This window comes from Amia ocellicauda, chromosome 7 (assembly GCF_036373705.1).
Source record: "Amia ocellicauda isolate fAmiCal2 chromosome 7, fAmiCal2.hap1, whole genome shotgun sequence".
NCBI classification, from domain to species: domain Eukaryota; kingdom Metazoa; phylum Chordata; class Actinopteri; order Amiiformes; family Amiidae; genus Amia; species Amia ocellicauda.
Window position 1 is genome coordinate 31,596,623 of NC_089856.1, and position 288,358 is coordinate 31,884,980.

Here is a 288,358-nt window from a genome sequence, read left to right on the forward strand (position 1 = left end):
GTCTAATATTTTAGTCACCCCTGGCTTGTAACATTCGTCTCATTGAGATTGTTTTTCTTTCTCTCTGTAATGGCAGATTGAGAGATCCGTCAGCCTGCTTCTCGTGGACAGAGAGCTCATTCCTTACCTCCATGTCTCAGTCCCAGTCATCACAGGCCAGTGACATCTTCAGCCAGGATGTCTTCAACCAGCTCCTGGGAATGCTGGACCAGTGAGTATACTAACAACAGGCCTATTTTGATTTCATTCAGAAATGAGGACATTTATTTAATGAAGAAGCAATGTTTTCATCACAGTATTGTTCCATAGGTACTAAACAACAAACATAAGCAATAAACATATAATCCATATTCACAAATGTATAACCATCAGCATTATGTATTATGATTTAAACAAAGTTTCATTCTGTCATGGTCTTTTTCCAGGTCTGCCTTTCATACAGTTCAGCCAATTGAGCTGAACTTCTCGGAGAGCCCAGTGCACGGTGCTGCAGGCAACACCATCCAGATCAGCATGGACTGCATTACCATGCACGACCGCGACAAGGAGGAACCCTGCGGGGTGAGTATGAATATCGGCACCGCTGAGCCCCTTGAACCCCCGGGCCGGCCTAGAGTTTACACAAATTAAAATCAATAGTTCCTGAGTTCTAAGCCATGAGAATTGCAAATTGTGTCGAATAACTAGAAATAATCTAAAACTTAAAAAAAATAAAAATAAACAAATTAAGTAAATTGCATTTTGCCTTCAGGTTAAAAAGTTTAAGTATAGGTAGTGAAATACGGTACATTTCGATAGTTTTAATAGTTTTATGCTTTATGCTTTTATGTTTTATGCTTAGCTGCTCCATCTACTTTTGTTGTATTTTTTATATTTTTTTCACATTTCTGTAAGTATTTTAAATTAATTAGATGGCTGGATACTGCCCAGTGATATTGAAAAGAACTATCACCAAATAATATTTTGAGAAGTGGGGTAGCTCAGGCGACACGAACCACACATTGCTTTTCATTTGGCCTTATGTGACTTTATTATATCCACTCGCATTTATCTTGAGACCTCAACATTTAAGCTGTTTATATGCTTATATTGTCGATCAATACATTTTCCTGTGAATATAATGCATTTGCATGAGTTGTAATACTGTATGTAACCATTTAATAACATTTTTATATTTTAATAGGAATTATATATGGGAATAATACTGTGAGTGCCCTGAAAGAACCAAAGAGATGTTGTGCAACTTGAATAGAGTTCCTGGTGTTATGTTATAACGTAATGTTTGTTTTGTACAAGCGAATGTGAGAACAGTACATTGCTTAATCTGTGCTTTTCCAGCATTTACCGATAAAGACAAAACTGGTGGTAATATTCCTGAAAGTAATTTACACCTCTGGGGTTTAAATGTTCACCCAAATCAGCATCTGAAGAGTAATTGTTGGTAGTGAAATTGTGCAATCTTATCTTTTGCAGGATATTATATCTACTGTTTATATGAGTACATCATCTTACTTAAAATGTATTTATTATAAAGACTTTCCAGTAGAGCACTGGTAATTGTTCTTCCGGTATCTAGAGCTCTGTTCTTTGCCATGCCCCATTCCACATATGCAGCACCACATATGTGTAAAACACTGAAACATTTCTTGCATCTCATTAGTGCAACGGAAAACATGCCGTTAAAATGTTTGTATTGGTGCTACAAATTTCACCATGGGGGGGTTTTCCTTCTACCGATTAAAAGTAGCCCAACGGTAAGTCCCTGTAGATACGGTGTCAGAGGGAACATCTGGTCATGCTCTGTACCAGTGATGGAGTTTCCCTCGTTTCTGAACTGCGATGGGGAGTCCGGGGTGCAGCTCATGACCACTCGTGCATACTGGCTTTTAAACCAATAGAATCTCAAATGTTCTAACTCAAGCAAAGACATTTTCATAAACGGAAGATACATATGGAGAAGTCTTTGATTCAGATGTGATACAGAAGCATGTTGGCTTTAAAGCATAACTCACTGGCAGACACATTAATGGTCGTGGAAGATAAGTGGCTGATGGTGAAGAGCTGAAACAAGGGTTAACGACGCTGGTGGCTGGTTGAGCTCCGGGGCTGACTGCCCTCAGGATTTCATCCTTCAGAGGAGATTGAGGATCTCTTGTGGGTGAGGCTGCACTCATCCTGTATTTGGTTTGCAGACTGGAAGGCACTACACAATTACATCAAATGAGATGGGATTTTTCAATGTAAGTTTAAATGATTGAAATGAAAATATGACTTATAACTATATCTCTATAACCTTCACGTTGTTGCATGTTTAATAATAATACAAAGTGCCCAAAATGTTATCCAGATCTGTTAATCCATCAAATATTAACTTTTTTTTACATATATGCCTTAGTTCTGAATTGTATGGGAAACATTCATAAAAGATTAACATGAGGCTTTTTTAAATTGCAATTTCATGCCATTTTATTTAGGTTTTTTAAATATAAGCTTATAGGTTTACATGCAAACCAAACCTGCCTGTTGATAGCAAAATCGTTACAGGAAGCTGTCATTTTAAGCCCACAAATGAATGCCCATCAATTGTACATTTTGAAACCTGAATGGGTGTTCCACTTCTTTGACAACGACAAAACCACGCGGATCAACCTTCGGAAACAGCTTTGTGAATTTCCACTTACATATTGGACTTCTCTTAGTTCCACAGATTGTTTGCTGTCCAACATTAAAAGGCAGGCGAAGGGAAGAATCGGTGACGCTGAATAGATTTGCAATGCTCACCCTCGGGGGCCTTCTATCAGTCATTAATCCGCCCACCTCCACCGCCCCCTCCCTCTACAGAATGGGGTGTGCAATGCGGAGCATGCCAGCCATGAGCAGTAAGCACAGAGAGTGTGGGCTGAGTGTTGGCAGTCGGTGTAGCCTGCCTATCACCATGCTGTGATTATAAATTCAAAAGCATCCTTTGAAGAAAGTCTTCAGTGGGCATAGTCTTTTTCTCCTTTTTTTCCCTGTAGGTGTGTCTCTTTTATGGCTCATTAGAATACAGCTTGCAGTTTAGTGCCACAGGGGACATGTTTGTATTGTATAGGGTTTATGTTTAATCTGAAATACCTTTTCTTGTTTTTTATGGCTGCAGGGCAGCAATTTACTGCAGCACCTGCCGCCCTGTTGAGATTTCAGCACTCGTCTGTCAGTAGGTGTCTTCTTGCAAGGGGGCGGAGAGGTGTGCAGGGTAGAATAACATGAAGGAATGTAGCCGAAACAGTGGCAGGAGAAACATAATATCCTCTTGAAACAGCTGATTTTTTAAAAAGATAAAGGGCAGATCAGCTGAGTGTTGGGTTAGTGTTAATTTAGGATTTTAAATGCAACCATTGATAAGACAGCTTTTTTTATTGACAGGCAGTGTGGTGGGTTGAAGCAAGGTTGTTGTGTGTGGGATCTCCCGGCTGTGCACATTCATAGTATTTTTGTAGAGCCTGTACAAGTTTGTTCTGTTACTTATGTATTCAAAATATATTATTCATGAGCTACTAACTTGTAATAGGGAAGTTCATGCACTGTTCTTTGTGCAGTCGGTTAATTACATAATCAGAATCATAATAATCTGTTAGGAATATTCACTGGAGGAAGAGAAAAACATTTTAAACAAATGGTATTGGTCAATTTAATTATGTATAGTTACATACAATATATTTTAACAAAACTACATTGCAAAAAAATGTGGATAGTCTTAGAATGTAATGGCCCAGATCCACCACACTGGTCTGACAAGATTTTGTGCCTCGCGATAGGGAGTTGTCCCTGCAGGATTTTCACTCCTTCTCTCAGGACCATGTCCAGCTGTCTGATGGTTCCAGGAGGGTAATTAATATGGATATATAGAGTGTTGTCTTCACATTATTTGTTTTACCCAGTGGTTGATAGCATGCGTTATTATTGAGTACTAAGGCCTAGACCAAATCAAATCTTTGTTAATGCATCATATGCTTTGCTTTTATCACAGAGTTTTTAAGGTTGTCTTTAGCCAAATGTCCCAGGTTAATATTTTGGTCTGTGTGATTCAGCATTTCAGCATAGGTCCTGAACTAATATGCGCCTTTATAAAATGCACATAATTCGAAGCTAAACTATAATATTATGTTGTCCTCCTGCTTACAAAGAAAGACAATACTTCCTAGAACACTGACATTAGCCTCTCTGTACCACAGTGAGTTGGCAGAAAGTTGTATTAGTTTTTTTTTCTCTTCTTGCACACCTTTGCAAGTTTAGTCAGATGGAAAGAGTGATAACTGTGTCAGGCCAAAAAGTTAGACTTCCATTAAAATGGGTGATGACAACCTGGCAGCAGAAATGTGCTGAGAGTCACACTTTTTATTTGGATGCACTACATTCCTGAACACCGTTTCATTAGAGTTAACCTTTCTTTGTTTAAAACTCAATTGAAGATAAAGTCTCTCCCATTCCCACTCACTGAACTATTCCATTGATATCATTGCTATGGGGTTACTGGTAAATAGCAGTAGTAAACTCCCAAAGATGTCCTGGTTGTTCTATGACTATTACTTCAAGAAACAAATAATGTCCAACAAGCAAACAAGCCTTCTCAGTAATAGATGGATTGGATTTCTGGATGATATTCATAATACAATACTTTCTGCAGCAAAACTGTTGGCATAGTTGTACATGAAGTATATTAAAGGCTTTTATGTAAGTATGCAAGTTGTAGTTACCTTAGTGAATTTAAAATGTAACATTATTTGAGCTACACAGTTTCAGTTTTTATTTGTTTGGCTTTCATTTTTAAAGTGGGACTTACTGTGCCCCCCCCAGTTCACCAGGTCTTTTATTTAGTTTCATTATTATTTTTGCTAAACTTGCCAGTGGGAGTGAACATAAAAATCATACTCTGTAGAGTTCCACACGCTCCACCCAAATGAGTCTTAAGACTTTTTTTTTTTTTTTTTTGGATAAACAATGGGGATTTACTGTTGTGCCCCACCAGTTACCCTCCAGCAAGTTTAATAGCATATCCAAGCTAGGGCACAACAATATAAACCCATTAGAGGAAGAGTTTTATTAAATGTTCTCTCCTGTTCAGACATCAGTCGATCACTAAATGTAGTGACGATGTGAGTAGAACAATTTTAGCAGTTGCTAATACCTTCTGTGTGTGTATATGTGATGTCTAAGACTGCTTTAACTGGAATAAAAGTGGGAGCTGAGCCCCTATGCCCCTATCTCTTATTAACTGGTGTTGCTCAAAGATTTAATGGGTAGAGAACCTGTCTTCTGAAAAATATTTGTTCTGCTTGCATTGATCTCACAATGTGGTTCATTTAAGAAGTCGTCACAGATGTACTTCTCAATAGTAACCAGGGGCCCCATTTTTGTTTTCCCATTATCATGCAATGCCAGTGTTGTGAGAAATGTCACCCTGCGTTGTAAGACAATATCCACCATTGTTTTTACAGTTGAAAACCACATTCACCAGGACCAGGAAAAACCTGAACATTGTGTCAGCTTAAGACCCCCATTTTTTTTATTGAAATTAAAATTTGTGAAAATATAGAATTATTAGTTTTTGGAAACCGCATTACATTAAATCCTCAATTCACCCTGCAACAGAAAATTTCAAGCAATTCCCATATTAATTGGTTTTGGAATTTGTGTTGAGTGGATTTGTTGATATTTTTTGATCTACCTTTAATACCAATTGGAAGAATCTTAAACTGAGGATTACTTTTATTTCAATACACAAGGAAAAATACTCATAAATTACATTCAACAGAAGTAGTTTCTTGAAGAATGGAATTCAAAACAGGATGCAGTGTCAATTATCCAATAAAACAGCTGCTCTATCTTGAGTCTTTTGTAGGGAATGGAATCAACACTCTGAATACAGGTGGTTGCTTTCTTAAATGTATTTATTAGCTCAAGGAACAGCATCACCTTATCTATGTCCAAGTGATACATTTTTAGTGTCCATATCTTCATATTCTAATATAAGTTAAGAAGATGTGTGAAAGTATCTTGTGCAGTTTTGGCAAGAAGTTCTGGATGCACAAACTGCACGAAATACAATGAGAAACCTTTAACACAACCTATTAACTTATAAGGATTACACACACAAATATCTTTACAGTGAAAAAAATATTTACTCAGAATGTAACTATCCACTTTAACTGACCTACATTAGACGAGCAGTGTTGTGTTTTCATGCTCGATAAATGAAACGAAACTATTTATTATAAACAAATGTACATCCTGTTAAACTTGGACCACTGGAATTTAAGTGTCGTGAAATTATGACATTTGAACACAAGATGTAGGATATTTTGGAAATGCTGGTCTGCAATTGGCTGGTTCCTCTTGTGTTATTTGTAACATTAAGTAAGCTTGTGAACAAGAAAATATGAAAATACAGTGCCTCACATCCTGCTGTGTTTTTTCTGTTAATGCACCTTACTCTTTATCAGTTTGACTCTTACTCTGGCATGCATTCTGTGTTCACACAAAAAAACGAAGAAATCACAAACCACCCAACAAAAAACATTATTTCTCCCAATTGTACAGTCCATTGTTTAATTTAATGTAATCTTAAATACTGTTACGGTTTTCAATATTTATTAAATATAGATGTCATTATAAAATTAAACAACTTTGTGTGATTTTCTCATACCCATTAGATGTACACCAAAATACATCAATGAGTGAAAATTACTTAATTTGTTTGTAGTTGTTTACAGTTTTATGATGTGATCAATACTACAAGAATGAGACATACAGAAATAATGATCAGAGGTACTAATCTCACCTGTGGCTTCCTCTTAATCAGGCTAACAAAAATGTGTATTCATTCATTAGATTTTTTGTGAGTGTATTCATTTCATGCTTCGATTGCACCACATCCTGTGTAGAGGCTTTACTAATACTGTATCCATTCATTTTTTTTTTTTTCTAATACAAAATGTTTCTTGCCTAACAAGAAAGGTAAGGTGTTCATCATTGTACTTGAACTTTCTTCCCATACCTCATTTGTTTTCAAAGTCTAAAGTACTAGTCGATATCGTACATCATTACCTTGTTTGACATTATAATTTACAATTGACAATATTAGTAAGCAGAACATCTGAACACAAATGACAATGAGAATATCTTAATAAATCAATTATCATATCTTTTCAAACCTTTTTTCCCCAATTATTGAAACGATGGAAAATCTGCTCTAACACCAAAACTGAATAAATGTTAAACCTGCCAGGGCTCTTTTCCCCATCCTTTGTATTTGTATTTTATTTTTATGTTCCCTGTTTTGTATGAATAATTCAGGTGTCATCTCAGTGCTGCAACCCACACATGAGTAAAGACAGCTAATGACTAATGAGTACACTGCAGTGTTGCCAAACAGTCTGCATGGGGGTGATGTTGCAGAGATACTGGACCCTGAGGTCACAGCCTATCCTCGCTGTCTGCCTACTGAATTGTGTGTGCTTTGTTGTTGTGATACTATCCATACTTCTTACTTTGTAACTCACAGACGTAAGCAAGCAGTTCAGGAAACCTTGTGTATGACCCGTCTGGATTGTAGACTATGGATCACAAAGTAGGAGCAACTACTTGTGTCTTTGTTAAATTTATATAATGTTATTAAACAATCACCATCGTTTTTCCTCAGTAAAGTTTGCAGACAGATAGTTGAGAATTTTCTGTGTATTGGTATTTAGACTGACTTTGAAAAGGAAAATGCATGTCTTAAAAATGAATCAACATTATTATTTATTATTATTATTGTTATTATTATTATTGTTATTTTAATTGAATGACTAATGACTAGAATTAATTGACAATAAGAGCATGACTCTCTCAGCTGCATGAAACATTATTTTAAACATTTATTTGGGTTATTTGCTAAGATTATTATTATTTTTTTTTAACGTATTTTGTTACAGGTACATGATTTAAATATGATGCAGCAAGTTGTTATTATGAAGGGTGTGAGCTGTTAAAGCAAAAAGGATTTTGTATTATATATTTTTTTTTTTATTGTGCAATGGAGGTACTGGCTTTTCTCAGGGACGGCCCTCTTTTGTGTGTGTGTGTGTGTGTTGCTAAACAATCAAAGTGTCCTATGGATTTGTCACCTGTGGCAGTTTGGGCCAGATTTTTCTCACAGTCAACTGCCAGTTGCCTGCAGCAGTGTTTTGATATCATCGCCCAGCTTAAACCTATAGTTTTCACTTAGGAAAATAGTTGACATAAATTAATCATGGCAATTTGTGTTTTTTTTTTCAGAAGCATTGCAAATCATGTGAACTCAACTCTAAGAAGATGCATTTAAATTGTGCCCGAGTCTTTTTTTTAAATACATTTCAGATTATTAAATCAATTAATCACTCGCTTTCTTATTGTTAATATACCCCGTAAACATCTTTTCTCACAAGTCCTTTTAGAGTATTTGGTAGCAGGTGACATAAAAAGGTGGAGGCAGCATCACGTCACACCAAAACAGCCTTCAATAAACAGTTGCTTAAGTCTAAAAAAACATTTCTAGCTCCTTGCTCATGTCTGTCATTACAAATGGAAGCTCTTACAGCGGAGGGCAGGTGGTTCCTAAGCATGAGTGGCTTGATACATGACACCATACTAATCTAGTGTTCTTTATAAAAGGTATTGGTAGCTTGAAGGACAAACAGGCTAGAAATTCTTTGTGTGCAAACTGGATGCAGAGGAGCCTGGGATTAGACCTGCAGACAGGAAGAAAAAAGATTTTGGCCATCAGAACTCTTTGTGCGTCTTCTGAGTAGAGGGGATGCAAAAGCAACTTTTGTTACTCTGAATCTGGGAAAGAGAAGTCTACAGCACTTTGCTTAAAATATATTTTAAAATACCAGTAATATTTGGCAAATGTGATGCCTAACAAATATAACATGGAATTCTTAAAACACTCATATTACTAATTTTAAACTATTATTCATTCATGCAAATACAAATGTACATTCAAAGTGTTTTCTTGCATCACAAAAATATTTGTTTGTGTTCAGCATCATTTGTGGTGTCTTTGAAAATCATTGTGCTACATGTACTGATGGGAGTTAGGGCTGTTTCTATTGCTAGACTCGGGACTTTTCAGATCACCCATTACATACGTGTATTGATAAAATGGCCAGTTGAATATTAAATATTTGGTCTGTGTGTTGAAAGTACATCTGCAGCACATAATGCTTGTTATTTTATGAAAACAAACAAGTGACTGGTTTATCTTGATTAACATGCTCACCTTGAATTGCAAGAAATGCAAAGGCTTGGTATTACTTCAATAAGTTTCTTAATCACCAGAAGTGCACCAGTAGGCAGACTTTTGATGCCCTGAGTCTTGTTGCATTGCTGTTGTGTATGTAGTGTTTGTACTGCCTGCTTTTATATGAGTAGTCCAAAGAGATTCATATTTTTATGGAGGATGTAGTCAACTCATGCTTGCAAAGATGGAAATAATCAGGGTTTCAGAATCATCAGATATGTTGATTGAGGTTGTGTCGGTTCTCTTGGACCGACCCGACTCCCAGATTCTGTTCCAGGAATGGGTTGCATTCCTCCAGACTGGGATTACTGATCTAATTGGAAGGGTGTTGGTGCGTTGCTGCCCTTAAGGCATAGGGTGGCACCTGACCATATTAACCCCTTGGATGTTTTGCCAATGCTTTGGACAGGCAGTAAATAAAACGTTTCATATTTGAATTGGGTTTTGTACAGGTCCTTGACAATTCTAGAAAGCCTTGAATTAGTTTTCATCTTTCACAGGAAAGCCTTTAAAATCCATTTTGCTTTTAGGATTTGCTGTCTCTCCTTCAGATGAGGGAAGCATCCCTGATGCCATCTGACATTGAATATAGATATCAAACTCTGGCATTTATCTTATGAGCAAACGTAGTTTGGCAGTGGCTGATGCATTGTTTGAAAACCTAAATAAGTAGTTTTCAAGTTATGTTCATTAGCAGTGTATGTGAGGCTGTGTTTTTGTGCAAGTGGCATAGCCTGTAGCTCCTGTTTTTTCATAGTTGGCAAGGATGGATCGCAGAGACAATAAAGTAATAAAGATTTTAAGAAACTTGCTTGCATTTACGTAAACCCACTGAGAGTAAGGCTGCTGAGACCTGGGTATATCGCAGTGTGCGCTATTTCAAATAGGGATGCCTTTTTTCCAAAGAAGAAGGTAAAGAACTATCCCCCCCAGGGCTAGGATGGGTGTGGTAGGTGATTGAAGCTTCTGACTCCTGACCTCGGGATATCCAGGCTTAGTGGCAGTTATTTAACTGGTGACGCCCGAGGGCATGATGGATATTTCAGTGAGAGCAGCCTCCACTGAAGCTTGTTTTCTTTATAGTATTATAGAAGCATTTTAGTGCTATATTGTATATTTGTTTAGGTAGCACTCACAAAAAAAATAAGGATCCTCCATCTCTGAAGCAACACATATGCCTTTTAAATAGATTGGTTAATTTAAGAGCATGATTTTTTAAATGGTTATTGGCAGGAAAAGAAAAATAAATTGTCACAAGAACTTTCTCATTAACTGCACATACATATTCACTAAGGATCATTCATTATGGGTTTATTGAATATTTGTATAATAGGTAAGACTGCAAGTAACAGTTAGCAGTGGTCAAGCACACACAACATGATATAAAGTTAATGCAGTCATTGCAATTAGAATGAATGTATCATTTACACATTTTGCAATTCATGTTGTGGAGAGGTCAAAGGTCAGAGTGATGTGTAAATGTTTCCAGCCATGTTTTTCATGACACAGTGCTTGAACAAACATGACAGGGATCCTGTCCTGGTTTGTGTATACCACGTTTTTCTTGATGATGATGTAATTTGAATGTGAATATTTAAATATTTCCTCCAAACCATGTGACCCATGTGATGATTTAAAGAATGGTTGAAATTTGTCATTCAAAGCAACATGGTCACCAAATCATGTGACCAACTCTGAGACATTTCCCATAGGCCTCTTCCATCTTGCAAATGTCATGAGATTTCATCATCAGATAATTAGGATTTTGTAGACATTTGAAGATTTTGACAGAATGAAAAATAATACAGATTGGAAAACAATATCTATAGGTGATCAGAACTTTCAGCTTTTTGTAACCTAATAATAATAGCATTCCAGAATAATGAATTGCAGCATCTTTGGTCAGAAAAATACTATTTTATACTTATATCAGATATGTTCAGTGTTCAAGAGCACTTTTATGTGCCAATCTAATCACACTTACAGATTTTGTGAAATTGCCAAAAAATGAACAGCTGCAATGTATATAGATTAAACATTAACACATGAACACATTTTATCGCAACACATCTATGCTCTCCAGGCTACACAATGTGTATAACCTAGGCTGTGGAACATATCAATATTACATTTCCTTTGATTTGTGCCAAAATACACTTACATAGTTATTTTCTTTGGTCATAAAATGACCTTAGTGCCATTACAGACATAATAAGCAGCAAGACAAATACTCTATTCTGAATTAATATATAATTACAGTGCAGCTCCAAGCCTTTTTCCTTTCTTTTCTTTCTGGTCCTTCAGTGACTAGTCAGTTGCTGGAGTCTATGCGAAGAATTGAGATTTGATAAGAGCAGTGGATTGATTGTTGTTTGCACCGTCTCTCTTTCTTGTTTCGAGCAGCTCTCGTTAGTGTAAGCCCTGAGGCAGGCTGACAGGGAGTGGGACTTTTGCAGCATTAAAGAACCCCTCTGCCTGGGGATCTGGCGTGTGGTCGCATTCTTCATGGGTCATAGGTCAGGTGGGGAGAGAGTGGTTCCCAGTTAAAGACACACTCCTTCGAAGGGTGGGAACAGGTTAGCATCTCAGTGCAATTTTCCGGAGGGCTGGATTCTTGTTTTTTTGGTCTCTAAGACAGCTGGTTATGTTTCGACGGTCAATGCACATACGGCTTTGTGGAATCTTATATTGCTTTTTGTTTAACTGTCTAATCTGTGTAGTTGATTCTCCTATGTCTTAGGTTATAACTGTAACCTATGCATAACTGCATACTTTTACAACTAAATTATCAGTTAACAACTTTGTCCTTTTCCTTGAAACAGTTGTACTAAAGTAATTTATCATTTATTTTTCAAGTCAGTGAGGCTTATAATTTGTCTGTAAGGCATTATTAATATAGGTAATTTTCTTTTGAACTTCTTCTAAAGTCTATTCTTCCAGACCCTGTTACGCAGTGAACTAGTTTTTTAGGATTTTTGTTATGCTTATGCCGAAACTACTTCAAAGTGAATGTTCAAGTGATTAAGCTCTCAATAATTTATTTAAGAATAGTCAAAAGTAGTGTATTTGTGCTGCTTTAGTACTTACTTAAAATTAGTTTGTATTGGTCTGCTATCTAGTTCAGTTTAGACCTGGATCAAGCATGGTTTTAACTATTGTTACAGCACTGCATAACCTGTAGAAACAATGATCTTTAACAGATCTGTCTGAGTTAACAGCATTACTACACTAAATACTGTACTGTAACCAATAACAATTCTGATCTCTGATCTCTGGTGGTGGGTAGATACCTTTGTAGTGTTCAATATTTCCAATATTTAGTTAAAGCCAATCAAGATTAATCTTAAACTCTCAAAAATATGCAGTGATTATTATGAATGCATTTTTAAACTAAGTATAGCCTACATTTTATAGCATTACTTTGGAGTCTCCAGTCCCTGTCCCAGAGAGCTACAGCTGAAGAGTATTTTGTTGAAATCTGAGCTTGCTGTTATTTATTTTAATTATGTATTGCTTTAAGTAATAAAGGCCAAGATGATTTTAGTGATTTATTAAACAACCTAAAAATAAAAAAAACATTTACGGCTATCCAGTAACATGTATTCAGACCATTGCGTTAAAATCTGTCCCAGAATGACACAGTTGTTGCCACAGCTTTCTGAAAGTTCTCTGTGTGTTTAAAGTGCATTAGCGTGAAACATCTTATTCCTGTGGCTATAATGATGCACGACTAATTTGACACAAGTTGTGCGAATAGGTGTTTATGTGCATTTATTTTTGTTTGTTTTCTGTTACCTCTTCTACTGTTGTTGAATACGTATCTGTAGTTTTATTCAAAAGCAGTTTGTTTGGGATTTCATTGTAAGCCCTGTAAAGAGCTTTGTACTTGATGTTGCGCCCTTAGGAAAGTTGTTTAGCTAGGTGCTGTATGCGTGAGAGCTAGAGCTATTCCAGGGCTATCCAAGCTATATCTCTAATTCTGTGCAGCCCCCTTTTTTTTCTTCTTCTTTAAGAGCTGCCTTCATCTTAGTTTTCTAGTTTAAAATGTGTGGTTTTGCACAATTGCAAAGGACAGAATCTGAAGAAGTGGGTAAACAGTCATTTTAACCGATTCAGTTTTCTCAGTTATTCTGAGTCAGACCATAGAAACATTGCTGATTTGTTAACTTTATACATAGCTAAGAGTTGAGAGCCCTAATAAATTTGAAAGCTAAAATCAGTGACCAGGAAAGGGACAATTTAGGTATGACACTTCAAGTTCACAAAGAAGGTGGTTGAAGCCTCAGCTTTAGGCTTCCGTTTTTATTAAAGTAAGAAATTAAAGTTCTGCAAATGACTTGAAAAACAACTTTGTGCTGTTAAATTGAGTAAAAATATTAATATTTAAGAAATGAGGTAATAGCCTGCAAAAACATAAAATTAATATTCTATATTCATTTATTTCACATAAAAAACTGTGTATGACTTTTTTCTATCACACTATGCATTTAAATACTCTCGCTACACTTCAACTTTAATGTGAAAATCAAAACAAGAAAAGAACGACTGAATAATTCCAATCGTAGTTTACAGGAGAAGATGATATATTTAAGGCTTGCATAGCTTTTTACTGAAGGAGCCACTGCTTAATACATATCCATTTGAGAGAAAGAGAGGGGAAAAAGGGCTAAACTGGGGAATTGGGGAAGACATTTCAGGCTTTTTTGAGAAAGGGTGAGGTCAGAGACACTCAGGTAAGGAGATTGGACAGGTAGATGTGAGCTAGACACTCCCACTCCAGTATATATGGCAACCCCCTAGAATTCTATAGAGCCTTTGCTAGTCCCTTTGCACGTCCATAGATTATATAACTAAGAGAAGGGGAAAAGAGGTATAGAATCCTGGAGTCAGAGGAGCAAACGGCAGCTGCACTGCTCAATCTCAGCGCGAACATGTTGTATCTGGAAACCACAGCCCCGGCACAATACAGTGAGGTAAGGGTGCAGGTTTTCCATGGAAGGCACTGTAACATGTTCTGTGGGGATGTCCTGGCCCTAGACATGGATTCTTACCCCCTGCCACAGCTGGAAGAAAATTTGAATTTTAGAGGCCTCACGAGGATGTTAACTGTTGTCAGGTGATCTCTTCAAACCCCAGTTTAGTATATTTGTAATGGCATGGTTTGTTAAACGATAAACTAAATGTATAGATTGTAAACATATCTACAGCCTGTACACATGTGACATCATATTTATAGAATGTTGATGTGAATGTAAATGTATAATAATCAAATTCATTGGGGTTTTCATAGTTTCTTTGAAATCCCGGTTTATCTTGTTTAGCCAATAGGTGACTTTAATATGTAGTTTGTGTTGCATTAAATAGATGCAGCTGGTGAAGCCTATTTGGCAAAGTTTGTTGTTCATTTTTAGGCATATGTTTTTGAGACGATCCCGAAGAACACGAAAATATAAACACCTAGGGTGTCTTGGAAGGGAATTGCTGTTTGTGATACTACAGTCTCCACCGACCTCTGTCATTAGCTCAGGTTAGCTTTGAGACAATCTTGGGATAGAATCACATCTATTGACAACAAACAGCATAGATAAGGCTACTGTGAAACAATCCATCACTTCAGGGCAAATTCATTTGACTTAGATCAATTTAAGTGCTTCACCAGTTTTTCTTTTAGTTTTTTTAAATGATATTTGATATAAATAAGGTGTCAGTGTTTTAAAATGAATTTAGAGATCCTTTTAAATAAGTTTTTAGACCTGTAACATCCTAAAATCATTTTCCAGGTGTGCAAGATTGACAAATTACTATGCTAGACTGTATAGCAAGCTTTGTTAACAACGTATGACATGTATTATTATTCCTTTATCATTGCTTGATGTTTTAGATTGTGGACATAGACAAAAGCTCAATGGGTTTTCTTTCTGATAATCTATTATTAATGCACATAGATGACAATCAAGATAAGCAAATACAGTGACGTAAGCCATGACTAAATAAGTGAAATAGGATAAAAAGGTTCTCTGATCATATTCTTTTGCTTATTCGTTTTTATATATAATTGACTCTTCTGTTAAGAGTCTGTACATTTTTGTAGTTTTTTCTTACTGTCCCTTGTTTGCAGTTCTTACTTCTTTAAAAAGGCAGACACTTCAGCTTTAATTTCTAAAGATATATTTTTCTTTCAAGTTTGAGTAAATCAACGTTTCTGTACAACATTTGTTCTGAATCAGTGTACGCACTATTGCAAGACTGCATTGCAATTGCAAAATCTTCTGCTATGAACCATGACATTGGTGTAATGCTGATTACATACTACATTTAAGAGAACAAAATGTTTTTTTTGTTTTTTTAACAAGGTTAAATACTAAATAATGTTCTAAGAGATGTTAATTTTGTTAATGTGTTCAGTGGTATATGCAATCATGTATCTATTATCCATAATTCACATTGCAGTTTCCTGTATATCTCATGTTTCTGCATAAGTGAAGGGACTAGACTGATATTCGTCAAATAGCTTTTGACATCAACTACAGGCCTGTGCAAATAAAACAGTCCAACAGCCTTTGGAATATGTTATATATGCATTGCATTTGGCTGGATACATACAATGGTTAGCACAGACCAGAAATGCCTTGAGTGGTTAAATTACCAACTTATTTTTCTTTGCTTTGTGTTTTTGCTCTGTATAAAATTAACTTTGATACTATAATAAGCACATGCAAAATTAGTTAAAAATGTGTTATGTATTGTGAGCAGCAGTCACGTAAATAGGGTATGTTCCTGTAATACTGACAGCTTTGACAGCTCCCTTTCTGAGAAGAGGTGGGAAGATCATGAACTGCTGGTTCACCTCCTTTAGTTGACCAGTAGCTCTTTCCCTCAAGGAACAGCCAAATGGCAACTCCAAGTCATTTTATTTAAGATTTTATAATACGAGTGCTGGAACCACATTGCACTCAGTATTCCTCAAATGGTGATTTTTAAAATGGCCAAAATAAGATTGTTGTGTATTTAATTTCCATTAGCTAATTTGATGTACTTGTTACAATCATTCAAACAGTTTATATAATATGTATTTATTCACACTCTGAAACCTTTTAATCTGCTTAGAGAAAGTAATGCTATTATAGTTAAACCCCAATGTTTCAATTTGGAATCAATCATGTTAGATCTTCACCAGGAACTTAGGTGCTGAAATTTACTGGCCCAGTAGTGAAGCTGAGAATACCATACAAAGTCAAACTAGGTACAAACAAATCAAGCTTGATTATTATTTTTCAAATGCTCATATTATGTTTGATTTTATTATTTGGCATGTCTCCAGGTACTATATCTTTATCATGGGAAAATGACATTATTTTTTTAAGTGCCTAATTGCTACCTTGAGTGTATCCTACTACAATAGCAATTGTATTAACACAGGAGAAACTGTGTTGTAATGGCTGGGAAGGGTGTGAATTCTGGAAATATATGTAACATTTTTAAGAGGGATGTGTGAAATTTAAAATTGGGATTAACAAGCATTCATGATGGCTGAATTGTAATATATATATATAGTCAATAATGTATTGACTTGGAACAAAATAATGTATTACAACATTGTTACAGTCTGTGTGTGTGTATATATATATATATATATATATATATATAATGTATGTATGTGTGTATATATATATATATATATATATATATATATATATATATATATGTTAAGGCATATGAATGAATCCAGTGCAACAAAATAAGAGACATATGGTGTCTTAATTTAAATTGGTACTGAAGGTTTTAATTTACTGGTGTACATGAACGGAGTAGAATTACTAATTTGGTCTATGTTCACAGATATAGTAAAAATCACAAACTGTGTGAGTAATCTCCTAAAAGAAATGGCCAACCCAAAGTAATGCAGACACGTACGTAGTGTTGACCCGTTAGTACATTGTCATGTTTACCCTAACACTTGAGACTGTTTTAGCTTTGTAGGATCAAAAAGCTCCTGGTTGTTTGATATTATTCTCCAAACCCATCATTCTTTATTAACAGGTGGCTGTGTTGTCTCCTGAGTTCCAAAACACCTTTAGCTCCCAGCAGCCTGCTGTCAACACACTCGGTCACTAGGGTCGGTCAAGCAGAGGCAAAAATAAACTTTGATTGTGTTGCTTTAGTTTGGCCTAAATGGTTTCTTGATGAATAGCTTTATATATGTTAAACTGAAGTTTCCTCCTGATACTCCTCACAATTATAATCTATGTAATTTAAACTTCAATTTGTAGTTTCCTAATGTTTCTTGTTTTGGTCTTAATTTTATCATTCTTTTCAACCTGTAGTTATGAAGGTAAAATATGTACATGAAAGTGTTGAGATGATTTGGTTCTCTTAAATTGTTGGTTTATTTTCATTTATTCATCTACATTTTGGTTATGTGGTTCCAAAGGTTTATATGCACTTCTGATATACAGACATGGTACTATAGAAGATGCATTTAACTGTTAAAGCAATGAGCTTCATACACTCTTAATAAAAAGTTTACCTTTAAATTCAGCACACTACAAATTATAGTAGTTGTCATATCGTCAGAGCAGATTACCATTTGAATTAGAAGCTTCTGTTTACCTTTGTTACTTTTGGCACCATCACATTTTGCACCCATGGGCCTCATGGGAGATGTTTTGTCCATTAGAATTTAGTCAACTAGGTCATATTTAGTAATTTCCTGAAAGTGTTTTAATAGTATGTTGTTTTAATAGTGTGTTGGTGTTAAAATAAAATGAACTTTCTCATAAGGTATGAAGTGCAGGCCAAGCATCATGTTCTAGTTTATGTTTTCTCATCCTGTTGTCAATCCCCACCACCACACAGAGGCACTTCTTGGTCAATCCAGGTTACACGAGAAAGGTGATAGAAGGCCAAGGAATGACAAGTATTTTTTCCCTGAGGTTCTCATTCACTTCCATTGGCTTCTTTGGGGGAAGCCATATGCTTTAGTATTACTTTGCTATACTTTTATGAAGCACTTCAGTATTGTATTGTATGTGATTTTAGTTTTGATTAAGTAAATCAATAATAATACTGTGCATATGGCCTGACTGAATCAAAATTTGACCCACACCAACAGCAAAGTAGAAACCTGTACTCACTTAAATTTGAAATAATACTAAAGACATCTTGCTTTTTAACTTATTGAAAGGAGATTAATTTGATACTAAGAATGTAATTATTTAGGGAAGTCTATACTTTCGGAGGAGCAGAAGAGAATAATTTATTTTCCCCTCCAGCAGATGCATTCTTTCCCACTTAAGTATTAACAGGGAAAAGTCTGGAATGTTCCAGTAGCTTCTCTTAATAATCTTGAAAAGAAAACCAATAAAAACAGTTCATCCTTCAACAGTAAACTGATGGAATTCGTCAGCTGACTAGCCTATTAAACTAAACAATAATTTGCACATTTCTTATTTTTACTGTAATTATACCCACACAGGCAAGAAAAAACAATTGGTAACATATAGGCAATGCTTTGCAGTTTGGGATTTGGTTTGCTGTGGGTTTATTTTTAAAAGGAATGGTACCCTGGTTCACCACTCTGTCCTTGTCATCCAGCATGGAATAGGTTTTGTAAGTGGTATCGGCACAATCACAAGCTATAGGCCTATATAAAATAGATTTAGATGAACAAAGATCTCTTTGTATGTAATTTGAAAGCTTCAACTACCTGACCGAATCTTCCTTAGACATTGAATTATGTCTAGTATTGTATTGTCTTGAACTAAAACACAAACAAGGACTTTTTGCTATATGATATCTTAGGGTGAAAATATGAATGGTCTGAACCCTTTTGTCTATAGATTAGTTTGTATGCCCTGTGGATAGTTCTGTCATTTTGGAGAATCATAGAGACCTCTAAAGTAACATCTTCTGCGATCATACCTACAGAGCTCAGGGGATTTTATTGTAATCAGTGATATAAATTCATTCCAATGTTGATAAGCTTAATGTTGTCATGCTTTAATGGTAAATTAACTCACATTTCATATGACTGAGTTTCCTTTGAAAAGATCTGCTATGGCTTCTGTATTATTCAAATGAATGTAAGTGCTGAGGTGGAATATCATGCAAAGGCAAAGAACAATCATGCTTCAATTTCAAAACTTTCTGACCAACCTTCATATCCTTTTGTCAGGTTTATTAAAGGATGTGTGGTTTGCTTTGAGCAGTGATTTATAATACTTCTGCTAAGCAGCCTGACAACTATGGGGTCTTTGCTTAAAGGCAGCTATAAACTGCACATATTTTTAAGAGGAGCAGAAGTGGTTATTAAATGGCTGCTGAATTGCAGTGGAATAAGATATGAGTAAAGGGATTAGAAATAAACCTGACATATATAAATAATAAGAAAAAATCTGGTGAATGACATCCAGGTGAAGTGTTCTGCTGTAGTGCTTAACTCTTTATTTCTCACTCTTTTTGTCTTGAAAAAAGTTCCTTCTTGAAGAAACCCTTTTTGTGCCTCACTGAGCTTTGTCATATTGAGAACAGCTTAGAATAAATATTTCTAAGGATGATGGAGTGAAATTAATCTAATGAAAGTTTAATTTTGCAAGAGTTCTTAAAATTAAGATAAGGGTGATACATTTTGCAAATAATCATAGTTATGTCTTTCTACTATGTATTCAAAAAGAGGAACTGATGACTTAATGGAGGAAGCAGTTTTCTCTAGGGCCTGCATTGTTGGACTTGACTTGGGTATAAATGGGTATTCTCTTCATTTGAGCTTTAGATTGGTTTTTTATTAATATTAGTATGATTATTAAAAGGATAATATTTAGATGTGTGTATATATACATTTTAATAAAATTGATTATTAAAGGTATTTTAGATAACAGAGCTACCTGTTTCAGTCACCTCAGTATAAACACGATTATGCAATTGTTTAATTGGGTGAATGTCATCACCACAAATTCATGCCAGTGAAGACAACTTCTTACACCATTACCCACAGCTGGTGATTCCAGTTGCTTCAAGAAATAGATCTTCTTGCACTCAGCCCTTAATTCAGAAAATGAACAAGTAATGAGGAAAAACAACACTTATTTCAATGCAATTAAAAAAACTAAATGACAGAAAACTAAGGATACAATTATCATGATTTAAGCTGAGGTGACTTATCTTGTTTTTGTATTTGATGCAATATATTTTTTGAAGTTGTTTACATTTAATATAATAACTATCCATAAAATGATAAGTCCATCTTTTAAATACACTGATTCAGTTGGTGTAGCCTACAGCAGAATTTTAGGTGGCCTGTATAGGTGAATGGATCCCATTTAAGTCATGTCCTGGGCGATGACAGAATTTACAATGTCTGCAACACATCGGCTTAGTATGCCTCCTCTAAAAGCATTTTACGTTATAAAAAAGCTTGAGTGAATCCCCTCTCATCAAAATAGACCTGTTCTTGCAAGCATAGCTCCAGAAACTGTATAATTTGCATGTGTGACCTCTACTGCCTTACTGTGGGATTTTGTTAACCCTTGCCTCATGAAATAAGATATTGCCGTACCAAATTGTACAGAGACTACTCAGAAGAAAGAGGAATTCTACTGGCGTTCCAGTTTTGAAGTGTACTATTGTCCCCTAATTGCTCCATTGTACAAGAACGCGTGCCCCAGGAAAGCCTTACCTTTCTGTAAGAGCAGACTGGAAGGTTTGGGAATGGAGTTTTTTTTTTTCTTCCCCACAGAGCACACACTACATCCTACACCTGCCTTCCCTTAGTATTGTTCCCAGGCGCTCTTTAAAAGCCCTGGTGTCATTGTTCAGAGGCTGTGCTGGCTCGTGGCTCACACACACAGTGACCCTTATCTGCAAACAACACACAGCCATGCCCCCTGGCTCTGTGGGAGAGGTGCAGTGAGACGGCAGACTGCCCCTCTCAGGTGCATGTTTGTGTGTGTTGATGTCACCTGGCACAGAGAGCACCTGCCGTTGGGTGTGAGCTGGACAGCTGCTGGCTGTCATGCCTGAAATAAAAAGTCTAAAGAGATTAATAGCCGTCTAAAGAGCCACAGAGACATGGCACCTAGTCCTGGAATGCACGGTTATAAATGGAATGGAATGAAATGAATGGCCACCAGAGCAGTCAGGATACTGTTGGCGGACATCCAGGATCTTGTCTTGTTCTCCTCAAGAGGCTGCCATTTTAGTTCACCGCTCCTCTCCTATTGCACGAGACTCACTGAGTGAATTTGGCCGAGATGCAGACTTAAAAGCTTTATATTGTGGTCTCACAACATCATTTTTATCTAAATGGTTTTTTCATCGTCAGTAAATTTGCCATTCTTTGGAAAATGTACAGTTGTTAGGCATTTTTTAAACTTTTACCTGATTTTGGAAAACTCCAGTAAAATGTTGTACAGAAATTGGAATCTCTTGGAAAAGATTTGTGTGAAGGCCACTGCAACACCCATTTCAGTCTCTCAAGGTCTGCTGTGGATATCAGATACACATATTTATTAAATTATTTGATGTTGGTTCCTTGGATTATTTTCTATTGTGGTCTGTTTATGTTGAGGGGATTTAATATTGGCTTTGTGTTGCACACATTTTCTTTGGGAATTTAAATGCATCAAAGAGTAATATTATATTGTTATTAATACTGCAATAAGTAGGCTCATCAGTTTCTCAAAGGTAAAAAAACATGTTATTTGAAACAAACGGGTTTTGCAAGTACAATGAAGATTACTGGTTGTGATTACCTAATAAATCTCTTAAAGCCATTGAAAGCACGTCACCCTATTTGACAAGTTGGTCAACATATTCTTTAACGTTGACCGTTTCGGGTGCCTTCTATTTATTTGTGCAAACAACCTTCTGATCCAGTAGGTGTATGGCTAATTTGAATGAAAGTACTGCACACTGTTGCCAATCTATTTATAAATATTGGTTGTCAATTCTTAAAACCTGAATATTGAAGGAGCATGAAAGTGTTTTTATTATGTAACTTATTTAAAAAAAGGAGCATCAGATGAATTCCCATGTATAATCATTGTAGATGGTAAAAAACTGCCATGGGTTTTCCAAAAGGTAGTCTTTTTCTGCTTGCTGCATATTTGCCGTTTAATACATGGTAACTGTTCACATTATAAAAAAACAAACATAATTGCTCAGATGAATGTGGATCTGTTTGTCACCCTTACACTGTTTTTGATTTCCTTTTCATTTTATTGTGTGACAGATAGTACAACATAAGAATTGTAGGGTATTCAGTTACACTGACTAATCAAGTAGATTAATGTGTTTTATTCTTACGTATGTAATGTATATGATATGAAATGCTTTCCTCATTTGTGATTCTAAAATCATCTTCTCTTCTCTTCTCAGTCACAGTATACCAACCTGGGACTCCTGAACAGCATGGACCAGCAGATGCAGAATGGTGGCTCAACATCCACCAGTCCATACAACAATGAGCACGCCCAGAACAATGTCACCGCACCATCACCCTACGCCCAGCCCAGTTCTACATTCGATGCACTCTCGCCATCCCCTGCTATCCCCTCAAATACAGACTATCCCGGACCCCACACCTTCGATGTGTCCTTTCAGCAGTCCAGTACCGCAAAGTCTGCCACCTGGACAGTAAGTGCTTGAATCAATTTTCATTAATTTCCTTGTTTTGCAAAGAGTAAATCATTGTGTTGGTGTGTTGATTTTCCGTCAGTCGTTCAGATTATTATGTTATCGAGATGCGGAGCACAAGCTGTTCAGTGGTACACATGAATAGTTTATTGCTGTGATCGGTGCTCAGCAACAACTTCCGATGTATCTGGATAGAAGAATATTGTGTTTTGGTGTTTGCATTGACAAAATAGTCAAATAAGATATCTGAACTTGAAGTTGCAGCAAAACTAATTAATGTGGTGAAGGAAAACAGTATGTTTTACAGTTTGTCATATAACCAGTTTTTCTTTTAAATGTCTCTCTCCAAGCACAACCATTGTTTTCTACTCTTCATTGGTGGGAAATTCTCTTGGTCTCACTAAGTGTGCTGTATAAATTTGTGTATATTAATGTCTTTTCTAGACACTCTAAGACCGTTTTCAATTCTGAATTCTGATGGGAAAAGTATATTCATGTTTGAGGAAAGCTTGCACAGTGCTGCAGGTCACAATCCATCAGAACTGGCCTCCCCAGCGCCCCCTGTGCTCTGTTGCTCCTACTCATTGAAGGTGCAATGAGGTAGAAGTTGGGGGGGAGTACTAACTGAATATCTACTTCAAAAGTCATACTCCATAGAAACTTGATAAATATCCATAGCTTGCTTAAAAACAGCAACAATAATGGCACCAACAACAAAAATGGCACATCCAGAGTAGCTTGTGTGCAAAATTATCAGTTTGCAGTTTTTGACAGAGATGTTCAGTTAATTAAAATGTCTCACTTTATAATAAGGTGCTGTAATTACTCAGATTAATATATGAATACCATAGGATTTAAACATCAATACCTCATGAACATCCTCTTGAGTTCTGATGTTGAGCATATGAACCCTAACCCTGTTATACATGTGATTAATTAATTAAGTGCATGACATATTCATGTATTTATCCTGTGGTATTCATATATTAATTCATGAGGAATTATAACACCTTATTAAAAAGTGTTGTGTAAAATATTGATTTTCTTTGGGGTCCTATCTGCCAATAAATGAAATGCTGATATTGTAATTTAATGTAATACTTTTGTTCATTAGCTGCTTAATTACTGTAAACAAATGGTGTTTTGCTGAGCTTTAAAAAAAAAATGCATTCACACCACTAGTACATTTGGCACTGTTATGAAGCTCGAATAAGAAGTTATGCAAATTTCTTAGGGGGAAATTGGCACACTTTTCAATAATATATATTTTGTGTGTGTGTGTGTGTGTGTATATTATGTGTGTTTGTGTCATGGGATATTAGTTTTTAACCATTTAAAAACAACGAGCTATTAGTTTTCTCCAGGCTTGGCAAGAGCTTGTGTCTAGGTTATAGGCTTATTGCACAAATCAAAAGTGTAAAATACTGCACCTTTACGTAAACGGGTAGATTAGAGTAGGTAGAAGGAAGTTTTTGGGCAATATTGCAGTCATTGGTTGTGCCGAGTGTGGGATAGTGACATTTACCCAATTCCCACACTAACTTTCTCATCCTTTCATTTTCACATCCAAAAAACAATGTGTCTGTCAAATGTGCCATTGTTTTCAGAGAGCTGTACTGGGGTGTGAGGACCACACCCAAGTGTTCTCAGAGCTAGGCTGCCCTGTGCTAGGTGCCTACTTAAGACCCTGGCTGTGAAATTTAAGTGTTAATTCTATTATTATGGGATACCCCTATAAATGTTTTTATTTAATTCAATATATGCATCTATGACTTATTTATTTATATATATGTCATCTCTGTGTACGTTTTATACTCTCTCACATACATCTAGAACGATCATTACTGTTTCTATTATATGGTACAAATACATGATTCACAGATTCCACATTTTTAAGTATATGTTTTGTGCTAACAATGGTGTATTTGAAATTTACAGGACTAGCAATGAGCAGTTACCCTGCCCCCTGACTTGGGTTTTTGAGGGGTTTATATTTGAATGACTAAATTAGGTGAGTTAGGTGTAAAACAAATTCTCATGTTAAATACTCTTCATGTCCTGGCTGCCTTGAATATTCAAAACTGGTAACCATTTAATGACCTACATTACATACTAGGATAAATTAATCTGTGAATTAATTAATGAATTACCGTAAATGGCAGAATGACTGCAACTGCAGTGAACTTGCATGATCACATGAGCTCTTCTTGAATTGTGTGGTTTCAGCCCTGAGGGTTTGTTATTTGCTATTATGCATTCGGAGCAACCAAAATGGAGGAGTTATGTTATTATTACACTGTCCAAATCAGTATCTTTCCACTTTTTATTACATGTAGTTCTTGCATTTAAATTTTTCTGACCAGTAGGGAAATCATTCATTAAAACTGAATGTTTTTTTAAAAGACTACAACTTAAGAATTAAACCTAAAGTTTAACAGTCTAAAATAGTTTACTTTATGTTATGAATGTATTGTTTTCTTGGATTTTGTCATCTCCAGTGACAAATGCATATTAAATGCAACAAGTTTTACATAAATGTAAAAACATTTACATGCTAAATATCTTTATTATTATTAAATTAAAATTAACTATTTTAAATTACTAAAAATACATATTTTTGCCTTAGCTCTCCATGCTCTGAATTCAAAGAAGCAGCAAAGTGGTTCCCGTAATCCTTTTAAAATAATGTATCTGCCGTCTGTAGGCTGGCTAGTTGAGGCCCTCTGTGTGATGTCATCACCATGGCTTTGATGATGAAAGAGGGGCAGAGCTTTTAGTGTTTCTCTGAAGGCCCGTGGGATCGGTAGCTGGAATTAGTGTTCTGCCTTTTGTTTTGTTTGATGATTGTTTTCTGGAGTTGAACCTAATCCTATATCCACACCTTAACCTTTTCCAGTCTGAGACTGTGACACATTTTGAGGAAAGACACACCTAAAGTGTCTATTATCACATTTCATATCATTGCTGGTTTGAGTTAGTTAAATACAATGTTATAAATAGATAAATATTGATTTTCTTTTTAAAGAGTGATTAAGCTGGTCCTTGCCTTCTTTCCTCTTTGCTCTGCACATTTCTGTGAAGACCATATAACACACACATCCATTTCCAGTGCACTTTGCAAAACTGTAAACTTCAAATGCTTTAAATGTTTTCATATGTATGAATTTTCATTGAGAAATTCCAGAACAATTTAACTTAAACTCCAGTGCACGCACTTGGTTGCTTATTGCAACAGATTAACTGAAATTAATTCACATCACATTTTTAGAAAGCCATTTGTATTTACAGTAGTAGACATGTGGTGGGAGAGCATTGATGGTTTGAATAAAGAAATCTCAATTTTCTAATTGAAAAAACAAGAACTCCAATGGCTTTGGAGTAATGTAAGGGGGATTATTATAGAAACAAGTTTTAAAGTGGCAGGCTTCTAGAATAGTAAAGGTTGAGGGTCCAAAAATAATACTCCTGTAAATGTCATAATTATTTACCTGAACCTTATGGTTCTTGCTGAACTTCCAGGGTTTTCAATGGGTTAAGCTCAATGAATAAGTCTTAGATTCTGCCGCAGGCAAAGAGGATGGAACGATGTGTTTGGAGATGAGAGTTCTTGTAAAATACAAGATGTAGCTTGCCAGGGAACATCTGCAACCATCCCATTCCGCACGAGATGGGGCCGAGACTTGTTTGTGTCATGCAGCCTGTTCTAACTTGTCTGTCACAGCAGAGGAGTCTTAAATCTACACTGTTGGTGGGGGGAGGAGGTGGAGTTAGATCTGAAGAGATTTACTGATAGGAAAATGTTTTCTGGGTAATGCTTTTGAAAAGCCAGATTTCAAACAGGTTTATTTCGAGGCTGAGATGTTCAAACAATCTAAGATTACTTGTACCATACTGAACTATTGGCAGAGCTTTCAATAGAAAGGAAAGATTTGACTAATTCAAAGGAAGTGATTTGTCTTTTTAAAGAGCTAGTCTGGCATTGCAGATCTTTGTTATTGTTACTAATAAATCAACATTTGTAGGTTTGTTTTACATTTGTCAAATATAGGCTATATTTAAAATATGTACCCTACTACTTAAAAAAACAATGCACACAATAGATTTATACATATATTTTAATGCATTTTGGTTTTTGCATGAGGTCTAAATAATTTTAGGGATTTATAGTATTAAAAAAAACAGATATAACAGCAACTGTGAAACTGACAAACACAAAGATTTGGCTTAGCTTAGACTGAGTAACCCTTCAATGGCTAAGGGGGAAATCCACCATAATTACATAGAAATGTTCCATTTCACAGCGGACTACATGTGTGTACCTTCACCAGATCATCACATTCCTGGTTTTGATATTTTAATGATAGGGTATAAACCAGTTGCTTGGAAAAAAGAAAAGAAAAGAAAAATCCCCCCCACCCCCCCAAATAAAAATTGTTAATGGAAAACTGTTTTAGAATAGTTATTTTTCTTCTGTCCCAGAATGTGTCACTTACATTTTAGCAAGTCCAAACAACATCTTAAGAATGGCATTTCTAAATTAAATGTTTACCAATAGTGCCTAGTTTCATTCATTTTTCACTTTTTGCTTAATTGTATTATTATTATTGTTATTATTTCTTAACACACGCCCTTATTTACAGAGTTAACATCAACTTATCTATTTGCAATTGTATTAGGTACAGATGTCTAGGAAAAGGGAAATATGTGTTTGGCAGGAAGGGAAATGAATGTGGGATGGACCGCCCAGTTCATTTCCACTTTCTGAAGGCTGTTCTTCAAAGCCATGAACATGACTTGGTGTGTTTAGGGCTGTATGGAATTCCTCCAATAGATACATTCTTTAATTGTAAAAGTGGCAAGTGCATGACATTGTGCTGTTGAGCTTATCCCCGATCACTATCTCTTTGAGCAAAGTGTGGAGATTTTGCACAGGTCATATTGTATATGTAAGGTGTAGGAAATGGGAAGCATCCCTTTTTTAAGGGCTGATATCAGGTGCACTGCTGTAAGATGAGAGTTAGGTGGCTTGCAATCATGATAGTCCATTGCCAGAGTCATGCATGCTCCAGTTGTGATAACAATTGACAAGTCATATAGATCACAGTGATGTGTAGGATAATGTTTAATGCAAGTTATTCCTGTGCTGCTTTTTTATGCCCTAGATGCAGTTTCTGTTTCCTTTCTACTCCTTGGTTTTGTTTGGTGGTGTTTATTTCCTCCTTTCGTCGTTGTTGCTTTTTAAGTGTGGGAACTGCTCCTTCTGCAAGAAGTAAACCATCCCAAGAGTTTTTTATGTAGGCTACCTGCCATAGACTCGTAGTTTGTTTTTTTTTTGTTTTTTTTTTCTCTTTGTGAAAACGTATAAACTCATGAAAGGAAGTATTTGATTTTAAAATGCAAAAATCCATGTGAAAAGGCAGGTGTGTTTTCTTACTTGTGGGGGGGGAGGGGTGGGACTTGCATTTTTGTCAGATTAAACAGGTTTGGGAGAAGCTCTAGACATGACACTACTTGCAAGGTATGAACGAGACAAGACCAGAGGCGCCAAATGAGCTTGGTTAAAGCTGCGGCTGTTGTTGGGACTTGCATAGGCCCGGTGCCCGCAGCATTTGTCTGGAAAAAGGGAATATTGTAACTCCTTCCAGAGATCCACAAGAACAGACCTGCTATAGCTTGCGTTATCACTGATGGGGGGGGGTGGGGGGATGGGGGGATTGTATTTGGTGTAAACAGGAAAATTACTCACCTTAATGATGTGTTTTTACTGCCACTGGCTTGGTTTTGTTAATCTGATCAGTAAGAGCATAGCATACTCAAATAGATGATTGCACAGCCCTTCCTGGGAAACACAGAAAGAGAAAGGGAATAGGAGAGTGGACAGTCTGAGTCCTGTATTTTTGTTCGCCAGACAATTCTACACTAGATTCGTGGTTAGCTGAGCTGTTATAATTAACTTACTTTGTCAATATTTTGTGTTTTTCCTTTTCTGATATGTCTGGACCACATTCTAACATAACTTTGAAACAATAGATTTTTGTTTTTGTTTGTTTTTGTTTGGATATTATTTCATTGAAGGCTGTAATTACTTGCATTGTCAAGTCAGGTACAAAATCCCAAGTGATTTCTAGAATATAGTAGGGTGTCAGGTCTGTGCAGACAATAGTGAATAAAGTAATTTTACTTCACAAAACTTTTAGTCAAATATATTGAGAGCAGCCTTTATATTTGAAATGTCATTATGTTTTTCAATAATTAGTATGTGGCTGAACCATTATCAAAATAAATTAAGTGCATATATGGTGCAAAACTATATATATGAAACTATTAAAAAAGCAAAAAAGGGGAACTTCGGCAACCCTGATGGTTAACAGTAGCTATCAATAACTGATTGCTGTGTTTAATATAAAGAAGTAGTTTGTTTTTCATTTCAAGCACCATTAAATTGAAAAGAATTAGATGATGTGCATGCAAATACACATACGAGCCTGACAGTGGCGTTCTATTTTGGTTAATCTTTTACAATAAGAAAATGGAAACTTGAGACTTGACACCAGCACAGCACAGTACAGTTCAGTATCATTTTTGTTTTCCAGCTGCCCTTATTTTTGCGGAGTACACATTAATGATGGTGCATGAGTTTCCACCTTATTTTATGTTATTAAATTGTAAGGTGGTGTCTTCAGACATTTTCCATTTACTGTTTCTCTGAAGGCCTGTGGGATCGCTAGCTGGAATTAGTGTTCTGCCTATTACATTAATGGGAATGTCCATGTTACAATATGATCAGTTCTATGCAGTTGATTTAATGTGAAATAAAGGAAACTTTGTACACGAATAAACTGAATAGTTAAAAAGTCAGCCCAGTCTGTCATGGTCATCACTGAGAGTGAAGTATGCATTATGCCAGATAAGAAGTAAAGGTAATGATATGTTTTAGGCTGCAGGCCCACCCATTGTGGCCACCAAATCCCCACAGTCACACTAACCTCCCATTTCATTTTGCCTTATGACTATTGCCCCTTGACGTTTAGTTCTCCATATCTGTGCTTCTCTTTCAGAGCAAAAGGTGAGGGGGAGTGAATGCATATTTGTGCTTTCAAACTTTATGGCTTGAGGGCTGGGATGCTGTAAGGGCTGAAAACAACTCAGTGCCTGTGTGTGCATTTGGCTTTTTAATTCACTTTATATCTGTGTAAATTAAACTGTTTGACTAGAGGTGAAGGTGGAGGAGGCAATATCAGCATTCTTGATGAGCTCAGACAGCGTGGCTGGAACGTGGCCCGAAACCTCAAGGCGGGACACAAGTCACAGTCACACGATCACCATTAACTCTGTATGGAGCACCTGCAGGGCTGAGCAATGATCCCCAAGGAAATCTATCATCCAGGGATTCGAACAGGAAGATAGAGTGAAAGAGATTGTCCCGTGTCCTTTGATTGCATTCTTTTATATTCAGTTATTATTTTCACTTCCTTTCTTTCTGCTTTATTTCCATTATTTCACTGACTTTGCTGCTTTTTTGTCACAACACAAGAATTATACCAAATCTACCTTGCATGTTATGTTTTGCTTAATTTCCATAAAACTTCAAACTACTGTTTGCTACACTTAAGTTAACATTGAGACAATTACAGTATACCGTATACTTTAATGATTTTGGATGTAGGCTACACAGTTTCTGTAGGTAATGGTGAAAATCATCACATTCCGTTAAAACATCATGCAGAACTAGCTTTAACATTTGCCAGTTGCATAAGATTTATGTTGTTTACTCATTTATAATTTATTTTTAATGCAGCCTCTTGATTAAAGCAGCATTAAACTCAATTGACATTGTGAATAATTAGGTACTATTGATTCTTCATCATTCTTTAAATTTAACTTATCTAGTCAATAAATACTCTCACAGTCCAGTATTCTAGCGTTTCATGATGTTTCAGCCAGGAGGACAGCAAGAATCACTGGGACACGCTCTTTGAGGGGGTTTTCTTTTCCCGTTTTTTTTGTTTGTTTTATATAGTTAGTTCTGCGGTTTAGCTTGTGTAAATGTTCCCCTCCTGTCGCGTGGTGTGTGATAGGCAATACCGAGTCCCTCAGCCCACCTGCTTTGCCTCAGGTCTTGCATTGCTTTGTATTGTATTGGCTTTTTTCTGGGTTTATTTACCTGAATGACAACAAGTTTCAGGGTGAATTTTATTTTCAGATTTTATGGAATATGATCTAGATTTCAGAGTCATTTACAGTACTTTAAATCATGGTCTGCTGAAAGTTGTTGGAGAAAGACTAGTGTTTTAACATTCCTTTATGTTATCAATAAAACCACTTTTTTGAAAGGAAATGCAAATGTGGAGTTGTATTTCCAGAGCAAATTATCAATTTTAATAGGGAAATTAATAAAGTAAATCAGTATATAGCTGCACTATTGTTCTTTTATACCTTGTCAGTATTGTGAAGAAGTGTAAAGAATGAATGTGTTAACTGGGAGAGGCCAGTAGGTGGTGCCTTGTGTTTCTGATCAGACTGATTAGGGCTTATGACTACCCTTTCATCATTGCACCACTGGACTTATTCAGTGGGCTTCCTATTAGTTAACTTGGGAGGATTCAATGAACCAGTAAGATGTTGCAATAGTAAGTTAGGGAGTAGTATTAGACGATCTTAAAAGATAATTCTGAGACATGGTTTTCTTTTCTTTTTTAAGTTAAAAACCAAGAAAAACAATATGCCAATCAGGTCACTGTGCAAAATGGATCTGTATGGAACTCGGCATTCTCTCATTTTACCTTGATGAGTTAGCTAGATTACATAGTTAGCTGTTACTTACAATTCACTTTTACAGTTGTTTTAGTTTGTAATCATTGAAAATACTTTGACAATCCCAAGGGAAAGGGCAGGTGTTCCAGTTTAAGGATTTTGGCACCATTATGTGTTGGTTTTAAGAAGGGAGGGGGGGGTGGCATTGTGGAAATATCATTGCCAAGTTTATGTAACATTATAACTCAACTTAGGCAGGTGGTGGGAAGGGCTCCTTTCATTGGAACGTTTCATAAAAAAAGTTAACAGAAATGGAATTTAATGTACCATTGTTCTAGAGAATAGCCCCTAGCAGTGTTCACAAAATCTTTTTTCCCCAAATGAACCTGAAAGAAAAATGTTCTAGTTTTGTTTTCCCATTTGAAAAGGCTTTATGCAATTCTTAAAGAAATAGTAATGCACATGTACTGAGAAAGTGGTAGAATCCTTCATAAACCTTTCAGAAATAATTTAGCCTAACAGATTAAGACACCTATTCTGTGCTATTAATGATTGTGTATCATTCTCTTGTCACAGTTCTGCCTTTGCACCACCCTTACCTAAGCAGAGCTACGAGTGAATTATAACAATTACATTCATTTGTTTTTGAAGAAATACCTGTATGTTTTAACAGTATTTATTTTCTTGGAATTTGCCAACAGATTACAAACCATTTAGTATGTTAAATTCTACAAATGTGTCCGTGCACTGTTCATATTACTAGTAAGCCTAGCCTACTTATTAGTGGACATGTGTACATCTGTGGATTTGTCAGCTTGCATTAAAGGCTAATGCGTTCCTGTTCACTGACCGTGACATCCTGTATGAATCGGTCATATCCTGTGATGCAAGCAATGTCTCCCGTGGGTGGTGATGCACTTTCAAGAACAGCTTAGTCAATGGAAAAACAATGTCACTTCACATCCCTGGTCTTGTTCGCTTAGGATAAGACGAGTTCAACGTCAATCAGGACCAAATCAAATCTTCTGCTTCCCTCTGAAGTGAACTGAAATATTTTGGTCTGATGTAAATCTAAGCTGATACTGTCAAAAAAACTAAAAACTCCATTTAAATTTGATGGTTGTGTTTTTCACAATCTCCCTAGGTGTTTTTCCATTAGGTTTAATACCACTTAAAAGTTTTTAACAAGCCATGTCCTTCTGATAGACTGCTTAGAGCAAAGGAGGAATTGTACACTGGGAGCTGATTAACCGTGTTCTTTGGAAGTGCCTGAATGATTTTCCTGCAGACATCAGGGTTTCTGGGAGTGTCCTCCTCTCCCTGCCAAACTGTGCTGACTGACATGATGATATGTTCTTGTGGAAACATTAATAACAGGGTAGACAGTAAAGAACCCTGGTAGTTAAAATGGGTTGTATTTAAAATCTGACCATTCCCATAAGATTGTCTTCTTTCATGAAAAAGTGTTCGCTCATTCTGAATCATGAAGTATTTAGGGCTGGGCCTTTCAAGAGCATGACACTACAGTCTAATACACACAGCCTGTATCAAAGGTTTTTTTGTTCGCTTATGTACAATTTGGTTGTTGATGATCTCTTCCCGTTTCTTTACATTAGTACTCCACAGAACTGAAGAAGCTGTATTGTCAGATCGCCAAGACGTGCCCTATTCAGATCAAGGTGATGACGCCCCCTCCCCAAGGCGCTGTGATCCGGGCGATGCCAGTCTACAAGAAGGCCGAGCATGTCACAGAGGTGGTGAAGCGCTGCCCCAACCACGAGCTCAGCCGCGAGTTCAATGACGGTGCGGTTTCTCTCCCTGTCAACCACTGTGACGTTACCTCTCCTTTCTGCAAAGCTGTACCTTTTCTAAATACACAACGATGCTTATGTTTATAATATATATTTTTTCTAGTATTGAGTATTTGTGTATTTTAGGTTAAGTTATTATTTTATAGTTATATTTGTCTTGTGTTGCCGTCAAACAAGATTTTCCATGGTAAATTGAAAGTCTTATGTGACTTGTGTGAAATTGTCATTTAATTAATTTTGCCTTGGTTTTCTTGTGTCTGTAGGTCAAATAGCTCCACCCAGTCACCTTATTCGTGTGGAGGGAAACAGTCATGCCCAGTATGTTGAGGACTCAATGACAGGCCGCCAAAGTGTTTTGGTGCCTTATGAACCGCCTCAGGTATATATCCTGTCTTAGGAGGGCTATTGTCTGTCTTCGATTGCTGTCAGATCTGGGTCATTTTAAGTCTGTATAGCTTCCTGTTTTCTGGGAAACAATGCAGTGTCATGAATAGTGTAACAATGCAGTCCTGGTTAAACCCAATATCTTTATACAGCTTATTACAGCAAGACTTTAGTCAGTCAAAAGGAACAGCTCACTATCTCCTTATAACTTCCTGTTTTGGGTTTTAAATAAATATCCCTTGTTCATTGTGCCTTTTGGCAGTTCCAGAAGGGATTTGTGGTGTACATTTTTGTGTGATCTATTCTGTGAGCATCTGAAACCAATTAAAATACATTTTATTTTTTTATTAAGTAGAACACACACATCATACAGAAAACTGCACAACCCTTATTCTTATACTTGATATAATTTGAGGAACAAGTCTTTCATATCCTGGAGTAAAAATAGGCATATAAACAAATAAACCATTTGCATAAAATTTTGAGTCATCTACGGCATCTATATTTCACACAGTTATTCCTAATACAGATTTCCGTTGTTTTTCCCACACAGGTGGGCACTGAATTCACCACCATCCTTTACAACTTCATGTGCAACAGCAGCTGTGTTGGAGGCATGAACAGGCGCCCCATTCTCATCATTGTCACACTGGAAACTAGAGAGTAAGTAACTCTTCAACAGTACAGTCTTACGGAGTATTTATGTTTTGGCATAAAACGTAATGTTTATTTTGGAATCTCTCACGTCCAAGGTAATAGATACCCCGACAAAAAATAAAAATAAAAGTTTCCAATTGGTGGTAGCTTGTGCTATAATACAAAGCTCTCTAGATAGTGAAATAAAGACGTGCTCTTTGCCAATACTGATCTCCCCAGACTGAGTTCCTTCTCTTCTATTTCTAATCTAGTGGTCAGGTCCTTGGTCGCCGCTGTTTCGAAGCCCGGATCTGCGCTTGTCCCGGGAGAGACCGCAAGGCGGACGAAGACAGCATCCGGAAACAGCAGGTCACGGACGGGACAAAGAGCAGTGATGGTACGAAGCGCCGTAAGTAGCGCTCGGGGCTGGTGCAGGGATGTCTGTGTGGAGGTGTGTGAGGGTTGCATGCTCTTGGCTGTAGTTTTCGGTGCATTTACACTTTTTAAGATATGTGTGCATCAGTTGTTGCTGATCTTAATTATTTTTTCTTTGTGGGTTTGCAGCTTTTCGTCAGGCATCACACGGGATTCAGATGACATCCATCAAGAAGCGAAGATCAACAGACGACGAGTTATTTTGTTTGCCTGTAAGTTTATCATTATCATGTATTTTTGTGGTGAGCATGACTGAGATCCAGCTTTTGCTCTGGATTTTTGCAATTAATTGTCCCAACTGTTTTTATATATGTTTATTTAATCTTTTTTCCCCTTTTTTTAATAGATAAAAGGCCGTGAAATCTATGAGATTTTGTCCAAAATTAAAGAGTCTTTGGAGCTCATGCAGTTTCTGCCACAGCACACAATTGAGTCATACCGACAGCAGCAGCAGAATCTGATCCAGAAACAGTGAGTATCACACAACAGTGACAAAGATGTCTGCTTGTGTAGTTTTTTTTGTGTGTACAAATACACAGCTACTGTGCCTGTAACACACACACACACAGACGCACACGTTTTAGAATTTTGTCCAAATTCTTGGTCCAGCAAAATAAATTGAGCATAAGCACTAGTTAAAGCAGAGATTTCCTCATTAACTGATTATTAACAAAATAATCCTGTGAATGAGCTACACTGATGCTCTGATTCACTCTTACTCCTTCATCTTTGGGCTCTGCCTTGCTTGAGTATCTAAGTGCAGTAGTAGGGACTGCATGTTGTCTGAAATTGGGTAGACTAGAGAGAGCGAGATCACGTGATTGGCATGTTAAAGTGGGAGCACTTTTATAATGTAGTGTGGAAACAACTTTAAAGAGAATGTGGTTTCATATGCAAGTGCATGGGACTTTCTAAAAATAAAGAAAAATAAATTGAACTATTACATTTGCCTGTTGTAGTAGGTTATGATATTAATCAGTATTAATTGATATTAACGCTCAGTTACGCCTTGTTTGTTAATTTTATTGGCACAAAAGATGCATGCATGTTTGTATAGTACTGGTTGATGTTGGAAATAGTCATTCTGCTCTAGCCCAACAATAATGTAGGCCAAGTGCTTTTATCAGAAATGAACAAAGTAAAGTTCAAAGCAGTGTAAAAGAGTTTGTGTTAAAAGCACCTGTGCCCAATTTGTAGGTTTCCCAGAACAGTTTGAGTTACTGTTACTTGAGCCCCAGTATTCCCTTTGCTTAGGTACGAGTTTGTCAAACACCAACCAAGAATAAAAAACTGAAGGTATATGAAAATTATAGCTTTAATTTGCTGGCAGTAACTCCCTAATTATTACTTCTGTTATCGCTTCTAATTAAGAAATCTGACAGCTGCCTGGAAGTGATGTAATATGCTTAGGCAGGCAAGAATTCCCCTTTTATTAAAGTTGTTTTTTCTTCCGAAATCTCTTGCCTATCATACGGACTCTTGCTTTGAAATCAAATGACAGTATCCACCGATACTGCAGGGAAGAATAGTTTGTTGTTCTGGGTGTCTGTCCCCCAAGTTAACGTAAGAGGTTTGATGACCTCACTGTCTAGCCTTGTGCAAATGATTAAGTCAGATGGGCTGGGTAACAGTTAAAACAGTGTCACATTTTTATTTTATTTTTTCATTCATATTCCAGCCACATCCTTTTAAAGGAATTTGCTAATCTATCAAGAATATATATTAGAGTTTACCAGAAAGGGGTGCTCAGCTTTCACAGTGAGTCATCTTATTCCAAGGAAGCAGTCAGATTTCTATTTTGAAGAGATACTGAAAGTTAAAAAAAAAAAAAAAATTAAAATAGATCAAGCACAAATTATTCGAAAGGTCTGTTATTGTTTAGTCAATGTATTTAGTCTAGTTGCTGCTGATTAAATCAAGCATTCTGTGGCACAATCATTCACGAATAGGAAACAGAACCTCACACAGGCTCCTTGGATTGGGTTTCCAAACATCTCTTAATGACCATGCATGCTCTCTCATGTATCTTTGGCTTTCCTTGTTTTCTTGCTGATCTTTTCAAAAGCACATCTTCATGATCAAGGAACCTGTGTATCCTTTAATTCAATAAGGTGTTTCTTACTTTCTGACAAAATAAAAATGTCCTCTATCATTCAAAAAGAAATGAGTTTGTCTTTTTTTTTTTTTTTTTCTCAGCTTAGCTCCTTGGATTTTAAATACAGCTAATTGAAATTTGGGGAAGATTAAATTGAACCAGGTTTTTTTATTTTTTTCTCTCACCACATAAACATGAATAACTGCAGCACTGTTAAGTAGTGACACCTTGTGTGAACAGGTGTAACTGCAGGACTTCTCTCTCATAGGGCCTTCAGAAGCTTACAGAACAGTATTATATATGGATTTTGCTTCAGAATATAGTGCTTTTTATGAAAGAAACTTATTTTAAATTAATTTGTTTTGTATGTATTTTAAACCAAAAAATGTGGATTTATGTCATGTGGTTCTAGGACAGAAAAGGGAAACAATGACTTTCATTAGTGTTGAAAGTGCTAGTCTATGGGAGTGCTGTTGTTAACATTGACAATCATTTCCAAACGTCCTGCAGTGGTCATGAAGATGTCCCTCACAACTTCTTCTGTTTTGCCCTTATTTCCTCTTCTCTTTTCTCTTTGGTTCCTCTCTAGTCTGCTTAAAGCCCGCCTTCGAACTGAGCTTTTGGAGCCAATAAGTGACAAGAAGAAACAATGCAGCACAGACTGAGAACAGCTCAAACATTCCTCACCTAGACAGACCAGACAGGCACACTTAAGAAAGACTTTAACAGCCATAGATAGAAGGTGGTGTGTAAAGAGGCTGAATTGCGTGTTTCCATGGTCACAAAACTGATATTTGGGAGGAGAGACTTTTCTCTCAACAGCTCTTGTATTAGTCATGCCCTTTGTACCTACAGATCTGTTTGAATCCCTTATAGCAACTTTTCTGGAGAATGTTTGGATACATTTATTTTTCAATTTAAATTTAAATGTTCAACACTCAGTCTCCATGATTAGTACAATGCCCACCTCCTGAAAGGATGAAAATCCTAACGTATAATTTAGTAATTGTATGCATGCCTCACATTAAGAAAAGGATAATTTCACATAGATGTGTGTTCAAATTACAGACTGGACTGCAAAAAACAAAAAAAGGCAAATTCCTTTATAGAATGGATTTTTTCTCTCTCTCTCTCTCCTCACAATGTTTGACATATGCTTAGCAAAGTTCCCTTCCCTTCCCACCTGCATGTTTTAGGTTTTGGCATTTATTTTTGCATTTGAAAACAAAACAAAAAAACTTGATGGTTTGATAACACGACCCGCTTGTATTGCACACAACATATTGCACATGTACAGTAGCAGCGTCTAAGACGATTGCTTCTCTTTCCTCATAATATGTGAAGCATTTGTTTCAATAGATTAGCTTAAAGCTGGTCGGGAACCAAGCCTTTAGTATTTTTCTACTGGAAATTTCAGCCATCGTTTACTTGTCCTGTTTTTGACCATCTTTTTCAAATGCTTGCTTTTATTTTTGGTGCTTTCATTTTTATTGTGGTGCTTTTAAGTATTAGAGCTGGACTCGAACAGTCTTGAGTTTTCCCTTGGAGTTAAAAAAGGCTGTTTTATGAAGATAATGATTGATAATGTGGTAATGCTGGTCATGTTATGACTGATAGTTGTATTATAAATGACTGCTGGACAGTTTGGTTTTATTGTGCCTTTTCTTTTCTAAAGAAAAAAACAGTATCTTCAGTTTGTAAGATGACAAAAACTCCAGTAATGTGCAATAATGTACAAAACAAAATATTTTGAGAATTTGCTTTTGTGTGTATTCTGTTTGAAACAGATCACTGTTTCTGGCTCTTCCGCTGTCATTCTTCAATAAATGTTTCCTTTTTCTGCTTTTGACTCCTTCTTTTCTCTTGCTTCTCTCTCTTCTCATTTTCCCTCACTACACTGCCCCTGTCAGGTCATTGTAGAAACTGAATTAAAGCTGAAAGCAGGGAACAAAGTCAATAAAGGTTAAACTTTTAATACACTTCACCAAATGTGAATATTAATTAATCCGCTCACAGAAGCCACCTACCATACATTGTCAGATACACTAGTGCTTTATTTATTAGTGTAACATGTTTAATTAAATACAATGCAGGCTGTGTAGTTTGTTAAGAGTAAAAGCTGAAATAAATGTATATTTTCTCACATTGCCATTGAATGTCATTGAATAAATGTATAAAATAATTACACCAATATAGTCAAGTAAAACAGCACCAACTCACACCAGTAATTTCATAATACGTAAAATACTATATTATTCAATCTTTTAAAATATTTCAATATCCAATTGTATGTAAACATATGGCTTCATAGATTAATTTGAACTAGAATACTCCCACCATATCTGGATTGTAGTGCAGGAGGAGCCTTTTGAAACACTAAGAATATCCTCTGCACAGAAGATGTGATTTGTTGGCACTTTGGGATGTGACTAATGAAAGGGCTTTGTGTTGTTGAAGATTCGGTGTCTTGGACGATGAGAGTAACGGCATGTATCCCTTTCCGTGCCCCAGGGGCTCCATGCAATCACAGCCTTCCTATGGCTCCAGCTCCCCCCCCCTCAGCAAGGGGCCCAGCATGAACAAGCTGCCCTCTGTCAGCCAACTCATCAACCCCCAGCAGCGCAACTCCCTCACGCCATCCAGCATGTCTGGAGGCCTCACTGATAGTAAGTATTACCCTTCTCCTGTGGGCTAGCTCATGTCAGCCTGGGCAGTCGCCTCCCTCCCTGTCCCAGCGCGTGTCAGGGCACGAAGGCATTCGTGAAGACTATGTCCTGTAGCAAGCTGGAAGATTCCACAAATGGATGCCCTTTGAACTCTCAATAGTAGTTGGCAGTAATGCAGGTGGAGTCACTGCAGCAGTAGCTATTTAAGCTACAGGCGGTGCTATAATCTGTCTCATTCACCCAGCTTCAAAGAATTATAGCGCATCCCCCATCCGGTTCAAAATCTTGCTGTTTTTTTGGTCGTGAAAGCGATGGATGCTGACGCAGATGTTTGTCTTTGCAGTGGCACCCATGATGGGCACACACATTCCCATGAGCAGTGACATGAGTACGCTGAGCCCCACCCACGCCCTGCAGCCCCAGCTACCCATGGTACCGTCCTCCCATTGCACACCACCACCCCCCTACCCTACTGACAGCAGCATCTCCAGGTAAACCTCAGACGGGGTTAGGGGGTTTCAGATAGAACACTAATGTGTCCCATTTACAAAAATATAGTCAATCAAATGATCTGATTGTGTAGGCCCTCACTCTTCTATATATAGCCATTGGTGCTGCTGTGTGCTTAGAAATAGAAATCCCCTTAGGAGCTAATCTCCTATTAGAGATCTCATTCTCAATTGGAAGAGTAGTACAATTGCAGAGCTTTTCTTACACATTTATTTGTTATTTTCTAAACACAGCTGGCTATTATGTGGGATAGTGAGTTTCAGAGAATTGTCCTTTACCCTCTGCTGAAATTTAGTAAATTGGCTTTTTCCTTTTTCTTTCTTTCTCCCCCCGCAGCTTCCTTGTGAGGCTTGGCTGCTCCGCTTGTCTGGAGTATTTCACCGCTCAGGGACTGACTAACATCTACCAGATTGAGAACTACAGCATGGAGGTAAGGCCCTAGGAATCGCCACCTTGAAATTCACGTAGGATGTGATGTAATTGTCATTAAGCGGAGCACTAACGGACATCGCCTTGCAGGACCTGTCCCGGCTCAAGATCCCCACAGAGTTCCAGCACATCATCTGGAAGGGGATCCTGGACCACAGGCAGTCCATGGAGTTCTCCCCGCCACCCCACATCCTACGCGCCACCAGCGGGACGTCCACGGTGAGCGTGGGCTCGTCCGAGGCCCGGGGGGAGCGGGTCATCGACGCCGTGCGCTTCACCCTGCGCCAGACCATTTCCTTCCCCCCCCGCGACGACTGGACCGACTTCTCCTTCGACATGGACGCCCGTCGGAACAAACAGCAGCGCATCAAGGAGGAGGGCGAGTAACGTACCCCAGCCCTGCCCCTCTCCCCGCAACTCCAACACAAAAACTGTGACAGGACATTCAACAGCCTAGGATTTTCTTTCAAATTCCTTTTTTATTTTTTATTTTTAGTGGAGAAAAAAAACCTTAAAAAGATGCACTTATTTCTCTTATGTGTATTTTGTAATGGTGTCATAAACTGGCCCTGATTTATTGCAAGCTAGGTGAGTGGTGCATGGTGCTTATAAGTGCGTTTTTTCTTTTATCGCTGTGACAGAGCACTTAGTAATTATGTACATCAGAGAACAATTTTTTTTTTTATTGCTTTGAAACTATCTAGTGTTATTGCTTCCTCAGTTCAAATATTGGAAATTCAACACTTTGAGACATAGCGGAATGTGCTAATTTAGGTTTAAAAATGAGCTGACTGATTTACATAGTGTAATTCTTCAAATCTTTCTGCATATTCATGTATAATATCTCAACTCTGGCATTAGCCAGTTAATGATTGTATTATTTTGAAGTTTTTTTTTGTTTTTCTTTTTCATATTTTTGTTTTACCTGATTACTGCCAAAAGAAAGTGTTATACTATCTTGTCACTTATTTGTATAGATTGTGGTAGATAAGGAGTGTCAATACAGAGAGTATTGCTTAATAACAGCATTGTATTAACTGATTCACCTTCCTGAATCCTGTTTATGACAGCATTTTTGAAGTATTGCATTGTGGCCATTTACTGTATATTGGATCATTCATAATTTACTTTCAGTTCTTCTGTTCTGGTTTTCAAAGTTACGCCATTCAGACTGATACCACCTAAGATAAAGTTGCAGTTTCAGATAGGGCCTTTTTAATTGATCTGTCCGAACTTCATTTTGCTACATTTCACAACGTTTTCTTAGGAACAACTGTAATATTTGAATACTGCAAGTGATAGGCTGGAACGTTTAGTTGCTTTTAGGATGATACTGCCTCTGAACTACAATATGAGACTTTTTTTTTTTTTTTGGTTGGAGCACACAAGGATGGATTTCCAAGGTTTTGGACATTTTTGGGTGCTGAATGTCACCTCTGTGTTGTGGTGTTTGAAGAATTATCTGCTTTCTAAAAGATGCATGTCACGATGTACATAATGGCCAACCACAACCATAGAGGTAATTGTATATACATTTTTTTGTATAAAAAGATATTGTTTAAAGTGGAAAAGGGGTTGTCCCACATACAGTAAGCTTTATTTTGTAACGGGCTATTTACTCTTCTGCTGTATGTTTAGGGACCATTTAAAGCCAAGCAGTGTTCTTTGCAGTCCACGTGGATTCTGTTTTCATTCTATAACGGTTGTACGTCACTCCTGTAACATGGACATCTCACTGCTTTTACTGTGGTTTATCTAATCTTGACACACTATTAGCCGTTCTTCAGCTTTAATTTAAGAAGCAATCCTTATATTTCAAAGTCTATTCCTAATTGTCAAATGCCTAATTCTAATCAACAGGTGAAAACAAAAAGCACTGTGAAAGGATACATTTCAAATCAGATTTATAACCAGTAAGTTAACCACATTTCCTGACCCTATTGCTGTCACAGTATGAAAACAGAACCATTAGGTTACAGTGATGTATAGTTCTTATCGGTCTTTACACTGGGAGAGGCAGAAGCGTATACTCTTCTGTATTGGTGTGTAGAGGCGGTAATGTGTGACACACGTCTGTTACATTGGAAAGGGTACAATGCGTTTTCACTGTTTTGGTCTTGTTTGATGATTTGTCATTTCAATGTATATTTGAGCACAGAGTCCTCAATTTCAATGAAAGGCATCATATACTGCCTAAGATAATTCAACAGGATTGAAATCGATCAGTTTGTATATATGTGTTCACGTATCCAACCAAAAGTTAATGGTAATTTAAGTAGCCTTTTCATGTCACAATTCATTTAAAGAAATATGGAAAATATATCAAAATAAATTTTATATATAGTTTTTTTCAGAACCACAGTGATCATACAAAATAAAAATTCAAAGTACGGTTTAAAAAAGTATTTGCAAATGAAAGAAACAACTTTTCAAGATTTAGTTTTACATTTTTTTTTATTTTATGTACTGGGGAATTTGACTTTTGTAAAATTGTTTGTATATATGTTACAATTTACAGATTTATAAACACATTTTTGTCCTAATTTTGATATAAACAAAAAAATAAATAAAAAAGATTAAACAAATCGTTTGTGGATTGTGTGTGGTCCTGTAGGCCAGTCTTACACTAAAGTCATTACCTGCTTAAGACCTGGGAATAGGGTGCAGTTGATTTGCTCAAATGATTTTGTTCCAGTGGACCTGGTTGAATGTCAGAAAACCATGTCATCTCCCCCATTAACACCAGCCCAGTTCAAAAAGGAAATTAGAAGCAGGAGAAATGCGTGAAAAATATTTATTTGCGGAATCAAACTAGACTAACAATAACTTAATTAAATAATGCATAAGGAAAACCATCACTGAAATGCAACAGAGTTTCAACACATGTACATATGCATTACACAACAAAGTGAAACAAAAACAGGCTACATCATCATTTTCAGTCTGCTACAGATACTCCACCTTACAATAGCAGTAGAGCGGCCTTCCTTTCTACCAAAACTGAAAATTGAACTAAAATTAAAAATGATATAGTGGATGCTCAAACCAGTAAAATAGTACAGTGAGCAAGATAGCACTTCAAAGTGTCCATTGGACAAAAAGTAAAAGGTACCAGTCAACATGGCTTCTTTGAAAGGAAACAATTACCGATTGCCACCTCAAATTTAAAATTCCTTGAAACAGGAATAATACAAGTTTCTTAATAAAATATCTAAAAATATAAAGTTTACAATTACAGTAGCAGCTATCTATTCTTAACACACCCAGGCATTCTGATTTCTTAATGGTATTTCAATTCCACAAACCCACTTTAGGCTGGTTTCACAAACCCATCGAGGTCTGTGGAAGCAGCCATTTCAGCTTAAAGATCTACTCTTAATCACTTGACTTGATCACATTGCCTATGTATCCTTTCTCTGAGGTATTATTTAAATATCGTCTTGCTTAAATATTGTAGTCTGACTGAGTTCAAGTGACAATGCAGTGGGATAATGTGTCCCCAAACCAAACGGAGAAAATGGGGAGTTTGATACAAAATGTAACACTTCACAGCATTTCATAAAACAGGGGCTGCTCTGTGGAGTAGTAGGAACAAGATTGTACAACCAAACTGCACATTAATGAATACATTAGTATAAATTTAAATAGTCAATTTGCATACAACAATGTATTTAAGCATTCCACAACACTATACAAATAAATAATGAGGAAACAAAATAAAACCATTTAATATAGTGACCTTAAGATTAAAAAATTACCCTGGGGATAAAGACAACTTTTGGACCGAGTAATACTGAAAAAACATTGTGTTTCCCAATCAAGAAAAATTCAACAGGATTATAATGCCCCTTTTAAAGCGATTACTTGGATTTGTAATTCTTGGATAAAAGCTGGAACACATTTAAACTGAAAAGATGCTGTAAATTTATTAGCCATTATTAGAACTTCGGTTCAATCCAAGTTAGCAGCTTTAAAATGTCTGTTTCAAGTGAAAACTGAAAAAGCAATAGTTTTCAGTAGGCGATTCAATCAAGTAGTAGTGGCTGACGTTACCTGAAAGCCTACGGTTTGGTTTTGCTTCATCTCACATTTAACTTTTTTGTACCTGCCATTTTTTTTATTTTTTTTTATAAATGGAGACTTAAAAAGGTGTAAATTAATTTTGAATCTTTAACCTAAACTAAAGCCTTTTGGCTTTTAAAGGTAGAAAAACTACATGTACACATTTTGTGTTGGCCAACCAACACTTGTGTAGTTAAGGAAATGTATATTTCTCTCACTCTGATATACTTTCCTTTATGGTTATCTTTTTTGTCTTTTGATTTTCCAATATAGTGGGGAAATTTGCCCTAGTGTATGAAACTAGCAGAGTAATTTTAACCCAACATGAGGAGACATCCCTGAAAGCCAGACACTACGACTCAAGGATATTTTCCGTACAATTTCAACATTTCCCCCAAAACATACTTCTAATTATAATAGCGTTCGATGAAAGGCAACATTAAGTGTTGCACCTGGGTGACTGCAGCGGGCGAGTATGACACGAATGAAAAAAGGAAAACTGAACAAAAGAAGGTGTACTCCAGTACTGCCATGAGGAGCTCACCGATTGTCTCTGGGAATTCACACTGCCTTAAAAAACGTGCACATTAAAACAGTACAAAAATAAAGCATTCTGTTTTGCTGTTTTGGATCAAGGTAATTCAATAAATAGATAATAAAGTTCCTCTCACAGCTCATCCTTGGGGTTTAATATAAGCTCTTGATGGCCGGTCTCTATGGACTGGATCACTTCATCCGCTTGGAGCCTTTCCTGTGAATGAACAAGACACCGTGATTTCACACTCTTCAGCTCCCAGCTCCAAATGAACGCAAATACAGTCAGCAATGGGTCGGGCATAGTGAGAGCATTGTGTCCAATAGCAGTGCGATTTAATGCCACTAGATGGGGAAGCTGCTTCAGTTCAAAGAAGCAGTAGAACACAGTACAGAAGAAGCTGCCTGCATGAGTACATGTTATCTAATGCAAACTAAATATGTAGCATTGTAGTACAGACCTCCAGTCTTTTACCTAGTAAATAATAAAAACAGACTGATGGATAAGCCCTCCAATAATGCTCCAATCACAGCAATGTACAATGAGGTTAAAAAAAAAAAAAAAAAAAGGCATTATGGGAGTTGGCAGCTCACCAGCTCTCTGAAGACAGGGTCCAGGGTAAACCACAGTGCCACGGCACACCTCTGCCCGCTGGTCACCGCCTTCACACCATGGGGGTTCTCTCCTCCTGACGAGAAGCCCACCATTCGGCCACACTTGGGCTTTACGGATGCCTAAATGGGACATTCAAAGATGAAGTGAAATAGATGGACCCAGAGTTCATAAACTAACTGTCAGGAGAAGAACACTCCCACAGATGGCAAACAATGACAACACCATGGGAAGATGCACTTCCATTTGAAGGACTCAATCCACTGCTGGATGAAGGCCTCCCCGAGATGTTTCCACTTGTTTCTGTGCAATTACATCATAAATTCATTCATTTAGACCTAAAACATCCAAAAAGAAAAAGTAATTAACTTACGGTTGTCGTCTTTGCATCCATTTCAGTGAAAATAAACTCCCCTCCATCAAAGTCTCCATTTAGGTATAAAAGTGCACTAAGGGTAAAAACGAGAGACAGACTTGTTTTATGGCGATTGTAAGTAATAATCCTGCAAGAGACAACATAAATGTGCAGAAGAGCAATGTTCTCTTTCTCTGGAAATTTGGCTCAGTGAAGTGCAGTAAAATGTGCACCGGAGCATAACTCCGAAAATAGTGTTTACGAGTTGTGTGGTGCATTGTGGTTATTTCAACAAACATGCTTGATTGTAACTTGCGTAGACAGAACTTCTCATAACAAAGCAATAAACAACTAAACAGCCTTCAGGACTTGCTTAGCTTTATGCCCAGTCTGAGACGCATCCAATATTTCTGTTTGAAATGATTTTGTAATAAAACAGATAGATGTTTACATGCTGGCTTGCTTGCCGAAAGAAAACCAGTCAGAAGTCCTAGCTGTTCTTTCGAGAGACGGTGTCCCACCTGTAATCCCTGTAGGTGTAGGCAGGCGGCTCTTTCCAGCACTCGTGGGCCTCAGGGTCTAAGAGGCAGTTATCTGCGTGGATCGGGTGACTCAGATCGTTGCGGTGGTCTTGCTGGCCTGAAAAGGAATGCAAAACATCATCGTCAAGTCAGCAAACACGGTGACACCGTACATTTGTTGTTGGATGTCTAGAAAGCAGGACAAATGTGAGAATACATTAGCTATTCCCTAAAACAGCCAGGCAATCGCCTCCTTCCTATTTGACTAATTTTGGACTCATCTGAAACAAATCTAAAAGGAGAAACGTCGAGTAGAAATCTGGAGACCTGTCCCTTCCTATCAATATGGCCACTGTCTGATAGTCTTTATACTTTCATGTTTTTTTTGGTTTGTTTTTTTCTTCCCTTGTGCTCGATCTTAAAGGGAATCTTTGGTTTCCAGATGTGCTGCAAGCTTCACCTAACTTGAGAAATGAACCAAGAGATCTGATCTTACCTTGGATAGCAGTCCTGCACACCAGGTGAGTGTATGAAAAGTATAACGTGGAGTTCAGCATGAAGTAAGATTCAACGATTTTCCTGGCCTTCTCGCTGATTTCATAAAACAACTGGGCGCTTTTTAACGGGACGCGTCCCTCGTAGCCATACTGAAAAGACAATGCAGGAATCGGTAAAGACCTCTTAGCCACATTACATCCTTATTATAGATATTTCATTTTTTCAACACACAAAGCAGAATGAATATAGTTTGAAAGATTAAGCATTATTATATCAGTCTGGAATTTGCATACTTTCCTAATTATATCTCTTGCTCGGTTATCTAAGCTATCTAATCTTTTTACCTGCAATGCTTTAAGGACTGTTGCACCTTCAAATTTCTCATTGGGAGTGTGAGGAGACATCTTTCCTCTGTAGCCATCGCCCGCAATCGTGATTGTCTGTGGAGGAAATATCCATAAAGCTGTATAAACCCACCAAGTATACATTTATGAGAGCGACATATTTAGTAGACCTTGAGCAACTTCAACAAAACGTAGAAGAGAAAGTGCAGCTGATAGTTTTACATTTACATTTTAGGATAGATATTTCCACAAAGATCCCAACTCTACAAACACATGTCTACAGATCATGACTGCATCTTAATACTTGGAGTGTTCACTTCAATTGAATTTAAAAGGTATTGGACATATTCCTATCACTGGCACTGCAGATACTCCCATATCACGTACGTTCGCCACACTTTTGAGCTCCACGCACTCCTCCTCAGTGATGATGTTGTCGAACAAGACCCGCTGGCTCCCGTTGAGCGCCGACGAGTTGAGCACCAGCTGTACTTCATCATACAACAGCGGCCCACCTGAAGGCGGGGCAGCGGGGGAGAGAGAGGAGACAGACAAGTTAGTTAGTGTTGTAACAAAATCACTTTCATCAGCCATGATCCTGTCATTTACAGCATCCCGTCTGCATTTCATATTGATTGATGATGTGGAATAAGGCCCAGTCGGAATAAGGAATAAGACGGTAGTACCTTCTTTCAGTTCGCGCTCCTGTTCTAAAGTTAAGTTTCTCCTCTCAGATATCGGGACGTACTCCAGCCACCCATCTGTGCCGGAAGGGACCCTTTTAAGAGAGATCATTCAGGCATAAAAATCAGATTGTCTTTACAGTACAGTAGTATGTCTGACACATCAGGAAGTTCATCTTAGAGAATGAAAATATACGTTTCTTGCCTGTTCACATCCTCTCTTCCGCCGGTGTTGCTCCAGTAATTCTATAAAGGAATGCGATAACAAACCTTAAGGTCAGTGAGCTCCCCAAGGGCCACATCTTTATTTAAATACCTAATTGACTAAATCAATGAATACATAAACATTAGAAGATGTATCAAATGGTTTGGTGGCAATGTTAAGATTAGGATACAATTTTAATGTGACTGTCACATAATAGACTAGCACGAACAAACTAACAGCAAAGTCGAAGTCAATATTTACCATACAGCTAAGCAATTATTTTAGTGTTGTGTGCAAAATGAGCAATAATCAAAACATTTCCATCTATGGCTGAAGTTATATCTGCCCTCCACAAGGTGGTGCTATTTGCCAAGGATTCAATCCTGCCATATACGGACTATGAGATGCAGCCACCTGCTCCATCCACATTGCTCCTCTGTGTTCATTGTGTCCGTCTTATTACAAATGACTCATGTCTGCCTTTCTGCAGACTCAGGCCGCACTGCCACCCGACTGGGGCATATGGAGATGAAGTCACAGAGAAACCTAAAGCCCGGAGAGGCGTTTTCCCCCGAAAAAGTCTTGAAATACTTATTATATTAAGTTTCGGCTCTTATAATTACACATTTGAGATGCGTAAGGCGTTCCTGCTGCTACTCTGGGTCTGGTTTAAGACGTGACAGACGCCATTAAGCGCAGACCTCCGGTGACGGCTCAATGAGCGGATCTTGCTTGTCCTTCAGCTTCACACAATTAGCTTTTATTGAGGTGTAAAGGAGGATGTCTGAGGCTTAAATGGAAAAAGGTGTGCTGTGCATCAGCGGTTACTCACAGGCTCCGTGTAATCGACGCCCAGATTATCCGTCCCGATCAGGAGGACCTCCAGTTCATGCCGGTGACGTCGGATGTACCACTCAGCCTCCTGCAAACACAAACACAGCCCTGTCACCGCAGAGCCTCAGGAAACCAATCAGCTCACTCCACTCTTACTGGCCAGCTTTAAAGTCTGTTCAAGATGGCACAACTTCTCTCAAAGTGGCCATTTTACTGCAGTTATTTTATCTACCGTGCACTACAATTTGATGAGCACCGAGATTCTCTCTTGACATGCTCTTATTTTCCCCATGAACAGAAACAGACTTGGTCCATTTTGTGCCCTCAGACTTGCCTAGCCAATGTAATCAATTACCTTTAGTGGTCGGGAATATTTAAATCAAGTAGAAAAGCTGAAAATGCACTTTGTTGGATGGGTCTGGCATTCATTAACATTTGTAGCAGTAACTTGAGCTACTCAACAGTAATACGTGTGGAAGTGCCTGAATGTTATTGCGCAACTGGAGTAAAGGGGGAAATTATTTCAAATGTTATGAAACTTGAGCATTCGGTAGCATTTTCAACCACATAAATTCTTATCCAATCCATAATGCAAACCACTCCCAAATTGCTTCAGTACGGTCTGCTGTATTTCAATGTTGTTCTTTTTACTGTTTTTTTTGTGTTTTTATGGACTTCAAGCACACATCGCTTTTAAGAGCATTGCACGTCTCCAGAACTAAAATACCCGCGGGGGGAAATTGAAAATGAACAGGTCATGCCTTGGCCCAGGTCACTGGAGGAAAACGTGAGCCAGAGAGAAGCAGCATGACAGAGCATATAATTAAAATATACAAGCCATGAGCTGTATTCCCCAGCCATTTCCAGCGGCTTTAATTATGGACGCCTCACTGCAAATCGGCCCACTCCCTGACAAGAAAACATCATGCGCAGGGCACACACTTACGGTTTTTAAACAGGCCGCTGAAGATGGTCCTTTTTGTTGTACTTTCAGATCAGCGGTTATCCTCCCCCTTTATAACACTTACATTTTTAGTTGTTAAATCAACTCAATTTCTCAAACTAACACACTAGAGACGGCTGCCAGGCCGAGCACAGGACGCACATCCAACACGCTGCGGGGCCACAGACTCTGACACTCAAGACGCATCGCTGTCGTCCAGTAAGGAAAGCCAAGCAAACTCAACCCCGGCAGCTTATTGTGTCACCACTTATTGAAACCTCTCTTAACTATAACTGCTGGTTACAATTCCATTGAAGAAGGCAAAAATGAATGCAACCGTTTGGGTTATGGGAAAAATATGAAAGTCTTATTTTTTGTGTGCTTTAACTGTGTTTCAAGGGCGTCATGAAGTAAACAAAGATATAACATAACTCATTGTATGTTTACACTCAGTGGGGCTAGGTTGTTTAGTCTAGTGTGTCAAGCATTGACTTTCTACACAGTCAGAAATGGATTAGTAGAAGTCATCCGATGTTATACCTGCGAGAATCACACTTGCCAATTCAGCCCCATGCGTAATCTGCTGGTGTGCTGTAAGGTCTATGGTCTTAAAAAGGACTCTGTCTTTCCATACCTGCCGGGGAGCTCCTTCTTGACCCAGAACCTCCTTGTAAAATTCCAAATTGTCGATCATGAACTCCGCTCCCTCGTGAAACAGCAGGTAGGATTTGGCACTTTCCAAAGCTTCTGCAATCTTATTCACTAGGAGGATGGGGGGAAAAACAACAAGAGAAACATCTTGATGAAGTCACCTGCCAAATGCTTTTTGAGAAGCAGAAATCTATGAAGGCGATGCTGTCTACCTCCTTTGTCAAACAGAGCATATTATCCAAGGAACCTTATCCCCACAGTTCCCACATCCCTTGTTCTCCAGACGTCAGGAGTGATCGTATCAGAATAACTCTTCGTATTCTTTATTTTAACCTGCTGCTTGTAACAATTGGGGAAATTAATAACTACTGAATGAGTAAAACCATTCAATTTTCCACTTTGATCCACTAACTTCAAATAAAACACTATGCCGGACATAACCTTATCCAGAATGAAATTCCAGGCTTATGACCAAATATAAAGTGAACAGAGCAAATTCGCTGAGATAGTGGAAATACATATTAATATGAAAAACGTGTTTTTAAAATTTTATCCCAGTTCCAAGTGGCATTCTTTAAGTTATTTTTTTTTATTTTTTGAGCTGGCAGGGCTTTTGAATGGATTTGGTTCGTCCATTGTCCCCGTTCATGAGCACGGTATCGCTACCATCACCACCACCCCCTAGTGCTTAACGGCCTTGTAAAATAACTCAAGTGCTATATTATTTCCTGACTATACTGCTGTGGAAAGACTTATGCAATTCTCTAAATCACAATATTTTCCTAGGTCATAAACAGTGAGAGCTGAGTGCCCATAAAATATGTCATTAATATTTCATTTGAACATTTTTCAGGATTTAGGGTCCTGTAAGACAGAACCAAGCTTGACATCTACCCGGAAACCGTCCTGCCTTCTCTGCACAGAAACCAGAGATAGACTCACAGACATCCGTCACCTCCGTGAAGGAACTTCTTTTCAGATTAAAGTAGCAATTAAGAGTTTACAAATACGGTTGTTTCTTAACTACCCGAGGGACAGCTACATTATCAATAAAACCATCCACACAATTGCTAAAGAAATTAGTCCTCAGTTCGCAAACTAGGGAATTGCGTTTACCTTTGAAATATGCAAACTGGAGATAGTCGTAGTGCAGAGGAAGGTAGTTTTCCATCGGGGAGAGCCGGCCGGGCCGAGTAGCGAGGTCTCTAACACACTCGTGTTCACACGCCAGGATCTGTGTGTAGTGATCTGAAACAAAGAGAGCGCATCAAGCTGAATACAAACAGAGAAACCAATTTTGAGATATGTGTTTGTCCAAAGCATTAATAGACCAGCAGAGATCACTACATCTCTGAAAAACACTTCACTCATTACACACATGGTGAGCAAATTGGATGATTTTGTCTCATCTAAGCGGTTGTGGTAATTTGATCAGATGCGATTTTGTTCTGCTTAAGAGAGCCCAGTGTTAGGTCAACACTGAAGTTCAGCAGGAAGTTAAAGCAAAACATCGAATTACTGCTGACAACACCATCCTATGTCACTGTGGTTTTAGAAAGTTTTATCCTTGAAAATGTCCAAGCTGGGGAAGTGTCAAGAAATAAGTTTGTTGAAATACTCCTTTTAGTATCTTTCACCGACTTACTGTGATTAACAATGCCACCAATAGTGTAAAATACATGTTCATTAATTGTTCCTTGATTTCTAGTTTTTTTTTAATGTTCATTCATCATTTCGTCTGAGGGTTTCAACCCTTCGGTGGCTGGGATTAGAGCCATATTGGGATGTTACGCTTGGTAAGAACAGAGGCGGTGACATAACCAAGCTGTGACGTGTCGGCCACAGAAGGAACTGTGCTTTCTAGGAAAAAATGTGGATAATATATTACTTATGAATATTGTCTTTTTGTATAGAGCTGTAAATCAAGGCTTTCTGACTTTGAAGCCTTAGGTTAACTATGATTGACTTCTTACTTGTAAACATTATAAAAATAAAAAGGAATGAAAAAGTAGAGATTTAATTAAGGGAAGGGAAGCTGAATTATGTCTATATAAAAGCTTCTTGATAAATACAAAGCTTAACACAATACCATTTTCATTTTACAGAGTGTTTGACATGCCTGTGAACAAAAGTTTTGTTAACAAAGCAGTATTTACAGAAGAAATATGTTAAGCTTTACTTGCTATTAACATTCTGTTCAATGACCCAAAAACTGGAGGTCATGCGATTGTGATTATAGAAGAAAAAATAAAAGGTCTCATCATTGCAATCTTCTCCATCTCACAGTAAAGTCGTTCCAAGAATTACACAACACCTGCACTGGACAGATAAAAACAATGCTATCCCATCTTCACATGTTACATGAAAACGATCTGAGGAACACAGCCATGATTGAAGAAGACAGGATTTCAAAACATTTTAAACACTGACAATTTTGTATATGCAGCATTTCAAGATTAATAGAAAACTGATAGTCCAAAGGGATAAACGGGCCAAGCAAAATTACAGTTTGTTAAGCTGATAAGTTAGACGGAGGTTAACACAAGAGCACGACTAGCATTGATGAATGTCGGAACAGTGAAGCATGTGATTCCTGTTAATGCTGGAAACTCGAGGAAAAGGGAAATCAGAAGTTTGGACAACCCCACGAGAGATGTCAATGGTAGGATTTGAACAGAACTGATTTTGGCCTGAATCTACTTGCCAGAGGGAATGAAGGCCTGGCTTTAACTTTTGAAACCCCCTATGTAGGTGGAGTGAGCCAAAGATGTGGTTATTGGGAGGGATGGGTGGGGGGACTTGTGACTGGATACTTACGCTTGGATGAACATGAATTGATAGCGAGATCCGTCTCTCCCCCTACAATTTAATTTTAAAACTAAAAAAGTAAACGACCTAATTTAAAAACAATCAGTCATCTGAAAATGTTGAAATTGTTACTTTAGAAGTGTAGGAATTGTTAGGAATGCCCCAACTATGTACACACACAAATATAAATAGTGTACAGCATAGACAATATTGGTAAAGTATTCTAAGACAGTACAATCCTTCATTGGCAATTATTCAATATTATACCTAAAAAAAAAAACTACAAAAAAACAGCCTATGAACTAGCAATAAATACAAAGATAATATAGTCCATTCCCTAATTCCTGCCTATGGTAAATGATAACTGGACTACACTGAGATACAAGGTTATCTAACCAAAACTTGTGTTCACCCAGGTTTAAATATATGTTCAGAACAGTGTTGGAGTTATTGCTAATCAATGCCACCTAGTGAATCCTACAGATACACAAACACAGAACAGCTGTTTTTGTGTTGTTTTTTTTTGTTTTTAGGAAATATATATTACCACCAAGTTTTTTGGCTGAGAAGCGCTACACTGCAATTTTTATTGGTCACGCCGCTTCAACACTGTCACCCTTACAAATTGTTCCGTGCTGGCACCGGTTCCCAGTGCTGACAAAAGACTCTGGACATTCCCTGAACTCTCAGTAATAGCTGTCTGCAGCCTGCCAAACCCTGACATTGCTTATTGGACTCTTCACAAAGCACCACGCTGTCCATTTATTGCAGGGGGGTCACGTAGACAATAAATCAGATAGCTTATAAAAGTGCTTTACAAGATCTTTGATTTCTGCTCAGGCGAGAAAGCAGAGCACAGTTACTAATTAGGCAGCTGAGAGCCAGGATTGCAGTATTAGAGTTCTTGCATGATTGAGGGAGTGTTTAAGGTAGGAAGCAGAGACCTACAAATGGAAAGTGAATAGTGTTTTGTAATTTGCTGAAGAACCCATTGGAGAGAATGGGTCATTATCATCTTTGCGGTTTCCCTTACGAAGTTTACCTTCACATTGTACATTTCACATTTTACATTTGCACTTTTAATATGGTTTGAATGTGGATTTACCATAGTTGTCCTCTGTTTTCAACATGTCTTCACTGTGCTTTACCACTCAGGACCATAGGAATACCACAATAAATGTTTCTAAGGCATACTGTACACAGGATACTACTACATACTAAGTTATGTAGTAGTATTTACTGTAGTACACAACATAGTAAAGTACAATGAAGGCATGTGGAGCCCATAGGGAAGCACTGTACAACTATGGTAAAACCAGTCAAACTACTGCTTCTGCACTTTCACTCCTAGAACTCAGGAGTGTTTGTCTTTTCTTTCTTATTTTAAGTTATTTGTCATTTTCCACTCTTTGTGCAAGGCTGATATCCTCTATACTTGTCCTGATGAGAAAGAGGGAACATGAACAGAACAACATGAACAACAAATAGGGGATTAAGGTGAGAAATTAAATGAAAGAAAAGTGCATATGCTATATAGTAGTCCTTTAAACTGAGATTGAAATAAAAAAATAAAAAAGAAAAGATCTCTGAATTAAAGTCTCTATTTGGAATTAATTAAAGCACTTGTTGGCCTGCAGACATTTGAAGCTTCCTAAATTGTATAGGAGACTTGTAATCAAGTCTCAGTGAACACTTGTCATGTAAAGATATTTATCAGTCTTCATTTCCTGAATGCAGTGATTTACATTGATTGAGAAACAACTGCTCTGCTTTCATTATGTCACACTAATGTGAATCTTTTCATTATAAGAAATGCAAGGCTGTGTTTTACTGCTTTTAAGGATTCTCCAAGTAAGTTTACATTTTAGGTATAAGAGCTTTAAATGAGATTAACTGCAATATACAATTATTAAACTGTAGACCTGGCGTATTATAAACATTGGTTAATTTTCCTGTAAACGATTTCCAAGTGGAAAATTGTATTTGGTTTATATGGCCTACATATCTTAGATAATTCCAGAACTTCTTCCATCTCTAGTTCAATTGTTTTGCCAAGGTTTTAAGAGGTGGTACAGGATGGATACGCATTTAACTTCTTGAAAAGGATTTTGGTAAGATGAAAACTGGACTGCAGTTCCCGACATCGGTATTTCAGATTTCTTTTGCCAAAATAAGCAGTGTGGCCATTTTTTTCACAGATTAGATTAACAGCAGAACAGCTGTCATAACTTTGATTTACAACGCATTTAGAGCATCTATTCATCCACAGCACAAAAGAGCAACAAACCTTTACCACATCACATCTGCAGGGTTCACAGCAAACCATGCTTACACAACCATTTTGTCTTTTCCTGGCATGCGTCATTGTTGCCACTGCGCTTAATCCCACTCCTCTCCGCTATGCTGCCCTTTACCTCATGGATTTGCGCCAAGTCTTACCATGCGCCAAGTATGACATACAGCTGTTAACTTTATTTAAAAAACAAAACAAAGTAATTGTTCTACTGTGTAAAAAAAAAAATCTGATGCGTCTGATATGACAGGACCAAGGCTAATGCAAGCACTTGAAGCGAGAGTTCATGTTGAAACTGACAGATCTCCTAAAGAAACATTCGTATTAAATGGAGTGGCTCAGACTGGACAGGAAAGAACATTTTTTAAACAGCGGAGGTTGGCTGACAACTCAAGTGGCCTCGCAGTTTGACTCAACAGATCTTTAAATTTTAATTAGTCTGATATGCTCCATATCTGTGAACTGTCCACCTCAAATTTACATTGTCATTGCAATTGAAATCTTAATATCTCATTGTGATTTAAGTTTAACAATAACATATATTACATTTTCATTTTACTTTTTCTTTCAGGTCTTATGAAGTGGTGACATTATCCACAATGCAACACTTGAATGATATAAAAGATATATGTCACAGAGTTTGTTGCGGTGACATGGGATTTTTTTTGTAGCGGGTTTGTCGCTCTGCTTTTCAATTAACTTTAAAAGCCCTATTCAAGGTATTTCACTGGAGCAAAAAGGTGAGTAAATGCAACTTACTGGATTTTTAAAACTGGCTCACAGTCAGAGCTCTAATAGTGCTGCCTCAGCTCTTCAAATGTAAAACCAAGAAGCTCACAGCTCTAACCAAATAAATGGATTAGTCTTTCACTGCCCAAATGCTCCCACTGTAGTGGTTTTCCAGAAGGGAGCATGCTGTATGTTTTTGTTGGGCTGCATTGCATATTAAATCCATATGCTAAACCTTAGTTAACAATAGGATCTCTCAGCTTTAGCCATAATAGGCTTGTTAGGAGGTACCAGTTAAGAGGAACTATGCTATAGTAACCTAAACCCAATTAGGTTATACAGTTACTCTGTGTGGGCAAAGCATTCACAACATCTACTCTATAGGGGGTTGAGCTGTTGAGAAGGGGCCTGAATAATTGCTAAAGTGTGTTAAAGTTTAGTGTTATGGGGCAATGTGGTCCTGGTTTCATTGCTTCAGGAGGATATAAACATGTTGCTCTGCTGGATTTAGTCATGTTAGCATCCTCTCAAAACCAAAAAGAGTTTCACCAGGGGGTCAATTGTTTTCTTATATGTGATTTTAAAGTGAAAGTCAAACTACCACCCCTCCACTGAGGAGTCCAGGACTCAGACCACTACTGTACACTGCTACCCAACCATATGGAACAATAAGGGACCTCTATCTAGACATGAAGTGGGACAGTGAAGAGATACTAACCCGCAATATTTCTATAAAGGCCTGGACGGTACTGCAGATACTCGTGCTCATCGAATTTCTGGGGTCCCTCACACAGCGCCCTGCACTCCACATCCGCCTTGTAGTATTCCACCAGGGCTTCCTCCAGGAACTCAATGGCCTTGTCAAAGTCCCCCTTGTCGTAGTGCTTCACGCCTGTTGTGAAGGCTTGCTGCAATAGCACAGGAAAACAGGATACACACACTTTTGTTGGTTGAATACTTTGTGGGGGGCCAAGCCCCATTGGGTAAACCCCATAAACTAAGGGTTTTAAACTATTCTAAAGAAGGCTGTGATTGAAACTTAAATAAATTGGTAGTTTATAAATTCTGTTTTGGTTGTGTATTGTTTCCAACCCACATGTCTGTGTCTCCAGTTCTGGACTATGCTTGTGAGTCTGTACCTGATGTGGCCTTGCTTCCCTGTCAAAGAAGGAGCTCTCATCAACTCCATCCAGGAGCTTGTAGTGTTCCAGGTTGTGCCACATCTCCACATGCTCTGGATTTGCCTGGAAATAAGTGTGGGCTGCAGCTGCTGCCTTTTCCGCATGGTTCAACTGAGAGACAGAGAGAGAAAGAGAAACACAGATTATTCAATATGGATGTCTTCGTGTATATAATCATATATATATATATATATATATATATATATATATACACAGTGAGGGAAAAAAGTATTTGATCCCCTGCTGATTTTATTCGTTTGCCCACTGACAAAGAAATGATCAGTCTATAATTTTAATGGTAGGTGTATTTTAACAGTGAGAGACAAAATAACAACAAAAAAATCCAGAAAAACGCATTTCAAAAAAGTTATACATTGATTTGCATGTTAATGAGGGAAATAAGTATTTGACCCCTTCGACTTAGTACTTGGTGGCAAAACCCTTGTTGGCAATCACAGAGGTCAGACGTTTCTTGTAGTTGGCCAACAGGTTTGCACACATCTCAGGAGGGATTTTGTCCCACTCCTCTTTGCAGATCCTCTCCAAGTCATTAAGGTTTCGAGGCTGACGTTTGACAACTCGAACCTTCAGCTCCCTCCACAGATTTTCTATGGGATTAAGGTCTGGAGACTGGCTAGGCCACTCCAGGACCTTAATGAGCTTCTGCTTGAGCCTCTCCTTTGTTGCCTTGGCTGTGTGTTTTGGGTCATTGTCATGCTGGAATACCCATCCACGACCCATTTTCAATGCCCTGGCTGAGGGAAGGAGGTTCTCACCCAAGATTTGATGGTACATGGCCCCGTCCATCCTCCCTTTGATGCGGTGCAGTTGTCCTGTCCCCTTAGCAGAAAAACACCCCCAAAGCATAATGTTTCCACCTCCATGTTTGACGGTGGGGATGGTGTTCTTGGGGTCATTCCTCCTCCTCCAAACACGGCGAGTTGAGTTGATGCCAAAGAGCTTGATTTTGGTCTCATCTGACCACAACACTTTCACCCAGTTCTCCTCTGAATCATTCAGATGTTCATTGGCAAACTTCAGACAGGCCTGTACATGTGCTTTCTTGAGCAGGGGGACCTTGCTGGCGCTGCAGGATTTCAGTCCTTCACGGCGTAGTGTGTTACCAATTGTTTTCTTGGTGACTATGGTCCCAGCTGCCTTGAGATCATTAACAAGATCCTCCCGTGTAGTTCTGGGCTGATTCCTCACCGTTCTCATGATCATTGAAACTCCACGAGGTGAGATCTTGCATGGAGCCCCAGACCGAGGGAGACTGATAGTTATTTTGTGTTTCTTCAATTTGCGAATAATCGCACCAACTGTTGTCACCTTCTCACCAAGCTGCTTGGCGATGGTCTTGTAGCCCATTCCAGCCTTGTGTAGGTCTACAATCTTGTCCCTGACATCCTTGGACAGCTCTTTGGTCTTGGCCATGGTGGAGAGTTTGGAATCTGATTGATTGATTGCTTCTGTGGACAGGTGTCTTTTATACAGGTAACGAGCTGAGATTAGGAGCACTCCCTTTAAGAGAGTGCTCCTAATCTCAGCTCGTCACCTGTATAAAAGACACCTGGGAGCCAGAAATCTTGCTGATTGATAGGGGATCAAATACTTATTTCCCTCATTAACATGCAAATCAATGTATAACTTTTTTGAAATGCGTTTTTCTGGATTGTTTTGTTGTTATTCTGTCTCTCACTGTTAAAATACACCTACCATTAAAATTATAGACTGATCATTTCTTTGTCAGTGGGCAAACGTACAAAATCAGCAGGGGATCAAATACTTTTTTCCCCTCACTGTATATATATATATAAAAAATACCGACCTCCACATTCCTTAATAACAGCTGAAGGCACAGCAGATTTTTGTATGAACCTATTGAAATACACAGCTTTTTCAGTTTTGACAACTGCCCTGCGGAATGTGCTATATGTACAAAATAAGGTAATTTTGAGATGACGGAGTGAGAAGGGAAACCAGGCAGAGACATGGATGAGACTAAGCAGGATCTGCTTTTTTAATTGAAGTCAACCTAATGAGAAGAAATGGAGACCAGATCTCTTTTTACCTTTACTTTCAGTGTCAAGGGAAGCACAGTGTGGAAATACAAATACATGCTTCCAAAAAAACATGGATGTGGACCAAGGGAATCTACTGTAGTATCATGACTCTTTCAGATTTGGTTATTTTGTCCTTACCACATGTCAGACCACAAATTACACTTCTTCTGGTACCACTCTGGTGTTTTAACATACTGGTCATCAATGCAAGCAGTTTGACCTTACTAGCTGGGTTTATACTGGACTGTTTATACTGGACGGCTTCAAACTTCAAATGTATTCTGTTCCAGAACTGTTTTTGAGGAACATATCAATTAGAATTATTTCTCCATTAAAATCTTGGATGGCCAATAAAGCCTTTTGTGTAGATAACCATGACTTACTGAACTCAGGTGTACTTAGCAAATGATTGTCAGGTTTGATTAGCTGGTTCACAGACAAGCAAGAATTTTATCGCAAAAGCGTGAAAGCAAAACAGTGCCAAGATGTGATATAGCGCACACACATACACGCACAATCATTTTGCAAGAGTTGAACTGGAACAATCAAACAAAAGGATAATGGTTTCAAAATACCTTAAGCTTTTCTCAGCAAGACCATATTAAATAAAAATAGAGTAATTTCTAAACTTGGCTTCAGTGATTACATTATTAAAACATTTTAAAACTGGAAAAACTAAAATGTATACACATGCACATCTTTCTATCTATATTATACATAGAGAGACAGTTCATTGATTTATTTCAACAGAGTTTTTCTGGTTTAAATCTATACTGGTATGTCATGCAGTGTGTCATAATTTGCAGTTCATATATCCAAGATCAAATGGTAAAACTGTGAACATCTCAGATTGCCTGAACATGCTGTTTTGGCCACAATGTGTGGTTTCTTGATTTGAGTAAACAAAAAATTAACGAAGAAAAGCATACTTGATATGGGGACTGTACAGCATTTTTGAGCATGTGTTTCAATGATCTCATGGTAAACGAAAAGCAAGCAGCTGTTATTTCTTAGTTTTGGCAATGTACACATATGCTCCCTGCTCTATCAATGTGTATTGTTTCAGTCTTCGTAGAATTGGTTGTTATTTGAATAGCCTATATTTTTTATTAAAAGAGGGTTGTGTTTCTAATTAGTAAATTGGGTAACTGAGGTAAACTATGCCCATTATGTCTTTGTATTTCTTTGTTCAAATTGTAAATAAAATACTGCATGGTTTAAATTTGGTTTCCCTACAAATGTTGGTCCATATAAATATTGGTATGCAAGGCTCCAATCAGACTGAAAATGCAGTTAAAGCATACTCTACACTGCATTTTAGAATTACAGCTAAATTGTTCTGTTCACACATTTAATAAACAAATTGTTTCCCAATCTATGAATCACATCAGATGTGTGCATGAAAAGCCACACAATGAATCTCACTATGCAATCAAACACACATATTATTTCTTAGTGAAATGTGTGAACCATTAGAAGGAATGAGGCTGAAAAAAAAGAACAAATGCCAAAACCAACTCAATCTGATAACTGTTTTGGCATATGAAACTGCTATTGAAAGAAAAATGTAGTACTTCATATCACTGCAGATTTCCATTCATAATCCACCAATTACAGTGTGCCACCTATCTCTTTCAACAGATGGCAAGGCATTCAAAAATATTCTTCCAGCCTTGATCTCTCTGGACCGATATGTTGTTGACGTGAATCAGTAAAACTCGCAAGGGTGGCAGAAACTATTTGCTTGTACATTTTAAATCTCAACTGAAATAACGGTCATAGCTACTCAGGTAAAAATTAGATCACCAATAAAATAAGTGTATAATTAATCATGAGGACCTTATTTGACATGGCTCAGACATGTCTGTCCCTACTGAGCATGCTCATTGAGAGAACCAGAACAGGCATTACTGTCCATGGACTGGGTGAGTATTTCATATTGCCTGGGGACATACTTGGTTACCTCTGAACGAAAAAGTACAGGCTGGCGTCAGCTGGATTTCTGCACAGTCCACCTCCCTGGCTCGGGAAGTCCATGCCATGGTGGCAAATTTGCAGACTGTCCGGAGACTGATTACCTCACTTTTAAATAGCAGCACAATTTCCTGTGTCAGACCAAAAGCAGAACATGGCCACTTCACAGCTTCAGAAGCAGAGTAATCTAGAAGACACACCTAGCTAATGGTTTCTCCCCTGCTGTGCACCATCAGCTATCCAGATTGTTCTCCATTTTGAGGTGACAGGCAAGCACAACAGCATTAATTACAACACGCAATCCATACACAGTCAAGGAGCACATTTTCATTAGCAAACCATTTCTTCTTCAAAAAAGTTAGCAAAACACTGAGCTGTCTGAACTGCAGTCCAAAATCTTCCTAATTCAAATATAATTCAGCTGCTACATGCTGAAAACACCACATCTTCTGTGCATCTCTGAGCTTAACCTACACCTTACATTAATTTATGTGCATCAACAGATATCAGAGCTAAGTAAATAACCACCCATGGAAGTATATATTAGCCGCAGGTAACATTTAGGTTTAGTTTCATTTTCTTACAGAGCACTTAAAACCAAACTATAAAATAGTATATAAACTGTCTGACTGTATTCAGAAAGATCATAAGGTTTGTGCCACACACACAGTTTTAGAGGTAGAGTCACAGCCACACCTGGGGGATTTAAACAGAACGCCGTGTAAGTAGTCACGTATGTTCTTTTAGAGCATTGGAAACTTAAAAGCTCTAATCATTGTTTGCCATTGAACATGGTTTGGTGTCATGGTAACGTTAAAAAGCAGATTCTCCCACATCCTAAGAAGCCGTGACTTGATTTACAGCATGCCCTCCAGTCATGTCTTGCTTCACACCACGTTTGACCCAAAATAACAGGATGATTTACCGCTTTCATGCAGAATTTCAGAGAACTGAAAACACCCTTTCAATCTACAGAAGATGGTATCGACACAGGCAGTTCAGTTTTGCATTGCATGGAAAAAAAACAACCATTAAAGCTCAGTAATCATCCTTAGCAATGGCAGCTATTCAAAAGCTCCCTTCACTTTGAAGAGGAATACAACAGCCAGTCAAGAACTCTCAATAACATTCATAGCCTTTTAAAAGATTCTCCTATTTTAACGTCAAGTTCTTAGCAAAACAGAGGGAAAACGACTAAAGTTTCTTCTTTTTCCATGGCGGGTAAGAATAATAATCACAATCATCTTGTAATTAACAGAATTCTGCGAAAGCCTTAATACAAGATGAAGGGAGATGAGCTGTGAGGGATGTCTGGAATTCCTTTCCCTGATTTTACAGCCAGATAAACCCATGAAATTTATGGAAACTCGTGCATTAAAGCCTGATTTTAACTAATTAAATGACTGGCGCCTTTATTCTGTGTTTATAACAGTGGTGCTACAACAGATTTTGTTGTCAATTGAAGCTGCTTAATGATCTACAGATTGTGAAAGGTATGCAAATAGGTGGGTGTGTGTAGTGTGTAAATGTAAAATGTTCAAGATGTAAATGTTAGCTGCTCTACATAAAGAATATAACTAGTATGGATAGGAAGGCAAAGCTATTCTGAAATCTAACACATCTGGATTGCTCTTAGAAAGTGCTTAATATTCAACTTACAGCCAAAGTCTTGTGCCTAATAGTTGTCCATGCCATTTTCTTTGGGAAGATAAACACTATCATAAAGACACACAGGTCCTTCTTTAAGATACTATATTTTTAAAGCTGAAGTTACAATTCCTTCACAGATCATCCATGGTGACCACTGTTCCCAATCTCAGCTCACACTAAGGAGAACATGTCCTCCCACGGTTCGGCCATTCACTGGACAAGAATCACTCCATGCAAGGACTACCCGCTATTACTTATTTAATCAATATAGGTTACATAGAAATTCAAGAAATGCATACATCAAATCAGAGCAGTCTGGGTGAAAACCTACACCATGTCCTAACCTTGTGGGGGTATATGTTGGAAACCAATGACAGAAAGCTGCCTAAGTCAATATCCTGTGTCAGTTGTGACAAAAGAAGGGCTTCTGAAATGTAAGCAAAATCTAGATATCTATAGGTTACATAAACACTCGCCCGAGCTGCTAGGAAGTAAATGTCTTAGCCCTCTCGTACTCTCATTCTTCTAATTAGTAAACAGTCTTCTGGAATTAAACATAATGAATAAATAAATAAATAAATAAATAAATAAATACAAAAACAAACGCAGCTGTTGTGTTCTCACTGCCAAAAGTACAGTACAATTGTCAAAGCCTCAGATAAAATAAAACAAGAACAGACTTGGACGCATCCCATGACTGATGTCAATGAAGTCTTTTAACCTCGATAAAGTATGTCCCATGCAGAAAGCCTCTCGAGACACAGGCCAGTTACTAATGATCGGCTTGCTGTCGACATAGCTGATTTCCCACAGTCTGCAACGGACTGTATCTGGATGTGCCTTTTGGGGAGAGGACAGAAATAATGAATGCATTAAAAAACTGCTGAAAGAATTAACTGAGGAAGTTACTATACAGGAATGTACACGTTAACACATAATTCTTATTATTCCGAATTTAGCCGTGCTGTTAATCCCATCACCCTTGGTCACATCGGGGCTCTCGAGGGCTCGGAGTTTTCCACAGCTGTTTTTGGAAACCATAGCAACGACTGGAGGAAGTTTGACCCAGTGACCCGAATCTTTAGGAAACTTTAAGATGTACCCATATATGGATAAAGGGAAGGCTTTCAATGGCTTTTACATGAACACTAGACACCGGTGCTGACTGAGGAAGAAATTCTAGAGGATTCCTGATTAATGATTGTTTTGGGTTTTGTCCTAGTGTATTATTTCAGTGTAGCTTGATACATTTATACAGTTATATAACTGTGTAGTTAAACAGAATTGTAATTGTGTCGCTTAATACAATTAAATAGTCATTAAAATGTATGGCACATGTCCTTGTTACAAAGAACACTTTTAGGCACCAATCTATCAAAATGAATTCCTCTAATCTGTATGCAGATAAAGTAACATTGTAATAAATATGCAATGCCTCCTTCAGGACAATCAATTGGATTAAAAGTGTACAGCTGATCCCTTAAAACTGAATCATGTATTTAGATATATTACATGTCTTTTCAAACCAGTCCAGAATGAAAAATAGATTTCAAAACTTTTCTTAACTAAATTGATGAAAATCTGTAGAGGTGGCAAAAGACGAGAAATCAACCTCAAGGACAAACTAATACAAAGTAAATATTTCAAAAAACAAAAATCAATTTTTTTGTGGTATAAATCTCAGATTGGCAACAATGAGAGTTTAAGCTTATAAGATACGAGACGTACATGTGAAAGCAAAGTATTTATGGAGAAAGGCTAAGTGCAGGATGCGCAGAATCAATTAAATAATATTACATTAGTAATTTCATCAGCCAGGCCAGTTTTAATTACAACTCATTTCAACACTTACATGCTTACACTATGTCTAGCACAGAGAACATTTTGACATATTCCATCTGTAAAGCATTAAAATATTTCAATGTAATATAAATTTGTGGGACACGTTTTTTTAATGTGACAGACTGAGAATCCCAAGAATCTATAAGAAAACCGCTATGAAAAGTTTTCTCTTTGGGGTTTAAGAGAACAAATAATAATAATATCAAACACAAGATGGAAAGGGAAAAGAACAAAAGAAAAACAATAGTCGGTGCACAATTACATAAAAACAAAAAATACTACCCCAAGCAATAAATTAATCCACTGGTAGTGACTGAAACCTGTCAAATACTGACTTATTGTGAATTTTTCTATTCGTTTTTCTATTCGAGGTCAAGGGAATTTTAGCAAATAAATGTCTGCAATGTGTAAGCAGTTTTTATAATTTTATAGTCATAGATTTAAAAATTCCAGCCACATTAGTTCTCCATTAACATTTTTTTCCATCAGGTCAAAAAACAAAGAGCACAGTATGCAGTATCAGAAACAAATTAACAACTTTGTGCTGCTGCCAAAGACGCCGAGTCCTCTGTAGAGCAGCACACACTGCGCCGAAGCCTGAAGAAAGGACAGATGCCCAGATGTTATATCAACATCATACCTGGCCACTGGGACAGCCTGCTGCCCCTCCTCCTCTGTACACACTGGACACCATTCAAAGCAGTTTAAAAGGCCAAAAGCCCTTAACTACGCTGAAGGGCCCTCAAACCACTAGAGTCAGCCTGGAAATGGCAAACGTTGGAAATTCCTTTCAAATGAAATAATAAGCGTCCAGTTAACCATCAAAGAGAGGAGGTTGGGGTCTCTCCAGAGGCCCACCTGGCAAAGGTCTCAGGCTTGAAGTACAGTGTGAATCTACAACCCTGAGGATGCCGATACTAATGCAGGAGGTGTTGGTACTGAATTGGCCGAATAGCAGCAGGCTTGGAATGTGTGCGAGATAACAGGGTCACCCTTGTGTGGCAGCTCGACAGTGAATGGCTGTACATTGATAAGAACTCCTGCCCTTTCCAGCCACACGGATATCACAATTTGGGATGTCGCCAAGGGTTTCTTTGAAGTATTCCAAAGCACCAGCAGTGCCCTTCATCGACAGAAATGTCCGATTTGTTCCACTGCAAGACCAAAAAAAGTGTTGCATTTGAACACAGGTTTGTCATACCCTCTTAAATTAAATGCACAACCCATTTCTATTGTGAAGGAGTGGCCTTTCAGCAGACTGACCTTAAGGAACGACTCATCTGAGATCACATATAACTGTATATGATTTCATTCTTCATGCTTTAGATTCCTGTATATTGTATGAATGGTCACTAAAAAGAAATGTGACCATTATAAAATGACCATATCCAAAATGAGCTCTGATTCTGGCAAACCTAAACTTCACCAATTCTGCTAACTTCAACAGAGACAGACCTATTTAAAAGAGCAAAAATATTTGTATACGGCAATACTGGACCTTAAATTATATTCTGACTACATAAATACCTTGTAGTGAAATAAAATTAGGATGGACAAACACTAAAAACTAGGCTATATCTTCAGAATTGAGAAGACTGCCAAACAATGGGATGTAAATGTCCATAAACAGTCCGATATAGTTGAGCAGCACTAAAAGATTATTTTCTTTAGATTTTTTTTTAAATAAATCAAAATAAAACCACAGTACTGCTTAAACATTCTGGTATTGTTTTTAGTTGCAATCTTCTCGGTATTAGGAAAACAATCTTATTGCACTGCCTCTCAGTTCTGGATGTTTCTGGAGTGAAAGTTGTGCCCAGTACAGTCTCAGATCAGTCTGTGGCGAGCTGGGCGGACATCCAGGAACGTGACCAGGCTCTCGTAGCATGAGCACTACAATAAAGACTAGAAGGCAAATGCCTACATTCTTTCAACATGTCTCTGTGCGTTAGGTTCACTTTGGCAACTGAGAGATGCGAGAAGGATGGTTTTTCGAGACTTACTACTACAATGGGATTAGATGGTTTTACCATGCCAGCTGATAGTGAGACAGTGGTGAATACAGGGTCAGCTGATGAAGCACTTTTCTCGTGTGACATACACTTATTCTTCTGAATGATATGATGTGGATACATGTTTGGAAACAAGTGACAGATATAAGTAGGTAGAAATAAAAGATAACCATCATAAGGAATAAATACAAAAGTTCAATTGGAGAGGCTAGTTTTACAGGGACAATCTGATCCCTTTACTTTTGGACTAGATAAGCACATGCAAAACTTTGCACTAGTTCGCCACAGAATAATCTTCACAGTCACTTTAATAAGTAGTCAAGGGGAAACCAACACCACGTGCAATTTCTTCTACCTCTTCACATATGGCACTAACACACGAGGATCTGGTAGCACCACACAGTCAAGGCTGAGTCACAGCTCTTGAAGGGAGACCTGGCGTTTTGTGTAGTTTCCCTGAGTGTCGTCATTCGCAATGAAACAGCATCCTCCCACAGCCGACCCCTACTCTGCTGTTGATGGCTCAGCACACTGGGGCCACTATTCTGCGTTTCCTTCGGCACGCTCGATGAAACCACGCATGCTGATTTAATAAGGTAATGTCTGAGGTTTTTCTGAGGGGCCGTACACAGCGCCCTTTATGAAGTCAGCCCACATGAGGTCCGGGTGATGCTGGATGCGGGTCGGAGATCACACGCCCTCTAATCAGACTCAGGAAGCCGTCTGCGATGCAGTGGAATAAAAAAAGCAGCAAAAAGAAAAGTGCCACTGTAAGCTACAGCACGCGTGACTTCCGACAGATACTATACTGTATGTGTGGTCTACTTTTAAATAGGTAGTTATCACTGCCAGTTTCAGTCTTCTGGGTTCTATTACTATGCTATGCAATGAGCCTCCTTTTCCAGTGCTTTTCAAATGGTTTCCTACTACTTTGCCGGCTGGTTGGAGAAGGGAAGAAGAAAAAAAGGAAAGGAAGCACAATTCTATACTTATTCTAGTGCAATGATAGTACAGTGTTGAACTGCCCTTTCTGTCTCATGTTGTAACACGATTTTGACAGTGATTATAGGTATTCATTAATGTTTTTGTAACTGCATGGTTTTCTTAGTGTGAAGTTTTCTTGGGTTTCCATTATGATGTCATTAAAGAAACATTACACAGTGTGCATCTCTATGCTACTGTTCTATTTTCCACAGTTCATAAAGCTTCCATCTGATGTATCAAATACAGTATATAATATAAGTCCAGACATCACATCAACTAAAAAAAATTACTTGTAATGTCTTACTTTTATAGCATCAATGCTTGTTAATAGTGGAACATATTTTTTCCCTCTTCTCCACTGGGTTATTTTTAAATAAGCAGGCCTTCAATCCAAATGTCAGCTACCACTTACATAAAGAATCTTTTGATATGTCACTGAAAAAGCCCAATTAGTTATTCAGTTCATAAAGGTTTCCATGTTTTTCTGCCTGCCTCTTTTACTTGGTATGTTTGTTGGCTGAAAGCATAGAACTATACATAGCTTGGTTCGCGGTCTCATATTCCAATCATTCCACTATAGAGGGCTGGCGCCTTCAGCCAACACTTGTTAATTTAATCCTGAATTTCCCCCTCAACACTGTACACTCCTATACACACGTTCACCAGAGCTACACGAAACTGTAATTGTATAAATCAGAATTGGTTTCCTGGGAGGGATTTAATTGGTGCTGATTGGGGTGATCTTGTGTCTCACAATACAAAAAAACATCTGTGTGATTAAGCATTAATTTGAATAATCAGGGAGAAAATCCTATTAAACTGAAATTGTTTTGCGAGGAGAGGAAATAACTCTTCACATATCCCCAAGTGCTTTTCACTGGCCAAATTCAAAGCAGACCTTTTTCAGCAGAATCAGGTGTTCCTACTTTTTAATTGGCATGATAAACTCTCCCCAACTCTTCTAAACACCACCCAATCTTAAGAACTGAATAATAATGGTATGTTGTTCCAGTTTTCAAGTCTCCTAGCAACAAAAAAACGAATTACTGTAAGTATTGTTTGTTCACAAAGTAGGGCGTTGACTCTACCTGCAGTGGGGACTGTGGTTTCATTAAAATCATAAATGAAGGGCTATTTCTAAGCAACAAATCTCATATTGTGTAAGAGATGTACTGGTCACACCCAAAACACATTCATTTCAAGCAACCTCGAAGTAAAATAACCCCTTTTTGTTGCTCAATTAGCATGGGAGCACCAGGCCACAGTCTAAAATATCGATCGGATAGGTTTACACACATACAGTACAGGCCTTTATGGAATGAGGAGTGTTCTGCCGGGTGTACATAAACACGTGCAGAAATAGTGCAAAATACAAATCATGAAATCACTGGCCACAACTCTCGTGACAATAACATTTTGTTCACGCAGAACAGGTCTTTGAGATTACAAAAGGAGGTAGCTCACTTTCTGTGCACAGTCAATGCCCCCATTCATAAAGCTAACCATGTTCTATCCACACACCGTTCCCTGGAGAAATGTAAAATATGTCTGTTAAATGGAATGCTGAAATCGATCCACTGCCTTTTCTTTAAGGTGTTCTCTGTGGTTTGTTAGAACATATGCACTGCATATCTCCCTCCAATTAGGTTTTCAGTTCAGTTCAGTTTTGTATGTTAATGTATTTGGTGAGATTCAAGTTTAACCCTTCGTGCTGAATAAATATCACCAACAGTATAATTCAGTTTCAATTGTTTCTCATTCTTGAATTCAATATTGTGTCGAATAGTCGGAATAACAACACTGTCAATTCTGAATTATACATTTCTCATGTGGTATGTAAAAGTTGACACAAACATGACCTCAGAAGGCAAAAACATTACAATGTACAATGAAAGTTAGATACAACATAACAATGTGTAACAGTATGGTAGGATTCAAAAATCTATTCATAAAACAAGCTCCCTGAGGAATAAAAATGGAACATTCAAGTATTCAGATGAAAGACAAATCAAGTGATTTTTATCAAGGTTTGAGATTAAAGCAGTTTAGATGCCATTACAAAAATAGTATTTTTCAAGCTGCTATGGTTTGACAGCTGTACTTTTCCACTAAATCTGTTTTCCAACAAAAGAGCAGGCAAGGAAAGAAAAGGAAAACAGTTAACTTATTCCCCTCCTCTACACCACAAGATATGGTCAGGTTAAACAACTGATCTTTTGTAGTTCTTCACAACCACAGGAGAATCTTAAGGTCAGAATTTATTTCAAGTAAGAGCAAAAGATGGGCCTGTGTTTTCCATTTTTTAAGAACGCTTTCACTGGTACAGGGCCTTCAAAAACCAAACAAGGGCACCAGAAAGCTGGATTACACCAGGAAACGTACATTAAATTCCTGTACAGGTCTAGAAGCAACAGGCCTTGACTTAATGAACACGGCCATTTCACTTCAATGTTTTGGTGGCTTTATTAATGTGCACAACTCAGGAGGCTTCTTAAAAGAGTGGGCGTTAGAAAGAAAATTGATGTTATTTTTGGATGAGAAGTGCGCCTGGTTTTGACAGTACTCTGGCAGCCTGACAGTCTCCAGAATTGTATAAAGCTCTTAGAGGAGGCCGCAGTCGGCTTTTAAAATATGAAGAAAGGCTTTCTTGGTGAAAGGTGCCCTAAAGGAAAATGTCCCCCACAAAAAACAAAACCAACACATGAGTGATATAAGATAGAGCAGTATCCCCAATACAATTAGAGGAGATGATAGCTAGGGGACTTCACTATTTTCGTTAGGTGTTTTGTCTTTGAAATAAAGGCACTGGCCTGTTTTTCAGGATCTATTTATTTTTAAACACTCTGTGGGGAAAGGAACATATAGTTCCAAGTTTATTAAAATATGAAAGCTTTTACTAAGAAAGAGTTAACCTGGTTTACCTTGAAGCCGGAAATGTATGAGCAGAACTTAAGAACTCAAGGAAATTGCTTCATTGTATTTTAAAAATAATCCTCATTAGTCCAAGGTACTTCAACGTACTTCATACAAGACAGAGATAACAGGAGCAAGATGATGGCTGTTGGTATTACTTGAAAAAAAAAGTCTGAACCAAAGGTAGCACCAGGTTAATCCATTTAAAATGCTTTTGAAGATCAAAAAGGAAGCAAACACTTATGTACTCCTGCCTCTACCTTCAATCTCACATTATATTAAATATGTGAATATTACAATAAGCATTACGGCTTAAAAGCCTATAAGAAATATGAAAACTGAAAAATACAGACAGCATTGAACAGCAAATGACTGCGAAAGAAAAAACACTTAAGAGTCGTTGATGAACTTTGTATTTCTCCTTCAAGTGTGCCGACACAGTCAGAGAAGTAAACAGGATGTACAGCTTCATAGCCAAGGCAGAGGCAGTTAAGCCTGGAGTCACGGTGGATTGGTCGTTGCTCCATCCACTGCTGGGGATAGAGGAGGATCGAAGGAACCCTCCCCCATAGTAATCTCTCTCACTGACGCCAAAGTCACTCCTGCACCAGGCTGGACTCATGGTCCCACAAGAGCTCTATTTCTGACCATAGGAAACAGCTGTGGGGGATGCCTGTTGGGAGAAACTGTGACTGTTCCTTTTAGTAAGGCCGAGAATTAACGTCATTTGCCAAAATAAAACTATTAAAAAAAAAAAAAAAAATCATACGATTATTTCCATTACCCATCCCTGCTCACTCCCTCTATCATTAAGTTGATGAACAGTGAAAGAGGAGTGTCAGGGGTCACTGTTGCTACATTTCATTTTCCTTTGCCCCTAGGACAAATATTTGATTTACCACTTCATTGCGGATGATTAATAGACTCTTGCTATTGACTGCAGGAGAAACAAAAAAATAGAAAGACATGTAATTAAAAAAATGAAGACATGAAATAGTAATTTGCAAATACACTTACATGTAAACAAGATGTCTAGGGTGTGCAGTTCGCTAAGAGGACCTGGGGGTACCACATTGAATTTAACATGCCAAAGCTTTCAAAATCTAGGAGACTGCGACCAGAGTGTGGTGAGACTAGAAAACACATGGGAAAACCACAAACAGGACTTGAAAGAGTCATGTCTAGTCTGTGGGCAAGAAAAAAAAAAAAACATGTTTTGTAGAGCATGTGAATGCCTCTCTTAAAGGTGCGTCTTCTCTGGAGAAACAAAGAGCATTCAGACTACAGAACAGAAGCTATTCTAAAGCAATAAGTTATTCTGAAGCAAGCTAGCTTAGAATCATAATACACCAATCATAAACAAGTAATTCAATTGATCGGACGTGCGCCTGTGGTGCGCGGTTCAATTCCCAACCCGAACACACACAAAAAAAAGTGAAAAGGGTGAATAAGGCTGATATGAATGCATGCAGACCTTGGAATATTAAAACCATTTGAAAATGGATCGCTGGGGAAAGTATGAATTGCTTAACCCTGTGCACCTCATTGTTTCCGGTGTCAAATTATGCATTCAAAGCTTGCATTCATATGCACAGATTCCTCACTAAATGATTCCACAAGAGACTCCGTATACAATAAACAGTTCACAAATTATCGCCATCAAATCCCAGCACAATCATTCTCCTAAGCCAGCGTAAACAGCGGTCGGAATCCTCCAACAAATTGCAAGAATGCACAGTGGAATTTAATGGGAAAGCATGATGGGATGAAATTATGTATTTTAAATGAGATGACAAAATTACATCAATGAGAAGAAGCAAGCAGATGTAAGAAATTATAAAACCATCTTTCCTAGGACAAAAATTACATTGAAGAGTGCATTTATGGTGCAGAGGTCTGATTTCAAAACCCACATACTAATGGAACAATTAAAATACTTTTTTTAAGATAAAACAAAATGTAATAAAATGGCATTTTGGGGGTCTTGGGCTAAAAATCTACAGTGTATGAAAGGGGCCATGATGTTGGTAAGGGCAGACATGTGCTCTCTCTCATTGCGGTAATTGATGGCAAGCTTTTCGACAGTGGGTGTCACGGACGATGAAGTACTTCACTGACAAATTATCAGCAGGCTGCCCAATACTTTCCTGTGTGTAGTAGCAGGGATTCCTGGGATTCCTGAGCAGTGAAAACAGCAGTGCTGTGATCGAGAGCCCTGCAGGGCTGTGTATTTTCCTTTACGTAACAAAACGAAAGTTGGGGAGTTAGAATGGAGGTTTGAGAAAGTTACGAGTGAATGGAAAGACCACCCATGATGCATTGCGGCCCCAGCTATCAGCTCACAAATCACGAGAGGACACTGGTTTTCATCACTTTAGAAAGAGAATCTCTGTGGCAAGAGTCCCACTTCAGTACAGGATTGTCATTGTCTATCATCGTTTTTTGAAAAACATTTGCTGAACAATGTTTATTCACACGGTAATGTAATGTGATGATGCAGACTGTATACAGGTATTATAATAAGATATCAAAAAATCTAAACAAGTGAAGTTGGAGGTTGAAGGGTAGAATTGTGACATCATAAATAGAAACCCTGACCTTTTGTATTGAGGATAGTGTGTAAGAAACTATTTGAACACTGAACAAACAAGGAAAAGTAATAATCTGGGTTTATTTTTTGTAAACAGAAAAGGCTAACCGTTCTCTTCAGTTTTTTTTACCTATACCTTTGGGTGTGCCTGGCCAAACATACAATCATATCTATTTAGTTACATAGTCCTTTCAAGGTCCGCGATAAACAGCACTTCGAGCTCCACTTTGGAAAGACTGAAAGAGCTGAATCTGAAAACCTCTGTAAGCCCAAGTCCAAACAAATTGCCTAACCTAAAGCACAACTGTGTAGTTGATGGAGCGTGAACACTTGACGTCAGTGAACTAACTACCTCTCTTATTTAGACTTTTGGAGATCTTCACTGTTCCTGCCTCAGGGAACAGGGAACAGTGAGCAATGAACCATAAAGTAATCCTAGACATATTCGCCTCTCCACCTTTGAAGTGAAACACATGTATGACCTTGAAATAAGTGAAGACATTTATCCTTCTGACATCACTCTCTCAGTCTCTGCCCTAAGATCCTGATGAAATATTTGGTGATATGTAATTATGCTTCCACAAAAAAGGCACATCTTGTAGCAACAGCATTACCAGTCAATCTGCTCTTTACTTCAGTCCCACTAAAGTGCATCTAATGGTCCGATATAGAATTTAAAGACACCGCATTACCGTCTCCTGGGTAATTTAGAGGTCTAAAAATGTGATCGCCCAGTTCAGATATAGAAAAGCAGGCATAACGGAAGGATTATTTCTTCTTTTATCTTCAAGGAAAGCACTTAATTGACAGGCCCAAAAACAGCTCTCTGTCTAGATAAAAAAGCAGGGTTGTACAGTGTTTATGGCTCAACAACCTTATAATTTACTTCATCCCATAAAAGACAATCCTTTCTTTACTTTTTTCTCCTCAGATTTAGATGGCACTATTTAACCTCCATTAAAAACCCAACATTATTCTCAGACTTGTTTCACAGAGTCTATTTGCAGGAAAATAGAAATATGGTCTTTTAGAAAAATAATAAAATATTTAGCTTATGCAAAGTCTTCATGTATTTATTTTTTTCGCATAGTGATGTACCAATATACGTATATGAAACGTTTGTTTGATTGTTCATTTAAAGAAAGATAAACAGAAGTCCTCATAAACTTGCATGATCTTGCATGGTCTTCTGTTGTCCAAGGTGCTGAAATGCAAATCCTTAGAAACAGGTTGCACTATTTTTTACCACTTGGGAATTTTTTTTAAATAATATATATATATATTTTGAAATACACCAAGAACTGCATACTGGTGTGTAGACAGGTGCACTTAATAGATAATACTTCTTGCTACTTAAATGATGTTTAAGGACTTTATATTCACAAGAATGATGACTAATAACTTATTTTAATCCGCATCATAAAATGGGTATAATTTACAAATAAAGTTAAACTTTGTAAAATAGCCAAGGAATTTGTCCGGTAGTTTCCAGCTTACAGACTAAGGATTGGAATCCAAACCTCGGTTCATTTTTAATTTTTTTTTAAATGGAAGAATAACAATGAAATCAGATCTTGGCCAACATACAGTAGAAGGAATTCATTTTTAAACATTCTCCATATAATGCACAAAGCAGAAGGATGAGAAAGCTTATGTATGCAGAGGAGTTGCTATCCAATTATTTAATATCTAACACAGGCCTGTTATTTAAAAAGCACTTTCAAAGATTCAAATTCAGTCAACTGGAAGAAAAGTTCTATTGCAATTACTAATATCTGAATATCTCTTAATTAACTTCCTATTACACGTACCCTGTGTCTCTCCAATAAAAACAAATAAAAAAAATACCAACAGTGTCTGAAGAGTTCTATAGACTGATTGGGAAGAAATGTCACAGAGAACAAAGAGTGCATTGGGATTTTCTAATATAAGCGAAATTTGGCTCTAGTGCTGGTTTTCCATTTGGTTTTCATTCTCCACTCAGGAAACACTCTGGATGAAAGCTGCTCTGCTGTGATTAGGGATCTTTGAAAATTAAATTGAGCAGCGAAGTCACCCATGGCCTACAATTCGCCTCAACATCAAGCAGCTTATTCTTGTTTTGAATTTAATTTACCGGCCTCACTGAAAATGAAAATAATATCCTAACAAGTACCAAAGAAGAGGCAACTTCAGAAGATTTTAAGGTTCAGGCCCTCGAAACACAGAGATACAACAGGTTTTCCTCTTTCCCTCATCTCCAGAAAGCAGGCAGACACTAATGTGATTTGCTCTCCACACATTCAGCCCAAAGTAAAAACATGTAAATAATCACTATAATTTGTCAGAAACTAAATACTAAATTAAGTGTACATTGATGCTTCTATGTATTGGCATAGGATTACATATATTTCCAACAGGGAATGTGTAGATCTTGCAGAACTGAAAATATTGACTTCCTTTGGTTTCTGTTTTATGTGCTTTGTTCTCACCTACAAGAACTACTCTCAAGAATCAATTTGTTCTAATATACGGTGTTAGTTTGTCTTTTCTAACTCACTTCGCTCCATCCAGTTTCTATGCAAGACTTTCCCAAATTAACTTTATGCCTCTTAATATCAATTACCAGCAATTATCTTGGCTTTAACCAGAACATACATTTAACAGCAGATAATGATGCTACATCATCATCCGAGCACAAATAACAATGTCATTTTTAAAGCTAAACATTAAAAAGCTGAAAAGAACATACAGTGATGTACCAAGCACTGGTTTATTGAACTTGGATATACAGTATACACTATATACATACATACACACACACACACACACACACACACAGTATATATACACTCACCTAAAGGATTATTAGGAACACCATACTAATACTGTGTTTGACCCCCTTTCACCTTCAGAACTGCCTTAATTCTACGTGGCATTGATTCAACAAGGTGCTGAAAGCATTCTTTAGAAATGTTGGCCCATATTGATAGGATAGCATCTTGCAGTTGATGGAGATTTGTGGGATGCACATCCAGGGCACGAAGCTCCCGTTCCACCACATCCCAAAGATGCTCTATTGGGTTGAGATCTGGTGACTGTGGGGGCCAGTTTAGTACAGTGAACTCATTGTCATCTTCAAGAAACCAATTTGAAATGATTCGACCTTTGTGACATGGTGCATTATCCTGCTGGAAGTAGCCATCAGAGGATGGGTACATGGTGGTCATAAAGGGATGGACATGGTCAGAAACAATGCTCAGGTAGGCCGTGGCATTTAAACGATGCCCAATTGGCACTAAGGGGCCTAAATATGCCAAGAAAACATCCCCCACACCATTACACCACCACCACCAGCCTGCACAGTGGTAACAAGGCATGATGGATCCATGTTCTCATTCTGTTTACGCCAAATTCTGACTCTACCATCTGAATGTCTCAACAGAAATCGAGACTCATCAGACCAGGCAACATTTTTCCAGTCTTCAACTGTCCAATTTTGGTGAGCTTGTGCAAATTGTAGCCTCTTTTTCCTATTTGTAGTGGAGATGAGTGGTACCCGGTGGGGTCTTCTGCTGTTGTAGCCCATAAGCCTCAAGGTTGTATGTGTTGTGGCTTCACAAATGCTTTGCTGCATACCTCGGTTGTAACGAGTGGTTATACACTCACCTAAAGGATTATTAGGAACACCTGTTCAATTTCTCATTAATGTAATTATCTAACCAACCAATCACATGGCAGTTGCTTCAATGCATTTAGGGGTGTGGTCCTGGTCAAGACAATCTCCTGAACTCCAAACTGAATGTCTGAATGGGAAAGAGGTGATTTAAGCAATTTTGAGCGTGGCATGGTTGTTGGTGCCAGACGGGCCGGTCTGAGTATTTCACAATCTGCTCAGTTACTGGGATTTTCACGCACAACCATTTCTAGGGTTTACAAAGAATGGTGTGAAAAGGGAAAAACATCCAGTATGCGGCAGTCCTGTGGGCGAAAATGCCTTGTTGATGCTAGAGGTCAGAGGAGAATGGGCCGACTGATTCAAGCTGATAGAAGAGCAACTTTGACTGAAATAACCACTCGTTACAACCGAGGTATGCAGCAAAGCATTTGTGAAGCCACAACACATACAACCTTGAGGCGGATGGGCTACAACAGCAGAAGACCCCACCGGGTACCACTCATCTCCACTACAAATAGGAAAAAGAGGCTACAATTTGCACAAGCTCACCAAAATTGGACAGTTGAAGACTGGAAAAATGTTGCCTGGTCTGAGTCTCGATTTCTGTTGAGACATTCAGATGGTAGAGTCAGAATTTGACGTAAACAGAATGAGAACATGGATCCATCATGCCTTGTTACCACTGTGCAGGCTGGTGGTGGTGGTGTAATGGTGTGGGGGATGTTTTCTTGGCATATTTAGGCCCCTTAGTGCCAATTGGGCATCGTTTAAATGCCACGGCCTACCTGAGCATTGTTTCTGACCATGTCCATCCCTTTATGACCACCATGTACCCATCCTCTGATGGCTACTTCCAGCAGGATAATGCACCATGTCACAAAGGTGGAATCATTTCAAATTGGTTTCTTGAACATGACAATGAGTTCACTGTACTAAACTGGCCCCCACAGTCACCAGATCTCAACCCAATAGAGCATCTTTGGGATGTGGTGGAACGGGAGCTTCGTGCCCTGGATGTGCATCCCACAAATCTCCATCATCTGCAAGATGCTATCCTATCAATATGGGCCAACATTTCTAAAGAATGCTTTCAGCACCTTGTTGAATCAATGCCACGTAGAATTAAGGCAGTTCTGAAGGCGAAAGGGGGTCAAACACAGTATTAGTATGGTGTTCCTAATAATCCTTTAGGTGAGTGTATATAGCAAAATAAATTAGTAAAGATTATTCGGTTTGCAAACATTCTCCTTAGTAACCCATCTGTGAGCACTTCTCACTCATTCTCACAAGGGATAAGCCTCCTTTTTCTTTCTCTGGCCCCCTACATCAAGAAAGAGATCAGATTGGCATATGTATAAATAGATGTCCAAGATCACTGCCCTGCAGGACATAAGGAATGAGAAATTAATCAGCCCACATAGGTATGTAAAATAACTCCCAATGATCTAGAATGAAGCCAGATCCCAGAAATTGACCTGAATGATTGAATCAGAGGGAAATTGTTTCCATGATTTAAGCTATAAAACCCATCGTTGCGATTGCCACTTTTTTTACTTTTCTTTCTTCATAAGTACATTATGTGGTCATTTTGAGAACCAATTCACTTTCTATTATCTGCCTGTTCTTTTCTATTTTTTGTTAATTCCAGGTGAATTGTGCGAACTTAATACAGTAATATTGGCTTATCCAAAGCTATACAAAAAGAACAATATATTACACAATGTCTTCTGTTACAAAAATACCGTAGAACATTAGTGTCAAATAAATGAAGCTACAAAACTAAGTTTGAATGGTAAACAAATGTAGGCACCTGTAAGGTCTTCAAATGCAATATTTTGGTGAAAGTCTTGGTTAAATGTCTGGTTAAAACTGTTAAAATATAAGGCAGGCAGGTTTAACAGTTTTACAGTTAAACAGATATACATCCAATGTAGCACCACTTGCAGTGCTTATACTCTAGGCTCCCTCAACGTAAAGAATATGCATGAATCAAACAAAAACAGACTGGCTGAAAACCTGCAGCTGTCCCATTAGACATGGGAGTGTAGGAATGCTCATGTCTTTATACACAGCAAACAAATACTTTGTTTAAGTAAGGATATATCCTCAGTAACTCATTGAGCACATAGAATAAATAGCTTGAGCAATGACCCAGGGTAGTGTATAGATGATTTACAAATATTTGAAATAGTCTTTAGAAGGCTGACTTCCGCATCCCTAAGTCTTTTTTCAAAACCTCTCTACTTCTAAAAAACTAAAATCAAAATCCTTCAATTAGGTTTAAAAAAAAATACTTTTCAATGTTGTACACATTATAATGCATAAAAAGTCGATCTTCACTGTATTAACGTATACAAAAATATTATTAAACTAGGCTTCTACAGTATTTTTACAGTATTTCAATTCAGACTTGTATTCATTTATGATACACTGACAGGAAAATGTAATGTCCAATGTGATACATTAGCGCTCTACAGTGATAAACTAAAACTAGTTGTCCTGTGGTATTTTTATTTTTATTTAAAAGATAAAAACACTATGAGTGGAAATTAAAAGTTACAGAACACATTTCTGGACTACTTCAAAGCATTGAATCTTTCCAAAATGTAATATTTTCCACTTCTGAACTATATCAGACCAATTAGCTTATATTTCAAAATTTCAGTAACTCCCTCCAGATTAGTAGTACAATGATCTCTGTTATGTATTTAAGAGTCATATTTATGTGCTCCTATGGCTTTATACTGGGTCCGCTGAGTTCAATTTAGCTTTACTAAGTACCATATCAAAACTTGTTGCTTTGAAGCAGTTTATAGAAAATTAAAATAAGGCTATTTTGTGGCTGAGCAAAAACTGAAGGAACATTTATAATAGTTTATAAAATCTAACATAATGATTCTGCTACAAATATAATATATTACTTTAAAATGATTTGCTACATATTTGGAATCATGCAATTTCTTTATAGAGTGAATACCATTGTGAATGATAAACTATGCTTTCAGAGATAGTTTTTCCACAATGCACCTTTCTTTTAACTTATCCACCCATCACATCTCCAGTGTCCTTGTGTATATTACCCCTTTCCTTTGGAGCTGCTAGTAGCTTCCTTTGTAGAATAATTATCGTTCCATCGCGGTCTTTTAGAAGAGAAAATGGAAAAACACAAAAAAAGTGAACGTGACCCTGCAAAGATGAAATGGTTAGGTTGTCCTAATGAATTACAAAGTATATATTAAATATATATATATCACTTTTCTGTAGGATTAGAACAGATGGATCACCTTTCTTGGTGGAATGTTAAATTCATTTTTTTCCTTTCTTTCTTCAGTGGAAACCTGAATAGATTTCTACCACTGCAATTTAGAGCCCAATGCATGCAGTAATTATTTTTCCTTTTAAACCTAAGCATTGTAATTAGGTAAAGTGAAAAGAGAACTCCTACGGCAAAGGTAATGGGCGGAAATATAAACTATTTCTGATTTACTGTGGTTTGTTCTCCCTGAGGATTGCCTTTAAAGAAGGACATGGAAAAAAGAAAACAAATGCAGAGACGTTTCATGATTATTTCAGCAGCAAATCATCAGCCCTAACCCTGAGGGAGTGGCAGACCGCAGAGATTGATGTACATAACACAGATGCAGAAGACATACACTTAATTGGTAATATATGCAGCAGATGCTGAGAGGAGTGAAATGGCAATGTGAGAAACAGATACACTGGACGCAGGTTGAGCGATGATAATGGATTGCTGTTTATCTTAAATCCAAAGGCTATTGGTGTCTGGCAATTGCTAATCTTGGAGAGGTCTGTGTATCTAATGGCTTCTCAGTCTGCCTCCCACCCTAACTGCTCTGTGCTCGCCAGACAAGCAAAGTTACCCCCCGTGCCGCCTGTCTTCTCCGGGTTGGATAAACATAGAAGTTAAATAGATTTTTCAGATGCTAAACCTGTCAGATCAGCAGTTGGCAAAGGGACTAACCTGGAATTCGTGAATTCACTCATATCCAGATTGGCCTCAGATTCATACTAGAAGCCTCCCATCCAAGGACTAGTGTGATGCAAGTCTTGGAAAAAGCATCTTGAAGTAACCGCAGAGGTAAAGCCTGTGTGAAATTGTATACACATGCTGCCCACGCCAACATATTTGTCAGTGGAGCTAATTCTTGATTTGGGAATTGCAGAAAAAGCATATACAATGGGTCCCCTAAAACTACTTTACAGTGATTTACTGTGAAATGAAAATGTGAATCAGTACAGGTATTTTATGTATGGACCTTAATCTTCTAGATGAAAATTAACCGTACTGATAGGAGGGTGTGAAAAAGAAAAGCATCAAAGAGGACAAACAGACAGTCTGTCAAATGGTGTATCGCTCTTCAAGTGGCTGGAATACTGAGGATTAAGTCATTTTTAGGGAAATCTTACTCAGGGCGAAAACAAACACACATTACAAAATATAGAAAATTGCAAGGGGGACAATTTGGAGTTTTTGTGTGCATCACTAGTTCTGTCACCATCCAAATATACTAATTCCTGTATGTGGGAGAGGTAACACAATGCTGATCTAAGTGACTTTTGATGACAGCTGAAGAGCAATTATGAAACTGACATCGGAAAAGTCTGTGAAGTCCTCAGAAAATGTGACTGATTAAAGTGACACTTCTTTAGCATAAACCCCTTGTACTGGTTCTCTGATGTTAAAGACAAGACCAGGCAGCTATTTTCTGATTCAAATTACAAAATTGTATTAAAATTACTGCAACTCTACATCTTATAACCTCCTCAAGAGGGTTCAATCTAGACCCATTCCTGCATCACTTCCCTCACTGGGTGTTTCCCAGGCTGCTTAGACATAGGCCTCCTTACAGTCAAAGGCAACATTCAGGCAACCGTTTTTTGCAGCTGCTGAAGTTCCATCACATAGGAGATACTTATGGATACTTATGGAGATGCAACATTTTCATATCAAGATTGTATGTAATTAATTGTATGTAAAAAGTAAAAGGAGAACATTGATTTGACAATGTCTCTTATCAGATGGTATTTCAAGATCTGCCAAAAACTGTTGATTTTGAAATATTTTATAGGTGTATGAATCTTTTTTTCAGATGGTGGAACAGTTGGGGGGGAAATGTGACACTGTGAGATAAAGTAACAAACCTGTTTCTCCAGTAATTTTAGAAGTTATTCTATCAATTGTGTTGCCTCTTCATGGAAACAATATGGCCATGCAGTTTCAATAAGAAACGGACCGGGAGGAGGGGGCAAGAATAAGTTAAATGATTCCCACCTTTTTCACATAATACGTGTTACCCAACAGTCAATAAATAGGTGTATTCAAAATCTTTCAAATCTTACAAAAATCCTATATATTATCCATCTTGAATAACTTTTATTTCGGGATAAAAAATATATATATATTCCAGTCAATGCAGGCCTCAATTTCCTCATCAGTCCAGTCACAGAGCTGTACACGGTTCACTTAAGACAGAATATTACAACACTGTTAACATAAATCTACCTTTTAACAAGACTTATTATTGCAAATTGCTCTCTAATTTTCCACTCCTAAATGTTTTCTTTTCTACAAGAAAAAAGGATGGCTCTTGAAAGCATATGGTAGCGTTTGGCAGGAAAGCCAAGCTGAAAACTTTAAATTAGGTTTGATTTATGATTAAAGATGAATATGTGCAGATTTGTTATGCCTTTAATCCAGCAGCTTAATAGCACTTTGTGAATATAGAGCAGGAACACATATCTCCCTCTCTCCCTCCCTCCCTCCCCTCTGCCTTGCTATCACTTCTAGTGGTTAGAAGTTAATATTCTGAAACATTAAGCATACTGTATCCAAACTATGTGTAAAATATATATATTTGTAAATGATCTTTATTTTATAAAAGCAATCCAGTTTTATCCATCTGGTACCATGGCTGGTTTATATTCTCACCATCAATTGACCACACACTCGCTCCTCCAGCAGAAAAAGACAATTAAACCCAAAGAGCTGACTGAAAAACGTCCATTTGCCTGGATGAGCTCCCGTGCTTCCTCATCTGTGGAATTGGCTGAAAACACGTTTTAGAAAATGCTGGAAATGCCATTAGTTTTACAGCTGTGAAATAACATCTCAGCAATGTGCTGATAAAAAATGGGGAAAAACTCTGACAATAAACAGACTAGGAAAAGATAAGAAAAGAGCTGGGTTTCCCAGCAACTCAAGGGGGTGGTGGGGAGAGGTGCAGGGAGAACATAATGAATCTGCTAGGCTCAACTCTTAATTTACACACAAAGAATAGTGTTAAGGCTGACAGACTTATAAACAGTATGTATACAGTTCAACAGGAGGGATTATTCTAAGTATAACTAATTAAAGAGGAGCTGACATGTAACAAAACTGAACCTGTTTGCAGCTTTCACTTACTTTCGCCCAGGGTTTAATGCACTGGCAATAGGCTTGTCAAAGCAAGCTTCAGTTATAACATAATATATGCCTTTCAGTATGTGGCCTTGGGACATGAAAGCATGTTTGTTTTTATGAACTTGTAATTTTCAAGCTAATGCCAGCTGTAAGCGCTTAAGCAAGGACAACGAAAATCAACATTCATAATAATCATAAAGTGTTTAGCAGTCATGTTTTCTTTTTAATTAATTAGGCTAAGGATCAAAACTGCTTCTAACTCCCATAAAATATGCAGAGGTTCTCTTTTTACATTATGTTACAGAATCACTTCAAAAGCACAGAAATCACAGAGTCTGCTCACCAGAATGAGCGGTCTTCCACGTGAAGTGCTTATACTTGGAAAACATTTCTTTCTAGAAGGTTCCTTCAGAAGTCTACACTCCACCATCTCCTCAAAATCCTCTTTTGTGGTTTTGCTCTACAGGCTGTTCATACCAACATCCACACCCCAACCACCACAACATAACAATTTAATGCAAACTATACTATTTTTACATCTGTTTTTAAGGAACAAAGTCATTCTAAAGCAATATCAATATTGAGCCCGTCCCTAAAAGGAAATAAAGGGAGCAAAGTAACACTTACACCTAAAACAGATGACTAAAAGGAAAGATCATGTGCAGTCTCAAAGTGTTTCCCAGGCTGCTTTAGGATTTAAAAAAGGATATGACATGATGGATACAATAATGTCTAGAGAGACACATCTAGGGTGGGTGTGGGGGGAAATATTAAGATATGGAAAATGTGAGAAAGTTAAAATTAATAATGCTAAGTAGATCCCCCACAAAGTCCAGGAGAGAACATCAGGAACAATTCTCATTTTCCCAGCTGCTTACTATAGATATGACAGTATGCTGGCTTTCTTGTCTTTATAGCTGTAACACTCCAGCAGCGCCGTGGTCATTAAAGTTCATGGGCTCCGTTGTGCGGTGACTAAGACTTTCTATTGTGGGTTTACCTAAACCTAGGGGGGCACCCATTCCCCAGATCATATCACTGAAACAGTAGCTTGAACAGAAAACAGAGTGATGTCAACGTCCCTTAACACTGCTTGATGACCGCAGAGTTCTTGTGGAATGGGTCAAAATTGAGTAATTGATGTATGCACTCAAATACAAACAATATGAATTCCCAATCACATCAGTAGTGGGTGAGGCAATTTTTTGGCTGCAATGGCATACAAGCTTCCGGATCAGGCTGCCAAAAACAACTAGCAAAAAAGTAATTTTCTTAGCGCTGACACATACATTTTCTTCCCCCCCCAAACACAAGACTTTAATTTCTGATTCAATAAACTAGAAATGTGAAACAATTAGGCTACCTGAAGCAGTTCAGTAAACATATATACATATATATATATGTTGTCGGATATATAGAAAAACAACCGTCTACAAAATAATGTATGGCCGTATTTAAAATTCATGGATTCTGCAGATGTGGAAACGATGCATAACAGAAATAGAGAGCTGGTGGTGGTGCTCTGAACCTTTAGAGATTGTTTTGATTGAATTGACTGGCTTAGACTGGGGGAGTTATATCCTGAAGGTCTTTGGTTCTGAATGTAGATTTCTCCATTCAGAACCTCTCTGTACATCAAATGTTGGCCGCCTATTCCGAAGCTGCTAAATGTCCCCATCACTGCCTGTTAAAATTCTTTCGCAGTGAAAAGACGGCTGCAGTTGCCACATTTTCACTGGACTTCACCCCAGTCGGCCCACAGCTTCCACCAGTATTTGTTTCTGTTTCTCCTTTGCTCGGCAACCATGATGTCGATAGGTGATGGAAGGGAATGTTCAAATCCAACTATAATTAAGTGGATTCAGCAGGTTCACCAAGTGTTTTCCAGTTGAAAAGCTACAAACACAGTACTGAAGAAAATCCATACCTAAACTACCATGCAGCAGTCATCATGTCAGCATCTGGAATGGTAATTAAACAACACTGACAACTTTCATCAGTTTTTCATGCATGTATGAGAATTTATGGGGCATCTGAATATTTTTGAGTGTGAATGAATAAATAAATAAATAAATAATAAAAATCCTAACAAAAACTAATATGGTTTTTGAGAGTTTTTAGAGGAGCAACCACAAACTCGCTCTAAAACAAAATAGATAAAGTCTAAATCTTGCCTGACTATCTCACCAGAGAAACATTGTGTTAATGTGAGGCAGGGGTTGCCCAGCACAAGGACATGGTCTAACTAAGCGTTAGTCACTTGGGTTATCTGTGTACATTATCCAACTACTGCATAGTACCGCAATCTGAAATGTTACAATCAGCAAAATAACTCTGGCATCAAAATAATAAAAGAAATTCAATGCACTGCCTTCATACAGAAAGCTGCAAAACTGTACATTCTTATTAAGAACGAACATAGGTCAGAGAAATTTGGCCTTGAACAGAGACAGATGTGCAAAAGCTGTTATTTTTCAGATCAAATAACCTTAAATCAAGAATGTTTCAGTCTGCTTTTTGCAGATTAAACAATCCGCATCTGGATGTTTAAATCCCAGCTATATCAAATCATGCATTTAACACCTCTCCAAAAAAGAAATCATAACAGAGATGAACTAGGAGCTTTTCCAACAACAACAAGTATAAAAGCAATGTAGCGAGAACATATTAGTTAGAATAATTCAAATTTAGTAGCTTAAACTCCAGAGCATGTATACACGAATGTGACTGTAAACAAGACCACTTGTTTACCTAATGTGTTGGCTCCCACAGATTCTAGTGTGTATTCACACATGGTGGTGTTTAGCACAGAGGGGTAATTACACAGGGAAGTTACTAGCTACAGTAAACTGAATAGATGTGCAATAATTACAAGCAACCTATAGCCCAAATGCCACAAAAGGTATGTGAAACTTAAAGCCCATTCCACATAAGGGAGATTTCATTGAAGTAGCAGTTGTTTCTAATTCTTTTATTTTTACTAGAGAAACATTTCTTTCTAGCACAGTCAACTTTTATAAATGTGTAGAAGATGGATTACTGAACTTGATGCCTGTGAAATCGACCTGATGTCTGCTTCATGAGTTTATGGCAGTGTTAGCTTGGGCTTTTTTAACATCTGTCAACTGTTTCAATATTAACTTTGACAGAGTACTACTGATGACCCTCTACACATCCCTGCATCTATTCTCTATATATACGACCCGATACATTAACATCTTCTTTCCATAATCTATCTGAGAAACAAAACCCCAGATCTTTTAGCAATGAAACTGCAATGTAGATCTCCTGGGAGTTGTACAACAGTAGACATAGAATCTTAATGAGGCTGGAATATTCACAGCAGAGCAACAGCTCGGAATGACTGTGATTTCATTGTGAACACCTTCAGCTTTGGCAGAAAATATCAAAATTAAGCAAATTGTATTCACCCAAGGAAGAGACCCCATATCACTACTGAATTCCAAAAGGGAAGGAGCGGAAATCATCTTACTGTGTGTTTGTGCACTTCCTGTCACTGCACAAGAGGTGACCGTATTTCTTTGAGGAATTTGTGAAGTTTTAAAGACCCCCTGCTTTATTTAAAATGGAAGTTAATCTTGGCATTACGTCAGAATGAAATCCTGTTTACATAAGGGTCGTAAAACAAATAGATTAAGGGCATCTTAAGAGTTCAGTAAATAAGGCTGATTTAGTACAGGCAGCAGTTGTAAAATGAGCTTTAAAAATATATGTATTAAAGCACATATATATCCTGGAATTAACAGGCATCATCAATCACAAGGTTTTAAGCTCCGCCGTTCGGGTTTCAGGGTCGTGTCTCTGTTTAAATGGAACCTCGAAGTCTCAGGAAAAAAACCTCCTCCCCATGTTTGCTCCCCCCTCCCCCTGCCCTCCAGATTTCCAAACCCAGGATGAAACAAACAGGCAGCTGCACTCGGCAGTAGTAGAAACGGGTCCTCACCACGCAGAAAGGAAACAACCGTCTGCTCAGGAGGTCTGACTTCAAGACACATATTTATTTAACCATGTAACCATACTTTCCAAATACACACATCATCTCCCCATTAAGGGTGCTAAGCAGCTGCAGTGAATTAGAGGCTAAACAGAGATGACACCGCCTGCCTGCAGCTATATCCCCCTAAAATGGGATCTTATCACATATCATAGGGTTTAAAGGAACTGTTGTAGCCTAACACAATAGGGAAATGTCTTTTGTCTGTTACTCCTAGGAGCCGATACTCATTTAAGGGTCAATTATCAGGTTTCTGAAAATTATAGCCTTTTACATCACCAGGTTTTGTTATGAAGGGCACTTATTTTCACAGTACACACCCTGACACATTCTTCGACTTGTATCACTGTCCTCGGTTTCATGTTGTCAGCTTGTATTTGTGCAGGATTCTGTGATAAGGCTACCAACAATTGACATTTCTGCTGCTGCGGTGATGTCTGACAGACAGCAGCTTCATGGACAGACCAATGTCTGAATATAAGCTGCTCCTGAAAGCGACTGTGGTGGATTATTAACTTCAATGACCTTTGACCCATGTAGCAAATGACCCAAAGAGGACAGCATGTGGCCTTACAAGTTAATCGCTATGCCTAACCTGAAGTCTAGATAGAAAACAATCACACATACTGAAATCATTTCTAAATGCGGAAGAGAAGGGCAGAGACATTGTGTTGATTCTGAAGGCTCCGTTTACAACAAGGCACAGATGTGTAACCATGTGGGGATATTGGGGAATGCTCTCACAAGAGGTAGAAAGATGAATGATGTCTCTCAGCAAAAGAACGTTGACTGACAAAGGCATCATCAGCTCACATGCTTGCATCCGTTATTCTTATCATTCCCCAAAAGCCTCTTTGACACAATACAGCTTGCATTAGGCTTTTGTACCTGCAAGCCAAAGACATTTCAGAATAATAGGCTTCTTTATGAACAGTTGACTTGTCCTGGCAATTCAGGGAAACACTTGAGACGTATAGGCGACAGCTGAAAGATCATTTTGAAGATATGGAGACAATGAATTCAACCCGAGTATTGTTCAGTGTCCAAGAGAAAATATGTTTTGTGCAAGTCAGGACTGTGGTGTTAGATTGTGACAACACTACTACAGGACTTAAATCTTAAATAATGCAAAATGTAAACTTGAATAAAATAAAATAATCCACTGATAAAATATTCATTGACTCATTATATGGAGTTATTAAGTTTCAAGACTTAAAATTTAAGCAGCTAGGCTTCACTTATTATTGCCATTAATAATAATTTACAGAAAATGAGTAAAATTTGAAACAGATGTCTAGATAGTGAAAAGTCTTTGTTAGGTTATTCCAAGGTCAGTGGTAAGACTGTCCCCAATCTATGCCTGAAATTAGTACATATTCCAGTGTATTCCATTGAGATGTATTACCTGGCACAAGAGTAGAAGGAAATGTGATAATAAGATTAATCATTTAGATCCTCATATTGCATAAACAAAATATTTAAGGCTATTGGCAAAGAAATCACTGGATTTTTGCACCAATAAATCAGTAGAAAAAGCCCATGTTCAAAGTGTACTTTCATGCCAACCAAAATTCAGATGCTATAAGTCTGGCCTCTGCATCATACAACCAAATTAAAGTGGGCACGATGATGAACTTTCACAGAAAATCACAATAACCTGAATCTGCTTTTACAGAAACAGTGTGCCAATTGTAATGCCCTACTGACTACATTTATGAGATATTGACACAGCCCAAGTTGAGCAACTCACTTTTGCACTCACAGGTTTTGAAAGTCTTGATTGGAGGTCAAAAGAAATAACTGAATACACAGACAATATGAGATTTACCTTCTTTGCAATGTAAGCACTTGTCATTGGTAAAAGGAAAAAAAATAATTGCAGACAAGGCAAGCACTTAAAATTATTACAAAGCAAAATTGGATGTGACCAGTACTGGGTATTGGAATCACACGCCTGAGGTAATTCCCCGTTTGCAAAATCACTGCCAGCCCACTCACTTGGCTGAGGGGAATGACAGCCTGGCATAGGACCCCTGCCCCCCGCCACTGGGGAATGAGTCAAGGAGCTGCTGCAGAGGCGGTGACTGAGGTAGAGATGGGATGCGAAACAACGAATGCTAGGGGTGTGCGTTAGAAAGCAGATATTTATAGCTAAACACTATAAATACATGGAATTGGGGTTGTTCACTGCCAAAATGTCATCATAAAATCCTTTTATTTCCACCAATATACGTGTAGCTCTGTGCATTCATGACATCTTGAATGTAAGTGCACTGAACTTTAATAACATAGCCCTGAAGTAAATAAAGACAGAAAAGAAACCACAAGTATGTTAGTTAGACACCTAAAGCTAAATTATGTGGCGACTGTATTTCCGAGAACCCCAGCACTTGTTCTTTAGGTTACGACCTGTGCACAAACTCTCCCACATTAAAGCAGAAATAAACACACATGGTTTCTAAGCTGGTAGCTTCATGACAGATGAGTGTTATTTCTCAGTGGGCGAACAAGGAGACTCGCTTTCTTTTGAACTAGGGAGATTGGCCAGTGTGGACATGTTCTAAAGGTGTTGCTCCGTAGTCTTGGTTTTGATCTCAGGCTTCTTGCTGTCTTGAATCAGCTCTAGTGATCAGAGCAAAAGTCAACAATGTTTGTCTGCATCAACCTCTGAAATGTGGACTTAACAGGAAAGAGTTAACTTGTTGAATGGGATTTTCTGGTGGTGAGGAAGCATTATCAGCATGCCACAAAACTACAATTTAGTCTGAAATATATGAATGTCCCTGACATAGTTGATTAAATAGGAATTTGATTGTAAGGAATAGATTATAAACGGTACTTGTTGTAGACTACATCTTCGATCCAAGAAAGAAAGTTGAAATAAATGAAATCGTTTTTTTTAATTCTGATGTTTAGGCCTTTTAGATGTTTGTATCAATCCTACTATAGTAGGACAACATGTCACCCTTCATAATAATGAAGTTCAACTGCTATGTAATGCAATATAAAAGTAACCTTCTCTAAAATAGTTTAAAATCATATTATTTTCTCAGAGATTACATTGTAAAAGGGAACTAACTTAGTACAGACTGGTAACAATTCAGCAAGAATGCGATTAAATCAGAAACGGCCCACTGGGACGATGTATGTTTCCAATCAAAAGGGGAGAGACACAGGCGCTGATGGCCCCCCTGTAGCTGTAAATCTACAGATCAAGATTGTGGGCTAGAAAACGTCTTAAAAGTCATTTCTTATATCCAGAGTCAAACTATTCCTCGGCAGAGTGACAATGTGTATGTCTTCTCATTTAAAAAGATGGCCAGGGCTGATGCAAACAAAAACACAACACTTATTTCCCATGCACAGGGACTTAGGCCTACCCAAAGATGAGTTATTCAATTAAACCACAAGAGAGACAGCTGATCGCATATTTTTATGTCCAGGATTTGAAACCGTACACTTCTTCCCGTCTCCCACCAAGAACAATAATATAATATTTCTGGATCGGACTTCCTGTACATACTTCAGCAACACAAACTATGACGCAGATTGGAGCAGACTCGGCGACAAGCAGTGTGTGGAACTGCTGTTATAATTAGAAAACATAACAGGACCAAACAATCCAGATAAGTGAATCGGACTGAATTGCTGAAACCAGTGTGCAAGATATCACGTAATGCATATGGTGGTTCAGCGCACAGCTACACCACAGTGCAGGTGTTGTGCTCCTACAGAAGCATGCCTACTACAGAGAGAATGAATGGGAGCCCAACTCCACACCCCCTGTTCATCCCCCAGGTGTGCTCTTTGTTTGTATTCAAGAACAGGAACCCATTTCAGTCTGGCTCGGTAAAGCACTTGCACAAACGCCAGTCAACAGTTTGTAATGAAGCAGCTGTGAAGGTAATAAACATCCCTGCTGGAACAGACTTCCCCCCCACTTGACTGGACACAATAGTGGAACATTTTTATTTTATTACATATCGTATCTTTTTATCATTTTTTGTATGTACTTTTTTTTTATTATTATTATTATTCAAATTCCATCTAGATTGGAACTGGTTTAATCAAATTGTAACCAGGTGTATAAAGAACACCTTCTTCTACGATCCATGATCACAAATAGAATTTTGCCGATAAATAATGTTGACCAGTGCGGGTATAGCCTGCTCCTTTGGAAATATTCAAAACGGAGCAGTCACAATGTCTCCATCAGTCGACTGCATCTTCAAACAGACTGAGGGTTAACTATTTTGTGTGTAAACGTACTACTATTGAAAATTGAAAAGAAAAAAAGATACAATTAATTCTAAAGAACCACACTCATTACGCAAACTGGGACATCCAAGTGCTGTTCCAACTCTCAGCAGACGGTCGTTTGTCAAAAAATAAAACAGATGCTCACTTGGCAGCTGCCGTTTTTTCCACTAAAACTGTATGCTGCCAAATATACCCAGGAGTCTGTTTCTTTACTAGCTAATACCAGGGCCGACTAAGATTTTGAAAACTGTCTGGAGAAGGAAAATAGCTTACTTGGAACTATTGTTTAGGTGATTTATATAGATGCAATCTCTATATTGTTAAGTTGCAAAGAGGTTGCAAATGTATCTATTTCCAGCAGTTTTTAGGTAAACAGATACGGAAACTTGATAAAGTGACATTTTAAACCTAAGTTTAATTATAAATCTAAAATACTTCCTTGTCCAATATATATTGAAATATCTCTCAATATACAGCCCTGTTATTTGTTTTCAGTTGTGACAAGGGAAAATTACCAAAAACAACATTTTGAGAGCTGAAGCTAGAATGTAGCCATACCATGTTTTTTTGAGTCTGGTTACTTTTCGCTCGCTGTACAGACACTTTATATATTTTTAAATGTCAACAACCAATTCAGATAGAAACACCTTCACATTCCTGCTGTGCTGTTATCCGTTCAAACTCAGTCATGCAGAAATACAGTATAAAGGGACATTACCATATTGTCTGGATGAACTAAAAAAGACATTTACCTTAGCCCAAAGTCAACAAATACAATCTTGAATATCTTTTTAAATTATTCTAGAGGAAAAAAAATACATACACCACTTGAAGGGATTGGATGTGAAGGAGAATTGCAGACATTCATATTGCAAAAGCAAAGAAAAGAAAAAAGAAAATCAGAATAAGTCATTTAAGACATTCTTGTAATCAAAATTGAGCATTACTACCAATGACAAGAACTAACAATTAGTATACAAAATTTAATTTAAAAAAATGTAATAAAAAATATTTTCCAATCTGACCCAGCATTCAACATTCCAGTGAATGACAGAGGAATATAAAAATGGAAACAGACATCTCAGTTGACTGCAGTCCATTAAAGCAGGCTAATTGCATCAGGCCAATAGACAGATGGTGCCATTCTGTCAATTATTACTGGAAACTGCACATCTCAAGAATGTGAATAAAAATCTTCCACTGGAAATTATTTTAAGCTGGCAACTCTGGTCAGCATGAGCTATTTAATGCACGCCTCATCACTAACTTTTGCTAGTCCCAGGGATTGTTTGGTATAAATCCAAATATTATTTGCATAAGAAACTCAGATGGAAAACCTGTTAAACACCAAATTAACAAGCACATCAATAAACAAATAATGAATTAGTGTCATATAAGATAAGAATAATAATGATAAATTGTATTATTATTTATTATTTAAGTTTAAAGCAGAGCATATCTAGCAAATTGTTGTAGATCATAGTAATTATGAAAATAAAACTAAACAAATGATGGATTATGGAATGCAACAGCCTTTCAATGATTTCATAATGTAAACATTTTTTTCTGTCCATTTACTGACATTTATCAAAGGACAAGGATGAGGCATAGTTAAACTTTGAAGTAAATCTACTTGATCATTCAGATCATAAGCATGTTTTTATTTTTGAGGTGGGGGGAGTCCTGTAAATAAAAATGTTTAATTGTACAGGTTCAGACATCATCAACTAGCCTATCACTTCCAGGACCCCGGCACTGTGATCAGCTGATCCTTGCTGATGCTGTTTCTCAGAATGGGCTGATCATTGAGCTGCTTTGATCCTGCTGTGGTTTGGCTGTGGAGCCAGTAAAGGCCATCAGAAAACACAGTAATGTAATGGAGGCTACCTGGGTCCAATCCAATTGCTGCACAATACCAGTCTTTTACATCCACATAAAGTGCTTTTCTAAAGGAGAGCAAACAAGCCACAACAGGAAAGCAAAATATTTACCTAAATAAATGACAGGCAAATTTAGGCTATATGTACCAACTCAGCTCTCAAAACAGTTAGAGCCTGTAGGTTTTGCTACCAAGCCAAAGCTCTGCATTGTGCTCAGGAGGGTGGAAGGCTGGCGTTCAGTGGAATGTTAAATAGTAGAGGAATGTTATTTATTTTTACAAAAAGTACATGCCTGACGGCTGCAATTTATTTTCACATTCTGGACAAGTTTCAGAATACTATTGATTTCACAATTAATAATTATATTTTGATTGGGACCACAACACAGGCAATACCAAATGTTTATGCTTTGATTCCATACACAAATTGCCAAGAAACTGTCAGTAGAGATACTAATGGTTTTAGAAGTACTTCAAAATAGGCAGGTAGACAGTTTTGACACTTCCACGAATTAGGCAATCACCAGCTTGACACCAGCAATACTAGGCCCGTACTGGCAGTCACCATATTTGCATACCCTTTGAGGATATTGATTTATAATGATAATTGTGGGTGAGTAATCTTGGTTTAATTTCACCAACTCTCCTTTTCTCAATGTTTAGGCATGTAAACCTAAATCACTTTCAAAGGCAAACTTAGTAGCAAGGAAATGTCTTAACTGGTTGACTCCAATGGTGCTGTATTAGGAGTGATCTCAGGGCAAAACTACCTTAGCCTACAGGGACTTTTCTTTAATGATACACCTCTGTTGACTTACACAATGAGTCAGAGAAAACTATACAGCTCTAGTTTGTTTCGTCTTGCTGGAAAAATACTAAATGGCCATGCATGAGCATAATGAAAACAAGGCCATAAAGTATTCCCAAGAAAGTCAAGGCAAGTACGCAAGGGAGAAAAATCAAAGAACAACATGAACCAAAACAGTAATGGGAGGTAGAATAGAGTTCTATTGATTTCCAGATGTTCACTTGATGTTCACTCTGCTTTAAGAGCAGAATACACTCTTTTTCTGAGCACACCATGAAAGACAGCACACAACTCCCTCTCTTGGATTTCCCCAAAGTATATTAGATGCTACAGTTATTAGGGTTGACAACCGGCCTGACCCTGTAATTCTGAATCGATTTTAGACAATTCAGGTTTGTTTTGAATATCTTATACCACAAAATCCTTTTATTTTTTTTTATTTTTTTTTTAAACATTTAATAAATTAGAAGTCAGCTTTATGAAATAACTTTGCTTGCTTTGCTCCTTCACTGTCCCTGCTGTCTCAGTTCGACAGAGTTTGGGATGGGTTCACGAAAATGATGACAGTAATGTAAGCAACACTATATTTTAGGCAAGCTTTAATACTCACAGAATGGATTGATGGTTTTCAGTTTAGGGGTGTAGGCGTATATGAATATCTACAACTCAAACTGTGCTTTTATTTTGGCCCTTTGCCAGATAGAGTTTATCGGTGGGGGGAAAACTGCAGGAATTTCCCTAAAAAAACATCTGTTGGACACACTGAATCATAAGTGATTGCTATGATGAAGCAGGGAGGAATGTTGTTCATTCACCCATTCAGTCTTTAGTTTTTCTTTACGTTCCAAAATTTCACCACTAGATCCCCAACATCATCAAGCTCCGATTCATGTAACAAAAAATAAGTCTCTATCCTATTGCCATCACTCTACAGTACAAAATATATAGTGTGGGATATTTAAATGCAGGGAGTCTGTCGGACAATACTCATAGAAAACTTCTCTATTAGGTTGTGCTATGGGGAATTTGCATGCGTCCTACTTGAACAACATTTTTATAGTGGACTGACCACCAAGTTCCAGCATTTTCTACTGATATATATACCTTGTAAAAACTATACTGGTATTCTTGTTTCATGTCATAAACGGTTCGTTAGGTTGAGAGAAGAGAAGAAGAAGAAGGAAAACAAATGTTTTCTGGGATGACCTTTGTGTAAGACATATCAAGGTTTTGTAAATGACACATTGCAGTACCGCAGGCATGCAGAATTCACCTTTTTCTGTGTTTGGCACTCTGTAGCCAGGCACCTTACACAACCAAGAATAGAGGAAAATGTTTCATTGATGAAGAAGCTGGCAGGCAAATCCAAGCCTATTAAGTTATCTGCCAAGGCTTGGCACATTCGAGAGAACCCCTGCCATTACAAGCAAACATCAAATACCTGGCCTTGAACACAAGGAAGGCAACCCTCTAGATGTTGAGCATACGGGATGGTTTATCCCGAGAGTAGTAATTCAGACTGCCAGTAAGGGGATAAAAGGGGGTTGAAAAGTCACATTATATTTGAGACCTTACTACCAGCATTAAGAAGAAATTGTGTTGTTACCTAATGTCAGAAGTGTGGTTAAATCACTTCCTTAATCTATCCTTCACCGAGATCCAGGTGTAGCTCGTGCAAGAACTTGTGAAGTTGTTCAGTGGCAAAAATAGGGATAGTTACTTTTCTGACAGTGACTACTTGATGTCCAAATACTGCAATGACAGTGACACGTCTTCACATCACACAGGTTGCACAGACTGGACCAGGGCCAAGCAACCGACACAGTGGGGGCTGTTTAAATATTAACACGGCTTAGAGACCTCTGAGAACAGGGTCACACACAACAAAGAACTGACACAAGCCCATCTGGCATAAAACGGCTAAAAACACAGACACACTTCCTGTTCAGATCCAAAAATCCATTCTCTCCAAACCACTGGGCAAAATAAAAGCATTTCCAATTTGCTTGAGCAAACACGTGTGCATGTGAAACTAATGAGTGGTGTGTTTGCTATTAACTTCACAGCCTCATATTGGCATCTTACAACACATATAGTAGATGTAAGAAAATACATTTTAAAAAGAACATCAAAGTTAGTAATGATTTAGAAATGATAAACTGAGGTTCAATGGGAGAGGGAGGAAAAAAAAAAAACAATGATGAACACAAAACTTACTTTTTAGAATCAGTGTTGCATATTGTCTTAGCATCTAAAAAAATGTAGTTCAAAGACCTGCTCATTCAAACCGAGAAACTGAAACCCTAAATGTGCTGGATTTTGATCACTCTTGTTTTTGCAAAGGCATGTAGAGTGGCCGGCCAAAACACATGAACTAGAGCAGGTGTGGATGTGGGACACTGAGCAATGCTGCTGCCCTGGTGCACACAGTCGCAGCATCCTTTCATCCTGGATGTCCCCTATACCGAGCTGTGTGCAGCCCCCTTACCTTGTAGTAAGCCAGCTGCAGAAAGTTGTAGGGGATCCTCCGCTGGAAGTCCTGAATGACATCATCGCTGACTCGGTGCATGGACTGCGAGCCCACTTTCTTCTCCATGCACTCATTCAAACAAGAAGCCCTCTTGAGCACGGCCTCGAAGAAGTGCAGGTCCGCCTGGGCTGCATCAAAGGGATGCTGATCCCTGCACTTGAGCCGGCATCGCACTTTGGTCTGGCGGAGCTCAGAGCAGCTGCTGAGCGCTTCCTCCATGTAGTAGACCACACGTTCATAGTCCGTCCTGTAGAAGGCTTCCACCCCGCTCTCATACAGCAGGTCGAAGGGCTCTAGAGAGGCTGTGGCAGAGGTCCACCACAGCAGCACTGCTATCCCTGGGAAAACCGCGTTTAAATCCATCTTGTGTCGCTGTGGCAGCCTTGCAGTTGTGCTCGCAGTCCCTTCCAGCATGAGATCCCTATAAGCCCCGTGTGGTGAAGCACGCCAGGATGATTAGCGGAGTCCAGAGAAGAGGATGGGAGTCAATTGAGGGAAAAAGCGTGAAACTCTAGACGGGAGCGTTCGCTACTGCGGGTTCTTAAAGGGGTAGCCGTGACGATTGAGTGACATTTTGAAGTGGGGGGAAAAAACAACTCTCCTTTAAGCGTGCTCTAGATTACGTATAGGTCATCTAAAGTACGGCACATTTAAGAATAATAACTCTATACTTAGTAATATACTAATAGTGTGCTTTCCTACGCTTTCATTTTCCTAAAGGACATTTATTCCATTTATTTGTAATTAGAATGTGTATAGTTTGGAATTCATTAACATTAACACTGATTTCAAACCATGAAAGGATGTCAGCAAAAGAGTGATACAGATGTGCAATCTGTAACCTAGGGTATTATACATATATTACAAATGTTATATGTATACAACCAACTATATGTGTGGCTGTTTTAACCCAATAGTTGAATTGTAAGTTATTTATGGGAGCAAACCTATTAAAATGAAATTCAAAAATGTATTTGACACATTAAATGTGCAATCAAACAAGGGCATCCCTTCAACTTTCAGAAGCCAAGTTTTTCTCTACTGCCGCTATAGCTTCCAGCAACCTTTACACTGTGCTCAATTGTTTTAAATGGCTGAATGGAAAATTCCTAGGAACAATCACCACCCCCCAGATAGCGCCCCCACCCCCACTTCCTCCCAATTCTTCCCAACCAGCTGACAGCTGAGACTCCAGGTCAAACTGGGAACTGCTGTCTGCTAGCAAGGATTACCAGTCATTGAACTTTTGAGAAATGTGTATCCTTACCAAAAAATAGGAAGAAAATAATTAAATGGGAACCCCTACAGTGTGGGGAATGTGTAATAGATGAAGCTTTGGAACACATGATAATGTGGGCCAATGAGCCCTATTGCACCAGAGACCATGCTACTTTTAACACCCTGGGTAACTGCAAGCTTCGCAAAGTAAGGTTTATAAAATCAATGGATTGAAATTGGTTTTCAAACGTATTTCAATCACTCTGCCTTGTAGAAAAGTTAAAATATAAAATTTAACTTTTATAAACACATATAACTTTATTCAAAGCATGTCAACATGCTGTTAAAAAATATAATAGGTTCATCATTGTTCTCCAACCATTATTACATTTAACTGAGTTACATATATCTTACATTGTGAAACTTTTATTCGTCAGTTTAGACATACTTCATGTATCAAGGTATAAGTACAGTTAGGTCCATACATATTTGGACAGTGACACAATTGTCATCATTTTGGCTCTGTGCGCCACCACAATGGATTTGAAAGGAAACAATCAATATGTGCTTTAAGTGTAGACTTTCATCTTTAATTTGAGGGTAGTTACATCCAATTTGGGTGAATGGTGTAGGAATTGCACCCATTTTTTTTTGTGATACCTCAAATTTTAGGGGCTCAAAAGTGATTGGACAAACTAACATAATCATGAATTAAATTGTGAGTTTCAATACTGGTTGCAAATCCTTTGCAGTCAATGACTGCCTGAAGTCTGGAACCCATAGACGTCACCAGATGCTGGGTTTCTTCCCTGGTGATGCCCTGCCAGGCCTGCACTGCATTTTGCCTTCAGCAAGTTCCACATTCCACTTCTTTGCCTTAAAAATGTCTTGGGTAGCTTTCGCAGTATGCTTCGGGACATTGTCTATACGCCCCAAAAACAAGCAGGAACTAAAGACAGCTGCAGTGCAGGCCTGGCAGAGCATCACCAGGGAAGAAACCCAGCATCTGGTGATGTCTATGGGTTCCAGACTTCAGGCAGTCATTGACTGCAAAGGATTTGCAACCAGTATTGAAACTCACAATTAATTCATGATTATGTTAGTTTGTCCAATCACTTTTGAGCACCTAAAATTGGGGAGACCACATATAAAAATGGGTGTAATTCCTACACTGTTCACCCAATTTGAATGTAACTACCCTCAAATTAAAGATGAAAGTCTACACTTAAAGCAAATCTTGATTGTTTCCTTTCAAATCCATTGTGGTGGCATACAGGGCTAAATGTATGAAAATTGTGTCACTGTCGAAATATTTATGGACCTAACTTTATATCTGTCAGAAATTTTTCTCTTTCTTTACTGTGATTTTTGGAAGGAGGGTTTGGTTACTGGAATGGTTACCTTTACTTTACTGATATGAATATAATGCTTTGTCAGCAGTGCCCTTGCTGATCCTCTCCCCTATGTTCTGATGCTTGGGTTCATTACTGCCATTAAACCAATTTGAAATATTCCTTTTTGACTTGACCTATCTCATATTTGTTATGCCATTTGCAAGGCTTCTACTTGCAAAAAACAAAAGCATTCTACAATTGGCTGTGTTTGATTTCTAATGGGAAAAGTGTATTTCTAATGGAGAGAAAATAGTAATAAACAAAACAAAAATGTTACTATGCTTTTATTAGCTCGCATGTGAAAGACGTAGATGTCCATTGTGTCTGATCCCCTTCAGCAGCAGGTGGAAACAAAGTGTTTGTATAGCTTATCGGGGCGGGCAAGCCTTCAAGTGTATAAAAGTAAAACTGACTGTAATATTTATTGGCAACCAGTCAGAGCAGTAATTTAACACTTAATAACTAGGAACTCATTATGGTTGAGCAAGTAACAAGTCTTCAGACTTTGTGTGTTTTTTCATTACTTTTAACTCAAAAGTAGAGTTTTTAAGGCTAGGCTGCTACAGTTTCCTGCTCATTTTTGCTACACAAAGGACTGAGGAGGTCAAATTGTGAGGGGTTGACTTGCCTTATAGTGTAACAATACTCCCCCCCAATTATGACCCTTCTCACAGCAGGTGTGATCCTCTGGTCATAACTGCTCTTAATGGATTCCCAGGGTAGAAGAGAAACTGGCTAGGAAACAAGAACACTCATCTGGCTCCAGTCTCTGTCTTGGTTTTGTTAGGTATAAAGAAAAAGGTGCTATCAGCGTCAACAATCAACAATTTAAGGTTAACCCTTAAAAAAGTATAAATAGACTTAAATAGACTCAATCTGGACAGACATCAGAAAATAATGGAAAGTAAAAGGTTAATCAGTAAATTCCTCAAAAAGATTTATATGATGGCATGGATTCATTGTGGCATTACACATCAAAAGTGTATATAGCAGTGAATGGTTCTGTGTAGAGAACTCAAAAGGGCAGATGCTTTTTAGATATTTCATCTTGACAATGTAAAAATGAGGTCGATACAGGACAGTGCACAGACAGCACATTAGACAGAATAATGAGAGCGACAGGTGAAACCCGATGGATCAAGTTTTATTGAAGACTGGAAAAAACTAAAGAGTTCCAAGCGGAGGAATAGGGGGGAAAAATTACTTTAAAGGATTTAACTGTACAGGGTCTCTGCAAACTCCTATAAATGCCACATAAAAAAGATATATGCTTTAATTTTTCTTAATACAAATTGTATATTTCCTCTAGCATACACTAGTGCAGTGTTCACTTCTACTTTCTCAGCTTACATACTTTATTTTTCTAACTTCAAGAACTTGTTCTGAACTGTTGAGTGCACTAATAACTGCACTTATGAGGCTTTAATTGGGTGTATCAGTGTTAACTTTTAGCCATATATAGGGAGAGAATGGTATATTACTGTCAGACAGACTGAGTCTCATTTCCTTTCCAGATTTCAAATATTATAAATAATAATGATAATTTTTAAAAAGCATTAATATATACTAACATAACACTTTTATATACCTAGACACACATTGCAAAACACAATTACAAATATCAAATTTAAAGAGGTTTTAAAAAGTTTCTTATTTTATTTTATTTTTTTATGTACAGGATACAATTAAACTACCACATTTTATATATTTGTCATCGCTTTCAGACAGTTACTAGGTTAATCATACAGATTGGAAGGCAACATTTCAAATGGGAAATAATAATGTACATTAGTAATTTAATATATATATATATATATATATATATATATATATATATATATATATATATATATATATATATATATATATATATATATATATACACAAGGTTCCTCAAGAAATGTATTTGGAACTTCTCAAATAAATAAATAAATAAATAAACAAATAAATCCCCATCAAATATAGTTTCTCACTCTTAGGGATAGGCTCCCTCTAGTGTCTGAAAAAATTACTTTGATTCATAAAGTGGAGAAAGAAAACATCACCTTCTCCGGAAATGAATTGTATGTTGTTTTAGAGCAATCTTTTGTCTAATTTAGTTTACAGTTGCAGCAAATGCAGAGTTCAAAAGGGTTACAATTGCTTTTCTACTGAGTTAATCTGGTGGATGTAGTTGCATAATGGGTTTAGCTTCAAACTTTGGTGTTGGCTAGTGCTGTGGTCATGGGTGTTGTTAGGGCTAATAATGGCTTTTATTGGTATTTTATTTGTGTAATACAAAGTTTTGAATATTACTTAGTTGTTACCCTCAGTAATTGCCATCCTTGTTTTAACTGGCAGTATGGATGTTTCAAATAAAAAATGAAATCTATATAATTCATATAATGGATTTCATATGCCCCTATTAAAGATACCTTGGAATGGGTTTACAGACTGCTACAGAATATTCAGATTTTTGTATTTATATTGTGGTCCATATGCAAAACAGGATACACACATTTGATCAGGGAAATTTTGCCATCTAGTTTACATTGTTGTAACACACACACACAGCACTGAACTATTCAGTGTACTTTTTAAGATAATCTAGTATGAAGATGCTTCTCTGTGGATCAATATTTCCTGTACCATTACTTTCCTGAGAGGGCTTCAAATACCTTCAAACACAAGCATGACTTAAGGTCTTGACTTTGCTGTTTATAGTATTTTCTAAAGCTAACTGACAAGACGTTTTGGGCCACTTTGAATCAGAGTAGAGATTCAGCTGATAATATTTGCTATCAAAAAGACCCTTGACCAAACCTACGTGTAATCAAACACTACACAACAAATGCTTCCTAAGTTATCACTGGCAGTTTGTGTAAGTACATTGAAGTTTTGAATATGGTCAAGGTTGGAGAAGCTGGCATGTCTTCTCTAGTTCACCAGCAGAGAGCACTAATGACTAAGAATGTCATTTTTATGGGGCTATACGTGACAGTCCTGTATTTAAGTTTTTTTTCTTCTTTTAAACGTATTGGAGAAACAATCACTTGTGCTACTGAAATGGAATGATTGGAATAGAAGTATGGTAAAATACTGTTTTTACCATGGACTATTACCATGTATAGTATATCCAATATTAATTCTGAAGTCCCCAGAACACTCCACTGAAATTACACATCAACAAGAAATCTGGAGAATTTCTCTGTTTTTAATATTAGGAATTAACCAAAGTCACTTTTTGTATTTATTATGTGTATTATCATGATGTATTTAAACAAAATACAGAAAAAATACTACAGTAATTGATTAGTTTATATGTATTTGTCTTCACCTTATCTTTAACTAAAATGGTTGTATTATCAGCATAGGTGCACAAGGAGATAAGAAAAAAATGATGTGATGAAAAAAGTATTCCACAGCAATGGGTTTCACAGCCTGATTGCAGACAAGATGCATATATAAACCCCTTGCTCAAATCAACAAGAATTAATAGAGATCAAGGATTATCATATCACATGTAAGATTTGCAAACATAAACTTTTACTTAAAGAGCGTATGCCATGCCCTTATAATAATTTGTCACTTGTTTTGTTTCGTATTTTCCAGATTTGAGGAAGCTTTTCCTAGTGAACAGCAGACACATTCAAAGAGACTCCCACCTCAGACATGTAGCCACAGGTCAATAGATATTCTTGGAATCCATTTAATGTCGACCACACCTGCAGTTTTTATGTGCCTCGCAGCCCTGTTAGAACATGTCCTTGAAGCTGCACATTCCCTTTAGTTTGGTACCTACAGAGACCTTAGTATCAGCCTAGCATTATACAATGAATACAGTAAAAACTTTAGCACATAAGACATACCACACTGACAGTCCATTATTAACTTCCTAGAGGGCATTTATTTGTCTGTGTGTGTGTGTGTGTGTGTGTGTGTGTGATGAATATGAAAATAAATATATAGGATTTATCTTCTTTGCCCCGTTATTTAATTTGGTAGAACCATCCATTTGAATACTTGTAGTACAGGCAGTACAGTCAGTGTTGTTTATTATTTTGGAAGTGCAAGTTTTAACTTTAACACTGAGCAAAATAAATATATTAAACACCCCCCAGCATTACACATTGAATTTGTAAGAAAACATTTTAGAAATGAAAACCCATTTGTTCTCACATTACATGCTGTTTGTTGCCTGTAGTAAAATTAACACATGCTCAGCAAGTGTCTTTAATTACACAGGGGCAATCTAGACACGTATGTGCAGGACACACTATGGTGGATATGGATTCTTATTTACATGCCCTTTGGGTACAAACAGATTTAATGGGTGACAGATGACTGTGCGTGGTATTTAATGTGTTTTCTGTTTTCTTTTCGCATGGTTGACCAAGATAAGACAATTAGAGAAAGACCTAAAATGAGTCAATACTCCATCATCAAATATATCAAGTATCATAAAGGACAGTCCCTATCAAACACTCCTTGTTGGTGTGAATATATTGTATTATATCTAGGTTTGATAATTGATAATTGATAATTGATATTTAGGAGCTCAATTTGTACAGAATAAGAAACATAGAGAGCGGACCACACTGGAGAGGGACTGGTAATGAGTTATCTCAATTGCAAAGTTAGGGTGGTCAGTCGTTTCTTCATATAGGCTTTTAAAATCATTCTTATATGCAGAATGCCACACGGCCAGTGTGATATTCACTGTGAAGTTGAATCGGAAAGAAAACTATGGTTCACAGGAGGAAATACAAGTAAGCCATCTGACCATGGTAAAAAAAATAAACAAGAAAGAGGCAGGAAATTGTAAAGGTAAACATCTCCTTTCAGTCACTGATCTGAGATGGAAAAGGAACAGAACTGCACTCATGGGGACAGAGGACAATATTACATTGCACCACATGGGAGTTGGCCAGTTTGTATTTAACTTGTTGAGTGATCCAGGTAGCTAGGGCTGTTTGTTCCCAGAGTTTGTTTGTATAATTGTAACAAAGAGAGTAAGCACAATATTAACTACTTGTAGCATTTTCAATAACAATAGTACATATATAAAAATTGCTCAATTCTTGACTTGCCTAAAAAAAACCTTCTGTTTCTGTTTTCAAACCTCAGTGATTGCACTCTTTTGGCGCTGTTCCCTCAAGTAGCACTGAATGTGTATAAAAGTGTTATTTCCTGTTTAAAATACTTCACTGGGTTAGGAAAACTTTCTAACAAGTGATGGATCATACTTCTAAGTATTTTAGATTATTTCTCTCTGTGTTTCTCTATGTATATCCCAGCTATCACAGAGTTAAGTAAAATACCATTGATTTTCTTTAGCAATTTCTCAACAATTTGAAGACTAACAATTAAGAAAGCACAGGAAGAAGGCCTGGCATTATATGTTCTTGGCAAGGTAGCTTGGCATACAGCAACAAGACACAAATAAAATAATTCTAGATCACTTCATCAATTCCTTTCCAAGGGTTTATATAAAGTGTATCATATAAACATGTACTGCATCTTTAATCATACAAATGTACTGTTTTGGTTAAATCACACTGACAGTCTCTGTGCCTAAGGGTCTCACTGGATCTAATCATTGATTTACTATGTGATGGTTTGAATGTAATGTAAAGTAATACATTTTCAAAAACAGATAAGGGGATACTTAATACCTGACCAATTTTATATTTATTTTAGTTGTAACCCCCCTCCACACACACACACACACACAGTCTTATCAGACTATTGCTGTCTTGTGTCTCATACAAAAAATTACCTCCTTCAGACTTTTCATATGATTTTGTTTGCCAACAGTGTACACAGAAGCTACGCACATAGCTACAGATAAGGTCCCAATTTATATCGTATCCTACTACATCACTGGGTTGATTGCAGAGCTTTCTGTGCTAAATATTTGCAGGTTGTTTTTAAACACACATGTGTCAAAAGTAAACATCCGTGCTTGTGGGACTGTTTTGAGCAATTCCTATGTTTCCTCACATTCAGAGTATCAACAATACATCATTCCCCTCAGAAAGGAATATAGACACACTATTGCAGAAACCACCTTTCCTCAGATTTAACATTTTTTTAAATACTGTGTTATGGTTTTCTTGTATAAAACTATGCAAAATAACACCTGCCATAGGTTTTGTAATGCTAGACTTTTGTGTTTTCCCTCCCCGAATATGAAGAATTACAATTATCTGAAATGATACATTCCGATAAATCATAAAATCAGGTGGCACAGACTGTGGCGAGTAGAATCCAACAACAACTTCTACTAACCATAAAAGTAATTGCTTTCTATATGTTTGTTTTAATTTTAATCAACGGTTAGTCAGTTAAAATGTTACTTAGAAGCATTTGCTGCTTTAACCAAGAACTCTGTCTTTCCATCACTAATGTCAAGTTCTCACCCCCTGCCGTCCAATCAACTGCAATTCTGGAGTTCAGGAATGTCCCAATTGGGAAAAAAAGCATGTTTCTACGTAAACTACCAGAAGCCCCAGTAAACTTGTGGGGACATGTTGCATTTTCCAATCACTGTCAAAGGACGGTACATTTCTTGTCATTTTCACTCGAAAATGGTTTCGAATGCTTATCTCTCCGTTTCCTCACACGATGGAAGGCCTTTGTCTTTAGTAGCCCAGCAGAAAAACAAAGGCGATATTAGAGACCTCACAGTGTTTGAGCTTGGGATTTTTGGGAAGTTGCCACTGCATACCCAATTGAAAAAAAACACAACAGTACAGCACTTACTCACATTGCTTGCAGAGGGAAAATATTTGGAAAAAGGAATCACTATGATTATGAGTGCTATAAGCCCTGTTGAAAATGGGCTTCACATTTCTCTTTCATGTCACTTTAATCCAGGCCACCACTGAGTTCCTGTTTACAAATACCACACCCTGCTTGCGGAACTAACATAACAAGAAGAAATTAAAATATATAATTAGAATTTTATAATCCTTTGTTAATAAAGTGATATAGAAGTAATATATGTATAAACTCTAAAGATATACTCTCCTTTGGGACAGTTAGCAAGGTTTAACACTTAAAAAGAATACTATATTTGTTTGTGGGAGTACATTCATATATATTTTGTATTCAGTTTAATCCAGACACCTATTTATTTGAATATTCTTTCATTAATGGACAGTGCCTTGCGAAAGTATTCACCCCTCTTGGCATTTTTCCTATTTTGTTAACCTGGAATTAAAATTGATTTACACAACATGCCTACCACTTTGAAGATATTTTTTGTGAAAAACAAGAAATAAGACAAAAACAAAAAAAGAAAACTTGAGCGTGCATAACTATTCACCGGGAAGTGAACCTCCGTCCCAGTTTCAAATCTCTGGAAGACTGAAACAGGTTTCCCTCAAGAATTTCCCTGTATATAGCGCCATCCATCATTCCTTCAATTCTGACCAGTTTCCCAGTCCCTGCCAATGAAAAACATCATGATGCTGCCACCACCATGCTTCACTGTGGGGATGGTGTTCTCGGGGTGATGAGAGATGTTATGTTTGTGCCAGATATAGTGTTTTCCTTGATGGCCAATGGTGTTGCAGACTCTGGGGCCACTCAGAACAGGTGTATATATACTGAGATCATGTGACAGATCATGTGAAACTTAGATTGCACACAGGTGGACTTTATTTAACTAATTATGTGACTTCTGAAGGTAATTGGTTGCACCAGATCTAATTTAGGGGCTTCATAGCAAAGGGGGTGAATACATATGCACGCACCACTTTTCCGTTTTTTTTATTTTTTACAATTTTTTAAAACAAGTAATTTTTTTCATTTCACTTCAACAAAATGAATATTGTTTATTATAGAATTTCAAACTTGGAATGTATTCCTGTCTCATAATACATTCTAAGACTGATTTACAGGAACTCCAATATCATTGTGTTCTGTAAAAGCCACCAAAAGTGTTTTAAACGTTACTAATGACATGTTAGGTCTGTGACTCAGAACACAGTTAATACGAACTAAGCTCAATATTGGTCACCAGCTAAATAATAATAATAATACTACAATACTAGAGAACCATACAATTAAATCCTGTAAAAAACAGGGCTCCATATAGCAAAGAGACCTGTGTTTGTTTTTCATTACCTCATTCAAGTTTAGATTAAAATGGCAAAATGTCATCCCTATATAATCCCAAGTAGCAGACGAACCACATTAGGTTTGTTGTTTTTTTCTGATTACATTCAACTATGTTTTTAAAGATAGATGAAAAGAATGGAATGATGCATAATCAATATGCTTTTACACAAATACAAAATCATCCAGTATTTCATATATGTTAAGGACTGCATGAATTCACATTGCTTGAGAACAACATATAGCGTTTATTTCATTGAATTAAAATAAGAATGAAGTGAAATGTAGTGTCATTAAATTAATACTTATATTAATACTAATATGCTACCGCTCCAAGATATGGAAATTCCAATATTTCATATAAAAGTAACTATTTTAGAGAGGTCAGTTCAAACTTATTTTAAAATTACAAACCACATAATTCAGGGTGCTATTACTTATGGGAGCGCATTGTGCATCATTCATTTCTTCATGTCGCCAACATTTGGTATGTTGTATTTTGATAGGAATGACACAAAGGGATCTGTAAAAAGCAAAGTTTTTGTTTGCATTTATTAAAAATCAATCCAAAAATACATACATTTCTCTCATTCAGTTTTCTCAGACAAGACTATTGTGTAAATTTGGTCTTAACACTGTGGCTTAAAATGTGCTTGAGCTTCGCACAGCAAGTCTAAAGTACAAACCATCTATTCCGACCCATGTTGTGATAACCCATTTATTTTCATGCGGTACAGTACTTGCACAACAGTGGCCCGGTTGATCATGTTTGACATTAAGATTTCTAAAACATGTTTTTTCCTTAATAACAGAGGTCGCAGGTTGCTTAATTATAACCTACTGAACTATATATTTATATATATATATACACACACATATTAAATCCAGAGTTGAGACCGACAAAATACAGTTGAGTAGTGACAGAAATTAAATCCAGTCCATCACCTATAATCTGTAACCTTAAAATTATGGTTATGCACTGGCAATGCGTAGGCTGCTAATTTCAGCCCAAGCTTTAGCTTGAAATGATGAACCCATTCAGTCCTATATAACACAAATTGAACTTAGAAAATAAACAAAATGAAAGACGAACCGATAACACAACATGATACAAAACAAATCCAAACTACAAACAATATACAATATTCGATAGCAGGGAGGGTTAACATTTGGAGTACAGCATTGGCTGTTCCTTGTTGTACCTTAAAAAATCACTTTATCCTGTCACACACAATTCACTGTGTGGAAGTCATGTGCCCGGACATCTAATGTCTCCTTTTTTGTACATTCAGCCGGTTATATTTATCTTTGAAATGTACAGGACCCAGGTATAACTGCTGAGGAAAATAAATGCTTGTATGCTTCTTTATCAGTCAGTTATATCATCGTTAATCACAATTTTAATATAAAGTTCGCAGTTTACCTTAAATTATGGGCATATGGGGTAGATCTTTGGGCGGTATGGTGCTTTAGATCCCTCACAATTTAGCAATACAAAATTGAGATAAAAAGCATATCTATACACAATTGTAATAATCTGTCCTGAGTAATAATATCTGCAGACAAGCTTAAATTATATTCTGTTTTGTGTGGAGTCCCATGAAGAGGAACAAAAGAGAAAACATTTAAAAGATGTGTGTGGGGGTTGAGTGATTCTGCTTGGTGCATCCCTAATTCCCAATCATTTGAAAGAGTTGGGGGCTATCCTTCCAGGATAGGCCCATGGTTGTGGTTTTGAAATGGCACTACAAAACACAGAGATGTACTGCTTGTGCATAAAACCTAAATAAAGAAATAATAAATTTTGTAGAAGTGGAACCAGGCTCTCTTTAGAGCCAAACTCCTCAAGCTGCAATGGGACCCCAAGTCTATAAAATCCTGAATCTGTGATGAGGTCTGGGGTATTCTTTAATGAGTCTATGGCTGCAGAGCTCTGCTGGGTTTCTCTGGCCTCTACACATAGTCTCTGCCCCCTGGGGCGCTGGTGCGTGTTTTGGGGTAACTTGAAGGCTGTCCTGAGCCCCTTCCTGAACATGAGCAGCAAAGGAAGGAGCCTCCCAGAATGGACAGTGCTGCGGCACCCCAGCCCACAAACAGAGCCTTGCCAAACTCATACCTGTGAACAGAAGTAATTGAGAGCAGTCTGTAAGAATGGGCTACAACGGCCTCTTTTTCCAACATCCGTCACTAAAATACGTCACATTGCATTGCCTGAGTAGAACTGTGCTCATTGGTTTCATGTTATTGAATTTGAGCATTTTTTCACTAAAACTGAGGCTGTACATATGCACAATGTTAAATAGCTTTCTGATATCAGACCAAATCAGTATTATTTGTTGGCATTTCTCAATTAAAACAATGTCTGCAAAGTGTTAATGTAATGTTGTTTAATGTCTAAAACAAACACATATCAGATTATTATTACATTGTATTATTATTATTTCAGAAATTATTTTAAACTGACTGATTTTAGCTGTCGCATCAATGTTCTCAAAAGTACATTGCGGGACCCTGAGGCTAACACTTTGTTAGTCAAGGAAGAACCGGTTTTTCAATAGGGACAAATTCAATGCCCGAGGTTCAACAAATCAAGAAGAAACTTGCATAAAATAAGCCTAAAAGACTCAGTTCAGCAAAAGCACTACACCATATTAAGCCATTTTTTAAGTATATATATACTATACCTTGCATTGGTAGGTGTAAATGGATTGTAGAAGTCTGCTGCAATTCTATTAGCGTACCAGGATGTTCCTATGAGAGCACAGATACCTGAAAAAAAGATTCATATATTTTAATACTTTTATAGAGAAATGCTTTCTGAAATCCTCTACTGTACTGGTTAATAGGTGTTTGTCTTCTGCACAAATAGCAAAAACACACATTGTAATGTTTTCATACTTGTTGCCACTTGCCTCTGCACTGAAACGAGACACTGTTGTGTAAGTCAGAACACTGTAATTGTAAAATAAGAAAAAATACTGTGAAGTGTGCTGCTTTGATCTGTGCCAATTGCATATACCCCTTCAAAATATATGTACTTCCACAAATCCAGTATAACTGCAATATTATTATTAGAAAAGTCTTAGCTACCACATTTAAAACAAATATTCTGTAGTCTACTATATCAGGTATTCATCTTTTTATTCCTTTCAGTCAGTTACTAACGAGATATGAGCCTCTCAAACAGAATCTCATTTAATTCCTGTTATGACTAGCTGTAATTGTGGCCAATGAGATTGCCAGGTGAAACAGCAATTTTCTGAGGCAAGGCATTTAAAATAATCGCAGTGAAAATGAGGCAAATGAGACCTGTGCATCCAGGTGAATCAGGATAAAACATTTGCTGCTAAGGTGGGCATTATGGATATGTGCAACACTGATGAAAACATCTTTGTCGGAAAACACACACAGTGTCTCATTTCAATTGCTCAGACACGGGAGGACGATGGGACTGTGTGCCACCTCTTACCTGCGACGATGAAGATGGCTCCTCCCACAGTAGCAACTCGGTTTTTCGTCTGCTTGTTGTCCCCAAAGCAAGTTGTGCACTTCATCCCCGTGGCAGCAATTAACGTGGCGACGGCAGAGAGGAGGATGCTTACAATCATCAGGGCTCGTGTTGCCTGAAGGGCGGCTGTGAAAAAGCAACATGAGGAATGAGCACAAGGACAAGACTTCTATTTTTGCCCCCAAAACAAGCACCTCCACAGTTTTTCATATCTAACATTCATCCCTCATCAAAGTCCACCAGGCCCAGTCCATGCTTGACTTGGGAGATATAACATGACACCAAATGTATCAAGCTGCCCACCTCAGGGTAATTTATGTTTTTGTGATGGGGACTAAAACTATAGAATCCTCAATGAGGTGTTCAACACTTTGGACTAGATTCTATGTGTATTATTCTCACTATTCCTATTGTCATCATATCCACAACCCAATGCATTGCTGCCAGGACAGGAGGTGTTTGCGGTGTTATCAAAGCAGTCCAATTATCATTATTGGTTATTTCCATCTACCTGTTCCATTTAATGATTACAGGAGCCATGAATGGAATAAAATTGGAACATTTTCCCGATATGTAAATCATTGTGAGTGTCCTGATTGAGACCTGTGTCAGCAGGGATTACAGGAAGACTGGGGGGGGGGGGAGGTGTGCACTGCCATTGCACACAAATTATTTCAGGCATGCTCCAAACATGTAGATACATGTATTGGGACCAAACCATGCAAATTAAAATACTGGGATTATCTCCTATATCAGATGCTTTGAAGTACCCCCCCCCCCCCCCCCCACACACACACACACACACTACACGAAGATATACAGGGAATCAATAAACCAAGGACCAGGCATGATTTTGATCAAAATTCCATTGCAGAGTGCTCACATCTGGTCAAATTATGTAGCTGTACAACTTTTCAAAAAGTGCATACAAGAACCAACAGGTAGAGTTGATATTTAACAAGCATACCTTTATAATTTTCCATCCCACATCCCATAGTGCTTTACAGATTATACATTACTAGTCTTTGACTCTAATTGAATTATATAGATTAGCAGATATTTAAGAATAGACAGAGAACAATAGAGAAAAGTTTTGAGTGTTACCCATAATATTTAACGGTTTTACCAGTCGAGCACTATTTTATTACATACACTTTTAGGTCGACACAAAAGTGTGGTTCTGAAATGTTGTTTGGTTTAGGGCAGTGTTTCTCATCCCTGGTCCTGGAGTACCACCTACCCTGATGGTTTTGGTTCCAACCGAGCTCTCAATGACTTAATTGAACCCTTCATTGAATTAATTAATTAATGTTCTTGCATTTGACTTGTTCAATTGTGTAACTGATATCAAGTCGCTTCTTTTAACCATCCCTATACAGTTCACTGTAAACCCCTACTGTTTAAAAGAATGCAAATGATTCCATCAAGTAATTGAGAAGCTCAGTTGGAACAAAAACCATCTTAGTAGTCGGTCCTCCAGGACTGAAAAGGGTTGAGCAGCTGTTTCAGGGCTCACAGTACTCACCCGGCAGCTGCAGCAGCGAGTCGTACACTTTGCACTGGACCTGCCCGGTGCTCTGCGACACGCACGACATCCAGAGTCCCTCATAAATGGCCTGCGCGGTGACAATGTTGTCGCCTGAATAGGACGATGCTTTCCACTCGGACATGGCCGTGGAGGCTATGAAACCGATGAAGCCTAGAAATGCCAAGGTAAAACCAAGAAGCTGCATCCCTGCGTTTGCCATGGTGTACCAATAAAATCAAAGCAAACCCAATAAAAAGCAGGCTAACTTGTGCTAATTCAAGTCTCTTCTTCTAGGGTCCAAAAGCAACTCTGGAGTTCGCCCTTGCAGCTGCTCAGCACTGGCACACACCCAGGACTGTCTGAAGCGCGGCGGTCTCTGGGATGCACCTGAATGTGGATGCTCCACCTCGGACCCGCACTTAAACTGGGTCCAGACCGCTCCTGGGCTCCTCCTGGTGGTTTCTATTACAACATAGAAACTTCACCAACAGCCGAGACTGGTTCTCCACAGTGTAGAAACTATATCAACTATATGGACTGCTTTATTTTACAGTTGTCAAAAAAGAACAGGACTGCACTATTTCAACATTGTGCATAGACATCTATTTCAGTTTGATATGTTTTAGTCCTTAACATGTAAGTAAATAACTAAATAAATACATACAATACTTAATGACGTCATTTGTCCTATTTAGAACGAAACTATTCTAAGACCCGTCATGTGTTTTCATGCCTATGCGGTTATCTGTATCATTGCGTGTGGGTAACGGTAATGTCGTAAATATTATCTCCATTGGACACAATGTTTTCTTTTTCTTTCTATTTTTAACCGTCAGAGTTTGTTGGTGAAGCATTAATAATAATAAACTGAGCACACAAACAAACACAAACTCTCACTGTGTTCCTATATCTCTAACATGAAGTCAACAACATAACAATCACATGTATACAACTTTTTGGAATATAAATAATACACTCAAAATTAATGAAAGACGGTGACCAGATAAGATGATTGAACTGAAATTCAGAAATTATGTTTAATACCTTTTCTAATTTCCAATGGGTCATTCACATAGGCTCAGGTAACTGACTGTCAACACACCTGGACAGTTTTGTAACAAAATACAAATACATTAATAAGATACAGATCTTATTTAATTTGTGGTATTTGTTTTAAGTTGAGGTGTCTTAGCTGACCTGTACATAATCATAATTACCTTGTAGAAAAATATAGTTTGAACTTATATAAATATTAAGTTTTCAGAAATAGGTAGTTGACTTACAGAATGTTTTATTGAAGGGTGACAAGAGTTAAAAATGCAGAGGTGTCTTATGAATGGCTTCTGTGGATTTTGACCAGCTAAGAATTGGGCAAAACTGGTATTTACATTTATGATTCAGGCAGAATGTGTTACAAAACTACATCTGATTCCCAAACAAGCATGGGCTGAAACTAGGGTGACATCAGCAATAAAAGTCAAGTTAGGCATTGTTAGCACCACAGTCAATGGCCAAATCACTAAGTTAGAGATTAAAACTGTATTGTGATGTTTTCTGCGGGTAGTCTTACACTGCAATCCTAAGAATGTCTTATTGTGATTGATTTTGGAACAAAAAGATCCACATTTACCTGCAGCAACACTTTTTTTCCATTGTGTGCGTATGTGTGTGTTAATTGTTGTTTAATTAATGCACCAAATGGAAGATAAGGGTTGTGCAGAGTCAGAAAATCATATCATGAATGTGAAGCTAAGAAAGTATTTCAAAATACTCCACTCCATGAAATCAAATTCCACATTTATTTATTTTTTTATCTCATTAGTTCAAGGAACTGTGCCATATTTTATTAATGTCAGAGCAAGCTGCTCCAAGAGGGAAGGTTACTGGCAAGTGCCTCCTGTTACTGTATCATAGATAAGAGAGTGAAGCTACTCAAGGAAGGGGGGTATAACATAATGAATCAAAATATAACATACTGTCTCCTTTTAGTGTTCTACTTCCAAATTGTATTCCTCCATCACCTCCTCCCTTGATTCTCTCTACTGTCTCATGTCTCGTCCTGCCCATCCCTTCACTCTTTAGATTCTCTGCCAATAACCCCCCACAAACTGTCCTTCACCTTCTTCTCCCTCTTTGTGCCACCTTCTTCCTCCTTCTATCTCTGTGGATCATTTTGCCCCCTTCTCCTCTAAGATCTGTGATATCCGTGCATTCTTCAACACCCCCCTTCTCCTCCTAGCTTTCCTAGGTCTCCTAATAACCTACCTTTACTTCTTTCTTTCCTCTTTCTGACTCAAGCTCTCTTATTCTCTACTGCAAGGCCAAAAACCCACCACGTGACATGGCACGGATCTTCTTCCACACAGTAAGCTCTACTAACAGGTGTGCCCCAAGGCTCTGTCCTCGGCCCCCTCCTGTTCTCTCTCTATACTCACTCTTTGGGCCCCCTCACCTACCATTTCTTTGTAGATGCCCAGACCTTCCCAGATCTTCCTGTATTTTCCCTCTTCTGACTCTTCTGACATTGCCTCTCACATCTCTTCCTGTCTGTCTGCTATTTCCTCCTGGACGCACTTGCACCAACTCAAGCTCAACCGTTCTAAATCTGATCGCCTCCTCTTAACTTCATCCTCCTCACCTTCTACTGATCTCACCACTTCAATTCCCTTGGAATCAACCACACTCTCCTCCTCTTCTTCCTCTATGAATCTAGGAGTCACCCTTGATCCTCTCAGCATATCTTCATGCTGACACCCACTTGCTGATTCTTCCTGAGCAAAATACGCTGAATCCACCACTTCCTCACCGACTACTCGACTTATCTATTCGTCCAGACCCTGGTTTTCTTCTGAGCTGAGGGATCAGACTGTTACCTTCAGACCATCATTTCCTTACACTCCCTCCAGACCTCTCTGCCCCCTCTAAAGACTAACATTGCCCCCTCTCCATTCCACTTCATCCAGAGCCTGCTCTTTCTCAACCCTTGACCCTAAGTGGTGGAATGACTTACCCACTGAGGTCAGGAAAGCAGAGTCCCTGACCACCTTCCGGCGATTACTCAAGTGTCTTGAATGTGTCATCTGTTCAGACTGTACTTGTAATACAGCAGCTTATTCTTCTGAGCTGTTCAGCACTCTTGTAATTTTGCACTTTATTATGACTATGCTTCCATATGCTCCTGCTTACTTATACATTGTTAGATCTCCTGTTAATTTATGTAATTACTCCTATGCCCCCCAGTGGTTCTCAGTCCTCGTCCTGGGGACCACATGCCCTACTGGTTTTTGTTCTAGCTGAGCTCTCAATTACTTAACTGAACCAAAATTTAACTGATCATTTGCTAATCTGAGATCTTAAATTATTTTAAACAGTTATAGAGATATTTAAACAATATTCTTGTGTTCCCTTTTCACGAACTTTAAAAAAATCAAAAAACGATCATATACTATTACATATTTTTTTGTTAATTTTTTTCTGGACTGTTTTAACAGGAATCACAATTTATTTAATTTCTGGTTGGCAATTGACTGTTTTTATAACATCCTATAGAGCTGCTGTGAGCTCGGTTGGAACAAATTGAGGATTGAGAAACAGTGCTTGCATCATGTCTGCAGTTGTTATTTCTTTGAACTAGGATGTATATGCTTTGTATTTTATATGGTTTGCACTACTGCACTCTTGTAATGCTAAAATTGTACTTTGTAGTGATTATACTATTACACTTTTGTAATGCTTAAATAAAATGTTGTATTGATTTGTATTATTGCACTTTTGTAATGCTTGTGTAACAGTAAGTCACCCTGGATAAATACATACATAAATAATAGTATGTAAGATTATGTATCCAAAACCTTTAACATATCTTGTAGAAATATATATTGCTACCTTTTGCAATATTGTGTTTGCATAACAGAATAAATCTACTTTGTGCCAAAATCCAGTATTCTTATGAGAATGAAATGGCAAGAACAATGCAGTATTTATACTTCAGAAATGAATTAATGTTTTTTCAGCCGAACGTATTAATCATAAAGTCTATATGGCTCCAGTTCCAGCTGTGTCACAATCTGACTAACCCAATCTGATATTTTTTATGCTGCCACAGTTTAGCATTTAGTTTTATAAGTTCACATTCTGTAATACTGAGGTTTATAAACAGGCTAAATGGTAGCTTACATGCATGACACCTCAGACAGATTTCACGGTATAGTGAATGAGGAGAGGACTGAAAAAATAAGCCAGTCTGATGTGGTTTTTGTTGTGTCGGCAAGAATCTTTTTTTTTTTCTCTTCCCACTGGCAAAAGAAAAGTGCCACTCAAAACATGCACTTTCATTTTAAATTATTGTTTACCCTGAGTGTTTTGTTAATGAGTATGAAAGTCTTGACTCCAGTGCACTATATTATAAATATGTTTATCTTAGACTTAGATGTGAAGTGAAATGATTCAACCTTATATATCTATAGTTTGGTGTCTCCTATAAAATGTTATTGTTTTTTAATATTGCTTTTAATTTCCCATATAAGTCAACGCACAATTCCAGTACATTACAATTCAAAACCATAGACAGTTAGAAAGGCAGGAGATGCAAATAATTTCACTTTAAAGAGCAAGTCCTGTGAAGCAGACTTCCAGAGAAGACTGTACATGACATTACATGACTCATGATCCCATTGCATCATGCACTCCAATTGAGTAAACGTGTTATTTAAATGTAGTTTCTTATTCCTATTTTTACTTTTTATATATAGTTTTTAATAATGTCAGATTTTGTTCAAATATAAACTGTGGTCAAATATAGAAGTCCTTACTTAATAAATATATTAGACTTATTTTTTGTTTCCAGAAATATTATCTTAGAATTGGACAACTTATACAATTGAAAACATGAATAACACAACAGAACACAAAATCTTGATTAGATAAAAGGATAGTCTGAGGTTATAAGAGGAAATATTATCCCAAATGGTTAGTATACATCAAAATGTTCAATATCTTCAATAATTAGAAAAGAAAGACAGAAAATAAAATACGTATATTGTCCTTTTCAGATAAAAACTGAAAAGGAGTAGACACTTTTATTTCTGAATGAAGTCAAATGCTTTCTAAGAACAGATCATTGTCATCTTACAGGTACATATTCAGTATCCTATATGAGCTCTGTCCTTTCCCTCAGAAACCTGTTTTTCCAAGTCATGACCTAACATGTCCAAAAACACCCATTTCAATTCAGGCCTTCTGCCTGGTAAAACGCCTGTCTGGGACTGTTATACTAATGGATAATTTTATGAATTTCTTGAAAAGACATATATTCTGAAAGAGTTCAAAGTTATCTGAAAAACATCTAAAAAATCTAAAAAATGTAAAATGTTAATTTTAATATTCATCAGAGTAAAACAAGGCATTGTGGTGTAAACTGAATACCAATCAAATACTTAATAGCTGGAGGCTCTTAAGAGAGGCCAAATTAGGTATATTTTTTTCATGGCTTTTAAACAAAAATTGTTGGTCTTCTTCTGTTAACTGAATATTGAATATATCTATATTGATAGACCTAATGACTCACATCTATATTTAAGTCTGCATTGTTTATGGATTGGGGTTAGGTTTATGGTTAGTTTGGGGTTTTGGTTTAGGGTTAGTTTTAGTGTTAGTGTTAGCATTACCGTGAGATACCTGGAATACATTTGAAAGTAATCATTACCTCTAATAAAATAAAAATATATGTATTAAGATAGATCATATTTCTGACTCATCTATCCAAAACTCCGACTGGCATATATTGGCTGTATGGCTGAAGCAAGTATTGAATTGGCTTTGGATAACAAAATAATAAAAGTATCTTATTAGTTATGAGGTTGAATCCCTCAGACCTGGTATTTTACAAGGCAGTAATTTATGCTTGGATGATGTAGAAGCACTTCCAAAGATACAAATCCAAAGATAAGTTCCATCATGTAAAAACAGACACTTATTTTTATGAAACATGGCTAATTCAGAGGCCGTGGCACTCACTTCTGGTTAAATTTACTACATATTTTCTCCAAAACAGTGAATCAGTGAGGGGAATTTAGTTTCACTGATAGTTTTTGCTTATCACACATTAAAGTGACTAAAACACAGGCTGTCCATGTACTCCTGGCTGACTAACTCAGAAGGAATGTGAAGATGAGCCGTAAACAACTCTCTGTGCAGCAACAGCAAAACCAGAGGAAATACAGAAAAAGTATGTGTGTCTGTGTGTGGGGGGGTGAAGACATAACAAAACATAGGATATCTTTGAGGAATTCATCTTAAACTACAGTGTAAATCTCCAAATAAATAAAGAATCAAGTAAGATTCAAGGCTTTTTAAACTGGGAAATCTGGTGCAGCGTTGTGGTTGAAGCTGACAATTTGGGAATATTCAAAAATAGACTCGATGTGAATCTCGGATCACTAAGTTATTAATGGACACCAAACAAGCACGATGGGTCGAATGGCCTCCTCTTGTTTGTAAACTTTCTTATGTTTCTTATGTTTCTAAATGTTTTCACACGAAAACGAAATGCTTCTCACACGTTTACAATGTATCATCAAAAGTTTTAAAGTGATTGTTACATTAGCTTAAAGGACATTACTTTTGACCATGTTTAGTTTTCTCTATGTCAAAACCAGTAGAGGGATTAAAACACTGTTTCCAAGAAACAACAGTATAATATATACAAACATCACACCCTGTAACTTGCTCTTTCACCTTCACTTACACGAATTAGCATTCATTAGCATGCAATATTGATGCAGCTCACTAAGCAGCAGCAAGTGTAGGAGAAGAATCTGAAAAGGACTGAGCCCAGGTCACCTTGAGCAGAACCGTGCTCTCAGGTTTAAACAGCGGTAGTGTACCTTCCCTTTACACTAGAGCTCACTAAGGCACCGTGCCTTCATGCACATCTCTTCCAAAAGAGATCTGTGTGAAGTATGAGGTTTCAGTGAGTCGATGGTAGTCCAGCCCAATCCTAAATTGCCAATGAAGATTCCCACTACAGTATGAGGGCCTTTCTGGAACTCCTCGCCTTTTTCCTGGCTTTGGTATCGACTGCCTTTCTCATCGTGGCAACGTGGACAGACTGCTGGATGGTGAATGCAGACCTTTCTGTGGAGGTAGGAACTGCACAGGGGAAGAGAGACAACCAAACTGCTGTTACACTAGTAAAGTACAAAAAGGACAAGTATTATATGTTTAAGGATTATATATATGTATTTATATATACACATACCATATTTAGTTTATAAAACATATCAATGCTTCTATTCCAGACAGGAATTGATAGAACCTTCTCATTGCATATCTTGCTTTGATTGAATTAGGGTTGTTGTTTATTTGTATCATATTCGGATGTATGCAGTTTGTGTTGCATTTCCCTCTATCGTTCAATCATTTCATTAAAAATGTTTCCTTCATGCAGACTGGCTTGTCAGTATACCTTTCACAACTACATCTGGAAAGTCTATTGATGAAAATGCATGTCTTATTATTTTTACAGGGTGGAAGAGATAAGTTAAACAGTGTTTTTATAGTTAACTATATCCATATTAAGAATTTTCAAAATGTAAAGAAATACTGTCCTCTGCCAGATACCAGTGCTACAAAACAATACATTTATTGACTAGACTATTCCCAATCTCTGCCATTACAAGAATGTATGTATGTCTTGTCTTTATTGATAAACTAAATATAGCACTATGAATTAATTTAAACTCGAATGCAATCTGAAAGACTAGACACTGAAATGCACAGACAAAATAACACCTTGTCCAAAGAGGCCATTGATCCTGCCACCTGTTTTAACCACAGGCTGTCACCACAGTGTGACCTTTTACTTTAGCATTTTAACTTTGTTTACTAGACCTGTGACTGTGCTAATGTTAATAAGTATGTTTCCTTAAAATAACTGGTTAACAAATATGCTGCCTGGATTATCAGTAGGAATGATATTCAGTACTTGTCGCTGTTTTTACTTGAAAATGAATAAAACGCAGACACATACATCATTTTGTGAATGCTTTCATGCATTTTTTAAGTTGTTAGGTTAAATATTTGCTATGTGTGCAATTGCTGCTCATTTTGTAGGCTAAAAAATTATTCCAGTAGCCTGTGATCCAATTAAGTTTGATAACTAGTATTTAAAAGGAATATATATATATATATATATATATATATATATATATATATATATATATATAGTTTTAATTCTTAGAAGCCAGTTAACGTTATGCTTTCTTCTTATTTTTTTTTATATTTTATTGTTTTAGTGAATAATCTGTATACAAATGTAACCAGCGTTCCTCTCTAGCACATCAGGAGTGTGAATATTCAACACGAGTCCCTGCTGTGAGCTGGGCTGGCTTTGTATTCATTTTTTGCGTTGTTGTAATACCATAATTTCTTGTTTATTTTCAAACAAATGTTTTAATTTAATTTAATAACACCCAAAACATGTGATTTAGAAAAACTACAATGAGCGTGAATTATTTTATATTTAGACTTGTTTAATTTCCATCAGCTCTGGTATTAATAAATCATTATTATTTCCATTACATCAGAAAGGATTACCTCAGTGTTGCTCTAAGGAGGTTGTATTCCATAAAACTCTGTAGACCAGAAATATACTTTTTAACACCTAGGGCTGCTCCCATGTGTTCAAAAACTAATTTAAAAAAGTTAAATTCCTTCATTTTAAAAAACAACAAATTGTAATTTACTGATATGAATGTCCATTCTGACGCCTTTTTTCCTGTTCAGTTCAGTGAGTCCTGCAGGGGGCTGTGGTGGGAGTGCGTGACTCATGCCTTTGAGGGCGTTACCACCTGTGAAGACTATGACTCTATATTTGCCGAACATTCACGTGAGTACATCTTCATTAATGCAGCCAAACGAACTGCATGAGTACTATGTAATCCCTGATGGGGTTTCTTAGCTATTTGTATTTAAATGAATTGTTTGTACCCAGACTGCTTGTAACATGATCCCCTCGGGGCTTATTGTACAGCAGGGCAGTCTGCGAGTGTTGGACACAGGTGTGAGTTGAGGGGCCAAAGGATTTACAGTGTGTTAGGAGTTTAAAGGAGAAGTTAATAAAGTCTGCCTTGTCCTTCTTGGAAACTCATTTATTGCATATTCTGATTCCGCCCCCTAAACTAATCATTTCTTATAAACCTGTTCCTTAGTCCGCATGCATGCCTATGGACGTCCAGACAACAGTTGAAAGACTCCTGCACATATGCACTTGAATACTGGACAGAAATAAATATTGTTAATAAAAGCTAGGGACAATGGGGGAACATTTCCCTGTAGTCAGTTTTGAGGAGACCCAACAGCTGATATTTTTGCTGACAATATACACCAATCAGCCATAACATTATGACCACTGACAGGTGAAGTGAATAACACTGATAATCTCGTTATCATGGCAACTGTCAGTGGGTGGGATATATTAGGGAGCAAGTGAACATTTTGTACTCAAAGTTGATGTGTTAGAAGCAGGAAAAATGGGCAGCGTAAGGATCTCAGCGACTCTGACAAGGGCCAAATTGTGATGGCTAGACGACTGGGTCAGAGCATCTCCAAAACTGCAGCTCTTGTGGGGTGTTCCCGGTCTGCAGTGGTCAGTACCTATCAAAAGTGGTCCAAGGAAGGAAAGCGGTGAACCGGCAACAGGGTCACGAGCGGCCAAGGCTCATTGATGCACGTGGGGAGCGAAGGCTGGCCTGTGTGGTCCGATCCAACAGACGAGCTACTGTAGCTCAAATTGCTGAAAAAGTGAATGCTGGTTCTGATAGAAAGGTGTCAGAACACACAGTGCATCGCAGTTTGTTGCGTATGGGGCTGCGTAGCTGCAGACCAGTCAGGGTGCCCATGCTGACCCCTGTCCACTGCCGAAAGCGCCTACAATGGGCACGTGAGCATCAGAACTGGACCACGGAGCAATGGAAGAAGGTGGCCTGGTCTGATGAATCACGAGTTCAAGGTGTTGACTTGGCCTCCAAATTCCCCAGATCTCAATCCAATCGAGCATCTGTGGGATGCGCTGGACAAACAAGTCCGATCCATGGAGGCCCAATCCTCACAACTTACAGGACTTAAAGGATCTGCTGCTAACGTCTTGGTGCCAGATACCACAGCACACCTTCAGAGGTCTAGTGGAGTCCATGCCTTGACGGGTCAGGGCTGTTTTGGCGGCAAAAGGGGGACCTACACAATATTAGGCAGGTGGTCATAATGTTATGGCTGATTGGTGTGTGTCTGAATATGGAATAAATGAGTTACTAAGAAGGAAGAAGCTGACTTTATTAACTTTATTAACTATTAACCTGCAACTATTATGTTCTAAACGCAATTCTTCTAGTAAGGCTGGTGGCCACCCGAACCCTGATGATCATCGCTGACATCCTCGCTGTCTTTGGCTTCCTTTTTCTGCTCCTCGGGCTGGACTGCATAAAATTCCTGAAGAATGAAACCAACATCAAGCTGCGCATTTGCTATGTGGCGGGATTCACCTTCCTGCTTGGAGGTACTGTAGAGCCATTATGGACCTCATGTTTCAATACAAAACACACCTGTATACTCAAACACATGTATGGGAAAACTAGAAATATGAAAATGCATCCCCCATTTGTCCTTAGTGACAGTCTTGCCTTTTCGGTGTCCCCAGCTGTGCCCGGGATGACGGCCTCAGTGTGGTACGCTGTCAGTATCTACGTGGAGCGTTCCACCCTGGTCTTGCAGAATCTCTTCTTGGGGGTCCAGTACCAGCTGGGATGGTCATGTTGGCTGGGCATGGCAGGGTCTATGGGCTGTGCTCTCACAGGGACGCTGCTCACCTGCTGCATGTATCTCTTCAAAGGTAACACAGCCAATCAGGAATGGGCAGGTTACTTGGAGTTTTCCATAGATTTCAGCAATCCCAACACCATCGAGACATGTAAAGGTCTGATCAAGAATGAATTATACCATATATCTTATTTGTGTTATAGAAAAATTTATGGAAAAACCTAATCTGTCGGGTTTATATTCAAGGTCATGAATCAATCCACAAATGTATTCTGTTTAATTTCACTTCCAAAAACCCAAATACTTTAAAAATATTGAATGAAAAAAAAATAATCTGTGAACCTCATGGGTTATGCAAGAGTAAAAAGGCGTGTTTCCATTAAACATAAAGTAACATTTTAGCCGATTGTATTTAAATAATGTAATAATATTGGAAAGGAATAAAACAGTGAGAATATTTTGGTTCTAACCCTCCGTAAATAAACTATTTTGTCATGTTTTATTTTTGGACAGATGTGGGGTCTAGGCAAAATCACTACCACCCCTCAAGGACAAAGAACAGAGCGAAAAGCAAATCAAGGAGATCATCTTCCACTATGCACTCCCACGCCAAAACTGAAACAGCCAAGATGTATGCAATTGACACCAGAGTGTAGGAGCCGCACAAGCAAGTCCAGACCAGGGAGACGTGCCGTTATGCAACGCGCTCTAAAACGGTTACACCATCAACACAGCGAAAACGTCCTTCAAGAGACAAGGACTCTGCAACAGCTCCACCTCCTGACATTTTGGAGACATTGTCCTTTGTCACATCATATAACGAAGGAAAAGAGAGTGAGGAGGATTTCAGCTGTTCATTTCACCTTCATTTCAACTGGAAAAGGGTTGCCACTGCTCATGTGTATCTTGGTTGCCTTAACTAACAGTTGTTTACAATTTGCTGATCATGATAAAGAGCAGTGGTGCTGAGATAGGTGTATAGAGGCAACACTGTAGTGGATTAGAGCACATCATAACACTGGAAGAGCAGAATGAGAACAGGAACTTTGAATCTAAGGCCATGACCAAAAACCTTGGAGTTCTGGCCATAAACACAGCATTTAGTTTCTGTGTATTAAACATAAAAGCAGCATGTGGCACATCAGAACCCAGCTTACTAAATCTTACAGACGTATCATTCATTTTGGCAAAGAGGCACATCACTTCCAAACTATATAAAAAGTGTATTTCTCATTCTGCTTTGCCTTCCAATCATATAAATACACACACACGTTTTTGCTAAAAGCACACATTCAGTGCAGACTCACTGGAATCAACAATACTAATTAAAAAGTCTATAAATTACTAGTCTACTGTTTGTTTTCAAAATATTGATTCTGTATTTGGTTCATTCACAGACGTCAACTAGGAGAGGGTTAGGGAAGTGTAAGTTGCCTATTTGTTACTGAAAATATTGTGAATAGAATATTATGAATCAATGTGCCTGATTGTAAAGGTGTATTGCAGGAGAATTACCTATTGCTTTCATATAGAAATCTTTCTGATGATGATTATGGAGGATAGAGTGTATTACTGTATAACACCTAACATGATTGTACTGGGAACACTTTGTAACAATGATTGCACAGATAATCTTAGGTTTTCAACTCCCAATATTATTGTAAAATAAACTTGTTACCATGTTTTAAAGTTTTCTAATATTTTTAATTATTTTTTAATTCATATTTTGTCTGCATATTTCCTGCAAGAAATGTAATACATTGCCATGTTTTTACATAATTCACGATTGTAAGGGCCATACATAAAGTCCTAAAAGTAAAAAGTATTGAAATATATATCATAAAAATCACAATTCACATTAAAATCTTCAGTTGCCTTGAATACCTTCCCAGGACCTTAAATTTGAGCTGTTCATAGTCATACCACATTGGGATATTCATTAAAAGTGTGTAAAGCCATTGATATTTCATTTTGAGGAGCAGCGAAGGAGCATATAATTCAAAAACAAATAGCTATACTTAACCCTATATGCTATATTTTATTAAATTAATTGTGAATACATTCAACAGTGTAAACAGCTATAGCAATTCAACTCTGTTAGCTATTATTATAATTCTAAAGTTTACAGTCAGCTCTGATAGATGTAAAATAATACATTATTGCCATCTAGTGGAAAAAGTATGTAAATACAGCTACACTAAACTAATCTGTATCCTGGAACAACACAACACAGTTTAGTTTCAATAGCAAGAAGGGTCAGACCTACAAACTGATTGGCAAAATGTGTTCAGATCTACATATTCAACAGCTTTACTACTTTTATAATTTAAAATGATGTTCAATACAAAATAAAATAAAAAACAGGGATTATCTGTGTCTTTGTTTGAATCTTTCTTCTGGAAAGTTTCAAAGTGCACACCAGATGGACGACACAAGGCCTGAGAGAGACATTAGACAACATTCAACATTTTCATGGATGAAGACTCCCGAAGAGGTTTCCACTTGCTTCTGTCTACAGCTTCCCTTAACATGTCACACATATCATCCATCTATATATCAGATTATCTATCTAGCGCCTATTGAAAGTCTACATCCCTGAGTTGTATGGGGCACTGACAGTGGGACACACTGCCAAAAGTTCAAGGGGGTGTACTACTACTACAGGCTACTACTATAGCCACTGTATTATTTAAAGTAGCCCATTAGTGAGATCCTTTTGTTCATTGATCCTTGCTCTGTATCACATTCAGTTCATTATTGTGGATTAGGTAGATCATACCAGCTTCTTCCAAAAATGTCTCTTTTGATTGTCTTCCCACTTTGTGTGCCTTTAGACTGGCTTCAAGCAGAGCTGAAACCCGTCCGATATCATTCCAGCATGAAGCAAAGTGCCCCAAGCAAAACTGTCGGTCTATTTTTAAACAATGCAGTGTAGATGTTTCCTTGTTCACCCAGAGAGGAAAACTGGGCTCCAGCCACCTTCTTACCAAAAGTGTAACTGGAAATACATTGATTTTGATTTAACACCACAAAGCTTCGTAAATACAAGATTGTAATCTCTGACACCTGTTAGCACCTCTGGTCGAATCAATAACAAAATACATCAGTTTTTCCTAACAGAGGTAATTGCAAATGCATACCATAATCCTTTTAATACATAAATGCATGGAAATTCAACTCTTTTTCTGCATTGATAACTTTCCAGTTGACTGGGCATTAAGAAATGCATAAATGGAGAAGGGGTGGTGACCAACTGCATTTATTGAAATTGAAATAAGATTAACATGATATTTAGCAGACAGGTAACTTGCACGGTTTCTCAATCAATACCATACAATATGCATTATAACAGAAGGATGACAACATCATTAGAAAAGAATGCCTATAGAATACAAAAGTTAAGATTACAGCTAACAAAATAAACTTAAATCTTCCATTACACTTAAAAATACATTTAAAAAGTATCAGTGCATTTATATATAGGCTTACACTTTGTGTTTGAATATTTTTTTTGCACAAGGAAATCTTTCTTATCACAGCTAAATCAGACAGTTTCTCCTTGAATCAGGACCGACCAGTTTCTGTGTCTGTTTGTGGCCTGAACGCATAGTGAAGCTCAGGGAATGCAGGTTGAGTCACCAACACAACTGGTCGTTTCTGAGCAGTGACTAACTGCCTGTGTGAGGAGCGCTGGGAGCAAACCTCATCATATACAGCTCTGGCAGATTGCAGGTGTGGTCCCGCTGTGAATTCATGTTTGGGGTTAAAACTGGGAGCATTGTCCCCAGTGAATACTAGATTGAGATCTGACATCACTGGGTAATAAGAACTAGACCTCCTAAGGTCAAAACTGGATAGGAATTCAACCAAATCAAAACTTCAGTGCCAGTCACACACAAACAACCTTGTTTGTCATTGTAAATGAGATTAATATATAATCTAACGTCTGTGCCCTTACTGAACACGGGGAATTAGTGCAGTCCCTCAGATGATTGGTTTAGATGTACTCATGTGTTAGTAGGAGTGTATAAGTAAAGGATCTGTGATTTTTCTCTTCCATTCTATCATTTAAGTAACTTTTAAAACTTAAAAGAATAACCTTCATCACCATCATGGCTGCTGTAAATACCTCAAAGAAGAGCTCTGCTGTGATTCAGGATTCAATGCTTTATCAGTTACCAAATGGCAGAAAAGACTACATCTAAAAGAGCATTGGATTTCTCTTCCCCACAGCAGCTGCGGGTAATAATTACTAATAATTAGTGGTAGTGCGACTGTATATCTCCATATTTCCCGGGACACTTTGAGACAGACAGGATTTTAAAGTAGCTTTAAATGGAAAAACACAAACATTTTAAACAGTCATACACTGTTGTTGAATTAAGTCCTATTGCACTGTAAAAAAATATGGAATAAAGGCTCATAACCCATTCAGACTGTCTTCAGTATAATTATTTCAGATCTACCCATTGCATGCATAATACACACAACTCTGCCTGTACTTGTTTTTAGTTTGCATTAACTATACTGCATATTGCTGTACATTGGATTTTGCTTTTACTGTGTTATGTAAATCTGTTGAAAAGTGTATTTTGTGTAGCTGTACGTCACCCTGGGTAAGGGCATCTGTTAAACAGACAAACAAACAAACAATCAATCAAGTAAAGGCAAAGTCTCTCCTGCTCAACTCAGTAGCGCTGCTGAGGCGGTTACTCAGTGTTAACTGTCCACTGAGCTCGGAAATCAAGTAGCAAAACTATTCTCAACGTGAAACGGCTGTAACATAACATCTTACTTTAATAACGATAATTATAATGATAATCATTGGGGAGAAATCTTTTTTTACTCATCACCTGACATCTAAATGCTAAATGCTAGATGCACAATTTACCATGGTCAAACTGAGTGACATTTCTGGATTGCTGCTACCCCGTTGAAACACATGAAACCACAGCAAATACCAAAGTCACTGCCATTCCTCTGTCCTGTTAGTAAAGACAAAAGAAAAGTGTTCAGACCAACTAATTCAAAAGCTTGGTATAGGGCTATTAAAACATAACCCTTTCTTAACGTATTAATATTGGCTGCAAATATCCACTGATACAGCTCTCTGACTTGGCCCTTGAACCCGTGAGGTGAGTACACCTGACTACTGGCCTTCAGACTGGAGCTGCCACTGTCTTCTCCCAGTTTCTGCAATAATAGTAATGGGATGAGAAGGATGCAATTCCATTAAGATGACACATCCATCAATTGGGAAACCTTATATAATGTAACTTAATTAAAGTGGTTTGCACTTAGATCGCATTTTGAGTACTCATTATGTAAAATATATTAATTTTGAACAACAGACTGGGATATTGTTGCATGACCCATGTGTGCACCAAAAAATGAATATTAACATTATTATATAAGGAAAGCTACACTGACAAGTTGCTCTGCGTGTGATTCCTGTAAACCTTTATACCGGTTTTTCCTGAAGATTGGCCTCGGGGTTATCATTTTAGAGAGAGAGAGAGAGAGAGAGAGAGAGAGAGAGAGAGAGAGAGAGAGAGAGAGAGAGAGAGGGAAAAAATAAGAGAAAATTAAATTAATTTAAGCGCAAAGTCAAGCCAAGGCGCATGCAGGATTGAATGCCAGTGTTGCCAGTTCTGTGGATACAGGATTTGAACTCATGGTTTTTACACATTGCACACTTCAATTGCCTCGCAGTGTCAAAGACAGACACAAGCAGCGCAACTTTGGGTGTGTATGTTTTTTTTTTTTTCTTTTCGTTTTTTTTCTCGCCATCTGGTAACATGAAGTGAGTGTGTTAACTAACGTCCATTGTGCGCGCCAGTCTCACAGCCTGCCCGTGTTCAGGTAAGAGTAGGACGGTCTATTGGAAGAATTATTTTCTGGACCTTTTTAATTGCATGTTAGACTTGCCATTTAAAGCTGGGACTGAAAACATGCATGTGTAGTTAATTCATGTGTGCATGAATGGTTAATGCATGAACATCCTGGGCGCATTCATGATTAATTGATGCGTTTATTTATTGTGCGTGTTTGTTTTGGAATATAGTGTAACTTGTAAAGTAGCATTACTATGCAGTTGTGTAGATCGCTTTAAAAACCCATAGAGGGCATGCCGGTTTTCTACCAGCCTGTCTGGGTGCTCAAAGCAGTTTTGTGGCGGGTGCCTTGACAGGTTATTTTTGAAGGTTTATGTTGTAGCTTTCTGGTTAGGTTTGTGATGATGGCGGGAAGGAAGCACCTGGTGATCCCAAGTAGATCATTCCTAGAACACACAATGTAACATGCAGTTTCAGTCGGGAGGTAATGGATAAAATAAACCTTGATTAACTTTTCCAAAGAACAGGTGGGGAGTGTCAAGTATTGCAAGTAGAGGTTTGCAGCCAAGTTAGAGCCAATGCCTTTGGTAGCATGCAGGTCCTAACCTAGCTCCATAGCAGTTATTATCTATGTAAAGAGGAATACTAATGAATGATTAACAATGGATTCATGTGACCACATTATATGTACTTATTCACAAGCTGTATGATAGGAGACAGGAGTGTATATTTTCTCTGGATGCATTTTAGGGAAGTCAAAACTGCTTTACTCTTCTTTATTTAAGTACATTTAAAATGCACTAGATATGTAAAATGTATGCACATTCTTAATTCAGTTCTCATAGGGAATTTATATACACCTTTACGTTTGATAACCAGCCCTGCTATGCTAAATATATTTAATCCAGGGTGAATTGTGCTAGAGCAACAAAGTCTGCACCACAGTCACTTTTGCATAAGAAACAAATGACTGGGTTATAGACTGGTTGGGATTCCGCTCATAACATTTAAAGGTCCATTCAAGAACACAAACCTGGTCAAAAAGCGAACCTTGTCCTTGCCAGTTCAGCAGTTTATATCTGCACATTTCTATTTTCTATTCTATTTTGTCTACTGGTTTTGCTGCTATTGTATCAGTTTCTACAGGCATTTCTCACACTGGAACTATTCCAGCTAAAACAGAACAAAAAAAGAAATAAAACAAATTCTAATCTCACAATCAGGAAGTGTATGGGGGATGCAAATATCATTGCTTCACTCCCCTTTCACGGGAAAGCACTGTGATGATGCAACAATGATGCATATATAGTGTCTACTTTTGGTGGTTGAACACTTTCAATAATCTGACCAGCAACTGTGACAGATCACATTCAGCATGACAAACATGCAATGAAAAAAAAAAAAAGTATTGTTTTCAAACTTTTGCAAGAATATTCCAATCCAAATCTGATGGCACTCAAAAGTTGAAATGATTTCATTTTCAGGAGAGGTGCAGAATACTAAATTAAACATATTAGTAATACTTTCAACCAACACTGGCTAAATCTCAGTGAAAACAGTCTAATGTTCAGATGATTGCATTGCTGATCCAAATTAATTAATTAAAGAAGCTTGGGTTTGTAGCATTAAATATATCCATTGCAATCCAGGATCTGATGGCACCGCCCCACAAATACTCAAGACACCATCATCTCCTTCTTAAGAAAGATTATTCATATGCTTACATGTCTTCTATTGTTCCCAAATGACCTCTAAATTTACCAAAGTACATGCCTGCTTGATCAGGATTAAAAGTTTCCATGTCTTTATAAATTGATGATTTTAAGACGACTTAAATACCTGCTGGATTGGGTGGCTCTCTGGGATCAGGGCTGGAGACCCCTGGTTTACTGTGAGGAAGTAATGAAGAGAGAAGCAAGAGGAAAAAAATAACAAACCCAAGAACATGCAGTTGCCATTCTTTAAATGACATGATACAACCCCCGCAAAAATCACAAACAATTGTACATTTTATATTGCAGTGAAAGCAATGGAAGGAACGCCATCTTTCCTCCCATATACCTGAAGTTGCACGCCCTGCCAGAACCTTTGCCTGAGATGAGAACGAGACAATTTCAGTCATTGTTTCTGGTAGTGTAAGCAGCTGTTTACCACAGTCATCGTCCTTTCTTGCCCGAGGGGTCATCGAGACGACAGATCACATACTCGAATGCCACATATGTCGGCTGGTTTAAACCTGGTGGGCATTAACATCCTATATACTAAGAGAGCTTGAAATCTCAGCTGGAATACCTCTGGAAAGGTTATAACTACACTGTTGTGTGTTGTGTGTTTTTCTCATTCAGAGATTACTTAAATATTTGAGACATGTAGTACAACCAGCTCTTGCCATGCAGGCTTCACTTCCTTCTTTGTACAAAAAGAAAAAGAAAAACAACTTAGAACCATAAAGATCTCTTCTAAGCATGACTTTATTGCTCTAAGCAGCCAATACATTACAATACAGTCTTCTTCAACAAGCACATTCTTTACACTAGTGCAAAAATAATATAAAAATATGAAAGAAAAAACAAAAACCGGTTTATCAAAAATAAAGACAAAATAGCTTCTTGTGAAATGTCGTTCCATGTGTCTTCCAGAAACAACATTTTAATATTAAATCACACCAGCACAGTAAAACAAAATACAAAAATGGCAGATTTAATTGTTATTCACTAGTAGTGGCCAAAAGAAACATCGACAACACAAAATGAAACAATGCATACAGATGCAAATGCAATGTGTACAAGCAACACACAATAAATTGAATGCTGTGCATTTAAAATGAATGCCTATCGGAGGCTAGATTGATAACAAAACACTTAAATTCTCTGTAAAGCTGTGTTTCTGTTTGTTTGTTTTCTACTCCAGGAGATTTAACATCTGTAGGGATTATGAGAAAACAATACTGATAGTGATATGTATGAGTGTTTTTGTGCTTTATAATAAAAAATATTGGTATTGATGGTGTTCACTTTAAAAAGAAATATACTCCAATATAAATTATTACAAACAATAAACGAACCTGCTTTGAACAGGATAGAAAAACGATTGGTGCTATAAGCAAAACCTGTGTGAATATGAACTTTGTAACAGACTAGACTGCTTGTCTGCAGAAACACGGTATAAAACCAGTTTAACCTGAACCTGAGGTTTTGGGGAAGGGCAAGCCATATGATTTTTTTCAAATTTTGTATGATAAATAGTAGATTATTTCAATTTAAAAGGTTTTTCGACATGTAACCTTAAAATAAAAAGTAAATATATTATCAAAAAATACGACGTATTTTAGAATCCAAACCTCTTTTTTTTTTTTTTTTTTATCATTTTATATTACAAATGACTATAAAACTGGAACTCCTGACAGTATGAATTGCATTATGCCAACAAATACTTGACTATAAGCTAATTTAGGTCTTTGGATAAGACCATACAGCTTAATTTAGAGTGACATTTACCAAAGCAGAAAGAAGGCTAACACTGAATTTCATGAATGAATAGATGGTAATACATTATCATTTGTTTTGATGCCGATATCCTTTGAAGAAATGCCGATCTGGCTTGCCCTTTGGTACATATCAACCCGATGGGAGATATGGATTATCAGATAGAGAAATTACACAAAAACATTAAGGACAGAGGTTTCTATAAAAGGATTGTGTGAGGTGACAAACCGAAAAACAAAACAAAAAACAATAGATGCTGTAAGAAAACAAGCCCATCCGCAGTAAATCCAACAGAAGTTTGCATACACTTGTGGTTTAATACTTTTACAGCACAGCCATGCACATCTATGTAAATATGTTCACTGTGACCAGAAGCCAACAGCAGATAACTACAGGCTTTCAAAGCGCACAGACCTAATAAACATGGAGTAACTGCCCGTTTGCAGTTTCTTTTTGGCAGACCTACTTCAGGCTTACCCCCTAACAGTAATAAAGTTGTGCTACTTCTTATACCCATCCTTCCTGAATAGAGCATCTGCTGAACGAATCAAAGTGAAGTTAAAATACCTGGTAGAGGAAGCTATGAAATGGTAACAACACTAATAATAAACCCTCTTCCCTGAAAATAAGAGATTAAAAAAAAAAAAAAAAAAAAATGTGGTAAACTCTACAAGCCTTCCCCTGCCATGTTTGCCCAGCTACATAAAATATACTGAACATATCCAAGATAAAATGGGAGCCATTCAGGTTAAGTATTAAAGATATATGTTTGGAAATTCCTCATAAATCTCGACATTTTCTCTGGGAACCACCGCAAACTGACTATGCAACTGTAGATGTACTGTATGTATAGAGATGTATTGGAATATGACATTAAATGCCATAATATTCACTTCACGTGCAGCAACTACAGAGCATATGTAATTATACTATCTTTCAATGGCATTGTATTGTTCAACATAATAAAATGACTGTTAAATAAGGCTTTGAGTCCATGCTATATCTTGAATCCTACAGTAAGTTCACTACACTGAATATACATCAGAAGTATAACCCCATGCATCCAGAAAATGTAAAGGCTGCAGAACTCTTTCCTGTCTGAAAGGATTAACCAAACAATACAGGTTTTGGGAGTTGCTTTGCCTTGAAATCTTGAAAAGGCAGGTGTTAAATTTATGAACACACTTACACATGATGGTGAATAAGGCCCAGTGAATAAAATCTGATTTTGAAGAGCTTTGTCTCTATTCCCTGTACTGCCATTCAAAGACACAGATATTCTTCCACATGCCTCAATAGAGGGCACTATATACTAGAATACCATCTGTAGGAGCTGCATTGTTGCAATGAAGCAGTTGCTGATAAATATGTTGAATACCAGAACAGTTTAAAACAAGCTTACATTTTTAAATCCTAGAATGATAAAAACCCTGCAAGTTTCATTGGTAGAACAAACACATTTGGCACACAATCCATAGCAGGACCTTTGTTTTTGTTTCTCACCAACTTGACAAACAGCACATATTTTGACAAAACACAGGTATAATAAATAAAAAATATATTTGATGATCACAGAGTAATGCAGGCTCGTAGGCCCCAAAAGAGTTTCCAGAAGTTTTTTTGAAAATATATAATTATTATTTTTGCCTTCACAGACCTATTAACACCGTGTCCCCAACACTTTCAATAACACAAAATCAAATGAATAAAAAATAAACCGAGAATTAAGCTTTTCATTTGAAATTGTGAGAAAAAAAAAAAAAAAAAATCCTGACATTGTTTCTATAATTTAATTTTCTTTTTACATTTGTGCAATACTTGTTAGTAACCTTTATTAAGTCATTAAGGGGATATTTCTCTTCCTTTTTGTTTTATATACACCATTTAATTTTTTTGTTTTTAAAACAAGGAGACTGACCCTGCACTCAGCTAACATCTCTGGAGAATGGCCTCTCAGGATGACAACTATACAAATGCACGTGTCTGGCAGATTGGTGCTTGTGCCAAACCTTGATCTTACTGAAAACACTGGGCTGTGCACGGAGAACTATTAATGTATTAATGTGACATAAACCATTTGTTCTTTATGTATTTCATTATAGGCTTTCTAAGATATAAATACTTAAAATATATTGCATTTTATCCCTGGTCTGCAATGGGGGTAAAGTCATTTGTCCATGGCCTGTCAATGCTGCAACAAGAAAATTGAGGAAAAATGTGACAAATTATCTTAAAAAGTTAAAAAATATATAAAAATAATCAACTGGCATAATTTCTCTACCAGTGACAGATTTTGTCACCAAGACGCACACCATCTCAAGGTCTCAGTTACAGTACCTCGATACCGACCTAAAGAGATACTCGGTCCGTGTGGGCACAGTATGACTCAGTGACCCAGTTCCAGCATGATGACCGAGTATGATCCAGTTCAGACCGGTAACTTGTACTTTACAGAAAGAGATTCATATGGAAATTGAACTATACACAGCTGTGTCCAATATAATTCACATCACAATTTACAGGAATATACAATATGATGCTCACTTACTTATTATGCATACATATCACAGACTGTTGTTACAAACTTGTTCACAAAAGGCACCACAGTTAACCTGGGTTGTCACCTTGCTAAACTTGTTGCTGCTTGCAGGTCCACACAATCTGGCTAATAAGCTACACAACAATTCACAGACCATGATTATGAATGGCATCCAGCTATGAAAATAGTTCCCTTTAAAGGTTACTTTCAATGATATGTTATCAAAACAAAACCTCAGAGTAGGAGGTATTGTTACTATTTTAGTTATTGTGCTTTAGTTTTTCTCATGGAATGGAAATGCATTCAAATGATCTTGGGTAGACATATCGTGCTTTAGTAACATATCACTTAATGGTTAGTGACTTTGTGAAAATGTTCACATTTTCAGCATGTTCATAACCGTCAAGACACCAAAATGTTTTGCATTTACCCATGGTCAACTGAATGTGTCCATCCACCGAAAAACCTACTGGATGAAATTTGTTTTAATTAAATACATCATACGTCCCTCATTAGGAATGTTCCCGTCACAGTTTAAAGGCTATGACACACCAGGCCCAGGTGTCAAAAGCAGGTGTACAGATTGCCTCACCTTTCTCCCCATAAATACAAAATGTTACCATAAAAAAAAAATACTACAGCTTTCTGTAAAATGCAGGTGGGAGAAAAAATCTCTTAAATCTGGGCTGATTAGGTCTTTTGTTTAAGCCTGCCCTTGTGTGCAATTCCAGTCGTTGCCTTTATTAATATTTAAATAGCACAAAGTGTATATAATGTAAGCACCACAAAGAGGTATGATATCAGAGCCACCATCGATATCAATATTGCTTTGGTGAGCGTCCATCTGGAATTATCCAAAGCCCATAAACGAATACACTGTTGATGCGCTGCGATAGATAAGACACAGAAAACTGACCAGTTTAAAAGATGTACGTCTTCATGCAGGCCTGCACAGGATTGCCCTGTTCAAACTGAACAGTTAGAGAGCTTACAGGTGCCCCTCTTCTGCAATGATTTTGGATGATCATTTTTTTCCTTCTAAATGTAAATGTAAGCAATGTAGGAATACATCCTTTTCACATTTTCGATGAATTGCCAATCAGAAAATAAAAATAAAATAAAGTTGTCTGTGCTTGTTCTTGCTGTACATCTCCCGAGATTCTCAGTCTCTCTCTTCAGACAGAAAGCAAACGGGTTTGGGAAAGTCAGTTGCATCTCTGAAAGACTTGTTTTTTGGGGGGAAGCTTCTGGTTCCTTCTTCAACACCATATGATGGAGAAAAAAAAAACAAAGGAAGAATCTCGGCAGGCAGCCTGGGTCACTGCCTATAACCTGCAACAAAAAGGACACTTCTGATGTCAGAAAAAAAGGAGCTTAAGCCATCGTCTTCACTAATTACAAATCAAAACAAAGCTTTTTTAATTTCATAAGCTAAACATTTTCTCATTCTAGAATGCAGAAAAAGGGTACTGTATTTGTGGGGACACTTTGGAAATGAAATTTTGGAGTTGGACAATACCTTCTGCTGATCTCTCCATCTCAATCCCCTTGGAATCTATGACTCTCTCTCCTTCTTCCACTAAGACCCTAGCAGTCACCCTCGATCCTGCGCTCTCCTACACTCAGCACATCACCACGCTGACACGCACCTGCAGATTCTTCCTGAGCAACATATATCAAATCCGACCATTCCTCAACAACTACTCGACTCAACTGCTCCTCCAGTCACTGGTCCTCTCCCACCTGGACTACTGCAACTCCATCCTGGCCGGCCTGCCTGCAGCTACTACCTAACATCGTCTGCACTTATCAGTTTTTACAATCCAGGATGTAAGACCTCATATATTGTATATACACATATATACACTTGTGTAAATTGGAATTTATAACATGTATTATGCTTTGAATTGCACTGTATTATGTCAATTGGAATTTGTAATATGTTTTATGCCTTGAACCGCACTGTATTTTTGCATTTTGTATTATGCTTATATTTTGTAAGTCGCCCTGGATAAGGGTGTCTGCTAAGAAATAAATATTATTATTATTATTAATTTTAATTTTATATCCCCCCATTTTAGAAGAGTCATATTGCATAGCATGCCACATGGGGTCACTGTTGTATGGCAAGCTTCGTCTCCCAGAAAGAGGCAAGATTTGAGGCGTGCATCTGTACTACAAAATGTATAGTTTCTGGTCTATTCTTCCCATAACACTAACATTGGTATACCAATCCTATTAGTCAGTTGTATTGCAAACAGTGTAAAGCTCTGATTAGATCATCAACTGGTGTACACTAAGAACTACACATTGCTTCACTATTACATTTCCAGTGTTGCTACACTGCAAGAATTTCTTGCCTTAGACTCATGCTCCTTGTTTTTTGTATCCATAACCTTCAATTAACTATGCCAATTCAAATTAAGGCCAGGCCAGTAAGACCACAATGCAGTAATTACAATAATTATAACACCCCATTAAAAGATCAATACTCCGACAGGAATTCTCCTGCACATCAGGGATTATAGGATCTATGCAATTCAAAACTATCTGCAATTATGAAGATGGATGACTGGCCAAGACACCATTTTCTGTTGTTACAATTACTGTAATCTTCATCTTTAATTATAATAAATACTATGTACTCAGGTAAAACTCAATTTGCCTGGCCTTTTTATTTATTTATTTAAATTAATATTACATTTAGGTGTTGCTCTTAATCAGATATCTGACCATTCCTTCAGTTAACCAGGTAAATCAGTGCATACGTGGTGCAACACTGAACCTTCCTGAAGCAGAGGAGACACTGCCAAAAGGAAATAGCAAATCTTGCATAATACCTTTGAAATAGTAAAGTGAGAATACAGAGTTGCCTAGGGGTGACCGATGATATGGTTTGGGGGGCTGTAGAATGGTGGGGGAGATCTATTCTCATTCATTTATTGTTCTTCTCACACACCCATCCACATACACACAGACAGACAGGTACTCACCTTTATATGCTGCCTCAGGTCTGGTGGAGGGTCTGGGAGAGCACGGGGAGCCTGGGTATGCATATCTTGAATCCACATTCTCATAGTCATTCATAGGTGGTGGCGGCCTAGGAGATGTTTGAAAAGGCAAATGCGTTAGCAGGCCTGGTTACACTAAATAGAAAAAATATGCATCATTCTAAATCCATCCTACAGTTAGTAAAACAGCCTGAGATTACATTTTCTGAATAGATTAAAAAACAGCCACTTTATTAGGTGAACAAAACGTTTAGCTGGTAACATTTCTACTGAAGAGGACCGTGCCTCTGACAAAATCCTCCAAGCCTACCCCATATGGCTAATCTGTGTATTAAGCACACTGAGCAGACTAAACACACTGGTGGACAGCTTGTCTAGCTTGTGTTAAGGTCTGCTCCATAGTCAGGAGTACGAACACAGGGACAGGGCCTGGATTAGTCATGGTCGCCCGGCCTGGTTTGGACGAGCCAGTGCTTCATGAACTCTTTCAGGCGGGAAACCGCTTTGTTTACCAGCATTCAGCACAATGAACATTCGGTTACCAAAATCAAATCACAATACACATGAAATTATTCATTTTACATTTGTCTGCAGTTATTAACAGTTGCCAATGAAACAGCCCTGTGACAAAGGTTAAAAATACATGTTTTAGGATGTTGAATCTGCTGTGGTCTTTCTTCACTGTCATGTATATTTTCTACCTATGCAACCATTTATTTCATCATGTAGTGCCAACTTGATGACTACGAAGGGTATAAATAATATCCTCTGATGTGACTGCATCAGATTTAATGGTTTAGCAGCAAAGTTGTTTTTTTTTTTCTTGAAGTCTGTGCTGACCGGCTGTCTATCCTGCGGTTTATTCGGCTCAGTGCCTCTTGAGGTCAGTGAGGAGATGACTCTTAATACAAACACGTCTAAGATTAAATCTTCTCTGTGGCTCTGGCAGCTAGAGGGACAGCAGACGGATTACATTCTTTGGTAGTAAAGGCCTAGTAAAAAAGTGGTCTCCTGTGGGTGGTATTTGCCAGCAGCCAAAATGTTCTGTAATTTTTTTGGTTAAAAGTCTCCCTAAAATGTTCTCTGCATTTTTTTGGATAGGGTGATACAGGATTAAGTGAATGTAGTGTAGGAGAACGCTGAAAGGGGGATTTTACGAACGGTGAAGCAAACCTCAACCTCTTTCCTTCACCTCCTCAAAAATAATCTGTTCTGACTACAACTATATCGATCCATCTCTGAGCAGCCTACATTTTATGTTAAACTTGTGAATTTTTGTACCAAATAATAGTTTTAAGATTATAATACAGCAATGCATGACTACTAGGTATTCTAGCAGAAAGACAACAGGGCTGTGGACTCTGGAGTGGAGGGCTGTAGGTTCAATGCCCAGATGGGGGCACTGCCGTTGTACCCTTGAGCAAGGTACTTTACCTAGATTGCTCCAGTAAATGCCCAGCTGTATAAATGGGTACAAATGTAAAAATAATGTGATCTGTTGTAACAATTGTAAGTCACCCTGGATAAAGGTGTCTGGTAATAAATTAAAAATTACTATAAGAAATTACCTTTTTGTGCTCTATATACCCAACCCCCACCCCCCTCAGCTACAGTTGGCTCTCATACCGGGCTGGTTTGTGGTTTCTGGGTTTCTGGTATTCGTACTCTTCCCGAGACCGCGGCCGCACAACTTCCTCCGGCTCCTGCTGGAACATCAACACAGGCACAGTGAGTAGGTCAGCTTGGCACTACCAGTACGACACACACACACTGGGAGCCCGACATCAGTGCGACGTTCAGTGTTGAATCAATAATCTAGATCTAGATAATCATTTTTAATATTAACTTTAATATTATTAACTCACCTTCCACTCCCCCTCCGGTCTTCTCTTGTCCACACAGCCCTTTTCCCTATCTCTTGTTTTCTTGTAAACCTTCTTCTCTTCCTCCATTAGCAACCGGGCAATTTCCTTCAAATCACAAGAAAGAAAATCAAAAACATTCCTAAAAACTCGGACAACCATCAAACTTTCGGTTCTCTTTAGTATCAATTAACCTTATTTACATTTCACCACTTTACTTTTAAGGTATGCCGTTTTATTGACATACTTAATAGCATTGATTTTGGGTGTTTCTACCTGACAAAAACTATGGGATCATGTGGACAGTCATCTGGAAAATGGCTGAGAAAAAGATAAATTAGTGTAAGCTATTAATTAAATTTATTCTTAAGATTGTTAAAAGAAAATAAAAAAAGGTACATTTTGTGGATGTTTTCTTTCTTTTATCAACTTTCTATTAACTTCTATCATCAAAAATAATGCTGGGTGATCTAGATCTAGCTGAAGACGATGGGTGGATTAAACTGATTTAGTGGAATATGAAAGAGTTCAGTGAAGGCAAAAAACAAAAAAAACACCCACGCACCTCATCCTGCGCCACTTGTGCTGCTCTCTTGTCTACGTGGCTTGCCTGAAAAACATTGTCATTAGGATATCCTGTCAGATACACACATACAGTAATATATTAATGCACTATAATACTCAAAGGGGTTTCATCTGCTGTTGGTTTGATGAGCAACAACACTCTTAGCACTCTCACTTTCAGCTCTTCCTCTTGTAGTCTCCTGGCCACTTCAAGGTCCTTGAGCTCCTGCTCTCTGAGGTCCATGCGGGCGATGCCCTGAGTCACGTCTCTCACACCGTACTCCGCTCGCACTCTCCGACCTGTAGGGCAATTAATCAGGTGTAAATACGATCTGCAAAACTAGAAGAAAGCACACTAGAAAGACAAAATGGTGAGGCCTACAGTGAAGGCTTGTCAAAAGAGGATTACAGGGGTCCTGCCTGAATCATTAAGTTCATAAAGATCCCACACTTCAGTCTTTCTGACTGGCAGAGTCTGTTATGATACATCAGATTATATATATATATATATATATATATATATATAAAATCAATAAATATAATCATCTTCATTCAAACATGATACATTTGTAAGAATTATATATTTAGCATGCAAAATCAGATTCTGTACATTTATTTAGAAAGAAAAGGGTTTCTTGGTTTACTCTGCTGGAAAAGCAGGCTCAGTATGAGCATCCTGAAAAAAGAAGGTAAACTTAAGAAGAAGAAGAAGAAAAAAAAAAAAAACACCCACCACCACCACCTGCAACAGGTCACCACTGTCCCCCTACTGTACCTGTGTCTCTGGGGGGGTGGTGGTGGTGGTGGTGGTTGTTGTGGCGGGGGTGTATGTCCTCATTTGAATGTGTGAGTGCTCTGTCTTCAGAACGGCCCTTGTGCTCTCTCCTCTCCTCCCTTTTGTGCCTGTGCTCCTCAAAAACCTCATCATCCAGCCTCTGCCGGTCTCCATAGTCCTCAAAGTCAACATTCTGCTCCACAGATGAGCCTTTGTTAGTGCTAAGAACAACGTCTTCCTGGCTGGCCCTTTTCCTGCGCTCCCTGCTGTGATCTCTGCTGCTTTGTGGCGGGGGGGGCCTCTGTGGCCTCTCTTTCCTGCGCACCACCCTGTCCGAGTCTGTGTGCTCCTGAACCCTGTGCGGCGGAGACCTATGCCCTCGGTCCCTCCTGTGCCTCTCTTCGCTCTCGCTGTGGAAGGTGAGCTGTGAGCTGCGAGACTCCGGCCTGATTTTACGCTCTCTGTCACCACTGTGAGGCCTTCGCCCTCTCCTGTGGTCCAGAGGCTCGTGCTCAGGGTGTCTGACCCGGCCGCGGTCTGAGGTGTGAGGCGGGAGTGGGGGTGAGCGGGGAGTTGGGAATGCACAGCATGGAATGACACAATGGGGAGAAAGGCAGGTGAACAGAGCTGGGTTAGTTAGCTGTGGGTAGACAAGGACTCTGAATGTTGTCTAATGATTACTAAAATGACAGGAACAAAAGTAAGATTGACATTGAAGGACAACATGAAATGGGTAACAAGACCATGGATGCAACTTACATTATACTGGATACCACTAGACCACTTTACAGTTTTGTACCTTATTACAAACTTCATTCTTTATCACAATAACTAATTCTGTGCCACATTAAACGGATACTTCAGTATTTGGGCATTTTAGCCTGACTGCTTACTCACCCAAAATCACACGAATCCATGGAAACCTTTTTAATATTGTGTCCAGTTTGAAGAAATTATAATTTTTCATAGAGCTTATACATTTTAAATCCTTAAAAGCTAGTTGGATAGCACATTTGTACATTAAGTATTCTTTACAAGTCTATCTAAAGTATTTTGATGTTTAAACATATTTGTCTTTTCGAACTATCTCGGCGTACTACGCATTTCATTAACTGTGATGAGGTCGGCGCAAGGATATGTTCACTGTGCGCGAATGAAAACAGAGAGCGCAGGCAGAACTGAAAGTATGTGGAAATTAATTTCTTAAGATTACCAGTCAATTACATTTAATTATTTACTATTTATAGTATTGTAAAACAACAAATGTCAACCCAACTAACACACAATGTTGCCAGAAGGCATTTTTGCGACCTTTAGCTACTAGCAATCGTGCTTAGCTAACGAATCAATAAATTCCAATTTCTTCAAACTGGATGCACAGAATTAAAAAAAAAACTTTCCTTGGATTCATATGAGTCTGGGTGAGTAAGCAATCAAGCTAAAATGCCAAAATACCAAAGTATCCCTTTAATATTATTTATGTGAAAGATAAATCCTGCACCTCATTTTACAATATTATTTTGATTATTTCAAGTATCAGAGATTGTTTTCTTTACCCTAACCAGAACAGGTATATTGAATTTATTTATTGTCATGATGACATTTCTCTGTATAAAAGGTTTGTTCTGAACGGGTATGACACAGAGAGCATCAGCGCGATATCTCCACCCCCTCACGTAGGATAGTAGTCAAACCAAAACACAACATGAAATTTCCTGTTAATCAAAGTTTGTTTGTTTCCCCCCCTTAGGCTTAGAGGGGAGGGGAAAAAAACACATTTGAGATATTTCCCCTTTCAGTTATCTGATCAGCAGAGTTTATATCCATCCTCCAGTCATTTCCTGAGTGACAAAGGTATTTTACAAAAAGAGAGGAAATGGTTCCTACAAGATAAGGTTCACAGACTCAAGGACTGCTTTATAATCTGCATCTCTAACACCATTTTTATGGAAACAAAGGGAGGTTAAGATATTAAGATGTAATGTACATGTGCTGATTGTGGTGTTTAAGCAATCCTATCTTGGATGTTGTGGAAAAAGATCTGCAAAACAGTTGCTTCTCTCAGTTTGAGGCCCAATTTTGTCAAATCTGAATTCTTGCAGTAATAAAGTTACTTCTGTAATAACACAATTGGTGCCTAAGAATTGCAATTGTTTTATCTCCATTTAAGACTGGAAATCTACAATGCACTAAAGAATCAGGGATTCTCCGATTACTCGTCGAAGTATGATGCAATACAATAATAATACTATAATACACACCATCATTACACTTTTTTCTGGTCGTCTTAACAATATGAAGTGGGGGGGCGAAGCAATGTCAGAGAAAGGATTAAAGGAATAAAGAAAGAAAAATCACACAGGAACTGACACATAATGAAGTGAGGAATTGTTTGTTTGTGTCTTGAGGGGGGAGGAGAGAGGGGGTGGGGGGCAATGCAGGAATCAAAGCCAGTTCAGCAGGCGCAGGGGGGGAAGTTATCTTTCTGAGTCACACCAGAAGCTTGAAAATAAAGTTCCTCAGAGCACAAGGCCAGGGAGAAGTATGGAAAGCCAGAAAACAGATCTGTGAAAAGCACTACACACTGCGGCTCTTGCTCCGTGTGTCCATCTGCGTGGGAAATGAACACAAACACCCACCACCGGAGGAGAGACCTTGCCTAGCACCAACACAATCGACTGTTTGTTTCCATGTCTTAGTTACAGACCGACTTCAGCGCAACCAAACTGAACTGAAAACCAACCAAAAAGCCTTTACAACCTATAACTGATTTTGAACCTGTTGCCCTGAACTAAGGTGTCTGCTAAAAAATAAATAATAATAAGGATACAATTTGTTTGTAAAATCAGCTATTTAACTTTTTCTTCCAGAACTGATAACACGCTAGCAGAGATCCATTCAATACCACTGCTTTGGCAGAAAGGGGGTTAACTGTAGTAGCCTTAAACCCACTCCAGACTGAGAACAGATCAGATGGTCCCAGCCCACAGGAGGCTTGTGCCCACGTAGGTTTAAAAAAAAAAAAAAAAAGACCTTGCACTTTCTGCTAGTTTAAGATGGAGAATTTTATGAAGGACTGGGCAGGAAAATGCAGGCAGCCCTGACTGGATCTGGCAACCACTTCCAGCCACCTGCTGAGTTTCTATTTCAAAGCCCAACAGTCTCTTGGCATTACACTGACTCACTATTCTGTGCTGTACCAGAACCTAACCACAAAAAGTATCCCAGAGTTACTGGTGAAACCACCTGTACTTCCTGTTTAATGAATAAGTAGGACATTTGGAAGTTGTGTTCTTACATTAAAGTGACAATTTTGCTACACAGACAGACAGTCAATTTGACATTATTAATATAAAATGCATCCAACACAAATGTAATACTGTAGCCCAAATATTTCACAATATCAGATTCAAATGTCATCTACCTTCACAATGTGGCAACCCAACCATGTTTGCCCTTCTAATGAGGTTTGTTATCTTTAAAAGATTACAAATTGACAAATGGTCTTCAAACAAAATGGCTAAATTCCTCTTGCAGGTTTTCTCCTATGTAATTCAAAATGCCACATGGTTGCAAAGATGATGAAATCTGGAATGCACAGTTCTGTTGAGCAGCTGTGATAAAGGAAATTACTTCTCAGCAAAAACAGGTCAGGACACTCCCACAATGTCATAACTGTGCTTAAATCAGCACGACACGGAGAGCACAGATTCTTAGAATTTCTGCAGAATTCACTGAAATGATTAAAAAAATGAAAGCATTACCATCTGTCACGCAACAACAATAACAAAAGTAATATAATCACAATAAAATGAATCCATAAAACAGTACAAATGTCTTCAGTGTACACTTAATACATCTGGGTCCATAGTGGTTGTTGTTTTGACAGTCGCACTTCGTTGCTATGACAAAAGTCATGATTTGAGGTGCTGCACTCATGCATCTGACAAAATCTCAGTCTGAGGCTTAAGATAAAAGAACCTTGTGACACAAAACAATATCAAATCCATTGGAAGCATATCCAAGCACTTGAACTCAATAATTTCAATGTGATTTCTGTAAAGACGGGGATTACTTTTTTGTACCTTCTGTCAGCGCTCAATGATGAATATTAGAAGCAGACACCATTAGAACACTTTAAATCTGTATTTCTTTATAAAAAGATTTTAAATGGAAAGTCCAGCAGAATTTTGAACCATTTCCCTACTCATAACCCTATATAACATTCAGTACAGGCTCAGACACAATTTATCAGGCCTTTTGAAAACACAAAAGACGATGTCACTATTTTAAAGTTTCCACCAAATCCTGTATTTAGTGAGCCCCAAGAAACATGACAACGTTCTTAAACAAAGGAGACATGCATACCTCCTTTCTCCTCATAGTATTCCTCTTCATAGGGCACTTCCTGAAGCTGTTTCTTCCTCCTCCTCTCTTCCTTCATTTCTTTTTCCTGCATTTTGCGAGCAATAGCCTAGTAGAACAGGGGACACATAACAACATTTAACTGACTAAAATGTACCTCTACAGGGCAACCCTGGGTCCCTGAGGCTGCACTTTAAAGTTGTTTGGTTGACATACTGGACATTCATATTATTGATCTCTTCATCTTAATATATAATGACTAAAAAAGGAATAATAAATAATGTTAATAAAAGTAGATCATCATTTTTATGGATTTGTTAAAGAAAAAAAGAAATCTTCAGCTTTTAAGGACTTTATTTTACTTTAAAAATGCTGACTAAGAGTGAAAAATGTAGACAATGAACCAATGTTAATAATAATATAATGCATTCCCACAGAGAGAATATAGCTAATATGTGGAGGTATGGGTAGATGAAGTCAAAGATCTGCTGTGAAGAGGCTGAGTCTCACCTCATCTTTCTCTTCTTGCTGTCGTTGCTGCTCTGCCTGCTTTACTAGCTGCTCCTGGATTTCTTGTGCAATTTCATTGTCACTCTTCTCTCTAAGAAAGAGACAAAAACACAAAATGAAGATAGCAAAAGAAAAAAAATAGCAGTGGTTTTATTACATAGACGAAATCAAAACTGAAGAGGTTTGACCTTTATAAATATTTTTGGAGTTCCCACAATTCCACTTTCTGTTCGTTAAGAAGAGGTCAAAGTCAGTTATGAGCTGTGGGTTTAGCGCTTGCTTTGACAACCAGTTTGTTCTCTTCATGCAATCTGGTGCTGTTCAGCTGTGATGTTGAATCATATCAGCTGTGAAATCCCATTATTGGGTCAACAGTGATAATGCTGTTACAACAAACACTGTTTCATGCCTTAGCATTAGAAAATCTTATGGAAGGGTGATGTCTCATGAGGTCTTGATAATGGGATCCATTCATTTCTGCAAAATGTCATCATCCTATCTTTTATGTGGTCGTCTTCTAGATATTTTTCATCCCTTGGTATCCTTTCAATAGCTTCCTTTGTCCATCTTTGATCTGTTCTTCTTGCAATGTGTCCGGCACATTGCCATTTGAACATTTTCACTCTTTCAATGATGTTACATTTTCGTTTGTTCTTGAATCCAATCGTTTATTTTTCTATATCTTCCAGTTATTCCAAGCATACATCTTGCCACGTTTCTTCATGTCATCTGCAGTTTCTGTATCAGTTTTGCATTAAGTGACCAGATTATATATAAAAGCACACACTTTATTGAGACCAGATAGTCTGTTCTGTTGCTACTGATTAACTGTGAAGCCCTTCCCTTCCGACAGTCTTGATCTTAGGTACATAGTGTGTAGCGTTCTTAGCGGATTTGCGCCTGGTTGAATAATCAATGAAAACATAATTCAACCAAATGAGAATAATTATTTGTAATTCACAAGTCCCTGGAATGGATGAGGCTGCTTCATTAGAGAGCTGTCTGAATTAAGCTATCGCCGAGCTCTGGTCCCATCCCAGCCACCTTTTCCCTTCCAGTTCACTACATCTGAATGTCCCAGGGGTATAACCATTAAATGAACAGAGTCACATTATTTAGTACATGTGGGAATTGACTTTGGGGGCTTGGATGTCTGTTCATGTTGGAGGCATTCTAACATCTGATTCTGGAGACTCTGGAGAGTTCAATCTATCATTTCCAGCTTCTCTCTGGGGGTAATTTCCCATGTTCTAATAAGCCTCCAGTTCTGAAAACACAGCACAGGAAGATGTAGGCGGTTTGTTTGTTAATGGAGCATTGTGCCGAAAGTGAATCAGAGTCCTCAGCCAGTCCAAATCTGAAAATGTCCCATAATAAAGCAAATCTCACACAGGCCCTTCCGATCCATTGGAGTGCGGGTCATTGCCACAACCAGTAGTTTCGGAAGAACAGATTAAAACTAAATGTGCACATGCTTCTGTGATTTATACCCTATACTTCCACAGTAATTGTCTGTCAACTGGCATTAAATCCAAAAACAAAACCACAACAAAAAATAAAACAACTTTTCAGACAAGAACCTTTCTCTTTCTGTGTCTGGCATTGGGACTGAATGCCTTTGTTTTAGATGGTCTATCCAGGGTTTTCCCTGGGTTTTTGAGAGGCTTAGGTGGTAAACGTCCTGCCCTGTGGGGATTAACTGAATATGAACTTCTATTATTTGTACAACATAATTAATATATTACACAACTTATATATGAGGCTAATGTGTTTTTTTTTTTTTATTTACCCTCATTCATCTCTCACTGGCTTCCATTGGAACACATCTTCTTTTATAACATGTCTTCCTATGGAGAAATGGGTTTAATTTTCCCTGGTTTCAGCCCGCAGGTTTTTTTCAGGAAGGCGTCTACCGTGTTATGTGAGATTTAATAAATAATAATAATGCAAGATAACCAAGTTAGTTTTTAATTTCAGCTCCATATAAATATAAAATCACAGACAATTTTGGTTATTATTTTACTTATTTATTACTAACTTGTTGATTTGGTCACGGGTTTTAGTTGAATTAATCAAATAAAGGGAAAAGCCAAAGAGTTCAGTAAACTAATATGTTTTATTAACCATTCATAACCGTGTGACAGGATGAGGCACGTGCCTGCTAGGGCAAGTACTGTGCTGAAAGTGCTGTATGGTGACATTAGGGAGAGAGCAAGAGGAACAAAATCGCCATCGGAACAGCTTACAGTGCACTTAATCTTTATTTATTTATTTAATTGTGTTTCCATATTGTTTATTTTTATATGCCTATGAAATAATTTGGCATCAAGCCTGAGTGCCCCAGGGACCCAGGGTTTGTGAATTTTATACTCCGAAAACCCTGGCCTGGAATTTTCTCCTGGGTTTAAAAACGCTAGTGAGAAACCCCTTCCCTCCTACACACAGATTAGTCTCAGATTAGTTTGAGCACATGGCTCTAACGGGTCCCTCTGCTCACTCACTGGTCCAGCCAACAGTGTGCTTTTAAAGGACAAATCTAAACATGTTATTTTGGACGCAGGAACATATTTTAAGTGCCCATCTGCCTACTAACATACACATCATGATTAGAAACTGCAGTTAAATGGCTTTTTCTTATGCATATTTTCACAATTTTCATTTAGGTGGGGTACCTCAGAGTTAGAATTGTAGGGAAAACCCTGTATAACAACATTTATAATTTCCGTGCTGTTGTTAGTGGGAGAGCAGCTGTCTGAAGGCTTACATGTCTCTGTGTTGTCTATGGATGCGAGCTTTAGCCCTCAGGTCCTCTTCTTCCTGCAGCCTCTTGGCCACCTGCAGGTCCTGCTGCACTAAACGGCTCTTGTGGACATTGGACGCCAGGTGACTCTCGACTGAAAGACAAACGCACAGAAGAGGGCTTGGCACCACTATACACACGCTTTTTTATATGCTTTAGCTATATCTGATTTTCATTTCAATACAGCTTATATTTGTAGTTCCTGTGAGAAGTGCTGGAGTGTTGCAGGCAGATTTGAAACTTTACATGGGAGATTACTATATAAACTAAAACATAGGAAGCACACACCTATACATTAAACTGGTTATTTTGATGGTAATTATTGCAGTAATGTTTGCAGTAATTATTGACTAATGTACACAATACACTGAATGCCTTTTTTATCTCTTCCTTTATCTATCAGGGGAAAAGCAGCTCACTGTGCAGATAACTCATTTTTGGTATTTGATTCCAAGGCGGTTTTAACCGGATATGTGGCTCCATCTGGAGAACACCTCAATAAAATATAATGCTGGGTTAACAAGATGTACACCCTTGATTATGGACTCTATAGCCTAAAGTCAGGATTAGATTTGAGAGGAGCGATATTCTGAACATCCTGACTGTGGGAAGAGTTAGAAATTGTGGGAATGGAATAATAATATTATTATTAATATTATTATTATTATTATTATTAATAATGGTCCTGAAAGAGAACAGTACTCTGCTTGTTCTCACAACACAACATGGTCACATGAAGGCAACAAATAAACTTTACAGTCTTGTACAGTCTTTAAATAGACAGTTAGGTTGACTAAAATGGCTGCTACTTTGATTACTGATAAACATACACGTACATACATACATACATACATACATACATACATACATACATACATACATACATACATACATACATACATACATACATACATACATACATACATACATACATACACATATATAAATTATGTGCAAAAGTTATAGGCAGGTGTGAAAAAATGCTGTAAAGTAAGAATGCTTAAGTTAATAGATTATACTTATCAATTAACAAAATGCCAAAACAGCATCAATTCTTCTAGGTACACTTGCACACACTTTCTGAAGGAACTCAGCGGGTAGGTTCACCCAAACATCTTGGAGAACTAACCAGCTTCTCTCTCTTCATGTAATCCCAGACAGACTTGATGATGTTGAGATCAGGGCTCTGTGGGAGCCATACCATCACTTCCAGGACTCCTTGTTCTTCTGTACACTGAAGATAGCTCTTAATGACTTTCGCTGTATGTTTGGGGTCGTTGTCATGCTGCAGAATAAATTTGGGGCCAATCAGATGCCTCCCTGATGGTATTGCATGATGGATAAGTATCTGCCTGTACTTCTCAGCATTGAGGAGACCATTCATTCTGACCAAATCCCCAACTCCATTTGCAGAAATGCAGCCCCAAACTTGCAAGGAACCTCCACCATGCTTCACTGTTGCCTGCAGACACTCATTCGTGTACCGCTCTCAAGCCCATCAGTGAACAAACTGCTTCTGCTACAGCCAGATATTTCAAATTTTAACTCATCAGTGCAGATCACCTGCTGCCATTTTTCTGCACCCCAGTTACTGTGTTTGTGCATAGTTGAGTCACTTGGCCTTATTGCCACGTTGGAGGTATGGGTTTTTGGCTGCAAGTTTTCTATAAAGGCCACTTCTGACCAGGGTCCCACTGTTTTCTGCAAATTCTGAGCTGATGGCACTGCTGGACATCTTCAGATTGTGAAGGGAAGTAAGCATGATGCGTCTTTCATCTGCTGCAGTAAGTTTTTCTTACTTTACAGCATTTTTTCCACACCTGCCTAAAACTTTTGCACAGTACTGTATATATATATATATATATATTATACACACACACATATATATACACACATATAACACATACATATACACACACACAAAAACAAACTTTGTTGCGATATGATGCATCTTTTTACAAACTGTTCTTTCAGTGAATGCAAGGCTGAATACAAGGAGATGAGTTGGCAGAGCTGGCTGCAGCAAACAGTCCAATTCTTCACCAACTGGCAAGATAACTGCCTCCTCACACAGAGAAAACCAGACAGCCAACTATAACTTAAAAACTGGGAATATGACAAAAGACAGAAGATAGATACTGCTCATGCAACAAATAGGGCAGTAGCCCCATCAATACATGGAGATTTGTCATTTATTGCACAGCAAATCTTATTAATATAGTACACCATTTCAGAACACTGTGACATGTTTCAGACTGGCATTTCTTTGAAATGTGTTTGAAGTCTGGATTTTAAAACAATATTTATATAAGGAGACATCACAGAAAAACAATCTAAGTCACTAACTGCACACTCTACCAAGTCACGGCGATGTACTGTGTTCTTGAGTGCTTGGATTGCTTCCAGCACTGGGATTTGCCTTTGGTCTCTACAGAGCTGCAGGCAGATTGTTTCAGCAGGGCGGAGATGAGATGAAGGTACAGACTACTCAACTTTAATGTTACAATGGCAAAACTACATATTGTTGGGATGAAGTCACATTGACTCCTGATGCTTCTGTTGAATGCAGATTATAAAATAAACAAAATTTAAAAAATGCATTGGGTGGGGTTTATATTTTTTTCCTGAAAATAACACACAAGGCCAAAACTTATTCAAATAGCAAAAGTCCCATGGCTATAACTTTTACTTAAATAAACAGGATGCCCACAAGGATGAACATTACGTGACTAAGCAAGCAACATTTTCTGATGTCCCCTGCATGATGTGAAAACTGAGGTTATATCAAGTTGTGTATGTATTTCTTCTTTACATTTTTCAGCTCTCTGAACCTCAATTTTAAATCAAAGCATGACAGACAAAGGAGCGTGAAGCAGAGAGTATAAATAGCTGGCCTGGAGTGTTCTGTTAGTCTCGAAAACAATAGGAAGCTCAGCTAGGAAGAGTTCTCTCTTCCCAAAAGATGATCAGACTCATGCAATGGTGCAAGTATACATTTAAGATCGCAATAAAGCACTGCCTCTGGAGAGCTTACACGAAGCAATACCGTAGAGCCTACATTTTTATGAGTCATGTCCTCTCTTGAAAACAACAGGTGAGTAATGTTCAGTGTGTCACACTCCACAAGACCAGCACCAATTGCTATTTTTTCATCAGACAGATACAGATGATCTTCAATACTAAGAGGCATTTTATTTAGGGAACTCAGCTGCAAAGATGCATGATTGAAAGTGGTTCTTCAAGCAGAGATCTTAACATAGTTCAAATAAACAAAAGAGAACAGCTAGTCTTTTGAAAAAGTTCAGCTGCCCTCAAATATCAGTTTCTCCCAAAAGAAACTGTCTTTCCATTTAGTCATGGATAGTGTCTTCAGCCCAGATGCTTTCATAAATGCCATCTGTTAATGTGACAGTGATAAAGTTGCTATGCATGCAAGGGTTACAATGCCTGCACATTTGCTCTGATCTCTGACCTTTTATGAAAAAAGGAACAATGACAAATTTAAACAAAAACTGCGGCACAGAATTGAAGCTGCTTCTTTTGGAGGCGATTTCAGCATCTTAAACAGTGGCTCACCCAAGTGTATACAACACAAGAGCTGTATAAAAATCTCAGTAACTGAACTGCTAGTAAAATGATTCACTAGAGAATAAATGGGTAAATAAGAAAAGGTTAATAAATAAATTCTCAAGTTTTGTAATGAGATTGAGAGACGTTCTAAACCTCTAGGTTTTCTTAGAACTAAATATATTACAATAAATCTATTAAAATTGTTAGACTGTCTAAAAGCTATCCGTGACTCACGCTGTATCATTTGGGAAGAAAGAATTTGGGAATCTACACTGGATGACTTTTCACAAACCATACTTCAATACAAATTAAATACACCACTTTAACAATGTCTATAGGGATGGGAAGAGGGGGAGAGGAAATTGCAGATTCAAAGATGGTGCCAATTATTAGAACTCGCCAGACGAACTGTCGCGGGGACCAATTATCGTTGGGACGAATTGACTACCCTGTGCTACCCTGTATAGCACTATTTTTTCCATGAGAAAAAACTATTTAAAAAATAACTTAAATCAGCTGGAAGCCTTTGCAAATTAGGTGGCACTTCTCCACAGAAGCATAAAGAAAAGTTGGTGTGCTGGTGTAGCTCCTGTATTGCAGAAAGGGCAGTGTAGGCCTTGCAGACACATGCAGACAGGATTAAATGCCAGTTTCCCCAGTAATGGCTTCAGGGTACTGCTGTTATTTTGTGGTCCAAAAGCCTACTAAGCTGATTTCGACCTGCATACCTTCCATCTCATTAAAAAATGCTTACAGAGGCATGAAGGCCCAGCCAAAATGGATCTTTCAGCCAAACATCTGATTCACCCCAGGGTTCTCCACTTTATTGCACCCTTCCAACAGAACAAGTGCTGCTCTCATCTCATTGAGTCTGGCAGGCCAGGCCAAGGCAAAAGTTTGGTCTGGGCAGCACATGCTTAGAACTCCTCCAAAGATCTTCAGCTTGACATCAGCAGAGGAAACACTAACACAGTGTATCTTCCAAAAAACAACCTGACCAACACCCAGGCAATGTGTGAATACAAAAGGAAATGCTACGTTCAACATAAGGTTACGACTAAAAAGTTTAAACAGCTATGCAGACTTACATTGTACTTGTATTTCACAACTAAATTCAATTAATTGTTAAGATTCTATGCATTTTATAATCAATGTGCTCTTACCCAGTCAGCGTTTTACTGAACCTCCCCCCACTAAAACCTGTTATCTCAAAGCAAGAAGGATCAGACAAAGTCTGAAAATCACAAAAACCCCATAGTGCTTTTATCTCTCCACTGTGAGGAAAACTGCTCATCACTTCTAGGTTGTCATTTCCAATAACTAACAGAAAATGTGTTAAAAGTACACGTTTTACTACACAGATTAGATTTGGAGTTGCAGAATTGCTACACCAATGAAAATCAAATGTAAATCCCACAGTATAAAACACAGCAAACGACAGAGAGTGACACATACTTTCCTGTTCCTGAAGGCTGTGCGCCAGCGTATGGTCCTCCAACACTGCGAAGTCTCGGCACACTGCAAACAGAAGATCACAGGGGTCAGCAGGGGTCACGTGCGACACAGACAGCAAACCTCAATGCAAAGATATGCACCTCAAGCATTTACCATGTTATCTGCATCATGATGCCACAGAACAACACAACAAAATTCCATCTGCTGGCCGTCTCCTTGCACACTACTCTTACGCTGTTGAGCTACACACACATTGTACAGCCAAGCAAAGTCTGCACAAAATAATCCCTGCTCTTTTCACTGAAACAAGCACCACAGAGATTTTGGATCGGCTACTGAGAGAAACAGCATTTCAGTCAAGAAAATACTGATCAAGGAAATGCAGGTCTTTTTAGTTTGAACAATATTATTCAATCAAGTCTCCATGTGTTTCCATTTACAACAAAATACTTTTTTTTTTTTTAAACAAATCAGTAAGATTAGGCCAAGATCTTTTAGGAGAACTGTCACAGTAGATATAACAGTATTCATGGCTTTAATTATGAAGAATTGAAATAGTTCCAGTGAAACTACACCTTTCATAACTAGAATAAAAAGGAAGTCCATATATATCCAAGAACATCTAATGTTTCAAATTCAAATGAAGAACTGAAACTGGCAGAGCAGCTGTAATGAGTTTCGGTGTAAGAAGTGGAGTCTTCAAAGTTAACTCTTGTGCAGCAGTACTTGAAGAAAGGGTCTGAACTCTTTTGCTGCTCTATTTAACACTACTGCTCAACATGTGTGTTCAAGCCACGTAGTTCTTGCTTCATCAAACCAGACTTTACTGGGATCAAAGACAAATCAATCCAATAAAATATAAAATAAATTAAATTCATAAGTAGCTTGGTCTAATTTGTAACACGTGACAAAAAAATGCTGATGCTCCTCAAGGCAAGCTCTTTATTGGCTCAATGCAGAAGTGCAGAGGGTCTCCTTTAAGAGGATCCTGCAGGAAACGGGATTAAAACCAGCCAGGACTGTCTGCATTGCCTAGTAAAAGGCACAAGAGCAGAAAGTCTTCTCCAGCTCTCTGGCTGCACAGCTGAACATTGTGTTCTCTTTGTGCCCTCAACCTGAATTGACCCTGAAAAATAGACACACTTACTTTAAACCTAGGTCATTCATTTATAAAACACAGACTTTTCACTGGAAACTCAAGTCATCCTGTCTCTGTGGCTATTTTTAGATCATGCGGCTGTAGTGGAAAATGTTTGGTGAACGTTGAAAGTTGATGGCAAGTTGTTCATTTTCTCTAGTCCCTAGTCCCACTGACATGTCATTTAACTATACTTGTGTGGAATAACAGAATATTTACATACTATAGACCCAGGTCAATAGAAATATCTTTAAATGGTATCTGGGAACTATTTAGAAACATCTGTTCTGCTTCCTATTTTGGAGAGTATTTATCAGTCTGATAACTGTACTGTAATGGGTATTAGGTTATATGGATCATATTTATTTAACAGTTCTGGCAAACCGTTGTATATGCTTAGACTGTACAGAACTGTATTTATTACTCCAGGTAGTGCAATAGCTATGTCACTGCTGAGCAGGCAATGAATTATTGCACTGGTTGGTGACCGATATTACTATTGATATTTTTCTAGCTTTACCATTCCAGTCTGAAGTGAAGCAGAAAAAACAAGTACTTTCAGCTGTCCAACTCCTTCAAAAAAAAGTGAAATGTTTTCAAGGATTGAGGACTCTTCTCACGATCTCCAGAACAGCCTCGTTTAAAAGGAATGTGTGCTTTTGCAGCAGCCAGAGCAGCACGTCTGCAGAAAGGCGCAGGATTACAGAGCAGTTTGCATCCAGGTCAGCTGCAGTACAACACCTGACGCCCTTGGTGCCAGCTCTCTCCCATTCACTACAGGCACAAATATTAAAGCAAACAGATCAACTGCTAATTCCAGCATACCCGCTTTGTGAGTCAACAGCTGGGAGGGGACTCCCTTATGGACACAGCAATGTGTATGTGGGCAGACGACAGATAAGATTTTTAAAAATGAAAAGGAAAAAAATCTTGCATGTAGTAGGTTTGGTTTCATATTCATCCACACTTTATATATGATTTAGCGCTTTATGACATCTTGTTAATTTATTATTTATTGATGGATTCATAAATGCAGCTAATATGTTAAAAGTGTCCTTTGGTGTAACCACAACTTTTTTGAGAATAATGACTTTTGTATTGTAGTTTCCACGACGTACATGATCAGTTTTGTATACTTAATAAGATACAATGAAATGAATTAAAAGTACATAACGTCATCTGCCCATATAGGTCACGATGTTCTTTCTGAACTGTGGGCAAGCGACTCACTGGTCTCTTTTCTCTGTAGATGTGTGTAGGGCTGTGCCAGTAAACCGTACACCACCTCACTTTTTAAAATATATAAATATTGTAGTGATTCTGAAGCCTCACTAAGGGTCTTTTAGTGATATGGTAAGGTTGCTGCACTGTGGCAATCTGTGGGGATAGACAGGGATTTGAATCCTGCTGTGGCTGTTCCATGAGCAAGTGCGTGTGAGAATAAAGTGTCATTCTAAGTTGGATCCCTCAAAGCCTTTTAAGGAGGAAAATACATTTTTTTCCTATTATAGTCATCTTATTTTTAATCATTGTATGCTATTTTTGTTTTGTTATGATAGGAAGTGTGTGTTTACATGGGGTGCGACAAGCAGACTTTAGTCATTCTGCATGGAATGTCTGAGCATTCATTGACTAAATGGTCAAATGACTAAAGTCTGAGAAACGTGAATGAACCATGTAAACACACCGATAGAGTGGTGCATTCTGGGCACGGTAGTTTTCTGTTGAAAGCCTGTTATGTAGACGGGAGTTAACGATAAAAAGGGGTGAGATTTAAAGAGTTGAGAAGAGTACAAATGCCAAATAAGATGGTAATTGACCTGGTTTAATTTATGTAGCTAATGAATTGAATATGTACTGTATCTGTTATTCATGATTTATTAATTGCTATATTGGGGTTTTATTTATGCAATTTGTAAGTGAGTATGTATTGTATGTTATTTATTATAGCACTATTTGTTTTTAGCACAGGTTAAGTAGTGATTTCTAACAGAAAACTTGTCTGCAACTTATTGTTGGTGATTAATTATTGGTGATGAAAAGCATGTGACAAATGTATGGGTACCTTAGGCTCCATTTAAGAATAGTTTTTTAAATGAATAGTGAAACATTGCAACTCAGATGTGATCATTGTTTAAACCAGACAAAGTCAGTATGTTGGTATTTTTGGCACAGAACCTCCACACACAACATAACATATTTGTAACACTTAAAAGCAACAACAACAATACTGAAACTGATTAATTAACATTATTTTCAATATTTATTTGAATCTAAAGAGTATTATTTCCAATGCTCCTTTCAAAGATCAGGATTTTTTATTTATGATGCTTGAAAAATTCATTTGCACATTGTTCTTTTAAATCTTTCTTTTATTCTGTTTGTGTATTTGTATTTGTTAATATTACCAATATTTTGTATCTGTGTAATTCTACAATTTGATTGAACAATATACAGAAGAGTCCTCCAACTGCTTAAGATATACTGCAATGGTAATACCTCAGTATATCGATAATAAATATCTGTCACCAGCACAGCCCTAGATGTATGTCCAGTCACTGCTCCTGAACGGTGAAGACATTCACTAAAACAAGTTCCCGTTTTGATCAATCTCAGGTAATAACCATCTCCTATCTGACTTTCAATTAAGCTGTAGAAGGATAGGGACACACTGCCAGGAAACACACAGTTATATTACACTGATTCTTTGATTTACAGAAGGGTTACATTCCGTAAAATGAAAATTGCGTCAAACTATATTTTTTTGTTTTACAGTGGATATGTTCCCGTTACAAAATCTACACTCAAATATGTAAAACAACACATACTTCTACTATATATGTACTCTTTTACTGTAGTGGATATGTACCAACAGATCAATATCTTAGCCGTATGATGTAACACATACACATAAGTAATGCAGAAAACTTTGTTAAAATACAGCATTATTAAAATGGGGCACAAGTACTAAAGGAAAAAACATGAAATGCAAGAAGGAGACAGACGTGTATCACTGATCCAATCTCACGTCTTGCTATCTGTATAGTACAAAACCAGATTATATGAACATTCCTCCTTTGTTTGTGTATATTTGGGGAATTCCCAAAACATCTTGTCATGTCTTGTATTGCTTTCAGTACACACATATTTAAGCCTGTACAGAGTAAAAGGAGTAAAAGGAGGTTTAAACAAACTCATATGGATCATGCATAACTGTAGACCTCCTGTACTGTCTGTAGACTATTTTCCAATTTCTTCATTTTATTAATATGCAAATTTCCATTCTGATATTTTACTTCCATTTTTCAAACTTTATTCCCATTTCAGTCAGTCACTTCATTGTGAATTTCCATAAATTGGGATTACGTAAATCGATACTTCTATTAAAAAAATAATACTTATGATATTTAGTCTACAATAGAGCTAAGGATTTTCTACTTCAAAACAAGCCTTCGTTTCAATATTTGTAAATACCATTTCAGCAGCAATGTCAATTTTGCTCACCTACTGCTCAATTTGTATTCAAGTGATCACAAAAGAGTTGTTCTGAATTAAGAAATTTTATTTTCATTCATTTAGAATGTAATAAATTGGCACTCCTAAAAACACATCCAACAATGTGCCACAATTAAACGCAAATAAATATATTCACTGTTATTTATATTTTACAAATACAAACCTAAAATAACAAATACAAAATACGAATACTTGTGGGCAAATCAATAAATGTGTCATAAGGATCTGTTTGAATATTAGTTATTAATGCCTATATCTGGCATCTTATAGAATACAAAAATTGCATTAATGAACAGAGCTTAGAAGAAACATTTAAAAAAAGATTAAAAAACAATTTGGCAAAAACAATTATACAAATCTACACTGCATAGTTGTTTTTTGCAATTTCAAAAAAATTGCTTAAGAGGATGTAGGCCATAGTTTATAATAAAACCTTTACTGTAAGTTCTTTGTGAAGTTATTTTGAATAGTTTTAATACTATGCACCTCAATGACTTCATAGTTTACCATTTGTTTCAAGAGTTTATCATTGTCATTTATCAGTACCGAATGCGACATTGAGGAATCAAGTGCTTGCAAGGCCACTGACAATGCCTCAGAGAATACAGCTTTAGCTAAAATCATCAGCTACAGTGATTCAGATAAATGTAATCCTTTATTTCAGGGAAAAAATATTGTATTTGAAGTTCTCCTTCGATGTATCCTGTTCTTTTATGCAATTAAATGTCTAATACATTATGAGCCTAGATCTCGGCGCATCAAATTGGGAAGACTAGGCTCAAAAGGCTCATTGCAACAAGAAATATTGGTTGTAGTCAACAATGCTTTTAAAGTACACCTGGCAAAATGAGTCAACTGCTGGGTGTTGAAAGCTTTTCTTTTTGTTACAATACAGACCTCCAGGAGGCTGGGGAAATATTTGGTTCATTAGTTCAGAGGATATATGTGAAGCAATAATATTTGGTGTGGAAAATCTGCTTTTTCACAATTTGGACATCTCTACGTTTACACATCCCTGACTTCAGAATCATATATATATATATAATGTTTGTCTTTAAACTCCTTGTTTTATCATATATAGGCCTACATTAAACCCACTTAGATAAACAACACCTTGTAACAAGGGATTCTGTGTCCACAGATCACAGTTCCAGATTAGGCTGACGAAACGAGCCAAAAAGACTGCAACTCTTCATAATCTCTAGCTCTGCGCAAACCATGCAAGGCCACTGCATTTGGCATAGCCCAGAGATTAGGAGCTGACAAGAGATAATAAATAACAGTGAGTGAGGGGAATGGCAGAGCTCAATCAAAGGCATGCGCTATTCTGTGTGCTCTACCCCAGCTACACAGCAAACTGCAGTGCAGCAAGTGGAAAACAGCTGGCTACACACTGCGTGGTGGGCCTCACAGCTGGTGATACAGCGGTTTGGGAAACATCAAGCAGCCACTCACCAGCGCCTGTCCTCGCATACCCCTCTTCTGTACAATCACCGTGCACTGATGGGATTATATGATCAGAAAGCCTGCTAGTGCACAGGCTGGAGTCCATTCAAATAATTAGCTGAAATCTGCACATGGTTTAAATACATCCAAGATCCCATAACTGGGTTGCTAATCCAGATTTTATTTATTTTTCTTTTTAACCACATTGCCGTTTCATGATTCAATGAAACCCAATACCTCCAGGGTGGAGAAATAACAACACACTGACACTAATCTGTGGAGCACACTGCCTACTAGTAGTAAGGTTGAAAATTATGTTCCTTCAAAATTACTTAGTTTTGTTTGTTTGTTTTATAGTTCCCTCAGTACTTCTTCAGACACAAAGCTTAATATAATATGCACCAATAACTTCACAGCTCCTTTACTTGCACACCAGACATACCACGAGTATAAATAAACCAGCTAAAACATTAATAATACGTATACAGCAGTGAACTTCCTTCCTTCCACATCTTTGAGGCAAAAAAATAAAATACTGCTCTGCAAACAGGGTATTACATTTTTTAATCAAATATTTTACTGAAGAGGAAACGGACTCTTTATCAAAGCTTTTTCACAAAGGAGCAGAAGTAGCACACACTTGCATGCATTATCGTAACCGGTGCCTGAGGCTTGCACGGCACGACACACTAACACATATTCATTCAATATTATTATAACAGCATATAAATAATTAGCTAGCTAGACAGTAAGACAGACAGTATCCATAATTCAAGCACCGAAAGAGTGTATAACTTTGAATTAATGGTTATCGTAACATATATGTATAATTGAAAACCTATTATAGCCTACTTTAAATCAAACACTTCCTCCAACTTCTTAAACCCGTCAGTTTACAGAATGTATAGCCCATATCAGTCATCTGGTTCCCCGCCTTTGGTGCTGCATAACCTGCCTTTGGAAGCCAAGATATTACCCTGATAGGTTTTTCTTGGACACCTCTCTGGTGATGGCTGAGAGTGACATTTCTCTGGACTGACAATAAATGCGATGCATCTGGCCACACTCGGTATGATTTTCCAGAGATGTAGAATTTGTGACAAGCGGAGCCAAACCTGTGTTAACACGTCTTAAGTAACACCATAAACATTAATCTTGTTTATGCTTCACTTTTATTATTCTAATTCGAATTTTTGGCCTCATTGTACCATCTGTGTAATGAAACTACTCCTCTGCTAGGGCGATTTCCAACTTCACAGCCCTCTGCGAGAAGCGAGTGAGCGAGTGATCGAGTGAGGGACATGGCCTGCTGAAGCAGACTGCAATGTCATATTTTAACTTTTGGCTCCGCACTGGCCTTCTGAAAAGCTGTCGATCACAGCAATGAAGAAAAATGCATCAGGACATCAGAACGTCACACACAAACTTTACTTTGCACAGTGGGTGCTTTACTAGATGAGATAAATAACCTGTAAAACACACTATGGAAATTCCATATTAATCTATGGAAAAACAAAATGTATGACAGGAGGGAGAGAGCAACAAGCCAAAACATATTCTGGGTTTTCTTTCACCCAATGGAATTAGAACAGCTGCTTCAAATTCACATTTAGTAGTCCTTTATCTGGTTGCCAGTATGGAAAGAAACAGTGTGAATGAATTTGCTAACAGACAGTGTAAAAGGATACTTAGCACACTGTTGACCCTCGTAATTGAAACAGTGATAGTTATTTATTCTCACCCTCATTCGTCCAGGCATTGTGTGTTGCACCAGGCGTCACTCATCCTACAATGGGCATGCATGGATAGTCATACTTACATTGAGGACATAAATAGGAAACTACTTCTGAACTGATGAACAAAACTCAGAAATGTGTGAAACAATCAAAAACCACTGTGCTACAGCTGTCCTTCTCTGTTTAAGGAAAAGCATGATGGGACTGGCAAAGCTCCAATTAAACAATCTAAAATGTCCACTGGGCAAGAATCTATAAAATCATCGTTCCTTGAAAAATTACATTCCCCAAAAAGGGAAGTGTGCAAAATATATTTCAGAAAGAAAAACACAACAATACAAAAACTAAGGTAACATGGCAGGACATAAAAAAAATCTTAAAAAACTCTTCAGTTAATCCATCAACTCAGCATCATGGGGAGTGAGGAGGAATCTAGGAATCTGGATTATAGTAATACTGCACAGCAGCTTTTGGCCTATTTAATATAGTCAAGAAAACCTATCAGAGAGCAAAGAGAATGGACAGATTATCAAATCAGTGTAGTAGCAACATGGGATGCTACATAAGATTATGGCAAGAAACCCATGATTACCTCAAACATTTAAACAAAGCGCTAAATGCATTCAAAAATGCAATTAGATGTCAGCAGTCTTAACCTATTTGATTTGTGGTCAGCATATAGCAATGCATAACAATGGCACAGAAGCCATAAATCCTCACGCTGTTTTGACAGCCAGGACACATTGAGATGAGTGATGGGGCATCTGTCCGGAATTGGCTTCAGTATTTCTGCTCGGACTTTCATCTCCATCATGTCAAACACAGACAGACAGAAAAAGTCATGATCACTGTGCCCCACCCTGTACACAAATACACCAACAAAAACAGGAAGGAAGAAAAAGAAAACAAGATGAAGGCTTGAAGGTTTACGGCAGGAGCTAGGTCTTGGTCTAGGTATTAGGAGCTTCCCCTACACAGCATCTACTTCACATGATAAAATTACCACAGAAGTCCATTTTTATTCTTAGAAGTGCCTTTTTTTGTGTGGTGCACCATCTCAAAGTGCTGTATGGATAGGCACTCAGGCATTTAGGCTAAATTGCCACTACCTGCAGATCTCAAACCAATTGCAAAACACGCTCAACTTCAAGCATTTACAGGAAACTGACAAACCTTCTAAGCAAGGCCACAATGACAAAAGCCACAGAATGGCTTTCAAAGTAAAAAAAAAAAAAAAAAATCTAGGGTTGATCAGAGACTGTCAGAATGGTCGCCTTGGAAATTGTCAGTCTGAGAGTATACACCTTGGTCTAAGTTATTCTGTCTGCATCCAAACCTCCCCCCCTACCGTTACAAGATAACCAACTCTGAGGCCACAATGACATCATCTCTCACCCATGTTCAGTAATACTGAAAATGTCTGCGTTAGTCTACAAAAGTCTGTGTATAGAGCTCCTTGACACAATTATACCTTTGGGCGAGATACGGTTTCTATACTTGATAATCTTCCTCAGGCTAGGCAATAGGAATTGTATCAAAACTGGCAATCAAGAGATCCTGGAGCCTCCTAATTAAGTCGAGCCAGAGGAGAGTGAACTAAAATGAACATGTTCATTGCTCTTTGTAGGGCTCATCTGTGAACTTCCCTTTCCACGTTTTGGTTTCAGTACATAATCTGCTATCTGGCTAAAAGTCACAAATAGTATGACAATCTTTGTTTTACATCAGAAGGCATTTAAAAAAGATTTAGGCCTGTGGTCAATTTATTTTTTAGTTGTGAAGGACATTTCGCAAGCGAGAGACAAAAGGAGGAGCAGTTCAGCGCAAAACAGACTAGTTTGGTTATAGATAGGAAAGGAGACATATGAATTGCTGCACTGTTTAGATAATAAACTAAATAAATTATTAACCCCAATCAAATATACTTGTTTTATACCTCATTGTGTCTCAGTGTCTTCATGCACAGGGGTTTGTGATCACACATGTATGCATTTATAAGGCTGGCCATAATTAATGGCATACTCTTTTAGCATATACTGCATATATAAGCCTTGTGGAATGCAGGAACTGTGAAAGAGTACACAATATTACATTTCATTTCATTTTGAGTGTTTTATGTGAGAATGTGTCACAAATAAATGAATACTAATCAAACTTACTGTCCTTAAAATTATATATTTGAATTACAGGTTATATATGAAATTACATGGTGTATTTAGCTTCTGAGCAAAACAGGAGCTAGGCTATATTGGTAGAGAACAAGTAGGCCACCCAAAAATCAATTTTCCTCAGATCTATTTCTAGGTTCCAGTCTCATAGGTCTGCACTACAAACATTTACGAGACATTTGTAGTAAATTAAAATGAAATTATTAAGGGAGGCTTTTATTGTTATGTTTTTCACAGTGAAGATACAGCACAATAATGCTAAATGCACCCTTTACAAAAGGAATAACAAATCCTTTTTAATTATTGCTTAGCTATCGCTCAAGCTAAACCAACTCCACTTAAATGCAAAGCACACAACTCTTCAGTGTTATTTTGATAAAGGAATTAAGTTAGCCTGTTAAGTTTGAAGCTGCCATTATGGTGATAACAGTGTTACATTGCCCACAAAACACCAGTGATGTAAACGCCTTCATTAAGCCTGAGCAACTAACAGGGTACAGCTCAACAAATACAATTCATGTGGGAACGGTCCAAACGTCCCCAAACACACCAGACATCTCTCTGTGCTGGGGTGGCATAAAAAAAAAAAAAAAAAATCAACAAAAAGAATCAGAATATAATGTGTACAACTGTAATAGATATTTAATGCATCCTGCATGATAACAAAAGCTCTACCAAAGACAAAAACTCTAGGGTTTCACTTTTTCTGAGATCCAGTTAAATGAACAGCATGTGTGTCATGTCCAGTGATCCCAAAGGCACAGACCTGGAAAACAAATCTAGCAGCAGCTCAAAGATGACTGCAGCTCCCCCATTCATCTTATGATTATTAACAACAGTAAAGGAATAGTGACACATCCAGACTGTATTGCAAATAGTAGGCACAAACCAAAAACTCAAACCCAATCAACACAGTAAGGTAAAGGAGGATTAAGGGGCTGCAAGCCTGCTGACTCAGTGAATAGAAATGCGGCGTGCTGAGTTGTATTTACAGACTGACCCAGGATCATAAATGCACGACTATACAAATCAATATCAATAAATCATGCACTCTGCACATCTTACCACTACATTTGGAAAAGGGCGCGTTTAAATGCCAGCATAAAGACACAGACATTCATCAGGGAAAACGCACCACTGAAAGATCCGCCACAATCCATTGGGATCTAGGTAACCATACAGCCTATAGACAACCGGCTGCCTGTGCTTTCATGACATGTTTGTATTGCATTGGGTTTTGCTCTTGTAATGAAGGCTAGGCTGTATTAGGAGGGCTATCGAGGACAAGGCACATGAAAGACATGATCCGAGCAGGGACAGACCACGGGGGTCCATTGGTTTCGCACACGGACACATGTGCCGCTTTTTACACACTGACGGGGTAGAGACAACACACTTCTCGAATTAAAACCTAAGGCTGACGTCATTACGCAGCTCCACAGGATTCCTCGCCGAGTGACAATATGGGCAAAATCCAGAAGGACTGTAGTCAGCCTAATCATACGGACACAACAGCATGACAACAACGTAATGCGCTAGCAGACCAGGGGCATTCCCTAAAAAAACACACACACACAAAACGGCGATTACACTACGGCAAATACTGATTTGAAAAGCGACAATAACCCAAGTGGGGAAGAGGGATCAGGCATGATTTGCACGATATATGGTCTTCTTTCGCTCGCGTAGCTTCTTGGACGCAACACCTGTTTTTATCCCTCGCTTTAAACACGACACACGAGTCGTGTCAGACGTGGTAAGACCCTCTAAAGGGAATCAAACCGAGACGCGTAGGAAAATGCAACCCTCTTACCTTCTTTCACTCCAGGTAGTTTATTCTGATCGATACTAGTAAAATCAGCCATGTTGCTGCTGTGTGTACAAGCCGTTTGTCTTGTGTTGTGATATTCGATCCGCAGGACCACGGCAAACTGATTGATAGGTCTCTAGCAGGTGTCCGATTGCGGTTTTCCGCCCAGATGTGCCCTTGATTAGTTTCGGTGTCCAAGTCCCGGGCTGGCAGGCGAATTCCTCTTTCTGTCCGCAGACGTGAATTTGATGCAATGTAACACAATAAGGAAAACGCCGTTGGAGGGTTAGCTACGGAGCGTCGGGCGGGACAGTCGACCGCATGAACGGAGCCTGCTCGTAGCATTGAGGACACACCCCTCTCTCACTTTGCACCGCTAATTAATAGATATTTAATCTAGCACTCCTCCTCCCTGGATTTAGGTATTTATTTGGATAATCATTATGTTGTGTAGGGTGTTATTAAAACGTTTACAACGCAGTTTCGTGTTTATAGTTATTTTATGCTTTGGTTTCTGGGCAAATTAAGCACATGCATGTATGTGTATAATTACAAACATACACACACAAACACCTAAACAGCAGGGTTTGCATTACTAAAACTGCATGCTTACCAATTTAACACACGATATAAATGTTCCCTGTACATTTGCTAGGTATTATGAAAAAAGCATTACAGAATATTGTATTGTCCATTAAGAACATATAGAGTAGCAGTGCTTTATTTAAAAAACACCACTTTCTAGCCTCAGTGAACAGCATCTATTACACACAGTGATATCTTGACTGTGTATACACAACCTCCCATGCACTTTATCTACATTATTTTCACACTTGAAATTGTCCACTTGAAGATAGACAATATTACATATTATGATTCTGTTTTTAAAATCCAATTAAATATAACCAAGAGGCTAAGCACCTCAGTCTCCATGTTTCATTTAAACCTCAAATCAATGTTTTTGTCCCTTTTATTGCCATTGTTCCAACAATGGCAGGGAATCAAAAACCAACCAACATGTTTTTTTTTTTCATGTCATATGGTTGCAATTTCCCTTTCTCATCCAGACTGGTTTACCAAATGTTTGCAGCTACTTACTTGAGGGTTATTACATGAACCACTAGGCAAAAGGCCCAGTGCAGGGTCATGCTCTTTTCAGATGTTAACTGAAACACATACACTCTACTTTGTAATACAGACAAGGCAAAACAGATGACTAAGATCTTCACATTTGTAGTATACCTGTCTCATCAACAGGATCAAATCAAATAGATACATTGCAAGGCTTCTTTTTGTGTGTCATGGTATAGGTAATTTAAAGCAACAAAATGTACAGCATATTAAAGAAAAATCTACAATCAGGACAGGTTAGATGTATTATATACATGGCAGTCAGCTTCTGGATGGCTTTCTGAAGAATATGTATTCAGTACAGTATGAATGTCCAACAGTGTTTTGTGCATTTCTATTTCTTACGAAGTGAACACCATTAATTTGTTTGCAGGTGAAGCCTTCAATTTCTTTCTTGCTTTCTTTATTTATTTATTTGATTGACATGCTATGGTGAAACTGAAATGGCACCTGATCGAATCCCATTACACAAGAAGAGATAGGATGTCTGGGGGCACATATAATCATTTTTTATCAGTTTCTAATGGACAGATTCTTCTGTTCTGACTTGACATTGGATTATAGGATGGTCTGTTAGATACACAATAGATCTTCCAGATAACCATTCATCTCACAATACAATACATGTCACACACCTATCACACCTATACTAATATTGGAGGGGGATTTGGAATGCCAGTGTTGTGAATTATTATTATTATTATTATTATTATTATTATTATTATTATTATTATTATTATTATTATTATTACTGCTGTTGTTGGTGGTGCCCTTTGTGGAATTAAAATGGCCGTTCTATAAATGCAAACCACATACATTAAACTGATTAGATCGCATGCATAACAGTCAGCATTGCCCCCTGGTGCCTGAAATAACAAATAGACAGTTTTATAAACTGTTTTAATTTTCAGTGCTGCTCTACATGCGCTCAAAATAATAAACATTAATTTCATTTAATTAGACAGAACAAAGCCTTACTTCAGGTCAGGTCAATGCATCAAACAGATGGCCTCTCAACCTATTGACCCATTTGGCCAATTTATCTTAAGAGCATTTAATCAGAATAGTGGAACCAAAAAGCGTAAAATAAAACATGATCCAGTAGCTACATACTTATGAAGTTGGGCAGCTGACATTCATCAGCATCAGTGCTTGATATTAAACATCTGTTTCATTGTGTCTGATTAATTACATCATTATCTGGTCAGCTGGATACTTATACTACTCTCAAACTGGTGACTCAGTGCACAGTTGTAAGTGGATGATGTGCTATCTAATATGGAGTGTATTACTGAATGTAACACTACTTAATCATAATAAGAGAACCCCGGGTCTTCCAAAAGCTATACAATCAATAGCTGCTTAGTATATTGATTGGACTAGCCTGAGTGTGATAGTCATCAGCCACTATGGAAGACCCTAGTGCAGGAAATGTGTCAAAACAAGCAGAGAAAAACAAGAGAAGGGAATGTAATAGTTGCATGCTAATAAACCTGAATAAATGAGATCTAGACTGAGAATTGTCCATAGCTTTGACCCATACACCAATTAAAAAAATAAAACATAATTTAAGGAACAAATGTACTCAGAAGCTGACTTTTCAAGTTTGGAAATCTAATTGAAAGTTTATTTTTAAATTATTTTAAAGATTATCTGACATGGGATATCAATGATTTGTTATCTAAGGGGGAAAAAATATTTCAGACTTTTATGACTGGCATTTAAGCAATTGCAAGCTGTCAGGTGTTTATTCATTTCACTAAAACGTAATAAATACTGTGTCCGTCACTCTGACGCAGGGACAAAATACTCTCCCCAAGTGGAGTGACGCACTGAATTGGCTCATGCGACTTGTGATAGATGTTCAATCAATCAAATTCAGGCCAAACTCATATTTTAGCCAAGATTGAAGAGCACATCTCTGGGCTCGCTGCACTTAGGATAAAATCAATGCTCTTCTCCTTCCATCTGGGGTCCTTGATACATTTTTTTCGGGATTTCAAATTAATTAGAAATGAAAAAGAAATAAAGAGGAGAAGATAAATTGCAGGGAAAAACATAAATAATACCCCCCTCCAACATACACATGCACACATAACTATGATTATATTTAGCAGCCTTTAAAAGACACACTGGATCTGTCAGTCAGTGCATGGGCTTTAAGAAGCTGATCGATAAACTAAATCTGCTACATCCAGCTATTGATTTACATTGACAGAACAGTCCCCGCCTCCACCAATCTCCAGATTTAAAAAGGTGTTTGAGGTCCAGCAGTGCAAGTTTAGGGTTTCTGGAGTAGTTCTGTTAGTCAGATCTTCTGTAAGCATGGAAAGCAAACGCTCAGCAAACATTTGCTTTGGACTTATGGCTTTACTGCTGATGAATGAAGTGGAGACAGTGCATGGACGGGCTTTCCTCAATGAAGGTAAGAGTTATGAATAATTGCCTCTCTTACATCATTTAAAAGTGTTGTATTACAATTGTAGTATAATAAGTAAAACATTGCAAATTCTGTTAATACTGCTAAAATCTATATAGCATGAGTTCAAGTGATAATTCAATTATGCTTTCACCTTTCTACTGGTGTGAGCTTGATGACTAAAGGAGACTTAAGCACAGTCTTTGTCTGGGAAAGTCATATCCTGGCAAGGTTTAGAAGTCAATAATTTTGAGTACCTTATAGATGTTTATTATGTTTAAATACAAATTAAATAACTTATTTAAATGTTCTTCACCTCAAGGAAATCTATTTCATACAGTGTAAATTAGGTTACCATAATATAGCAATGCTTTCTCTGCATGAAAATTCAAACTTCTTCACATTGACCTACAGTCCTGCTGACCTGTGTTGTGGTTTCATGCTAGTTTAACATAATTAAACTATGAAAAACAAATGTACATTCTGTAAATATTGCACCACTTAAATTTAAGTGTCCTGAAATGTCGTTGGTAACTGAATAATGTTTATATACCGATAATGTCAGCACAGTGTGACATTTATACACAAGGTAAGAGGTATAGAAAGTTTAGGAAATGCTGCTCTGTGATTGGCTGGATTATTATTATTATTATTATTATTATTATTATTATTATTATTATTATTATATTATTATTTATTGTAGAGAAGACAATGTAGTGAAAGTCGTGTACTATAGTTTGATGGTTCTATACATCTTTAAGAAAAAAAATATCAAGACTTAACAGAAAGCTGCAATATATAAAGTTCATTATTTGTTCATGTCTGCATAGTACTTTTCAGCAGTTGTCCCTGAATTACTTTAGGTTTGGTATCATTAAATTGCATCTCTATTTTTGTATACATTTCTTATGGAAATCTTTTTGATTAAAAGCTTTTACATTAAACATTTTGAGATCAACATATGGATGGATTGCTACACCTTCTTTATTTTGCTATTTCAGTTTAAAAGAATACATTTACCTCTTACACCCTAAGAGAACGGGCTGATACAGGGACTTTAATGTATCACCCCAGTGATTCAGTGTTTGGATAGCTCACCATTGCGTCTCTTCAATCTCTGATTTGATTCTCCTGGACTCATCTCAAAACAGCAAAAGCAAAAACTTGAGAATTAGATTACTGCTTGTCGCAAGTTGTTCTTTATTTTAATTTGCAGGAAATAATCTCTTTCGCGTGAAGGAAGATTCAGATGTCCAGAACAAGATCATTGCCCTATTGTTACAGAAAAGCCTGCTGCCCATTGGAAGAACGGAAACTAATGGTAAGACATTAAATACATATAATACAATCTCAGAAACAAGATATCATTTTTTCTGAGTTTAATGTGTGCGTGGCTTGTTCCGCAATTTGCACGTTAAAATTAAATTGACAACCATTCATGTGGTGTATTAAGCAACCTAAAAAGACAAATTGCCAAGTGGTGAAGGTTGGTGTACTTCAATTGTCACAGTTTCTAGTGCTGCCTGAATGAGAAGAAGACTGATTTGCAAGTGCTGTTGTGTTCATTTTCTTCTTCTATAGATTGTAAATATGTCTAAATTACTTAAATTGTAGAAAGCCACATTTCATCAAACATAACTTACAAGTGCAGCAAGCAACTTTGTCTAGGAGCTGTTCGTAGACTTAGCTAGTTGTTTTTAACTTGATTTCTTAGCACTGATCTTCTTGTGCTTGTTTCTGTAGGAGGCCAACAGATTACCCATAATGCAAAGCTGGAAGAGGTATGTTGTCTTTATTTTGCGTTGTAGCACCCTCCCTTACGCTCTGTGTTGCAAAACTGCCCTACTGAAGAACAACAGAAGTCTGAACTCTACTACTGTGGGAAAATGAATGATTGTGTGTGCAATGCCTTCTTGTAGGAAGGACATTGTCATACCTTGCTTTTCCTGGACCTTATATTAAGTAATCCCTATTTTCTCATGTTTCCTGTTTATGGTTGTCCAACATTTTTAGCATTCACAACCAAAGACATCAGAGGTGGTTTAAGGCTACGGCTCTTTCATTGCACATTAATCAAGGCGTGTCTGGCAGATCTGAATTATTTGAAGACTTTGTAATTAACCTCACCAAATGTGTGGGAAGACATTTTTGCATTCAGCAAGGCTTAAATCACTACAACACACTCCAAAACAATCCTTTTATAGGAGTCTTATAATTGTTTTGGCCTTGTAATACTCTTTAAGTTGACTTATGGGTACACTATCTTGCAGCTGGAAGCTCTAAAAGAAGACCTAGATCTCCAAAAGATGATGGCCTCTAATGTACTAGGAATGGAGTTGTCTTTTCCGAGCAAAAGAGGTGAGTGTAAGTGTAAGACACTAAGACACCCAATCCCATTTTCTTCAGATGAGTGCCTTAAGGAACTGATGCTAAATTTCAACCCCCACTTTAGTGTTGTTTCACCACTGCTCTGGTTGCACACCCTGCTATGTTTACATATCATTTAATATAATTTCATTTCTGTTGCTCTCTCTTTCCACAGCTTGTTTCTGGAAGTACTGTGTGTGACAGGTGATAAGTGTGACCGGCAGAACCAGCTGAGCAACATGCGAGGGCATAATGACTGTACACAACAATAACACGCAGATTAACATGGATTTGCATTGTCATCTTAAAAGTCAGCCTACTGAGCCATGGAAGTCACATAAATGCTTTAAATAAGCCCCGTTTGTCTTCCAGTCCTTTCACCACAATAAGTCTCTCTTTCAAAGTTTTCAGAGGAGGCAAACCAAATCCACAGCCAGTCAAGACCAAAGCATGCTCAGATACAATATAAATTGTAATTGGTTGTAAATCACATGCATAATTCAATATTTCAGTTGTTGAACATTTCATATGATTTTAATGACTACACAGACCTTTTATTATAAATATGTTGTAAATGTAAATATACAATGGATCTGTGTAAAACATGTCAAATGTGTCTTTATCTCTTTAAATGGACATTGCAGTCACAGAGTGTGCACTTGAGTGAGCAAGGGTGTAGGGTGTATGGTGAAGCTAAAAGCGTTCAATGGGACACACTTCAGCATCAGCATTCAGCGCCTTTACCTTTGACAGAGAAAGTACATATGCAATATTTTCTTGTCAGATTGTAGTTTAAAAGAATGGAGACTGCTATAGCATTTGCACTGTTCCTCTTCCAAATAACTGTTTTAAGGATTTCGACAAGTATTATCTGTACAGGATATAATAATCAATAATAATAATGTGGAAATATATTGTTCATTTACATCATCTCATAGTTTTCTCATCTCATACTACTTCAGTTGTTAATTGACAGGTACCGAAAAGTTTTTTGGCTGAACTTTCTAATCATACATTTAAATCATGATTATAGAATAATTTTATATTATCTAAATATGTATTATAATTTAGTTGATACATAATTTAGCAATGTCTACAACTGTCTAGTTAGCATTACATTACATTTATATGCACCCGCCGCTGCCATATTTTCCCAATTAAGAACATAAGAACATAAGAAAGTTTACAAATGAGAGGAGGCCATTTGACCTGTCATGCTTGTTTGGTGTCCATTAATAACTAAGTGATCCAAGGATCCTATCCATTCTATTTTTGAATTTTCTGAAATTGTCGCTTCAACCACATCGCTGGGGAGTTTGTTCCAGATTGTAATAACACTCTGTGTGATGGAAACAAAGTATTTACAAACAAATCTATTAAACTAATCAATTAATTCAGTGGATAATTACAAGCAGCTTCTGGTAACTCAGGAGAAAGGAGGGAAAGAAAAAATATATATAAATATAGGACAATCCACCAATTTTTCACATTGCATCAGCTGAATTGACTCTAGGATCTGTCCTGCTTCTTTTTACTTAAGTTTTGATTTCTCTATATTCTTTCAAGTTTTTAATAATTATCAAGGCTTTTGAGGGGCCCCATGTTCAGTGTAGGAGAAAAAAAAAACAGACAGATAGAGAGAAGGTGGGCAGATTCCAAATCCTGACATAGCACAGCCCTTGTCGCATGAGCATTCCCAAAACTTCTCATACATCCACTTTTGTCTTCTGAAATGTCCCAGCTTTTTTGTTTTTTTTTGCTTTTCTCCTTAATCTAAAACAAATGTGGTCCCCCTAATTTTAGGGGCTCAAAAGTAATTGGACAAACTAACATAATCATTAATTAAATTGTGAGTTTCAATACTTGGTTGCAAATCCTTTACAGTCAAAGACTGCCTGGAGTCTGGAACCCATAGACATCAGCAGATGCTGGGTTTCTTCCCTGGTGATGCTCTGCCAGGCCTGCACTGCAGCTGTCTTTAGTTCCTGCTTGTTCTTGGGTTGTGTTTAAGACTGTTAAGAGCAGTCTTAGTTTGTTTCTGTTTTGGATTTATTACACACCTTGAAGTGTGTAGAGATGCGTTAAAACATAAAAAGATAAAATGATGCACTATAGGAATTTTTTCCATTTTATTTTCATTTTATTTTGTAGGTTACACATTCGCCAGAGAAGAAAATAAATAAATAAATGATCGTATGTTGATCCATTATAACTCTTTAGCTTTCATCTTGCAAGAGAAGGATTGTTGCTTAAATTTCTTTTTTTTTGTACCGTAACCAGTATTTCCACACCCCCACTCCCACTCAGCATTCCCCCCCACTCACCCCCCCTTTTCAATGTCTAATGCCAGCCATGTTTCACAGACATCCTCCGCTCTTTCTTCCTGGCCTGCTCTGCTCTGGCTCTCTGGTGCTTCAGGGGACCCAGAGAGCCTAGGTCTTTACGAAATCACCATTTATAGAAGGCCCTGTCCTTAATCTTGTCTTCATCGTAGAGCGTGTCAAAGGGGGAGGGGAGACAACAAAATTGTTTGCAATTACAGGTTTGGTAAGCTTTCCAATCCATTAGCACTATTATTTTCTTCTATTCTAACTTATATACTGTGACTCCAGTCTACCGGCCAGCACATACCCGTCTTTTTGGTCCTGGCTCTCTCAACCTCAATAAAAATAAACTCACAAATGGAACAAAAGCGGTAAAAGACTGGGGATTGGGAGTCAAAGACTGGGGCTGCACACATGCATACACTGAAACTGTGCTGCTATCCAGCTCCAGCTGGCAGATACTGGCATATTTAAGCACTGTACTAATGCATCAATATGCTATGATTTATAAACACCAAGACCAAACAACCCCTGTTAAAAGAGATGCTGAGCTGTCGAGGGCCATGTATGGGAAATACCTACCCTGTTCAGCGGGCTTGGAGCCAGAGTCGCCGCTGTGGCCCTTGCCCCAGCTTAGCCTGCCCCCGGGGGCCAGACGCTTCTTATTGGAGTCCATCTTTCCGGGCTGCAGGAGAGATAAATAGCAGGCAACAGATCATGCAAATTAATTCTTTCCCCACATACAGAATAGCTTCAGCTCAAAAACTTTGCACTGTATCATGTATTCAGATGTCAAATCAGTTGACGTTTTCAATCAAAAAGACGTTCCTGCTCTACACAAAGATGCACTGGGACAAACCGACACCACAGAGTGTGGGTGAGTGTTGAAGAGAGCACTACTTACCATCTCAGCAAATAAAGCTTCTTGATATGTGGTTCAGGCATCTGCTAGTCAAAACTGAACTCACACTAATTACAATTCCATAGCAAAACAAATCTGATCCATGTAACATCTTTGCAACCCTCTACCATTACCTCCCTCCCCCATTTACTTCACTCTCCTACTGCCACTCCTTCTCTCACGGACCCAAGTTGGGTTCGGAGATGGCCTTCTCGAAGATGAGGTCAATGACACCTTTGAGCTGTTCTTCCATGTCAATGGTCAGCTCGGTCACTTGGCACATCAACTGCTGGGACATCTGTGGGGTCAGCTTGTTCAGGATACTGCGCACCCTGCGGAACAGCTCCTGCTGAAGGGGAAAGGGGATGGAGGGAAGTAAGGATAAAGGGTTAGTTCTGCAAACCTTGGCCAAGTCCATGTTTTTATTTGTTCTGGAGAGGCAGGTGTATGTGACCATATACAGCCCCTCATTTCTGCTTATCCATCATTAGAGGTCAGTGGCCCAGACAAGATTCCATTAAAAAGAGATCACTGGAGCACCAAGTTTACCCACAATCCCCTTAATCCTCCCCCAAACAAAACCGTGCCGTCTGCTCCTACATACCTGTGTCTTCATGGTCTTGGGGTCCTCCTGTGTGGCCTTATTCATACTAGGCTTCCAGACCTTCTCGGCCTTGTTGAGTCACACTTTGTGTGGCTCCTTCCTCTGGCCCTGCTTGGAGTGCCAGGGACCCATTCCTGAGGGCTGGGGGGACAAAGAGTCAGTTGGCTGGTCAGGACAGGGCGGCACATGTCTGCTGCTGCGAGGGCCACAGGGTAAATAGATTCTCATTCCACACAATCTCTGAATTGCCAACTTGAGCTGTATTCAAATGGACACTTTACATTAGCTGTTGGATATTCAAAGTGAAACTTTCAAAGGGAAATCGAGTTTGATGTGCAGCCCTGGATGTGTGGAGCAATGTAAATTCATTACAGAGATACAGCACTACAAAAGTCACACCTACAATTCATTTAGACAGATTTAATGTGTGTACACACACACTGGTCAATAGCCATATGGGTTGAGAATTACAGGAATGCAAGTGAGCTGCAATGACTCAAATGGCCTGACTGCTACCCAGACTTACTAGGCCACGTCCCCCATGGGCTCTCTGCCAAGGTTGGCAAAAGAGGGGGTGTAGTCAGGGCCACAGTTCATTCCTGTCAACCGACTGGGGTTCAGGGGACGCAGAGGGGTCTAACTAGCCTGGAGAGAGGGGAGGTAGGGAGAGCTGCTAATGCTGCTATTCCTTCAAGCCATAAAACAAGCCATAAAACAGTCATCAAGTAACTTGCTTGATGAATAGGAAACACACATACAGCCCAATATCAACATTAAACAGATCCATCAGAACAATTCAGGTAACAAACTCAAACATGAGATTGTATTTATAAAAAAAATAAAATTAAAAAAAAGGTGTTCTAGACAAGCAGGGGGCAGCGTACCGTATTCAGGACCACATCGCTAATGTATGGCTGCCCCTCTGGTTTCTGGTTTCTCCTGGTCATATTTCTTCCTTTCCTCAGTCTCATTGGCTGGGAGGTGCTGGGTCTCCTCGCTTTCAGGAGCGAGGGCAGCAATCTGGGCCTGATCTGGCTCACAGGGTCTCTCCTTCCCCTGCTCCTGAGAGAAAATGCAAGAGCAGGAAATCAACAGATGAACTGTACTCTAGTTTGGTGTCCTTATACAAGTCAACACAGAGAGAGCTTTACATTTGAAGTGTTGTTGGATATTGTTAAGAGTACAATGGGATTAGAAGTATAGCGGTATGGGGTCATGGGGAGAGTGGAGCAAACCAAAGCGCCAAGAGTAGATGAGTGGCAAGCATGTGCCTCTAGTAGACACCAGTCCGTATCCGTCACGTGTAGCCAGTAAGTGATTTTATTTTAGTGATATTGGCAGCCCAGTAATAAAACAGAAAATTAGGGAGAACCAGGCCACCAATTGCTCTTCTGAATAAGCACCCTGAGAGATCCTGGGAGGTTTGTTCCTCCAAATGAAGGATGTAATTCACTGATCAAGCTATTGAAAGAAGGACTTTGTTATAAAAAGAGGGAGACACTGAATCAAGTATAGAAATTGGTTAAATGTTCATTTTAACTGACTGCACTTTACCAGTTAAAAAGAGGTGTAAACTGGTCAAGTTTGATTTGGGTGAGCAAGGGTGTAAAACTTCCCAGATAACTGAAGCCTGATTGTGCTAAATGAAAAGGCTTGAGAGCACTCACTTTTGTTAAAATTAGATTTGTAACCAGAGAATAATCCAAAGTTTTCTAGTAAAGTAGCAACTTTAGGGATATAAATATAAATGTATTAAAAACCCATCAGCATATAAAAAAACATGATGCTCTACCCCCTCACAGCACCCACCCGCCTCAGAGCTGTTGAGTCTTAAGCGCAATAGCAAGAGATTCAAACTCTTAAGCAAACAATAGTGGGGATAAGGGGCAGCCCTGACCAGTACCACGGAATATTGACTATTCTCTCTGTTCTTTGAAGGTATTAACTCATGCAGTGTTTCAAAACAGATTGTACCATGAGGTTGATAGTCTTACATTTTACAGCATTTTGTACAGTTTACTGCTCTGTGCCACATTCTTCCATGCATCATAGAACACAGAGACTCCTGTACCAAACTTGACACCCTGATAGCTAGATTGCATGCTGAAGAAAGTCTGGGAATATACTCCTTACATAATAAAGGGAAGTGACAGTGTCTGATTGCAAGGACATGAAGTTATGTGTAGATCAGTGCATCTGTGTACATGTGGGTATACTCAAAAACTGTCTATGAAGGGTGTAACACAGAGGGAAATAATGTTAAACTGACTTTTAGTCAATCAGGCAAGAAGAGATTCAAACCCTAGCACCAATGTACAGAGTTAAATCCTGAAGCGTTCCTCACCTCATCCAGCATGGAGTCCAGGTCCACCAGTTCTCTTCCTGCCCTGTGGAAATACCAGGAAAAAATGAAGAACAAAAAAGACAGCATTTTTGCTAGTACACAGACATTTGTTTTCTTGAACTCTTTCCTTAAGTGAGTTTCACAGCCATAAGTGAGAAAGATAGTATGTATTGATCAAATACATTTCTCTTCAGGTAAGTTAAAAGAAAAGTATTTGATCAGCGTGCTGTTTCTTCCAAATGCACTCCATCCTATTTCTTCCATAACATTTCCGTCTGCGCTGATTTGTTTTCCAAGGTAGGCATCATTTACTTTATCATATAGTTTAATACAAATATGTAACAAACTGTATATTTTCAGGCTGGGTTCTTTCCTTAATTCAGAACTGCTTTAAATGTCTTGTTTCTTCCTAGTCAATCTACAGAAATGTTCCCCATCTTACTTTAATCATACACTACACCAGCAGCACCGATCAATAACTTTCTGATCTCCTTGCTACTGTAATAACTATGGTGCCTGGAAGGGAGGCAACCATTAGGCCTAGGCCCTAAGCCCTAAGCCGTGGACCCCCAGAGATTCATTTTCTCCGTGCCTAAATGGTTTATTTATTAAAATGTTCACTTCAACATGTAAACTGTTTACAGGTCTATATTTATTTTACTTATTGTATTTATGTATTATTTTATTTTGCTGTACATTTGTTGTATGATTACCAGTCTGTAAAGCGCTCTGTGGCTACCCTGCGAAGGGTGCTATACAAATAAAAATTGATTGGTTGATTGATTGATTGATATTAGATTGTGGTTCTCGCAGTGTATTGCCCTCTCCTGCATCCAGGTCTCACTCACCATGATCTTCCTCACACATTCCTCAGCTGATGCCCCGGTGACACACGCAATTCTGGCATCGCCTGGTGAGCAGTCTAGGGTCATCTAGGGTGATAACACTCCAAGTGTCACACACTCTTTCCTCCGCATGGCCCACAGCACACCATGCCACCTTCTCTAGGGAGCGGCTGGTACTTGCCTCTGAATTGCAATGGAAAAAACAGTATTAAAATATAGGCAGTATTGAATTATAATGCTCCTGAAGAATATTCTTCTAGTTTGTTTCTCATTTCGTAAAGCCACAGCTAATAACACGGCAGTCTCTCCCTCTCCTGGGTTTTCTCCTTGATCTAGTTCAGCTCACTCACTCTTCTGCAGTGATCGCACTATTTTCATGTATTCTGCTATAAGATACAGGAAGGAGTGGGGATCTCAGGAATGCGGATCAGCTTGTTTGTGGAGTCTTTGAACATCAGGTCCAGTCTGCTGAAGTCTGCAAGATTAAAAGTGGAAATGATGAGCTTGGCTAGTCTTGACATCCTGGACATAGAACTTATAGTAATTCCTGGGAATGCTGTCACTTGATAGGAGTCTAATTTCAAAGACAATGCACACATTTATATCAACTGAAAGTGGCCATTTTGTCACAGCTAATCAGAATGACTTGACATCTGGTTTATCCCAAAAGAGAGAAGACTAACAATGTAGTCTGAATAGCATTCATTTTAATTTCTATTCAATTGCCTATCTTGAATTTATTTACACAATTAATACCTCTCTGTGTGCATACTTATAATATACACTAACGCCAACATAAAGTGCTGTCACACAATAAAGGTCTTAAGTGAGGACAGAAACATGCCTCTTAAGCACCTTCAAAGAAATACCACATCTAATTATCAACATTATGTCCACAATGCAATTCGGTTTATGTTAACATCCACCTCTCCAACCACTCCCACTCTGCTGGATTTCTTCCTCTCATCCACTCTTTTAACTTCTCTCTCTCCCTGCCTCCCCCCACTCACAGGGCAGGTCGCCAGCTAGACCTAATCTTCTCTAGAGGCTGATCCCCTTCATCACTCTCCGTGACACCCCTGGACAACTCAGACCACCAATTAATCTCTTTCTTCCTTTCTCTCCCCTCCATCCCCACTCCACCCACTCCCTCTGTCACCTTCCACCTAATCTCTGCTCCGTCTCCCCCTCCACCCTGCCCTCCACTACTCTCACTCTCTTACCTTTCATTGATTGCTTTTCCCATCTGTTTGTCAACTATGCTACTCTACTCCACCTTCTCCTCCCTCTTCGCCCCCCCTCCCCCTCCTCCTCCTTCCTCTCTCTCTGCAGATGATTTTGCCTCCTTTTTCTCCTCCAAGATCACAGACATCCGCAAGGTCTTCAACAGTTCCCCCTCCTCTCCCATCCCGCCGAAGTCTCCCACCGATCAAGCTTCCTTTTCTTCATTCTCACCTCTCTCGGACTCTGAGCTTTCCTCTCTCCTCCTAGGTCACAAACCCACAGCATGTGCCCTGGACCCTCTCCCCACTCGCCTCCTCCAAGCGACTGCCCCAGATCTACTCCCCTTCATCTCCTCCCTCCTCAACTCCTCACTCCTCTCTGGCTGTTTCCCCTCTGCTTTAAAACAAGCTGCTGTCATCCCACTCCTCAGGAAACCAACCCTTGACCCTACCTCTACTAAGAAGTACCGCCCTGTCTCCCAACTCCCCTTCCTTTCAAAGACCCTCAAGCGTGCTGTCCACCACCAGCTCTCTGTATTTCTTTCCCTTCACTGACTTCCTCAGCTGTGCTCGAGCGGCCTCCCTCACCTTCCGCTGACATCTCCATCTCAATCCCCTTGGAATCCACCACACTCTCTCCCTCTTCTTCCATTATAAACCTAGGAGTCACCCTCGATCCTGCGCTCTCCTACACTCAGCACATCACAGCGCTGACACGCACCTGCAGATTTTTCCTGAGCAACATATGCCAAATCCGTCCCTTCCTCACCAACTACTTGACTCAGCTGCTCATCCAGTCCCTGGTCCTCTCCCGCCTGGACTACTGCAACTCCCTCCTGGCCGGCCTGCCTGCAACTACTACCTGCCGCTCCAGCTCATCCAGAACTCTGCGGCTCGTCTGTTCTCTCTGCCACGATTCGCACACGCTACTCCATTGCTCCGCTCCCTCCACTGGCTCCCGAAACCGGCACACATTCAGTTCAAGACACTGACCCTCACCTACCACTGTCTCGACCACACTGCACTGAGTTACCTGCAGACCCTCGTCTCTCCATACATCCCCTCCAGACCACTGCGGTCTTCCAGTGCCAGAAGACTAACTCTACCTCCTCTCCACTCCCCTTCCTCCAGAACGACCTTCCCACTGCAATCAAAACAGCAGAGTCCTTGACCTCCTTCTGGTGCTTACTCAAAACACATATTTTCAGACAGTACTTTCGTCCTTTACTCTCCTGTAGGATAGCACTTTACGTTTTAACATGCTTCTTGCTTTACTTGTTCTTGTATTATTTTGTTTTCCTCTTTGCTCCCTTTCCCATAATCCTTGACTGTGACCATTTATTTTGTTCCCACTTAGCTTTTACTACCCAGGATGTTAGACCTCATTTATTGGATTCACTTGTGTAATGCATTATGCTTTGAATTGCTTTGTATTATGAAAATCTGAATTTGTAATGTTTGATGCCTTGTACTGAACTGTATTTTTGCACTTTGTACTGCACTTATGTTTTGTAAGTCACCCTGGATAAGGGCATCTGCCAATAATAATAATAATAATAATAATAATAATAATAATAATAATAATAATAATAATAATAATAATAATGCAGGGAACAATGAGACAGGGCAGGAGGTAATAGGTGCTGGGTTGTGCTGAGTGAATGGGAGCTGAGGGAGGAGAGAAAGTGCACTGGGGTTTGAGGAATGTGGAATGACATGGTTAGAACTCTGGTGATAATGACTTCTGGTGGCGATTTGGAGAAGTGCGGGGGGAACCGTGACAAGGCATTGAAAATTGACAGGAGCTCTGGCCTCCACATTTATCCTAATATTTCTTCTCAAGGTCAGCTGCCTCTGGACTTCCCCCCTCAAATAGTGACTAATGCCCCCTGCTCAGCCTCAATCACAGCGTGTGCAGCTGGCTGGAAATCCACTACAAGCAGGTACCGCTCTCTCTCTCTGTCCATCAACTTTGCTTTGTAGTCTAGTGCTTTAAACCTAAGGAACAAGAAGTCACAAGTCTGCCCCATCGTTTCTGGCAATGACATTCAGTCATTTTATGTTTTTATATTTTGAAGGATTGGAACATCACTGAACAAATATTCCAGCAAAGGGCAGGTCCGGGTTTTGTCTGTCCAGTTTTGCTCATCTTGACTCAAGACAGCTGGAATGTGTAAGACTGCTCTACATGCTTAAGGCAGATGTGCACAGCAGAGCATGCTGGCCACTCTGGGCCTCTTTACGTCTGTGTGATGTCCTGACTGTCCTGATTCTCTCCTCTTGATCTGCAGGAGCCAGGATCCCTTACTCTGGAGATCCCAGTGGGGGACAAGCAGCTGGCTGTGTCAGTGTGTGCCAGGACTCTGTTAGTGACCTTGCTGTGCTGTGGCCTTATTGCTGGGGCTGTGTGGAAACATGTACCCAGCCAGCCTGAACACCTCCACAGACATGAGTCAGTTCTGTCCTAAAAGTGACACTATTCAAAAACTTCATATGAGTTGAGTGATACCAGGAAGTCCATCCCAGGTGACCATCAAAGTAATTGCTTTTCATATGAGGGAAAACACAAGGTTGTGTCAAGATGAGGAGACAGCTATTGCACAATCTTGGTCCTGGAAAGCTGTCTTTGGTTTTGCAATCTACCTGAAATCTAACTTTCTAATTTGTCTTGAAGGGTTAAGTAGACCAAGTTTTACAACTTAGGGTTATAGTGAAATAGACAGACCCATAATATCTGCATTGTGGCCCCCAGCTATAGTCTTGCACCTTAGGGGACAAACCAACCTAAGATTAATTTTCCAAATGATGGACCGTCCTCTCACACACACCCAGGACAAAACGTCTCCTCAAAATAAAACCCTATTTTCCTTTCTATCAAAAGATGCTGTTCTGGTGTTTTTTCTCCTGGAGTGTCACACTTGTTTCCTCAATATTATGTTAAAACTGAGTCTCTATCTTTTCAGATGTGTCAATGTGGCAATAATGGAGAAAGCAAACAACATCCTGATCCAGCAATAATATGAACATGGAATCTGCAGCTCCATGTTTGCTACACTAGGTGGCAGTGCTCACAGTGTCAAGGCAGGCAGGGATGCTGTGGAGACTGAGAGGGTCCTTCCGGTGTCATAGGGGCTGCTGTCACTGTCCCACCTGCCTATGGGCTCTCTGTACAGACTGGTTCACCTGTGCCGTTAGCGGGTGTAGGAGTATGTGTTGTGTGTGTGTGTGTGTGTGTGTGTGTGTGTGTGTCTTCTTCCTGCAGGGGCTGCAAGCTGTGTGATTTAGACAGTGGTTGGCAGCTCATGCACTCCCTTTCTCCCTGTCTCTGCAATCGCTGTCCTCTTTCCCCTCTCTTTATCTCTTGCTGCTCTTTCTTTCATATATCTTCTGTCCCTTTATCTCTCCCTCCCTCCCATAACATGTTGCCTCCACTAGTAAGGATTAACTACACAACTGAGCACAGTTCATTTCCTTACTAGAAAAGGGCAATAACAAGCAGTGTAAATTATTATAACCCAACACCTTGTAACGTGCATCTAAAGTGAACAATACTAATGGCAAAACTACTATATTTACTAATGAGGAATTTGAGAATAAAATTGATAGAATTTTGTTTCCATTTACACAAGCACACGATATGGAAAATAACTTTTTCAAACACAAGCCCTTTCTTTAAAAAATATTGTGGTACCACCTATTAAGAGCTCCATCTTAATTTGCAAGTGTAGAAGGAACTCACTAGACATGGATCCTCTGAAGGTGTCATCTATGTATGTACTGAATTTCTGGACTATATTTTGAAATGTTACTAAAATAAATGAACAGTGGTTAACTATAGAATATACACATACAACAAAAATCACAGTCACACAAGTTTTTAGTTGGAAAACACTTTATTTCTTGGTTTTGTTGGGAAAGGTTTAAATCAAAAGCCATTGTCCTTCACTAATCTAGTTGGATTGGTAGCGTGGGCCCAGGGTTGCTTATTTGAAAGGGGCTCCTCAGTTCAGGTGGTAATGGATTCAGTCCACTCTATGGCAGGTGTGGAAAGTGCTAGCTTTTGCAAGATCTGGGGGCAAATGGTTTCTGGCAAGTTATTGACAGACTTCGTTACATTGTATCGACTGAATGTGCACCAGAGCTGCAGTCAGGTCAAGACCCTTGTGAGGAGGACAAGCACGCAGATGAGCTTCCCTGAGACGTTTCTGACCGTTTGTGCAGAAATTCTTCAGTTGTGCAAACCCAGAGTTTCATCAGCTGTCCGGGTGGCTGGTCTCAGACAATCCCGCAAGTGAAGAAGCCGGATGTGGAGGTCCTGGGCTGGTGTGGTAACACGTGGTCTGCAGTTGTGAGGCCGGTTGGACACACTGCCAAATTCTCTAAAATGACAGTGGAGGCGGCTTATGGTAGAGAAATGAACATTAAATTCTCTGGTAACAGCTCTGGTGGACATTCCTGCAGTCAGCATGCCAATCGTACACTCCCTCAAAACTTGAGATGTCTGTGGCAAAGTGTTGTGTGACAAAACTGCACATTTTAGAGTGGCCTTTTATTGTCCCCAACACAAGGCGCACCTGTGTAATGATCATGCTTCTTGATACGCCACACCTGTCAGGTGTTTGTATTATCTTGGCAAAGGAGAAATGCTCACTAACAGGGATGTATAGCCTACTCATTTGTCCAAAAGACTGAAGAGAAATAAACGTTTTGTGCATATGGATCATTCCTGGGATCTTTTATATCAGCTCATGAAACATGGGACCAAGATTGTACATGTTGCATTTATATTTTTGTTCAGCATAGATAAATATTTACATATAGGGTTATTCCCCAGTAAACTTACATTTCCATTATTTGTGTCACCTCACTTAACAGAACGGTTGAGTTTAAAACAACACTGCATTAGTACTGTACAACACTACACTAAAGTATCAGTCTAATAATTAGAGTACAGTTGCCCCCATGATAATCATAATTATTTAAATAGTATTAGCGTCCTGAACTGTCAATTAGCGTCCGCTGTAGTTTCTATTCCTTTCCGGTACCTTGTTTCTTTATCCCTGTGCTTCCGTGCGGGACACATTTGCTGGTCGGAACTACTTCCAGGAAGCGATGCTGTCATTTGGTTTCTTGCAGTGTCCTTGTTAATGTGTACCAAAGATACACAAAATGAACTGATATAACTTTACAGCGGAATTATATTATACAATTGGCATTTTTCGAAACAATTAATCGTAAAATGTTACGGGCAGCAAAAGCAGCAGGCTGGTGAGTTAATATTGCTTTAATAATGAATTTGTTATAGATTGAAACGGGGCGTGAGGTACACCTATAACAAATAGATTAATATTTAAATAGCTGAGGAGTTTTCTGAATGTATTACGATTCATATTATCTCTGTGTTTTGTGTGGTAGTTCCCTTACCTTTTTAGGAGATGACAAGTGCAATTGGGATACATTGCATTATGTGGAAAGAAGCTCTGTGATCGCTAAACAGCCTTTAAATGACAAGGCATTGCTATTTTGTATATTCAATTTGATGTCCACATTTTTATATCGCTGAAATGGCTGTTTTTATTTTCTTTGCGCTCTGATGATAAATCAATAACACGTTGAAGCTGAAACCGAAACCCTGGCTGCAGTGCAATGCAGGGAGCGGCCTATGCTCGATGTTTCCTTGAAATGTTTCCGGCACATTCAAAAATGTTCAATTAAGTTACTTGTTGCAATGATTTGAGATGTTGTCAATCCAATGCGTGGGCTTTGCATCTGCAGCATTTTCGGAAGATATGGATAGTGGTTTTTTCTGTACGTGTAGTGTCTGAGAGCAGTTTAAAGTAGAGCAGCTTTCCTCAACCTTTTCAAAGTGCTTCAAATTGTGTTTGTGTGCAGCACACCAACCCCTTGCGACCGCCCACTCCATTATAAACTTAAATATCACAGTTTGGCATAATGAGTCTAAACATTAGATGAGTGGCCAATGACATTGCAATTCTGCATGAAATGAAGATTCCCAAAGTATCTTTAGTGCTATGGATGAAGGGAGGAATGGTTTAATGGTTACATTTAGTGATTAGCTGGATTTTGAGTTTAGGATTAGATGTTATTTTGTATTGTAATCATAGAAAGTACAATGGAACTATGAAATTCAAAGAATCTCTTCTGGAGAAGAAAATGTGTTATATCAGAATCAAATGCATTAAAAAAAAAATCAAGTTACACTATTTTTCTCTTGCTAGTGCCCCTATCACTAAGTATACGAAAACCATGCTGGCTAGCCCAGTTTAGCAAATCAAGCAAAGTGTTTTACTGTTGTTGTCTTAATCAAGATGGTGATGTATTGCTGTATGTTGTGAACACACAACACTCAAAGTGTTTTACACAGTCTGGTGTGCGCAAAAGTTTAACGTTTAGTATTTAGAAGAATTAAACCACAGCTCTTTTCTGCTTCATGTATTCCTCACAAAATAATCCATGCGTCTGTTTTTGTTTGTTTGTATATGTGTGTAGTTTGGCCTGCAGGAACCTGGTTGCCAGTAAATCGGGGCTGAAGGTACGCATCCCCTTGCAGAAGCTGCACCCGCTGTCCCGCTCCATCCACCACAGGAACTCCCAGGGCACCAACTCTCACAGACCTCCCCCATGCTGTGCAGCTCGACACTTCACCTCTCTGTCCCGCCTGCCAGTGCGGCCAGCCCTGCCCCTGCCCGGTGCACATGGCTACCAACCTCACCGCACCTTCTGGGTGGCTAGGCTGGCAACCAGGCTGCTGCGGCTTCGTTATCTTTTGCTGGGGTCGGCGGTGGGGGGAGGCTATACTGCGAAAAAGGTACAGCACTTAAACCAATGTCATTTGAATATGTTCAGACTTTCTTGCTTCAGTTGACTTAATTGAGCTATCCCCCTTGTAAATATTAGGCTATGCAATGGCGCTCCACTGTATTGTTAATCTGTGCTTAATGTTCTACAAGACCAAGATATATCAAAACTTTGATACTTTTACAGGTAGTAATACCTGTTATATCTGAGAAGATTGCACTGTTACTCTTTTGTTCAGTCGGTGTGTGTATATACAGACGGGTGACAAATTAAAGGAAAAACCTGAATAAATGAGTCGAAGAACATAACGAATGCAGATGCCTCCAGAGAGGTGTACTGCGTGATACAATTAAGCAATTAACATCCTATCATGCTCTGTGGCATGTATAAAAATGCTGAGCAGGCCCAGTTGACCTGGATTGTGAATCAAGATGGCAAGAGGAAAGGATGTAAGTGACTTTGAAAGAGGGGTCATTATTGGGACACGAATGGCAGGAGAAGTGGATGAGTGCATGTTTGGCATACACCAAGAAAATGGGACAGGCCTGACTGCTTGATCCCTACAGTGAGGGGGTCCGCAGGCTCTGTTATTCTGTGGGGGACATTTTCCTGGCATGGTTTGGGTCCACTTGTCCCCTTAGAGGGAAGGGTCACTGCAAATCATTACAAAGTTATTCTGAGTGATCACCTTTATCCTATGTTGAAACATTTCTATCCTGATGGGAGTGGCCTCTTCCAGGATGACAATGACCCCCCATCCACAGGGCACGAGGGCGCACTGAATGGTTTGATCAGTATGAAAATTACGTGAATCATATGCTATGGCCTTCGCAGTCACCAGATCTCAACCCAATTGAACACCTATGGGAGATTTTGTACTGACATGTTAGACAGTGCTCTCCACCACCATCATCAAAATCCCAAATGAGGGAATATCTTTTGGAAGAATGGTGTTCATCCCTCCAGTAGAATATATGCCAAGGTGCATTGAAGCTGTTCTGGCGGCTTGTGGTGCCCCAACACCTTACTGAGACACTCTGTGTTGGGTTTCCTGTAATTTGTCAATTTGTAATTTGTATATTATGTGTGTGTGTGTTTGTATATATTTATTATACTAACAAACCTTAATTGTGATACTACTGTAATTCACAAAAATCTTTAAAAAAACAAAAACAAATGCAAAACATCTTACAAGTTGTGAACAGATGCAACTATGCATGCATGACTCACCATCCCAGATAGTTACTTCCAAGTTCCAGCTAATTATCCATTTCATGAAATCGTCTATAGATTTCTCTTAAGGAACTAATAGTGCGCATCTTGCTTTGTGGGATGGTGTTTTAGTCGCAGATGAGATTTTTCATTGCAGAGGAGGTGTCAGAATATGGGAAGAAAACTACTCTGATCAGCTAGTTTTTCACTTTCACTTATCTCATTCTGCACTGCAAACTTGAGAAAATCTGTGGAATGCTAACAGATACTGAGACTGGTATGGAAAAGTTTGGACATCCATATATGAAAATAATGAAGCAGATATTTGTTATAGACTTCGTTTCTAGAATTGATGTATGCTTTTGGATCCCAAATGGACCGTCTCACTCTTTCTGTTTCAGACTTATGATGAATGGAAGGACATGTTGCCAGATCTCAGTGAATATAAGTGGATTGTGCCCGATTTTATCTGGGAGCTTGATGAACATATTGATTTTGGTAGGTGCCTTTTTCCCCCTTCAGTTAAATTAGGAACACAGTCACAGTGCTCCAGAATGGCTAAATTAGTCAGGGATTCCACTTTGAACACAGAGCTTGAGGCCCTGCAGTCCTAAGATTACAGAATCTGTAGATTGTAATCTGCCTGCTGTTTCTGGGATTCCCGAATTAGTGGTGCACAATTAGTGGTCACTGCCGGGGTTAGGTAGGTTCAAAAGCAGTTTAGAAATTGTCTTGCAATGCCGGAATCAATCCTGTGGCTCTACAAGCTTATGGTGTTATCAGAGTGAGTTTGCGTCAGTTCTCCATCTGCTGCCTTGGCTCTTGTATCCAGCGTGAGCTTGCAGTGTGAAAAAAGTGGATGGTCTGACATTGTACAGCCCTCCTGTGCGTACACGTAGGTCATGGAAATGAGCAGAGTTGTATAATAATAGGTGATTACACATTAGGGAGTAGATAAAGAAAACTTATTTAATTGGTAATATCCCAGGTGAAAGGAGATCCACCTTATAGCCTTGCAATGACAATAACTGCAGATAGTAACTACCCTTTTTATAGAAATGATTATTTATTATGAATGAATGTAAAGTCAATCATTTTCCAGGGTTCATGTATGTATTTTGTCCTTCGTGCCTTCTGTATTCACACATGTTTTTAATTCAAGAAAAAATCGCCAATGCCCTTCCTGATGCAGAGTATCTCGCCAAGCTGCTGCCTGACTTTGAGAAGATTGGAGAGAACTTCAGCTTCTTGAAAGGCCTGATTTCAAAAGGTAGGCACCCCCAGATTAAAGTTCCTAGGTTTTGTTCACATGGTTCCACTTGGTGTTTTGCTTTCAATCTTTTAATTATAGACTGGAAGAAGTGCAAGTGTAGTGCTAGAAATAGAACTTGTGGTTTGTTCATTTTAGCCCTTGTGGAAAACAAACATACACAACTGAAGTTTATATATGGAATCTCTTTGTGTGAAAACTGACCAGAGTTTGTAGTTCTGTTGCTAGGGGTAGCATTTAAATAACAATTCTCCTCAGAAATATCTTTACAAGTCTTTTGTTCCCTTTATGGCTGTCACACGATTCATCGAGTAACTGGAGTAATTCCATTACAAAAAATCCTTGATTGCACTCTATTGCCTCGAGGCTTCGCTCTATTAACCCTTAGAGCGCTGAGCTGACAGCGCCGCTCTACACGCCAGCACTACAGCGCTCTCACACACACCACAGCACTTGGTATAGCGCAGCAAATGACTTAACTTCACATACAGAATTATAATGATCATATGAAACTTATATATCACAAGAAACGCAAGATGTATACGTTTTTCATTCTTTCTGTAATTAGTTTATTTTTGGAATGAATACTGAAATGTGCATTAGCTAAGAAACCTGTTATACAGATACCATTTTTATACTCATAACAACATTGTTTTCAAAATGAACCCGGCTTATAAACATAAATATATATATTTTCATCATAGGTTCTTCACTTTGCACCATAGAACCTCCTGCTTGCATCTTTTTCTATATTATTTTCTTATCTTATTACCTTATTTCAACTCTATAATTTGGCTTTTTCAAGGAAGGACAAAGCCTGGGGAATTGTTTATTTTAGTTCATATAGTTCAAGCTACAAGAGTAATAGTTGAGCCATTTTGAAATCCACGGAAGTTGATTTTCTTTAAAATAAAATGCTGAATATTGGCCAGAATAAAGTGTTGCTTAATTTGAAAATTGATGAAGTGTTGAAGTGAAAGTATCACTGTTTTTCTTTGTTTTTGACAATACAACCTGAAAAAAATCTATTGGCAATAGAGTATTGTCACATTCCTTTTCAAAAGTCATAAGCAGGTGGTGTGCTGATTTTGCTTTGGTGGGGGGGGGGGGAAGTAAACAAAACCCAAGACCTTCTTTGTCCTAGACAAATCTGTGTATGTGGAAACTCAAATGCTTGCTCATTGAACACAAAGTGAGTTGGAAACTATGTAAATGGATGTTAGGAGGGAATTGTCCTGAAATGACCCTTCTGAGAGCATCTGGATTACATTCTAATTTTTGTTTCTATCTTTTGATCTCCCCTCCCCCTCCTTTTTGCTAAATTTTCACAGGTGTGAGTGTGGTTAGTGAAGTCACAGGAGCTTCTGGTCTGCATCTGTTGTTAGGTGTGTAACCCCTGCTCCCAGTCCCTGGCTCAGTCCTCAAGGGCAAGTGCAGTCCGATTGAAACATTGCTCGTTCTGGTCCTTTACTAGTATAGACATTCAAGTGCTGTGATTCCTTTACTACACTTGGCTTTAAGTATAGATTATAGTGATATTGTGTGATGTACATGAATTCCAGTGTGACATTTTGTGGTCAGTAGCCTATAGTGGACTGTAGTTGTTAAAATGTGGGCAATAGGTTCTCTTCATAATTTGACTTGTGGCTCAAGGTTCCATTTATGATTAATAGTTTTCTGTTTGTAGTAGACATTTCCAATTTACTACAATGCAAAACCCTTTGTCTATTTGTTGTCTTTTGGAAATGGAAATCTTTCTTGGAGCAAAGTGGGAATACATTCACCATTGTCTGTCTATGCTGGATTTAAGATAATAAAATAATGAGCAATGGGAGCAAAATAAAACTTTGCCAGAAAGTTCCATGAATAATGTTACGTTGGGCATTCTGAAGTTTTTCATTCATATACAATTGTGTAATTTCTCCAGGAGTTAAATAAACTCCTTATTGTAGTAACTTTTTCATGACTGGAAAACACTTTTTCCTGTAAAGTCACATGACTAATGTTTTGAAGACAGTGAATTAGACAATTCGTTTGACAATTTGATCTTGGTCAGATCATCACAATTTCACAATTTGCAATTTGAATCTGAAAAAGTATGATCGGAATAAGGTAGAGAAACTGATCAAAGTTATGTTTTTATCCACTTGCTTTGTAGTGCACTTAACAACAGATACAAATATTTTCCTTTTTGTTTACTGACACTTTCAATTTAATATTTTTATTTTTGTATTTTATTTGTTTTGGTGCTGTGTTGCATTGTGTTACCAAGGTGACTGGTTGCCTTCCTCCTCAGTGTGTATGCCTCCTTTGCCTCTTTACTTCCTCACACTTTTACGCCTTTGCTTCTGCAATCTTTCTTTCTCATTCAAATCCAATGAGGATAGAATACAAGGCTGCTCAGTTCTGCTGTGCTTTGATACTCTACTGCTCAAAAGCTTGTTTTTTTTTTATTTATCGTGATTGGTATTGCTATTGCTTTAATTGGTATTTCAATAAACACCTTATTAGTGAATTCTAAATTAAAACAAATCAAGCCGTATCTTGATAAAATCTACTTTTATTTGGCTTAATTAACCAGAGTGTTAATAAACTATGCCATCTCTGGTGCAGGTCACAATAATAAGATGAGTTCAAAAACATAAAGTAACAGATTGCCTAGATTTTCTTCAGCTGATGTGGTGCCGTCTTGCATTTAAAATAAGGATAGAAATGTCCAGACACCACATCCAGCAAGAGCTTGTGGATGCCAGACATAAACTCAGATATATTATTACTGTGTAACTGACAAATGAACTAGGCAAAAACTAAAAATATTGATGAATTTCCAAGGTGTTGAGTATGACTGGGGTGCATTATAATTAGTTTGTATATTCAATGCAGATTGAGCATGCAAATAATTCAGTGATTTTTAATCTGGTACAAACCAATGGACATAGTTTATTGAAGGCTTTAATATACTGTACAATTTAATTATTGTACAGAATATCAAAATGTATACTAACTGTAAATATAAAAAGCATGTATTAAATACACGATTTAATACTTTGTTTAATATTGTTTGACTTGGGGTTATAGACCAAATCAAAACTTTGACCTATCTGTGAATGGCGAAGTACAAACCTGTATCCCATCATGTTTTAATTTATTGCCAGAAGCAACTTTCTACTACTTATAAATCAAAACACGATCAGGTACAAGTTTGTATTCTATGTTTTGCAGGTAGGTCAGAGTTTTGATTTGCTGGGGTACTTGGTGTTCTAGCTCTATATGGATGTATCTTTTCAATTAAATGCACAGTTGTGCTGATAACTCCATTTATTACATATATGTTTTGTATACACAGAATCAACAGGGGAATCTGCTTTCAAAGCCACAGAAAACCATGGATTTGAAGGCACTGATAAACAGCATAAAAAGGCAAGTTTTTGAAAAATGCACAGTTTATTTGCATAGGAAGGTGGTTGCCTAACCTTTTGCTGTCTCTACCCAAAGTGAACTTTCTGCACATCACTGAGGAATATATGTCTATTGATTTCCTTTGAAATGTCATCTGAGGCAAGCTAAGTGCAAAAAGAAATGCATTTTTCAGAATTAACTAAACCATATTCTTACAATTTCTTCATATTTTTTTCCATAGAGACCTTGCTGTTACCTTTACCTTTCAATTGTGAATATTTTCTGAATAGACCACAGTAGTTTGTCTTCATATTTATGTGTTTCATGTCCATGCATTGCTCTCACCTCCAAGGGCTCTTTGGCTTTTCCTTCCAGTGAAACAACGTAAAAAAAAAAAAAAAAAAAAAAAATATGATATGAGACGTCTAGAATGAAATGTGCCCGATAGCTCATTTCTCTCCTGAGATATTTTCAAAAATCAATCTGTGTATTTAAACCATACTGAAAACCTGCTATTCTAAATATATTTAAATATGAAGGTAGATGATGTATGTTTCCAACAATTGATTACCTTAAAATATATTGTGGGCACTAAATTCTATGCACTATTTTACTGTAGAAAGCTTTGATAACCTGTTTGTCACATCATGTTTTCTTTTAAATGAATGCTGTGCACATGAAAAAATAAACAACTTCACTTTTTTGTTGGGGGGGCATTGATTTGGTGTGTGGGTGCTTTGACCAATTGTAGAACCAACCAAATATATACTGTGTTTTATCATCGTTAATGAGTTATACAATCATTTATCAGACTTATCAGAATCATTTATTTTGGTTAAGTGAGGCTCTACAAACGTGTCCTAATTTATTCCCCTTTTGGTATGTAAATGTTTAATGTTTCCATATGTCTTTAGGTTTTCCAAGGTCAGTGCGAGGTGTCTGTGATAAGCAATAACTGGAATGATAACAATGTAAAACCACAAGGACAAATAGTGTACATTTAAAAGAGCTGCCCTTTCTATGGAACCCACTTTCCCTTCTGTTTCACCGTTTTTTGTTTTGTTCTGGCCTTGTCCTGCTTCCCACTCGTAGTTTTTTTTTTTTAGTTTTGTTTTATTTTACTGTTTTCTTCCTCACCTCCTTCCCTCCCCTCTCTCCTTTGTAACCACACAACAGGGTCTGCTTGGGGAGCTCATTCTCATACAGCAGCAAATCCAGGAGCACGAGGAGGCGGCGCGCAGGGCCACAGGCTATAACGCAAGCTCCTCGCAGCAGAAGCGCAAGGTGAAGGCTTATGAAAGTCCCAAACAAAGAGAAAAAAAAACAGCTCCCAAAACCCACAGCTAAGTTCACACTAACAGAAATTTCGGGGCCATTCGTGGTGCTCTCTGAGATTAAACCACGCAGTTCTTTAGCCCAGGGGAAAAGACTCAGGGCTGTCGATGCCACATAAAAAACACAGCCACGGTTTCCTGCTCATGAATGTGCTCCACTTTCTCACGGTGTGGGACGTCTCCGTGAAGCAGGTGGAGTGCAATGCAGGCACATTTTAAAAGGTGGTCATAGAAATTATAAAGTAGGTCTATAACGTTAAGCTTCACAGGCATGTTGTTGTTTTGCCTTGCGAGTTTAATAATTGTAAGTGCTGCCATAGTCTTTTCAGATTGTCCTTGCTACAATATCTTAATCATGATTGATAACAAAAGTATCATTACAAATGCTTATTGCATGAATTCTGCTCCTGGTCACTGAGCTTCCTACAATAATCTATCTATGATTAATGATCAATTTGTGAGTTATATTTTCCTTAAGTATTGGCTGTGTAATGTAATTACACTGTGTCTTAACTAGTGGCATTGGTAATTTGTCTTTTCTATCAATGGATCTCATGACTCAAATGCTTATTGTTTCCAAATAATAAAATGTTGCTGTATTAATTATGATATTAAAAATATTGTGATTTGGTGTTCTAAAAATATATTTGCGTTATATACATTTTTTAAGTTACATTATAGCCTCACAGATTTTTTAAATTTGTTTGAGTTGAATTCATGAGGTAAAGTGCATTTTAAGAGCATTTTCTTTGTAAAATAACTGATTAAAATGTTCCCTGAAATGATCATGGACAACTGTGACAAACGTTAATCAATAGTAACTTAGTTATTTAAAATATTTTTTAAGCTATAATCACCAGTGCAACATGCTTTACTTTACTTCTTTAAGCTCCCCCTCCCAAAATGCTGTTAGTGTGAATGACCCTTTAGAAGAGACCATAATCTTGGTGATGGTTTGCTTGATTCATACTTCTAAAATTGCAAAGCATGTGGTAGATTTACATGCTTGGAAATCAATTTACATAATTCCTTTAATTTATTTTCTAAATCCAAATGCTTTCATATTAATCTACTGATGTATGGATTTTTTTGTTTGCACCGAGTGGAATTCCTTCTGTCTGCATGCAGTTAAAACATCAGTGGTTTGCTCTGATATGTGAATAATAATAAGTTCAGAACTGTATGACAGAGGATGAATATAAGGAGTATGCCTTATCATACTTATCATGGGGAAAAAAGGACGCATTATTTTAAGTACGGGGAATATAGTAGCATTATATCCTATTCCATGATAAATTTGAAACTGATGAGCTTTCAGCAATTTTGACCAATTTATTTTAAATCCTTCAAATTCAGTTTGTTGCTCACACAAAGGGATTGCATACAAGCACCTGTTTGGGCCTCCATATATTACATTTCCTGCTGCACAATCCTTCTCATTCACATTTCTTTGTTTGTTTCCATTGTTACTCCTCTGCTTCACCAGAGATTGCAATGGAGTGTGTGTGTGAAGTCTCTTTACAACAATGTGGGTGTTCAGTCCAAATAAATAGTTTAGATTTTTGTAACCAGTAATCCCCCTCCTTCTTTCACAGGTTACCTTTGACCAATGCTCAAATGTATCTCTTATGCAAATAGAAGGTATTATAATTACCATGAGCTGCAGTTTTTTTCCTTACTTTTCTTCAGTGGTATTTATGGGGTTAAAATTTGCCTGTTGCATGAAACTAAAATTGGTTTTCCTCTCCTTCCTATGTGTTTCACAGGGTAAGGGGTAAGTACCAGAAAATTGACCACACAGTCAAGGGGGATTTCTTGGAGCCCAGAATTGATCAAAGACCCCTTTGACTTTAATGTTTTTCCCTTTGTGTTTTTGTAGGTATCTGATAAAGAAAAAGCTGAACAACTTCAAGAGGAACTTCTTCGGACTCAGGTATTGGTTAAAAAACAACACATGCATTTAAGCCTTTGGAGCATATGATAGACAGGGAAACAAAAAAAAACGAATCTGCATAAGGGTTGCTGGAGAAGAGCAGATTTTTGTTGGTGACATTTACAAATTTTTAATGTAAATGTAACTTCTCTATTGTAAATGTCATTTTTTGTTTATTTGAACTTATTCTGATCTTTGAAAAAGTCTTATAGTCTCTTCTACTGGGTTCTGAATAAGAACATAGAAAGTATGAGCTTGTGCTAACGTGCTTCGTGTACCTTCTTCGCAATACTCCTGTTGAAACATCCTTCACAATGTGATTTTCAGATGAAGTACCAGAGAATACTTGAGCGCCTTGAGAAGGAGAACAAGGAACTAAGGAAAGTGGTGCTACAGAAAGATGACAAAGGCATCCACCAGAGAAAGGTCAAGGTAAGGGTGTTCAGGAAGAGATTAATATTACCAGTAGTAAGTGTCAGCTTTCCACCATTTAAACACGTTTCTTTCCAGGGGTAAAAATGCTTGTGTATCACTCACAGATTCATGCATTAAGTCAGTCACTTTTTTGCAACAATGGAAAAATACCTTTAACAAAGCAAGACTATTTTAAATAATATCAATCAGTCCAAGACATCTTTCGGTAATACTTCTTAATTGTCTTAATTCAGATGACATTAGCAGACCGTAATACTTCAGTTATCATTGTTAAATCCACACATGTTTTTTTCCCACCTCCATATAGAAGTCCTTAATTGACATGTACTCCGAGGTTTTGGACATCCTGTCGGACTATGATTCCAACTATAACACCCAGGATCACCTGCCAAGGGTAAGTCTTGCCATCGTGACATGAGTGAGCGTGCTTCTTCACAGATCGTGGGGGAGCTGCGAGAACAGTGTTGAAGATCAAGTGACGCAATGTACTTGACTCTGCTGGCTAGGTTTGAAAGATGTAGGCTTTTGGTTTAGCTTCAAGTCTTGCTTCTTAAATTAAAAATAGTAAAATGTAAATGTGGGGTTGGCACTGCCATTGGAGAGTTTTTAAAGTAAAATAAGCAAAATCTCTCTCTCTCTCTCTCTCTATATATATATATATATATATATATATATATATATATATATAAAAAACAAAAAAACAAAACATCTTCATTCTGTATTTTTGCTGTCCACATTGTAGGTTGTGGTGGTTGGAGACCAGAGTGCTGGCAAGACCAGTGTCCTGGAGATGATTGCCCAAGCCAGGATATTCCCCCGGGGGTCTGGGGAAATGATGACTCGAGCACCTGTCAAGGTCAACATGTACCGCTGTTATGTTTTAGTCATGTCTGTTCCAAGGAATTGGAAGGCCACCTTGCTCTGTTATGCTGTTTTTTTTCCTTTGTTTTCTAGAACTGTTTGTTTCTGAAAACATGCAAGGCCAACAAAATACTTATTCCAATACTGAAATATTGTTTATTCTAGGTGACTCTGAGTGAGGGTCCTCACCACGTGGCTATGTTTAAAGACAGCACCCGTGAGTTCGATCTCAGCAAAGAAGAAGATGTAAGTTCATGAATTAATCTGTTTGTGATGAACTAGTTGATCTCACTTTTTCGGATGCAATTTAATGCCAACAAAAGGAGTGCATATTTAAGAGATCTGAGAATTGCTCTGTTAAATCTTGCTTGTGGTTAATGTGAATCCCTGACTCTGAGTAAGTTGCTATAGAAAACCCTAACTCTTTTCAGGCTTTTAATCATTCCCTTCAATTCAAAATGTGAAAAGGCATTTTGCTTTACAATCCACAGCTTGCTGCCTTAAGACATGAAATTGAAATCAGGATGCGGAAGAGTGTCAAGGAAGGACAGACAGTCAGCCCAGAGGTAAGACTGATACTGTCAGCATGGGAATCTGCAGAGGTCTCCACATTTTCTTTCCATGAGCAAATCAATTACTGTGACATCTTGCTTTATGATATGCTGTTATCCTATAGGTACATCAGACATACAAACGAACCCGTGTATTCCATTGAAAGATGCACATGATTATCACAGTATGTCACATTCGGTATATTCAGTCACTCTGGCGTCATATCCCTGGAAACAGGTTGTGGCACCTGATTGTCCTTCCTGTAGTAACACATGAATCTGTGTTGGTGCAGTCATGGGAGATTTTTTATTTTTCATCAGTAGTCCTATCAAATTAACAGGGAAGCTGATTTTTTCTCTTGTGTGTGTTGTAGACCATCTCTCTGAGCGTGAAGGGCCCTGGAATACAAAGAATGGTGCTGGTGGACCTGCCCGGGGTTATCAGTGTAAGTACAGACACACCCACGCACTCGGCCTGGCCACAATCTACCTCATTATTCCCTACCTAAGTCCCTCTTTATTCCTGGTTTGGTTGTGATGGGTTTAAGCGTTAGTTTGAATGAACATGAAAGGACATTATTGGCAGGTATTAAAACACCTGACTTTAGACCTGTGACTAATAAAATGTACTGAAGTGCTGGAAAAAGTAATTGAAAGTAAAAGCGTGATTTTTCTGCATTTTAGACGGTGACCTCTGGTATGGCGGCAGACACTAAAGAGACCATTTTCAGCATAAGCAAGGCCTACATGCAGAACCCCAATGCCATCATTCTCTGCATTCAAGGTAATAAACGGCTTCTTTCAGTTCAATTTGCAGGGCAATGTATAAATAAGAGGATCAGAACCTTCTAGAGAAAAATACATGATGACCTAAGACAGAAGAGATGTTATTTTCCAGGAACGAGGTCTGTTAGGGTATTTATGAGCAGGACAAGGTGGCAGTGATGCTTTAACAGATGGCTTCAGTATAAGAGCTTATTTTTAGTTTAAACTAAATATATGTCATACAATATTAGGTACTTTTTCTTCATGTTCTTGGAGGTATTACAGTTGTTTTGATTATTACCAGATGGCTCTGTGGATGCTGAGCGTAGTATTGTGACTGACCTGGTCAGTCAGATGGACCCCCAGGGCAAAAGGACCATCTTTGTGTTGACCAAAGTGGACCTAGCTGAGAAGAACCTGGCCAGCCCCAGCAGGGTGAGACACTGAGGTTGACTAAGCTTGAGACTGGTGGTTCTTTCTGTGTTTTGATGAAAAAAATGAGATGGTTTCTAACTGTTTGGGAATGGCAGACACTACAGATTGAATTTGGAAGGGTTTCACAGTTTCAAAACTCTCTGCCACCCACAGGGGGAGCTGTTTCATTAGATTTAACTGACTTTCTGCTTCCAGTCACATACAAACTATAAGCATGGTTGGCCACTATTAATCCCAAATCTCATAAACTGTGCCAAGAATACTTATTAAAGCAACCTACGAAAACTTAATGAAATCAATTATAAGTTTAAATTGACTTGATTAAAATATACATTGTAACTCTTTATTTGCAGATTCAACAAATTGTTGAAGGAAGACTATTTCCTATGAAGGCTTTGGGGTATTTTGCTGTTGTAACTGGGAAAGGTAATTTTATAATCTACCCCTTTAACACAATAAATGATCACTAGACCAGTTTATTTCCTCAGTTTTTACCATTCTGGTGTTTTTTCTGACCACTGAAGTGACAGTGTGATGAATTATCTTTTGATCAGGTAGTAGCAGTGAAAGTATTGACTCTATTAAAGACTATGAAGAGGACTTTTTCCAGAATTCCACATTACTGAAGTAGGTTTTCTCTTATTCAAATTATTTTGTATTGAATGCTTTAATGTTACTATGATTTACCAATCTGCTTGCCTATCGACTCTTCAGCCAGATGCTAATTCTCTTCCCTCGTACAGGACTGGGATGCTGAAGGCCCATCAGGTGACGACTAAAAACCTGAGTCTGGCTGTGTCCGACTGTTTCTGGAAGATGGTCCGTGAGTCAGTGGAGCAGCAGGCCGATGCATTTAAAGGTATATGAAAGTGTTTACAAGAGGAAGTAGGTTCACCAGCATAATGGGGGTTTGTGCAGAGTTACGTCTAATCTAATGTGTGGTCATGCCATCATCGCACATAAAGGTTTATAGCATGCATACAGAACACAGCTGTAAACGTGTAATAACTTGTTATACTCTACATTGGCACAAAATGAAATTAGCATTTCCATGTCAGTTTTCTCCTGTCTTTTTCAGCCTGCAGTCTTGATAAGCAGACACTACTAGGTTGATTTTTTTTATATATATGTGCTCAAATTTGTTGGTACCCTTACAGCTCATAGAAATAATGCTTCATTCCTCCTACAAAGTGATGAAATTAAAAGCTATTGCATCATGTATACTTGCATGCCTTTGGTATGTCACAGAATAAAGCAAAGAAGCTATGAAAAGAGATGAATTATTGCTCATTCTACAAATATATTATAAAATGGCCTGGACACATTTGTTGGTACCCCTTAGAAAAGATAATAAATAATTAGATTATAGTGATATTCCAAACTAATTTGTTTTTTTTAATTAGTATGACACGTCTCTTATCTTGTAATCAGTCATTCAGCCTATTTAAATGGAGGAAAGTAGTCACTGTGCCGTTTAGTATCATTGTGTGCACCACACTGAACATGGACCAGAGAAAGCAAAGGAGAGAGTTGACTGAGGAGATCAAAAAGAAAATAATCGACAAGCATGGTAAAGATAAAGACTACAAGACCATCTCCTAGCAGCCTGATGTTCCTGTGACAACAGTTGCAAATATTATTAAGAAGTTCAAAGTCCATGGAACTGTAGCCAACCTCCCTGGGCGGCCGCAAGAGGAAAATCGACCACAGATTGAACAGAAGGATAGTGCGAACGGCAGAGAAAGAACCAAGGATCACTGCCAAAGAGATACAAGCTGAACTCCAAGGTGAAGGTACATCAGTTTCTGATCGCATCATCCATCGCTTTTTGTGCATCGAATCTGTGCAGGGCACAATGAAATCTTGGCACAATGAAATCTCAACACTATCAAGGCATTCTGTAGTGAAATGTACTGCCCAGTGTCAGTCTCAGTCGCAGGTCATGGGTCCTCCAACAGGATAATGACCCAAAACATACAGCTAAAAGCACCCAACAATGGATAATAACAAAACATTGGACTGTTCTAAAGTGGCCTTCTATGAGTCCTGATCTGAATCCTATCGAACATCTATGGAAAGGCACCCATCAAACCTGAGACAGCGGGAGCAGTTTGCTCAGGAAGAGTGGACCAAACTACCTGTTAACAGGTGCACAAGTCTCATTGAGAGCTACAGAAAACATTTGATTGCAGTGATTGCCTCTAAAGGTTGTACAACAAAATATTAGGTTGAGGGTCCCATCATTTTTGTCCATGCCATTTTCATTTGTTTTATTTTTTACAATATTATGCTGAAAAACAAAATCAAAAGCAAAGTCTGATTTCTATTAAATATGGAATAAACAATTGTGGATGCCAATTACCTTTGTCAGTTTCAAGTTATTTCAGAGGACATTGTGCATTCTTTGTTTTTTGTGGAGGGGTACCAACAAATTTGAGCACGTCTGTATATACATATAATGTGTGTGTGTGTATGTATGTGTGTGTATATGTATATATATATATATATATATATATATATATATATATATATATATATATATATATATATATATATATATATATACATATATGAGAGAGAGAGAAAAAGTTGATATAATCAGCTTCCAATTTAAATGAAAAGTGGAGGTTAGACTGCTGCTGTGCTTAGTTCCCTGTTTCTCTTGAGCAATTAAAGAGCCACTAAGCTACCGACAGCAGACGGGAGGTAGATTTATGATTTGTAGCCGCCGTCTCCATTTTCCTTTGTGTCCCTTATTGATTTTTCATACATCAAACGATGAATGCAGACCTGCAGGGGACGTGAATAACGAAGCCATTAATATAATATCCATTGTGGATGAAAAATGAGAGAACAGCAGCGCAAGTTGGGTAATGGATCCCACTGTGTGGAGCCGTGTGGGAGAACTCAACAGTTTATACTTATTAACGGAGTAGAGGGAGAGCACAGTCTGAGGGAGCCATTCACCAAGTATTGATTAAGATCTTGGCTTACTGCCATAGCCCTGTTGTTGTACTGCCCCCCCTGCCCCATTCTGTGGCTTCTCACCTCACTTCCTCCCATATAAAGCTGTTTACAACCTTAGTGCCACAGTAATTCTCTTGAGAATGAGCCCCCAACAGGGACATATCTAAAGTCACAAGATTGGGTCACACTGGCACATCACCGTTGTGCCCCAGACTGTATGAAAAAAAACAAAAGTCACATGTCTTTCACGGGGTTTGGAATTACTCGCCCTAAGTTTAATATTTCCATTAGGAGTGAGGTGGATATTGTTCTGTAATCGGGGAGGTTGATCTGTATGATGTGTGGAATCAGACCAGCAATATTTCTGATGACAAGTGTATATTTTTTTAGTTTTTAGTTTTTTTTGTTTCACCTTTTCTTTGGTTTTCGGACCAGCCCAATCGTGTGAATAGGAAAGATCATCTGTTCTTATCCGTTTTACCATAGGTTTTGGCTGTTGAGAGGTTTTGAATGGAGCAGATCTATATGAAACCAAAGTGCATTGGCTTTGAGATGTTAGATGCCAATTAGTAAGACATGACACACAATAATCTTACAGCTGAAGAAACCAACTTGTTATGCCTTTGTTTTAGAGCACATTGATTCATCTGTGCCTCCACTTCTCCACAGAAAACCATCTGAGGAGTCTGAGCTTTCGCAATCTCACTTGCAGATTAACTTCAAGTCTCCTAATGTGCGAAAATACACTGAACCAAAATAGAAATGCAACATGCAACAATTTCAAAGATTTTACTGCGTTACAGTTCATATCAGGAAATCAATCAATTGTAATAAATTAATTGGGACCTAATCTATGGATTTCACATGACTGGGAATACCAACATGCATCTGTTGGTCACAGATACCTCAATAAAAGGTAGGGGACATGGATCAGTCAGTTCTTCCAGTCAGTATGTGGTGTGACCACCATTTGCTTCATACAGAGCGACACATCTTCGTATAGAGTTGGTCAGGCTGTTGATTGTGGACTATGGACTGTCCCACTACCCTCCAATGGCTGTGCAAAGTTGTACCCGGATATTGGCGGGTACTGGAACACGAGTGTCACAGGTGTGGTTACACATGGTTTGCGGTTATGAGGCTGGTTGGACGTACTGCCAAATTCTCTAAAACGACATTGGAAGCGGCTTATGGTAGAGAAATTAACATTCAATTCTCTGGCAATGGCTCTGGTGGAAATTCCTGCAGTCAGCATGCCAATTGCACACTCCCTCAAAACCTGAGACATCTGTGGCATTTTAGAGTGGCCTTGTATTGTCCCCAGCACAAGGTGCACCTGTGTAATGATCCTGCTGTTTAATCAGCTTCTTGATATGCCACACCTGTCAGGTGGATGGATTATCTTTGCAGAGAAGAAATGCTCAAAAAAAGGGATATAAAGAAATTTGTGCACAACATTTGATAGAAATTAGCTTTTTGTGCGTACATGGAAAATGTATTGGATATTTTATTTCAGTTTATGAAACATGGGACCAGGACATTACATGTTGTGTTTATATTTTTGTATATATTCTCCGAAGTAGTAAGTATTTAAACCATTTAAAAAATGTTTATTGATATGGAAAGTGTTGGGAGTGAATTGTGAATTGCCAACTAGTACAAAGCTTTTGGAGGATTTTTCTTCTTCCCTTTTGGTGTTGAATGAATCAGACACGGAGTCTGCTTGTATTGTCCCAGAGCAACTGATGTCATTGAGCCTTAACTATTTATGATCATGCCAGGAGTCAAAGTATTGATCCATCTGCTCATAATATATATATATATTTATTTGTTCTTTTTAGCATCACGCTTCAACCTGGAGACAGAGTGGAAGAACAATTACCCTCGGCTACGAGAACTTGACAGGGTAAAACCTTTGAATGCATCACAAATTCAATTTTCCCAACTAATAAGAAACAGCGGATTTAAGTATTTGCTGTGAATTGTTATAACTGGTTACACTGAGCGGTGTAAACGTCTGCTTTTCATTTGGCACCACTACTTCGAGGTTTCTGCCCCTGCATGCTGTTTTATACATGCTGGTAGGCACCCCTCCTACCAGCACAACCTGGGTGAAGTGAGGGGATGTGTGCTTTATTTCTGCAGGTCAGTGCAGGAACCTAGCAACCAGGTAGTTTTCCTTACTGCTGTTTCTTCCAAAATTGTTTAAAATTAGAGAAACAAACAGACAAAATATATAGCATTACTTGTAAGACATCTAAAGTTTCCAGAGTCTCGCACCTTTCTTTAACGTTCCACTCAATCATGTGGGAGGTTAATGCCTGACACATTCCTACAGACTACTCTTCTAAAATGCTTTACTTTTTTAATCCTTTATAAAAATATATTATACTTTTAGCAGGTTGAAAAGGTTCCCCCAAGCCCTTAGCTGTGTGAGTCACAAGTTTTAATTGTGAACCTGTTAATGTTGGTCTTTTTTACTTCTTTTTGTGCTAGAATGAACTCTTTGAAAAAGCCAAGAATGAAATCTTGGATGAAGTGATCAGCCTGAGTCAAGTTACACCAAAACATTGGCAAGTGATTTCCTTTTTTAGGAGTGTGTGTAAGATTAAGGTAAAATGTCTGGCATGAATCTTCTTGAAAAGAAAAGACGTAAAACATTTTCACAAACGGATATCTGAAAATTTACCAGGATTGTTAGTTAATCCTACTTGTGTTCATCTGTGTCCTCTCTTGTTACATGTACATTTATTTCTGTTTGCATGTACAAAGTAGACAAGTTACTTCAAATAGCAAGTCCTGGAGAGTATATTAAATATTATGATAACATAATAAATATAACGCATATAACATAATAAAACTTTATTGGACACTATTAATTTAATAATTTCTAATGTCCTTGATCTAATCGAATTGGTCATTCATTACTGCAAACACTAAATGATACAGTCCATCAGATGTGATAGCTACTTCTGAAAATGTGCAGTCAACATCAGCAAAGAATATAAAAACCACACAAACCTTTATCAATACTTGATTTACACTTAGACTATGGGGTAAGCCGTAGTATTAAGAAATCAATTAAAGGTTTATATTTAAAAGTAGCCAATAATTATATGTATATATTAATTAACCAGATAAATAAGCCTTGTGGTTTTGAGTGCCTGAACAAGATTTATCAATGCAGTTGGATCAATGAGATGATGAATTGCTTCTGGTGGGCTATTGTGTGCCATCTGTGAATGCTGTTTTTAGTTGGCTGTATTGGAGTTGTTCATATTGATATGAGGGACCAGAACAAGGCAGTTTGAAATGTTGAAATATGAGCATTAGCCTGTGATAAATGAGTCTCAGTTTCAGAATTCCAAGGAAACATGTTTTTTATTCTGGTCTTTTTGTTTAGTTTCATCTTTCTAGAAGCAACTTTGCTTCGCGTCTTTGTTGTGTAATTTTATGATTTTCTTGGTTGTCCAGGTTGAAAGCTCTAACTGCCATTTTATCATTCTTAATTATAAAAAATAACAATCAAAATTGTATCCGTTAAGAAGGACCAATCTTAAACTCAATGGCGTCTGGTGAAATGAGCTTCTAGTTCTTAAGTAAACCACCCTCTTGCACTTGATTTCCATATTAAACATTTATGTGAGTTATGTTCTATATTTCTAGGGAGGCTATTCTTCAGAAGAAGCTGTGGGAGAGAGTGTCCACTCATGTGATTGAGAACATCTACCTACCTGCTGCCCAGACCATGAACTCTGGAACCTTTAACACCACTGTTGACATCAAACTCAAGCAATGGACAGACAAGCAGCTACCGCATAAGGCACTGGAGGTAAAGCCGCCTAGTGGGGTAGAGAGATCTTACAGAGTTTCTTAAACTGACTGGTGTTGGGTGATATGTCAAGATTATAGGTTCCGATGACTTTGATATTTCATCTGAACATTCAGTCAATGAGCTTTCCTCCTCCAGGTGGCTATTGGCAGCTTAACCTTTGTGGCACTTGTTTCTGTGGCCAAGGGTCGTTCAAGGCTAATTGCTGAAGAAGAACTAAATGTAATACTTCCCTGGTATGTTAATGGTTCTTAGGGGGAAAAGGGCCAATTTAAAATACATGTTTTGGTAAACACTGTGTTTTCCAAAATAGCCCATTGGCTGTCTGACCTCACATTCTTCAGTGCATGGAAGTGATAGCAGTCCTTTAAAAAAAGGAAAATAAAAAATGAATGCTTGTCTTTCTCAATGGTTCAGTTGACACTGCCCCACTGTTTACAGCTTAAAGCAATATGTAAAGCATAGTATTGGAGATGCTGAAGTAACATAATTAATTGAATTGAGTTAAAATGTTGTATTTCTGTGTTACAATGGTTTCCCTCCTGTCCTTTGTAGTTTTTTTGGTAAGTATTTGAGCCCAAACATTCAGAAGAGGCTGAACTCTGAGTGCAAAGATAACCTGCCTCCCGTTGAAGTCATGTAATATCCTGACCTTTCTCCTCTGTCTTTGCAGGTGGCCTGGGAGACTCTTCAGGAAGAGTTTGCCCGTTTCATGTGTGAATATAAAGGCAAAGACCAAGACGACATCTTTGATAAGCTCAAAGAGGCCGTTAAAGATGAGAGCATAAAACGACACAACTGGAATGAACGTGCCGAGGATAGCTTGGTAAAGTGACATACTGTATATGAGATGATTCTGTCACTACAGTGGAACTGACATTAGATCAACTTGAGATATTACCAGACATACTTACTTCGAGTCTGCATTTCATCCAAAGAATAAGGCGTTGCTGTGATGAAACCTTCAGTTCTGTCTTTCTGGTGTTGTCTTACATGTTGAAATGAAAGGTAACTGTATGTGTGTTTTCTTGCAGAGAGTAATCCAACACAACGCTTTAGAGGACCGTTCCATAACGGACAAACCACAGTGGGATGCGGCAATTCAGTTTATGGAGGAGACTCTTCAGACTCGCCTCAACGACAGTGAGTAACAGTAAACTGTCTTCTGTCCATGATTTAGAGGAGTTCTTATCCTGCATTGCATTAGTGAATTCAAATCTTGTTTAACTGCTAGTGGTTCTACAACACATTTATTGGGAGGCCTGTAAACCTCCAATGTGCATTATGGCATATCAAATTTATGTTGAGTGTTTCTTTTTCTAATCCATTTTGTAGCCGAATCTGTCATCTCAGATATGGTGGGGCCTGACTGGAAGCAGAGATGGCTGTACTGGACAAGTCGCACTGCAGACCAAGTCAGTTTTTGTGTGCTAAATTGTTTGGTTGTGTTTGGTTTTGCTGTGTAAATTAATTTAAACCTACAATTTGGGAAATGGGAGCAGATGATGAATATCCAAATGTTAGATTTGTTTCCATACAATACAATCAGTTACAACAGATAGTTTTTTTTTTTTTTAATATATACAGTACTGTGCAAAAGTTTTAGGCAGGTGTGATAAAATGCTGTAAAGAAAGAATGCTTTCAAAAACAGACATGTTAATAGATTATATTTGTCAATTAACTAAATGCAAAGTGAGTGAACAGAAATCCATATTTGGTGTGACTTCAAAACAGTATCAGTCCTTCTAGGTACACTTGCACAAAGTCAAGGATTTTGTAGGCATATAGTCAGGTGTATGATTAAACAATTATACCAGACAGGTGCTAATGATCATCAATTCAATATGTAGGTTGAAACATAATCATTAACTGAAACAGAATCAGCAGGAGGAGTGTAGGAGGAATAAAACTGGGTGAGGAACCGCCAAACTACTTGTGAGGTTGCTGAAGACAGTTTACTGTCAAAAGTCATACACCATGGCAAGACTGAGCACAGCAACAAGACACAAGGTAGTTATACTGCATCAGCAAGGTCTCTCCCAGGCAGAAATTTCAAGGCAGACAGGGGTTTCCAGATGTGCTGTCCAAGCTCTAATGAAGAAGCACAATGAAACGGGCAACGTTGAGGACCGTAGATGAAGTGGTCGGCCTAGGAAACTTACTGTAGCAGATGAAAGACGCATCATGCTTACTTCCCTTCACAATCGGAAAATGTCCAGCAGTGCCATCAGCTCAGAATTGGCAGAGAGCAGTGGGACCCTGGTACACCCATCTATTATATGAATTTGAAATATTTGGCTGTAGCAGAAGCAGTTTGTTTGCTGAAGGGCTTGAGAGTGGTACACTTGAGAGTGTTTGCAGGCAACAGTGAAGCATGATGGAAGTTCCTTACAAGTTTGGGGCTTAATTCCTGCAAATGGAGTTGGGGATTTGGTCAGAATGAATGGTCTCCTCAATGCGGAGAAGTACAGGCAGATACTTATCCATCATGCAGTACCATCAGGGAGGCATCTGATTGGCCCCAAATGTTTTCTGCTGCATGACAACGACCCCAAACATACAGCGGAAGTCATTAAGAACTATCTTGAGTGTAAAGAATAACAAGGAGTCCTGGAAGTGATGGTATGGCCCCCACAGAGCCCTGATCTCAACATCATTGAGTCTGTCTGGGATTACATGAAGAGAGAGAAGCAACTGAGGCTGCCTAAATCCACAGAAGAACTGTGGTTAGTTCTCCAAAATGTTTGGGCCAACCTACCTGCCGAGTTCCTTGAAGAACTGTGTACAAGTGTACCTAGTAGAATTTATGCTGTTTTGAAGGCAAAGGGTGGTCACAGCAAATATGGATTTGATATAGATTTTTCTTCTGTTCACTCACTTTGCATTTAGTAAATTGAGAAATAGAATCTATTAACATGTTTATTTTTGAAAGCATTCTTACTTTACAGCATTTTTTCACACCTAAAACGTTTGCACAGTACTTTATTTGCATGGCTTTTGTATATCATATAATTTAAGCCTTTTTTTTGTAAGTTTGCCTGTTTCGGTTTAACCTGCAGCACATTCATAATGAAACCAAAAATGAACTGGAGAGGCTGCTGAAGCTGAATGAGGACCACACGGCTTATCTTGCCAACGACGAGGTCACAACCGTGAGAAAAAACCTGGAATCCCGGGGTGTGGAGGTGGACCCTGTTTTGGTGAGTCCCCGGCTCCTTCTATACATAGAAAAGTCAAACGAAGGTACCGCCACTAAGATCTGAAACAGACCACTCCAATTAAAATACTATTTCCTATTTGATTAAATAAAGTACTCATTAGCCATGGGTGATACAGGAGAAACACCACTTAATTCATATAATAATTAAAAAGCTAACTGAAAGTCATTATTTTAAATACAGCATGTCTGTGATATACATATGAATGTTTTGTTTTTGGTAATTAATAGGTTCAAGTCTACATACTGTATATCAAATATCTGATCATTTAAACCATGCATTTGCTTTACAGTTTTGGAAGTCTGATCAAATTAATTCATACTGTGCATTGATTTACTCTCAACTGGTAAAAACATGCAACATTTTGTAGCTTTATCTACTTTGAGCACATTCATCATAAGTGCTTTACACTGCGAAGCAAGTCTGCTTTATGAGGAACTCTCAGATAGCTTATCTATAAGAAAATCCATTCATAACCATATGTGCATCAGATGCCTTTTTGCTCCGTGTTTCTTGGTTTCTTATCCCCTCCCTTGATTTCCCCAGATTAAGGACACATGGCATCAAATGTATCGACGCCACTTCCTTCAGAAAGCACTGTCTCACTGCAACCTCTGTCGAAGAGGTTTCTATTACTATCAGCGGCACTTTGAGGACTCGGAGGTTTGGGAGTCAATAATTGATCGTTTTTTTTGTTGTTGTTTTTTTTCTGTTTTATTCATCGAGCCTTTGCTCTGTTCAGTGCTTTAATTGCTACTTTCATGTAAACCTCACGGGCCATGCCCTGGGCAGACTTTCAGATCGATTTGATTAACCCAGATGAAGTGGGTGGCTATTTATAATCTTTGTTTTCTCTTGCATAGTCTCAGCTTATATATCATTTTAACTTATAAGTGTTTGCATTTCATTTTTAATTAAACAGCGTAACGTTAACTTCCTAAAGTTTTAGGCAAGAGCTATTTGAAATAAAGATGTTTGTAGAATTGTTTTTTTTAACCTATATTTTTAACCTATTGCACTATGTTGCCTTGTTTAGCACAGAGAGCTGACTGTCTAATGTAATGCATACATAGCACCAACAAATTAAAAAAATATATATCCACATCCTGAGCTATTCCCAACCGTGTCTCATTGTAAGAACAGAAAATACACTTTTGCCCCAACAAGAAGACAGGAAAAGAAAAAAAAAGGAAACCCTTGCCAACCCAAAACAATAAATCTTTTTCTGTGTTTTTTGCAGCTGGAGTGCAATGATGTGGTCCTGTTCTGGCGGATTCAGAGAATGCTTGGAATTACAGCAAACACCCTCAGACAGCAGCTCACAAACACTGAAGGTAGGGGAAGTAGGCTGCCTCCGTGAATGCTGTCTTAGATGGCGGTAGCACGTCGTTAGACATGCATTGTAATCAGGTTTGCACATGCATAGCCTATGCACACCTTACCTATTTTTTTTGTGTGTTATTGAAAAACACTGGGGGGAAAAGTGCACATCTAACACATTATAGTTGGAATTAAAAAAAAATCAGGTGCCTCTGATCTGCAAAAGAACTTGAACTATCATGCCCATGATAGCTACACCAAATTGTGTGTTTTAGGTGGGCAGCATCACATTAGCCTTAATGTGTCAACAGGCAGGGGAATATAAATTATCTGGAATCTGGATAATAAATTAAAGAGACGTATGTAGTATAAAATACATTTAAATAAAGATTTAGCTAACCTGGGAGATTCATGCTTACTTTACTTCATCTTTTTTTCTTTGGCCCAATGTGGATGTGTTCCCATATCATATTTCCTTCATTCTGTAACATTTTCCTGTACAGTAAACTGTCCCAAAGGTAATTTTTCTCATAAGTTGACAGATTCCGTAATAAAATCTGGCGACAGGACAGGATAACTGATTCATGGATTAAGTAATATATATAATTCATGAGGGAAAAAGGCATCTATCTTTGTTTTTACGAACCGTACAATTTGAAGTTATCCAATGGTTTCACACCACCACTACAGAAAGGGTGACAAGGAATTTGACCCAAACCCTAAATGGACTACCTCTCTTCCGTTGACGGCTCGGAAGACTGGTCTTGTTTTAACTCCTCACTTTCTTGTTCAGTTCGTCGCCTGGAAAAGAACGTGAAGGAGGTGCTGGAGGACTTCGGGGAAGATGTTGAGAAGAAGGTCCACCTGATAACAGGCCGGAGAGTGCAGTTAGCCGAGGACCTCAGTGAGTATAGCCCGCTGAGTTGTTTATTACCAAGTCAGCAGCTGTGTGGGACCTGGCAATGGGCTGCTACGAGAGAGTGCGCCCTGACAAATTAGGTTCTAAGTGTCATTATTAAGCTTGTGGCTTCATGGCACGCTGTCGATTCAGCAGTTAAAACGTGGGATAGAGTAGATGGTATGGTGTGAGGTTCCTGTATGTCAGCCTTTTTGGGTGAACATGCTTAATCCTCTGTACTTGATTTATGTTGAATAATATATGCTCAGTTCAGGAAATTGAACTTTTTCTCCAAATTCAACATAAAGCTGCATTATTTCGGTTTCAAATGTGAGCAGTGCTTGTATTTTGCTTGCTGAAATTAGGTCCATATTGTGTGTTGGCCAGCAGAGAGCAGTGTTGGTCAGTGTGTAATGGACATGTTTGTAGTCATTTTGATCACTCAAATCAGTAGTCTGATATCTGCTGTAATAGATCCTAAAATACACATTCTAGTCCATTCAAGTGGAGATGAAATACCCAGATTCAAATGATCGTTGTATGTTTTTATGTTAAAAATAATGTTAATAATTTTAATGCCTTGATAAAAATAATTTGAAAATCCATTTGCAAGAACATCTTTTATGTAGTTATGTAATGCCAAAAAATGTCTGAGAGTTTAAGGGCCCTGCACATGGTTGTGCGATTTCTTCTAAAAAAACAATCGTGATCAATCCAGAGCATGTTACATTTACCAAGCTTGATATGTAGCTAACAAAATTCTAAAATAAACTGTAAATATTTTCTGTGGACTTCATAACGGTATGCCTTCTATTGAAAAAGAGTAGGAAATAGAGAATGGTACGAAAACATTTGTGTAGTGCTTATTTGGCGATTAAACCACACCAAAGCATATATGCATGGAGAATTTGTTAACATGCATAAATTTGCTTAAGTGCTTTGAGGCAGTGGTATTCTTGCAGTGAAATATTGGTTCTCTTATTGTACTGTGTGTGAATGAGGGGAACAAATTAATTCCCCTTTTTGACAGGTTTACCTCTCCCCTTCCGCTCTCATTTGATTTTTAAATTTCCATTCATGTGGAATGAGAATGGTCGCCTAGAAGGCTACGTGTCACATCTAGATCACTGGATATTGTGCTAAACAGGCCATAAATTAATAAGGCAATCTGTGGGTGCAGTAGACAAGTCTGCACTTGTGTCTCTGTGCTGTCCTTTATGGAACTGATAACAGCAGTTAGCTAAGCACTGCTGCCGTCCAAATTGGAGCGTTAATTCACATGACCAAAGACTCCCTATTGGCTTTTGCATTTCTTTTGTAAGACAGGAAATTGTGTGGACTCTGTGTGTGTCAAAATATTTTTCCTTTGAGAGCTGAGAATTCAGTTTAATTAAGAACCTGCTGGAAGTTTCCACTTAGCCAGACAGGAAGTGAGCTGACAATCTTAACTGGTCTTGTTTTGCAGCAAAATAAACAGTCTGTCTGTTGTGGAGGCATACATTTACAGGACTTTGCACAAGGAATTATTTATGAACAGACTCCAGACCCAATGATTATTATTTGCTGTCCTGTGTTTTCAGAAAGATGGAAAATAAGGCACAAATTATTTTTTTTAATATCTACATTGGATTTTTTAACTTAATATTTATTTGCAGCCAGACCTCTTAAACTGCAGTTTAGTATGCAGAATTCAGATCAGATTAGTTGAGGACTAAAATCTCAATTAAGAAATATGTATGTATTATTTGTCTAAGGGACAGATTTTATTAATGGGTTTATCATTATATCTTAAATGTATTGCTCCATTCACTGGATAAACACATTATCTCTTTAACTCTCTTTAAATGTCTTTAACTCAGAAATAACCAACCTGTTGTGTGTGAGGTGTCGGATGATGCAGGATGTGGTTCTGTTTGAAAACGGAATTTTATTTGATGAAAGAGGAGGACACTTGGCTGACTCACAGATATTAAATCAACTTACTGTTGTATACACATTCTGTTCAGACAGAAGAAATGTTAATGGATAACATAGGGTAGGAATTCCTTTCTTATTCCTGTTTTTTTTTAATGACCTCCAAAGACTCTTGTTTTTTATTTTTATCTTGCTGTTGAATATGATAATAAAGGCATGTCTAGGCAGTGCTGGGGTCTTATTTCAATGCATTGACTGTTGCTACCCCACATAAAAACACACATGCTCAGCAGTTGATAATTGGTATTAGAAAACAAATATATGGCAGGAAACACTTGGCTTCAGGCAACAGATAAAGCCTTTTGAGGGCTGAGAAAATATCTAATCTGAGCTCTGCAAAGTGTCTAACTCTTAATAATAAAATTACTTTAGGGAGGGCTGCTGACTTTGCTGTAAATTTAAGAAAACTCTGTAGCCCAGTGCCTTCCCCTTTCTTCACAATGAGAAACCCTCTCTCCCACAAGTCCTCAGAGGCTGCAGATGCTGTAGAGAATCTTAATCTTAGGTGACCCAGTCACAGGGCTTCACAGACCACAAAAATAATAATTTAATCCATAAGTAAACAAAAGTTGAACATAAATCCCATTAGTATGAATCGTATATTATCGCACTGAAATTCAAGTTGCTTTTTTTCCCCCCCCGTTTATTTTTACAACAAAACAAAGAACAGACTTTACAATAAAAAAGCATGAAAAAAAAAACATAACCTGAATTACAAACAATTGGCTTAGTATTTTCATTCTCGTATATAGAATGCACGCTTTACCTGAATTAGTTCAGCTCTGAAGACACTCGGCATCAGAATCACTTGACTGAATGAATTGATTATATTTTTAAAGTGGAAAAGGGGGAGAAAAATGGCAATTCCAGGATTCTATTGTTAACGCTTGGTCTGTTTCAAAAAGTAGGCCTACTTTTGTTTATAATGCTCCATACATCATAGATCATGCCTTTAATTTGTCAGATTTGGCTATTTAATGTTAAAACAGATACCATGTTTTGTTTGAAGCATTTACCTTTATCAATGGTAGTGTTTATTCTATACTGTCCTTTAAATTGTCTGGGAAGAAACTGTTTTATCTGTTCAAACATTGTGTGCATACAGTGTGTGGTAGTCCACTCTTTTCCTTGGGGAAATACAGCCTGATATAATAGGGGACTGAATGTCCTTCCTCCAATCAAACGGGCTTTTTAGCACCTTAGACGCTGCCAAAGTAAATAAAGGCATATCAACTGTCAACTGATGTTTGAAAAGCTTACTTAACTTCCTCCTTTTTTTTTTCATAATATTACTCTCTCCCCCCAAAAAAAACTAAAAACAAAGCTTAGAAAAAAACCAACAAGCAAAAACATTTCCTCAAGTCTTCTTCAAAGCAGAGGAATTCCTGGGCCTGCCTGGCCTTGCAGCCTTCCTGCACAAGGTGGCAATGTGTTCCCGGCTCACGGGGGCTTTGATGTGGGGATTAGAGAGTGTCTGCAGCAGCACGCCAGCCCTCCTGCATCTGTTTACCGTTTCATTCTGCGTGATGCCGTCACATCACCCAGGCGGCAGGTGGCTGTTTTCTCAGAGGGAGGGCGAGTGAGTTTCCAGGGCTGCCAAACGCATTACTGTGCATGTCTGAGCTTGTTCTCTTCCTCAGTGTACAAGCACATAGATGGGGTGATACTTAAATTGATAGATAAGCAGGAGATGGGTCTAGATGCATTGATTTTTAAAATGTATTTGCACCAAAACCTGTTATGCATTTAATTATGATAACCATCCTAACTGCTAGTCACTATATTTCGCAAAGCTTTTTAACATAATTGATTAATTATTTTCCATTCAGTTAGAACATTTAGCCTAATCATGTAATTTGATGGTGCCTGTGTTTGAAAGGTAGATCTGATTTAGCACTTACAAAATGTTTCTTCCTTCTGTTGTTTTCTTTCTATTTCTAGAGGCTGCTTGAATCCCTCCCTGCCTTTATTTAGTTTTCTTACACTTCAGAACAGATAAATTTCCACGTAAGGTGTCATAAATGGGACACCACCCTATTGTCATGTTTCTTCATAAAGCATGGACCTTGAACCATAGTGGATACATATGATAAAGCAGTCAATTTATTTCCAAAGCTTGCTAATGGCACTTGCATCGTGCATCATCAGAAAGTAGCGACTGCACTGATGAGAGCTGTTGGGAGCTGACACCACCACTGTGCACTCTTTTGCCCACAATGCAAGACCAAACAGGATTCCACTCGTTTGGAGAAAGGGGGGACTTAACTCCATGGCTATTGAAATTTTCTCACAGTATTGCCTTTACATGTTCTGGCTGGGATTTATTGTGTGTATGTGGAGTGAGGAAAGAAAGGCAGAAATAAGAATATAGACCTATAAGCCCAGCGGCACACTGGGGGTAACAGAGAACTGGACAGCAAAGAGTTTTAATGAGTTTGTTGCTTTTTGCCTATAAGGCAGCAGAGGGGTGACCTGAGGTCAGTCTGTGAAGAGCCCAGGCCGAGGGCGTATCCACCTGTGCAGGTGTCAGTAACTGAGTCAGGGCTTAACACTGGATGGCCCACCGAGAGCTGGGAATACCAGGCACTTCACAGGACAAAGACAAAAATTCGCCCCCTCTGGCTACGTGTCTTTTGAAGCTAGAGTATTCCCATCCTTGTAGAAGTGTAGGTTTTGCTTTGCAAGGGTTGGAGATTTAGGACAGTCGTTGTGTCATGTTGTGTGTATGCTCTGTGTTCAGATTCAGCTGGGTATGTACATGGTGAAGTTTTGTGATTTGCTAGAGAATTACTGCACCAGAGACACTGGGGTGGAGGGTGTTTGCAAGGCCCTGATTAAGTGCCCCAGCAACTGTTTGGCAAAGAAAATCCCTCTATAACGTTGCCAGGGTTTTGATAAACAACTACAAGTATATCAGGCGAGCATTTTTTCATTTGGTTAAGAAGCTCAACTGACAGAGGCTAGGTGACACAGCAGGGATTAATGCACTTTTCCTGTTTTCTTCTCTGGGTTGTTGTAAATTGTGCCTTAAAGTTTTCAATCAAACAGCCCTTGTGGTTGGCTGTGTCAGGGCACTTACCCAGCTGAATTGCACACAAGGCAGCTTTATAAATGGAGGTTTGGATACTGAGGTGTGTTCTGCCTTTTTTTATGAGGAATTTTTAATCTTTTCCTTTATTATAAAATCTGTCCTGTAGGAAATAGTATTTTCAGTTTCCCTTAGAGCTCCATTGCATGTACAGTAGTATTTTAATTTGGATAACTGGTCTCCTCACCTTTGACTCAGAGACAATTGCTTGCTAAATAAACAAACTTATTTGATTTTGTATTCCTTGGAAAGCCCACTTTACATTAACATAGTAATTTCCTCTGAATGCAGAGTGAAAAGCAAGTGGTATTTTAAGGAGTGGCTGCTAAACCTGTGCCTGGTTATGGTCAGTTTCAGCCCTCACCTCAATAATTCACAAATAATAGGGAAACAATTTTTTTGGGTTCCTTTGCCTTTTAATGAGTAAACTCATTGTGATAAGTAGTTTTTATGGGACATTTGCTTAGAACAGTTCTTGTTTATGGGGTGTGGAAGTGATAAAAAGAGCACAGTCCAGATTCTTTCTTCCTTCAGCACTGACCATACGAGACAAACTGTAAAAGAAACATGAACCTTGCCATTCCCATGGAAACTTTGTTCTGGAACATGAGTGAAAGTAAAACAAGTTTACGCTGAAGTAAATATCAGTGCCTTGCCTTTTCTTAGTGTCTGAACAGAAAAGGTTCACGAGCTGTGCCTTCCTTAAATTGTGTAAACTGTTTACAAGGAGAGTTTCTTCAGCCTGACGCCTTAACAACCTCTCTCAACAGCCGCACTCTAATAATATAGATATCAGGGGCGGGGAGGTGCTGGTTTCTGTCAAGGTACTCGTAGCTTTTAACGCCCCTCAGTGCTGAAATTCCTCGAGACAGTCAACAGTTTATGTCTGTGCGAAATCCCCACAGAGGGAGGCACGCTTGGAAGCGTGGTTATTGATTATCAGCCGCAAAACACCAGAGACGGTACAAAAATGGATTCCTCAAAGCCTGCCTGCGTCCTCAGAATTCAACTCCGCAGCCTAGTGATAAATCGTTATGAGACTGAAAGCTCTATACTGCCTATTAATCTCTAGGTGGCCTCCTGATTCTGGCAGACTGCTCTTGGAAGTCAGGTTTCCCAGTGTTTTACATGTGGCATTGCAGGAGCCTGGTATATCCCAAACATTTATTTACATATAGGCCTATACATTCATATATGTACATATATTATAGGCAGTTAGGGTACTTCCCTCCTATCTTCTGCCTAGACAGCATGTGTCTATAGGCATGTTTGTCTCTCAGTGCAATTTCTTTCAGCTTTCAAAACTACACTATGCCATCTTTCTTAAGTTTTGTACTAGTCAACACCCATATGTTCTTCTGATTTACAGATTTTTTATTTATGGATCAAATAGTTTCTTGAAAAGCGTCAAGCTACTTTTTGCATACACCTCAACTCACACAATTGCACAATTATATTAGCCAACTTATTAGATCCTACAGCCATTAAACTCATGGTCTGTTTTCCTGCCTGCTGAAGTCCTAAAGATAAACTCATCGTGTTCTCACAGACCTGTGCAGGAGTCCCCTGCTGCTCTGCGCACAGCGATATACATCTGCTCATCCAATGGCCGTGCTCTGAGAGAGACCTAATACTCACACATACTCTACAGTATAGTTTTCACTGAAGGGAGAAATGCATCCCTAGCAGACACAACTTAGCAACTTAGTCCTGCAAGTGGAATTGTAACAGCATTAATAAGGCATTTGTGTCTCCGCAATTTTGTCTGCTTAGAAGGAAAACAAGCATCTCTTTACAACAGGCTTTTATATGGAGATCACTTTGTTCACTCTGACACCCCGTGTCAGCCGTCTCAGTTTGAATACGCGATGTACACAGATTTGATAAAAAGCAGCCTTCTTTCATGGCTTCTCTTTCACAAACACCGTTAAGAGATGAGTGACTTATTACCAGTCTGCGCTATGTGAGGAGGCCTGAAAGGTATATAATAGTGCGCTCATTGTCTGGGCCTGCACTTTGGAATGCTCTCACCTACTGTCTTGTGTCGTCTTTGTCCTTTTATCAGTTTTTAGGGAATGCTCTAAAAAGATTAATCTTAGTTAATGATAAGTGCTACTTTTACAACTCTTTTGAATGTTTTTAATACTGTAAGTCATTGATGGTATCTAGTCATCCCTTGAGAAGCGGTCAGCTCAAGATCTTTCTTGTGAGAAGAGAGCGGGCGGCATAAAATTGCTTAAACTATACATATGATCACATCAGCTTGTGTTGGTCCTTCCTTTACTCTTTCTTCTATTCAGTTTCTGTATGCTCCACAGGTTTTAGGGCATTATGGGTATAATCATGGGAGTCCATCCTCTGTATAAAATATATAGCCTCTGGTCAGTGTTTTTTTTTTTTTTTTTTTTTTTTTTTTTCTGGTTTGTTTGTTTGTTTGTTTTGTGGCCTGTTACAATACAATACTTATAATGGAGCTCTGTTTCTTTAATTTAAATGTGTTGCCAACATCAACACATGAAGCAACATATATCCAAGTATATTTAAAAATAAGGATATGGTTAGTGAAATAAATAAATATGCTTAAATGTATGTATCCATAGTAAAATAATATTTGGAAAATGTTAAGTATATTTCCATTCATAAAAGCTCGTACAATTTCCAGTTGAATTTTATTTCAGTATTGCAGCATTTGTTATAGTGACTGACTGACATTATTTTAAGTGCATCACATGTACACTCTTCCATAGTAAATGAAGACAAAAATGCAGTAAGAATAGAAAATTGCTGTCAAACTCATCATCCAAACATGCCATAGCCAGAACACCAGGGCCATATAATGTGCTCTTCATAAAGTTTTGAAAACCAGCAGGCTTCCTCCAAAGATTAATGAGCTGTAACTCTGCGTTTCGCCTTCAACCAATTAATCATCCTTCTGAACTTCCTGATGCTTCATTGCCTTCTTCTTTTCAAGGTTCCTTCTTATACTTAAAAAATATTGAACTATTGCATATCTGAACATATATTTGCTATGTCTTTGCACTTTCCTTTTGTTTAATTTCACAAAGTAAAATCATTAATTATCCTTTCATCATGTATACGCTGAGTGTACAAAACGTTAGGTACACTCGCTCCTTCCATGAACAGGTGAAAACTTTGATCCCTTATTGACGTAACTTGTTAAATTCACTTAAATCAGTGTAGATGAGGGGGAGGAGACTGGTTAAAGAAGTATTTTAAAGCCTTGGCCACAATTGAGACATGAATTGTGTATGTTTTCCATTCAGATGCTAAATGTTGAAGACAAAAGATTGTGCCTTTGAACTGGGTATGGTAGTAGGTGCCAAGCGCACTGGTTTATGTGTGTCAAGTTTCCCATATGTATCAAGGACAGTCCACCACCCAAAGCACATTGATGTGTCATTGATGAAAGAGGCTGACAAGAATTGTGCAGAGCAACAGACTGGCTATAGTTTGTCAATTAACAGTCCAGTACAACATTGGTGCCGAAAGACCCATAAAAGAATGCACAACTTGTCATACCTTGACACATGGTGTATGGCTGTGGGCTACGGAATGAAAACTGGACACTGGAGGATTGGAAAAACATTGCCTGGTCTGATGAATCCCGGCTCCTGCTATCCATCTGCTAATGGATGTTTTCAGCAGGATAATGCACCATGCCACAAGGCAAGGATTGACCAGAAATGGTTCCACAAACATGACAGTGGCCTGCCCAGTCACTAGATCCTAATCCAATTGAGCATCTATGGGATGAGATGGAACAAGCTGTTCGGAGTAGAGACCACTACCAGCCAACTTGACCCAACTGTGGGAAGCATTGCAGTCAACATGGGCCAGCATCCCTGTGGAACACTTTCAACACCTTGTAGAGTCCCTGACGAATTTAGGCTGTTCTGAGGGTAAAAGGGGGTGCAGCTTAATATCAGGACATTTTTCCTAATGTTTTGTAAACTGTGTATGTATTTGTGCATATTAATTTACTACTCCTTAAATGCTATTCATGAGTATCGTACTTCACTAAACTAAACTCTGTAAGCCACATCTGAGCTCTGTTTTTAATAAACTGGCAAATTATCAGTTTTGAGCATGTGCCCCCTGGATTTGCACATAAACAGTACATGATGTTCTATCAAAACTTACCTTTGGCACGCACATAGTCCCTCTTTTATCTGCGGTTGGCTTCGGCCCTTGCTTTTTTTTTTTTTATATTCCCACCCTCTTACACGCTCCCTCCACACGCACAACCCTAGACATGCGAGTTGACTGTAGCGCTAGAACAGATCTCGGCAGCACGGCTACCTTGATGTTAAAAGCACATTTCAGAGCTGGCTTTTGACAAATAGATGTTTATAGCACTCTGACAGCGGAATAGGAAACGGCTTCCGTCTTTGTAACAGCTGGAAGACAGGCCCTTTCCAGCTCCCAGCCATGCGGTTGACCCCCTTTCACAGGCTGGGAAACACACTGGCAGACTCAAACAGACACATCCCTGGTGTTTTCTTGACCCACCGACTGTCCATTCACTCCCCATCTGTTTCTGGTCCTTAAAGAAACAGGGGGAGGTCCTGCTCATATAAATCTGTCATCGCTGGTCATGAATGATGCACTGCCTCTTGAAGGGGCAGCACATTGGGTGGTTTTCCTTTCTGTTAAAGAAGTAAGAGGGAAAAAAAGAAAAGAGGGGGGAAAAAAAAGCCCAAACTTCTTGTTGTTCCTGTGAGCGGCATACACTGGGAAATAAAGCTTTGTGACTAAGACACAGCTCTGAAGAAACATAGCAGCCACTTCCTTCTGCTGTCTTTTGCGATCTAGACTTGACCCTGCTGTATTGGAGATAGTAAATCTTAAAAAGAAAAAAAAGTGCTGGGGCACAATTTATTTATCATTATTTTCTCATAGGATTCTCTAGATGTCTCCTCTGATTGGGAACAGCATTTATTTTGGTTAAAATACAACGTTAGAAAAATCATACCTCTCCTCAGGGATCAATCTAAAGGTCAGTGGGGAGCATATGGGTTAGATCCAGAGAGCAGTCATGTCCAAATACATTGTAATGTAAAGCTATCAGATCACTGCCTTCCGAGACAGGATATAACCCTGAGTATTGGAAATTCTCGTTTTTTTTATTTTTTATTTTATTATGACAAGCCATAGATCTATATTTTAAGCGTTTTACAAAACCATCCCCCTTAAACCTGACTGTATGAGATGGTGGAAGAAAAGGTGACAATGTTTAAAGGCCTGCAGTTTACTGCCTGTGAAATATGTATCTGCAGGTTTGTTTTTGTCATGTAAATATAGCTAGATAAATCCACAGCATTGACCTATAGAATTTTAAGTCTCAAAACTATTTTTTTATAACATCGAAGAATATTTTTTTTAAAAGATACTAAATCAGTTTTTTTTTTTTTTTTTTTAAAGAGACTGCTGTTTTTTTTTTTTTTTTATTGTGTTTGCTCGTAATAATAATTTAAAAAGGATTTGTTTGTTGAAGCAGACACTGTTAATACCAAAAGTGGGCTTTCTTTAACACTCACTGTCAGTATCTGCTGAGATGGTGCGGGGTCATGACTGGAGGTCTGCAAGAATGTCATCCAGCAATTAGGCTTCATGCCACAGCATGCTAGCCTAAGCGGTGTCAGGGACACACACATCCCTCCATCACCCATGGAAGGCCGGCATTGTCCTCACACTGCACTGTAAACTGAGTAACACTGCCAGGCTGGGACTTGCCCTTATAGAGAGAGATGGAGTCAACCCATCTTTACTCTGTAATTAAATACTTATTGGAAGGAGTTCAGATTTACACAAGACGACTAAACAGAGGGGAATTTAACTGACTGGGCGTCTGTCGGCGGGTGGTCTGCATACACCTGGACCTCTGCACAACACCACAGTGTCTATAGTGTGTGTACAATGCGTGTGCAGGACTGTGGTGTAAGGTATACGCGGGAGGGTTTGCTAAATGTGGTTAATTGTAAGACTGTGTGCTTACCAGGGCACTGCAGTGACCACAGAAGTGAGTTGGAAGTCCCTTTACCTTGCCAGAAAGGTGTGAATAAACAGAAAATATTCCATCTTCCTACCAACAATCTGAAACATTCACCAGAAGATTAGTCAGATGTTTTGTTATATTCCTAGAAAAATACACTCATTTTATTTTCATGCTTACCTTCCTTCCAAAGTCATGCAGTTTAGACGCTGTATAGAGATGCATTTACGTTTTTATTTCATGTTAATACAAGACACTTGAGAATTCAATGACAAGTTTGTCATCACGTGATTTGAAGAAAACACGGTCACTTGAAAGCCGTGTTTCTACCGTGTTTATAATATCTTCAGAAAGTAATGACATGATACTTTTTTATAATTACAGAAAAAGTACTAGCCTATATATTTTGTTAAATTGCTGTATTTTCCAGTTAATTTTGATTACTTGTTCTCTCAAGATACCTAAAATACACATTTGTATACTCAAGTAGTGAAACAAGTGTATATTTTACTATTCTTGAAGACCTTCGCAGGTCTACCTTTAAGACAAACAAACCTCATAGCTGAACTCACACTACTGAAAGCTGTGACAAGCACAGTGGTCAGCAGAAACTCCAAACACAGACACTAATTGATGACTGTGACTTCTTGGTACCCTTTCTCGAGACCTATCAAGACATGCCTCCTTGAAGCATTGTCTTAGACAGCATCTGTTTTAAAGATAAGTCTGCATGGTGATTTGTGGTCTTTTACCGTCCCATTTTACTGTCTGGGTGTTGTTGTTGACATCCTGTTTTATGTTGCACCTTTCCGTTCATCTCTCAGGCCTAGTTTAATGCACAGCACATCAGCGCATTGGTTTCAAACACATTCAGGAGCACCATGGGCATTTCTGCTCATTGGATTAGAACAGCACAAGCATCTACCTTTCCCTCCACAATAAGTCAACAATGAATGCTTTACCTCAAGCTTGCCGGTCACTTACACAAAAACGGCGATTGTCTTGTGAAAGTTCATAAACGTTCTCTTCCCCTACCCCCTCCCAGCTTTTCAGCCTTTTTGAAAAGCTTTCTCAAACTTCATATGAAAAATATGGCCAGTCATTTCCTAAATATGTGCTGTTGAAATCTCATAGGTGAGCTTGTTACCACTTTTTAATATCGCTTTAATTTTAACAGCTGCTTTCTTTTCATAAAATATATTGCAGGCCATTCTGTATTAAATGGATTAAAGTTTTTTTTTTTTTTTTTTTTTTTTTTCCCCCCCTGCGCTCTTTGGTTCACGAGAACACAAGCTCTGAACTTTCCCTTAATGCCACAGCCCACCCTTTTGTCGGCTGGGTGTTCTCTTCAGCCACAGTGTTTCAGACTCTAATTACAGGTCAATTATGGGCTTTACCAGCTTCTGCCGCACTGGGCATATGGGAGCTTAGAGCCCAGAAAGTGGGAGTGAAAGAGATATCATTTCATGTGGAGATCAGGGGAGAGGGACCTGAATGGGGGGGGATTCGGAGGAGGACCCTGAATGGGGGGAAAAAGTCCCGTGCAGTGCCCGTGAAAAGGGCTTCTGGGATAGAGGCCAGGGGATTATGGGAATATTCATGACCAGATAAAGGGGCTCATGAATTGATGCGTCTAGCGGCTCATCTTTTAGGTAAACACGGACTAAATGGAGTTTAGATCCTGCTCTCTGGAGGTATGGGGAAAAGAGATTCTGTGCATTTGAGTAGCATCCCTCCATGCTTATAAAGAAAGGTTTGTTTCACTCTTTTCTTTCCCATTTTCTTGCATTCCTCCCGTACAAAAACAGATGGTAGAGAACAATAATTATCCTTTTTTCACACAGTATCCTTAGATGATTAAAAGCACATGGTAACCTGTTAGCCTTCTATTGCTTTAATGTTAAAACCTTTTTATTGAGGAACTGTCCACATATCCCTCTCGTTTATTAACATAAATGTTTCTTCAAGATAAAATATCTTTGTCAAAAATATATACTGTAATGTCTTGTGGAGATGTTTTGCCTTTTACTCAACAATAACTTTTTCTTTTACCATTATTCATGTCCATTCGCTAAAGGTATTCTCCCATTGCTCACAAACAGTCGGGGATCATTCCTCCTCTGTCAGTAGACCAAAGCTTCAAAACTTCAGATGCATCTTCCTTCCACTCTGATCAATCACAAAACAAAACCTCTTGGTTTCATCACAGTTATCTTTACCACCAATAACAGCATGATAAGATGCAGGGGGAGGTCATAATGTATCTTGAGTATTAGATAAGTCACCAGTGATCTGTTACACTGTTTTTTTTGTTTGTTTTTTTACATTTAAAATTAAACTTTAATACAAACTGACAGTTGCCTTCAGTAAGGAGTATTATTCATTCCTTCTTCACTAAAAAAACAGGTGGTCTATTGATATTGGATTTCAACCTTGTAACACTGTGTTTTTAAACTGCTAACTCAAGGTTTTTACTTCCTAAAGCTGTGTCTGAGTCTGCCTTTCACTTTTAAAATAGAAGATAAACTATTTAATCCTATTGCAGCTGACGTGCTGGGAAGACAACATTTACAGGCAAAGTCCTAATATGACATTATCAACCACCAGGGAAGTCCTTTTCTACAGCACATCAGACTGACCACAGTATTGAATTAGTCACAAGTAGATGTTCAGAAAGTAGACATTTCAGAAAGGGAAGAACAAATCTATGCATTTAACTGTGCTTCTTTACAAACAGACACTTACATTTGTCTAAAAGTGACCAATGAGAGTATCAAATGTTGGACAGTTTCTCTGTAAGGTGATCAGAGGACAGGAGCAGTTGTATGTCATGGCTTTGAAAAGGCGTCTGTGTGCAGATTTATGACTAAACAGGCTTCCATAGGTACTGTCAGCCCGGGAGACCTGTGTGCAGTTTATGGCCAAGGGAGCTGCCCTAGTTAACTCCTTCCTTCTCCGAATCTGTCAAAATATGATTTATGCCCTCCGGTATAAATCACTTTTCCTTAACGGCAGAGAGCACTTGTACCAGACAGTTCAGTTTTCAGTTGAAGCTGTTGTTTCTCAGGCAGTAATGTAAACAAGTTGTTCTGATTGATATTGTACATTACAAGAACGGATATATATATATATATATATATGGTCTGCTGGTAGTGTATGTATTAATACAGTGCCTTGGAATCCAGTCTAAATTGGTATTGAAACGTGACGGAAAATAATGCACATAAAAAGGAATTTGGTGTTCATAAATGCGCACAGCAGTTTAAAGTCCGAGCAAAGACTTGTATGTCCTAAAAAATGTAATTTGGCTTGGAAACCCACTCAAATTTGCAGCATCCTCATATTCCATGACCAGTTGCCCAAGGTTATTTGAGAAGATGAACAATGTGTTTTTTATGTTGTTCTGCATTGCTCAGTAGGTGAGATTATCCTTAGCCAAAAAGATCTACAGTTAATTAAATGTTTACCCCCACCCAGTTTTCAAAGCATCTTTGTGAGTAAGCCTTAATAAGCACTGTTTCAATTCAGTTAATTTATATGGGTAATACTCAGGTGCTCAGGCCTTCCAATACTATTATATTGTATTTCTTTCAACTGGAACGATGGCACAATGCAAAATGTAACATAATGAAAATATCTTACTTGGGATTCTGGAGAGGTATTAATCCTGTGACTTCTACTAGCCCTTTAATAAACCCAACAATACCAACTAAACCCTTTCCCCCATAAGGAATTATCAGGCTTTTTTTTTTTTTAATCCAAACTTCTCTGTGATACCTCTCATTCCACTTTGTTTGCAAGGCTATATTGGGTTTCACCTCTGCACCTGCAATGTCAAAGAGTCGCGTCCCTCGCTAATTCCTTTATTAGGTGCTGTAATCTTTCCCCAGCTCCTTTTGTTTCCTGATATGTTAACAGAGTATCAAAGGAATCAGAAATTCTTTAAGCATCCGCCAAGCGCAGAGAAGGAACATGTTGTCACAGCTCCCCTCTCTTTCCTTCGAGGGATTCTTTTTAACAGCAGAAATGTATTGTTTGTGAACTGTTCATACCGACTTTAGCTGTGTGTTTTGGAATTCCTAACTTAAATTGGGGGACCTTGGATCTTTGCCTGTATTAACATCTGCCTAGCTGTGTATAGCTCAATCGTGCAGTTTGAATAAGTCTGTATGGATTCTTAATGTCTTCATTAGTAATATGCTTTTGTTTTTGCATTCTATCATGTATGTGTTAAAGTATATCACATAATGATCAAAATTAGGTTTTGACAATCTGAAGTCACAAAATCCAGATTTGAAACAAGGGGTTTATTTTGTTATTCTTTAAAATGCCAGCTCAAAGAGTACCACAGAATCGTAGTTCCTAGTCAGAGGAAAAGCTATTGAAGATCTGTGGATCTGCTCTCTTAAAACTGGTTTGCAGTAGTTTATCATGCATGCAATTAGTCAGATAGTTTTACAGTGTTGAGGGGGAGGAAACATACTAGTAATATGGAAGGATTTCTCCACAAAGTCCAAGCAGACGGGGAGCACTGTTCTGAAAAGGACCTCTGAACTGAAGGTGATTTAACCACGTACCAAACGAGGGGTGTCATTTCTAGCTTTTGTCATGGATCTAGTGAAAATGCAACATTCATCATTAAGTGAACCTCGGGTAATTTATCTATTTGCTTCTCATGCAGAATGGACTCCCTCTCTCTCTCGCACATACATTTGATATACATTCAATGACTGCAGTCCAGAATAAAAGCGCTGTCAAGGACGGCCTTTGATGTGGCATTGAGGTTACGTTTTACTGTGCTGTCAGGCTAAGTGGAAATTTACACCATTCATTCATTATTATATCTGCTTACAGCATCAAAGTGCACCTTTATAGTTTTTTAAATTGTCAGGACGAGAGTGCCATCTGCTTCGTGCTGTGTACCTGATTGAAGGTAGAAGAAGGAGATAATAGAAGTAGACAGCATGTCATTTTAGCATGAAAAATTGGTGAGAACTCGATATTTGTTTTCTGCATTGGCTTGAAGAGCTATGTCACGAGAGTTGCATTTAGACGCTGACTATGTTATGGCCAACTATGATGTCATGCCTGGGCATTGGCAGGAGACAGCGATGTCTCTCCTGAAGTGTTTTGGACTAGCGGGCTCCAGATCGCTTCCAAAATCCTTTCATTAAAACCTCCTAACATAAGGTGTTTTCTTTTCCTCATCTGTTTTCCTGTCATTATTTTTAAGGTTTACAGTGTGTCATTGTGGTTATTCTATCTCAGAAAGGGGTTTTACTGCTTAAGTGTCCAAACTAATCCAATGTCCCTTCTCTGTGTTTGTAGAAAAAGTCAGAGAAATCCAGGAAAAACTTGAAGCCTTCATTGAAGCCCTTCACCAGGAGAAGTAGAAGCAGGTACTGTACTTTAATTTACACCTATGGGCCTTGCTGAGATTTAGCATGAAAGATGTGTTTTGAATGTAATTTAATCATTTGAGGAGAACCGTAGCTTACATTTTCTTGTGGTTTAATTGGAAGAGATTCCAAAGTCATTGTATGGAAAATATTGATCAGTAATAAAACCTACACTACTATAGCACTTCAGCAGTTACATACCTAAGTTTTGGAACTGAAAAAATACATTAATAAATACTGATTTGTTCTAACACTGTTTAACACTTAACCAATCTCATGTTATTTTGCGTAAGATCAAGTCTGTGAAATCAATCATTTAATTAGGTATTCACTATTTTTCTACTTTTGGACTGTGATCAATCACTTATTGGAATTATAGTCAAAAAGGAAATGGTAACATAAGTATCTAATGAAATCAATGTATGTTTTATGTACATTTGTAGCTTTGTCTTTAACATAAATTACAGGCATTTTTCTGTGACCATCAAACATCAGCACATTGTTCATTTTTTACTAAGTTTTGCTGCAGAGAAAGTCTGTTGCATGTTTTTCTATAGTACATCTGACCCCTGACTGCTTTGTTATACTTGACTAGGTTTCTATACCTAGTTATTGTATTTGGCCAAGCCTGTTGCCCATACCTTGAAGCTACTGAACACATTATACTGTACCTCCCTACATTTTCCATTCATTTTGGTTCAACATGCTGTCAAAGTTGCTTGAGGTTAAAAATCTGTTTGAAATATAATGTAACATTGATGTCTGTGTGCCTCATAAGTTATGAAATGTTAAAGAAAATAGGGACAGGCTGTTGAAGGTGAACTTGTCAGGCAAAAAAAAAAAAAGTCTTAATTCATATTTTTCTCTCTTTCTTTTACAGAGACCTTGGGTACAGACTGTGGATCACACAGAATATGCACTGATCAAAGAAAACAAACATGTCCTCACCCTGTCTTGTAAATTACTGCCCATCTATTCCTTTTTCTCATAGATTTTAATTTTTATGGCCTAATTAGCTTGGCACAATTTAAGAACAAGCAATTTACCCCATTTTAAAATTCTTGGTAAAATCTAAAGTGAAATGAAGCCTATTGAGCACCCAGAGATGAGTGTAAGGTGCTTCCTTTTATGCTCCAATTTACATTTCCTCTGTAGAAAAGCACAGATCGATACGGCACACCAATTCAGTCCAGATGTCTGATTTTGTCTGGTTTATAAAAAACAGTTAACAACATCCACCAGACAGCAGGCATGTCCTGCATATATAAAAAAGAAGGAAAAAAAAATACTTCCTTGGTTATGGCCAGTTTTCCCCTGTTTCTAATAAATAGGAATTTTGTACGGAGGGAAAAACTTTTTTTCCCTTATGGCAGGCCTGCTATTTATTAAGCCCTTACACCATTCCACATCTGTTGCTGATTCAGCGCACTGGTCATCGAACTAATGCAATGTGGATCTTGGGATGCAGGAAGTGAGTGTTAACAGACAGACGTTCAGATTTATACCACCTTCTGTTTAGTAGTATCCTAGATGTTCAGGAACGATCGACAGAATCATGGCCTGCAGTCAGATGCTGTCAATCTGACTTTATGCTGTGCTCCATCAGATGAAAAGAGGGTGATGGGCTTTACAGAACTGTTTTCTTGTTCGCCTCCAGTTGGAAGGCATTTTACATTTAGGCCACAGAGAAGTGCCCGGCCAGATTTCCCCAATATATAGATGCATGTAAATACCCCTTTTGTTGTGTATTAAAAGAGTTCAGAGACAGTCTCTCGAGACGAATCTTGAATGGCTCGCTGGTTTAAAGCTCACTTCTTCACACAAATGAAAGGGACTGCTTTGTAACAGTCTTTAGAGCACTTATGAGGTATAGTATGTCATTTGAGTCAGCACTGGGTCTTGAAAAGGTGAATAATGAGGAAAAACTAAACAAAAATACACATGATGGAAGGAATACTCTTTGCTCTTTCAGCGGGATTGATGTGCGAGTGCCGGTCTGCGTGTGTAACACCTATGATTTGTCCAGGGGGACTGAATTGCTGTGGACCTCAGACGTCCACACCTTTTGTTTGCTCAGTGAAATGAGTATGGCCGTGATAAGCAGTGGGGTGTTCGGTTTCTCTGTCACGATTGTCGCTTGTGTTTGTTTCCCCCTGACATTCAACCCTACGCATATTAAATACAAAAAAAACAATAATCAGAAAAAAACACTATATCCTTCCTGTCACAGCCAGCTTGGATACAGCTTTGGTTTCCATTCGACGCCTGGTTTTATAGGCCTCTGCACACCGGCAGTCCATAAACACAGGAGGGACAGGAAGCATTTAATTTTTTAGAGTAGGACAACTCTCTCGAGAATGCAGTTTATAAGGTGAACATTTTGGAAGAATGTGAACCATTTGCTTCATGTTCCTGTCTTTGCTTGGCAACGACACTGCTCTCAAGGCATCCCAATGCAAAGAAATACTCGCTTTGCTCACTTTCCACTTCAGGAACTCTGTACTTTTACGACTGCCTGCCCATCACACACTCGGATGCACAATGCACTTCCAAGCTTCTTCTGTGAGAACGTTATAGATTTGTTTATCTGAGGTACTCGAAACTGAGACTAGAGAGTGGGTTTTCTCTGTATCTCATGAGTGCCAGGTTATTTCTTATAGGTCTTTGCTGAAGGTTTTACTCAGTTGGTCCAAAAGGGTAAAACCATGCAGCGGTTGGCATATTCTGAATTTTATCATTGTTGTTCAGCTCAAAGAAAAGTACATATTGTCTGTAATACAAATATACCTTGGTCGTTAATCGTAGAATATGATTCTCCATAAAGTATTCTGAGTGCTTTGTTCAACATAAAAATGTTTTTTTGTTTATTTTGTTTTTTGTTTTCTTGTTGCAGAAAATCCTTTGTTTTATCTGAGTTCAGGCCTTGCATGATGTTTCCCATCAAAGGTGGTGTATTTATTAAATGTGATTGTATTTAAGAAAATCTAAATGCATAGTAATAAAAATGTAATTTCCTTAAAAAAGCGAGGGCGATTGAAATGTAAAGTCCATTTCTTACCATTGCTGTATGCACTGGGCGCTCAGATCTTTCCAGAGCCCCCTGGAGCAGGCCCTGTCAGTCATGTTTTCCTCGAGTGCTCACCTCACTCATTAAAGTGCTATCTGTTTCTACAGACCCTTCTAGTGCTCTGCTTCCATTTGTGCTGGTATTTCCATCAGATTGCTTTCCATATCCTGTAAGCAATGCTGTCAACAGTTTTGTGGACATGTTCCACTGAACCGAACTTGTACGTGTTCTCTCCCTTAAACCCCACAATGCACAGGAGGTATGATGAGAGCTGTGCCCAGGACATTTTGTGCTTAAAAATTCTGTGTGTCGGTATGTCTTTGTTATGGAATCGGGAAGGATACTCGGCTGCAGTTGAAAAGATTAATTCAATGAGCTGCTCGCTTCATTGCTGAGTAGCCTCATCTGCTCTTTGGATGCAGTGCGTTAGGATCCAAGCAGTGCTGGCAGTGATACTGGAGCAGCTCATCGGTTATCAACGTTCCTCACACCCATGTCTGATTGATATGCTTAAGAAACAAAAGCAAAACATTTGAATCATTTATTTAAAGATAAATCTATACATACACAGCATTCAAATAACTGGGGGTTGCTAACAAATTTGGACAATCCGACATCCTACTTCTCTGACTATGAGAAGCATACACTTTAAGTGTTAAGTGAAGAAACAAGTTAAGCATTAAAAATCCCAAACAAAATGTTCATGAAACTCTTATCTCCAGACATTGTGTAAGCGTACAGAAGTCATAAACCCCAGGCATCTTGTCGAAACGGAAGGCAGATAATCTCCTGTGAGCCCGACTCCAAGGCTGTCCTTGGTAAACCACTCCAGGCTGAGGGAAGGTGAACGGCCGCCATTCCTCTCTCTCAGACACAACTATGAGAACAGCTCTGATGGCTGGCTGATTGATAACACTGGGGCTATAGGTCTTGTTTTTTAAATAAAGCCCGAACTTGTGGATTTCTTCTGTTTCACAAGAGTGCAATTGTTGCTGGCATCCAACTCCTGCTGATTCCTGGGTGGGGGGAAAGCACAGCCTGCGAGCTGTCAGGCCTGTGGGGCAAGTACACCCTTGCTAGTTTTGCAGTTTTCCCATTTCAAAGAGTATGATTATATTCCCCTCTTTAAAAAGCCAGAGCTTCAATTTGTGACTTCATTCAGCTTCTTAAAGAAATGAAAAAGTCAACCCCACACCCCCCCCCACAAATCCTTTTGTACTATCAGATAACGATGTTCTCAGACCAGGGAGGACACACTATACCAACCATTAGCATTTCCAAAGGCCTTCACGTTGACTAATAGTCCAGCCACAACGCTGCAGTTGCTCAGTTTGTGTTTTCCCTATTATGTGAGTGACACAAAGAAGCCGAAGACTGGTAAAGGCCTGTCAAATCTTGTAATGTAGCAGACGGGCCCAAAGCTTTATTTCTCCCCTTCCTAAAAGACCCTGTTCTTTGTTTCTTTTTTTCTCTTTTCTTTTTTTTCCAAAACCCAAAAATGGGGTCCTTGAATGGGCTTTGGGGTAGGTAAATAAATTCAGTGATTCAGGGGGTGGACAGTTGTGTTCGTGTTACCATTTGTTTGCAGCCTTGTTGGAGGGATGGGACATCTCTCCCTGCTCTTTGTTCCCTGTGGTTTCTGCACAGGTTAGGAGTTAATGGAGGGCCTTGTGCACAGCCGACAGAGCAGAAATGTGCCAGCCTGCAGGATACAGCACGCCCAGCCACCTCGGGCGGAGGGGGGTAAAGAGGAACGCAGTTTTCTGGCTTCTGCTCATTCAGTATCGAGATTTCATGTCAAATTAGTGGTGGCTTAATGTAAACAGTAAAACATTTTAATACATATGACTGTTACTTCCAGCAAAATTACATGATTGATTTATGAGAATGGGTTACCTTAATTTATAGAGGTCTTCTAATTATATATATTTTTTTACATGCTCATTTGTGCATCCTCTTAATAATCTACAAAGACCTACGTCACTCATGAACCCCCTTAATTCATGCTCAAATATAAGAAATGAAGAAATAAAAATGTATGGAACTGGTACCTGATTTAGGCAGATAAATCCACAAATTAGCATGATAAATGATGTGCTGTCGTTTGTTGTTTTTTGTTTGTTTGTTTTCTTCCATCCCCCCGCCTTCCATCAAACTAAATTGTGGTCCTGTTCATCTTTGGAAATGCTGAAACTAGCAGTGTTGCCTAATTACAGAGCGAGGCTTTTGGAGCAACACTTTTTAGTCTGTACTGTGAGCCAACAAGTAGATTATTTTCCCCGTGGGTCTTATGATTTGGAGTCTGCTGTGTATTTAGTTTATTTTTATTTATGCGGCGTACATCCTCCGGATAGTCTTGTCATTACGTAATGGGGTCTGTGCCAGGGCTGGATTAGAGCAGAGGGATTTCGGCCAGGTCACAGAGGTTAGCATCCCCCAAAGTTGTGTGTGACCGTAAATAATGATAAAGGATTCCCCCACACACACACATCCCTTTACGACTTGATAGTGTTAGTTTTAGTTGCTGAATAATGCATTTGGGACAATTCAATTCAAACTATTTATTTACTCATTTTGTTTGGCAAACAGTAAAACAAGTAATTGTTACTTCAAGTTGCCAAAATAAAACTGCTGTAATTTCTCTCCTAGGAAACTATTTTTTGTTTGTTTTTTTGCATGCGATAAGCAAAACCGTTGGATTAGATTAATTACATAGAAATTCTTGGATGTTAAAACCGTTATATTGCACATATTTTGCAAATGTGAATGACACAGTCAAACCAATGCATTTTTTCCTCTTCTCTCCAGTGTGAAAAAAATATTTAAAAATAAACATAATACCCATAAATAAAACAACAGTGGAGATCATTATAAATGAATTATCCCTTTGTGTAGAAATTGGGGTGCTTAATGAATTTCTAATGCAGAACCTATATTTCTAGCCTAATCTCCTTATTCTAGGAATTCTCAGTAGCTGCTGCATTTCTCACACGCTCAAAACAAGACCTTTTCTCTCTTTCTTTCTTTCACAAGCGAGAATAATACTTACTGTTAGAATACGATTTACTGGACACCAATCATCTAGTCTCGGAGGTAAACATCAATAGATACACCAAAATAAAAGGAAAAGAAGCAGGAGCAGAAAAGGAACCAGCTTGGCTTGTGACAGAGGCCTACTTTCATGTGGAGATGAGTGTTGCCAGGGATAAAAGAGAGCCAAACAACTAAGTGAAAGGGAGGCTCATGGCAATGCCGAGGCTGGTGGGTTGCATGGTCTTAGATGGATTATGTGCATATTCATGACCACTGTGAGGCCAGCAGGTGAGGCCTTGGGCCTAGTAGCTCATCTTTTAGGTAAACAGCTTCATAAAGACCCTTGGTTGCCAGGATGAAAGTGTTACCACAGTGTGGCTGATCTCTCAGAAAAGGGTTCCTGATAGTGCTCCACTTGTCCTGAGATGGAGACACTGAAGGCTTCTTTCATTCCTAAAGTGGCACTGTGTGGCCAAACCAAAAAGGGTCTGGTGACATTACTTGACTGGCAAGAATGGTATCTTAGCAGTCTTAAAACCCTGTGTAAACAAACACAAAGCTATGGCATTTATTCAGAGGCCCCTCACTAGAGAGCCTGTAACTTCGCCCATTTTCTGCTACTTTTATGTGAGCTTGTAAAATAAAACCGTTCCTAAACAGACAGAGATTTGAACACATGTATATACTGTCTGGTACATAGTCGAGACATTTGTAGCTTATTTTGCAAAGCTCTCTTAAGAATGTGGAGCTGATTTAGTTGCTGTAGTTCCTACCATAAAACCAAAAATATAAGCTTATTTTACTGCAAATCCACTAAGACATCCAGGCAACCATGCATAAATTGATAAGGTAACCTTATTAGTACAGATTAGATACTCCTGCAGTCCATACACAACTGCCATGCAAGGCTGTCTCGTTTTTTTTTCTACCCTCTTCAGAAAAGTCAAAATGCATCAATATTAATAAAGTATTTTCTTTTTTTTATTACATTTGTTTATCATTAAGATATCACTGTATAGGAAATGAAAAAATATATTACTCACAAAAATAAGTTTGAAAGATGGGCAATTAGCCAAATGGTTAAAGTGGGTTTTATTTAGCAATTTAGCAAAGACAAACTGTGGACTAAACAATAAAAGTTCTGTAAAAGACACAAAACCCGGAACATAACACACAGACCACCAAAAAAACAAAAAAAACACTTCTTTTATAATAGCTTTTGCATTGGCATAATGATATAAGGTGATATTTTATAAGATATTTTGTTAATTGTGGCTTTTTCACATCTTATTTATTTATAGCTTGTGCAACCATATAACCCGGCATTAAAAAAAAAAAAATCCAGCTCATAAACGCTTGATTGATGTTTATTTAAGCTGTTTCTTCTAAGTAATAAAATGTTCAATTGTCTGTTTATCTCTCAAATGTAAAGTTCAGTCAAATAAGATAAGTGAAGGCTGACTGGTTTCTGTCAGTATCTGGCAATACTTCCCAGCTTTTAAACCCATAAATCTCTTCATCAGTGTCTCACTGTGGTCTTGTGATGAAAATATGATATAAAATCATATTAAGAAGCAGGACTTGTTGGTTGGCTACTGATTCTACTCACAATTAAGGGGTGAGGTGATTTATTTAAAAGAAAAAAGCAGGAAAAAAAGAAAGAAAACCCATATTATCTTTGATAATCCAAAGCATTATCAATACCCAGTGGCCTTACAAACAGTCCAGCCTGTCAACACTAAACTGCAACCCTTGCTGACTTCCCTCCTTTGAGACAGCCTGTTTATTCACCTGCCTGCTGCCCTGATTTCTCAAGGGTTGTACACAGAGACCAGCCTGAAGCTCGCCCTGCCTCCACACGCCAGCACACAGGCCGGGCAGCCCACAGCCGCCACTGAGCACAGTCTCCTCAAATATTGAACTAAAGTCTTGGACGACTGACTGTAACACTCTGAAGGCTGCTGATGGTATTGTCTCCATTGTCCAGCCCGAGTGCAGGCCCTAGCTAGGCCACTGGCTGCTTCCTGAGCACAAAGTGTGCAAGAGGGTGAGTGTGGCAGCTCACACACACAGACACACACAGTTTGTTGTGATCCCTGCTCAGGAATGTTTGCTCTGCCAATACAGAGATCGGCTGCCCCCCCTCCAATCCAAACCAAACAGCACTCGCAGGCAAGAGGTTTCTTTTTCTCTGGAGATATAGCCCTTCTTTAAGAGGGGAAGGTAAATAATGACTGGGCCTTAATAGGTGGATAATGTGGTTACAGGATCCCAAATCTTGTGGTCCAAACAATGCAATCTGCTGTTCTCGTAACCTGCAAAGCACTGGTCCCTGGGCCGTTGGGAGGCAGACATGAGAGGGCGTTTACAACAGTGTTAACCCTTCACCTTGGGAATGGTTCTGATTTGACACCTTTCACAAAGCACAAGTGTATTTCACTTCACTGGTTCACATGGAGTGACGTGTGGCTCGGACCATGTGTGCTTATTAAACGTATTCATGATTGATTCTTATTATATAAAGTATTGAGACTAGGGTGATATATAAAAAAAAAAGCAAAATGTTATCAATCACTGTTTGCAACTGTAGAAGAAATACTTTAAAGGGCAATGTATATACTTTATGCTCTGTTCATTTGAATGAGTGAAAGAGTCTGGTCAAATATGTTCAAAAGGAAAACGAAACACAAAGCCCAAACACATTTACCATAACCATTTAAATAGGGGAAAACGTTTCTATATACAGGCATACTGATGTTAAATGCATCCACTTTAATGTTATAATATCCCCAATATTCCTACCTACACATTCTTGCCTAAGGAGTTACAGTGTACAGCCCTGACACTGCTAAAACAAATAAAAAAGAAACACAAAAGTATGGACCTTTTGCCTGATCATTTCAGCATATGCTCCTTTACTAGAGATGTCTGTCTAAATCACTAGACCAACTGAGAGATTTTTTCTGAAAAGTAAAACCTGCCAAAAAAATGCTACAGCAATGGCCCCCACACCTTGCTGCCAGGCTGATAGATGGAAGTTGTCCATATTACCCCCCAGGCAGAATCTGACCTTCTGACTCAATACCCAGAGCGAGGGGAGGCTGGTAACGACCTATGAGAACACAGCCATAAGCCCTTATCAGAGATTTGCAATAGGTGGAGGGTGTGCTTGTGTGGAGGGCTTCTTTTTCTTTCCTTTCTCACAGTTTTTTTTGTTTTTAATTATTTATTTTTTTGCAATCTGCAGCTGTTACCCTCTCACGTTGATTGAATTAGCCTGACTGCAAACGGCTCTCGTCGCCATTCCTGTGCTTAGGTAATTGGGAAGTTATGCAAACAAATTGGCAGGGATATACATGTCCAATCAATGCTTTAGAAACATAACAAGGGGTTGGAGTTTCTGGAGGTGGGGGAGGTGAGTCTCAGAGGAAGGCAATGGGGTATTAAGAAGTATCTTTTAGATGAAGGCTATTGTTCAGGAGAAACAATGTCACAGTTTACACGTCGCAATTCCCACACTGTCTTTGCTGGGTATTGAGATGAGGAGCCTTTGGTGAATTGATGTAGTTTTGGTATAATGCGAACTGAAGAACTATTGCGTTCATTAAAATAATACATATATTTAGGTAATTATTTTAGGTAAGTAACATTGTAGTACTTTATGTTTTCTACACAACAGTTCACAGTTTTTATTTTCTTGAGCTGTGCGGCAAAACTTTCTGAATAATTTCTACATTATGTTTTATGCCTGTAACAAAAACACAAATTATAGTTTCAGTATCGGGGGTATAGTCTACTGCCTCAGGGAGCTGCTTGGCTGGACTGTGGCCTGTAGGCGATATTCTTCATTGACACGTTGACCCCAGAAGCTGCTTTTCGGCCGGCACACACTTCTAACTGCCTCGCACGTCCTGAAACATGACTGTTTTGTGTCAGTCATGGCGAAATCCTCTGAAATTGTCCTGTGTGCACAGGGGACTAATTAAAAAGTGTCTACCTGCCCCGGGCTGCTCTTTGACCTCTGACCCTGACACAAGGCCCCAGCGCTGACAGATAGCACTCAGGGGCAGCCGAGCGGAGCCACGGCCCCCATCCTCCTGCCTAGGCCTCACAAAGGAAGACTCTCCGTCAACGCCTGAGAGGAAATGACCACACAGAGCCCAGCGCTGACCTGGACAATTGTGTCAGGGGGTGCTAGGAGACTGTGTGTGGACAGGTCAGTACAGGATATATGGGCAAGTCTTCATGGCTATGTATCTGTTGTCAATAATTGTTAGCTATGACCAAATAGCCAAGCCACAATTATAGACCGTAGTGAATCGCAGGGAAACATTTTGGCATTCAACAAGATCTGGATACAAAGACCTAGTGATCTGAGATACAGTGCAGTAGTATCATGGATAGATGGATACTATTATGTGGAAAAGGTGTTTTTTGAAAACTAGAGGTTTGCACTTGAAGAGCTAGCTAGAGCAAGGTTTATGAGGGCAATCACAAGACACACTGAAGTGCAGCTGATAGGTGTCCTTGTCACCCAAATTACTGTTAAATGCTAGATAAATGCTGAGTGCTAGGTATCAATTCTATAATTAAGCCACCATAGAATATCAGTGAATGTCTTGGAACCTGTGTACATGTGTAGTGTGGTATACATCCACCTAAGGGATGTTTCTCTAAGATACCCTGTATTTATACTTTACTGGGTGAGTTGTTTTGGGGTGTTTTTGGGGGTTTGATGTTTCCCCAAACTATTGTATTTGGGTGATAGTTGTATCAAAACCTCTAATCCAGGACCTCCAGCATCTTCACAAAGCTCTGCCTGTGTTGAACACAAAGCTTTTTCGGGTCCCCACCCCTAGGCACTTCTGTTTCTCAGGTTTTGTTGTTGTTGTTACAAAACTGTTAAGTGACATGACCTATAGGAATATCATATGCACTGCCACCATTTTAAAAAGAGCAATGAAAATGTTCATCTTCAAATAGCCCATTCAACACCAGGTGACACTTCCAAAGCAGTCAATGAATTACATAAACAGTATGTGGATATCTTAAATACTGTGTGTGTGTGTGTGTGTATATGTCTCATTGTTTGTAGGAGGTCATAGAGACAAATGATGTTTGGGGTACAGAAATCTGGAAAAAGAAAGAAAGAGACTGGTAAAAAAAAGACCAAACAAAAAAATATATATTGAAAAGAAAGAGAAGAATAGATTCCCTTGTCAGATCAAAAGTCCAAGACAGGATCATCCCTCGTGTAATTCGGAACAATGAGTCCATAAAGGAAAGGAAACAGCAGTATCTTCCATTCTTCTTGTGGATCTCCATGTCAACCTTTCTTCTTGCCATAGTGGTGGGCGAGATGAAGCTGGAGCGCTGGGTTAGCAGAGCAAAGCAGGCTTTCATCTTTCCATATTCTAATCAGGTTGTTTAAAAGCTTTCAGTGTCCAGACTTATCCAAACAAACAACAGTGTTGGGCAGATGAGCCAGGGCTAAGGTCCTGGTGGTCTGTGACCTTGGCTTTATCATTGCGCTGTCGCCATCGCCCTTCAAACCCCTGACACCTTGTCAGCGGCATCTGTGGGGCCCTAATACCCAGCTCACCTAGCAAGGTCAACCCCTCAACACAGAGCACAGCCCGAGCCAGCTTCCAATCACTCCCAACAGCACTTTTGTTAGCACAGCCCTTAAAGACCAAGCAACTCCATCTTTGTTCAGCTGCCTTACAAAGAGAAGTCACTGAATTCAAGACGTCCAGAAATCACAATAACCGCAGCATGCTATATGATTGAGATGCCACTGAGACTACCTCAGCTACTACTGCAGCTGCTCCTATTACTGCTACAACTCAAAAGAAGAAGAATTCAGTTGCAAACATAATATAATGTTCTTTAAAAAGAGAGTGTATTTAACCTCAACTTTACAGCTCAATGTGGACCTCCAGTATCACATCCTCAGGAGGGAACCTCTTCTGTCCTTGAGCAGTCCTACGTTCACGTCATTTGGGAATTACAGTAGAAACCACTTACTTGATTGGAGCAAGTTATGGCGGCTGACTTATGGCTAATGACAGCCATAGTGTCCTTAGCTCAGGTGAAAAAAGCAGTTGAAAAACATTATATGGAGATTCATTGTACTTAAGGAGGCAAACATTATTGAATTAATCAATGATTTGCGTATTATTACACTTTACAATCGAATTGGATGCTATATATCGCATTGTTGGCTTATTTTTACGCATTCGTGACGTCAGAATTCTTGAAGTGGGAGAAATCGGAGTCTGTCTCCAAAGTCCGAGTAGTCACGAGTAGTATTTACGACCTGGAAGCTGACGTGGACGTATTTTTCAAGTCGGGAGCTTGTATATACCATCCTTCCCACATGACATGAAGGCAGGGTTAGACTAATCTCTGTTAAATTACTGCCATGAAATGTCACAGCACAGTAAGCTAGCTATCAGCACTAATGCCATTAGCAGTCTTTTCATGGCAAGATAATCACTAATTCCTGGAGTATTATCTGCTCAGGAACATGTTTAATTGATTTACATGTCCAGCACAAAGTTTCAGCAAGTAATATTTTAAAAATGAATCCATTAAACGGGTTTCTGAAGGAATGGAGCACTATCTAAAGATGTTAGTGAACTGCAACAATGCCTGAAAGCTCTTAGCAATACAGAATATAACTATAGGCAATGAAAAGCCTTTTGGTTTGGCTCGGTATTACTGTGATCTTTTGTGCTGATAGTCAATGCTAAATGGCAATCATCTTTTTACGCTCACAGCTCTATATAGGCATGTGCCAGTGATTAGGAGGCCCAATGCAATTATAGCGTGGCAGAGTGATTTATCTGGATTTCAGGATGGCACCTGTTAAGGAAACCCAGGGGCGGGAAAGAAGAATGCAGGGGAGAGCAGAGGGAGTCGCGTGGCTTGTTCTTTGAAGTGCCATTCCAGTCAACCTCCCTCTGAGAAAGTACAGGTTTGTGGCTGACACAGCGAGTTCAGGCACTCATTTTGTCCCAATTTTCAGCTAATTACACTGAGGCATCCCTGCCTTTGGCTCTTGGGGGTTGAAGTAGGTGGGTGGTGGAGGTGGTTTGTGTGTGTGTGTGTGGGTGGGGAAGGGCTAGGGTGGGGGTTCTTATCATTGTATTCCGCTCTCATTTCCAAGAGTAGTCCATCCATTTACAGCAATCCACTATCCCTTGACAGGCTAGTTATGAGACCAGAGCTCTCACACAGGGATTCATTAGAGCACACTGGCAAAGTTAACGAAGGGCTCCACAACAAATGGAGAGCCGTCAAGTGGATAAACATCAATTTCCTGTCTCAGGTGCCCATAGAAGAAGAAAAAAAAACGTGATGCCTGTTTTCACCCCTTTCTTTACTTTGGGAATGGTGACATGCAATTAGTGGACCAGAATGCAAAATTCCGTCAACAAGGGCAATGAAGGGGGTGGAAATCTTTCAATTCCAGGAGAAATCGTAGCTTAGGTTTTCCCTGCCACAGACTATTCTTTTCTAAAGCTGAGGTAGTTAGAGATTTGTATTTATTCTTTGTACTGTTTGCAACTGCCTGCTCTTCATCACCACACAGACAAGAGGAGGATCGATACAAAGCAGGGGCAGGTTCGTCTCAAAATCCAGGCAGCTCCCTTTGTTTGCCGGTTGCAATTAAAGGACTGTAACCTGAGTTTTTTCTGTTGCACAGCAGGCTCTGCTATCTAGGGGATTCACTTGAAATGGGAGCTGCAGAGCCTGCAGGGGAGTGTGCCAGCTCTCCCCCAGAGACCAGCGACTACAGCTCAGTAGACAGTAGTACTGCAGGGCTCACCTCTGCTCAGGTCATCTCTGGGTCAGAAAGTGAGGAATCCTCCAGAGACATCACCTGCATCAAACTCAGTTGCCTACATGACTGCTCCAGGCATAGAAATCCACTTAAACCCTCAAACATATCCCCAACCCTATCCCTAACAGTACTGGTACTCCAGTTTAAGCCAGTCCCAAATAGGAAATGCAGTAGTTGTGTGCAGACTATATGTATTAGGACAGTCCTTCACCATTTGTACATGTATCTGAAAACTTTGTGGCATAGGGGTACATGGAGTGCTAAGGGTTTGCCAATGCGAATTAACCACAGTAGGTTATAGTCTGATATGGGTCATTTCACACAATGGCTGTCCATATTAAAAATGATCAAATATGCACATTGGATATTATAAACAAATAGTGTAGCTTTGGAGACCCAGCATGAGGCATGAAAGCATTCCTGCAAGTGTTGTTTAAACTTTAACAAAAGGCAGCCCTCCTTCTGCACACAACATGTCTTTGCCACTGCTGTCTAATATATTTTGAGATCAGCCTGTACTATTCCTCAGGCACTACTAGTAATTAACATTGTGTTTGCATGACAAAGCAAAAATGAACACATTTAACTGAACAAGGAGACTAACTTAGATCTGTAGAAAGGTGAGGCAGTAAAACATTTTTTTTTTTAATGAGAGGGAAAAAAATATAGTTTTATCTGAGTGAATGGCTTCCCAGCTATCCTAATCAAACCTTTAGATCAAGTGTTGGTAACAAGGTGACAATGGCAGCCGAGACCTATTGGTGCATTGGGGAGGAAGTATAAAAACAAAACAAAACAAAACAAAGCAAAACCAGGTTTATTAGTTGATGAAGTACTTGACATGTGTGTGTGCCAAAGCAGCACTTGACCTCTATATATCTCCTCTAATGAAGTTAGCAAAGCTGAGCTCCCCTGGCGCACCACAGAGGTGCAAGATGGCTCCAAGCTGGGCCTGCTAATAGGAGCTGCCACTTGGGTTTTCCAGGTCACAAACCAAGAACAGCAATTAAATCAAATTGGAGGCTTCACTGAAGACCAGGCCCCAGAAGGCCCACTGGGCCGCTTAATCATTAAATAACCTACTTTAAGTGATAAATGGTAGGAGAGAGTGAAATATGTTGCTAGTCATTAATCTGGGGCTAATCAGGATGAAAGCAACGTTATTTTATTTGTTAATTAGCTGGTTATTTAAAAAAGAGAGAATGGAGAGGAGAGAAAAAGATGCATGCTCCACTGCTGATCCATAATAGTGTTGCCAAGCAGATAACAACAAAAAGCAGGCAGACCTCCTCCTGGGACTTGATCTCTCTCTCTCTCTCTCTCTCTCTCTCTCTCTCTCTCTCTCTCTCTCTCTCTCTCTCTCTCTCTCCCTTTTTCTTTATTTCACTTAACAGCCTGAGGTGGTTTCTGAAAAATTGCTTCCAGGTTACTGGTGACACTGGGAGTGAAAGGAGAAATAAACATCACCAACTTTCAAAACACAAACACACACATGGCATTGTGTGCTGAAAGCCTTTGGTTGTATTTTGTGGTCTCTGCAGGAGGTCTGTGACAGGGCGGCATGCTGTCATGGAATAAGGTTGGCTTAGTGCTTTATGCTTTGTTTTGGGAGTTGCAGCTATACAGCATCAAAGGTTTTCATATTGGAGCAATAGGATTGTCCTTGACACACATGGGGAACGCATTGGAGTGCAGAAATTTATGATAAAAAATGTATGCTTTCACCAAATACAGAAGCATCACTGAAGTCAGTTTAACATCTGTTGAACTATTACATATGCTTAGTTTGTCAAAACTTACTGAGATTCATTGTAGTAAAAACATTGAGTTGAGAAATTCAAGAGCTGTATAAGAATAAAAGGAACTATTCAGTAATACAAGTTTCAAAATATTGTTCACTAATAGAAAAAATATTAAGCAGAAAATATAAGGGTTTTCTTGTTTGTTTATTAGCTATGGAAAACACATTTTAAGAATGAGTTTTAGTTGCAGGCTTGGCAAACTCTTTCAGAAAAAACTTGAATATTTGAACAGCTTTTATTGTATTTGGCATGCTGTAACTATCAGCTCATGGTCAACGCTTTCTCTGAGTATGAGGTGAGTGATATAAATGCCCATTAGCTAGGCTTTTCGCAAAGCAGCAAGCCTCTCGCTAACACAAACCCGATGAGGTTTTATCTTAGTTAGGTCAATTTAATGAAGTTTAGTAAAAACTGAAGCAGACTGCTCAATCATTTCTGTTCCCATACAATTGTTCACAGTACAAATATGCCTATCCTCATCATCACTGCAAACCTGTGTACAGCAGCCCATTTTCAAACCAGAAGGCTGATCTATTTGTTCCTCCTGCATTGCTGTGGAGAAGGCTGCTCCATCCCAGTAAGCCCAGTGAGATGTCTGACAGTGACAGATGAGAGGTCAGGTGACAGGTAGCCCTTTGCCTAATAACAGTCTTTTGACAACAATTTCCTCAAATGATTAAACCAGTCACACGTTGTGTCAGTGAGGATGGATGGAGCATTTGCAGAGGCTCGGATGGCCGTGAAGGGGTGAGTCTTCTTTACAGAGGCAACATTTGCCAGCACTCGTCAGCCCTTCTCAGACCTGGAGGTCTTCATTACCCCAGGCCAAGAAAGAGATTTGGGTGACAGCTCTTTATTCACACACCTTATCTCTCAAATATTTAGGAGATAAGGGCCTTTCATGTTAAGAGTAGGGCCTTCAATTGATTGCAAACAAAAAGCCAGTAAATAAACCCAGAGCAGTGATTTTCCATCACAGGTTCAGGTTGCTCTGTGGAGAGCTTCTGATTTCTTCTCTCACCTTAACATCTAGTTTTGATGTCCCTCTTCTGTCGAGGGTATCATAGTGAGCAGAGATCATCAGAGATTAACTCTCTCCCTAGTTAAAAAAGAATTTGCTCAACAATCCAAACGTAGAACACTGGCTCATCATTAAGTTTCACATACAAAATGTTGATAAAGATTTCACATTTTTCATGTTTTGTTCACTGATGTCTGAAGTGGTTATCAGCAGCTTTTATTTTTAATGCATTTTGGGTGCTGGTAATTAGTGTGCAGACAAATGAGAGACAAGTTAATAAATTGTTTTATGCAGTCTAACAACAACAACAACAACAAATCGCTAATCTGCAGGTGTGACTAAAAGTTTCTAGTCATGTAAAGGTGTTTTAGATGGATGAGCATTTGAGAAGCAGTATGGGGAAAACACATTAAACTGAAAAGAGAACAGCTTTGCAGGGCTTTTTTTTTTAAAAAAAAAGGTTTACCACTGAAGATGGTTAAAAAGCTCATTTATAAGGCTTTGAGGAACCCCTACATGGAGTCAATCCCAACAGCTTTAGTTCAGCTCATTCAGAAAATCTATCTTCTCTAGGGTGGTAAGCAGTCAGGCACATGGATAGATGCATTATCGCTTAATGCTAGTGGAGAACAGGGTAGAGCAGTCTTCAGGTCTATCTCAGAGCACAGGGTCAGCCTATATGTCAGCTGCCTGAGGAAGTGACTGAATATGTGCAAGATATAAACATCTTCCCACAGCAGCAGGCTGTGTCCTCACCGAGAGTGAGCTTGTGCTCTGGGGTGGATATTGTGAGTGCTCATGATCACTGACAAAGCTTTCCGGAGCCAGTGGTCAAGATGACTGACTAGGAAATGAAAGGTGGAAATCCACACCCTGTTGCTTCGACCTAATTTGTTGGGAAGCTGCCTGCCTATCTTAGTAACCAAACACTACAATAAAATAAAATAAAATTGTGGCATAATAATGCATTCATAAGGTGTTTTTATTCCAATGTATGGAATAAAAATGCCTGCTATGACTTTCAGCCACAAAATCAACTAACATATGTCCAGGAATTGAAGTGTATTTTATTTTTTATTTTTGTGCAAGTAATTTTCACTTCTACAGATTTGATGATGAGAAACCAGAAGCACAGAGTAAGTAACAACTATTTGCTATTCCTTCCACTGCTCTTGTAAACTAAACTGCCACACGCTTAACAGTTGCTCTTCAAATTCAAGTTGCTGCACAATGTAGACTGTGACTCCCGATCTCCAAAGAAGGAGTCATACCTGGCATTCTGTTTCGCTTCCCACGCGCTCCCGATGAGGATCGTCTTGCCTCAGACACATCCCCCCCGGGGTTCAGGTTGCTGACCTGCAGAGGACTGCAAACTAGACAAATGGTACATAATTTCCAATAATTGTTCTTGAATTCCACTGGCGTTGTTTAAACAAAGAGGCAGAAGTGTTTCAGTGGAGAGCAGAAGATGAGCCACAGTCTCAGTGCCTCCTCAGTGACGATCCTTGAAGAGCAGCAGTAAAGATTGTAGATGAAGTCCAAGAGTTTGATGTATCCACTTGTATATAATATTCTAATGTGGACAGCTGGAATACAATTCATGTTCTAGATTACCAGTTGAAACTCAACTGTTTTGGGAGTGTTTAGAAATACATTATGTAAGTTAGGTATTATAGATACCAACTGGCAACATACATGTTAATGCTTTTATGCTCTGTACTCCACAGCCACTATTTGTAAGGAGATGCTTGTTGGCACTGCCTGGCATGCGTGTGTGAGCGTGCGGCGCTCTAGACCAACTGACAGAGTCACTGTTGGGGGACTGCAGCACCAAGATGAAGAGGTCAATTCACTTTCCAGCAGTTACTTTCTTCCCATGTCTCCCCACCGGCTTCTGTTGGAGTTTTGCTTGTTAAGGGCTCTCATTGTTGGCGGGTGTTGTACTGACAAGCTATTGCAGGTTTGGATGACAGGTTGCAGACTAATAAGGGCTAATTCATGGCCCGTCTTTAAGGGCTTACAGGGCAGTGAGCCAGGTTCCCAGGATACCTACAGTCTGATTTAAAAAGGAAAAAAAAGAAAGAAAGAAAGAATGAAAGAAAAACAACCCAAACAAAAAACACTAAAGTCAGCTTCCAGCACATTCAGATCCCACGCAGGTAGCTTTTCAAAGAGGCCTAATTTATTACATGTGACACTGGGGCAATCTGGGGCCCTCTGACAAGGACAAGACGTCTGCTTTTAGAAATCCCATCAGCGGCTTACAAAACATACAGGTTCATTACCAAAGAAGGACCTCCTTTGCGTCGGTAAAGCTTCATCGGTTTCTTTCAAGGGTTAAAGATAATGTCAATTATTTTCTGATTTAAATAAGACAATCTGACTACATTTTGTGAGTTTAATTAAAGATGTATAATTAATTTCCCCCCATTCATGAGAACAGTGCTGTTTGCTAGGTGAAATATGCAATTCCTTACACCTTTACAAACTGTGTAGAAGATTAGTCAAATTATATGACATGCGGCACAAATAAATAGCCAGACCTAATGTATTTTATTATATTGTCATAAAGAACCAATCTTGGTAGTCTAATGTATACATATAAAAATATTAAAAGCCACAAACTGTTGTCATGTAAAAACCTGGAGCTAATCAGTCATTTTATCCAAGTATTTGGATGCAACGTAGAAAGGTAAAGATCATTTACCTGCATTATAAATTAGCAATTATTACGAATATGACAACATGCAAAGTATATATGAATAAGTATAGAAACTGCAATTGGCTGTGCTGAAAAGTCGACCTAAAAAACTATTTATCAACGCTTTTTTCCTCTTCCAAACAAGTTTTGTTTGCCACGTTCGCTTGTTGTATACAGCTTAGGCCTAAACTAGATTTATTCACTAATCATTACGCAGGTCTAATATAACAAAGTGCTTCTGTATATTGATACAAATTCATACAGTTAATGCACAGTGTTTAATATTTTAATGACTACGTGCAGAATCATGGTAGTTTTCAGACAAATAATAACATATAGTTAGAAAAACGCAGTTTGCAGGTTCGTCATTATGGGGTGCCGTTCGGGAAAACAAATATTGGTCTAGAAAAAATATACATTGGCTCACCTATATATCTGGGTAAAATGGATTCCACTTAATATACAGTGCATCCGGAAAGTATTCACAGCGCTTCACTTTTTCCACATTTTATTATGTTACAGCCTTATTCCAAAATGGATTAAATTCATTATTTCCCTAAAAATTCTACAAACAATACCCCATAATGACAAAGTGAAAGAAGTTTGTTTGAAATCTTTGCAAATTTATTAAAAATAAAGACTTTGCCATGACACTCAAAACTGAGCTCAGGTGCATCCTGTTTCCACTGATCATCCTTGAGATGTTTCTACAACTTGATTGGAGTCCACCTGTGGTAAATTCAGTTGATTGGACATGATTTGGAAAGGCACACACCTGTCTATATAAGGTCCCACAGTTAACAGTGCATGTCAGAACACAAACCAAGCCGTGAAGTCCAAGGAATTGTCTGTAGACCTCTAAGACAGGATTGTATCGAGGCACAGATCTGGGGAAGGGTACAGAAAAAATTCAGCAGCATTGAAGGTCCCAATGAGCACAGTGGCCTCCATCATCCGTAAATGGAAGAAGTTTGGAACCTCCAGGACTCTTCCTAGAGCTGGCCGCCCGGCCAAACTGAACGATCGGGGAGAAGGGCCTTAGTCAGGGAGGTGACCAAGAACCTGATGGTCACTCTGACAGAGCTCCAGCATGTCTCTGTGGAGAGAGGAGAATCTTCCAGAAGAACAACCATCTCTTCAGCACTCCACCAATCAGGCCTGTATGGTAGAGTGGCCAGACGGAAGCCACTCCTCAGTAAAAAGCACATGACAGCCCGCCTGCAGTTTGCCAAAAGGCACCTGAAGGACTCTCAGACCATGAGAAACAAAATTCTCTGGTCTGATGAAACAAAGATTGAACTCATGTCTGGAGGAAACCAGGCACCGCTCATCACCTGGCCAATACCATCCATACAGTGAAGCATGGTGGTGGCAGCTTCATGCTGTGGGGATGTTTTTCAGCGGCAGGAACTGGGAGACTAGTCAGGATCGAGGGAAAGATGAATGCAGCAATGTACAGAGACATCCTTGATGAAAACCTGCTCCAGAGTGCTCTGGACCTCAGACTGGGGCGAAGGTTCATCTTCCAACAGGACAACGACCCTAGGCACAAAGCCAAGATAACAAAGGAGTGGCTACAGGACAACTCTGTGAATGTCCTTGAGTGACCCAGCCAGAGCCCAGACTTGAACTCTGGAGAGATCTGAAAATGGCTGTGCACCGACGCTCCCCATCCAACCTGATGGAGCTTGAGAGGTCCTGCAAAGAAGAATGGGAGAAACTGCCCAAAAATAGGTGTGCCAAGCTTGTAGCATCATACTCAAAAAGATTTGAGGCTGTAATTGGTGCCAAAGGTGCTTCAACAAAGTATTGAGCAAAGGCTGTGAATACTTATGTACATGTGCTTTTTTTCTTATTTTTTTTTTTAAATAAATTTGCAAAGATTTCAAACAAACTTCTTTCATGCTGTCATTATGGGGTATTGTTTGTAGAATTTTGAGGAAAATAATGAATTTAATCCATTTTGGACTAAGGCTGTAACAGAACAAAATGTGGAAACAGTGAAGCGCTATGAATACTTTCCGGATGCACTGTATTTATGACCCAAATGTGTACGGGAAATGTGTATTTCCCTCAGATAATCTGTGCATCTCCCGGTTGATGTGGATGTGGAACCAACATATATTTTTTCTGAACATATATATATATATATATATATATATATATATATTTCTGACCCAATGTATATATATGAACCAACATATATTTTTCTATACCAATGTATCTGAACCATTTTACATATTTCTAATCCAATAATATGTTTCTGAAACAATTTGGACACATTTATGCAAACCAATGTATATTAATACAATTATTATTCTTTTTTAATAAAAATATATCGGTTCAGAAATATACACACTGGCCAAAAGTATGTGGACACCTGGACACCTACACATCGAACATCTCATTGCAAAAGCATGAGCATTAATATGGAGTTGGTCCCCCGTTGCTGCTATACCAGCCTACACTCGTCTGGGAAGGCTTTCCACTAGATGTTGGAACATTGTTGAGAGGATTTGCTTCCATTCAGACACAAGAGCATAATTGAGGTCGGACACTGATGTTAGGCGATTGGGCCCGGCTCCCAGTCAGCATTTCAATTCATCCCAAAGGTGTTCGATGGAGTGGATGTCAGGGCTCTGTGCAGGCCAGTCAAGTTCTTCCACACCGATCATGACAGACTGTTTCTGTACGGACCTGGCTTTGTGCACGGGGGCATTGTCATACTGAAACAGGAAAGGGCCATCCCCAAACTGTTGCCACAAAAGTTAGAAGTGCAAAATCGTCTAGAATGTCATTGTATGCTGTAGCATTAAGATTTCCCATGAGTGGAACTAAGGGGCCTAGCCCGACCCATGAAAAACAGCGCCAGACCATTATTCCACCTCCACCAAACTTTACAGTTGGCACTGCATTCGGGCAGGTAGTGTTCTCCTGGTATCCACCAAACCCGAATTCATCTGTCTGACTGCCAGATGGTGAAGCGTGATTCATCACTCCAGAGAACGCATTTCTACTGGTGGCGAGCTTTATAACACTCCAGCCGACACTTGGCATTGCGCATGGTGACCTTAGGCTTGTGTGCAGGTGCTCAGTCATGGAAACCTATTTCATAAAGTTCCCGACAAACAGTTCTTGTGCTGATGCTGCTTCCAGAGGTAGTTTGGAATTTGGTAGTGATTGTTGCAACCGAGGACAGACGATTAGTATGCGCTACGCTCTTCAGCACTCAGAGGTCCCATTCTGTGAGCTTGTGTGGCCTACCACAGCTGTTGTTGCTCCTAGACGTTTCCACTTCACAATAACAGCACTTATAGTTGCCTGGGGCAGCTCTAGCAGGGCAGAAATGTGACAAACTGACTTGTTGGAAAGGTGTCATCCTATGAAGGTGCCACATTGAAAGTCACTGAGCTCTTCAGTACGGCCCATTTTAGTGCCAATGTTTGTCAATGGAGATTGCATGACTGCGTGCTTGATTTTATACACCTGTCAGCAATGGGTGTGGCTGAAATAGCTGAATCCACTAATTAGAAAGGGTGTTCACATACTTTTGGCCATGTAGTTTATATCGGTTCAGATAGATTGGTTTTGATTTTCAGACAGGTACAGCCACCATACTGTGATTTAAATCTTCCCATAGTATTATTATTATATGCCCTTTGAAAACGTACTTTTAAAAATTAATGTTTACTATTTTACCCTTTAAAGTTTCCATTCATGTAGCTAGTCTACTTTCATGTGGGACCCTCACTATTCTCATGTTTGCATTTCATTCAAGAGCCATGATATATGACAATGAACCACATTACAGCCTCATGGTTTGAGTGCTCCGGATCTGTCAGAGGTGTGTGACGTTACACCCTTTTTATATTCATAGTCAGAGATGCTGAAACTTACAGTTATTGCAATATTCTTAGCATCAATTAATCAGATACAATAAATAAATACATAAAGAATATAAATGAATGAGGTTAAATAGATTCCTTGTTGATATAGACATTTCTCTTTACATAAAGACTAAGAGAGAGAGAGAACCTTTTCTATGGTGTAAAGGGTTAATTGATCAATGGGGGAGCATATTACTTAGTTTAATGTATCAAATTATTCACAAATATAATTATTGGTTGTTTGATTTTTTTTATTTATGCATTAATGTGATTATTGGTATTTTAAAAATAACTTTCTGAGATGTTCTATCTTTGTGAAGCGGACCAAAATCTGTGCTATCATTGTGAAACAGATCAGAATCTGGGTTAATATTGTGAAACTACACAGAATTTCGGCCGCTAACTGTATGGCTCTTTGTATATGACATAGCATAGGCTGTGTAAGGTCACAAACACATTCTAAGTAATACAACCTAGAGCAAGTAAACCCATCTTCCCTCACATCAGACTCCCTTCATCCCGAGGGGAGCAAATTATCGTAAAAGCAAGATATGGCTTTACAAGTAGAAAGTACAATGTAACTTGATAAAAGTTTCTGTGTGACAGAAAGTATGTTGTTGCACCAATAATTACAATTAAGTAAGATAATTTGTGTGTGTGATTGTAGTATTTTACTGGTTGTCTTGCTTATTGCACATCAATCAATGTTCAAGTCTGTTCATATATTTATTTATTACGAAGCCATACACAGTGTCGGACTATAAATCATCAAGACTCTGTGTGCGTGTGTGAACGGGTGTAGTGAATATTTGGAAATGGGGAAGACAGTTTCACTATTTTAGCAACTGCCAATATCCAAATTGCTGGTAAACTAATTTTGACCTTTTAGTACTTCTTCTTTTGTTCCTTTGCTCTTTCTGTAAGATTCTACATGGAATCCATTTTACCCATTTATATAACTGAACCAATGTATATTTTTACAAACCAATAAGGTTTTCCTGAACGGCATCCCATATGTCAGTAGTGAAAACATTTGAAATGCACCAAAGAATTTAATTGAATGGACATAGTTAAAAAGTTGAATGTGTTACTTAGCGTGTGTGAAGGTACAGCATATATGTGAATTAAAACTTTGCTAATTGATTTCAAGTACGTAGCATATTACATTTGTTATGTGCCAGTGATGTTTTTATTTTATTTTAAAATACTCTAAAGTGAATTCTGTGTCACCAATAATGAGCATCTGGCCTGGGTTACAAAATGACTGTGCTTTTGTCGGAAATGTTTTTGATGCCATCTAATAAATTGGCACACTGTACTCAGAACCTTTTGTACTTTTATTTCAGACATAGCAGTTTATTTAACATTAAAATTGAAAGGTTTTATTTGATAAATGCAAAAGAGGAGTACAGCGTGAAACAAATCAGGGGAACTGGCACTTAACTTGCGCTTCAACAACTGCTCGTCGGACGCAAGCAAGTGTCATTAACCAACACTTTCTCCTCTTCCCAGACAACGTGTGGGAGGTTTGAATGTCTACTACAATTTGGTTGTGACATCCGTGAGTTTAATGACGTGGCTGACGCTTCAGAAATAGTAACGTGTTTAAAAGAAATCATCGGTTTGGTACGGATACCCCCTGGGCAACTGCTTGGTGATTTTCCACTCCCACGCAGCCCACAGGATTCCTGGCTGCATCATGTCATTCAGAGGCAGCTGCCGTGGTGGACCACAGCACACCCACTCTGCGTCAGGGCCGTGTTACTAAGGCCAGCAAAGGGCAATCCAATGTAGGGAAAGTCTAAATGATTTCAGAAAGCACTGCTCAGTAAGTTCTGAAACTGTGCATCCCAGCAAATCAGTGATTGTGATGTATAAATCATCTATGTAAGACTGGATTTAGAGCCATATGGTACCTGTTGTCAGTTTCAATCAACAATTTCATTAAGTCAATGCCTCATGTTCAATTTAACTAGTTGAATGAAATGGTTTGTGAATAAACATACTGTGAAACCCTCCTCTTGCAAGTCAGATAATATTAGGAAGCACTGTATACTGATCAGTGTTCTTCTGTGTCAGATCTTCCATTTGAACCTCAATAGAAGATTTAGGAGAGCTGCATCTTGAGTGGTCTGATTATATGAGCAGGTCAGTAATATACCACAATTCTTCTTCTATGTGTCTGATTGTCACAGTGTCTCTCAGATGTCAGAGATACTGAAGAAGCCTTTGTAGTGTTTAAAGTGTTGTTATGTCTTTTGTAACTTCGAACCTTCAGTCATGCGAGTGTGTGGCATACTGTAGAACAGAAACAGGTTTTTCAGCGCAGAATGGGTCAGAAAATAAATTCTGAAGGCTAGGTAACACTAGTGACACGCTGAAGAGCTGACAATCTATTTGACCACTGACTATAGAAATGTGCAAAAGCTCCATTTGCAAATTGGAACAAAACAGAGGAAGTGAGAGGAATAGAAAAAAGGTAATGAAAAGTATGATATTATAATGATTGGTTATTTGTTTGTTTGGTTTCCCCTAATTAATAAAGGAAAATAGACAAATGTTTTTTAAAGGCAAGTTCATATATCAAGGAACTTTGGATGTAAACTAATTGTTATAACCACACAATATGACACATTTGACACAAAAGAAACAGTGAATTTAATGTTTGCATAGAAGAAGAAGCATGGAAATATAATCACAGTGACAACACTGAAGAAAGAAAATGCATATCCCTTGAGTAAGAGCAATACATAGGGGAGTATTGAAGTATAACACATTTAACAATACCATTTATGTCAATATTGCAGTTCGCTTTAGACCGTGGACTGTGACTGTGACAGAAAAACACAAAGACAAGATACACTGCAGTATAATTCAATGGATGGCTGAATCAACTCCCCAGATTGGGTGGGAATAATAGGATAAAGAACATAGGATGCACCAAATGAGTATAGGTTAAGTCCAAGTCATTATAAAAGCAACATATTCCTAAATATGAAGCTATAGTTTTATTAAAATGTCTCTAATTGAAAAAGAAGAATTAGATCACTGCTCTAAATATTCATCCACATTTATGGAATCTCTTACTATAATGACTTTTATACCATCCATACCAATTTGTTTTATAACAAATAATTGAATTTAAGATTTTGGTAACCTAACTCGAGTATGCCTGGTTATAATAGACCAAAATCATTCAGTTGACTGAGAAGGCACATTGTTTCTTAACAAAAAATGGTAAACAAAGGCCTAATTATTAATCTTAAAAAAAAAAAATCGAAACATTTAACAACATAAAATTCAAGCTACAATTAGTTTTTCAGAGAAATGTAAATGCTGTATTTGATAGGGATGTTTTAATGACTATACCTTATTTTGTCCTTTCCTCTTTTTCATCTGTGAGGAAGAAATTTGATTGCAAGAGGCCCTTGATGGAAATTTGAGAGAGACTGAGCTACTGAAAAAGAAAGTAAGTTTATATCATTTATTAAAAGGAAAACATCACATTTGACATATATTCCCAGTTTCAGCTTTAAAGTTAATATATTGTAAACTGTAAATTGTTTACTCTGCAACAGTTCATCTTTAGTCTGGCAGTCTGGAGCATCCTGTACATTTCTGGTGTAGACAAACACTTAAAGCATAGCTGGCTAATGCTCTTCAGATGAAGGATCTCAGTTTTTAACAGGAGAATGTTAATTTTGTTGACAAACTTCAACGTAGGCCAACATTTGTACATACACTTCTTAATTCTTTGTACAAACTCTTTAAAACTGAGGTCATCTTCTAGTTTGCACTTGTCTCCAGACCTCTAATTAGTTATAAGTAAAGGACGAAAAAACAAAAACAACAAAAAACAAAACATGGGCTTTGTTTTAAAACCCCCTTATCTCTTAAGAGCAGGCCCTGTGCCCTTACATTTCCCTTCACACTCCCAGCGCAGGCTGCCATATTTTGTGTTGAAACGGTCGCTGTGGAGACCAGTTATTTCCCTTGCCATGTCTCTCCCCATTGATACCTCCCCTTTTCCAACATAAAACAAAAAAAGGTCTGAATGGGCTCTGAGGTAGGTAAATGTATTCAGTGACATCGGCCGGATGATTCTATTCTGGAAAATTCCTGTAACATTTGTTTCCAGGCTTGTCTGAGGGCTGGGACACTGTGTTGGGCCCTTTGTCCCACGTGCTCTCCACACAGGCCCGCAGTTAATGGAGGCCTTGTCTAGGGCCATTGGAGCAGAAATTTTAGCCGTGGGGGACAAAAGGCTGGCAGGCCACCTCAGAGGTTGCTATGGGAAGGCCTTCTCCTAGAGACTCTCAAAGGAAGTGCGGGATAACAAGGGGAGCCATCGCTGAAACATTCAAGTACCCCCACTCTCACACATCTGGCCTATCTGTGGTGGACCCTTCATAATAGGAAAGTGGGGTTTTCTCACTGTCTGTATTAATTCAGATTGCCTTTTTGCTGCCTCTTCGGAGTGATATAATGCATAGAGGACAACTGTGAGCACAATACAGTGTCTTTTGAACGCCTGAGAACCAGATAGTTGTGAAACAGGTGCGTGTTAAGAGGGCGAACGTGAACACGCTCTGCTGTGTGCCTTAGCATGAGCAGCTTCCCCTGTTTAGCCATGGTCAGACAAGCCTGTGTCTCTGCCTTATGGAGGGGTCTTCACTACATCAGTGTCTTTGCACTCAAACTTTGGGAAAACGGTTGACTGTCACTCTATTGATTTCTCAGGCCTGGCAGTCAACAGTTTACTCATCTTTACATTGTCCTTGTAACAATATGAGACACACTAAGACTTAGACAATTTGACTACTGGTAAAGCTTAATACAGAAGATTGAGAATTGTATTTCATTGAATGAAATGTCTCTTTATTTCACCATAGATATTAAATAAGCCTTTGTATATGGTTTTGTTGTTTAAAATCTAAGTCTACTTGTTATTGTTCCTCTTCCATTGCAAGTATGTTAATAATCCCATCTACCTTTCTGAAAAGCATGACGAAGTAACCCGTTTAATTAAATTAATGTTATTTGAAGTGCTTATTTAAGCCTGTATCCTTCAAATTCAATGGTCATATAGAAGAGTTCATTAGCTTCTGATCAGTTTTCTATCAAAATGTACATTATTTTTGTAATGAAACTTCTGAAGACACACCACAAGTTAAGTAAACTCATATCCCTGTTTATGCTCTCCCCGTGCTATTCCTCAAATAAGCCGAAATAGAAATGAAAGTGAATTCTATTTTGAAAAAAGATAAAAAGGTGAAGGATGAAAGGGGTTCTTGCTAGTGAGGGCCAGGAACCTTCCTCTTTAATAGCAGGGAGGCCCAGCTGAATCAAGACACTGATTCCACCTCATTGAAACAGCTTCAGCTATGAGAAGCTTGATGGGATATGAATTAGAGGATTAGGAGTCTTGCTAGTTACCAAAATCGCAGCGGCAACACGCTCAACCCGGATTATGACACTTAGATACTTAACGAATGAGGAGGAAGAGAAAAAGAGAGAGATGCGGGGGGTCCCCGCAAGAATGGACCACACGTGCAAAAAAATAAAGTAATAATTCTGAGAAAAAAAGAGAAATCACAGGACATGGCAAAGCAAGCCTGTGGAGGTAGGCATGTCGTCAGCGATATTTTAGTTGAAACAGCTTGAAGTTAACAATAAAATAGTTATGGGGGAAAGAAGGAATACCCAGTACTGTGAAAAGAGGAATTATAAGAACTAATCTTTTCTGATTTTTGAGAAAAAAAAAAAGGAAAAACTAATTCTAATTCTCTCAATTTTGAAGAAATCATTCTATGAAACGAAGAGTTCATGTAAGATCATACTACAGACACAGAGAACAGTTTTGCTGTGAGCTGACTGCATCAAAGAGGGGAAGTTCCCTGATTTAAACACTGCAGTGTGATATATCCATGTATGACCATAGGATACTGGTACAATTTACAGGCTAACAAATTTCACCGACGGGGAAACATCCTGTTTAAAAAAATTGAAGACTGGTACAGAACAAAATATGTATAAATCACTGGTACAGAAGAAATGATAAATAACTCAATTATTTTGTCTTCGGATGATACCATGAAAAATCAGGAGATGTAGTACTGTTAAAATATCAGAGATCCTTTTGCCTGTGTCTGTTTTTAGTTTACAGGTGTTGGTTTTATATAAGAACTTCAGCCTTTGGAATGTAGTTGTAGTGGATTAGTATTTGATCTTTATAGTAGGCATTTAATTAATGTGTAAGGAAAGTATTGATTGAAAGCACATAGAAAGCAACTAGTAATGTTTGGTGTAGAAGCGGAAAGCAGCTGAAGAGCTCTAAGCTGCATTCCCACCACTGTAGATAAGCATCTAGGCTCACAAAAACAGCACTAAAATTAACAATAAGAGGCCGTGTGTCAGCAAGACTAAAGATAATATATACAACGATGCCAAGTCCTCTATCGCCTACATTAGAGACGTTCTTGGCTACTGTTTCCAAAGCTGTCTTTATAGTCAAGCAGTAAGATGATCAAGCTTTGTTCGTTTGGGATCATGGCTTAAATTCATCATGGGAATTAATGTTTTGTTCCACAGAGCTATACACTACTGTACACCTAACTATCAAATAATTCATTACCTAAGAGTCTAGGGCCTCTTGGGAGAATCAGAGTTCAAAGCAGTGTGCTCATCTCGAATGGCAACACAAAACTATAAATTAAACAGAATATTCTCAGTTACTGCTAAAAATGTTAACCATTTAAGTGCAAATTTCAAGAAATGTAGCACGTCAGTTATCATCTGATACAAATGTGCAAGCATTGATTGGTTGAATTGTTGTTTGTGTGCTTACTGAGCTGAGATTAGATTAACATCTACTTCCAAACCCTCAAGCACATCTGAGACATAAACCTTTAAGTAAAAGCCTTAAATTACTGGAGAAAATAGTTTTGAATGTCTTTCACAAGCAAATGTAAAATAAATGTCCTACTTCTTTTTGTCAGGATGGAATATGCTTCATATGGAAAGGTAGTTTTTATTGGCTAATCCAATGTATATAATGTTTTTGATCATTTGCTTGTGAAGCATGCACCTCTTCTAATAAATGCAGGATTCCAATTTCCGGGATTTATATGCATCTGCGTTCTGACCATTTCTTTGCAGTGAAACTAAAATGTTGAATGCACAATAAGTACAAGTACAAGTAATAACAAGTAATAATACTTCTGCAAAAAATATGTAGATTATTAACCTTTTTTTTTTTCTTTTTTACAAAACTTCCCTACAATATTAGGGATATATATATAGTCTGATACCTCTATGTATTCTGCAACAAATGTCACAGATTTCATTAGTATCTAGCCCATGTAATACATTTCAATTAATCAGTGAGCTTAAGACAATGTGCTTAGAGGAAATTAAGATATTGTATTGAAAAATCCCGCAATTTTAAAGACATTTTGGATTTAAAAAATTTGTTTAACATGTCACCCAGAGGTTTTTCTCTCCCTGGGTTTCGAAGTACGCGTGTTATGATTTAGGCACGCCGTGTTCCCTGATTTTGGTGTCAGCCAAAGTGTGATCCAGAGACTTTGAGGAAAAAATCCAAGAGAATGGAAATGTTCGTAGATGTTGCAGGTCAGGCCAGCGTCAGCAGCAGACAACTGATGTGTTGTTGGTGATACTGACTGTCTGCTGCAGCCACTGGAAGCTCAATGCAAACAATTTAAGCCAGAGGACGGGGTGTTTATGTTGTTATAGCCAGAGTATTTGAAGCCTTGGAGAGAGATCCAGCTCATGATGCAGTGGAGCTGTGCTGTTTCTTGGTTATGAATCAAAGTGCTGCCTGCAAAGTTTTACATATATAGAGGGCCCTAGGTCCCTGGCCTTGACTCAGTTTGGTTTCAGTGCATCAGGGGAAGAGGCTTGAATTATGACTAATATATGGGTATTTCAAACCATAAAGTGGTACCTTCTTTAAAATACACCTCAAACCATTTTATACTCTTACCATTGGTGTGAATGTGGGGGGTGTTTTTTAAGAGTTTGCAAAAATCTTTGTGATTTGGTGAACATATGGAACGGGTGAAGGGAGCTACTTATAACAAAGCACATTCGTCTTGTCGTTTTTTTATAGTCTTAAAGGAAACAAAGCAATATAAAACCACAAGGAGATGAGGAAGATCAAGATCCCGTGTTTCACCTCTGGCTACATTCTTCAGTTCCACTCCAGAATTCTTCCCGTACTCCGTCATGGTAGACATTGTTTGCTTTTGAATAGACATGCCTATAGATTGCTGTGAAAGCCACAGACTCATGCACACCCTTTTACTCTGAGTATTCCAGAGGGATTGCTATCCCCGACTGATATTGAGCAGCTCATCTGAAATCGTACACTTTCTTTTTTTTGTTACAGTTATGTGATGCATGCAGCTATAGTGTTTAATGTGAATATTGTGATCATGTACCTGGCTTAAAGGCATCCATCAAAAAAGCTGCCATGTGAACGCTAACATTGCTGTTGAATGCTCAAAACACAACACTCAAAAAGATTGTCACACACAACAGCTAACAGGTTTAGAAGTAACAGGAATTAAAGTATAATACCTGGGAAAGGATTGCTACCGGTGCTTTACATGCAAGGGCACCACTATGTGTAATTAAAATGTATTCCATGTAATATGTGATTTTAATATTTGTTTTAATATAATTATAGAAAAGGACTTTTAGATCTTGCACATTTGTGGGTGCCTATAAGAGATCTTATTTATTGTATTGCTTTAGCATTTTCATACTTTCAGTAGTTCTTTTTAAGCTGAAACGAGATTTTAAAGGAAAGACATCGATATTTCCAGTTTTGTTCACCACTAACTTCCTTACACACTTCCTGACAGTCAGTTTTGAGACCACTATTTTGGAGTGTAGTTTACTGGAATTGTAAATCTGCATGAAGAAATCGTCTTAACAGAACACACATTTGCAACAGACGAGATCTACAGCATTCATTGAATGAAATGGAAGGGAAGTCTCAGATATACACGGGTCTTTTAACCATATCATATATGGATGTTGCAGTCTGGAAATATATTCTGCATGTGCAAATAGTTTTCTTATGTGTTTACAATACTTTCTAGAGGGCTGTGGTTGTAAATATGGTATAAATTAAAGTGGTTGTAATGAAAGCCACAGGCTGCAAGTTAAAGTCTTTAAGCCACGTTATTTAGATGGGCTTTTGTTTGTTAGTTTCTTATACAGAAGGTATGTCCTAAACATGTCCTATAACTTTACTTATTTTTTTTTGTAAAGTTTTAGTTGTGTTGCACTTGCCTTTAGCAACAGGCTGGCAGGTTATATGGATGTGATTCTTAGTACAGACAGTGTATAAAAGAGTCCCAGGGAAGGCGTTTACTGGGACTTCACACAGACTGAGAATTTGCAGCTCAGGCAATACATGGCGAGTGAGGGTAGGAATGTCCTGTTTGCACGGCTGAGTCCTGTTTTGGCAAAATGTTGACCCACAATTCAGAATTCAGACCAGTGCAAAATTTTGGGTTTAGATTTCTCGTTAAACTTAGATTTTCACTAGAATTATATGAACATGAATTAAATTCTAAAACTAACCCTAACCCTGTGTCTTTCCTTACCCTTAAGGTAAGTAAGTAAGTGAAGTGCTGGGCTCGGTTTAGGTTTTAGGTTTGGACTATATTTAAGGAGGGGCTCAATTTATGGTCAACTTTAATTAGGGCTTGTGATGGTGGGAATGGTGTTATGGTAAAATTTTGGTTGTTTTGTGTAATACTGTGATGAGCTAAGCTCAATATTGAGGTTAGATGTTTGGCTTGAGTTAGGGTTAGCTTACCCAATAAACCAAGTCTTCCATTAGTGTTAAGAAAGCAATTTAACTTGGTTAACTAAGACGTGTTAATTTGCAGACTGGGTGTATCTTTAATTGTTTTGAGCTGGCTAGGGTGGGAGATTTGGCTGTTGCTATGGCTAAGAATAGAGTAGATATGTTGCTGTCTTATTGGTGTAACAATGTGGTGGTGCTGCAGTTTTCCATGAATAAATACAGTAGTCATTTCAGTTATTTAGTGGAGTAGTCAGTTCAGGCTGGGTATCCTTACTGCTGTGCAGTTTTAATGTCAGTTTACATTCAAGTTGTATTTGTAGAGTAAATAATTTTTGGCAGTGTAGTATTACAGTTCAGAATAAAGTTATGTATTTTGGATCTTTTCAAACATGTTTAGATGTATGTGTGTGTGTGTATATATATGTTATACACACACATGTACAGAGATATTTTCACACTGTTGGCAATCCTACTAATTTGCTGGTATTTATGAAAAGCAGATCACTGCAGAGTAGCTGGTTTCTGTTTTGGTCAGTAGGAGATAATAGCATGCATTGTCCACAAGAGGGAGGTATTGGTTCTTGGTAGCCTCTGCATCATGTTTGAAATTCATCTACCTCAGGAGAAAGAGGCTGGTACTAAGTCTCATACACCAACTGACTGTTTGAAAATTGATGGCTGTTTGTATATTTGTGAATGAATCCACCATGCACTTGCCATGATAAACATAATTATATTGGAAATGTTTTTAGTTTTTTTTTACCTGGACCTCTGAGTTTTTAATATTATAATAGCACTGGGCAGTTGTTACTCTGCAATGTATTTTATAGCAGAAAATAAAGAAAAAATACCAAGTTGTCAATTATTTTCTTGACTGCAGAATCATTCAAATTCCTCATGCTAATTAATAAGGAAGACCCTCCCGTGTCCCCTGCAATCTCTTGCATAGTTATTACTGTGTGACTAAAGAAGAATGGTAAACACTTACAGGCTTAGTTCCAATTTGCAAGATTTGAAAACTATGAAAAAGTAATTTAAGTGTGGTGAACACTTTAACCTTTTCAATTAACAAGAACAGTCAGCGTTTAAGTCAGCAGTATGCAATATGCAGAGGAAAGGTTTTTTCTGATCTTCTGTTGTTTCAGTAGAATAGTGGAAAACTGGAAAAAAGGATACACAATGTCTTTGCTTTTACACAAAAAATGGCAAATAAAATATTTTTGATTGTTTTGTTATTTTGAGCCAAATGCTTTTTGGCCATTAAACACTATTCACAGAAAACATACAGGGAAAAAAGGGACACCTGTAAGTGTTGTATACATATCTTGACAAACTTTTGTTAGATCATCTAATAGGGGTGGGTGAAAATACATCATAGAAACGACAATTCGATATTTTTGAAATTATTTTTGTGGTTGCCTGCCTTGATCGTCTGCATCATGGAGTGGCGTCTCTGACTAATCCTAGTGGGCATTTCTCAAAACAGATTGGGTTACAAATCACAAATAGATGAAGTACTGAGAGAAATTAAATGCAGAGGGCTAAGACTGGGACCAGAAGAAGTATTAAATGTTTCTGAGCATTTCAAATGATGTGTTTTAATGGAGTGCACATGTCGGATAACAAGCTGAACTGACACAGTCGCTAATTGTATAATCTCAGTACAGAATTCAAATGTTTGTCACAGTGAATGTATACTCCAATTATCCATTTCACTGTCCATTTTTGACTAGGTTGTGTATTGAATTATCTGTACACTTTAATGTGTTAATGGCATGGCAGAAGGTCAAAATGCAAAAACAAACAGAAAGAAATTCTACACAAAATCTAGTCTTTGAAGGATGTGCAATTCGTACTCACAAAACAATGTTTTTTTAACTGTTAACTGGACTTAACCACAGGTTTTCTATTCATTCCAAAGTTTAGATTTTTGGAATTTGCCTTTTTTGGAAGATTAAAGTGCATCACAAAGATGTTCCCTTCACTCCTAGTGCAGCATTGTCAGAGGTCAGTGTTTGAGGAGGTGCAGAGTAGATGAATTTCATGGATGGGGAAGAACCATAAGCTTGACAGGGGAGGCTGTTTCTCACTGGCAGGGTATGGAAGATACATCATGAGAGTTAGTGTCAACCTGAACTGTGAATCCTTTCTTGCAGGCTTCTGGTTGTCTCAAAGATTTGATCATATCTTTCAGAAAATGAAAGCCACTTTCACTGTTTCAAACCCCCAATATGGATTTAGTCATTTTCAGTTTCTCCATTCCTTGTGAATGCCCTTCCTATCCTGAAAGAGCTCCAATATTTTATGGCTTAATATCCCAGCATTCCCACTGAGATCACAGTATCTATATACAATTATGAACAATTAAATTAACCTTTAGAATGCATACACAAGTCTGACATGACAGCAATTTATTCAAAACAATATTATTGATTTTGTAACTTCCAGGATTTCTTAATTAGTTGTTCTTGTAAAAAAAGGTCAACAAATGACATATATGGACAAGAGCAGCAACTACAGTTCCACAGCAGCTTAACACTGTTAAGACACACTTATGTTTATACATGACACAAAATATATACTATACATACAATTGCATTCCTCTAATTTCTGCCCTATCTATTAAACACGTTACATCTGCAGTGGCATTTGGACCGTGTTTTAGATTGTCCTTTGGAGAAGTCGGGAGCAAAGATCAAAATCAACAAAACAAGGAAATCTTTGCTTTGAGCTGTGCTCGGTAATAAAATACAGAAGGTGATAGTACTCCAGTGCCAATGTCAACATTCAAGACACACTTATTAGCAACTGTGAGGCTATAAAATGTGTGCGGCCGAGCAGGTCTGTATGTCTATCACAGGGATTCTCACCGTTTACTGCCAAAGCGGCCTGCAGTTTGCTGTCAGTTGTGTTAATTGCCTTTCAGGGACTTTTAATTGGTAGCTCTCTTGTGGGGATTTCAGTTGGTATTTAGATACTGTATTGGATACCTAGGACAAATAAATATAGCTCTAAATATATCTGTATTGTTATGTTTCTGTAGGAATGAGAAAGATTTCACTTGCATGTGATGATACTCAATATTTTCTGTGATAATATGCAAACCATATCTACAGTATCTCTGTTCCTGAGGCTTAAATAAGACCAAGCTTGTGTGTGGATATTACTTTGCTTGCTGCAAAACAGGAATTAATATAATGGTAAGTCAACCCTTGTAGTTGTTGAATTATGAGACAGTTAAAATTTCTAATTGTAATTGATTTTCAGAGCAATAGCATGTTTTGTCACTGTCTCTTACGTGAAAGAGGCATGTTGAGACGCCAGTGCTCTGAAGCAGTTATTGCTCTTAAATTGGCTGAGGCCATTATTTTTCTGGTATCCATTGTAGCTTCTGTAGCTTCCCGATTTTGTCAAATACATCTGGGCTTAGTTGAGGTGTTCACAACAGAGTTTGGAATATCTAAAACTGCCCTATAAAGGAAGTGCTGAATTTATCTCTCGGAAGATACTAAAGATACATTTCTCACCTTGTTTCATCAGGGTCTAGGGTGTCATCAAATGGAGGCGATAGAGATCTGTGGTTTTGGAGGAAACCTCAGGTCTTTAAGGACAGAAGAAGGGAGGAGTCTCAGGTCCCCTGGAGTAATGTTTGGTCTTCCATTGCCTTTATTGACTCTGTTGTGGCCTACGCACAGGTTTGGTTGAGGCTCACCATAGGTCTATTCTCATGGAGCTGGATCCAGTGGATTAGGCAAATGCAGGCCTATAAGGGGCGGAGATTAGCATAATGTCTTGACAGGACATGATGGATTAGACCTTTGTGAAGGGATTGTAAATTTGCAGGATCGGAGCTGTGACACTGCGCAGTGCTTCCCAATCCAGGGATCAGCGTCTTGTCGACAGGGGATAATCCTGTTTGTCATGTCTCTCTCAAAATCTAGTGAGCAAAGGGCAATAATCAACTTGATTGTGCCATTTGCTGGTTAAATCACCAGCGTTTGGGTAAATGTAGCACATAGAAGTGAGAAGATACACTCTGAATTGCATTTATAATGAGGGATAGTACAGGTTGAACTACAATAGTATGTGAAGTGTGGCACATCCGTTTGATACTGCATTTGGAATTGATCTGGTACTCCAGCCTTGACATCAAGTGCAGGTTTGAAATGAAAATCGATTCTTATCCATGAGTTTTGTTGAAAAGGCATTTTAAAAGGCAGAAAGACTTTACCAATCACAAGTTGTGTGTTCATTATTTTGAATAATTTCAATTTTACTTATTATTGATGAAGACCCATTTGGGAATAGTTTTTCTTTTAAAAATGCAAATGTCACCTACGTAATACATCTTGCATCAGTGAATACCCAATACGTTTTAGCAATCTTCTGAATTGTAAGTGATTAGCTGTATCTCTATGGACTTGTTCCGTACTTCACAGATCTGTTTTCCTGTGATCCTGATCTCAGCAACACTTCTGTCACCTCACAACCTCAGCCACCTCCTGCTAGTTAGTATAGCTGCACAGTTGGTGTTAAATGTAGGTGTTTTCTTGACACATACCTCTCATATCAAGCAGGCACGCTTTGGCTGCTACCGACTACACTTCACCTCCCATCTTAAACGCCTTCAGAATAACACGCTGGCTGTTACACCATAAGGCCTCCTTGTATGCCAAGAGTGGCTCTGCAATAAAGATAGCTTGGTATTATATGACTGCAGTGCGTTGAAAGACTCAATATCCTGCGCTGGAAATTTGGTTTGATTTAAATTACAGTTGTGATGTTTAATTCAATTACTGAATGGGGTTTGGGAGAGAACCAGTGCTCTGAGGGTGTAAATTACGAAGGGCTCCTTGCGAGACCACAGCTGCCTGTGCCAGTACTCAGGCAGCGTTATATCCCAGTCTCACCCCTGTAATTGCTTTCTGTGGAACTGGTGTATAATTAGACAGAACTGCAAGTGCTTGTTTTTGATGACAAGCTACTTCCTTGACATTTGATTAGGTTCTTCTATGTCAAAATTCCGGTTTTGTGATCTCTCTCCCTCTCCCCCTCCCCCTCTGTCTTACATTACACCACCTGCGGGGCAAGGCTGTAAATTATTTTTTTTACCTCTGATAACCTGAGGTCCTTGTAGCGTAACTGTAACCTTGTCTGAATAAGCTCTGTAATTGTCTATGAATGTCATGATGTGATGTCGTAGTTCCTCCCACGTGCCAAGGAAATTATCTTCACCAGCAATGCACTGCTGAAGTGTGTAACATATCTCTTTATTGGAATTGTGGCTGAACTGTGGTTTAATGTTCAGCCTTTGCAGACACAGGATGTCATGACAGAGCTGAGTTATGTTTATTGCCTTATAGTGTAGTACAGGACTAATTATAAAGCTTGAATTTATACTTATATTCAGTGTTTACCTTTATTCACATGCATCATAATGGTGGGTCAAAAGAGCAATTAATAGATGTTAAGGACTGGTGAAACAATGTTTGAACTTTGTCTAATGGGACTCATTGTGTACATGAACTCATTACGGTGATGCAATGCAGTCGAGTGTGTAAATCTCCCACGTCGAGAAACCGGGTTTGTCGCTCTACTAGGGGTGGATCTGTGTGGTTCAGAGCACTCTGGTGTGCCAGAGATGGCGTCGTGCGGCTCCGACCTGCCCACACTACATTGGTAACGTGACCTGGATCGATGAGTTTGGTGCCGTTTAGTCGCTGGGGTTGTTTTTTTCGGAAAAAGAGAGTGTAACTGGGCTCATTGTGTAAATTAGCTTGTTACAGTGACTCAATCCCTCTGAATTCAGTAGAGTGTATACATTTCCCAGTCCCCTTTTTAATTATTGGGGATAAGCTGAAAAACATAAACTCTATACAGGTTAATACATTTTCCTACGAAATAGCTGTTTACTAGATTTTTGCTTTTATAGTCCATTTACATTAAGATTTTCATCTCATGCATTTTTTTTTCTTTCTGTGGCAGGAGGGGTTTTGATCTCTTCACTGTCAGGGCTGTGTTCTGGCTTCCTGTGTTATTATGCATGCGTATGTGAGTGTAGGCCGAGACAGGCATGACGGGCCTGAAGGGTGATCCCTGGGGGAGAGGAGGGGGCTGTGCACTAACGACATTATCCAGCCTCCTCTCTCCCTGGGTGCTTGTTGAAGCGTCACTCAAGCACCCCATCAGATGCCCATCCCTCAACATTCCTGGGATGGCTACCTGCCCTGGGTCCATGCCTCTGCTATGTGAGGAACCCCATCTGTCCTGCTGAACCTTGCACCCTGCTGCCTTGCATCAGAGAACAGCCAGCTGTGGGCTGGTCTTCAGTCTCACTACCTCACCTCCAACTGCAGTGGACGAAACACAGAGCACACAGTCACACCACCACTCCCTGGTCTCCAACACACATCCAGCCCCCTCCCTGATCAGTATTAATTGCACCAAGTGTGGGTGGAGAGGGTCTTGTGAAAAGAGGGCAGCTCTTAAGCTTGTTTTGGATTGGTTCCAGCCTTTCCCAAGTGTTGGAAAATGCAGTCCAATTCTGAGGGTGGTTGTGGGATTGCCTGGGCTATCAGGAATGTGTGTAATAGCATGTTTTGCTAAAGATGTAGTGTCAACCTTTCCCCTGCTTCAGCACGAAGCCTCATGGTTAATTGTTTCCCCTATCAAAAGCGTTTCTAAGCAAGTGTCCTTCTCGCCAACAGCAGGTCAGTTCAAACTGAGATTCAAACTGAGTTCAAAATAGATTCATTACTACTCTTTTCCTTCTGCCAAAATAATAAGAACTCAATTGGTGTTTTCTAGTCAGTCTAAGCTAAACAAAAACAATTTCCATCAAATTGTGCTATTTTGTCCCCTGAGGTTAACACTTTTTGTAACATTTATTTTAAAATCTTGATGTTTTCCAACTCTTAGAAGGAGTACACAATATCAGAATTTAAAATTCTTCAGCTGTTTATGATTTTGATTTTAAAGCTTGCATGTAAAAAAAAAAAAAGGTGCATGTTTTTGTGGAATATGCAGAAAACTTTGAACCAATAGGACAAATATATTTTAAAGCTATTAATTCCCTTGTGGTCCTCTTTCCTGATCTTGTGACTTATGGGGATCCTACATACAGAATAATTCTGTTTTTGAGCATTTGTGTCTGGGCAAGTGGTGGCCAAAAACAACACAGGTGAGTTGCAGTTCTGCTCTGAACGCTTTGGTTGAAAGACAGCTGTGCTCCCCTAATTTAACACTGGGTATCAATCACTCTGCACCCTGCCAGCTCAATCACAGCTGCTGCTGTTCCCTGGAGTCTAACTCACCTGCCTTGTCCCTAAACCAGACAGATGAAGTTGCCAGCCACTTTTCCTTCCTACTCCTCCCTGCCCTACCCCAGCCACTGTTGTCCTCCTGTCACTCACTCTCATCTGACAGTGGGAGATCAGCTCGTCTTTCTCCTGCACTGACAGGCAGTGGGTGTTTGCGTTTTGCAGTTCAGTACATGAAATAGGGGAAGCTGTGTGTGGAAACAAAGAGAAACGCATGTCACCTGCCAGTAGTTATAATTCAAGTTGAGTCTCAGGAGAAGGTCTTCACAGGAGCTTGCTGTCTGTGAACAGAGACGGAGTGAACTGAATGGATATGCTGTAAACCATTTGCTTTTAATTGGGTATGTTTACCCTCAGTATAATATTTTAAAATAAGAAATGAAAATCCTGGAATGTCTGTAATGTTATAAAGGAAAACCTTTCAATGGTGGAATTGGTCAGCTGTTTTGTCACAGTGTTAGTGTTAATTTAGCACAGAATTATAAATGTGGATTTTAAAGTTGCACAGAGTTATTTTGCAGGAGGGAAACAGTATGGCAAGGCTCACCTTGGACTCATTAAACAACAGCATTCCTTTATACTGTTCTGTTTCATATTATTTTTTGCTTTTTGTAAAATGTGAAATTCCACAGACACGGGAGGTTAAATATATAAAAGCACCCTACTTTCACATTGTACCTACATCAAGCCTCTGCTGTAGGGCTTAGAAGATGCTTCTCAAACCTGTGTTCAATTATGTGTAAATATATGGTTTAAAAAGGCAATCCTTTTGTGTGTGTGTGGGGGGGGGGGTATGTATCTAATTTGTAAATTCATAGAAACACAGTTGTCATAAAGTGATTTAAACCACAAGAAAATGTTTAAATAAAAAAACGACAGTCTTTCCCAGTCTCCTAATTTCACCCCAAGGCTCCTGACAAAAGCTGTAGAAAACCAGGAATTTCTGTCTAAAGCCCACATGGCTGTCAGTCAGCACTCCCACCTCTTGTCAGTCCCTCCAATTTGAATGTCTTTGGCTCCTGCTAATGGCTACCTGCAGGATGCCCCCACACCTCAGCTCAGGGCTCCTGGCATTGTCTGCCTCTCTCCCCTGTTGTGGCTGGCCTGCTGCCTGCATTGTCCCATTACTAATTTCCCTGACAATCAGCCGAACCTCTGTCCCATCACTCTTGGGCCTGACAGCCAGTGGGTGTCTCAGTATTGATTCGGGTTCTATAAACTGCTGGGGAATATTCAGGCTCACAAAAGAGGACAAGTGTCTGTTGTAGGACAAGCCCTGACTTGCAGGAACTCTTTATTTTTCTTTTTTAATGTTTTCATCCCCTTACAGAGCAAAACATGATTGGCTAAAGTATTTTGACACTGCAGTGTGATCTGACCTGTGAAGACTTACTACGAGAATACTTTCTTTCAGTATACTTTTTCTTTCTATTCAATTGATGCAGACCATATCCATATCAAAATGTTTTGAGTGATGTTTTATGAAAACAATAGTCTGAAGAGAATAATTATTTGTACATTCCTTTAATCTGAATGGTCTTGTCTTCTCGGGGGGTCAGTTACTATTCTTACTGCAGTTCTCTGTGTGTCGATTTGGGAGGACAGAGACACGAGAGTGTAGTTGCCCTGTGACAGAACCTGCCCCTGTAAAGGCAGTAGTAGTAGGCTTACAGGCAGTAGGTATTAGTCATAGGGAATTTCTGAAGGAAGTTCAGTTTCCTGTGCCTGCGTGAGGCCTATCAGAATTACAAAGCTGCTAGTGTCTTCTTGTCAGTATACAGACAAGGATTGCACAGGTACAGACTGTTATTTCAGGGCAGGGGTCATTGTCACTTTCTAGTGTTTTGTCCCACTTTTAAACAATATGTGTCTTATTCTTATTTCTGTGTATCACAAATATTGTTTCTGTGCAAAAGTCATTTCATTAATTAATTTTAAGCATGTTCATGTGTTCAATGGGGATGTCTCATTTTGAACATCCCCCCTCCCCATTTTCCTCAATAGCCTAACATTTCTAATGCTGTAGAAATTTTGCATAGGCTAAGTATGAACAAAAATGTGGTACTGTTTTAAATATACATGTAGTTAGTTTGTTAAGTTAAGCTTTTTTTTCAAGTCCAGTCCCAGGTGTTTTTGATATGTTTTTCTGATTTAACTGCCCTTGGAGTCTAACACTTATGACTCAGTCATATATTGTTTTAAAAGTACTAATCTTTAGTTTTGTGGCTGTGTTGCTGGAGTCTCATTCCATGGCTTTGTTCAATCAAGTATTGCAATGTGCACACTAAATTAAAGGTAGGCCACTTCTGAAATGATTTTACTAGATAAAAGACATTAAAAGGCATGTTTTGCTTCTTTCAGATGTTTTATAATGGACAGTTTTGCAAGTAGAGCTGCAGGATAGAAAACTGCAACAATGTCACATTTGAATTGTACCTGCCTACATTTATACAGCCACCAAAAAAGGGTGCTTTTCTCTTTTCAGGGTGATTACAGTCTATGTTTGCATGAACCTGTTCTGTAAGGGCAAGCCATGCTCAAAAAGAGGAAATTTAACTCAGAAATAGCCTTTTTTTCAGCTGGAAGCACACATTTAAATAAGAATGCAAAACTCTTTCTGATTTTGCCTTTTTTCATCATCAATTGCCTCCCTTAAGTTCCGAAATTTGTTAGACAGGTTTCATAGCATATCTATTTGATTTGCACTACATCGCTCAACATTGAGGCAATCAAATTTACAAGCAGAAGAAATGGGAATAGGGAAGGTTGCACTTTCATATCACTGTAAACATCTTGCTGTACATTTCATGGATTGAATCAAAATGTCAGTTAAGTTATTGTATTTACGTATTTGTGTAAGATTATTCTATACATTCATTTTAAATATACATTGTACTCATTAGATTGAGCCTTATTTACAAAAAAAAAAGATGAAAAGCATATTGTCTGTTGGCACCAAGTGGACAATACTGCATAGACACTTCAAAACAGGACACGGTAAGCCTGCTTAACTCCCAATCCCATTAAACTGTGAATTTACACTCCTTTTGTTTAATCATCTATGTTATTACCCCATGCATGTGTTTAATATACAACCTGGCAAAGTATTTGCCCCAGGCTATCCTCTGGTTCGAAATCCCTTTCTCCTCGCCAGCTTCACGGAGCCCTGGTCCACTGCTGAGGTGTGGTGCCATGTTCACAAAATAATCATTTAAGGAAATTAAGGGTGCCTTCTTAGGTTTTGAGTGTCCTGTTATAACTCCATTACAGGGTCTGGGAGAAACACTACTGTCCTTTGGGAGAAAACAAAAACAAAAACAAGTTCTGAACATTTCGTGGGGCTTTGTCAGAGGGGCACATTCTGCATGCTGGAGGGCTGCAGCTCAGAATGTTTTATGTAGTTCTGAATATTATTAACTACATTAAAAGAAAAGTAAAATTGGCCCAATTAAGGAAATAGTCCAGAATCAGAGCATGGCTGTAATACATCATTGGGGAACTCCCTGTCCTTGAGAAGCAGAGCTACTTGTGGTACAGCCAGTCCCTCTTTGTTCTGTGTTACGGAAACCAGTCTGTCACCACCCAGAGCCGGCCTGTACTCCTGCAGGTCACGTCAGAGTCAGTTTTTTAGAGCTTGCATTTATAGGATATGACTAAGGCATGATACTTCAGATATTTTCAGAAGAATACTTGTGGTATAACTGCCTACTCATACATATGTATAGTCAGATACAGTCAGTCTCAGTAAATTCCTTTTTATTCCTTTTCTTTTTCTTTTTTTTTGCAGTCTGTAGAGGTTTAGAAGAAAAAATCAAGTTAGGGTTACATTTTGGTCCGGGCTAGGTTAAGGATTAGAGTCCCCAGCAAACCGAGTTAAGCAGGTTTATGTGTAGATCTGTATGGGTCTAGATTCCATTGTATTGGATCCGGCTGGGGATCAGGCAAATGTTAGGGCTTAAACTAGTCTAGGTAAATTAAGTCCGTAGTGACCTTTTTTATTATATTATAAAAAATGACTCATAATGGACTTATGTAGTATCTCTGATGCCAGTCATTGTCTATAAGAACTTCCTCTTTCTTACGTAGAGGGTGCTTGGTCTGTGGAGAGTCTGTAGCCATGCCTGTCATTATAGAAAGACGAGAGTTACTATTCACAGATGTAGCCTGTGTAGCCATCAATCCCGTAGCCTGGGGTCCAGAAGTGTCATAATTCATGTCTGTTAATGCTATAGGAACATAATTGTGTGTGCCTAATTATTTCCATAGAATTGCACTGTGCAACTTAAGGAATCATAATATCACCCCTCAAAAAGATTGAGACAGAATCACAAAGCCTGCTGCTCTATGATGTAATACAGGAATTTGTCTTGATTGTGGGCTTTCAAAGTGATTGCCTTTTCCCTCTGGACAGTACAATGGATAATTACACTAAGAGAATGTGCATTCAGTAGAGACACATTAACATGAAATTCCTACATTTCAATAGTGTTGTTTGTGTTCAGAATTTGTATTATATCTGTAAGTCATATTTGTGTATTTGTGTGTCAGATTAGCCACATATTAAAAGATGTCCATATTATGAACATGTCGATCATGTGTCTCCAGGGCATTGCTGTTCTGCAGCAGAATGGTAGTGAATTAGACATTTATTTGATGGCATTCATCATATTTAACAACACAATAGTTTTGAAATAATTCCTTATCTGCATCCACAAGAGCAGGGAAGGGGTTTGGACTGAGTAACATTGTTTGACTTTCATAAATATGTTAAATCACAAGATCAAAAAAAGCAAACAAAAGAAGAAACGTTGTCAGCAGTTTGGCTCTGTTACAGCGTTCCTTTAATTGTGGCTCAGTAATCGCATCCTTTAAAAAAGTGCTTTGCAGTTTTGTGGGATTTTATCATTCTAGTTTCTATGATTTTGTGTTGTTGTGTTTTTTTTCCAAAGCAAGGCATATCTACGTGGTCAGAGTGGAAATTGATATTCCAGCTTTTTGTGTAGTTAATGAGACTGGCAGCATGGGTCTGAAGAACTTCAAAGTAGGGTCTTCACCAGTCACTTGATTTGAGTCGCGAGAGAGAGAGAAGTTAATTTCAGGGTTTGTTAGCGTTCCTGCAGTGCATCTAAAGAGATTTACTGGGCCTGGATTCCAGCTCCAAAAGCGGCTTTCTCCTGGAGAGAGAGGACTGCAGGGGGAGAGTGGGGCTGCAGTGGGGCTGCAGTGGCCAGGGGGGATGTAGCCGGCCCTGGGGGTGAGAGGTCCCATTGTTCCCCTCTCTCCTGTGGCTTCAGGATAATATCCTCCTGCCTCCTGGACAAGCCCCACTGCCCCAGGACAGGGGCACAGGGCTTCTGTCAATATTGGTTTTTGTAAAAAGGTATTAGTTAGTCTGGGAGAGCTAACAAAAGGTTGCCTAAGAAGCCGGAATCGGAGGGAAATTACGTTGGTGCTCCGTGCATAAGGCTGTTTGCATGATTATACTTTTCAACGGATTTGCAATCAATGGAATACGCCCAGTTTTGCATTTGGTGTCTTTTTTCAATTATTTACACAGGCTGGGATGCCACGTCTAATTTACAGTAGAGTGTTACGCCTGCATGCTAAATGCACAGTGCTGTGTTTATCGTGTAACCTCCCTCTGATTCCCCCTGACTTGATTTGATTATTCCATTGTCCAGATATGTGGGCCTTCATTTTAAATTTGTTGACCAACTTGCTCCCCATGTGTTGTGTTACAGTTTAAATATAAGTAAGGGCACAAAAAACATCAAAACATGCAGTGCAGAAATGCTCTCTTGTAAATTTAGTTTTATGGCTAATATCCTACACTTTATATAATTTATTTTAGGAGTTTTCATACAGTATTACTGATCTTTTCACAAATCATGTTCACAGAATTCTCATAACATAGCCGGTGAATACATACTGGGTGACAAATGACAATTCTGACTAACCTTTAGTGGCCTGGTATGTAAAACTGGTCTAGAGTTGTAACCTGAGGCCTCAGTCTCTGCTCACTTGTGCTGGACTGCTCGTGTGTCAGGGAGACTTTCTGCGCTGAGATGGAGTGAGTGCACAGGCCCTGCCAGTTTCTCATCTGTTCAGATTGCAGACACCTACATTCAACCAATAATAATTAAAATAAAATTGAAATCATACCAACGTTGTGGCCTCTGATAAGATAATTGAGAGTATATTCTTTAAATTTACATCTAGCATCTAGGATATATCTACAAATCTCGCTACAAATAAAGGGTGCAAAGCAAGACTTATGGTGCGTTGTAATAATGTAGCAAGCTGCTTGTCAGCCTAGCTTGCCAGGTTTTGTGATGTCCCCCGGCTCTGTTTCACCACCAGTATCATTATTCCTTTCTATCTGCTAAGTTTTAGACTTTAACTGATTTTTGTTCTTGTTCTTTTCAAGAAAATTGGAGAATGATAAAACATTTTTGTTTCCTTTTCTCCATAACTGCGGTGACAGGTGTTTTGTGTTAATAAATAAGTGCTTATTTAGTGAATTACATTATTCTATAGTCATGAAAATGGAATTGGCACTGTAATATATAATTGTTATACATAAATGAAGAACTTTTCAGTTTGTGCCCTATAAAGGGAAACAAAAGGAGTTCTTTACATCTTCTGCAAACTTCATGAGGTGCTGCCTGTCTCATTATTGGCCATTCAGTCTTTTCTTCCCTTTTGATAAGGGGGTTAGATTATTGTGGCCAAGAAAGAGACACTCTACCTTGTTTTTTTCTCTCTGACTTGGTGGGACATGGGAAAATGAGAGAAGATAATAGTCCTCCTGTCGCCCTGCCCTCCCCTCTCCCCCGTGCCGTGCAGATAAGGATAGTGAGGAGATGTGCTGTCGCTGAGAGGCCTGAACTGTGCAGGCGCCACACACCCGCGCCGCTTCCTCATGGAAAAAAGGCCCTTTTGTTGATCTGGGTGTAAATGTGTATTTCAGATGGCTGGAATGCCGATTGTCAGATGTTATCAGGCACGTGTCTTGGTGGATTGGGCTTGCGCTCAGGGCACTGTGTCGTTCCTGGGATCCCAAGATAGCAGGGGGAACAACGGGACGTGTATTGACAACCTACAATTAAGAGTGTATAAGGTTACATTGTTTTTATGAGGTTTTTTCTTACATTTCCTTTTAAACTGACAACGTAATGCTCTGAAACTGACCTGGCTTTTGTTTTGAGATCCATTCATAAATTCAATGATTGAATGGAATTGAATTTGTAGCTATATATGTATGACAGTTCTGAATGGAGAATCGTAATATTATGTAGGTTAATTTACAGTTACTTCTGTATTATTTGAAAGTTTGGATGTGACATTTTCTACTGACATAATTGAATTGAGTATAGATTTGTGTCTTTAAATTTTGGTGTTGGCTACAGTTGGGGTTTAGACTGTTGTTAGGGCTTAAAAGGGTGCAGGTAATTATTAATGACGTATAGTTTCAAGTCTCAGTTTGCCACTACAATGCAGACTAATAGGTGGCAGGAAAATTGAACCAATGATTAAAGTGACTTGTATGTTGTCCTGCAATTAGACGTCAAGTATTGTCTTAGCAAAGGTTTAACAAATTATTTTTGTATATGTTTTTTACTGCATGACCCACCACATATTTATATATAAGACTTTGACTTATAAAGTGCAACAGTATAGCAGTCATGATCAACACAGATATCAGAAGCACTCAATTAGACTGCGACCACAGTCACCACAGGAGGCTCGGATCTCTGTTGCTTTTGTTAAATGTATTCTTCCCACACACTGAAAAGTGGCTGCCACACATATTTAATAGGCTGTGTTCTGTCCATGGGGGGGATTTTTAGCAAAAGTTCTGTGTGCTAATTCCCTGGCTAAGATTACTGAACTCTAAGTGGTTAACGTTTACCAGATCTAAATATTCTTGCCAATCCTGCTTTGCTAAATAGCCTCCGCAGTAAAAGTGCAGATTAATCTGAAACCCATTAAGTGGAATCCCACCTGTTGTTGCTTGGTATGGATGGAAAAAATATAAATCTGATTGATTCGAGGGGGAGTCTGACAGATTGCACAGACTGTTCATTTAATACCACCTCTGTGTCTTGGAAAACCAGCATAATATAATACATGTGCTACATCCTGTCTAAAGCTGGTTGCTTTCTTTCTATTGCTTGCCTGACAGTAGACCCACACGTGCGCTGACCTTTATGAGCAAGCTGACGAAAGGAGCTCTGACTCTTAATAGACTCTCTTAAGGGTGTTTTGAGGATATCATGGTAAAAATATCTAGAGTGCTTGTCAATAGTATACTTAAGTACTGTTGATTTCAAAGTCATATGACTTAAGTGATACAGATTCTATGATAAATAAGACAATTGTGAGAACTTTTGAATTTAAAAGTATGTGGTAGTTTGGTGTATTAGCATGCTTGACTACTCAGTTATCAGTTAATTCTTTCTGGAAATAGTTTTTTCCTCCCCTTATAGACCCGAATCTCCTTGTGAGAACAAAAGTTTAAAGAGAGACAACGGGGACCTGAGCTTTTCATTTAAATCCACCTGGATTGTCAAACTTAATGAGAATGATAAGGGAAAGAAACACATTAGTTTTAGACATTAGATAGAGTTGATTTCTCTCTGAGAGACTGGAATACGATGCAATTATACCATCTCCAATGTCTCACAAGATAATGCCCTTCAGTCTGCCTGGGATCAGCGGCTTTTCTTGTGTTCCTTAATAAAAAATTAAATAAGCTTTAGTAGCTGTCTGCTAATTACACATCTATAAGTTGGTCTTCCATAAATTACTTTTTCAGCTTAATTAAAAGCCTGCAGGTATAAGGGGTTGTATTTCAATTTCCCAGTTCCCCTCTCATGTCAGTTTTGGGGTTAAATCGTAATGGACATTGTTGGACATTGTTGGTTTCTGCTTGATCCATATTTTATTATATACAGCAAATAGGTTACTTCTAATGTGTATTGTTACATATAAATGAATAGTAATTTAAGAATATGATTAATGTAGGTAAAATGTATATTTCAGGAAACCACTTTATCACCAGAATATTAATATTATATGGAGTCCTGTTGTTTAGACTATATATGTGAGCTGCCTCCACAGTTATTCTCCTAATGGTGACACCAGATTAACATCAGACTAGCTGCTAAAGTACTCAATGAACTTGATAAATTGATAAAAATGCAGTACTAGCACATGAAGAATATGTATGAAATTATGAAGTTTTCACAAATGTTTATGAAAGTCTCCTAAAGATAGGTGGTGGATTTTTATATTGTTCAGCAAAGGATAAAAACAGAAAACACTTCTTGTGTGAGTTGGCTTAATAAAAAAATAAAAATCTATTTCACATATATCTGGAGCTAACTCATCTTTTAAGTGAGTTTGGCATATGGATAAAACATATAACTGTCTTGCGTCAATCACCACAGACCAGCTGAGTGCATTCTTAAATGTCAGCTTTGGGAAAGCTCACTTTACCCAAACTGCTTTGGCAACCCTAGTATGCTTGGAATTTTCCATATAATTTGCCCCTGTATTTCACAAGCTGCTACTGGAAGGATTAGCTTAACCCTATATAATAGGTTTACTTCATATATAATATTGTTACTTCATATATAGTATGAAGTAACATTGATGAACACATGATATTGATGGTAATGGTTTCCCAATGTGGGTAATTGAGTGTGTAAAGGGGCACATGATTAGATTACACTGTGTATAAACTGTTACACTTCAGTCAATGAGATGTGAGCAGCTGCTCCTTTGGGGCCCCAGTTTTAAATAGCATTTCACAGCCAATGCTAATTATTTATTATAGTGTGTGGCTTATTTTGCCTGTTGGAGTCAAAACAACTTAAGTTCTTCTTCCATTGAAAGTAAAGCTGATATCCCATAATGCACGAGTATCAACCCATCCTAACTTTACAGATCTACTGCCAGGTTCCAAAAGCGCTTAATGGCCTATATCTTCTTAGTGCAAGTTTGATCATTGGAAAAATATCACTGTGTAACTTTGATATTAATACCACTTTTATAACTATGACACAAAACAAGGCTCCTCTAGACTTGGTTAGGAGGCATTCTTAAACCATATCTAGTTGTCCCAAATTGTAACCCATGTCTGTTATATGTTCTCTACCAGGGGGCACGGTATTTACCAGTTATAATTTGTTCTCTCCCGAGGAGAGGTTAAGGAGCGGGATCACGGACTCCCTGGGTGCCGCTGGCTCTCTGCCACCGTGTCATCCATCCTCGGGCCTAATCGAGTTATCATATCAACAAATCTCTCATCAGGGGCCCGCGCTGACACTCTCCAAGAAAGAGGGGAATTGGACGACAAATTTCTAGCAGCAGGATGTTGGAGCTCTCCTGGGAAGCGGGATAAAAAGTACCTGTAACCTCGAGTCAACCTCTCCTCTCCCTCACGCTGAGAGTTCAGACACCCCGGGCACCATGCTGCTCTCTGGCACAGTTCAGCCTGGGAGAGGAGAGCGGAGCTGCACTGGAGGAAGAGGGCCCATTATTTACAATGTGAAACACAATAGGCAGGAAACACAATGCTTCTGATCCATTCTGGACGCATGCTACGTATGAACTGCTGTTGATTTTCTTTCTAACAATGAGCTGAAAGGACAAAATGGTTTTGGGTAAACCTCTCAGAAACATATGAGGCAAATGGTACTCCCACATTAGGAATGGCAGCTGGCAATTCTTCCAGAAAAGACAAATACCCTAAACCAAACGCCCCCCCACCTCTCCAATACGCTTTTGTCAAAGACATCGCATTTCATTCAGCAGGGTATTGTTATTTTTCATTAGGACTGGATTGTTTTGCCTTATTGCTAAGTATTGTTTAAAGACGCATCAGTCCGAAAACAGGCACTTTACACCTGTTACTGTTTTGTTTCTTCAGTGTAGTTTATGTAGCTTAGTTAAACGAACTTGTATTTCTGAAAACGCAATGCAAAACATTGGTAAGCAATTGTGGAGTATTCAAAGATGTCATTAATTATGGGCCTTTTTGGGGCGTTACTGGCAAGTCGTATTGGTCAAAATTGTTTAAAACAGCAATCTGTTTTTTAGCAAGATGATCTGAAACAGAGTTGCAATTTGTCTTCAAATATGATTAAACCTAAAAAATAATAAGAAGAAGAAGCACATTTTGCATCTAAATAATTAAATTCACCTTCAGCACTGTTTAACCAATTAAAATGGGGAGTATGACCTTGGCTAATCCTAATTCATCTGCTAATTGCTGAAGTATCTCCAATTGTAATAAATTACTCCAATGTAATGGATTCTTAGTTTTAAACACTCCAAATTTAGATTTCAGTTTTTTTGTAGTTTCCAAAGTATTTATGCTCATTTTTAATATTCTTGAATATCATTCATATGTCCACAAATATATGCCAAGAACTTAACTTTGTATATATTTTAAAATGATTTAGATAGCTGAGGAAAAAACATGTACACCCACCCCCCCCTTCTAAAAAAAAAAAAAAACACAAAGGAAGCTCCAGTTTATGTTCAGGCACTCAGGAGCTGAAACACTGCATTGACCCCTTGAAATTACCCCTCTATAAATCATCTTCCTGGGTGCTGTAAACTCTATTTATAAAGTGTGCGGCCTGTGTCCGGACTGGCCACTGACCCCTGGCCTGTCCAGCAGCAGGCTGACCAATGGGAGAGAGCTGGTCAGGGCAGTGACCCTGGCAAGCAGAGCTACCTGCTGCTCTGGACAATGCAATTAGGCACACCTCTCAGAATGATGGAGGATAGTGGATTCTCCACACTGACCACTATGCCATCACAGAAGAGAGCCTCATACAAAACCAGCTTTTGATTTCATCTTATCTTTGTTCACATCCCATCAAGCGCTTCTTTGTAAACCCATATTTCTTGTCTTTTTTTTTTTCTTTTCATCGTCATATGTAGTCATTCCTCTCAAAGCAGGGAGGGATAAGGCACAGTTGTTTTTTTAAGTCTTTAGCACCGATTCTCTCTCATCAATTTGTCTCTGAAATTTGTGAATCAATCTTCTTATAAATTTTGCTTTTAAACAAAAGATAATGAATACTTTACTTACTAAAAAGGTCCATATGAATCATCCTGCCAGTATATTAGTTTTTTCTCTGTGAGTTTCTGGATTTCCTAAACAATTCCTCAAAGTATACTTCACATAATCAGACAGGACTCCCTGCCACAGGTGTGTGATTCTGAAGGAATGATCGGGGTTGTGTACTCCTCACAGAAAAAACAAAAACAAATTCCATACTTATTTTGATTGCTTTTGTCTTACGTATGTACATATCTACGGATACATGCATACACTTACATACATCACTCAAAATCATATCACCTTGTTATCTTCCAGGATTCCTGTTTCTGGGTATTTGCCTTTAAGTCCAGGATATCTTTGCTCCAACAATTTCTTCTTGAAGTCTCAAGTTTGTCATTTTAGTTTCTTGGTTTTGCAGTGTGTTAGCACATAACTTGTTTGTGCTTTAAATATATATTTGTATTTCTTCTGAAGATGACCCTTACCATGCTGCTATTGGTTCCCATTCTTTTTGTATACCTAGAGGTGCAAAAGGAAACATGCCGCAGCTGTACCGTACTTTTCTGTTGTTTTCCCTGTGTTCACCGCAATTCACCACACTTCCCTGTCTTTCAGAATGGTATACCCGCTTCATCTAGCTATATATCCACTGCTATTGATCGATCTACTCCCTTAAAAGAAATCTGGTATTCCTTATGAAAAGGGGATTGTTTGTTGCCCGAAAAAAATAAATTAACATTTTCAATGCGAGTTCAATATGCTCCAGTAGCTCTCATCAGTCATCTCTGGAAAGGTTAGATTGGGGTCCTGCCACATTCCTGTGGTTTTAAGAAAGGTACAATGCCATCGATGTGCAGGGGCTCTTTTTACCCCCCAAAAAAGGAAAGGGGCAAGTTACTACTCAGTGGCCTTGGGTAAACTGTTCAAAGGGGTTGTGATTGCAGCATCTGTTGTCCTTGTTCTAAAAGGAGAGTTTAATTGAGGAATCTGGTACCAAACCTTTTAAGGGAATGAAAGGACAGAGATGGATGAAGGGGTCATCAGTTTCCCCCTGGACAAAAACCCAAACACCTTATCTTTAACCCTCAGTAGCCAATTGATTTGCTCTGGACCATTACTCATCCCAAACACTGCCCTGAAGCTTTCATCCTGAGTAAAAGGCCTGGGTCACTGTATTGTTGAGCTACATGTATGTGTTTATTTATAGATGGGTATATAGACTGATTCATTATGTGTTGTTAGGCTTATAAAGAAATTCTTTCATATATGTTAAAGTGGATACTGTACTTTGCCGACCTAGTGATTCTATAACTAGTCTAAGCATACATCAAAGTATTTACCAGTTCTGTTAATCTTTATATGAGAAACAGGCAAATGGGTGCAATAACATATGAATTAAGTATATGAATGAAGCAACAGAAAATCAACAAAATGCTATGTTTCGTTTATCTCTGGCTCCTTTGACTTTTGATCTTGGGGACTCTAGCCCACATAGCACTGTTAGGGAACCAAGGGAGCGGGGAGCGGCAAGCGTGCAAATGGCTGGCTGTGGCAGGAAGACCGAGGGGATTATCCCCAGAGGGCAGGAGTGGGGTAACTCGGGGGAAGCCTGAAATATGGGAAAGGAAGGAGGTTGAACCTCCCCCTGTCTCTACAAAAATAGCAGACAGTGTTCAAGAGAGGTCAGTAGTGGGGTGGGGGGTGCTGCTCGTAGTAATCCCATCATTAAGGAAGAGGCCTGGGGAGACCGGGGGATGCCTACTCTGTGGGGTCCTAATCTGCACTCTGGGGGAGTTGGGTAGAAGAATTCCTGTATAATTGGGATCAGGCAGGTGCACTGACTTGTGCTAATGGAGGGAGTACACAATTTGCTTCTTTCCAGGGTTAGGACACTTTTCTTACTATCTAAGTCTATTAGAGCATTAGCTGTCGGCACATTAACTGTAATGTGAAAACCAGCAGGATCTGACAGTCAGATTTGGTGCAGTGTATTTTTTTGGGAGGGGTCTTGCTTTGTTTGATTTATTTTTTGTAATTTACGCTTTTGTATCTCTAGACCAGTGGTTCTGTGGTTCATAACCTTTTCAATGCCACAGCACACTTTGCTAAGACCAAAAACCTTGCAGCACACCAACATGAAAAAAACTAATTTACTAGGTATTGTCTTACCTGAATGGCAATGGGTTGCTAAAACAATTATCACACGCACATGGCGTGTTAAAATATGTCAGTAGAAGAGTAATTAAAAGGGTAAATGTGTGAAGTGCAAGGAGTGGCCTTTAGTGGTATGGTAAAAAAAAAATAGACATACTAAATAATTACTTAATACAAATCATTTATTTAGTGCAGGCAGACCAAGACCAGACACTAAAAACGCAGTAAATATAAATTAACAGCAGAATATGTTTAGTTCACAATATCTTATAACAAGTTAATTCAACTAAGTGGTTAAAAGTAACAAAGGGCATTACAATTGTTGAAAAACAATAGCACACGGCTCAAACATGCTGTCCTCTCTGTTTTATTCTATTTGGTGAAACGTTTTGCAACTGATATGTTTTGTTTGCAGACTGAATGCACACCTGAGTTGAGCACGATAACAATATATACACATTTAATTTTAAGCGGTTTCATATCAAATAAATAAGCTTACCAAAAGGGCAAGGACAAAACATATTAAATAATATTCATAAAATCAGTTTTGTCCACAAGTCCAACCTAGAAAAAGGACAAGCAGAGTGCAAGATAAAAATGAATTCAACATCTGTCCATTTAATCAATTGTGTTTCAGTACCACTGATAGCACCGCAACTCAGTGCAGGTGTGCATTCAGTCACAACCAGCGCGACCGACTGCGCAGCTCTCCCTTCCTTTCTGTTTAGAAATTCACTTCCGTTGGATATATAATTTCAAAAAGTCTACAGTAGATGTTTAAATGTTACATTTTCACAACTTTGAATAATTTTGATTTGATAAAAGATTTATGAAGTTGACAAAAAAAAATACATAATATTTTTGAGGGGATACACAGGTTGAAAACCACTGCTCTAGACAATATGCTCGCTATAATTGACTCTTTACTGACATAATTCTCAAATGCAGATTACTGCCAGCATTCAGATTTCTTTGATTTTTACAGAAGAACAAAAAGGGTTTTCACAAATCCAAGCATAATGTTGGGAACATAACTTCATGGAGACTTGTTTTATTTTTAATATGCTTTTTTGACTGTCCAGATTGACTGACTAATTCTATGAGAAAAGTTGTTTTATCCCTAATAAGTTTACTCCGGTTCTGTTATTCAAGGATAAAAGTGATCTGGTATTTTCCAGAGGTCAGCGTTGTCAGGTATTTATTACCTCTTGTTTTAAATTACTTGGAAGTACTTACAGATAACCTATTTCAACAAACTTGAAGCTAACTTGAGGACAATACACACACAAAGGATAAACTATATCTTAAACTGATATCTTAACCCAGTCTCACACCAGTTATCTTTCAGATCAAGATATGGCACATCATATATCACTTAGTCTCCCCACAGTTATGGACGTGGAAATTTAGGCTTTTAAGTGCCAGCATGAATAAACGTTCTGAAAATGAATATCTTCTGTATTAATCCTGGATGGAAGACAGGATTTCTGGTGAGAAGACGGCCTTTCGATGATTGCTTGTCTTTCTTGACTTATGGGAGATTGTTGTTGAAGGAGCCCAACAACAAGAATACTCCATTGTACCTCATTGTCCTTCATTGTGTTGTACAGTAGTGTTATGTAAGGGATAAGGTGTGTTGTGCTTTGTTTAAAGCTTTCATTTACGTGCACTGAATACAATGCAGAGGGGTCTGAAAGAACCTTTTATTATGAATTGCATTAGTGCCCAGTGATCCCACATCTAATAACACCACTGCAGTTGGGAACTGTCAACATAACACTGCTCCTTCAGTGACCAATGTGTGGAGTTTGTGCTTCAAAATGTGTGGTCATATATCTCTAGATTTATGTATTTGATGCATAAAATACTGTTTGCCACAGCTTCATTTTTTATCATGAATGCCTAATGCTTTCTTGTGTGAACAATACATAGACAAATCTTTATCACATTTGTATTTTAACTAGTTTTATACTGCCCTTTCCCTTTATATATAGTAATACATGTAGTGTTATTTGTATACAATTATTTAACCATAGTTAAAACAGAACTTTAACTTGTTTCAAAGTAAAAACTAATTGCCTACTTAAATGAATTGATAAATACATAGACACACAGATAGATATTTGGCATAATTGCATTAGCTCTGACTTTGTCCAGCTTTTGCTGTACTGATGGTTAATGTGAACACGTTCTGGCCAGGGAAGATAAGAGAGCAATAATACACCCCTTGGAGACAGTCTTGTCTCTGGGTACCAATAAAACACTTTCTGTGCTGAACTATATAGCCTCCCCTCTGTTTTCATCTGGCAAACCCAATCAGATGCTCTCTTCATTCCATCGTTCTTGCCTGGCTAATCTGTGATGGAGGGATGTGTATCCTCACAGTCACCTCCCAATTCTTAACTACAGATGTGAGAGAGAAATTAATTGTATTTTAAACAGTAATTCCAGTTAAATCTCTGGCCTGGCGTGCTTATCTCTGGGCAATCCTTCTTATCCTTCTTGTTATGGGAGCTTGTCATTATGGAGGTGTGCTGATTGTGTGTAGGGGGGAGGTTTGCACTTGTGCTTAGGCCTGCTTTATCTCCTTTGTCTTTGTCAGGATTCCCTGTCTTTCCTGCTGGCAGATGAGCTTTGCCTCATTGTCCTTTTCACATGTTACCGCAGCTGCACTCTTAATTGGCACAATTCACAGCTCAGCTCCTCTTTACGTACTCTAAAACCTCACAAAGAGAGCAACACCGTAGAAGTCAACTCACCCAAATTGTACTTGTCCACGCTCAACTGTTATCGCAAGCATTTATAGTTATATTTGAAGAAAAATAAAAAAGGTACCCTGATATTACATTAATTATTGATTTAGTGATCATCTCTCCTAGACTTGCATATCAAGTAGTATGTTGTATGTATGCATAGTTTTGATTGTTTTCTATGTAATGGATCTTTAAGTCACCATTACTTAATAATATGTGTACAGATAGGGGCCTTTGTGTGGTTTTGTGCTTCATCTTCTGTTTTTTTTTTTTTTTTTTTTTTTTACAGATTTAAGCATATTCAGTTTCTTAATTAAAATGTGAGAAAGACAGTTATCCTAGTGGAGTTTAGTTGTTTTTGCAGGCAATAATGTAATTGGTGTGGACATTCTAATGCCATAAACTCTCAACGTTAACATAAATATCAAACAGGTACTACACAAAATGTAGAGCAGACCATGTGACCATTCTGCCACTAACTAACATTGCTAAACAGAATGTAAGCTTTTTATTCCAGTTTATAAGGCAAGAATAAAGATGTAAAATTAAGGATCTGATGCATATCATAGCTCCACTGGGCCAGTCTAGCACTTGATCACATGGTGAAAACATGAAAATGCACACAGTGTGCCAAGATGATAATTCCCATAGTGGGATCCTGGTGCCGTGCTTGGGCTCCAATCACTTGCAGCAGCATGTTCGAACTGTGGCCATGATATTCTGCATTGAGTAAGAATGACAGACAGAGGAGTGCTACAGTTCAAACTGATTCTCCTAAAGATAGTGGTTATTAAGACACTGCAGTATTCTGGGTTGGGGAAATATGTGTATAACTGCTAAAACCAAATACCATATTACCACAGTAGTATTACAGTACCTTCCAGTTTTAAGTTCTCATCATTGTTTTTTGTTTTCTAGATTTGAGTCATTCCCCCTCTTTTCATTGCTAATTAACTTTCCATATCTTAAAAAACAAAAAGTGTAAATTTATGCAATTACCACTTAGTTATTTGGGGGGAAAAATACTTCTAAAACATACAAATCCTGCTGACGGTTCCGGCTCTGGATTCATGGGAACCCCTGGCATGTGGCAGGCAGCCATCTGCCTCCTCTGAAACACAGGCGAGATGGGGCCGCAGAATACAACCAAGGAGAACAATTGCACTAAACAGCTTGTTAATGATTTTATGGTGTCGAAGATGAATCCCTGCAAATAAAACTACAGGATCCTATCTATAACCCTACATGGTTGTAAATATGTATTAACTAGATAACTGGCCACAATAACTGCCTAGTTCAGTAGCATTTAAGGAAGACAAAGCCTCCTCCCATCACAATTGGATGCGATTCCCTGAGAAAAGAGCTGATTGTACTTAGCTAATGAGCTGACTCATAGATATGTAAAAGAGACCCTCTTTAGGGAGAGTGATTGCCCGGCTGCTTTGAGGTGATAGACTGTAAACTGTGTGTGCAAGAGAAGGCTTCGTGGGCTTGTCTCAGTTCTTCATTGTCAATATGCAAATTTCCTTTGGACAGTAGTGTTTTTCGGGTGGGTTTATTGGAAGACTCATTTAAAGAAGTAACTTTTCAATTAGGGTGAAAAGAATAAAGACCATGGTTAAATGGACTTTAATTGGAGGAGCTTCAGTTTCAAAGTGAGGCCTCAAACCACCCCTTACAAGGAAGAAACAAAATGCTTACTTCTGGACTTCTGAGATGGACAAGAGTACTTCTAAAACCACTTCTCTGTTCTTCAGCATTTTGTAGAGCTGCCTGCTATTTCTTCCATTTTGAAAAGTGAGCAGCGAAACTCACTCCTCTCATGCAAGGTGGGCACAGACCCAAGACTCTTCAGGGATGAGAAGTTAAGAGTAATCCCACTCTCCCGATGCAGCTCTGTGTGCATTGACTATATCACTTATTCACATACGTGTCCCAACTGTGACCAATCACATCAAAACTGTAGCAGTGATTTAACATAATTTTTAATATGCACATCATCCTCGATGCAACGTCCAGTGCTCGATATGCAGTAACAGTGCTGTACATTGTTCCCATCACTGTGTACACTTCAGATGTTTCAAAGACTACCCATCAAAGTGCATTCTTAGTTTCTTCCATGTGTCATTCAGTAAACACGTGAAACACATAGAAAAGTACTACTGGTTTAATTCATTGGTTACAAATGTACCTATGTCCAACCACAGCCCTTCTGTTCTGTTAGGGTTAGCCTTATTATATATCTTCAATGGAATGGACTGGAATTCAAATGTAATTCAAATATTTAATTTATATTTGCAATTTCGAG

The 288,358-nt window shown here is 38.4% G+C and overlaps 7 protein-coding genes and 1 non-coding gene across 17 annotated transcripts; 4 read left to right on the forward strand and 4 right to left on the reverse strand.

Annotated features, from left to right (window-relative positions):
• Nucleotides 1-14,121: 14,121 nt before the first annotated feature.
• tp63 (tumor protein p63) lies at nucleotides 14,122-43,241 on the forward strand. Of its 5 annotated transcripts, none has more exons than XM_066709191.1 (12): nucleotides 14,122-14,277; nucleotides 22,679-22,936; nucleotides 33,307-33,493; nucleotides 33,765-33,880; nucleotides 34,439-34,548; nucleotides 34,794-34,930; nucleotides 35,086-35,168; nucleotides 35,303-35,427; nucleotides 39,509-39,717; nucleotides 40,061-40,208; nucleotides 40,564-40,657; nucleotides 40,747-43,241. In XM_066709191.1, the coding sequence occupies exons 1-12, from the start codon at nucleotides 14,236-14,238 to the stop codon at nucleotides 41,041-41,043; spliced, it is 1,806 nt and encodes a 601-aa protein (XP_066565288.1). In that variant the 5' UTR covers nucleotides 14,122-14,235; the 3' UTR covers nucleotides 41,044-43,241. The 5 variants fall into 5 exon arrangements, with proteins under 5 accessions (XP_066565288.1, XP_066565290.1, XP_066565289.1 ...); XM_066709193.1 differs by having other exon boundaries at nucleotides 39,563-39,717; XM_066709192.1 differs by having other exon boundaries at nucleotides 34,794-34,918.
• A 195-nt stretch (nucleotides 43,242-43,436) lies between these two features.
• p3h2 (prolyl 3-hydroxylase 2) lies at nucleotides 43,437-98,019 on the reverse strand. The gene is made up of 15 exons (XM_066709190.1): nucleotides 97,468-98,019; nucleotides 57,869-58,021; nucleotides 57,448-57,637; nucleotides 52,016-52,147; nucleotides 50,883-51,010; nucleotides 49,304-49,393; nucleotides 48,472-48,512; nucleotides 48,270-48,361; nucleotides 47,971-48,098; nucleotides 47,584-47,679; nucleotides 47,238-47,388; nucleotides 46,742-46,859; nucleotides 46,239-46,314; nucleotides 45,847-45,987; nucleotides 43,437-45,469 (listed from the first exon to the last, which is right to left on the reverse strand). The coding sequence occupies exons 1-15, from the start codon at nucleotides 97,921-97,923 to the stop codon at nucleotides 45,386-45,388; spliced, it is 2,076 nt and encodes a 691-aa protein (XP_066565287.1). The 5' UTR covers nucleotides 97,924-98,019; the 3' UTR covers nucleotides 43,437-45,385.
• Nucleotides 98,020-108,746: 10,727 nt separating this feature from the next.
• Nucleotides 108,747-113,660, reverse strand: LOC136753245 (claudin-1). The gene is made up of 4 exons (XM_066709196.1): nucleotides 113,258-113,660; nucleotides 111,694-111,858; nucleotides 110,909-110,993; nucleotides 108,747-110,340 (listed from the first exon to the last, which is right to left on the reverse strand). Exons 1-4 carry the CDS (start codon nucleotides 113,478-113,480, stop codon nucleotides 110,178-110,180), a joined length of 636 nt encoding a protein of 211 aa, XP_066565293.1. The 5' UTR covers nucleotides 113,481-113,660; the 3' UTR covers nucleotides 108,747-110,177.
• A 6,328-nt stretch (nucleotides 113,661-119,988) lies between these two features.
• LOC136754079 (claudin-16) lies at nucleotides 119,989-125,711 on the forward strand. Its single transcript, XM_066710419.1, has 5 exons — nucleotides 119,989-120,402; nucleotides 122,045-122,147; nucleotides 123,648-123,812; nucleotides 123,954-124,145; nucleotides 124,586-125,711. Exons 1-5 carry the CDS (start codon nucleotides 120,289-120,291, stop codon nucleotides 124,726-124,728), a joined length of 717 nt encoding a protein of 238 aa, XP_066566516.1. The 5' UTR covers nucleotides 119,989-120,288; the 3' UTR covers nucleotides 124,729-125,711.
• A 6,648-nt stretch (nucleotides 125,712-132,359) lies between these two features.
• ccdc50a (coiled-coil domain containing 50a) lies at nucleotides 132,360-166,959 on the reverse strand. Of its 3 annotated transcripts, none has more exons than XM_066709199.1 (12): nucleotides 166,660-166,959; nucleotides 154,843-154,905; nucleotides 149,782-149,911; nucleotides 147,018-147,108; nucleotides 146,511-146,616; nucleotides 142,143-142,679; nucleotides 141,543-141,667; nucleotides 141,369-141,413; nucleotides 140,807-140,911; nucleotides 140,568-140,644; nucleotides 138,924-139,030; nucleotides 132,360-137,262 (listed from the first exon to the last, which is right to left on the reverse strand). In XM_066709199.1, exons 1-12 carry the CDS (start codon nucleotides 166,709-166,711, stop codon nucleotides 137,249-137,251), a joined length of 1,452 nt encoding a protein of 483 aa, XP_066565296.1. In that variant the 5' UTR covers nucleotides 166,712-166,959; the 3' UTR covers nucleotides 132,360-137,248. The 3 variants fall into 3 exon arrangements, with proteins under 3 accessions (XP_066565296.1, XP_066565294.1, XP_066565297.1); XM_066709197.1 differs by having other exon boundaries at nucleotides 140,568-140,647; XM_066709200.1 differs by lacking the exon at nucleotides 142,143-142,679 and having other exon boundaries at nucleotides 140,568-140,647; nucleotides 166,660-166,957.
• A 2,878-nt stretch (nucleotides 166,960-169,837) lies between these two features.
• Nucleotides 169,838-173,178, forward strand: uts2d (urotensin 2 domain containing). The gene is made up of 5 exons (XM_066710420.1): nucleotides 169,838-170,212; nucleotides 171,423-171,527; nucleotides 171,950-171,987; nucleotides 172,477-172,564; nucleotides 172,749-173,178. The coding sequence occupies exons 1-5, from the start codon at nucleotides 170,113-170,115 to the stop codon at nucleotides 172,772-172,774; spliced, it is 357 nt and encodes a 118-aa protein (XP_066566517.1). The 5' UTR covers nucleotides 169,838-170,112; the 3' UTR covers nucleotides 172,775-173,178.
• Nucleotides 173,179-176,261: 3,083 nt separating this feature from the next.
• On the reverse strand, nucleotides 176,262-176,335 carry LOC136754175 (small nucleolar RNA SNORD66). Its single transcript, XR_010817554.1, has one exon. It is a non-coding gene; the product is annotated as a small nucleolar RNA SNORD66 (small nucleolar RNA).
• A 9,572-nt stretch (nucleotides 176,336-185,907) lies between these two features.
• opa1 (OPA1 mitochondrial dynamin like GTPase) lies at nucleotides 185,908-231,713 on the forward strand. 4 transcript variants are annotated; one of them, XM_066709201.1, is made up of 31 exons: nucleotides 185,908-186,082; nucleotides 187,325-187,643; nucleotides 189,247-189,343; nucleotides 190,008-190,115; nucleotides 191,447-191,500; nucleotides 193,462-193,535; nucleotides 194,691-194,798; nucleotides 196,728-196,781; nucleotides 197,109-197,213; nucleotides 197,524-197,610; nucleotides 197,959-198,072; nucleotides 198,243-198,323; nucleotides 198,569-198,643; nucleotides 199,003-199,074; nucleotides 199,313-199,412; nucleotides 199,698-199,828; nucleotides 200,182-200,254; nucleotides 200,383-200,455; nucleotides 200,572-200,687; nucleotides 204,637-204,701; nucleotides 205,292-205,372; nucleotides 206,466-206,627; nucleotides 207,301-207,453; nucleotides 207,662-207,770; nucleotides 207,963-208,042; nucleotides 209,688-209,828; nucleotides 210,393-210,509; nucleotides 211,087-211,180; nucleotides 211,960-212,070; nucleotides 228,468-228,538; nucleotides 229,419-231,713. In XM_066709201.1, exons 1-30 carry the CDS (start codon nucleotides 186,054-186,056, stop codon nucleotides 228,530-228,532), a joined length of 3,048 nt encoding a protein of 1,015 aa, XP_066565298.1. In that variant the 5' UTR covers nucleotides 185,908-186,053; the 3' UTR covers nucleotides 228,533-228,538; nucleotides 229,419-231,713. The 4 variants fall into 4 exon arrangements, with proteins under 4 accessions (XP_066565298.1, XP_066565300.1, XP_066565299.1 ...); XM_066709203.1 differs by lacking the exon at nucleotides 194,691-194,798; XM_066709202.1 differs by lacking the exon at nucleotides 191,447-191,500.
• The last annotated feature ends 56,645 nt before the right edge of the window (nucleotides 231,714-288,358 follow it).

What these genes read in the sequence shown, in the direction of transcription:
- tp63 (XM_066709191.1), top strand. Translation starts at nt 14,236, where the DNA reads ATGTTGTATCTGGAAACCACAGCCCCGGCACAATACAGTGAG. An exon ending in CAGAATCTGATCCAGAAACA is followed by an intron (nt 35,428 to 39,508) that starts GTGAGTATCACA and finishes GTGTTGTTGAAG; the next exon opens with ATTCGGTGTCTTGGACGATG. An exon ending in TTGAGAACTACAGCATGGAG is followed by an intron (nt 40,658 to 40,746) that starts GTAAGGCCCTAG and finishes ATCGCCTTGCAG; the next exon opens with GACCTGTCCCGGCTCAAGAT.
- p3h2 (XM_066709190.1), bottom strand. Translation starts at nt 97,923, where the DNA reads ATGCTGGAAGGGACTGCGAGCACAACTGCAAGGCTGCCACAGCGACAC. An exon ending in TGCAGCTGGCTTACTACAAG is followed by an intron (nt 58,022 to 97,467) that starts GTAAGGGGGCTG and finishes TCTGTCTCTCAG; the next exon opens with TTGAACCATGCGGAAAAGGC. An exon ending in TGGATGCAAAGACGACAACC is followed by an intron (nt 45,988 to 46,238) that starts GTAAGTTAATTA and finishes TGTCCCATTTAG; the next exon opens with GCATCCGTAAAGCCCAAGTG.
- LOC136753245 (XM_066709196.1), bottom strand. Translation starts at nt 113,480, where the DNA reads ATGGCAAACGCAGGGATGCAGCTTCTTGGTTTTACCTTGGCATTTCTA. An exon ending in AGCCATCTTCATCGTCGCAG is followed by an intron (nt 110,994 to 111,693) that starts GTAAGAGGTGGC and finishes TCTTTTTTTCAG; the next exon opens with GTATCTGTGCTCTCATAGGA. An exon ending in TTTACACCTACCAATGCAAG is followed by an intron (nt 110,341 to 110,908) that starts GTATAGTATATA and finishes TTCTGTTCACAG; the next exon opens with GTATGAGTTTGGCAAGGCTC.
- uts2d (XM_066710420.1), top strand. Translation starts at nt 170,113, where the DNA reads ATGGAAAGCAAACGCTCAGCAAACATTTGCTTTGGACTTATGGCTTTA. An exon ending in ATAATGCAAAGCTGGAAGAG is followed by an intron (nt 171,988 to 172,476) that starts GTATGTTGTCTT and finishes ACTATCTTGCAG; the next exon opens with CTGGAAGCTCTAAAAGAAGA. An exon ending in GTCTTTTCCGAGCAAAAGAG is followed by an intron (nt 172,565 to 172,748) that starts GTGAGTGTAAGT and finishes CTCTTTCCACAG; the next exon opens with CTTGTTTCTGGAAGTACTGT.
- ccdc50a (XM_066709197.1), bottom strand. Translation starts at nt 166,711, where the DNA reads ATGGCTGATTTTACTAGTATCGATCAGAATAAACTACCTGGAGTGAAA. An exon ending in TACAAGAGGAAGAGCTGAAA is followed by an intron (nt 141,414 to 141,542) that starts GTGAGAGTGCTA and finishes AATGTTTTTCAG; the next exon opens with GCAAGCCACGTAGACAAGAG. An exon ending in CACAAGTGGCGCAGGATGAG is followed by an intron (nt 140,912 to 141,368) that starts GTGCGTGGGTGT and finishes TGTGATTTGAAG; the next exon opens with GAAATTGCCCGGTTGCTAAT.
- LOC136754079 (XM_066710419.1), top strand. Translation starts at nt 120,289, where the DNA reads ATGAGGGCCTTTCTGGAACTCCTCGCCTTTTTCCTGGCTTTGGTATCG. An exon ending in TATATTTGCCGAACATTCAC is followed by an intron (nt 122,148 to 123,647) that starts GTGAGTACATCT and finishes CAATTCTTCTAG; the next exon opens with TAAGGCTGGTGGCCACCCGA. An exon ending in ATTCACCTTCCTGCTTGGAG is followed by an intron (nt 123,813 to 123,953) that starts GTACTGTAGAGC and finishes CGGTGTCCCCAG; the next exon opens with CTGTGCCCGGGATGACGGCC.
- opa1 (XM_066709201.1), top strand. Translation starts at nt 186,054, where the DNA reads ATGTTACGGGCAGCAAAAGCAGCAGGCTG. An exon ending in GCAGGCCGATGCATTTAAAG is followed by an intron (nt 200,688 to 204,636) that starts GTATATGAAAGT and finishes TGTTCTTTTTAG; the next exon opens with CATCACGCTTCAACCTGGAG. An exon ending in TCAGACTCGCCTCAACGACA is followed by an intron (nt 207,771 to 207,962) that starts GTGAGTAACAGT and finishes TCCATTTTGTAG; the next exon opens with CCGAATCTGTCATCTCAGAT.